This window comes from Equus przewalskii, chromosome 3 (assembly GCF_037783145.1).
Source record: "Equus przewalskii isolate Varuska chromosome 3, EquPr2, whole genome shotgun sequence".
NCBI classification, from domain to species: domain Eukaryota; kingdom Metazoa; phylum Chordata; class Mammalia; order Perissodactyla; family Equidae; genus Equus; species Equus przewalskii.
In genome coordinates, this window is record NC_091833.1 from 9,143,966 (window position 1) to 9,425,210 (window position 281,245).

The window sequence follows — 281,245 nt, forward strand, 5'->3', positions numbered from 1 at the left end:
GAATGTAGGGAGAGGGCCTGGCCATCAAGCCTGGGTCCGAATCCCAGGGCACTCGATTACTAGTCTGCTATCCTGGGTCCCTCTGTGCCCCAGCTTCCTCATCGGCTAAATGGGGGGTAATAATGCCTTCCACGTAGGGTCCTGGTAAGGACTGGGTTGGCCCAGAGGGAGTATCACACTTGGCCAGGAGCAGGGTCTCTGGAGCTGGCCTGCCTGGGTCCAAATCTCGGCTCCTCCACCGCCAGCTGTAATCTCAGGCATGTTATTTATCGTCTGCCCCCACTTCCTCACCTGTGAAAATGGGGGTAACAGAGCTGCCATGAGGACTAAGGGAGCCAGCACAAGTACCTAGATCAGTGTTTGGTACATCCTAAGCACTCCGAGAATGCCAGCTATTCGTTATACTTCATGGCCCTGAGGTACTTGGCACATGGAGGCGCCCAGTAAATGTGGGCTCCATTCTCCGGGCCCCCTTGACTCTCACATCTCACGTTTCCTGCCCAGAAGTCCAAACACTGAAACTTTCCTTGATCTCCCACCCACATAATCCGATTAGCTTGTTCACACTCAAGTAAAAATGACTGATGGCCATTTAGTTTACACTGGAGGAGCTCGCACACCTTCAGCCAAAGGGACAATGTGCTAAGGGTGGGCTCTCAGGCCACAGGCCAGCCTGAGGATGGGGGCGTGGGAGGGTAGCTCCCCCAGAGTTCTTCAGTGACATCCTTCTCGGCAGGCCTGGTCCCTCCAGGGTGGAAAGGGCATTGGGTTCAAGACTCAGCTCTGCTCCTGATTGCTGTGTGACTTTCAGCAACTCACTTGACCTACCTGGGTCTCAGCTTCTTCATCTGCCTAATGGGATAACAACTTTTCTTCTGCCCTCCTCAAGGTCCTGTTCAAAATTAAGTGTATCTGGAAATGGTCCGCATTTGTCTCTCTGGCTTGTGGTTATCTGTCCATGTGTCTGTCTGCTCTCCCCAGCCTGGACAGGGAGCAGGCCAGAGTCTTTCCTGGGACCTCGTGTAGGGACAATCACACAGGAGGTGTTCAATGAACACGAGTTGAACTGAAGAGCACATCCTGATCTCGGGACATCACCAATCCTGCCCACACCCCCATTCACAGCCCACATCTCATCCTCATCCATTCCCCGCCACGGCCCACAGTGGCCTGGGGAAGCTGGGCATAGCCCCATTTAGCAGATGAGGAAACTGAGGCCTGGGGAGGTCGGGACGTTTGTCTGAGGTCATGCAGCTGGCAGCGGTGGAGCTGGGAATCACACACAAGCCCTTGACCACAGGATCCATGCCCTTCCCTCTGCATGCTGTCATGTGGTTTCTGGGAGTGGGTCCTAGAAGGGAGGCAGTTCATATTTCACAGGGATGTGGGACTTGCAGAACGGAGACAAAAATAAAAGGATGACTCATGGGCTTCAGGCACAGGCTGCATCAGATCCAACTTCAGCTCACCAAATTCTCACAACCACTCTACGCGGAGGTCGTACAGATGCCAAACCTGAGGCTCAGAGAAGTGAAGGCATCTAGTGGTTGTTGGAGGGCAGGACTTGAATCCAGTGGCGTGTGATGCTGATGGCTGTACTCGTGACCACTACCTTGCAGTGCCCTCACACTCACACCCACCCGGCCCAGGAGGCAGGGGGACGGAAGTGATCTGGGAGTGAAACCTACTCCACTGCGGGGATGTCATGGTGAGGCGGGTGGAAGACTTGCCAGCAAGCAGACTTGTCCACAGGACAGATGCAGCTTCTGCAGAAGGAGGGGAGCTCCCTGTCCCAGGAGGGGTGCAAAATGCCAGGGACCTTGTTGAAAGGGTAGTTGGACTCGGCGCCATTCAGAGTCGCTGCTGACTCCCTCCTGGGGGAGCCATCTCATCTTCTCTCTGCCCCTCCAGTCTCCTTTGCTCCTCTCTTCCTCATCTCTGCCTGTGTCCCTTGTGTGACTTGGGCAAGTTCCTTCACCTCCCTCCTCTCTGAGCCTCAGTTTGCTCATCTGTAAAATGGGGAGACACTTGCATCTGCGTTTTAGGGTTATCTTGAGGAGCAGATGAGATAAATTCGCAGAGAGTGTTTAGCGCCAGTCAGAGGGCCAAGGGCCCAGTTTATAAGATCAATTATCGTTATTATTCCCTTCTCCTCTCCTTTCATCCTGGAAAGGCCAGGAGACAGGACCCCTGGCCGCTAAGTCTCGTCCTCTGCACAGCGAGCGCCTCCTCTTTCCCACCCTGTCCCCGTCCCTCCTTAGTCGCCAAAGAGGCAGGAGAGTTGAACTCAGCCCGGGGTCCTCCTGCAGCGCACGCCCCAGGTGAGCCAACCCTTACCACTCTGCCTCACTTTCGCATCCACGAAAGAGGCGAGAGCCCCCGAGTCCCATGGGGCTGTCCTTGGGTCCCGGCCGCAAAGATCTGGGAGTGCCAGGAGCCGGCCACCGCCCGGCCCTCCCGTACCGGTCTGGCACCTAAAATCCACGTGACTTCCCGGCAGCGGCCGCCGGCTCCAGCCCGAGCCGAGCCCGGCTGCACTCTGCACCTACTTTCAGTTTCAGGCGGCGCGCGGCGGCGCGGGGACCGCGGCTGGTGAGTGCACAGCGCGCCCGGGACTGCGGGACCCGGCGAGCGGCGCGGAGGGAGGGTCGGGCGCGAGCGGAGGGGGCGGAGGGAAGGCCAGAGGACTCTGGAGGGTCGTGCCGGGGACCGCCGGGCGGATGGCCAGGCTGATCGGACGTCCGTGTGGACAGATAGCTGGACTCACAGACGGGTGGACAGATGGGGCGCCCCAGGGCCGGCCAGCGCCCAGCCCGCTTCCTTGCGGAGTTTGGAGGATGAGTTTCGAGCTGCAGAGGAAGGCAGGTCGGGGTCCACTGGGTTGGGGGACGCGGTATGCCCGCCCCCTCCCTCCCGCTCCTCCCCACCCTCGAGACGCTCCTGTCACCTCCTGGGGCTTCAACTTTTTACAGTTTTTTAAAGAATTGCAGAAGTCACGCCGCTTATTATGCACAGCTCAGACTTTCTAGCTTAAAGCAGCTTTTTATTATGAACAATTCCATACATACACAGCAGTAGAAAGAACAGAGTTAAGCTGAGTCATATGAACTAGCTGGTGTTGGTATAACGAACTTGCATATAACGCCTCTCCGCTCGGACCGTGGTCGGGCAGGGCCAGCCTAGTTTCGCCTCTGTCGCGCCTCATTTTGAAACAAATGGCAGACAGCCCACAGCATCTCAACTGAACAATTTCAGAATGTGCTAAAAGATAGGAAGTCTTTTTAAAAACATAGCCATGATAGCATCAGCATGCTTTATGCGTTTTAGCAATAATTCCCTAACGTCAAATCTCCACTATTTTTAACTAACATTTTCACCTCTCAAGTAGCAGGTGAATACCCGGGTGCCATTTTGTTACTTGCTCTTTGCTTTTCCGTGTCATTTTCAGCCTTTTTCTCACTCAAAAGGTCAAAACCTGGAGTTTGCTGAGGTGACCACTGGGGAGGTGTGGGGAGGGGTCCACCACGGTCAACATGGTTTGCATCCATTTTACAAGTTGGGGTTCTTACATTTCCTTTTTAAAATGTGTTGAGGGTTCTTCAGACTTAAAAAGCAGTTTGAAAACCAGCTTGTGTGTCTCCCAAAACTGGGGGTCACAGGAGGTGGGGTGTACCCGGGGCCGGTGCCTGGAACCTCATCTCTCTAAGGAGCAGTAGGCCCAGAGGAGCACTAGGCTTGGTCTCCCCCTGGAGAACAGAATGGGGGCAAAGCTGATGATTTCAAGGTGTGTCCGAGCTCCCCGTCCAGTGTGCCTTCCTCCCACCGCACTGAACCACAGGGTGGGCTGGCCATGGGCTCTGCCCACCTGCCTTGCTTCCGAAACACAGCACCAGCTTGACTGACACCTCGCAGGGGAGACTGACAGACCCGGCCCTCAGCACCTTGTGTTTGCCAGGTGATCGTGGACTAACTCCATCTCTCAGAGCCTCAGTTTCTCTTCTGTAAAATGTAGATGATAGTACATCCTTCCAAGTGTGTTTTGTGAGTTGGACGAAATGAGGATGCCCAGTGCAGGGTCAGCCTCAAAGTGCTGTGCAAGCACGAGGAGCGATGGGTCCTTGAGGAAGGCAGACAAGCAGAAGGGAATGTTCTTTGAAAGAGTTTCACAATACGCTTAGGCTCATTCCTCGACCACATGCAGAGGTGACCGGACGTCTGCGGGGCCAGGTCAGTCTCCCTACACCCCAACATGTTTAACCCCTCCCCACTGAGGAAAATTCAGCGAAACTTCTTACTATGTCTTTTTGCATCTGTTATAGGTTGAATTGTGTCCCCAAAAAAAGATGCATTGAAGTCCTAACCCCCAGTACCTCAGAATGTGAGTTTATTTGGAAAGAGGGTTGTAGCACATGTAATTCGTTAAGTTGAGGTCATAATGAGAGTAGGTGGGCCCTTAATTCAGTATGAATGGTGACCTTATAAGAGAGGAGATGGGTAAATGAAGACTGAGACACACAGAGAGAGGACAGCCATGTGAGAACAGAGGCAGAGATTGGAATGATGCAGCTACAAGCCAAGGAACTCCAAGAATTGCTGGCAACCACCAGAAGCCAGAAGAGGCAAGGAAGGGTTGTCCCCTAGAGGCTTCAGAGGGAGCATGGTCTCTGAATTTCTGTCATTCTCATCCTCCCAGTTTGTGGGACTTTGTTACAGCTATAAAAAAAACTAAGAAACGCGTTCACCCTCCGAGAATCTCTCCTCTGCCTTCCGTGCAGAGTCAGACTGAGGACTGAGCAAATTAACCTAAGAGCAAACACTTTGTAAAAACTTTTGTCGGCGTTCTGAGGACATAACCTAGCAGTTCTCTTTACCGGACCTATTTTTTGCTTGTTGGCTGGTCGCCCAAAGTTTACCTTGACTGAAACTCAGTCTACAAGGAAAACACCCAGATGATTTGAGAAGGAAAAAAAAAAGAATCTGAAAAATGGGTCAGTCTGGCTGTTGGTGCAGGTTCCCTGAGGAAGAGAAACCTTTTGGTCCCTCCCACCATCTTGGCGGACGCGTCTCTACCGTCACTGTGCATAGACCCAGGCAGAAGTGGTGAGGCAGGCCAGCTTTTGATTGTGCGAGGCACTCGTTCCCCCTAAAATAAGCATGATTATGTAACGCGCATGCTGACTGGGATTTCCTGGGCCCCTGAGAGCTGAGTAAAGTCCGCATGAACCCCCATTCTGCTCCTTTGGGAAGCCCTGAGTGTTCTCAAGCCCTCTGTGGATCTGGAGGGTAGGGATGGGTTAAGCTTAGTTCTCCTGGCCGTCTCTGACCCCAGACTCTTCTTCTGCTCTGCAGTCATCCCTCATTAGTTGACTAGGGCATGATTTCCTGGGGTGGAGAGATGGGAGGCCTGGGGAAACACCAACTTACTCATTTATCCTACCTGTTTCAAGCCTGAGTGACTGTGACCGGACTCCTGCTCCATCCTGCGAGTCACTCCAGATTCTTCTGATAAATCCCCACACACAGAAGCCTTCCCGAGAAAGGTTTTTAGCAGTCCTTCTGGCAGGGATGCCTCTGACATTTGGCAAAGGAGAACTTCAAGGAGCCTGAGGCGACACTGAGTTCACATTCAGATGACCTCTATTCTCAGTTTGGTTTACTTCCTTCCAGTCTTTTCCCTACATGTGTATATTCCTATTTTTTAAAGGGACTCAGACATAAAAACCAAAAGAGAATTATACTTGTTAAACTAAACAATATGGAATTATATATTAAAGGAAAATGAAATCCTATGATGTTCTTAAAACTATTTAATTTTTAGTACCTAATACATTCATATAGTAAAGTATCACAAACGTACAAAAAGGCATATAATGAGAAGTAAATCTCCCTACCCCTGCCGTCTCCCAGCCGCCTGATTACTCTCCCTGAAGACAACCAATGTGCTCAGGTTCTCACGTCTCCTTCCGAAGACAGCCCGAGTGGGCCTTCACAACATGACATATACGTGTAAATATCCATCCATCCATCTGTGTTCCCCCCTTCTCAAAATGGGAGTATACTGTGTATAGTGTTTTTCACCTTGTTTTTTTTTAAAAAAATTGAATGTATTTCAGAAATCTTTCCACATCAAAACGAAAAAGATCTACCTTTTTTCTTTCTTTTTAGCAGCTACAAGGTATTTCACCTTATGTTGTTCTGTAACTAATTTAACTGTTGTTTGGTATATTTAGGTTGTTTCCTGTCTCTTGCTACCAAACCATGCTGTGACGAATATCCTTGTGCAAGCAGCATTTTTGCATATGTGAGAATAAGTCTAGAAAAACTTCCAGGAGTGGATTTGCAAGGTCAATGGGCATAGGCAGTTTGAACTTTGATAAATATGGCAAATTACCTTCCTTAAGTGTGGTACTGATTGTCACTCCCATCAGCTGTGTGTGAGGGGAACTGATTCCCACACCGTCTCCAACATGTGTGCTATCAAACTTTTCCGTATTTGCAGATCTGGGAGGTGAATCATGGTGTCTTTTTTTCCACTTCTCTTATTATGAATGATGTTGGGCATCTTTTCAAATATCTAAGGGTCACTTGTAGTTCCTTTTCCATAAACCATCCATTCATATCTTTTGCTCACTTTTCCATTGGGTTGTTGGTCTTTTCCTATTGAGCTGTAAAAAAGCACCCCACATATTAAGGAAATTAGCTCTTTGTCTGTATGTGCGTATACTGTCATTTTAAGTGACTGCCTAGTTGTCCACAGAGTGGCTGAACAATATCCATCTTTGGATATTGGATATCTTAGATTGGGTCTCGTTTTCTCCTACTACACATGGACTGTTTCCTGTGTTTTATAGAAAAAGCAAGATGTGACAGTTTGATTCTCTTCATAACTCTTACCAGAATTTCTCTCAGGGAAGGAAGTATTTTTGGGAAAATACCTTGATAGGATTGGGGTGGGTGGAGCCTGCATGCAATGTGGTCAGCAGGGACCAGGACCTAAGTGGGGCGGCCTCTTTGCATGGAGCATGTGTGTGGACTGGGGGTGATATCAAACCTGAAGTGAGTTCGCTCACCCCTTGCACAGCAAGCCAATGTCTGACACCAGGTGTAGTGGAAGCAAGTAGAAATTTTCTTATTGCACAGCGCTGAGCAAGGAGAAAGGGTAGCTAACGCTGAAATCCCAAACTCCTGGAAAAGCTAAAAGTAGGGGTTTTTATTTGGGGTTTTAGGTAGGGGAGAGGGAGCATATGGCCTTACTGGTCAGCCACTTTCCCACCAGCCTGTAGCTCCTTGGCGGGGAGGAGATAACAAATCCAGGTGGTTGTCCTTCGTCATTTGTCTCCATGGCGGATGGTGGAATCTGGAGCCAGGAAGCCAGGAAGTAAGCAGGGAATGAGTGCTTTTGTTCTAACCCCATATATGCTGGTTTTAATGTAGGGGACCTGATATCAGGGCCAGTATCAGGGCTGCTATATTTTCTCCTGAAAGGAAGGGAGGAGGAGAGAAGGGAGGAGGGGGAGAAGGTGGAGAGAGGCTAGGCCACACAGGGAGAAGACCTCCAGAAACTTCCTGGGGATGGGATGGCCAAAGGGCATTTTCGGTCAGGTGATGCCCCCTACTCCAGGTGAGGTGGGTACTGAAAACACAGAGCCCCCCTCAGGCTCTGCCCTGCAATGGTTAACCTGCTCAGCACACATCTGCAGAGTTTCTACAACATGCCAGGTCCTGTTCTAGACTCTGAGCTACAGCTGGGAACATGAGAAAGTCCCCGTCCGGTGGAGCTGATGTGCCAACAGAAACAGACGATAAACAACTACGCAAAGCTGTACAGTGTACATCAGGTGGTGGTGACTGGAGTGAAGAAAGACAGGGCAGGTGATGGGGTGGGCATGCTGGGCCAAGGGAGGGTTGTATTTGGAATGGAGAGGCCCAGGCATGGCCTTCTCATACGGGGCACTTGAGACAATGGAGGGGAGGGAGACAGGGAACAATGAGCCATGATGATGTCTGGAGGAAGAGGGAACCAAGCACAAGCAATGGCAAGAAAATGGAGGAGAGGATGAGGAAGGGGAGGGAGGGGAAGAGGAGAGGAGGGAGGGGAGGAGGAGTTATTCAGAGTCAGCTGTGATCACAGTGCTTCCTGTGAGTAAATGTTTGGGCGTGTAGTTTAACAAAGGGGCTGGACCTGGAGCAGGAGGCCTCTGTCAGAGGAGACGAGGCTGTTACAACTCCTGCCCCTCCCCAGTGGGGAAGGCCAGAACCTTCCCCAGGCTGTGGTACTTCTGGTGGCTTGGTATCTGAGCCAGTGTATGTGTTTCAGGAAGGGTAGGGCTGCCCCTGCCGACAGCCAGGCTTGTGGTGAACACCTGGTAGCTAGAGCTTTGCTCACATTCTGGATTATTTCCTTAGACTGGGTCCTCAAAGTGGACTTCTCAAGGGATATATGGACTTTATTTTCATTTTTATTATTGTGTTAAAATACACATAACATAAAATTTACCTTCGTAACCATTTTTAAGGATACAGTTCAGTGGTATTAAGTACATTCACAGTGGGTTATGCAGCCATCACCACCATCCGTTCCCATAACTCTTTTCATCTTGTAAAACTGAAACTCTGTGCCCATTATCCAATAACTCCCCATGCTTCCCTCCCCTCAGCCCCTGAGCCATCATTCGATTTTCTATCTCTATGGATTTGACCACTCGAAGTACCTCCTCTAAGTGGAATCATATGGAACTTATCTTTTTGTGACTGGCTTATTGCACTTGGCATAATGTCCTCAAGGTTCCTCCATGTTATAGCATGTTGCAGAATTTCCTTCCTTTTTAAGGCTGAATAATTGTATGTGTATACCACATTTTGCTCATCCATTCATCCATTGGTGGACACGTGGATTGCTTCCACGTTTTAGCTATTGTGAATGATGCTGCTATGAACATGGATGAACAAATATCTCTTCAAGACTCTATTCTCAGTTGTTTTGGCTATATACCCACGGGTGGAATTGCTGGGTCGTGCTCTATTTCTAATTTTTAGAGGCACCTCTATACTGTTTTCTACAGCAGCCGTACCATTTTATGTTCCCGCCAACAGTGTACAGGGTTCCAATTTCTCCACATCCTCGCCCACACTTGTTTTCTGTGTTTTTGGTATAGACATCCTGATGGGTGTGAGGTGGTATCTCACTGTGGTTTTGATTTGCACTTCCCTAATGATTAGTGATGTTGAGCATCTTTTCATGTGCGTGTTGGCCATTTGTATGTCTTCTTTGGAGAAAGGTCTCTTCAAGTCCTTTGCCTATCTTTGAATCAGCTTGTTTGTTTCTTTGTTGTTAAGTTTTAGGAGCTCTCTCTATATTCTGGATATTAATCCTTTATCAGATGTTTGTTTTGCAAATATTTTATCTTGTTCTGTGGTTTGCCTTTTTACTCTGTGGATAGTGTCTTTGATGCACAAAATGTTTTACCTTTCATGAAGTTCAATTTGTCTATTTATTCTTTTGTTGTCTGTGCCTTTGGTGTCATCTCCAAGAAATCACTGCCAAATCCCATGTCATGAGCTTTCATCCTACGTTTGCTTCTAAGAGTTTTGTTGTTTTAGGTCTTACATTTAGGTCTGTGATCCATTTTGAGCTAGTTTTTGCATATGGTGCTAGGTAAGGGTCCAGCTTCATTCTTTTGCATGTGGATATCCAGTTCCCCCTCCACCATTCGTTGAAGACTGTCCTTTCCCTATTGAATGGTCTTGGCATCCTTGTCAAAAATCATTTGACTGTATATGAGGGTTTATTTCTGGGCTCTCTGTTCTGTTCCATTGGAATTTTTGGTGTTGAATCATCCTTGCATTCCTATCTCAGTTGGTCATAATCTTTTTAATAGCCTGCTGTTTTTGGTTTGCTAACATTTTGTTGGGGAATTTTTGCATCATTGTTCATAAGGGATATTGTCTTCAGTTTTCTTTTCTTGTAGCATTTTTGTCTGGCTTTGGTATCCGGGTAATGCTGGCCTCCTAGAATGAGCTAGGAAGTGTCTCTCCTCTTCCATTTTTGAAAAAGTCTGAGAAGGATTGGTATTAGTTGTTTTTTAAACGTTTGGTAGAATTCACCAGTGAAACCATCAGGTCCAGAGCTTTTCTGTGTTGGGAGATTTTTTATTGCTGATTCGTCTCCTTACTAGTTATAAGTCTATCTGGAGTTTCTACTTCTTTGTGATCTAGTTTTGGTGGGTTTTGTCTTTCTAGGAATTTGTCTATTTCATCCCAGTTAACCAATTTGTTGGCATACAATTGTTCATAATACTCTCTTATAATCTTTTTTATTTCTGTAGAATCAGTAGTAATGTCACCACTTTCATTTCAGTAATTTGAGTCTTCTCTCTTTTTTTCTTAGTCCATCTAGCTGAAGGTCTGTCAATTTTGTTGATTTTTTTTTTAAAGATTGGCACCTGAGCTAACATCTGTTGCCAGTCTTTTCTTCTTCTTCTCCTTCTCCTTCTCTTCCATCTCCTCCTCCTCCTCCTCCCCCTCCAAAAGGACCCCCCCCAACCCCAGTACATAGTTGTATATTTTAGTTGTGGGTGCTTCTGGTTGTGCTATGTGGGATGCCACCTCAACATGGCCTGATGAGTGGTGCCGTGGCCGTGCCCAGGATCCAAACCAGCAAAACCCTGGGCTGCCAAAGTGGAGTGCACAAACTTAACCATTCGGCCATGGGGCTGGCCCCTTGTTGATGGTTTTGAAGAACCAATTTTTGTTTCATTGGTTTTTCTTTATTGCTTTTCCTTTCTCCATTTCATTTCTCTCTACTCTAATCTTCCTTATTTCCTTCCTCTGCTAGCTTTGGGTTTAGTCTGTTCTTCTTTTTTAGTTCCTTAAGTTGTAAAGTTAGGTTGTTGATTTGAGACCTTTCTTGTTTTTTAAGGTAAGCATTTATAGTTATAAATTTCCCCTTAGCACTGCTTTCACTGTATCCCATAAGTTTTGATATGTTGTGGTTTTGTTTTCATTCATCTCCAAGTATATTCTAATTTCCCTTATGATTTCTTTTTTCGTCCATTGGTTGCTTTTGTGAATTTTCCAGCTTTCTTTATGTTATTGATTTCTAACTTCATCCCATTGTGGTCAGAGAAGATACTAGGATATCTATCTTTTAAAAAATCTATTGAGACTTAATTTGTGGCCAAACATGTGGTCTATCCTGGAAAATGCCCCATGTGCAGTTGAGAAGGATGCGTATGCTGTCGCTGTTGGGTGGAGTATTCTGTGTGTTTGTTGGATCTCATTGGTTGGTTGTGTTGTATAAGTCTTCTGTTTCTTCACTCATCTTTGGTTTGGTTGATCTATCAATTATTGTGAATAGGTATTAAAGTCTCCAACTATTATTGTAAAACTGTCTATTTCTCCCCTTAATTCTGTCAGTTTTTGCTTTATATATTTTGGTGGCCTTTCATTAGGTCATAAGTGTTTATAATTGGTATATTTTCTTGCTATGTTGAAACTTTTATTAATATATGATGTCCTTCTTTGCCTCTTGTAACTTTTTTTGATTTAAAGTCTATTTTGTTTGATATTAGTATAGCTACTCCTGCTCCCTTTGGTTACTGTTTGTGTGGAATATCTTTTTCTATCCTTTTACTTTCAATTTGTTTCTGTCTTTGAATCTCTTGTAGACAACATATAATTGAATCATGTGTTTTTGTCCATTCTGCCAGTCTCTGTCTTTTGATTGGAGAGTTAACCCATTTACATTTAAATTAATCACTGACAAGGAGGGACTTCGGTCATTTTGCTATTTGTTTTTCACATGCCCCATAGCTTTTTTGTCCCTCATTTTTTTGCATCCTTGTCTTCTTTTGTGTTCAGTTAAGTTTTTGTAGTGAAACATTTAAATTCCTTCTTAATTTTCTTTTATGTATATTCTATAGCTAATTTCTTCGTGGCTGCCATGGGGATTACATTTAACATCCTAAAGTTATAACATTCTAACTTGAATTCATAGCAGCTTAACTTTGATAACATACAAAACCTCTCCTCCTTTACAGCTCCATCCCCACCCCTTTCAGTTGTTGACATCACAAAACTACATCCTTATACATTGTGTACCCAAAACATAAACTAATACTTCTTTTAAATGCTTTTGTCTCCTAATTTATGTAGAAAACAAGATTTGGAATTACAAACCAAAGTTACAGAATACTAGCTTTTACACTAATGATTGTTTTTCTCTAAGTGTGTAAGTCTCTTAAATCCTATAGAAAACAAAAAGTACAGTTATAAGCCATTGTTGCAATAATACTAGCTTCTCTAATTACCCATGCGCTTATCTTTATTGAGATCTTTATTTTTCCATATGGCTTCAAGGTACTGTCTAGTGTCCTTTCACTTCACACTGCAGGACTTCCTGGAGCATTTCTTGCAGGGCAGGTCTAGTGGTCATGAACTCCCTCAGCTTTTGTTAATCTGGGAATGTCTTGATTTTCCCCTCAGTTTTGAAGGACATTTTTGCCAGACGTAGAATTCTTCGTTGGCAGGTTTTTTCTTTTGAATATATGAGCCTACTGTCTTTGGGCCTCCCAAGTTTCTGATGAGAAATTTGCAGATAAGCTTCTTGAGGATCCCCTGTGTGTGATGATTCACTTCTCTCTCGCTGCTTTCAAGATTCACTCTTTGTCTTTGGTTTTTGAAAGTTTGCTTATAATGTGTCTCAATGTGGGGCTCTGAATTAATCTTCCTTGGAGCTTGTTGAGCCTCTTGCATGTTTACATTCATTTCTTTCATCAAATCTGGGAAGTTTTCGGCCATTATTTCTTCAGATATTCTCTCTGCCCCTTTCTCTCTCTCTCTTCTCCTTCTGAGACTCCCACAATGCGTATATTTGTCCGCTTTATGGTATCCCGCAGGTCCTTTAGGCTCTGTTCATTTTTCCTCAATCTTTCTCTTTCTGTCCTTCAGCCTTGATAATTCTCACTGTCCTATCTCACAGTTCCCTGATTCTTTCTTCTGACTGCTCAAATCCACCTTTGAATCCCTCTAGCGAATTTTTCATTTCAGTTATTGTACTTTTCAGGACCAGAATTTCTTTTTGGTTCCTTTTTAGGTTTTATATCTCTTTACTGATGTTTCCGTTTTGTTCACACATCATTTTCTTGACTTTCTCCACATCTTCCTTTAGTTCTTTGAACATCTTTAAGACAGTTGTTTTAAAGTCTTTGTCTAATATATCTACCATTAAGTCTTTTTTCAGAGACAGATTCTGTTGAATTACTTTTTCCTTTGAATGGGGCATACTACCATGTTTCTATGTATGCCTTGTGATTTTTTGTTGTTGTTGAACACTGGAAGTTTGAACCTAATAAAGTGGTAACTCTGGAAATCAGATTCTCCTCCTTCTCCAGGGTTGCTGTTTTTTGTTATTTTTTTTCATTTATTTATTGTTGTAGATTGTCTCTGTGCTGAGGATCAGCTTGAGGTATACACTTAATGCCTTCTTATGTCTTTTCTGAACCTTTCCTTGGGCATGTGCCATCACTTTCTAATTTTCCCCTTATATGCAGTTTTTTTTTGTGAATATCCTAGTCTTTTCTTTTCTTTTCTTTTCTTTTTGAGGAAGATTATCCCTGAGCCAACATCTGCTGCCAATCCTCCTCTTTTTGCTGAGGAAGATTGGCCCTGAGCTAACGTCTCTGCCCATCTTCCTCTACTTTATACGTGGGACACCTGCCACAGTGTGGCTTGATAAATGGTGCATAGGTCCATGCCCAGGATCCAAACTGGTGAACCCCGGTCCGCCGAAGCAGAGGGTGCAAACTTAACCACTATGCCACTGGGCTGGACCCTTGAATGTCCTAGTCTTTAATGTCTGGCTCCCAAAAGGTGAAAGGCAAAAAGTGAAAACAGGGTGTGGTCAAGGGGAAGAGCACAGGCCCTTTAAATCTCCTGGCAGTCAGTTCAGCTGGAGAGGGAGGGGCTTGAAACAATGGAGGAACTTGCAACAATGACTGCCTACCTCTTTGTCCTCACCTCTGTGATCAGAAGCAGCAATCAGCAGTCAGAAAACAAATATCCAATATTTGGAGGACAGGGTCCTTTTTACCCACCCTAGCTCCTGCAAGCTGTGTGCAAGCTGTTCCAGGAACGCATGCACAGCTGCCTGCCATGTGGCTGAGGGGTGGCGGCTGGGTAGCTGCCACTGTGCTAAGAGCTGAAATTGAACACAACTGACCACAACTTAGTGTCCATGTCTTCCCCTGGTAGTCACAAGCCTTCAGCAGACTCCAGAGTTCCAAAACAGTTACATCAGACAGATTTTGCCAGTGCAATTGTTGTGTAGATGGGGAGGTGGCTTCCTGGTGGCTCCTACTCTGCCGTCTTCCCAGAATTCTCTCCTGGACCTTTATGTTTAAAGCGTTTGGGACCAGGTTGCTAAATTTCTCTCTTAGAAGGCTGTGCAGATGGAGAGGCTGCCAGCAGCTGGGAAGCTGCCTGGTCCCACAACATTTATCTCTGGTGGGGAGGGATGGAGTCAGTACCATCACCAAACCCCAAACCCACATCAGCCCCTTGCCTTGGTGGTTCCTTCTGGCCCTCATGGTGAAATGGAGGGAGTATTGAAACCTTGAGGAGCTGGCATCTGAGGCATTCAGATCTTGTCACAGTGTCTGGTTTGAAGAGAGAACTAGCTTACTGTCTTATGTGTCTCACAGTGTTCTTTCTCCTGACTTCTTGAAGGTGTCCTGCGCCTTTCTGGGGCTCAGAAACCCTTCTTGAAATGGACAGGCGAATGTTTCCCTACATAGAGACCTACCCAGTAGGAGACAACAAGATGACTTTAAGAGATGCGTGGACAGGGTATGCTTGAAATTGGATCATAAAGTGAAAACTTGGCCTCTTCTCAGTTCTCTTTTATCCTCCTGATCAGTCAAGGAGAAAGTCTCAGCTGGGTGCTGATGTCTGTAGCCCCTCTCACATCCCTAATCTGCTTTTCAGCAACGGGAGGCCAGGCCGTGGCTCAGAGTCCCGGCATGTAACACAGCCAGCTCCAGGTCAGCAGCATCAGCTTGGTTCTGTTTCTCTGCGGCTTCTTTTAGGGTCAACTTCTGTTCATGGCAAAGGGTACTTTAGAAAATAAAGTTAAAAGCGAGACGATTTCTACAAAAATGTTAAGGAAATGATATTCCGATTCTCAGAGAAGGCAAAAATATCCTCAAACATGGGTAGAAAGCCTTAGAAATTATGTACTTATCCCTACAGAGTGAGATGGCGGGAAACTTCATGTTATGTGTTTCTGCAACGTTTAGAACTTTTCAAATGAGTGCAGATTATGTTTTATAGCAGCAACGTAATAAAGAGCCATGGAAATGATTGTTTCGTTCGGGAAGAGCGTGTGTTGAGGGTAGTGTGGGGCTTCAGTTAGGAAAGACCCTCTGGATTCAGGACAGGGTTTGAATCCACTCTTTACTTCTTGACTTCTCAGAGCCCGTTTCTTCATCTGTAAGATGGAGGAAACGATGGCCTGGAGAGGTTGATTGAGGATCCACTGAGGAAATGCAGGATTTGGGATGCTGCAGCCTGATGCCCAGCCTGTGCAAAGAACTCACTGTGGGAGAGCTCACCAGCGTGGCCCGCAGGCTGGGCGTGTCCCCGCGTGGTGCTGTGCACTTTATACATAGTAATGTCTCTAATCCTCAGAGTGACCCTGTGAACTAGATGCAAAATCAGCACCCCTATTTTCAGATGAGGAAACTGTGGCCCAGAGAGATTAAGAAACTTGCCCGAGGTGGCAGAGCACTAAACATTGAAATCAGAATTTGAATCCAGGCCTCCTGACCCCAAAGGTTCTTTTATTAGCTCCACAGACCCCCGTGAGACGGGCTGGCATTAACACTGCTTGACATATAAGTGAACAATGACTCAGAGAGGTCAAGGACTTGCCTGGTGTCACCCAGGAAGTCAGTTTGGAGCAGTGGGGCTCAAAACCGAGGCTCCAATCCACCGATCTCCTACCCCGCCAGCCCCCAGCTTTCTTCTGCCCCTGTTTTGTGTGTCTGGGTACTGTCAGCTGGCACAGGAGGAAGTGGTTCAGGTGACCCACCCCGGAAGCAGAATTTCCCTTCTAACTTCAAAGGGCCCAGCTTCTGGTCACTGGCCTCTTCTCTCACTTTAAAAAAGTATGCATTTTAAACTACACAAGTAACACATAATTAAATCCTCCTTGCAAAAAGTTAAACACTGTATGCATAAGGCTGAAATCTCCATTACTCTCTGCTCCCGGCCCCAGGTTTGAGGCGACCAGCTCAGTGGATTGCCTTCCAGAACTTTATCTAAGCCTTTGCAAAATAAAAATCACACTTATATTGGGTTTACTAACTGCAAGGCCCTGTTTTAAGCACTTTACACGCATTGATTTGTTGAAGCCTCTGAGGGAGGGGCTGTTATGATTCTCATTCTGCAGATGAGAACATCGAGGCCCAGAGAGGCCACACAACTTGCCTGATGCCACACAGCCTGCAAATGGTGGAAAGGTTGGTCCCGAACCTAGACAGCTTGGCTCTAAAATTCATGCTCTTAACTTCTAAATTATAAAAACATGTTGTTATAGACCTGTGGGAAGAAATACAGTATGGAGTTTTTGTCTATGTGTATTTTTAAGTCAAATGATATTATATTATGCATATTATTATACAGCGTGTCTTGTTTATTCAGTAATACGTGTTGAGGATTGAGCCGTGTCGGCATGTAATCCGTGGCCTTCATGCCCATAATCCAACGGTGTGGTTACACTGACTTTATTGGTATATGCGTTGTTCAGACACCGCGGCAGGATTTCCTTATCCAGCGCTCTGTGTCCTGGGCTGTGTGGCTCTTTGTATAGCTTTCCGCTGAGCAGTTGGTTTCGTGGAGTCAAAGTGGAATGCACTTTTTTAGTAGTCACTGCCCATTTGCCCTTCAACATAGTCAGACTGACTTCCCGGCCATGAGTCTGAACCTCAGGATCCAACTTCTCTCCTTTCTAGCTCGAGCGTCTTCGTCCCCCCGGACTCCAAAGGCAGCACAGGACTCCTCGGGGAGCCTCGTCAGCTGCCTGGTTGGAAGTAAACAGGGGATTTCCAGACCTCGGCTTCGGTTCCAGTGTGGTGTGGGTAGCTGAGGCGGGCCCGTGTGGCAGGGCTTGGCAGAGCCACAGAGCTGGGGCACAGGTGCCAAGGACCGGGCCAGGGCAGAGGCGGACTTCTTGCTTGGGTGAAGTGGTGAGTGAGACCCTCAGGGTCTCGTCTACATACAGCCACCTCACTGGCCTTCCTGTCCCCAGCCTTTCAGAGGGCAAGAACCACTTGGCTCAGGTTTGCTGGAGAAGCAGAGTGCCATGTGTGAAGGAACACGGAGCTGGGCTCTCTCCACTGAGGGCGGAGAGCTGGGTGTCATCGGGGCCTACAATAGTATAGTAGTTCCCAAGCTTGTCAGCACATCAGAATCACCTGGGAAGCTTCCAGAAGTTCTGATGTCTCCGTTCCACCCACAGAGGTTGTGCTGTGATTGGTCTGGGGTGTGGCCCGTTGGATTTGTGTGTCTGTGTGTGAGGAAGATTGGCGCTGAGCTAACATCCCTTGCCAACCTTCCTCCCTTTGCTGAGGAAGATTAGCCCTGAGCTAACACTGCTGCCCATCTTCCTCTATTTTGTATGTGGGATGCTGCCACAGCATGACTTGATGAGCGGTGCGGTCTGCGCCCAGGATCTGAACCCACCAACCCCGGGCCACTGAAATGGAGTGTGCCAACTTAGCCACTATGCCACCCAGCCAGCCCCAGCTGTTGGGAAGTTTTTAAAGACCCCCAGATGATTCTAATGTGTAGGCGAGTTTGGGAGCCCCTGGCCTGACAGATCCAGGGAGAGGCCTCTGGAGGCCTCACCAGCCACTTCCTGTGGGTGCTGGGCCCAAGTGGCCAGCACCGAGCGGGAGAGGCAAGGCCACCACCTGGCCAGGGGCTGTCGGAGCCGGGCCAGGACTGGCTGGTGGGAACCCTGGTCCCAGAGGAGGGTGCATCTGGAAATCCTAGGGGTTCGTTTGGTGGAAAGTTCAAGTCTTTCAAGCAAGAACATGGCTGAAAGAGGATGTTTAAAGCCGACTGGTGTGGACTGGGACCCAGATTCTCTGGTTCCCAGTGACAAGCTGAGAGAGGCCTGGCTGGACAGGGCCCACCCAAGTCCAGGCCTGAGGCCCGGAGGGCAGCCTTGCGCCGTGGGGCTCTCTCTGGAAGTGCCCCCCGCGGGGGGCTGCAAAGCGAGGAGACATTCGCTCAACTCTGGGCTTTGCAGCCCTCTAGCTGGACCTGGCAGCTTGGCCTGGGCAGGTCTCCTCGCTGCTGGGAGCCTCAGTTTCTGCATCGATAGAGCCCTGTGGATCCTGTCCTTGTGAGGGACAATAAAGACAGTGGTTGTCAAAGGAACAGTCATTCCCCACATCATCATTGTCTTCCCCCCCATGGAAGCGTCTCTATGTCAGGGACCCCTCTTGCCTGCTCGGCCAGCGTTTGTGGGTGACAGAGGAAATGGCTGCTAACATCTCGCTGAAGGTGCCCCTGAAGGAGGGAGACTCTGGGGCGGGGCTGCCTCGCCTTCCAGAAAGAGACCTCTGGGTGAGGCTGGCCCGGCCTTTGCTGTGAGTACCAGCGAAGCCGTCCCCTCTCAGGTCTCAGTATTCCCATCTATAAAGTGGGCCTGGCATTTCCCCCGCAGCCGGGACTCTTCTGGCTCTGTCCCCCTTGCACATTCCAGCATCCTCGGAAGCCCGAGACTGTGATGAGCCACCCCAGGGGGACGCGGAGGGCCTGGGTTCTCTGCTGTCACTTCTTGCAGCGCTCGGCATGAGCGGACTCGAGGGCCTCTGTGGCCTCTGGTCCTCCCGGGACCCCAGGCCTGACCTGTCCCCTCGGTCCTGAGAAACTCACTTCAGCAGCCGTCTGCCTTTTGTGAGGATATTTCTGTCTAAATGTCCATCCGTGTTGCGGTCGTGCTGGGGATGCCTTTCTTATCACCCCTCTGAACACATCCTTTCTCACCCTGACATTAGCACTCGCAGCCTTCCTATTTCTCTCCCTCCCTTCCCACGGCCTGTCCTCAGTCGCCCTCTTCTGCCCTCTTTTTTCCTGTCCTGGAGCCCAGGAGCCCAAGGGCAGGACCCCGTGGTCCCCCAGCATCATGGAGACAGGGCTTCCAGCCTCCCACAGGCCCTGCCCCTTGGCCTGCCCCTCCCAGCCAGCCCCGGGGCCAGGTAAGGCAGGTGGTGCCCCCTTGTAGAGATAAGGAACAGGTGCTCACGAGCGCCGGGGACCTGTCAGCACCTGATTTTCCTACCTCGCGGCCTTGTGGGGGCTCCCCCTTAATCCAAGCCTCGAGAGTCAGGAAGAGGGAAGGAGGAAAAGGAGCTGCAGCCAGAGGTCTGTGACTCCAACCGCATCCTCTCCTCCCTCCCCTCCTTCCTTATACCCAGTGCTGGGGGCTGGGCGGCCGAGGAAGCAGCGATGACAATGACGTTACTGGTAGTGTTCGCTGACATGTCCTGAGCCTCTTCTCCGCCAGATGCCATGTCGGGGATTTTACCTGCTTTGTCTCCCAGCCAGGTAGACATTATTATTGCCCCCACAGCAGACACTGTCGGCGCTCCCTCTCACCTCTGCTCGAGGCCCCTAATAGGCCGGTGTGCCCACCCCTCTCCAACGACGTGGGGTGGGTCGGCTGATAATGTCCTCATGCTGCCCCGCAGGAATGCCTCCCTCCCCTGCCTGATGGGAGTGGTTCACAGCCCATGTCGGGGTGTGACACCCCAGCCCCCTGCCTGTTAAGGGCAGGACAGACTCTGGTATTACTCACCCTCTAGGGCTCCCCATGCATCAGACTGAGGCTCATCTGCTCCTGAAACCACATCTTTACTCAGCTTCTTCCTCCCCCCTATCCTACTCCCCTTACCTCCCCCAATAATAACTTTTACAGATGCCTCTGTCTTGGGCGCCGCTTCTAGAAGCCGGAACTAGAACATCCCTATTTTACAGATGGGGACCCTGAGGTACCAAGAGACTAGGTAATCTGACCAAAGTCACACGGCTGGGGCTGCGCAGAGGCTCCCATCCAGGGCCCTGGGACCGAAGGTGATCACTCTTAATCAGAATCAGGCGCGGCCCCAGCCCCCAAGGTGTCCCCAGCCTGCTGAGGGGAGCTGGCAGGCCGAGAAGAAATGACAGGGCAGGGTGGCAAGACCTGCCACGGAGAAGGAAGTAGAGAAGGTTAGGGAGTGAAGCCCAGTGGCGGGGCTCGACTTGGTCTGGGAGGGCAGCCCGGAAGACCTCCCCAAGGAGGGAGCGAGAGGCCAGCTCGGTCCAGAAGGAGAAAGAGGAGTTTGCAAGGTGGGAAAAAAGGGAAGGGCGTCTGAAGCAGAGGAAGGCGTATGTGCATGGCAGGGAGTTGTGAAAGAGGATGGCAAGGCGGGGCTGCGAGCAGTGTCGCCACGGGCAGGGCAGCACGTGTGTGAGAGGGCTGGGAGGTGGCCGGGAACCAGATGGTGAAGGAGCCTTTGTGCCTTCGTCCTTTGAGCCTTCCTGACATATGCACATCTGCTTTGTGAAAGTCATGTGAGCATGGAGTGACTTTTGTCTGGGCCGTGGTGGGGCTGGTGGAGGTTTAGACAGAAATGAGACCAGAGCCGAGGTTTAGAGATGACTCTGGCCGGAGGGGTGTGCGTGTGTGCGTGTCGGGACTGGAGGTGGGCGGGCTCTCCAGGCAAAGGGGACGGCGAGGGCCTTGGGGCTGCAGGGGGGGCCCTGGGTTGATTCCTCCACTCCCTCCTTTAACCTCTACGCCAGTAGCACCTCCAGGATGGCAGGAAAGACTCCCCAAGAGCACAGTGATGAAGGCTGGGGAAGGGGTCACCTGCGTAAAATTGAAGCCGGGGCCGTGTGAACCCCCGGTGCACACCCCTCAGGGAGGCCGGCACCCCGACAGGCCTCCAGGCGCGCCCCCTGCCCTCTTCCCTCTCGCTGTCTGGACCTGGAGGGGCGGGAGCGCTGGACCACAGATCTGCAGGCCTGGATTCCCTTTGGGTGCTGACTCTGTCTGACTTCACGAGCCGGGGCACCTCCCTGTCTCTCTCTCTGGGCCCCAGGTTTGGTGGCCTTGTCCCAGGGGTGCCTTGGTGATTTTTAGGGGTACACTTCAGACAAGGTGCTCCACTACCTTGCTTTCTGTAGAACAACAATAAAACTTTACGCATTTGGGTAACATGAACCTCGAAATTTATGTGTAAATCCAAACCTGCCAGCCGTGCATGGAGAAACTGATGGAAGCACAGGGACTGAGAATATTCTGTTCCATTCTTTGACGGAGACTCCAAATAAAGATTTGAATGACAACCAGTATAGTGGAAGTAATAGATATATTTAATTTTTTTAATTAATTTTAACTCGATAATATATGCATATGGTACAAAATTCTAAAGGGTCCCCTCCCTGGGGACAATTACTATTGTGAGATTTGTTCCCAGAAATATTCACATACTTAGAAATATACACACACATTTTTTCTTGACACAAATGCAGCATACTCTATATCCTGTTCTGCCTTTGCTCTGTTTTAAGGCTTAGTGCATCTTGGGCACTGTTCCATATCATCCACATGGTTCTGCCTCTTTCTTTTTAGTGGTTGTGTAGGATTCCGTCTCATAGATGTGTCATTATTTAGCCAGGTCCTCTTCAATGAGAAGTTAGGTTTTTTCAATCTTTTACTATTATACATAAGGCCATATTAAATATCCCTGAACATCTGTTATTGTGCACATTATGCATATATCTGTAGGCTAAATATCTTGGTGTGGAATCGCTGGGTGTGACTATGTGGCGTTTGCAATTTTGGTAAATAAAGATTGTATCGGCTTACACTCCCATTAGCAAGAAGTCAAAATGCCTGTAAGTTCACGCCCTTGCCTACTGTGTAATAGCTTTGTCGATCCAAGAGCTGGAAAACAGGACAGTCATCCCTTCTTATCTTTGCTTTTGCTTTCTGCGGTTTCAGTTCCTCACAGTCAACCTCGGTCCGAAAATATCAAACAGAAAATTCCAGAAATAAATAATTCATAGGTTTTAAATTGCACAGCCTTCTGAGTGTGTGATAAAACGTCCCAGCGTCCCGCTCCATCCCGCCTGGGCCGTGAATCATCCCTTTGTCCAACGCATCTGCAATGTATCTGCTCCCCACTGGTCACTTAGTAGGCCTCTCGGTTACCAGATCATCTGTAAAGTTCGTCCTTTAAGTGAAAAAGTGGGAGTTTTCAACTTAATAAAGAAGGAAAGAAAATCGCATTTTGAGGTTGCTAAGATCTATGGTAGGAATGAATCTTCTATCTGTGACATTGTGAAGAAGAAAAAAGAAACTGGTCCTAGTTTCGCTGTCGCTCCTCAACTACGTGTGTATAGGAAACAGCGGAGTGTATATAGAGCTGCACGCCATCCGCGGTTTCAGGCGTCTACTGGGGGGTCTTAGAATACACCCCCCGAGGATAAGGGGGGGCTGATGGACATCTGTTTTAGCTTTGATGCATATTTCTTCCATTTCGTGGGAGGTTGAACATCTTTTCACATCTTTAAGAGCCGTTTGTATTTCCTTTTCTGTAAACTGTTGATGTTCCTTGCCCACTTTTCTGTCAGGTCGTAGTTCTTTTTCTTATTGATTTGTAGTAATTCTTGATATGTTAAAGACATTTATGGCTTTGTGATGTAACCAGCAGATATTTTTCTACTTTATCATTCATCTTTTCACCTTTTTTTGCTGTATTCTTTGGAATACAAAAATTCTGACTTGTATCTGGTCAGTTTCATCCAGTTTTTCTTTTATGATTTTTGGATTGTGTGTCATACTTAGCTAGGCCTTCTCTACTCTGAAATTATTATTTTTTTGATTTGTTTTTGGAAGAAGATTAGCCCTGAGCTAACATCTGCTGCCAATCCTCCTCTTTTTGCTGAGGAAGACTGGTCCTGAGCTAACATCCATGCCCATCTCCCTCTATTTTATGTGGGACTCCTGCCACAGCTTGGCTTGATAAGCGAGGTGTAGGTCCACACGCGGGATCCAAACCAGTGAACCCCAGGCTGCCGAAGCGGAGTGTGTGAACTTAGCTGCTGCATCACTGGGCTGGCCCCAGAAATTATTTTTTTAAGAAAACTTTTCCTATGTTTTCTTCTAGCATTTAAAAATTTTTAACTTTTTTTGTTTTGAAATATAACACAGAAAAAAATGCAAAAAAACTAAACGTACAGCTTCATGAATTGTAAATTGATCATCTATCATCTTCTAGAACTTTCATGGTTTAACTTTTTACATTTAAATTTTGGCCCACCTAGACTTTATTCTGGCATAATTTGTGAGATAAAAATCCATCTTTATTGAAAAAGAATATCTTTTTAAATGTCATGGAATATTTTAAAATTTGTCATATACCAAGCACAAAAGGGAAATCTCAACATATTCCCCAAAGCAGAAATTTCACAGGACTTATTCTTTGTACAGTACAGTGAAATGAAAAATTAATGGCAAAGTTTTAAAAAATAATTTACCTTTCTATTAAATGACTCAGTTCAAAATTATAATTTACTAGTAATCTAATGTAAATTTGATGTAAAACTTCATGTGAATTTGTGGAAATCAGCCAAAAGTGAAACAAAAGTGTTTTATTTTTTTTAAAAGGAAAAGACTAGAAATGACCTAAGCAATAAACTGACTCAAAAATTTAAAGAGTAACAGTCTCCGTAAATCGGGGAAAAGAAATAAGAAGATAAAAACAAAAATTATAAAACTAGGAAAGGGAAAATGCTGCAGAATCGATAAAAGAAAATCAAAGTTTGTTTTTAAACAAGAGGTACCAACTGCTGGCAAATCTAATAAGGAGAAAAAGACAAAGTAAAATAAACTAATTTAAATGTAAAGATGTGAGGAGATTTAAAATATTATATGCAAGAAAATATTATATACAACTGTGGGCTATACTAAGCTGGAACATTCTTGACAAAAAGAGCAGTTGTCTCAAAAAAACATAAATGGCCAAAAGTTAATTTTAAAATAAGTGGAAAACAATTAACACAATGAGGGAAATTTTTAAGTTGTCAAGTTTGATTTTTTATGAACTGTTCAAACAACTTGATAGTGTTGAGAAGGATTCTGGCTTCCTCTCTGGGTGAGGCGGGAAGGTTCTGGGCCACAAAGGCATGTGATGTGGGCATGTGATGTGGGCCGTCTGGTGCTCTGGAGGACATCGGGGAGAGCAGAAGAGGGGAGCAGGACTCCTGGTGCAGGGATCCAGGTGAGAAAGGATGGTACCAGGTCCAGGCAGCAGTGCTGGAGGAAGGGAGATTCTGCAACATGCTTGGAAGGATGACGCCATCGCTGGCCTGAGTTAGAGGAAGCGTGAGGCGACCCTTCGCCGAAGTGGCGAAGGTGGTGGCGGAAGCAGGCAGCTTGGGAGGGAAGGTGAGGAGCTCAGTTTTGGACTCGGAAATCTTTCGATTCATACGAGGCAGCCAAGAGGAGTAGTTGTGAGGATTAAAATAGATGAGGCCGAAAGGCACTGGCATTTTGCAAATATTCATTGCATCATCTGTTCAGCTTTTGCAACCACTTTTCCAGTGAAAATGTAGTTTTGGACCTATAACACACAAAAAATGTTAAACTAAAATATTTCCTCCATAAGTATGAATAACTTTTCACTTTGGATCTTCAGCCTCCGTCTGTCATACTTAATACAAATATTTATCCTCATTTATTACCTTCCTATTTCTGTTTAAGTTTTATTATTTTCCATGACGTAGGGAACTTCCATTTCTGTGAGCCATCGCAGATCATTTCTTGTGCTTACTCTCTCCTCACGTATTTCTCTTTCTACACATTGCAGAAATGTCTAGTCTAGTTTTTACTGCAAATGTTTTTATGGGTTTTTTTCACATTAAAATGCACCCGTTAAAAAAGTTCGAATGGTACAAAGTGGCCCAAAAGAGTACAGCGTAAGGGCTCTCCTTTGCCTGCGTGCCCCAGGTCCCCTCCCCAGACACAATCCTGTCACCAGTCTCTTGTGTAGCCTTAGAGCGGGTCTTGAGGTATGGAAACACACACACGCGTGCACACACGTTTGAAACATACACGTGCCCGAGCTCGTTAAATCTGGATTTACTGAATAGGATACTTCATCGGGAGTCTTTATCACTTGGCATAATGTTTTTGTGGTTCATCCATGTGTAACATGTATCACTACTTTGTTACTTTTTATTGCCAAATAATACTCAACTGTATAGATGTATCATATTTTGTTTATCCCTCCATGAGTTTTTTGACATTTGGGTTGTTTTCACCCTTTGGCTATTATGGATAATGGACCCTTGTGGATGAGTTTTCAGTGTGGGTATATGGTTTCATTTCTCTTGAGTATAGACCTGGGAGTGGAACTGCTGGATTTTATGGTCCCTCTATGTTTAACGTTTTAAGGAACTGCCAAATGGTTTTCCAAAGTGGCTATACCATTTTACGTCCCCGCCAGCAGTGTGTAAGGGTTCCCATTTCTCCACATCCTCATCAACACTAGGATTGTCTTCTCTTTCATTGTAGCCGTTCTATGTGGGTGTGAAATGGTATCTGGTTGTGGTTTAAATCTGTCCATACAGAACATTTTAATTTAATTACTTAGTTAAAAAATAATTCTTGCAGCCGGCCCGGTGGTGTAGTGGTTAAGTTCACGTGCTCTGCTTCGGCTGCCCAGGGTTCACAGTTCAGGTGCCAGGTATGGACCTAGCACCGCTCCTCAAGCCACGCTGTGGTGGCATCCCGCATAAAGTGGAGGAAGATGGTCACAGATGTTAGCTCAGCCACAATCTTCTTCAAGCAAAAAGAGGAAGATCGGCAACAGATGTTAGCTCAGGGCCAATCTTCCTCACACAAAAGTAATAATAATAATAATTCTTGAGCCAGCCCTGATGGCCTAGTGGTTAAAGTTTGGCATACGCCACTTCGGCAGCCCAGGTTTGGTTCCCGGTGTCTATCAATAGCCATGCTGTGGCAACAGCTCAGTAGGAGAACTGGAAGGACTTACAACTGGAATCTACAACTGTGTGCTGGGGCTTTGGGGAGGAAAAAAAAAGAGAGAGGAAGATTGGCAACAGATGGTAGCTCAAGGCAAATGTCTCCTAGCAAAAATAAAAATTCTGTAAGTTTAAAATACTTGGATTACTGTGTGTTTTAATACTATGTATTATATATAATAATATATACACTACTATATATTTAATACTACTTTTTCTCTTAAGACCATTGAATATTGAATGGTGAGTTTTAAGTGAGTGTGAAGCTAATTTGAACTCTATTCCATTCCTTGGATCAAATTTTCTATTTTTAATCCAGCTTTAATGACAGTCACTTTATAATATGCTTTGTTATGTTGGGAAGTCTCTCCGTTATTGCCTGCCTCTCCCAGCAAATAGGCTTTGATCTAATTGTCTTCATTTTTTTTCTTGTTATCTAATTCTAACTTACAATGTTTATTATGAAATACCTAAAGCGTGCAAACACTTGTCGTTTCTGCCCTTTTTTGTCTAAATGATGTATAATTTTATCAAGTTCTCTGCTACAATTTAAGTGGCATTGCCTTCAATCTACATATTAACCGGAAGGGTTTTTTCCTGTCCTTTCCGTGGTCACCAGCAGGTCTGTCGGAGTCCATTTGGGCTGCTATAACCGGGTGACATAGACTGTGTGGCTCACTCAACATGCATTTCCTTCTCACAGTTCTGGGCGCTGGGAAGTCCAAGATCAAGGTGCCAGCAGACATGGCGCCTGGTGAGGGCTCCTCCTGACTTGCAGACGGCCGCCTTCCCCACATGGCGGTGAGCAGACAGAGGAAGCAAGATCTCTCCTGCCTCTTCTTAAAAGACACTAACCTCACTGCGAGCCATCCCCCTGACCTAATGACCTCCCAAAGGCCCCCCCTCCAAATACCATCCCACTGGGGATTTGAGCTTCAACATTCGAATGTGGGGGCACGCAAACATTCAGTCCATAGCAACGCTTCGTCTCGGTTCACTCCTGCCTCTCTTCATTTCTTCTGTGAGAATTGACAGTTTTGTTTCAAAAGATATTATTAGTACCCCAGTACCTCTTCAACACGATCTATTTTTCCTTTTCCTTTTTTTAATTAAAAAATTTTTTAATTGAGATATAATTGACATATAGCATTGTATTAGTTTCCAGTGTCTTTTTTCTTTTCCTATTTCGAACTACAGCGCTCGCCTCTGTTCTGTTAGAATGTGCCTATTTGTGCGGATTTATCTAAGGTCCTGGAACTTTGTAGGTACAGTCCTTACACTTCGTAGATACACCGTCAGTGCACACACTGATCTTTTGGCTTTCTGTCTTTCTTCCATGTGGCTTTTAGCCGTGTTTTTTCTTGTCCGTTTCACATTGTTAGCCAAGCTGTCAAAAGTTGCATTACATAGGCATTGGTGCTAGGGCATCATTTTATTGAGTTCTTGGCAAGGCAGCAATCAAAGCCTCTGGGTTTTCTCATTAAGAAGAATATTTACTCTCAATTGTTTAAAAAACACTTCCTAGTGTAATAAGAAAGAAGATGGGAGGCCAGCCTGTGGTGCAGTGGTTAAGTTTGGCACGCTCCACTTTGGTGGCCTGGGTTCATGCTTTTGGATCCCGGGTGTGGACCTACACCACTCGTCAGCCACACTGTGGTGGTGACCCACATATAAAGTGGAGGAAGACTGGCACAGATGTTAGCTCAGGGCTAATCTTCCTCAGCAAAAAAAAAAAAGAAGAAGAAGAAGAAGAAGAAAGAAGATGACAAATCCTAACCCTTTTGGAGTTTTATTGGGAAAGGAAGTTGGCATCTGCCATGAGGACTATTCCATGTTCATCAAAATAAATCAGCTGTCATGAATCTGCTGGATTTGAAGGGCACACTCTGATGCCACAAGTCACTGTAAGGTGAATGTCCGAGTTGGAGAAGGGAGAGGGGCATCCTCTGGGCCCGATGTGGCAGGAGGTGACACTGGGGAGGACTGGGCTGTGCAAAGTCTAGAGACAAAAGGAGCTGTGGTCTGGGAAGGATCTGCGCACGAAGGCAAGGGGACTGTTCCTGCGCCAAGTGTCCTCCGAGGGGGTCTCTGGAGGAGGGTTCGGGCTGTGCCTTTTTTACAGCATTCCTCTTGGAATTTGGGATGGTGGGGAGAGCGCCTGTCTCCTTTCTCCTTAGGGGCCTCCCCACTGGAAACAACCTGCAAATCCAGCTCAGGCCGTGGGGCTTGGCCGAGGCACCCATGAGACCCTCTCCGCAGACGCACTAGAACACCTATGATGAACCAGGAGGCCAAGTAGGTGACCTTTCCCCTTTCCTCCTCTCTCCCCTCCCGTCCACTCCTCCACTCTCCTCCTGCTCCCTACCACGACCTGCCCCTACCCGGACTGACCTCACTGGGCTGCCCCCAAAACGGCAAGCTACCCTTGGCCACCATTCAGCAAATCAACCAGGGCCCGAGACAGCATCTGATCTACCCGTTTCATAGATGGTGTGACCAGGGCCCAGAGACGGAAGAGACTTGCTCAAGGTCATTCTATGGGTGTTTCGGCTAGGATAGGCTAGTTTGTATTGCAGTAACAAACAACCTTCAAAGTCCTCGGGTTACAGCAACGAAAGCCCGTTTCCTGCTCCGACTTCTTGTCTATTGTGAATTGACTGGGGCCTCTGTTCCACATTATCCTCTTTCCCGGACCCAGGCTAAGGGAGCAGCCAAGATCTGGAATACTGCCGTGGTCGAGGAACAGAGAGAGCGTGCTGAACCGCACACAGGCTCTGAAAACTTCCGCACAGATGGGACACGTGTCATTGTTTAGCACATTTCATTGGCCACAGCAAGTTTCATGGCCATGTCTGATTTCAAGGGGCGGGGAAGTTCGGTCCTACCAAGGGCCTGGAAGGAGCAGAAGGATGTATCTGTGAGCAGCCCAGATGCTCAGACAAAGAGTTATTGCAGAGCTGGGGCGAGAGCGCTCGACTCCTCACTCTGGGGCCGAGGATCTCGCTACTGTAATCCTCCGTCTCCGAGGCTGTTTGCTACAGAAGCCTCAGTGATCAGGTTGATGTAATGTGCTCTTTCTCCCAGGGGTGCTTACCCTTAAAGAGCTTGATGTCTTACTCCAAGAGGGTAGAGCACTAATGGTGGGAGCAAAGGCATTGTGTCAGACCGGCTGGAGGAGAAAGCTGAGGATAAGAACTTCCCCAGAAATCACGCCATCCAGGCACTTCTCACCTCCACCTGGCATCTTGCTGCCCTAGATCATTTCCTTATGGGCGGCATGGACGTTGCACCCTATAGCTGGGTAAAGAAGCTGTGTCCTGGGGCATGGCCACATCCACTTGCCAAGATCACACAAAATCCAGGAACTTAGCCTTGTTTGGTGCCATCTAGGCTCCCAAGGCCTTGGAAATTACGTTAGTAAATTCCTGCCTCCAAGGAGGCAAGAAATCTCAGTTCTGAGCCTGGCTCTGCCACGGACTCGCAGTCTGACCTTGGGTACATCCTTCACCCTTCCCCGGCCTTAGTCTTTCCACCTGTGCAGTGGGGATGTGATCCCTGCCTCCCCCATGGGTGTGCGCATGCTTCATGAATTCTCAAGCTCTGCCTGAGCACGGAGCTATTGCTTTTAGTCCGGTTGCAGAGGTGTGACCAGAGGGGATGGGGACACATGCGCAGTAGGCGTCTGCTGGGGGTCAAGGGAGGAGCTGGCATCTGAACCCCGCACACAGAGTCCTGTGCCCCGGCTCTGGGAGTTGGTAAGGCTGGCTCCTGGGTGGCCCTGCCATCCTTTTCAGAGTTGGAGGCAGGGTCTCTGGAGTTGTGAGGATTACGTGAGGCACACAAAGCACTTAGAACAGTGCCCAACATATAGAAAGTGCTTTCTAAGTGTTTGCTGCCATTCTTAAGGAAATAGTGCCAGAAAGTACATTTGGAAATGTTATCGCATTTTCCACTGCAGGGTGGACCAACAATTAGTTAACTGATCCCCAATTGCTGGATATCTAGGTTGCTTCCAATTTTTGTCTATTGTAAATAATCTTGCAGTGAACAGCTTTGTAATTAAAAAGCTGTACATCCATGATTGTTTCCTAAGGCTAGAGTGCTAGAAATGGAATTGCTGAATCAGAGACTGCATGTTTTTTAGGCTTTTGCTATGTAAGTGTCCCTTGCCCAACCAGCAGGTTGTTTGAGAGTTCCAGTTTAGAAGGGAGGAATTTGCTTAGAAAGAGAGAGATGGTTTGTATTAGCTAGGATTAGATTCCACTGTGAGTAGCAGAAAGCACTAAACAACATGCTTTAAACAGAATAGAAATGTATTTCCCTGCCATAGAGTAGAAGTTCAAAGTCAGAGAGTCCGAGGCAGATGGACAGCCTTACCCTCCACCTTCCTCAGCACTGGCTTCCACCTCACGATCCAATATGGCTGCCCAAGGTTCAGTCATCACGTAGGCATTCCAGCCAACAAGAAGAAGCAAAGAAAGCTATACAGTACTTCTACGTACTTCCCATTGGCCAAAACAATTACATGGCTACCTCTAACTGCAAGGGAGGCTGGGAAATACAGTCTATTCCAGATGACTAGGGAATATTCAGGGGTGCTAGTACTAGGGGAGAACGGGGGAACGAATTTTGGGGCACTAGTTGTCTCTGCTGTGAGCTTAGCTCAGATAGAGAACAGCAAAATGGATCCAGGGAAACAAAGAACAAAACATCCTCAGGGGACCATCCACAGGGAATGAACCAGACTGTTCCAGAGCCAGGACACAGGCGCAGGTAAGGGAGGGGGTGCAGAAGAAGCAGGCTGACCTCCGGGGAAGAAGTATTGAGACTCCCCCGAGAGGCCACTTGTCTGCCTGTTTTCTGCCCCTCAAATGTGGGGAGTAGTTCTTGACTGCCCCCCTAGGCTTCCCCCCAGCTGACTTGTCCCCCTGCTCACCTGCCTCCCAGCTCACCTGGCCCCCAGCTCACGTGCCGCTCAACTCACCTGTCTACCCTGTCCCTGCAGGGCAAGCTCCTCATGGACCCCGATAGCCTCCAGCTGGGCACCAAGAGCCTGTGGAGCTGGCTCGTGAGGCTGCTCAGCCAAGCCCCAGAATGGATGAACGCCAAGGTGAAGTTCTTCCTCCCCAACATGGACCTGGGCTCCAGGAGCGAGGCCCTGGACCCCTCGCAGAGGATCATCCAACAGCTCAGGGAACTGTACGCCCAGGGCCCGGCCCCCTGGCAGACGTTCATCCACTGCGTGTGCATGGAGCTGGAGGTGCCGCTCGAGCTGGAGGTGCCGCTGCTGAGCACGTGGGGCCACGGAGACGGTAAGGGCAGGCGTGAGAGGTGCCAAGAAGCCAGCAAGCCCCTTGTTGCATGGAGCCTGGGAGGCCCAGGGAAGGCTGGGACCCACCTGAGCGACACAGAGACAATGTGGCCAAGCCAGGAACAAAATTCCAGGCTTCTGAGCACTTCCCTAAGCCCAGCAAATCAGCTGGGGACCTGGAGGACCCTTCCTTCTACCTTGCCCCACCCCAGCTGCCCAGAGAGGCAAGATACAAGGACAGAAAGAATCAGGTGACTCCTTTTGGCCAAGAAATTCCAAATAGCCCACAATGCCCAGGAGGTTTCTTTTCACAATGTGGTCAGAAGCTGTCACAGGGGGAGCCCTCTGACCTCTCCTGAGGGGCGGGCGGGTTGAACTCTGTTCCGTTCGGTGCGCGTTTCTTGGACATCTTCTATTTACACAGCACCGTGGGGCAACACAGAACATTGAGGGGCAATGATGTTCCTGGGGAGGAATCGAGAACTCACTGAAGATCTCTACCACAAGGCAGAGTGCAGCAAAGGCAGGAAGTTCACAGTATGAGTGTATGCATGTGCACATGCATGAACACATGTGCATGCACACACATGCCTGCACATGCACAAACCTGCATATAGACACACATTTCTGCCCACAGCTGCCTTCAAGGCTCACCACCAGTTGTGCTCTCCAAAGATCACAGAGTATAAACTTGCTGGGGACCCATCCTGAGGGATGGGCCCTGAGTCAGACACCTGGCCAGAGCCGGTCCCAGGGCATCGCACCACAGCCCCATAGTATATTATTATCCTCCCCTCTCTTCCAGGGTTTCCCAGTCCGCTGGAAGCTGGTGAGGACTGCGGACCAGAATCTCAGCTCCAGCACGGTGAGGCCCCGGGTGGGCACAGGAGGGGCCCCACCTCCAACCCAGAGAAGGCTCATGGTGGCTCATCACAGCTGTTTGCCATAAACCATCCTCCTCGTCCACCGCCCCATTTGCACATGTCCCCTGCTCTCCCCATGGCTCGCAGTGTCATCTCCTCCCCTGCTGTGCCCCTCAAGGCTTTGGTCTGTCCCCACACCTGTTCCCAGGGGTCTAACCTGGAGAGTCTGAAGTTGTCAGCCCTTGGCCACTGCCAGAATCCCCTGTCTGGTTTCCCTCAATGAAGCCTGTTCTCATGTCCCTGTGCCCAAGCCTCAGGGCCTCATGTTCCAGCCCCACAGACCCAGACCTCTGGCCTGAGCCTCCCCCACAGACTGCTCTCCACACCCAGCGAGCTGCTGACTCATCTTCCGATGGGCTGGGAGGGGTCGCAGATCAAATGGCGGCCCCCTCACCAATGGTGAACCTGCTCAGAATCTTTCTTTCTTTTTCTTTCCTCTTTTATTGTGGTAAAATACATATAATGTAAAATTTGCCATCTCAAACATTTTTAAGTGTAGTGTTCAGTAGTATCAAATACACTCACATTGTTATGCAGCCATCATACCATCCACCTCCGTAACTCTTTCTATCTTGTAAAACTGAAACTCTGCCATTGAACAATAGCTCCCCTTCTGCCTGCCCCAGCCCCAGGTAACCACCATTCTACTCTCTGTATCCATGATTTTGAGTACTGTAAGTACTTTAGGTAAGTGGAACTGTTTTGCAACTGGCTTATTTCACTTGGCATAATGTCCTCAAGGTTCATCCATATTGTAGCATATGTCAGAATTTCCTTTCTTTTTAAAGCTGAATAATATTCGTGGTATGTATGTACCGCGTTTTGCTCATCCATTCATCCATCGATGGACACTTGGGGTGCTTCCATGTTTTAGCTGTTGTGAATGATGCTGATGTAAAGATGGGTAAACCAATATCTATTCAAGAACCTGCTTTCAATTCCTTTGAGTATATACCCAGAATCCAGGGTCACTTGGTAGTTCAATTTTTAATTTTTTGAGGCACCTCTATACTGTTTTCTACAGCAGCCGTAGCATTTTACATTCCGACCAACAGTGTACAGGGTTCCAATTTCTCCACATCCTCGCCCACACTTGTTTTCTGTGTTTTGGGTATAGACATCCTGATGGGTGTGAGGTGGTATCTCACTGTGGTTTTGATTTGCACTTCCCTAATGATTAGTGATGTTGAGCATCTTTTCATGTGCGTGTTGGCCATTTGTGTGTCTTCTTTGGAGAAAGGTCTCTTCAAGTCCTTTGCCCATCTTTGAATCAGCTTGTTTGTTTCTTTGTTGTTGAGTTTTAGAAGTCTCTCTATATTCTGGATATTAATCATTTATCAGATATATATTTTGTAAATATTTTCTCCCATTCTGTGCTTTGCCTTTTTACTCTGTGGATAGTGTCTTTTGATGCACAAAATGTTTTACCTTTCATGAAGTCCAATTTGTCTATTTATTCTTTTGTTGTCTGTGCCTTTGGTGTCATCTCCAAGAAATCACTGCCAAATCCCATGTCATGAGCTTTCATCCTACGTTTGCTTCTAAGAGTTTTATTGTTTTAGGTCTTACGTTTAGGTCCTTGATCCATTTTGAATTAATTTTTGTGTGTGGTGTTAGGTAAGGTCCAGCTTCATCCTTCTGCACGTGGCTCTCTAGGTCTCCCCAAACACTCATTGAATACTGTCCTTTCCCTATTGAATGGTCTTGACACCCTCGTCAAAAATCATTTGACTGTATATGAGGGTTTATTTCTGGGCTGTCTGTTTTCTTCCGTTGGTCTCTATGTCTGTCTTTATGCCAGTACCACACTGTTTTGATTACCGTAGGTTTGTTATAAGTTTTGAAATCAGGAAGTGTGAGTTCTGCAGCTTTGTTCTTTTTCAAGAGTGTTTTAGCAGGGCGAGGGAGGAGGGCGAAAGGGGTGATTAGGCGCATGTGTGTGGTGATGGTTGGTAATTAGTCTTTGAGTGGTGAACATGATGTAATCTACACAGAAATCGAAATATAATGATGTACATCTGAAATTTATATAATGCTATAAACCAACATTCCCACAATAAAAAGAAAAAGAGTGTTTTAGCTATTTGGGGTTCCTTGAGATTCTATATGAATTTTAGGATGGGTTTTTCTATTTCTGCAAAAAATGTCATTGGGATTTTGATAGGGATTGAATTGAAATTGTAGATTGCTTTGGGTAATATAATATTGACAACTTAATAATATTAAATCTTCTCGTCCATAAACATGGGATGTGTTTCCATTTATTTATATCTTCTTCAATTTCTTTCAGCAATGTTTTGTAGTTTTCAGTGTACAAGTCTGTCACCTCTTTGGTTAATTCCTGTGTATTTTATTCTTTCTAATGCTATTGTAAATGGAATTGTTTTTGTATTCCTTTTCATATTGTTCTTTGTTAGTGTATGGAAATGCAAATGATTTTTGTGTGTGACTTTCTACTCTGCTACTTTGCAGAATTCATTTATTAGTTCTAAAATGTTTTTTGTAGAGTTTTTAGGTTTTCTACATATGAGATCCTATTATCTGCAAAAAGAAATAATTTTACTTCTTCCTTTCCAATTTGGATGCCTTTCATTTCTTTTTCTTGCCTAATTGCTTTGGCTTGCACTTCCAGTACTATGTTGAATAGAAGTGGTGAAAACAGCCTTCCTTGCCTTGTTCCTCATCTTAGGGGAAAGGCTTTCAGTCTTTCACCATTGAGTATGATGTTTGCTGTGGGTTCAGAACCTTTATTTCTGTAGAAATGTGAACTTTTTGCTTATAGCTGTGCATGGCACTAACACCAACATGCTTTAACAGGAAACATCCACCCCACAATCCCAGCTCCTCAACAATCAAAACTGTTTGTCCTGGTCCCTGCTCCCTTCCGACCCTTATCACTAGGCTGGCATAATTCTCACATGGCTGTCACCAGGCCTGATTCAGTCCCTCATTAATAGACGACGTGTTAAATTATTGAAGTACTCTCAAACTGGTTCTAGTCCCTCTTTGGGACCCCTGGGTCTCCCTGCAATCCAGCAACTAAACAGTTGACACTTGGCAGGGCAAGGGGCCTGCTCAGGGGCTGTTCTGATTGCTCACTGTCCTAGCTGTAGGAGCATCCTGCTTTTCTTCTTAAACTTCTCCCCTAAGTCCTCTTTTCTTTCTCCCTCCCCTCCTTTCTCTCTCCCCTTCCTTCTTGTTTTCCTTCTTCCTTTCCCAACATCTTCAGAAAGGCATTAGAATGACTCTTGAAAATCCAGGCAACCATTGAAGAACTCACGAAGCCATTTGAGGCAGTGAGGCAATGTGGGAGATGGGAAATCAGAGTGATGAAGCACACAGGCACACGGGGTGGGGCACAGCCCTGGCCAAGCCTGTTGGAAACTCTTCTTTTCCAACTAGTGGTGGCCTCCACAGAGCTGGGTCCTTCCCAAGCCATTTAGTGCTTGGGACTAAGTGTTTCTGAGGCTGCTGGCTGTGTGCCCTTCACCCTGCGTGCTGGACTGGGAGATCCCCCAGCCCAGAGCCTCTGGCCCTCTCACCAGGGCCCAGGACCCCCTCTGCAAACAGAAGCTGGTACTGATGCAGCCTTTGTCCACTGCCTGCCTTCCTTCAGCCTCTGGGTGTGGATACGCTTGTCTGCCTACAGCTCGTTTGTGGAATGAAGCTCCCCAAAGATGCTGGGTACCCCCTCAGCCCAGGCCTACAAACCTCATCACTTACTCTTTCCTTCATTCTTTCCAGGTATCAAGCGGCCTCATCAGAGCTGTGGGTCCTCGCCCCGCCCGAAGCAGTCCAGGAAGCAGCAGCTAGGTGAGTACCAAGGTGAGGCGGGACCCAAACAGAGGGATTGGATTGCCTTGGCGCGGGGACACAGATCCTGGACTCTGTTCCCTGCTGACAAGCCTCCAGGGGCCCAGTGACTCTTGTCTTGCAAGCTTCCAGGAGAGAAGGATTGGAGGTCCTGTGTGGGCAGAAGAGGGGCTGAGTCTAGCAAGGAATAGCCTCCCCCAAAGGCCGCAGGAGGGCCTCTCCAGAGATGGCTCAGCTGAAGAGCTTGAAGCATCCCAGAAGGCTGCGGCTTCATCATCCAGACTCTTCCTGGGACACCCCCATGTCCTCAGGGTTGAGGGATCCCCAGGGAGGTGACCTGCATGCCTTCAGGCCTGGGTCCTCATTGGCCAGTTTAGGGGTGAGCAGGATACCAGGGAGAATCACCCAAGACAGAAGCCCTTTGGGGCCCTTGGAGACATGGGAGCTGCTGAGGACCAGCCGGGCCAGGGGGAGTGGAGGACACAGAACTTCTCTCACTCTCCACCAGTTGTTCAGAAAAGCCCTTGTTCTCAACCATCTCTCCCACCAGCTGGGAAACCCAAGCCCCGTGGGCATAGCCAGAGGATCCACCGATGGTCAGACGATTCACGTCTCTATAACATAGGCCACTACCCCAGTACCCCCAGTGTAGGCTCCCAGTGGCCCCAGTCCTTCCCCTGGGCCACTCAGCATCTCCCAATGACCCAGCAATTAAGAAGCCCATGCCTGGGCCTGTAGGGGCCCAGCTCCTGCAGTTCTGATGGGTTAGTACCTGGGCCTGCAGGTTGTTGCTCACCCCTGGGCATTGCAGGACTGAAACATTGGGGAGGGGCACAGGTCACTCAGACATCACAGCAAGAGGTTGTTCCACTGAGACGTTGCAAAGGAGGTGCCTCCTTCCCCTCCCCCATCAGACTGAAAACTTGACACCAGTTCAGTTGTTGTGAAACAAATCAAGCCATGATCCACACGTCCCCATTCATAATCCTCTGTTTAAATGGCTGCCAGAGCCTGTGCTGCTGTAGAACCAACTCTTTCGAGGAATTTGGGTGACACGAGAGGCCCTGTGTGCTCTTGCCACCACTGCGTCCTGTACATACACAGCTGAGGCTACTGGCTCCCAACAGCCGACTCTGAGGGGAGGGGATGGGGGTGCGGGGAGGCCTTCTGCCCTCACGCCGTCTCCCTGCCCCCTGCAGAGTTGGCCAAGAGGTACCTGAAGCTGCTGAGGAGTTCTGCCCAGCAGCGCTACGGCGGCAGGATCCTGGGGCCGGGGCAGCCGCTTGTCTTCCCCCAGGCCTACGTCCCCCCAGTCCTGCAGTGGAGCCGAGCCACGGCGCCCTTCAGCACTCAGGAGGGGGCCCTTATGGGGGACCCCAAGGCAGAAGATGGCACCGACGTGAGCATCCTGGACCTCCTCAACACCAGGGCTGACAAGGGTCCCAGGGTGAGGGTGCTTCTGGGGAAGGCGGGCATGGGCAAGACCACACTAGCCCACTGGCTCTGCCAGAAGTGGGCCGACGGCCAGCTGGACCGCTTCCAGGCCCTGTTCCTTTTTGAATTCCGCCAGCTCAACCTGATCACAAGTGTCCTGACACTGCCTCAGCTCCTTTTTGATCTGTACCTGAGCCCCGAGGAGGGCCCTGACGCCGTCTTTGAGTACCTGGAGGACAATGCTAATGGGGTCCTGCTGATCTTTGATGGGCTGGACGAGGCCCTCCAGCCCTGTTCCAGCAGAGAGACTGTAGATCCTGAGGCCCTAGGTCCAGCCCTCACCCTCTTCTCTGACCTCTGCCGTGGGACCCTCCTGCCCGGCTGCTGGGTAATGGCCACCTCACGTCCAGGGAAGCTGCCCGCCTGCGTGCCCACGGAGGCGGCCACGGTCCACATGTGGGGTTTTGACAGGCCACGGGTGGAGGAGTTCGTGGGCCGCTTCTTCAGCGACCTGCCGTCGCAGAAGGCCGCCCTGGCAGAGTTACGGGCAAACAGACGTCTCCGGAGCTTGTGTGCGGTGCCTGCACTGTGCCGTGTCACCTGCGTCTGCCTCCACCATCTGCTCCCAGGCAGCTCCCCAGGCCAGTCTGCGGCCCTCCTCCCCACCATGACTCAGACCTATGTGCAGATGATGCTCGCCATCAGGCCCCGTGGGTACCTGCCTGCCAATTCCCTGATGGGTCTCTGTGAGGTGGCCCTGAGTGGCCTGGAGACCGGGAAGGTTATCTTCTCTGCCAGAGACATCCCTCCAGCCACGTTGGCCTTTGGGGCTGCCCACGGCCTGCTGATCTCCTTCTGCATCTGCATCAGCCCTGGGCGCCAGGAGACAGGCTATGCTTTCCCCTACCTCAGCCTGCAGGAGTTTTTTGCTGCCCTGCACCTGATGGCCAGCCCCGAGGTGGACCAAGATGCACTCGCCCGCCATGTCACCCTGAATTCTCGCTGGGTGCTGCGGACCAAAGCTCGACTGGGCCTCTCAGACCACCTTCCCGCCTTCCTGTCGGGCCTGGCATCCTGTGCCTGCCGCCACTTCCTCAGCCAGCTGGCACAGAGAGACGAGGTGTGGGTGAGTGCCAAGCAGGCTGCGGTCGCGCAGGCATTGAGGAAGTTGGCCACCCGCAGGCTCACGGGGCCGAAGGTGGTAGAGCTGTGTCACTGTGTGAGCGAGACACAGGAGTCTGAGCTGGCCGGCCTGGTGGCCCAGAGTCTCCCCTATCAACTGCAGTTCCACAACTTCCCACTGACCCACGCCGACCTGGCTGCTGTGACCAACATCCTGGGGCACAGGGATGCTCCTGTCCACTTGAATTTTGAGGGCTGCCCCCTGGAGCCCTCCTGCCCTGAGGCTCTGGCAAGCTGTGGGCAGGTAGAGAGTCTCAGGTGAGAGCAAGGGCAGGGGAGGACTAGGGAGGACCTGGGAGGGAACTGGGCTTTTGGGAGAGTGGAGGCCAACCAGTCTAGCAGCCTCTTGCTGAGGGAGATGGGGTCAGCGTCTTGAGTATCAGAACAGACAGGCCCTCATTGCCCCTTAGCCTGTGACACAGTGAGGAAGCTTCATGCCTCGCCAGGATCTCTGAGGTCCAGTTGGATCTCCTCTTGTTGCAGTTTCTGGACGCTCTTTCTCTCTCTCTCGGTCATGGGCCAGAGCCTCTGATCCAGGCTGTGCTGCTAGAGACTGTCTGACTTTGGACAGGCCATTAAACTTCTCAGCCTGAGTTTCTTCATCCCTAAAATGAATCAATAATCATACCTACTTCATGGGGTTGTTGTGAGAATGAACTGAGATAATGCATAAAAAACACTTCTTAGTATAGTTCCTGGCACACAGTAAAGGTTTGATGTGTGTAATAGCTAGAGAAAAGGCTAGGCTGTAGTGACAAAGCCTCCCCCCACCCCCCATGCAGTGGATTAAATAATGTAGTGCTTTTTTTCACTCTCATGGAAGACTTAGAGGTAGATGGTCCAGGTCAGTGGGATGACTCAGTTCCATGTGGTCGGGCAGGGACCCAGGTCCCTTCCATTGTTGCTCCATCATCTCCTTGGGCATCTTGATCTGCATGATCAAAGCTGCGTCGTGGGTACATCTGTGCTCTGGCTTGGGGGAACGGAAAGAGAGAGCATGGGTTAGATGCACCCAATGTTAAAGCTCAGGCTTGGAAATAGGGCACATCCCTTCCACTCATTCCTGTGGTGAGAACATTCCAGTGATGAGAACATGGTCATGTGGCTGCACTGAGCTGCAAGGGAGGCTGGGAAATGCTGTCTCTGGCTGGGAAACCATACTCCCGGCTATAGCTATGTAAGTGGAGAATGGGTTTTGGTGGACAATTAGCAGCCTCTGGCATAATATGTATTTGTTACTACTACAACAATTACTACTCCTACTATTAACGTTACTGTATTAAGTTCCATCTGTTGGAGGAGGGGGTGGGTGATGACCAGCATTGATCCTCTGCCACCTTGCCTCTTCCTGTGGCAGCTTTAAGAGCAGGAAGTGTGGGGATGCCTTTGCAGAAGCCCTCTCCAGGAGCCTGCCAACAATGGGGAGCCTGAAGAAGCTGGGGTGAGCCAGGGCTTGGGACCGAGAGGGACCCTCAGCCTGGGATGCCTGGAACTCTCCTCCCTCCCCTCAACCCTACGCGGGGCAGATTCCTGGCCCGCCCCCTTTCCCATTGGCATCCTTCTTCACCGTCTTTGCTTACTTGTAGGTTAGCGGGAAGTAAGATCACTGCCCGAGGCATCAGCCACGTGGTGCAGGCTTTGTCCCTCTGTCCACAGCTGGAAGAGGTCAGGTGAGTGATCTCCAGGAGGGTACCCTGGCCAGGGGCAAGAGTCACTGCCCAGGCCCCAGGGTCCCCCTGTCAACAAGTTTGATTCCATCAGGGTCTGGCCAGACTGAGACCCAGAGAGGGGAGGCATCAGTCCAAGAACTGGGTGGGCTGGATCCAAACACAAGGCTCTCAGAGACCCCAGAGCAGTGCTTCTCTCATCTCACATTTTGGGGCCTCTTGAAAGAGCTTGACTTTTGAGGTTCCCTCCACTCTTTCTGTGACCCCAAGAGAAGGGATGGCGGTGTGTAGGCAGTTGTCAGGCACTGTGGGTACACATATATTCATGAAGCACACATTCCTCCACATTTGTGCACATGTGTATACACACTCACACTTGCCAGTTCACTTAAGTATATGCCCCACATGCATGCACATTCATAGGTGTGCACAAGTGCAGCACACACATGCATGCACACTTAGATCCACATACACATCTAAGCACGTAGGCACAAACATACTCCTGCCCTGTGTCTGTGATGAGTGGCCTGAGAAAGTGGCAGCCTCCTCAGCAGCTCACTGGCAGAACTGCTGCTAGCTCATATGGCCCCTTTATGAAACTTAGAAAAGGGACCACTTCGTCCAGGCAGATGCAGCGCAGCGCACGGGTGCGCCGCTTGCTGAGTGGAGCATTAGCGGGACCACAGCTCTCCTCTCTCCTCCTCCACTTGGTGTCTTTGTGCGTGATCACTCTGGGTGATGGGAAAAAATATTAAGTTCACTCTTGCTAATCAGGAAAGAAAAGTAAATGTCAACCAGTTCAATATTTCCAAACCTTTGGCCTGACCCAAGTGGTCACGCACAAAGGCACCCTCACACTCTTTAGTTCTTCTGTCCCTGCAGCTAGGAACCCAGGCAGTGCTGGGCTGTGGACCCTATTTGACAGGTGGGGAACGTGGGGTCAGAAAGGAATGTACTTGGCCTAGGGCTCTGGATGAGTCAGGGCCAGAGCTGAGGCTAGAAGCAGCATCTCCTGCATCCTGTTCTAGACTCTGCTCATCACCTGGGAGCCTCAGGCACATCCCAGACATAGCCTTGAGAGCAGGGTGCTGGGTCTGCTCGTCTCACCTCATGAGACCTTCACAGGCCATCCTCTGGATCCCATGGGCCACCAGGCAGAAACTCCCCTATAGGGACTGAATAGGGACAGACGTGAGTCCAATAAAGGGCTTTTCCTCCTAGCTGCACCTGCTAGATACCATGGAGCAGGTCACCAACCTGTTCCCGGCCCCTGTCTTGTGTTTCCCACATAAGGGTGGCCTGTTACCTGCCAACTGGGGCTTCCAAGTGCCCCATCCCCAGGGCTAACAGACCGGGCCTCGATCTCCCTGCAGCTTTCAGGACAACCAGCTCAAGGACCAGGAGGTGCTGAGCATCGTGAAGATACTCCCTCGCCTGCCGCACCTCCGGAAGCTTGAGTAAGCAGTCTTTCTGCCACCCCTGCCCAAGCCACCCTCCTCCCTTTGAGAGTACAGGTCTGGGGCCCTTGGGATAGGGGACTCACTCCTGACACCTTTGCCACCACTGTGCAGCCTGAGCCGCAACCATGTCTCTGACTGGACCCTACTCCACTTGACAGAGGTGGCAGTCACGTGCCCTACCGTCAGGATGCTACAGGTCACGTAAGTAGAAAGGGTGGGAGCCTGGTCTTCAAAGTCTTGAGAAAGGGGGAAGGGAGGGTGGAGGATGGGAAAAGGAGGCCACTAGTCTGTAAGACCCACGTGTGCATGCCTGGGTCTGTTTTACTCACATTGGTGTCTCCAGAGCCTAGTTCAGGCCTGGCACCTGGTACTCAATAAATAGTGAATGAATAGAAAGATGGATGGATTCGGGGGTCGGCCCCATGACCAAGCGGTTAAGTTCACGTGCTCCACTTCAGCGGCCCAGGGTTTATCCTGTTCGGATCCTGGGCGTGAACATGGCACCGCTTATCAAGCCATGCTGAGTCGGTGTCCCACATGCCACAACTAGAAGGACCCACAACTAAAAATATATAGCTATGTACCAGGGGGCTTTGGAGAGAAAAAGGAAAAATGAAACCTTAAAAAAAAGAAAGAAAGAAAGAAAGATGAGTGGATGGGTTGGTGGATAGATGAGGGAATGAATCAACAAATCCAAGAAGGACAGGCAGAGCCGGAGTCCTTAGCCGCGTGTTGCTCTCCGTGGTGCTGAACCAGCATTGCTTGTTTGGATCCCTGGGTAGGTTAAGCGCAGTGCCTCTTAATCCTAAAATGCTATGACTCTTATAAAAACTCTCAGCATTCCTAATTTTTATTATCTTCCTTGTAAAAATTGTTTTCTTGACTTTTTTTCTGCTTTTTCTTCCCAAATCCCCCCAGTACATAGTTGTATATTTTTTAGTTGTGGGTCCTTCTAGTTGTGGCATGTGGGATGCTGCCTCAGCGTGGCCTGACGAGCAGTGCCATGTCTGTGCTCAGGATCCGAACCAGCGAAACCCTGGGCCACTGAAGCGGAGCATGCGAACTTAGCCACTCCGCCATGGGGCTGGCCCCTTTTCCTGACTTTTTAAAACACTGAGGATTCATCAAGCAATGACATAATCACAATTCTGGACATATCTGATTTGGAGCACTTTTGCCCATTCTGTTTTTTCTCTGTCAATTACAAAATCAGCTTTCTCTGGATTTTGGGGGCAGCAAGGGATGCACAGGTAGGAGGTGATGTGCTGGTTTCCAGTCCATGGGTTTCATGGCTTGGTGTCTGACCCTGCAGGAAGGCGGACCTCATCTTCCTTCTCTCCCCACCTGCAGAGACAGCTGCAGAGCTACCAGGGTAAGAAACTGAGGGGGTGGAGGTGAAGCTGGGCTCAGCCTGAGAAGCGATCTGGCCTCGGGCAGTTGTGGGGAAAGGTGGCCAAGAGACCTTAGAAAGAGCTAGAATGTGGGGATTCTTCTTGCTACTGCTGCCCTGAGAGATGACTTACTTCTCAGAGTTGGCAAAAGACTTTAGCTTCTTCTAGCATCTCTGGACCACATCTGGCTCCCATGGTGAGGGAACATCCCCAGAAGTTTGAGAGTGAGTCAGACCCTTAGGGAGGCCATGAAGATACTGTAAGATTGGCATTAGTACGCAAGGAAAGCTCTTATAACTAAGAAAAGGGGAAGGCAATTATGGTACCTACATCTTAGAGTTATTCTGAGAATTAAGTGAATTAATACATTTGAAGTGCTTAGAACACTGCTGGCATCCAGTTGGCACTCAAATGATGGCTGTTCAAGCTGTGCGTGGATTCCAGCTTGGCCAGTCCCGGATGGACACAGTCCTTTCCCTGCTCTGAGCCTCAGTTTCTTCGCCTGCACCAGGATCTAGTAAGACCAATGTCTTTTTCCCTTCCGACTGTCTAGAGCTGCAGTGCCCAACATGGTAGCCACTAGCCACATGTGGCTATTTAAATTTATATTAATTAAAATTAAGTAAAATGAAGATTTTAGCTCATCAGTCACATTAGCCACATTTCAAGTGCTCAATGTCCATGGCTGGCTAGTGGTTCCCATAGTGGATGGCACAGATAGAAAACATTTCTGTCACTGCAGAAAGTCCTGTTGGACAGCACTGATCTAGAAGTTTGTGGAAACCCGGCTCATAATGTCCCAGCTCCCTGCAGCCCCCAGCCCTCCCCTGGCCCTGTGGAAGACAGCCTGGAGGTGCCATGGCTTCCCGTGGACTGGGCCCACATACAGTCCATGCTCCTGGCCTTCGGAACCATACATCTACATCTGGATCTACGTACATCTACAAATGGAGACCATCACATCTTAGACAATAACAGCTCCTTTTTACTAAGCTTCAATCTTGTGCCTATGCTGGGCACTTGGCCATACATCATCTCATTCAATCTTTCAATCACTCTAGGTGTTAGATATTGTCATCCCATTTTAGAGAAGAGAAAATGGCAGCTCAGATGGGTGAAGCGACTTGCCCAAGGCTGCATATGCCCAGCTGTATATGGCAGAGCCAGAATTTGAATAAAGGTTCCATTTGACCTCAAACATTTTGCTCCTGCTGCTTTGCTGAATAGCACCTTCAGCACCTCCAAGCAACCATCTTTGTTACACATTCACTGTGGGTCCTGCTACGGGGTCTTCAGCCCCTAGAAGGCAAGGGAAGAGGCTTGGTCCATTAGACCTTGGACCCTGAGCCCAGGCCAATGTTGGATTTGTTCTTACCAGAGCCCCAGACCTACAGGAAAGTGCCAGCTCAAGGAAAGAGGCTCAGAGCAGAAGCCTGACACTCAGGTACCTCAGTGGGATCCATTACCTTAAGGGGAGGGATGTAATATGGGGGGAGGGTCCCTTCCCAGGGAAGGCATAGCACGGTTGGGGAGGATAAAGGGAAAAGCAGACATGGAGCAAGGAAAGGACATGAGTAACCCATCCTGGCCCAAACAAGGAGCATCTGTCATAACGACAACAATAATAGCTACAATTTAATGGACCTTTGCTGTGTGCTGGGCACTGTGGTCCATTATAATCCATTACCTCATTGTAATTCTTTTGAAAGCCCTGCAGAATACACATTGTTATTCCCATTTGACAGAGGAGGAAATTGAGTCTCAGATGGGTTAAGTGCCATCCCCAAGATCGCTCAGCTACTGAGAAGTGGGGCTAGGATTGGATTCCTGGTGTGTTGGCCTCCTGGCTCCCCAGCTCCCACACCTGGTGATGGCACTCGGAGCTCGAGGAGGCATGGTGTAGCTTCTTGCCCTGAACCCCTCTGTCTCCACCCCCACCCCAGGCTACAGGAGTGTCAGCTTGGGGTCCATGAGGTGGAGATGCTCTTAGCCCAGCTCCGGAAAGGCCCCCACCTGGACGAAGTGGAGTGAGTATTGTGGAAAGCGCTGGGGCAGGAGACAGGAGGGGAGGGCAGTATAGCAAGAACATGCTGCCTCATTAAGAATTTGGGGGAATTAGATCATTGTAACAGCCACCACTGTTTAACACTTGCCCTGTGCCAGGTGCCTTTACATACATCTTATCATGTATAAATTAAGCCACAGAAAGGCAAGTTTGCTCAATGTCACACAGCTAGGAAGAGTCCAGGCCAGGGTTCAAGCTCAGACAGTCTGACTCCCAGCCTCAGCCTGATAATCACTCTCCTTGAGATCTGCAAAGCAGAAATCCCACCACGCCCAGGTCTGTCTTCCAAACCACAGCCCTCGGGGTCCCCTCACCCTCTGTCTTCCTCCCAGAATAGAGTGAGAAGACCTATTTTGGGGCTGGAGAAATTCCCATGATGCCCAGCTCCTGGGCGGGGCCTTTGAGAGGAGGGCTTGGGGATTGGTGGAGGTCCTGCCATGTCACCAGGAGGGGACCCCTGCCAGGACCATTCCAGGAAATCAAATGGGTACGAAGGTGGAGTGATGGAGTGCCATAATGTGTTGTAAGATGAATGACCCACCCCAGGGTGAGATGGATGGGGTGAGGCCTGCGTTGGTGACCAAAACTTGAGCCTTGACCTTGTGCCATTGGGAGAACCAAGACAGGATTAGACGGTGGTTTTACCAAACTCGTGCTTCCACCTACCTTGCCACCACTGAGCCTGCCCCTCCCCCAGTGCTCTCACCTGAAGTAAGGCCCTGTCACCCACCTGGTTACGTAGCCCAGACACTTCTCAGCTCCCTTGACCTCCCCCAATAGCCAGTCCATCCTGAGTCAACTAGCCTGCTACATCACTCTCAAAACCATCCTCTTTTCTCCACCCTCTTTTCATTTCAACTCCCTAGTCCAGACCATTTACATCTCTCACTTGAATGACCCCATCCGCCTCCTCACTGGGTCCCCTGCTTCCACCCTGGCCACCTCCACCTGGCAGAGAGTGAAATGCATTTCACTGCTGCCTGCCTCCTTCACTCCTTCCCACTGCTCAAGATAAAGCCCAAATCCTAAAATCCTGTGTGATCCAGAGCCCCACCCCTAACCGCAGAGCCCCATCTGACCCCGTCCTCCCACTCAATCTTTGATCCAGACATGCTAGACCCTTTCGGGTTCTCAAATGTGCTATGCCACAGGGCCTTTGAATGTGCTATTCCTACTGTCAGGAACACTCTTCCCCCTTCTCTTTCATACCCCTTACCTATTGAACTCCTAGTGTTTCCAGCAAGTAGCGCCAACATCAAGGAAGACTTCCCTGACCCCCAGACCAGATCAGATGCCCCTATAATCATGGAGTTTATCACAGGAAGCGATTATGTATGTTACAGCATAAAGAAACAGTTGAAAGTGGGGGCCTTGAAGTCAGGCTGCCTGGGTTCAAGTCCCAGGTCCTCCTTTGAGCAAGTGGTCTAACCACTCTACCTCAGTTGGCTCATCAGTAAGATGAGGATAACAATAGTGCCTAACAACTGATAATAGTACCATAACAACTCTAGGAAGTAGAGTTCTCATGAGGATTAAATATCCAGTAAGTGTAGAGGCGCCTAGGACAGCGCCAAGCGTGTAGGATGCCGTCTTTCAGTGTTTGCTGTTATTACTAAGGTTCATCTATTGGATTGATGCTTTGACTGGTGGCGGTGGGGGACCGCGTGAGTGCCGAGGTTGAGGGGGCCCACCCTAGCAGCACAGGGCATTGGGCCTCTCTCTCAGCCTTTCAGGGAACCAGCTGGAAGATGAAGGCTGCAGACTGATGGCAGAGGCCGCGCCCCAGCTCCACATCACCAGGAAGCTGGAGTGAGTTGCCCACCCCACTATCGGGTAGCGGGGAGGGTCCTGGAGCCCCAGCTGGTCCCTGCCACCCCTGGTCCCCATGCCCACGGTCACCAGAAATGGTGCTGCTCTACCGGCCATCCCAGTTCCAGCAAAATTGGAGTGGTTCGACCATGCCCTGCTTCCGCCTCTGGCATGAGTCACTTAGCTCCAAGTGTGAAAACTCCTTGCGTGTGTAGAATGTGTCCACTGTACCTCAATAGCTAGTGTCCCAGTTTGTCCTCACAACAGCCCTGGGTGGGGTGCAGTGGGGATCTGCATTGGAAAAGCATCAGGGTATTGTGTGGACGGGTGCTGGGGTGTTGGGTTGGGATTTTGGGGTGGGAAGCAGTGTGTTAGGGTGGGGGTACAGTGCTGGGGGAAGGGGTGGGTTGTCGGGGTGGTGGGATGGAAAAAGATAAAGGCTGTTGGGTGTGTTGCGATGTTGCATGGCATGGGTGGGGCTGGGGTTTTAGGGGTGAGTTAGGGTCTGAGCATCAAGTGTGGGTTGGGGTGGGGGAGCAGTGAGGTTGGGTAACAGTGTTTCGGATTTAAATCCTGGCTCTGTCACTTAGTCACTTTGTGACCCTGGGAAAGTAATTTCATGTCTCTGGGCCTCAGTTTCCCCATTTGTAAAACGGGATTAAAATGTGATTATTTTACTTACTAGGAAACTGAGGCTCAGAGAGGCAAAAACAGTGAATCGTCAGTTCCCATCGCTCCAGCTGGAGAACTTTGTTCTCTGAGTAGGGGAGGGGGTCGTGCGTCTCGGCTCATCCACATGGGCCAGATCCTTTGAGGATTAAGGACCCAGGGCCTCCCAAGAGTGACAGCCAGCAAGCTGCTGGGCCAGGGGCAGGGGCTGGAGCTGTCTGGGCTTCAGCTGCCTGCTGACGGCTGTCTCCCTCGTGCTCTCCACAGCCTCAGCGACAATGGGCTCTCTATGGCCGGGCTGTACCGCGTGCTGGGTGCAGCGAGCACGTGCCGGACCCTGGCAGAGCTGCACATCAGGTGGGAACTCTCTGTGGACCAGCACCCCCCACTCCCGCCTCCAGCCTGGAGCTCACGGGCTCTCCCATCAGTCTCTCAAAGTCCTTGGACTCCTTTCTGGTCCCAGGCCTTCGGGACCTGGAGAAGAGCTGCTGGTGCCCTGCCCAGACCCCCTGTACATCTGGGGTGCCTGTCCCTACATGCTGTGCGTGCTGGCCGCTCACAGCTTATACTTCTGCCCTGGGATGGTAGGAGCCAGGGATGCCCGGAGAGGACACCCCTCCCTGTCCCCCCGGCCAGGAGTGGCCAGTGAGCGAGGCACAGGTATAGCTCTCCGGCCCCCTTGCTCCAGGTGGGACAAACTTTTGGTGCCATTCACTCTCCAGAGCTTCCTGTGGGATCAGGCTGAAGACCTGCTCTGTTCTGCTCCCCTGAGTCCCTCACCGGTGTCTCCTGAGAGCACTCCTCCATACATCACGTGCACAAGTGACCAAGTGACACGTGACCCCACTCCACTCACAGGCTCGGGCTCTGCTTCTGGGGAGCCCCACCTAAGACAGGGCCCAAGCTTGTGTCTCTAAGTCCCAGTATTCAGTCTAGGGAGCTGAGGTCAGATGCTAATTAATGTCAACACAGTCCCCCCCTAGAGGGGCGCTCAGCCGAGCAGGGTGGTCCCTGCTCTAAACCCCCTGGAAGGAGGAAAGGGAGATCGGGTTCACCCACAAGGTGGGTCGGAGGCCTTGGTTCGCTGCATATAGTGATTCAGTCAAGGGTCCTGGACATTCCAAATGGCGCTCCATTCCCTTGTAGGACTTTATACTAAAGAAATCACTGTGATTGTGCAAACACGGTTAGTGTGATTGTGCAAGCATGGTTAGTGTGATTGTGCAAACATGGTTAGCTGCAGGGATGTTCACCGCAGCATTGATTACAAGAGGCAAAAATGGAAATAACTTAAATGTTTAATACAATATTAGCTAAATAAACCAAGTTGCCTCCCGAGAGAACTCGACGGAACAGTGACACAGCTGCAGCTTTAGTGTGGAGGGGTGGCTGTGGCTTATTAAGTAAACCTAGAAATTTTAACTCATCATTTTTATAATAAAGCTTTTCAATCATACTCAGCAATAGGGAGAATGGTGAAATGAACACCCTAGTTCCCACCAGTAATTATCAGCCTTTTGTCACGTTTGCCTCATCTGTCCCGTGAAAAACTAATTTTGAAAAGAGAATCTGTAATTTTAATCCCATTTTTTTAAGGGAAAAAAAAAAGAAAGAACATTAACTTCGATTAATAAAAAACCCTAGAGCCTTGAAGGACCCACTCCAAAATGTTATCAGTGGCAGTTGATATGTGGTGCGTGGGTGATTTTTCTTTATTTTCTTCTTACTTTACTATATTTTCTAAGTTTGCCACAGGGAAGAAGTGTGACTTTTGTCATGAGGAATATACATATAACGTTCAGTTTGCAAAGCTGAGGGTAGGGAGGCCCGGCTGTAAGTCACAGCCTGTCGTGGATTCCCAACGTCTGTCCCCAGCTGGTAGTGACCTGCCCCATTGGGGTGAGTCCCCCCGGCCGAAGGTGCCCGAGCGCAGAAGGAACACCAATGGGCAGAGGGAGGAGAGTTTCAGCCTGAGGCCCCAACCGGAGGGAAGGCAGAACAGAAGTCTTCTTTCAAAGACTTGCCAGGAAATGAGGCTGAGAAGTTTGCGAAATTTCTGTGGTAAACAGACTTCAGGCCCCAGAAGCTCAGAAGAAGTCAGGGTCGAGGTGGAGGAAGTGGCTGCAGCTAGAGGCGGGGGGGTGGCACCTTAGAGGTGCCGCCAGGCCAGGCGAAAAATGACATGGAGCAACAGGGATCCCATAACCCTCCTCTCTTCTCTCCGCAGCCTGCTGCACAAAACCGTGGTCCTCACCTTTGCCCCAGAGCCAGAGGAGCAGGCGGGGATGCAGAGGAGGTAGGGCCCCAACACTATCCCCTGCCTGCCCTCGGCCAGGGCCACCCCCTGCCCCACCTCCACAGCTGGACAGTGCCACTCAGCTGCCAGGGGCCCTTGCCAGATTCACGAAGGTGCCTGGAGCCAGCAGGCTTGGCAGGGGACGCAGCCCTAAAGGGGAGGGTCGAAGGACAAAATGCCTCCCCGTTTCCCAAGTGGGGCCTGCAGAGAGCCCTGGGATACAGGATGCAGACGGCACCCTGGGGCGGGAGTGGGGCCCTCCCCCACTCAGAGATTGAGGTCCTTCCACCTACACCCAGAGGAGCATCTGGCCTGTATTTCTGATTTTGGTCAGAACTTCTGCCTCCCTTTGGCACAAGGACCCTTTAAAGTGTGTCTGCCTCCTCCAGGGTTCCTTCCCAGATTGCCCCAGGCCAGCACATGGGCAGACTCAGCTCTGCTCCTCAGTGTCCACCTAAAACCTCTTCTGTGGGGTCTGAGCTGTTGAAAGCTTGCTTGGAGCTGAGGCTGACATCTCTGAAGGCACTGACGGTTATGATGATGAGATGAATGAGTAACAGCCAGGGTTAATTGAGCACTCACTGTGCACCAAGCACCACATGAAGGCAATTCACATACACCCTCCCAGTGAAAGCTTAAGTGATCTGTCCCAGGTCACACGGCCAGGGAGCCGAGAAGCCAGAACCAGGGTCTGGCTGTCTCCAGGCCTCATATAGAGATGGAGTGCTGGGAGGGGAGGCTGAGGATGGACTTTGAGACAATGGACAAGGCATCTGCCCAGCCTGGCCGTGCTGTGTGTCCCTCCAGGGCTGTGTTTCCTGACAGCCACGTGCCCCAGACGCCCTCTGAGCTGCCCCTGCGCTCCCAAAGGATCAGGTACAGTGATGGCTGCAGGCCTCGGCTGTGGGTCCAGCCTCTTCTCTTCCCCCGCAAAGAGCCTGGCCCCCAGCCCCTGGACAAGGGGCTCCCCAGAGGACACCACCTGCTGTATCCAGGAGCTGGCCTGGCTTTCCTGCCTCCCACCTCCCATGCCCGGCCCGGCCCAGACAGTGCTCATGAGGCAGCCCCCTCGATCACCTCCCTGGCCCAGGGTCCCCCACTTCCTTTAGCCCCCCTACCTCCAGCGGCTGATGGGTGGTAGGAATTCTGGACGGAGAGAATGGGGAGCGTGCAGCCCCTTCTGTCCTGATCCTGGGGCCTCAGGCCTCGGCCTGGGGGCTTAACTCAGCCCCCCCAGGGCTCCCATCGATACCCTCCTGGCCTCTCTCTTCTGTGTCCCTCCTTGTCTGTCTGTCCTCCTGTGACACTGTCTCAACCTCTCTCCTGTCTCTGTGTCTCTCCGTCTTGGTCTCCCTCTCTCTCTGGGTCTCTGCTTGTCTCTGGCTCTTCCCTGCCTGGGTGACATCTTATGTGTGCGGTGTGTGTCGGTCCCCCTCTGTCCCTCTGTCTGGGTGCCCCATGCATCCCGGCCCCTCTCCTGCAGCCTCCTCCTCGGCCTGTGTGTCTCGCCTCTTCAGCGGGGCGGGCGCTGCAGGGCTGCGGTTCTGCCCTCCGCAGGCTGGCGCACTGTGGCTTACAAGCCAAGCACCTTGAGCTGCTCTGCAAGGCGCTGGAAGGAAGCCACCCCCTGGGCCACCTCGAGTGAGTCGGGGAAGGTGGGCGGGGGTGGGGGCCATCGGTTAGTGTGTGTCGGCGTGTGGGGCTGTGTTTTGTTCTTTAAGATAACCATCAGCAGTTCTTTCTCTGCAGTCAGGAGCCCCTTAGGGAAGCTGGTCAAGCTTGTGTCTCCTCCCCCTAAAATACAGGTCCCCCCACATTGCACACCCTCTGAAGCCCATCCCTGACCCCCCAGGGGTCAGGAACCTCGGGATGGGAACCCTGGGGGAGACCCCTGCTGACCCAGTGCAGCCCAGAGCCTTGTCCCAGTTTCAGGAGAAGCTGAGTGACTGAGTGACCAGGGTGGAGAGACAAGCTCCTGTCTGGCCCCCGACCCCCACTAACCCGCTCTCCCCTTGCCCCTCCCAGCTTATCAAGCAATGCTCTGGGGGACGAAGGTGCAGCCCAGCTGGCTCAGCTGCTCCCAGGGCTGGGCCCTCTGCAGTCCTTGAAGTGAGTAGCCGCTGGGCAGTCTCTGAGCTTGCCCTGGTCAGGATGAGGGGGTGTGGGGGAAGGGGGTCTGTGTCCCATTCACTCCCTCCTGGGGTTATCGTGAAGATTAAATCAGAAAATGCATGTCAGTCACCTGGTCCAGCCCCTGAAACGCGGTCAGTGCTCAGGAAAGCGTAGTTGATACTGTGATTCTCATTAAAATAGAGACTGGCCTCTGTGACTCAGTGATCCAGCTTCAGGTTGCGGGTCTCACTTCTCCACTCTGTCTCTGGGAGGCCAGGTCGCCTGGGGTGGGGCAGGCATGGCTGGGACACATTGACAGATTAACCAGCGGCTGGCAGCCCTTCTGGCCCCGGGTGCAAGGAGGGGCTGTTCCAGGGGGCACAGGCCGGTGGGCAGAGAGGGCGTGTACTTAGATAGGACACCCGAGCAGGGTGCTCGGGGCCAAGAGGGGAGGCCCCTGGAAGGAGTACAGGAACCCCAGACTTTGCCTGCAGCAGACCAGAGTTCCTGGGCCCCAAAAGGCCCCTGTGTTCTTGGCTCCCACAACCCCCCTCCTCCTCTCCCGTCTTATGAGCCAAAGTGAGAGGAGCCCTGGGGAGGATGCTGGTGCTGGGGAGGTGCTAGTTTCCCTGTGTGACATTGGGCAAGTTACATCACCTCTCTGAGCCCCTGGATCCCAGTCAGTTAACACACAAACTATAGAGGGAGTGGCGTGTGATTTGGGCTGCAACCTTGGAAAGAGTGCGGTGTCCTGAGGGCCCTTCCAGCTCAGACAGTCTGTTACTGGGATAGATGCCAGGAAGGAGAGCAGGTGGCCTCTCCGGTTCAGAGCTGCCCTGGGTGGGGAGGAAGAGCTCAGGGCTGCAGGCAAATTGTATGCAGATTAGAGCCTTCGGGCAGATTCCCGTGTGACCTGCTTAACGCTGTGAAGGCTGGGTGTGACCAGGGCCTGGGGGAGTCTGTGTTCACCCACCAGTATTCACGTGCCCGAGGGCGGGACCCTAAATGGCACATAAAGACCACGAAAGAGAGAAAAACGTCTGTTCCTGCTTTTTGAACAAGAGGCCCTGTATTTTCATTTTTCACTGGGTACCACCTCTCCTTTATTGAGGGGAAACTGAGGCACAACCGTGGCCCCAAAGCACTCCCCAGATTCGCTCTGGGAGGGAACCACTGAGTTCTGGTCTCAGCTCTGTCCCCAGCATCTCGTAACCTTGGGCAAGACCCTGCCGCTCTCTGGGCCTCAATTTCCTTGTCTTTACCGTGAGGGGTTAGAAGAGACACTCTGACCGCCTGAGGCCCATCATCTGGACTCAGGGACGGCCCTCCCCTGCCCTGTGCTCTGACCACCAAGAGGGTGTTTTTGAGTCTTGGTGACCTCCGTCAGCGTCACTCCTGTGGTTCTCCAGCCTCAGTGAGAACGGCTTATCCCCGGACGCTGGGTTCAGCTTGGCCCTGTGCTTCTCTACTGTGCAGTGGGTTCTCCACCTGGACATCACGTGAGTGCCCTCGTCTGCCGCATTCACCTTGTAGCATCCTCAGAGCCTTGTGTGATATGGGGTCTCGTGAGCACGTGGTGGGTGTCTGCTGAACGAATGAATGAACAGACAAATGAATGAATATAGCCCCAAGGACACTCGCATTTCTCCAAATTCACCATGGGACACAGTCCATCGGCTCTCCCTTACTCACTCTCTGGATTGTCCTGGGGAGCTTTGAAGAAATCGGGGAGCTCCCTGGTGGTCACTGAGTGCTCAGGGACCAGCCTTCACTGCGGGGTCTCTGGAGCTGATGAGAACAAAGAGGGGAAGGCGCCCAGCCCCCCAGCCCCGGGCCGTGCCCTGCAGATCGTGTCCGGCTTCAGGCGAGGCCTGCCCTTTCCTCTCCTTCCCCTGCCAAGAGCGGGAGGTGCGACAGCAGACAGACCCGGTTCAGTCCAGGCCACCCACGTAGCTGCCGTGCAGCTTTGAGCAGGTCCCTGAGCCTCTCCAGACCTCAATTTTCTCATCTGTAAAATGGGGATAAGAACATTTCCTTCCCTCACAGCTTTATTGTGAGAATCAAAGGAGATCGCGTCTGCGGTGTGCTTTGTAGGTGCCTTAGTATACGTAGTTGTTGCTTCATATATTTATTGTCCCATCTGCTGAGAGAGCGGGCGCCTGCAGGCCTCCCTGACTGGCCGGGCTGCTCTCTTGCTGTCTTGCCTTCATCCTTTCTCACTCTGCTGCCTCCTCTCTGCCTGCAGGGGTGAGAGCCAACGCATCGTCCTGGGAGGAGCCGGAAGAGGCAGGTGAGAAGGAACAGCTCCCAGGGTGGGGCGGGGTCCCCATTTCCTACAGGTGCCCCTGCCCCCCAGGCCCCTGCTGACCACTGTCAGCCCTAGAATGACCCGCCCAGGCCTGGCACATTGGAATTAACCACCACTTCTGTAACCCACCGCATAAACGTGCAGTCCTCAGCTGCCTGCCATCTCCTTTGGTAAAAGGCGGTGCAGGTGGGAGGGGCCCAGAGGTGATGCCACAGCAGGACAGGTGCCAGCAGGCTGCCGCCGCGTGGGAGGGAGAGGGGAGCAGTTGAGTTTCTGCCTCTCGGGGACTTTTGCAGACTTGTGAGTTCACATGAGTCACCGCTGTTTCACACACATTTTGAGTGTCACATTTGAGAAGCCAGAAACCATTGGGGCTCTGAAAGTTTCCCCATCTTTGCAGTAAACAATGAACAATAGTTACTTTCCGCAGGCGTGCCCCGCTGCCCTCTAGCAGGCCCGGCCCCCTGGTCTCCCCTGGGAGCTTGGCAAGCACAAGGGCGGCCTCGTGTGCAGCCAGCCGGGCAGAGCGGTCCCCAGCTAACGTGTTGGGGAAAGCGTTGCCACACCAGCTGGGCTGTGTGAAGCCAGGGGCGGCCCACGCCCAGCGTGGTCTTGCTTCCCAGGCTGGGGTCTCTGCTTCTGGGTTCTTGAAGCCAAAAGACTGGAGGCCCAGGGAGGCGGTCAGGGAGAGGAAGGGCTCTGTCCTGGCTCCCCCTGACCCGGTCAGGTGCTGGCCACTGGGACAGGTATAAACTGCTGGCATTCTCGCTCTGGCCCCCCTTCCCTGGGCCTCGGTTTCCCCATCTGTACAGTGAGGGACTTGATTGTCCCCAGGGCCCCTTCCAGCCCTCACGAATGAGTCGTCTTCCACGTGGAGGATTTGACCCTTCCTGTCAAATGGTTTCCCCACTCCAGGGACCTGTCGGCTGCCGGATCTGTGCCGGAGTTGCCAGCTGGAGCCGAGTTCTTGGGCTCCGGTCAGCGCTGCGTCCCCAGGAGCTTCTGGTATTGTCTCACCCACTTCTTGGTTGGGGGTAACCACAGTGGGGGTGAGGGGTCAGGGAGTAAGGAGAGCCTGGGGATTAGGGCTGGGGATTGGGACAGAGGGAAAGAATTTGAGAGAAGGGAAAGGAAAGAGGGACAAGTGTGAGGGCTGGTGACAGGGGCCCAGCATTCTCCTTAGAGGAGAGACTCCATGTTGTTTTCTCTGAAGACTTCCCAGCTCTGCCCTGAGGGGCTGTGAGACCCCAGCTGGGCTCCCCTTGTCTCTAGGCCTCGGTTTCCTCCCTTAAGAAGAGAAACACCTAAGCTGGGGCCTGAACAGAGTTGCGACAGTTGAGGGGGGCCAAGGGGCAAAGCTTGGCTCCCGGCTGCATTTTAGTGTGGCCGGAGCGCATACACAGAGAGGAGGCGAGTGAGGCTCTGGAAGGCCTAAGGATAATGGGGAGCCACAGAGGGTTCTCAGCACAGGAGAGGGCTGGTCAGATTTGCAGGTAAACAGATAAGACCCGGCAGCGTGGAGAAGGATTGCAGGATGGAGAGGGGAACCCCAGAGGGCGCTACAGTGGTCCAGGCGAGTGGCGATGGGCCCAGACTCAGGCAGGGGCAGTGCGGAGCACTTAGGGGCTGGACAAGGTTGGCTGGGCCCTGAGGGGGCCTTTGTTGTCACCGTCAGAGCGGTAGGAATAGGGGCTGTAGGGAAGTCTTGGGGTGAGAGGATGCCCCGTGGGGGAGCAGGCTGTTAGAAGGGGCGAGCCCCAGGGTCTGTACAGGGGCCCTGAGCGTTTGCTGAACCCCGCCTCGCCCACTGTCCCTTTTCAGCCTCAGTGAGTGTCAGCTGGAGCCCCTGAGCCTCACCCGCCTCTGTGACACTCTAGAGAAGTGCCCGGGGCCTCTGGAAGTCACGTAAGTAACGGGGACACGGCCCTGGAGTGCACAATGTGGGCAGCCGCCCAGTGACCTGGGCTGGGGGTGTCCTTCCTGGTCCCTTCCCGCCAGACCCCGTAGCCCTACCCTATGGGAGTTCCCTGACCTATTGGTAGAAGGCTGGTTGCCTGGAATTGCCTCAGCTTCAGGCGCCTCCCTCCTCCCACTGAGAGCAGCTGTGAGGGCCCAGGTCTTCACCGTCCTCATCCGTTCCACTCAGGGTGCCTGGGGCCCCGGTCTGCCCCCTCCATCCGGGAGCCGCACCCTGGCACCCCCTGGGGTCTGCCTCCGTGGCTGGAGCCTAACACTTCTGAAGGCCCCTCCTCAGGCCAGCCCCCGCTCCAGGTACCAGCTCACCCACCCGGGACACCTGGGTCAGTGACCACCCTGGACTTGAACCAGGAGTCCTGGCTCAGCCACCTGCAGGCTGGGTGACTTGGGCAAATGGCTGTAATTCACTGGGCCTCAGCTTTGTCATCTGCAAAGTGGACAGTCAGCCTTTCCTTTCATCATCGTCGTATGACAGTAATTACCTTAAAATGAAGAAACCCAAGACAAACCCGCCTCCCCGAAACAGCCCCTTCGCCTCATCCAACCAGTGCTGTCGTCCGGCCTCGTGGCCCTCTGCTCCCTGTCCGTTTGGAGATTCCGTTCTTGCCTCTTCGCAGGCACAGCCGGGCTGCAGTCCACGATTTCACTTCACATCATGCCCTATGTGTTTCCCCACTGGCTGCATCTTTTTCTTGCTTTCCGGCTCCCGTCTCAAATCCCCCCTGGCCCTCGCAACAGGCTTATGCAGGTTGATCGCCTGGCGTGTGTCCGCCCTGCCTCTCTCAGTTCAAACACCTGTGGATGCGGAGGGCGGGGTTTTGACGCTGTTCGCAGACAGCATCTTACCACCTGAGAGCTGCGTGGCGAGCTTTTGACTGCCGGCAGTGCCTCGCAGCTTTCCCGGAATATCAAGACAGGTGGAGCCAATGAATTTTTTTAATAAACCATTTACATTGGGTTAGTTTCAGACTGGACTTACACAAAAGTTGCAAAGCCAGTCCAGAAAGTTCCCTCTCCTGGTTGCCCTGGTTGTTAGTATCACTTACTATCGTGGTACATTTGTCACAAGTAAGAAACCGACCTTGCCCCGTGACTATTAACTGCGCTGCAGGCTCTATTCAGATTTCACCAGTTTTTCTCCTAAAGCCCTTTCTCTGGTCTGGAATCCCATCCAGGACCGCACATTGCGTTCAGTCTTCAGGTCCCTTAGCCTCCTCTGGTCTGTGGCACTTTCTCCATCTTTGTTGCTCGTGACCTTGACAGTTTTGAGGAGTACCGGACAGATATTTTGTAAAACGTCCCTCACTTTGGGTTTGTCTGATGTTTTCCTCGTGGTCAACCTGGGTGATGGGTTTGGGGAAAGACACCACAGAGGTCAAGAGCCCCACGCATCTCATCTCAGGGGTCCATGCAGTGGACGCAACATCACTGTTGACGTTGACCTTGATCACCTGGCCGAGGAAGTGTTCGTCCGACTTCCCCACTGTAAAGTTACTTTTTAATTTCAAAACGCTTTCAGACGGAGACTTCCAAGCATATATAAAAGCAGAGAGAATAGTGTCGTGGACTCTGAGTTCCCCTGGCCCCACCTCAATAGGCGTCACCTCATGGCCCCAACACGCGCACACACGCACACACACACACACACACACGCACATTATTTTGAAGGAATTCCCAGACACTGTATAATTTCATCTATGGATATTTCAGTATGCACAGCTAAAAGATAAGTACTCTTTTATTTTTTAACATAACCACAAAACCATTATCAGACCTAAAATATGAACATTATTTTATGATATGTTAAAATCATCAAGTATCCCATTGGATGTGCAGTTGTCCTGGATTGTCGCTGATGTGTTTCTTGCGCAATGTTTGCGCATTCCTGCCTTTTCATGCTAACCCTCCGTGGTTTGGATGTGCCACAAGTTGTTAAACCCCGCCCACCTAAAGTCTAGATGGATAGCAGGCTGCTCCCAGGGTTTTCTGTAGCACTGCAGCCAATGCTGCAAAAAGCTCTTCCATTATTTAACTATTAAGCACCTACTGTATACCAGGTCCTGGGGACGGGGACAGAAGGACACCCGGGACTTGCTGAGGCTCGCCGGCTGCAGTGAGAGGCTTTATGTAAACCACCCGCGGGCCGTGCTGGGTGGTCCGAGCACTGATGGGGGTCTAAGGGCCCCCTCCCTCCGCTGCAGTTGGAGGAAATGGGATCATAAGTGTGAAGACACTTTGCCAACTGTAGAGTGCAGGGACCACGTGCAGGAAGATTGTTATCCTTGGGATTCTGGGTCCTGGGGTTCTGCGGGGTAGGCCAGCGAAGGTGGCAGGGCTCCAGCCCCCTCCCCAGATTCCACCGCCGCAGGCCCACTTGGCCTGTGTACATTTCGGTGTTCCACGTGGGATGGTGAGGTGGGTAAAGGTTCTGTTGCTTAAAAGAAAAGTGTGTAAGCCCCACATTGACCCAACCAGAGGTCACAGCACTGTGTAGTTGGGGTCCAGTGGGAAACCGTGCAGGGAGGTGTGTGGACGGACTGCCCCTCAGCGAAGGCCGCTGCTCCATCTGTGCTCAGAGCCCCAGGCCCATGCCTGAGCCGGAGCAGGTGGAGCCGAGTCTGCAGCCTGCGCCCTGGCGGTGGTTCAGCGGCGAGGCTTCCAGCTCCAGAACCTCAGGCTGCCCCTCCACGGTGGTCCTCCCAACCAGGGAACAATGCACAGGAGGGGGGTCGGGCTCGTGGAGGCCCCAGTGAGGGGAAAGGACAGCCTGCAGGGGACGAAGGAACAGGGACAGAGGGAAAAAGGGGCAGAAAGAAAACACAGCCCAACACCTCTGGGGAAAGTGGGACTCCAGGGGGAGGTCATGTAAATCCCAGGGCAGTTAGAGACGCTGTTGGTCTCGTCCTGCAGCCAGAGCAGACACAGAAGGAGGGCTGCCTGGAGTGTCTCCTAGGTGGACTGGGTTCTGATGAGTTATCTGGACAAGTGATCAGCTGGTTAGTCTGGTTTTGACAGGCAGTCAGAGACCCGAGCTCGCCTGTGTCTCTCCTTGGCTGACCTGCTGCCTCTGTCTCCACCACTATATTCAAGACTGCGGGTTCAGCGGCATCCTTTTCTTAACAAGTATGTTTGCAGAGCGCCAATCTTCATGGCCCTTAAAATAATAATCCTGCCAGTCCATGACATTTGGGGAAAAAAGTCTACAAGAGCCCCTTGGAAATTCACAAGGCACAGCGGCATATTAAAGGCTCTGAGAAGTCCTGCACAGAGACAACTAATTTGGCTTAGCCCAGCATGCTCCGAGCTTCTGTGACCTTCCTCTTCCTCCCGCCTCACTGACGACTCAAGGACCCAGCTCTCAGAGGGAATGTTTTGGGCAACCCTGGCTTAGGACACGTCTCTAGAAGACTCTGGCCGTGAGGCCGCCCTCCTAGCTCTCAAGGCTTCCACACCTCATTCAGATGCTTTGTTTTGCAGATTGTCCTGCAAGGGCCTGAGCGACCAGAGCCTGGAGACCCTGCTGCACCGCTTGCCCCGGCTGCCCCAGCTCAGCCGGCTTCGGTAAGGCTGGTCTCCCCATGGCCCCGTGCTGGGCCAAGCTGTCCCCTTCCGCCCCGCCCCCTTCTCTAGAGCTCGCTGGTCATTCTATCTGGCGCAACTGGGAGCTCAAGTCTGTTTCCAGTGCTTCCCTGATACCATATCAACCTTGGGGTGGGGGGTTGTTTGATCTCTCTGGGCCTCAGTTTCCTCCTCTGACAAATGGAATTAATTTCCCCAACTCCTCCCCCAGGGTTGAGACTTGGCAAGACAGTTGTTCTAAAACCACCTTGAAGAAGTGAGGGCCTGTGACAAATGGGCTGTCATGCTTCTCCCCGCCCAGAGAAAGGTCACCTGCTCCTAGAAGGGGACTTCACAGATGTAGGTCGTGTACATGTCACTCACCATCTTTTAAAGGTCACCATCTAACTCCGCAGAAGGGGAATTTAAGCAGCATCCCCAAAGTATTTAAAACTCTTATTTTCTAATTTCAGCTCCGACTGGTTAGAATTTAAAAAGGATTTACTGGAAATGTTCTTCCAGCGGGGGCTAAAGCAGAGGCAGCTGGGATGGGAAAATATGACAGGAAATTGAACCGCCCCGTTAATAACGGCACCGTAGGTCCTGAGGCTCGGGGTTGCCTGAGACGGCTCCCATCGCATCCGGGGCTCGCCCATCCCTGTATCCTATCCGGGAGGGTGGGAGGCGATGTGTGACGTCCTAGAGGTGGGCAAGTGCAGGAGAGCACAGGCCCACCCACAGCACCCACCATGGACCCACACCACCAGGAGAGAATGGGTCTGAAAGGGGTCCTTTGGACATAGAAGGTGCCGAGTTAAAATGAACAAGTGGGAAACTTAGACCAGAGAGGGACTTCTCTATGCTGGAGTCACACAGCACCAGCCCTCAATTCCTCATCTGTGTCTGGAATGAGGCGGCCAGCCTGACCGTCCCTAGGGCTTACACTTGATATTAATCAGGCCCTAGTGCTGTGCACTGTGGTGGGCCAGGCACTGTGCAAGGTGCTGGAGACACAGCAGAGAGGAAAAAGAAATTTAAAAAAAACCAACTAGGTCCTTGTCTTGTTGGCGTTTACCTTGTGGAAGGAGCTGAACAAGAAGCAAAGTGAAAGCAAAAAAGATGAATTCAGGTAGGAATAAGGTCTTTTTCCAGGTGATGTGGTAAAGAGTGACTGGGGAGGTGATTCAGACAATGGGGGGGGTGGTCAGGGAGCACCTCTGAGGAGGGACACTGGGGTGCAACGTGCAGGAAGAAAGGGACCCAGCCTTGTGGAGAGCAGGGAACAGCATTCCAAGCAGAGGGAATGGCGTATGTGAGGCCCTGAGGCATGACTGAGTTTGGTGGGCTTAAGGAACAGCCAGAAGGCCAATGTGGCCAGAGCATAGTGGCTGACAGGGAGAGGAGGAGACAGGGACCCGGGGCGGGTCACACAGGGCCTGGTAGCCATGAGGAGGAGCTTGGGATTTCATCCAAGGGAACTTGAGAGGCAGAGAAACAATTTGTGTTCTCAAAAGCTCAGTGTGGCTGCTGGGTAGAGAAGGATTGGGGGACAAAAGTGGAAGGAGAGCAGGGAGGAGGCTGTGCAGGCAGGGAAGAGATGAGGGGCTGGGAAGCCGTGGGCGTGGGGCGGAAGTGGGTGGATTCAGGGTGGCTCTTGGGAGTGGAACTGACAAGACAAGCTGACGGCAGGTTTATGGGGTGAGGGAGATGCCACGGATGCCCCATCCCCCTTTCTCTAAGGCAGTAGTTGACCGCCGTGGGATTTTGCCCCCCGGGGCGTCTGGCAGTGGAGACATTGTGGGTTGTCCTGACAGAAGCGGGTGTGGGACGGGGAGCAGTAGTGCTGCTAATGGCGTTTAATGAGTAGAGGTCTGGGATGCGGCTGAACTTCCAACAGGACAGCCGCCAACACAGCGACCTGTCCAGCCCCGGTCTCCATAGCGCTGAGCCTGAGACACTGCTCTGAGAGCCTGAAGCCTCCTGCTCCTGCTAGAGCGGGAGACAAAGGGACTGGCCTGTTAAGTCCCTGCCTGAGGGCAGAAACCATAGTTACCATAACAACAAGCATGGGTATCGCGCTAGGCAGTGCAAAAGCTTGATAGGGTTCAACCCTCACCCTAGAGGAAGGTACACCACGAGTAGTCCTGTTTTCCAGATAAGGGAACTGAGGCTCAGAGAGGTTAAGTGACTTGTCCAAGGACACGCAGCCAGTGAGCAGAACTAGGGCTCAAACCCAAGTCTGCTTGACCCCAAGGCCCTGTTTGTCCCTCTTGAGCCCCTGACTTCTTCCTTATGGCCTTGCTGGCCCCAGCCTCCCACAGCCTCCTGTTCCGCTGTTCCTTCTCCAGTCTGTCCTGGTTCCTTGCCTGCTCATCTCGCTTGGCTCTCACTTGCTGACATAGGGCCCCGCTCCTTTCTTTGTCAGGCTGAGCCAGACAGCACTGTCCCCAAGGAGCCCCCTCATACTGGCAGACGTCTTCAGCCTATGCCCACGGGTTCAGAAGGTGGATCTCCAGTGAGCATTGCCCTGGGACAACCAGGCCTGGTCTTGGAGGGTTGTGGGTGTGAGGGGGTGGGGTGGAGGCAGTAGTATCCAAGTCAGAGGCTTGGCTTCTGGAAGAGGGGTGCCTGCGCCCTGGGGGCATCCTGAGGCTGCAGCCAAGGGTGCTGACCCAGGTGATGTCTGCTCCAGGTCCCTGTGTCACACGACCCTGCACTTCAGGTCTAGCGAGGAGCAGGAGGGCGGATGCTGTGGGTAAGTCCCCCGGAACCAGGCCCTGGCAGCCAGGGGGTATTGGGGGCCCATAGACCAGGCTCCTGGATGGCCCGAGCAGCTTAGACTGCCTGCGCAGAGCATTCCCCTGCAGGGACCCCACAGGAGGCTTGTTTCCTCCAACATGAGGAGGCAGAGGTCAGAGAGGGCCTGGCTTTGTCAAGGGTAAGTGAGGAGTACACATCAGACTAGACCAGAACTCAGGGGCCTGGTCTGAGGACAAGGCCTTCACGACCTGCCCACAAGGCTTTAGATCCCAGCTTTGCAAGAACCTGGTGCCCTATCCTCCGCTTTCGCAGCTGTAGAGGGAGACACCACATTGCAGGGCGTTTGCAAGGATTAAATGAGACCGTATGTAAAGCATCGGGCATTCACTGATGCAGCTGTCCCTCCCCTGCTGACTCCTGGACCAGTGCTCTGGTTGCCCAGATGGGAGGGAGGAGATACTGCGCCGGAGGCAGGAGAACAGGCAGGAGGGCAACCTCTGGATGCAGAGACGACCTTTCTGGTAACTATTTGATGCACTGGCTCACCAAGAGACCTCGGACCAGACCCTTCTCTGGGCCTCAGCCTCCTCAGCTGTGAAATAACAATAAATAGAATAGCTGATATTTGCTGAACATCTTCAAGGCGCCACTCTAAGGGCCTTGTGCTTATTCCCCCCACAAGCCTCAGTGGTGGTCACATAGCAGTAAGGGGGCAGCCGGGACTCGAACCCGGGCAGTCCGAGGGTGCTTCTAGCCCGGGGCGGACAAACTTTTTCTGTAAAGGGTTAGATTGTAAATACTTTGGGTTTTGCAGCCTATCCGGTCTCTGTCACAGCTCCTCAACCTTGCCTTTGTGGCCCCAAAGCAGCACAGACAATACATAACCCAGGCGTGTGCCTGCGTGCCAGGAAAACTGTGGACCCCTGAGACTTGAAGTTCAAATATTGTTTATGCGTCATGAAATATTATTCTATTTTTGATTTTTTTCCTCAACCGTTTGAAAATGGAAAAATCATTCTTAGCTCGCAAACCGTGCAAAAGCAGGCAGCCGTGAGCTGTGGCTCTCTGACTTCTGTCCTGGGCCCCCACGAGCCCGGCTCCTAGAATGCCGGGGTAGTTTCTAAGTCAGCGGGTTCCAAACTGCGGGGCGTGGACCAGCGTGGGATGGGTTTCAGGAGGCTGGGCAGATAGTTTCGGCTTCGAGCTCACTGAATCCCTTGGTGGGGTCATTATTCCTTTTCAATTCTCTGTCTGAGGAGGAGGAAGGCTCAGCTAGGCATTAACACCCTTTTAACACCTCTCCACCATCCACCAAGCTCCCTTTGTAATACAGAGAGAGCCCTCAGCAGGTGTCAATATCTGGTTCAAATGTAACGGTGATGTTTTGCTCTCATTTCGAGTATTCTTATGTTTATGGTCTGTTTGTGGCAAGTGTTGCCAGTTTTCCATTTGAGTAATACAGAGTTTCCGTTTACAATAATTGCATCAAATAAAATGAATGAGCTGAGTTAAAATAGGGAGTAAATAATCGTATAATTGGGAATTTAAGAACATGGAAAAATCATAAAGGAGAGGAACAGCAATCAAAATTTGAGACATTGGGGCTGGCCCCGTGACCTAGTGGTTAAGTTTGCGCACTCTGCTGCAGGCGGCCCAGGGTTTCGTTGGTTCGAATCCTGGGCGCAGACATGGCACTGCTCATCAAGCCACACTGAGGCGGCATCCCACATGCCACAACTAGAAGGACGCACAACTAAGAATACACAACTATGTACCGGGAGGCTTTGGGGAGAAAAAGGAAAAAAATTAAAAAGTTAAAAAAAAACATTTGAGATATTGATTTTAGGTACTATCTGATTTTAAGATTCTTTTTTTTTTTTTTTTTTTAGCTGCTGCTGGTCATAGGCCCTTCATTTACCTTATTGCGTAGTCTTAATTTCGGCCTTTCCAAGACAGACTGACTATTACGTTTAATTCCAGCATCACTAACCCTGTGCAAGAGCAGACATTGTCGTTGTCCTCCCCGACCCCACCCTCCATGTCTGCCGTTAAAGTGACCCCAAGAGCTAGCTGTAGGGCTCCACCTTGAGCTTGAATCAGAGTCACCCAGAGACACTTGCCCCCAGAGTTGCTGACTCAGGGGGTCAGGGCTGGGTTCCCAGAATTTGCATCTCACCACGTTCCCAAGGGATGCTGGTGTGGCTGGTCGGGGACCGCAGTTTGAGAACCACCTCCTCAGAGAGAGAATGTGGGTGCCAGGTGGGATCCACTGTAGGCCGAGGCGGGGAGTGGTGGATGCTGGGTATTTCTAGAAAATCCAAGCTTGGGTGAGGCCCTACGGGAGCTCGGAGGCCACACCCAAGACCAGCCGGGGCAGAGCGGGTCTGAGTGGCTCAAGGGCCCATCCCCGGCTTGTTGCCCCTCCTCCAGCAGGTTCAGGGGCTGTGGCCTCTGCCGGCAGCACGTGGAGCCCCTGTGCTGGTCGCTGAGCCGGTGTGAAGACCTGAGCCAGCTGGAGTAAGTTGGGGGAGGAAGTGGAGGGAGAGGACCACAGGCGCATGGGCCTGGGTGGCACTGGAGTGGGGTGTGTGTGAGTGTGTGTGCGTGTGAGTGTGTGCGCGTGTGAGTGTCTGTCTGTGTGTGTGAGTGTCTGTGTGTGTGAGTGTCTGTATGTGTGCTGCACTCACCACCTCACAGGACCAGCTCACAGGGGCTGCCCAGGACTCTGGGTCACATAGGTGAGGTTTCCTGTTCCCATTTATCCTTCCTACGCCCTACTCCCGCCATGGGAGAGCTCATTCAGGGGGTGCCTTGATCTAATTTGGGGAGCCCTCCAGAAAGGGCCTCAGGAGCCCCTTGGCCTCGTGCTGACCACGGCAGGGGAGCTCTGCTGGCTGATGGGGACTAAAATCAAGGATCCACTGGTTTGCCTGGCAGATGGTTAAGTCACAGATGCCTCAGCCTGAGAAGGGTCCCCGAGCCAGCTGGGGTGGGGACTTCTGGGCTCTCGTGTTGTTGAGAAGTGGCATCTGTGTGGCTTACCTTGGGTGCCCAGATAGTGCAGCCCCCGCATGGGTAGAATAAAAATAATGATAGCTAGGGGCTGGCCCCGTGGCTGAGTGGTTAAGTTCGCGCGCTCCACTGCAGGCGGCCCAGTGTTTCGTTGGTTCGAATCCTGGGCGCGGACATGGCACTGCTCATCAAGCCACGCTGAGGCAGCATCCCACATGCCACAACTAGAAGGACCCACAACGAAGAATAGACAACTATGTACCAGGGGGCTTTGTGGAGAAAAAGGAAAAAAATAAAATCTTTAAAAAAAAATAATAATAAAATAATGATAGCTAACACCTATTGAGCTATTATCCCTGTTCTAAGTGCTTAACATCTTCTTTTTATCCCCTCAACAACACTGGGTACTATTATCCTCATTTTATAGATGAGAGATCTGAGGCACAGAGAGTCCAAGAACTTGCCCTGGGTCACACAGCTCATACAATGCAGAGTCTTTGCCCACAACTGTTAGGACTCCAGCTTAGGACCAGTAGGATATAAAGAGAGCTGTAAAAACCCCACAATTTAAATTCCTGTTGTGATGTGGCCAACAAGAGAAACGTGGCTGATGAAAATCATGTATTTTAAAGACCGACGAATAAGCAATATGTCTTTGAATTTTTCTGTTTTTTCATTATAGATGGAAATTTTTCTTGTTTTAAAGATTACTAGTGGCTTCACGGGACAGACTAATTTTTAAAGTTTCTCAGGAAAAGACAAAATAAACAAGCCTCAGAAGTGTCATAATGGGGAACAAAATAAGTTCTAAGATGCAGGACAAAAATCAGATATTCCAGGGCCTGCCGATTATATTGTTTCTGAAACTGTAGCTAAATCCATAAAATGCCACAATGAAGGAAATAAAGTCTGCAGGAGCAGCTGCCCATGCTGCATCCCCAAATTAAAAGAAGACATCTGCTGGGTAAACGCAGCCTCCAAGCAGCTTTCTTTTTCCTGAATTTACTCTTGTTCAGAAATTACAGCTCCCAACTGATGCGGGCCAAGGGCATCGTAACAGCTAATCGTTTTTTCTCTAACTCCTGAAAGCACACGACCCCGGGGAGTAGTCAGCAGATACTGAAGGGGAAGATGAGGCCTGGTTAACTGTGGTGCTGGTGGGGGGATGATGTGGGCCCGGGGAGCTGCCGTGCGGTGCTGGGGCCGCCGGTGCTCATTCTAGTGCTGATGGAGGTGGTGATGTTGGTAGAATGATGGGATGGTGCCGATGTTGGGGCTGTAGTGCAGAGGGGTGGAGGTGATGGCGAAGGTGCTGACAACAGTGCTGTGTGGGTAGAGTACCAGCGGTGGTAACTGAAGAGAAGGCCCCGGGTGAGGGGGCGCATCTGACCGCCACCAACCTCCTCTGACCTCTCGCAGCCTCTCAGCAAACCAGCTGGGTGATGCCGGGCTCCAGTGCCTCCTGGAGCATCTGCCTCGGGTGCCCATCTCCGGTTCGCTTGAGTAAGTGACGAGCAGCCTCAAGGACCACAAGGAGGAGGACTCCTCTGGGCCAGGGGGTTAATGGGCTTCTTGTAGGGCTCCCTAGCGAACTCCAGAGGACACGGCCTGGAGAGGGGAAAGGGCCCATTCTCACCTCAACACTCCCCCGTCTCAGGTCCTTCCCTCACTGCCCACCTTGGGCAGAGCCCCCCCCCGACCAGGCACCTGGGAGAGGCTGTGACTAAAGCTTCGTGGCCCCAGGTGACTCTGGGACAGAGAAGTGACCAGCTTCATCCCTAACCAGCTGATGCCGGATCTCAGCTGCCCTGTCCCGGTCCATCCCGTCCCTGAAGCTCCTCTGACCAAATCCACAGGACACAGATCAGGAGATGTCCCCACAGCAGAGAGGGTCCCTAGCAAGTCATCCGCACTCTCTCTCAACCTCCCCACTGACCTGGGAGACTGGTGGCCAGAGCCAGGGTACAACCCATTGCTAGGCAACTGAGCTTTGTGCCCTGGGCATCCCTGGCCCCCATGGGGCTGGAGTTGCCAACCTGGCCTCAACAATGCCCTGTCCCAGACCACAAGGGCAGTGGGCACAGGGGGTGCAGCCCTTGAGGACTCAGAGCCTGGTGCCTGTCCTGCCTGCGTGGGGATAGTGCCCCTCTGGCCTTTCTCTGGACCTCAGTGTCTCCACCTGGAGAATGGACACTGAGGACGCTCCTCCCAGACATGCCAGCGGGCGGGGAAGAGACACGGGGCGCTGGGCAGGGCTCCAGTGAGGTGCTGCCCCTCACCCCCACCCTGAACCTCGTTTCTCCTCTAGTCTCAGTCACAACAGACTCTCTCAGGAAAGTGCCCTGTGCCTGGTGGAGACGCTCCCCTCCTGCCCACGCATCCGGGAGGCCTCGGTGAAGTAAGGGGATGTGGGCACCACTTGCTGATGGGGAGGGATCAAGACCCCCGCCCTTAGTGGCCCTCCATCTGTGTGTCTGAGTCTCACAGCTCGCTGACATGGCGTCAGAGTTTCCATCCCTGAGGCCTGTGTGCCATGGGCACCAGGGAAGGCCTGCTCTTATTGTCCTCACAGAATGGATTGGAGGTCTCCGCTGGTCAGCAAGGGTCTCCTTCCCTGGCTTCCACCCTCCCTGGCCCCTGCAGACCCAGCCCCTCCCCTCCTGCACCCCCTGACCCCCTAGGTGGGCCTGGCTGCTCCCCAGGCTTCCCCGCATCCCTCTCTCTGCAGCCTGGGCTCCGAGCAGAGCTTCTGGATTCACTTCTCCCCACCGGAGGAGGCTGGGAAGACCCTGAGGTAACCTCTGTCTGGAGGGAGCAGGAAGGGAGGGGACCGGGAGAGAGGTGACCCATGGTAGCCTCCAGGCCTTCTTCTCTGGGCCTCTCCTCCTTCACACACCGGCTTCAACTTGCTGCCTGGGTGTGCCTCCCCACCTGTGACCCCGCCCCGCTGCGCCTGCTCTGACCCCCATGCCTGCCCCCCACCCCACATCTGCTCCTAATCCCACCACACCTGCCCCGACCCCAGACCTGCCCCCACCCCACACCTGCCCCCGATTCCACCACACCTGCCCCCGCACCCCACACCTGCCCCCCCACCCCACACCTGCCCCCGATCCCACCACACCTGCCCCCACCCCACACCTGCCCCCGATCCCACCACACTGACCCCAATCCTGCCACACCTGCCCCCACCCCACACCTGCCCCCGATCACACCACACCTGCCCCCCACCCCACACCTGCCCCCGATCCCACCACATCTGCCCCCCCACCCCACACCTGCAGTCCTCAGCCGGCCTTCACATTGTATTGGCGCCTCTTAGCTGCATTCTAACTGTAAGTCTGGAGGCTTCTGGGTATTGTGGTCAGGAGCTGGACTCTGAGCCACCTGGTGGAAAATCCCGTGGCACACACACCAGCTGGGTGACCTTGGACGAGTGGCTTCCCTCTCTGTGTTTCGGTTCCTGTCTGTAAAGTGGGAATGACAGTAAGACCTCCCCCAGGTTCATGGGAGGATTAAAAGAGTTAGCATGCACCAGGTACTCGGAAAGGGCACGGCTCACCTGCGTGCTGGGTCAGCTGTTGTGGTTGTTGTTACTATTACCCCATGGTAGCCTTGGGCTCCCTCCCTCTCTCCACCTCCCCACCACCCCTGGGTCAGCTCCTCTGAGAGTCTCACTTCACCTGTGATCATGGCCTCCTGAGTGGTCCACGGCCTCTGGCCAGGCCTCCTCTAATCCTTTGGCCCTACAGTGTCTGGAGGGATCTTCCCCAAATGCGTGGGACTGTGCCACTCCACTGCTCTACACCCTTCCTTGGCTCCCCATTGCCCCAGGATAAAGTTCAAATTTCTTAGCCTGGTCTTCTCCCTGATAGTCTGGTCTGGCTGTCGCCTCCCACCTTGTTCTTCCTCACCCCGCATACCATATACACACACACCCCACACACACATACCCCACACACACACATACACACCACACTCACACCACACTAACACCACAGATCACACACATGCACACACACACCACACCACACATCCCATACACCCCACACGTGCCACAACACACACATCACACATACACCACACACACACATACACACCACACATACACCACACTCACACCACACCAATACCACAGATCACACACAAGCGCCCACACACCATATCCCATGCACCCCACACATGCCACAACACACATCACACACACCCATACACACATGCACACACATACTCAGCCACCAGAGACCTTTGCTCATAGTCACCAAACATGCGCTGTCTGATGACACTTCCCTGGCACTCAGCCTGGCCCTCTCTTCCTGCCATCTCTGACATGAAATTCCCCAAGTCCTTTGAGACCCCACTTATATGGCAGCCCTGCTGGAAGCCCCCAGTGGCCCCGTCCCCAGAGGGAGCTGCCCCGTCGGGTTGTGCTGGGCCCTTAGCCGTCTGTAAGACAGTGTTCTGGGGCTTGTCTGCTGGCCACATGGGGCTGGCACCTGGAGGGCAGGGCCATCGCAGGGACCCCAGGCCTGCCTCCCCCCAGGGGAGCCTGGAATAAGGTGGTCCTGGAGAGCAGGGCGTGGGGACGGGGCTGGGGTCTGGAGTCCCGCTGACTCGGATTGAAACGCGAAGCTGCGCGTCCTTCTTACCAGCTGTGAGTCTTGGGTGAGTGGGTTTCTCCGCGCGTCCCTGGCGCTGCTGGAGCTGGAGGCGATGCTGCACGTGAGGCAGGCAGCCTGCCTCCTCGCCTGTGCGCCTGAGGCCGACACAGGGCCTGGCCTATCGTCAGGATAATATGTGACTCGCTCCTAGCACTTCCTGGGGCTGGTCTCTCCATGGAGGTGGGAAGCTCCCGGAGCAGCCTGGGCCTTTGCACCCGGGGTGGGGGGGGCTCCCCTACAGGCCCTGGGGCAGACGGGGAGCAAGCAGGACGGTGTCCCTGCCAGGCCTCCCCCAGCTCTGCCCCTTGTCCCTGCCCTCAGGCTGACCGAGTGTCACTTCAGGCCAGAGCACGTGCCCCGACTGGCCTCCGGCCTGAGCCAGGCCCCACAGCTGGCGGAGCTCACGTGAGTGACCGGCCCGGCCCAGGGGGCAGCGCAGGGCTGGGGGCTCCCTCCCAGAGCCGCCCTGGTAACCGACCTCTGTCCCCAGGCTGACCCAGTGCTGCCTGGGCCTGGAGCAGCTGACCGTCCTCCTGAGCTTGGTGAGGTGGCCGAGGGGGCTGCTCAGTCTCAGGTATCATCTTCCTCTGTCCCCCGGGGGGGACCGAGGCGTGAGTGGGGGGCAGGGGCGGGTGTTGGAGTATGGGTCCCCCCAGGATGGTGGCCCTAGCCGTTTCCTGCACCCAGAACCCTGCACCTGGAGGCAGAGCCACCCTCCCCTTTAGTGCCAGACCCCCTGGGCCCACAGAGAAGCTGCCTTCCTCTGGCGGGGCCTATGCTTGGGGACTTAGGAAAAAAGAAACTCCAGTGGACACCCACCTGAGGTCGAAAGTGACATAGAACCAATGCATGTTTGCGTGTTCACGGTGATCATTTAAGACTTTCAGAAAAGCAGAGAAGACACCAAAAAGTAGAATAATTCTGAAAACTCCTGTTCCCATCCCCTAGGTTTGACAATTGTTATGTTCTTCCATATTTGCTTCATATTTTTATTTTTTTGGCTGAAGTCTTTTAAAGTAAGTTATAGATCTCATACAAGGTCCCTTCTAAGTCCCTCTCCATGAATCTTTAAAAAGCAAGCTCTTCACGTCGCCGCCGGTGACTTAGGACGCCTAAGAGACTCAGTAGCAATTCCTCAGTGTCGTGTGTCACCCAGTCCGCTCTAGAATTCGCCACTGTCCCGAGATGGAACAGCTGGCTTGTCGGATCCAGGGTCCAGTCGAGGTCCACATTTGTGTGGGCTGGCGATGGCCCTTAGGACTCTTAACCCGTGTCACCGCTCGCTTTCCTCTTTCCTGTCGGTGGCCTGGTGGCCCGCCGTGCTGTCCACTGTCCCACTTTCTGGCTCAGTCTGACTGCTTCCTCGTGATGTCATTGGGTTTGTTCCCCTACCCCGGACTTTCCTGGAACTGGAAGTTAGGTCAAAAGGCTCGATGAGATTCAGTTACATATTTGTGTCAAAAAAAAACTTACTTCATGGCCAGTGCTGTGCACATCTCATAGAGTCCAGTTATCCCCCAAAATAACATTTTTTAATTTAATTAATTTTTAGTTTTTTAGGTAGCATAATAGGGAATTTACCGTCTTAACCATTTTCTGGCACGCAGTTCAGTAGTGTTCGGTACATTCACATTGTTGTGCAACCGAAACTCTTTCCTTCTTGCGAGACTGACACTCGGTGCAGTCCATTCTCCCTCCCCCAGCCCCTGGGAACCAGGCGTCTGCTCCGTCTCTGTGAATGTGCCTGCTGTGGGAATCTCATGGAAGTGGGATCAAGCAGGCAGGATTTGCCTCTCCATGACCTGCTTATTTCACTCAGCATAACTTCCTCTGGGTTCACCCAGCTTCCGATTCTTTTGAGTATATACCCAGAATTCCTGGATCACCCAAAATAACATTTTAAAATAAAAACTTTTCTTTTTTTTTTTCAAAGGACAAATCCTCTATGATCCTTCTTATGTAAGGTACCTAGAGTAGTTAAATTCTTTTTTGGGGGGCAGGGTGAGGAAGATTAGCTCAGTCTTTCTTTTTTTCTTTTTTCTTCTCCCCAAAGCCCCAGTACATAGTTGTATATCCCAGTTGTAGGTCATTCTAGTTCTTCTATGTGGGACGCCACCGCAGCATGGCTTGACGAGTGGTGCTAGGTCCGTACCCAGGATCCAGACCAGCGACCCCCAAGGCTGCCAAAGCGGACCACACAAACTTAATCACTTGGCCACGGGACTGGCCCCAAAAACTTTTCTTACTCTAAAAATAATACATACTTGTTGTAGAAATTTATGGAAAACCCAGAAGAGCGTCAGAAGAAAATAGTGCTTTGAAAAAAAATTCAGCATAACTTTAAAAGCAGGAATATTTTGAACAGCTCCCTTTTTTCCTGCTTCTAAATTAATGCATGCACATTATAGAAAGTTCAGAAAATATTGAAAACTAAGGAAGAAATAAAATAAAAACCGTTCGTGAGAATTCTACCATCTAAACAACCACGATTAACATTTAACATAGTTCCTCATATCTCTAACTCCCTCTCTCTCCATGTTTTTTCCCCTCTCCATATATATGTTTCCTTTTTTTGAATAAAAAATCAGGATCATGTTTCATATACAGTTTTATTTCCTTATCTTTGCAATTTAACGTTATGTAGACCTTTTACTTAAATCTAAAAATATTATTAAAAATTAACATTTTCTGGGGCTGGCCGGGGGGCACAGCGGTTAAGTGCGCACGTTCCGGTTCGCCGGTTCTGATCCTGGGTGCGGACGTGGCACCGCTTGGCATGCCATGCTGTGGTAGGCGTCCCACATATAAAGTAGAGAAGACGGGCACCATGTTAGCTCAGGCCCAGGCTTCCTCAGCAAAAAGAGGAGGACTGGCAGTAGTTAGCTCAGGGCTAATCTTCCTCAAAACAAACAAACAAAACTAACATTTTCTGTTTGGATTGTTGCCATAACTGTTGGAGCAAGGATGGTAATTTCCCGTTTTATGTTTATGCCTAGTTGTATAACTTTATAGTTTTAACATAAGCAAAACCCAAAAAAGCTTCCGGACCTCACCTTGAGGGAGCGTTATCTGTGTCCGCTTCTGCGACAGGGTGGAGGAGCCGTGGGTGGGCAGAGCCGGGGTGCTCACGCTGCCAGAAGTCTGCGCCCAGGCCTCAGGCAACGTCACTAAAATAAGGTGAGTCCAGGGTGGAGGCCCCTCGGAATTCTTCATCTTTTCCTGACCCCTGGGACCTTCCCTCATCTAGACGTCGGTCTCTCGTCCCGTGGGGTCATAGCTGCATCATTAGTGAGTTCTCAGGATGGCAGGAGCTCCTGGGCTATGGGAGGGCTGCACACGCTTGTTGGGACTTGTGCAGTAGTCAAGCTGCAGTGCCAGAGAGGAAGGCAGCCCCAGATTCAAGACAAAGGACGGTTGGATCCCAGGTGGACATGGCTGGGAGTCCACGCTGGTTGCCTGGAAGTGGCCCCTGGATTACAGTAACACACATTGTGCCTTTGTGACCAGAGGTGACAGAATGATGTGGAGTAGCTAAGAGCAAAGGCTGTAGTGTCCCACTGACCTATGTCCAGATCCCCAGTGGGTCTGGGACCTCAGAGTCGGTGGGCCGGGGAGCCCAGGTCCCAGCTCAGCCTCCACGGGAAAGCTGCCCTGGACCAACCCTGCCGCCTTCCCTCCTCAGCATCTCCGAGACCCAGCAGCAGCTCTGTGTCCAGCTGGAATTTCCCCGCCAGGAAAACCCAGGAGCTGTGCCTCTCAGGTGGGACCCAGTGCCTGGGGTCCCAAGGGAGTGGCTGGTTATGGGGTGGGGGTAGGGGACAGGGGTAGGCACTGCTCCTTCTGACCAATATTTCTTATGCCCCTACTGGGAGTCCTTTGGTGTCCAAAGCCTCTATGTGGCCTGTGAAGTGTAGTCCAACCTACCTGTCTACACATCCATCTCCACCGCAAACCCCAGTCTCAGCTCCAGCCATCCCCGCCAGCTTTCAGTTCCTTGAACACCACCTTGCTCCCTTTGACCACAGGGCCTTGCTGTGTCCTGCCCAGAATGTTCTCTCCTCCTTTACCTCTTCCTCCTTCTCCAGCTGGCTAACTCTCCCTCATCCTCCAGGTATCAGCTTAAATGCCACCACCTAGGGAGGCCCCTCTGAACTCCCAAACTTAGTCAAGTCCTCCCATTATCCACTCTTATAGATGCCTAGATTCATAGGGCCCCTAATCCATACAGCACATTTTTGGAAATTAATTTTGGAAATTCACCCACACTTTTGAGTGAATGCAACCCTGCATGTGTACATTCTGGGGAATAGGCCATAGCTGGATCTCAGCCCCAATTTGCCTCCTTGGCTGGGTCCCCTTGTGCAGTGAACAACGTGCACAGCCATACCAGCTGCCCCATCTGGACCTCTCCTTCATAGCACTTCCCATAAATGAATAGTAAATTGAGGGAGTTTATTGATTAGCATTTATTTACCCCAACAAAGTAAGCTCCTTGTAGGCAGGGACTGAGTTCCCAGTACTGTCCCAGGTGTTCAGAAACTGCCGCCTCCCTGTCTACCTCCAGGTTGGCTCACTGTGACCTTGGGACCCACCGCAGCCTCCTTGTCAGGCAGCTGATGGAGACCTGTGCCAGGCTGCGGCAGCTCAGGTCAGCATCCTGCAACACTGGCTGGGCCCTGAGTTCTCTGTTCGACCCCAGTGCCCACTCCAGGCCACATGTGGGAGGTTGGCCTGTCCAGGAGGGGGAGCAGCAGAGCCTGGGGCAGTGCTAGAGCCTGGCTCGCTTGCTTTCCTATGCAGGAGAGGCTCACACTTGGCCAGTGGTGGGGAGAGCCCCGGGTGGCATGGGGGAGCCCTGCCCCACTGGGAGCTCTCGGGTGGTCCTTTCCCTCTCTTGGCCTCCCCATCTCTGTGTGGTGGATGATGCCTGAGGTGTGTCCAGCCTGTCATCCTCTGGAACGTGCTCCGGCCTTTTCAGCTTGTCCCAGGTGAACCTCTGCGACGCCAGCTCCCTGTTGCTGGAGAACCTGCTGCTGTCCGTGTCTGAGCTGAAGACATTCCGGTACGCAGTCGAGACACTCACTCCACGCCTGCAGCCAGCCCTGCCCCCACACTTCCTGTTCTCCCCAACCCTGGGAACTGTGTCCCCACCCTGCCGGCTGGGACCACAGGCAGCCCTGGAGGTGATGTCAGGGCGCGTGGTCATCGACACGGCCACGTGGCAAGAAAGTGGTTTCCTTTTCAACGCTCTTTCTTTCTTTTTCTTTGTTTGGAAATAATTGCAAACTAATAGAAAAGTTGCAAGAAGGCTGAGAAGAACTTCCGTGTACTGTTTGCCCAAATTCACCCTTTGTCAATATTTTTTACATTTGCTCCCTTCTTCTCTCCCTCCCTCTGTCCTCACGCCGCCTCTCTCTTCTTCCCCTCTCCCCAGCTCTCTTTCTGAACCATGTGAAAGTAGGTTGCATAATCATGCCCCTTCACGCCTTAATATTTCAGTGAGTTTCCTAAGTAATAAGGACATTCTCTCCCCTCCTCCAGTAAAAGTGTAACATTCAGGAAAATTAACATTGATACGCTACTATTATCTAAACTACAGTGTTTATGTTCCAGTTTTGCCAGTTGTCTCAATGATGTTGCATATGGCATTTTTCTTCCAGTCCTGGACTCCATCCAGGATCGCACACTGCGTTTAGTTGTCACCTCTCTTTGATCTCCTCCAACTTGGAATGGGTCCTCAGCCCTTCAACCTTCATGATACCATCATGACATTGACGTGTTAGTTCCTTTGTAGACTGTCTTTCAGCCTGGGTCTGTCTGATGTTCCCTCGCGCTCAGGTTCAGGTTCAGCATTTGAGGCAGGAATATCACAGAGCTGCTGTCGCGTTCTCCTCCATGCGTCACATTGGGAGGCACGTGACATCTGTTTGTCCCCTTCCTGGTGATGTTCACTGTGATCACCTGGTGAAGGTGGTGTCTGCCGGGTTTCTTCACTTGCAAAGCTCCTATTTTTCCCATTGTAATTAACCAGTATCTTGGCGGGAGACGCTCTAAGACTATGTCAATAATCTGTCCTCCCTCGGCTCTTCCCCCATAAATTTCAGCATCCGTGGATAATTCCTGCCTGAATCGAATATCAATATGATGGTTGCAAAATGGACCTTTTCTAACCTTCAGTTCTCTTTTCATCCAACTGATTGTATCAAGGAGAGGATCTTCTTTGAATGCCAATAGATCTTTAACACCTCCAATAGTTGCTAGCTTTTTGCTGTTTAAATAAAGATGCCGAGCTCGTCAAAAATGACAGTAGCTAGCTAGACTTTACAGTGACGCCCGATTATGGCATAAATTGCGAAGTTGCTACCTGAACGATTATGATTTAGGAAAATGCTCGACTAGGCCACGCTCCTGCCTCCAAACTGTATCCTGGCGTGATGATTCCACGGTGGGAGAGATGTATGATTCTGCTGCCCCCCAGGAACCACTCCCACCTCCCTGCCCCCTGCCACCAGCATTCAGAGCTCCCAAGACCCAGAGTTCCTGCCTGACCTGCTGCCCTTTGACCCCCACCAGGCTGATCTCCAGCCGTGTGAGTTCCGAGGGCCTGGCCCACCTGACATCTGGTCTGAGCCATTGTCCCCACCTGGAGGAGCTGGAGTGAGTCGCAGGGTGGAGTGGTCTGGGCAGGGGTAGCCCAGCTGAGGGCAAGGGCTGGACGGGAAGTTGGGCTTGGACTTGAGCCTGTCACTGTTCTCCCGGATGAAGCCCAGTGTCTCTGGGTGTGGCCTGGGGAAGGCCGAGCCCTGCGTTCTTGGTCCCAACTTTGCCCTCGCTCAGAGCGACCGAGGGCAGATGACTCTGCCCATTAGGCTGGGACTGCCTCATCTGAAATGGGCTCCTGGTCTCCTCTGCCTGGGGTGGCTGTGGGTGTTGGGGTGCAGAGAGCCAAGGGCACGAGGGACCCCTGTGCGTGTGTGTGTGTCCCTGTCCCTGGCTTCCTCTTTTGCAGCCCTCATCCAGGGCATCCTTTCTCAGCCAGGTCAGCTGTGACTGCCATGCCCGGGGACCCCAGAGCCTGACCCTTGGGGCCAGGAATGTCCCCGTGGAGCCTGGACAGGAGGGGTGGTCTGGGACCTGCAGAGGCAGAGCCGGCCTCCTGGGGTGACCGGTGGTGAGGGGAGTGCTGGCACAGCTCCGCTCCAGGGACTGGGCAGGCTTCTCTAACACTCGCCTCGTGCTTCGTCCCCTCCAGATTGTCCAACACTCAGTTTGGCGAGGAGGACACCAAGGTGCTGATGGGGGCCCTTGAGGGCAAGCGCCGGCTGAAGAGGCTCAAGTAAGTGATGGTGAATGGGGGTCGGGGCGGGGAGGGCGCGTGCCTGGGAACCTGCGCATCTCTCCTCAACACAGACCATCCAGTCCCTGGATGGACCCAGTGAGCTGAATGTCCTCCCTTTTACTTCCTTTCCTGGCTCTGAGTGCTATCAAAATGCTTGATCATATGAAATGGGCTCCTCACTCAAACCGACCCAAGCTAGAAATTTATTGGCTCATGTCACTGAAAACTACAAGGCAACCGGCTTCAGGCTTGGCTGGATCCAGGTTCTATGTTTGCTCTCTACCTACCCCACTCCGTCTTGACTTCATCCTCAAGCAGGCCGTCCCTGCAACTTCAGGCTTACTCTCTGCCAGCTTAGTGGAAAGGGAGCAGCTTTCTCCCTGTAGCTACGACAAAAGGCCCCAGATTGCGTCTCACTAGACAAGTTCCAGTCATGTGCCCATCCCTAAACAATCACCGGGGCTCTGAGCACACAGTATTCTCATGGGCCAGATCCAGGCCACATGCCCACCCGAGCGTCTGGAACGTGGTGGGGATGGTGCTTCAGGGTGCTATTATTAACAGAAGAAAGAGAAACAAACTGGGCAGAAAAACCCCACGGATGTCCACTACCCTTTGCCTACAATGATTTCTTCAGTAACTGACAGCTTTTACTCTCACCTGTGTTTGGAGTCGCCAAATTCTTAGAAACACCAGAAACAGCTCAGTCTAAAGGACAGGTCCCCATCTTGCACCAACATGACAGTATGTAGACAGAACGTGTAACAGGGCATTTTCTGCTTTTAATCTCTTTTTTCTGATGACCCAAAATACACACCAGTGATAAAAAGTTGCATCATGATAGAAATATGTGACGAAGAAGACGAAATCCCCTGGCAATGACACCCCCTGGGAAAAGTTCTGTGAAGGAGCAGTTTGTGAATTTTTCTCCAGATTTTTTTCAACATATGTTTTGAATACAGTTTAAAAGCATCCTTGGGGCCGGCCCGGTGGCATGATGGTTAAAGTTCACGTGCTCCACTTCAAGGACCCGGGGTTCACAGGTTTGGATCCCGGGCGCAGACCTAGCACCACTCGTCAAGCCACACTGTGGCAGCATCCCACCTGAAATAGAGGAAGACTGGCACAGATGTTAGCTCAGGGCCAGTCTTCCTCACAAAATAAATAAATAAATAAAAGTGGCCTTCTGCCTTTGCCCCTTAGCAATGACATTCTCCCACTTCGTCCGTCCTTCTCTGCTTGTCCTGGGGCTGTCAGGGAGACCTGTGACCAGAGGACCCACCTGTCTTCCCACTGAGCTGTTTCTTTACCCTCGCCCCCGTGTGCCTGCCCCCTGCTCAGCCTCCCTTCCTTCTGGACGCTTTGATTTGGGCGGTTGGAGGCTCCACAAGGTCATTCATTGGCTCTTTCATGCACTTGACAAACACGTATTCACCTGGGCGCCTGGGCCGGGAGCTGGGGGTCGTGCAGAGAAGAGGCCAGCCGTGTCACCCCTTCTTCTGCCCTCCCAGCTCCCAGTGCTGCTCGTCCCTCTTGTGGCCTCGGTCACCCTGTCTGCAAAGTGGGCACAATGACACCTTCCCTGTCTGAAGAGAGGGAGGGGTCCTCACGGTGCAGAGGCCTCTCACGCTTTCAGATCGGTCCTGTCCGAGTTCTCCCCGCTGACAAGCAGCTCCCCTCAGACCCAGCTGGCTCCTTCCGCCTGTCCCTCTGCAGCGGAGTGGTTAGGGACCTGGGCCCTGGTTGGCAGCGACACCACCTGGTTCAGCTCTCAGCAAGATGACCTACCGTCCCAGTTGGCCCGGGGCTGAAGGTCCTGTATCCTGGCAACCCCCTTGGTTCTGGGCAAACCAGGACCGTTGTCACCTCTTGGTCCCACCTCTTCATGTGTGAGCTTGGGCAAGTTACTTAACCTCTCTGTGCTTTTTTCCTCATCTTAACCTAGGGGTTAATCGCTGTACCTACCTCCTAGGGTTGTTGGGAGGATTGGATGAAATAAGACGTGTTAAGTACTTAGAGCAGAGCCTGGCGCAGAGTTCACACTCGACAAGTTTTGGCTGTTATTGATATTATTACTTCCCTCCCCTGCCCAGGCTGGGGCCTGAAGGAACATGATCCCATGGGTAACACGTGATGGGGGCCCAGAAATGGGAGTCCTACGGCCTCAGGTTCTGTTCCTGATGCTGCCACTTTCCGTGTGTGGCCTTGAACACGTTTTCTACCTCTCTGAGCCTCCGCGTCCCTTATCTGTACATGGGGAGGATGATAGACCCCCCCTCTCGAGATGGCCAAGCCCAGTGCGTGGCCCGTTGTATATGCTCCCTATGTGGTCGCTGTGATGACTGAACAGGAGCCTGGTCCCACGTGATTCAGCACATACAACTGCTGCTTGGATGACCTTATTAATGCGTGCATAGAAACAGCATTGGGATTTCCCAGGCAGCTTTGTTTTATGTGACTTTTTTACACTATGTGGATATAAGTGGGTGTTTTGGAAGTCCCTGGGCCTTGCTAAGCACCGAGGCCTCAAGCCCTGGGCCTGGACTGCCCAGGTATCTGTCTGCACCTGGGTCCCAACCCCAGAGATGCCAAGTCCTCCTCTGGCCTCTTGTCCTCCAGCCTCAGCCACCTCCCGCTGGGCGGCTCCAGCCTGGCGGTGCTCACTCAAGGACTCAGCCGAATGATCCTTCTGCAGAGCCTCCGGTGAGTGGCCGAGTGGCCCCATGGGAACCAGTGGGAGGGCGCACTCCCCAGCTCTGTTGGGACCATCCTCCCAGGGAAGCACCAGGGGCACCCGGGGACATTCCTGAACCCTCCCAGGTCAGTGCCACAGCTCTTGCCTTTTAAAGCCACCAGCTTTCTCCCGGCTACAAAAGTGGCCTGAAGGAGTTGGCTCAAGTCTTGGAACAACCCTTCACGTGCACAAATTCACCCCGGGTCCTCGTTCACGTTTCTGAGTCCACAGGTCTGGGGCGCCTAGTTTCTGCATTTCTAACAAGCTGCCAGGCGACACCCCTTCTGGGGGCCGCAGACCACACTTTGAGCAGCAAGAGTCTGGACCCAGATCTGGGGACCTTGATCTACCCTCCTCATGCCCCTGGCCGCTCTGATAAATACACATCACATGCTCTTTTCATGTAGTTTTTCAAAATATGAACTATGATGACTAAAAACAAACCCCAGCAATGACACAAGCATTGTTTTGTTTTAATCCAAGCCCCGCCCCCACTCTGGCGGAGGAAATGAGGTCAGAGAGTTTGGGGAGCGTGTGCTAGGAGACCGGGTCGTTTCACGTAAAAATAATTTACTGAAAGGCAGTTTGCTAAAATTTAATCTGCAAAACAAAAGAAAACAAAACAAAAACGTCTTAGACAAATAGTTCACTGGGGCTGAGACTGTTTGCGTCGTCAGCTGTTTTGTTTCGTTTTTCCCACTCATGGAGGCAGGGCGGGGCCGGCTGCGGAGAAGACAGGCTGGGGCTGGGGAACAGCCCCCGATCTGAGTGGGATCAGAACAGGATGTGCCTGGAGGGACCATTTGCCTGAAATATGGAACTGGCATGAAATTGGCCTTCAGCAGGAAGGCCCGGAGACCCATCCCACAGGGACTGAGGCCAAGTCTGGCCAAACCAAAACATGTGGCCACGGCTCCCAGGCCCGCGGCTCTGGGCTTTCCTTTCCACTGGCCTGGGAGTCTTTGGCCAGCCACAGCTCCTCCTCGGGTCTCTGTTTTCTCATCTGGACATCGGGTACAGTCATACCCGCCCTGCCCATCCACCTCCCCTGGAAGTTTTGTGACTGGGATGTGAATTCCCAGATGTGTAAAGGCTTTGCAAACTGTACAGTTCATAGCATGGCACCTGCAAAGGCCCTGACTCCTGACTAAGGCCTCTTGGCTGTTCCCTTCTTCTCCAGTCTGAGCAGTAACGGCATCAGTGACATCGGCTGCTGCCACCTCTCCAAGGCCCTCAGAGCTGTGACCAGCTTGGAGGAGCTGGGGTGAGTTGCCTGTCCCTCCACCAGACCCAAGACGACTTTGGCAGGGGAAGATGACGAAAGCAAGGGGCTCCTTGGGGACACCCTTCCCTTCTTTGTCTCCTCACCTTCACGCACTTGTACACTGCATAGCCGCAGACCTAGCACCTTGGGAGACCCCAAAGATAGGATGTGAGAGTGTGGATTGCAGCAGGAGCGATGTAGGTCAGACATCAGGGAGAACTGCCGAAACGGAAGGTGAGAGTCTGGAGCCCTCACCCAGCGCAGGATGAGGGGACTTGATCAGTGTGAGCTGAGGCCTCTCTCTAGACTTCAGCCTCCTCTTCTGTTCTGGGAGGAGGAGGTGGGTGAGATGAGATGGTGACAGGCTGATGGTTCAGGTTCTCCTGCTCTTCTCTCCCCAAGCTTGAGCCACAACCAGATTGGAGACACTGGTGCCCAGCACTTAGCTGCCGTCCTGCCGGGGCTGCCTGAGCTCAGGAAAATAGAGTGAGTGGCCGGCCCTGCCGACAGGGGCCCTCAGTGGCTGCACCGTGGTCAGGGGGACACTGGCTTCTGGCTCAGGCTAACATTCCTCCTTCAACTCAGTGTCCAGGCTGGGGCAGGGTCACTCCTGGCCCTCCTGTCTGTGGGACCTTGAGCCAGCCCAGCCCCTGCTCCTCTCCGGGCCTGTGTGCCCCATCAGGCTGGGAAGGCCTGTGGCGGGCGGGGGTGCTGTCTCTCTGGGCTCCAGCAGAGGTGGGGGATGGCGGGGGCGTCCGAGGGTCTGACGTGTGCCCCTCCATCAGCCTCTCAGCAAATGGCATCGGCCCGGCTGGGGGAATGCGGTTGGTGGAGTCGCTCGCCCTTTGCACACACCTGGAGGAGCTGATGTGAGTGTATGCCCAGGTGGGCTGCCCTCTGCCCTCTGTGTCCCCGTGGCCCATCTGGCCCTGGTGTCCCTCAGTGGACTCAGGACCGGGCAGGGGTCAGGAGCAGGCCGGCCCCAGGCTCACCTCATCCCCTCTCCTCTTCCAGGCTCGGCTGCAATGCCCTGGGGGATCCCACGGCCCTGAGGCTGGCCCAGGCGCTGCCCCCGCACCTGAGGGTCCTGCAGTGAGTGTCCCCTGCCCGGGGGTGTGCGGAGCCAGCAGTGGGGGGGGGGGGTCTTCCCTAGGAGCAGGGGGGCAGGATTGGCTGAGCCACCCTGCCTTCCAGCAAACTGTGCCCTGCATTGGGGCTGGCTGCCCCCCCTCCACCGCCTGCGCCTCCCCTCCTCTGGAGTCTGGGCCAAGGAAATCAGGGGCCCCAGCATGGTCCCAGCTCTGCCACCAGCTCCTGTGTGCCCTGGGCCAGGCCCCTGCCCCTTCTGAGCCTCAGTTTACTTATATACGAAAGAAATCCAACAATCCCAGCTCAGTGTGACCTGTGAGCCAGTCTCTGGGGGGCGAATGAGGAAGTGTGAGCAAAGGGCTGTGCGGGAGAGAAGCGCCAAGAGGCACGGCCTCGGCACTTTGCCGTTTATGTCCGTGGTCTCCTGTGAGCCTCACAGCAGCCCTGAGGGGCCAGGAGTTCCGTCTGCTCCGTTTTCCAGGCGAGAGAACTACAGCCAGGAGAGGGGGGGAGGGCTCACCTCCCTGATCCAGGGAGGGTCTCAGACCCCAAAGCCGGGGCCCTTGACGCCCACCCGGTCCTATGTGGTGGGGAGGGACTCGAGGTGGCATAACCCAGGGACCGTCTTCTGAGGTCTGGCAAAGCTGAGGGTGGGGGGACCGGGAAGGCCCCCAGTCCCCCCAAGTGGTCCCCTACACTTTCCCATTTCCCCAGCCTGCCCTCCAGCCGTCTGGGCCCCGAGGGGGCACTGAGCCTGGCCCGGGCCCTGGACAGATGCCCGCAGGTGGAAGTGATCAGGTGAGTGGCGCCTTGGAGCCGGGCAGGGGGTGGGCCAGGAGGGTCTGGGCGTCCCTCTCACCGACACGTTCCCTGCCCTGCAGCTTGGCAGAGAACAGCCTGGCCGGAGGGGTCCCGCACTTCTGCCAGGGGCTCCCACTGCTCAGGCAGATAGAGTAAGTCGCCTCCTCCGACTCCCTGGGAACAGGGGATGGGGGGTGGGCAGCCCTTCTCTGGCTGAGCCTGACAACCTGGGAAGGCCTTGAGGTGACATGACCGAGGCCTCAGGTATGGGGGAAGCCTGGGGCAAAAAGGGACACTTTTGTAAGACTCCTGCCCTGCCCTGGAGGCTGCCACTCTGCTCCCTCCTGCTGTGACTACAGGGTGGAGGGGATGGGGCCTGCCTGGAGGTGCCCCTGACTCGAACATCTGCATCCCCCCTTCTCCACTCCCAGCCTGGTTTCCTGTGAGATTGATGACCAGACGGCCAAGCCGCTGGCTGCCGGCTTCATGCTCTGCCCGGCCCTGGAAGAAATCTTGTGAGTGCTTGAAGAGCTGGGAAAGCGGCCATCTGGGGGCTCGGCCTGGCCTGCTGTGTGGCCTGGAGCTGGTCCCTTCCCCCCGCTGGTCTCCCACCTATAAACGGGAAGATGGCTCTCGCTCAAACCTCTCGAGCAAGTTTTAACACTTGAGCTGCGAGCAATGTCGGGCAAAGCCATTCAGCCTCTCCCACCTGTTCCCACCTGTTCCCGCCTATTTCCACCTGTGCAGTGGCAGTGGGGCAGGGGCCAGACGGTCTATAAAGGCCCTTTGCCCCTGACCCTCCCTGTGGGGAGGTGACTGAATAGGCCTCCTCGCCTGGTTTATGGAGCCTCAATTTCTGAACCACCTGTTGGTGGCAAAGGGCAGCTGAAGCCAGCAGGCTCCCTGCCCATCCACGGGTCAGAGCCATCACCCCCTTGGCCTTCAGAGCCTCTCAGACGTTGGGGCCTTGCAGGACTGCCGCAGGGTTAACTAGAATGCCAGGATTAGGCTGGGGCCCTGACCACGGTACGGAAGGAAAAGCTATTTCCTAAGGTACAGGACGCAAGAGGCCATGAGAGGATTTTAGATTTGCATCGTAAGGATTTTAACCCTTCTCAGTATGTTACACCAAAGAGAAAGTCTCAGATCAGCGCTAACTCATCTTAAACACCTGACGCTGGGGAGACTCTCGTTTCAGCCGGCAGGGGGCAGGCCACAGGCTCCCACCTTGGGAAGGACGTAGGTTCCAGCCAGAAGTTGATGCTGCCGTTGCACTGTGTTTGTCCTTGCAACTACCTTCTGTTTAGGGTCCTCGACACAGGTTTTCTAATGATAGTCGCGCTAATATTTCCTAAGATTAATTTCTTAAAGTTAAAAAACAAAGGAAGGGAAGGGGGAAAATAGGACTCAGATAATAATGCAGGAGATGCATGGATGTGGCAGAAGTCATGCTGGTGGGCTCTGCGTGCTGGATGTTTGGATCGTGACGTTGTTTCTGCAGACCGTGTGGTCTGAACTCTGAGGTCAGCCAGCTCCTAAGCCGTCTGGGTTCTTGAGGGACACCCAGCTCAGGGATGGTGGGGAGGTGGAAGGAGACAGTCTTCAGGGGAGGGCACACAAGCACCCCATCAGGGGGCCTTTCTTGCTCCTGCGAGTCACCGCCACCCCCATGATTGGCCCCAGCCCTCCCCACCTGCCACCTTGTCTCCACCCTTTGACCTCACTGCTCTCCTGCCACTGACCTTGGCCCCCTGCCCTGCAGGCTGTCCTGGAATCTGCTCGGGGATGAGGCGGCTGCTGAGCTGGCCCGTGTCCTGCCGCGGATGGGCCGGCTGAAGAGAGTGGAGTATGAGGGGCACATCCCGGGAAGCCAGAAGGGTGTAGGGAGGGCCGAAGGGGGACCTCCTTCCTGGGGAAAGCCAAGAGGCCACTGGGTCAGGCCCCTGCCTCCAGGAAGCCCTCCTTGACTTGCACACTTTGGTCTGCTCCAAACCTCTGCCCAGCTTAGCTCTCCCCGGGCCCCAGCCTGCAGCCTTCCTGCTGCACTAGAGTCCACTGCTGTCTGTCGGCTTCTCTGAGCAGATGTGTGAGAGCCCGTGCCCCCCATCTTGGCCTGGGGGAGGGACATAGGGAAGCCCCTCCCTCCCCCATCTCATGCCAGGCTCTGTCTTTCCCTTCCTCTGCTGCCCACTGGGAAGCTTGGAGAAGAATCGGATCACAGCTTGTGGAGCCTGGCTCCTGGCTGAAGGGCTGGCGCAGGGGTCCGGCATCCAAGTCATCCGGTAACAAGGGCTTGCAGGGGCCGGGACAATGGGCGGGGGGCCACACCAACCCCTGAAATGTAAGGGCTCTCCCTGTGGGAGGCAGCGGGACCTGGGTTAGGGATCATCACAGGAGTCTTGGACCACGCCACCAGGACTGTGGCAGCCAGCAGACCTGGCTCAAATCCCAGCTCTGCCGTTTGCCGATTGTATAACTTTGCATCAGTAACTCAACCCCTCTGCACCTCAATTTCCTCATCTATAAAATGGGGATAATGATAGTATTTACCTCAGAGAGTTGCTGTGAGGACTAAATTATTATATAGAGCACTGAGCACAATGCCTGGCACATAGTCAGCACCTAAATTGGTAGCTATAGGGCTGGCCCGCTGGCACAGCGGTTAAGTTCGCACGTTCCACTTCTCAGCAGCCCAGGGTTTGCCGCTGAGATCCCGGGTGCAGACACGGCACCGCTTGGCAAAAGCCATGCTGTAGTAGGCGTCCCACATATAAAGTAGAGGAAGATGGGCACGGATGTTAGCTCAGGGCCAGTCTTCCTCAGCAAAAAGAGGAGGACTGGCAGTAGTTAGCTCAGGGCTAATCTTCCTCAAAAAAAAAAAAAATTACAGACAATGGAAGTAAAGTGTCTTAAAGAAGGGGAACTCTTTCCTTATTTGCACGAATGTGTTATATGAGCACGGCCCTGGCTGGGATCGCTAGGTCCCTGAGAAGAAGACTGAGTGGGTGAAGTCAGGGGGTGGGTGTGGGCGACATTATCTCCCTAGGATAGCCACGCTGGTCTGGTACTTGCCTCCGCCAGGTAACTCTGGGCATGGCTCTTCCCCTTTGGGACCTCGGTTTCCCCATCTATAGATAGCACGGGAGGCAGAGACAGGAGTGCTGAGTGTCTGTCTCTATGCCCGCAGCCTCTGGAATAACCTCATCCCCACTGACATGGCCCAGCGTCTGCAGAGCCAGGAGCCCAGGCTGGACTTTGCTTTCTTCCACAACCAGCCACCAGCTCCTCGGGGTACTTGATGGCCGCCTTGCCACCCTTCAAATCCAGCCAAAAGGGGCCGGCCCTGTGGCCCAGTGGTTGAGTTCGGTGCACTCCACTTCAGTGGCCTGGGTTTGGTTCCCAGGCACAGACCTACACTACACCATGCTGTGGCAGTGACCTGCATGCAAAATAGAGGAAGATTGGCATGGATGTTAGCTCAGGGCCAATCTTCCTCAGCCAAAAAAAAAAAAATCCAGCTGAGTGATGCCAACTTCTACTCACCAGGAGAGAGGACTCAGGAGATGAGCTTCAGCTGGGTGTCCCTTCACACTGCCCCAGGAGGGGGGCACGTTTGTGCTGCTGCAGTTTTCAGGGAAGACTTCTTTGGGGCCAGAAGCCTAATATGGCCAATGACTACACTGTATCACATGTGACATGCATGACCAGTTGGGGACATGTACAGGCACAGTGAGGGTGTCATGGTGTGATGTGTGACACAGAAAGTCATGCGTGGCAGAGTTCCATGTGACACTACGTGGAGCTTTCAGAATGGACGGTGGGTCAATGGCATGGCACTACATGTGGCAGGACACAATTGGTGGTTCATCTATGCCATGTGACAAATGTCCAGTCTATGACATGTGGCTGGCCAAATGCCCTCGGGCTGGCCCAGGATCTTATTTATTACTTTTTTAAAACCAAGTATGTATTTATAGATCGCATTCCAGAGCAGCTAAGCCAGAGAATGTCTTCTGCCCAGAACTGGGAGGGGAGCATGTCCAAGCACTAGCCGGCGCAGTGGACTGAGGACCTGGGCTCTGGGCCAACTCGAGGACTCAGCCATGAGGCTGCTGGATGCATGTCCTCCTGCCTCGAGCCTCAGTTTTCCCATCTGTGAACTGGAGGACCCGCTCCCCTTACATGCTGGCTTCTGAAGACTTTGGGCCCAGATCCAGGTCGAGCCAGTCTGACCCTGGGAATGGATGGGCCCAGTCTGTCCGGTGTAAGGACAAAGCCAGGTCTCAGGGTGCAGGGGTGGGCACTGCCAAGATAGTCAGGCAAGGCCACTGGGGGCAGCCACTACCTCAGCGAGATCCAGGGAGCTCCTCAGGGCTGCATGTGTTACACAGTGTTCTCGTTCGTTCCAAGAGGGCCCAGCGTGGCCCGGCTACACTCTAAGCCAAGTCCGGCCAATAAATGTGAGTGGTCTTCCAGCCTCTCACCTGAGTCTGCTGTGTCCCCCACCTCGCCGACGTTGGAAGTGGTGCACCTGCTGCCCCAGGGACTGGAGAGCGGGGCAGACCGCAGAGAGGTGTTTAAATGCTTTTCTGAATTTATTGTCAGTATTTAAAATGGGGAACTTCTACATAAAAATCCAGATTTTCAGCTTCTCCTAAGTGCTGGTCCAGCGTTCCCACTCAAGAGTAATCTGCCAGAGCCACATGCCTGTGTCCTTTAGAAGTGGCGCACATCCCTTAGTTTGCCACAGTCCCCACCACTCCCCAGTGATCCCCCTCCCATTTGCTGCTTGCCTAGTCCTCAAGAGAGCCTGGGAACTCCTGGACTAGAGGGCTTCCACGGGTGGGCGGTACCTTAGGAATGTGGCAAGTCAGACGGGCAAGGAATGGACTGTGACTCGACTCCTTGATGCCTGTCTCCGAGGCCGGGAGCTGTTTCTGTGCATGACTTAGTGACACCTCCTGGCCCCCAGGACTCTTGGAGGGGTCAGGGAGGCAAGGTACGCAAAGTGCCTCATATGATGAAGTAGGTACCGGTTACATGCTCGTTCCCTCCCCTTTTAGGGTTGAATATCATGAGATGCTTGACATGACGGGAGAACAGTACCCCCCTCCGTCACCTGCCTGTGGGCTGAACCGGGGGAGCCTTCCTCCATGGCTGCACCCCGTTGTGAAAAGCCGGGCAGGGGTGCAGTGACTGCCGAGGACCACTGGAGGGCGGGCTGGCCCACAGGCCAGTCCTGAGACAGCTTCCTTCATGACTAGACCCAGAAGGAAGTTAGGAGGTGATGCTGGGGGGCTGCTCCCACCTGGCGAAGGAGCCTGGATGCCTGGCCTGCTAGTGGTACATCTGGATGACTGGGCCCTGACCTTTGCCCCCCTGCACGTTGTCCCCAGTCCTCTGCCAAGCATGAGGAGAAAGTCCTCTGGCTAAGTGCCAAGCATCCACACCCGGCACAGGGACACTGTCATTGGGCCGGGCTCAGGGCACACCTGGTCCTGAGTGTGGCCATCAGCCTGGTCATGGGGGAAAGGATGGGCAGGTAAAGGATCCAAGAAGTTTACCCGAAAACTTGAGCCCAAAATTCTGTCTCCCCTTCCCGGGCAATGATGCCAAGGTGACCTTGGGTCCTTGGTGTGTGCCTTCACACTGACGGGCTTGTGCTGTCTCCTCTCCTTGCACAAGACAAGTCGCTCAAAGCCTGAAGACGCCTTGACCGGGAAGTCACGGCTGAGGAAGGCACAGTGCAGGTGCAGAAGCTCCAGGCCAGGTGCAGTGCCCTCCGGGCCGCCCCCAGGGCTCAGGGACACTCCTCATTTGCTGCATATCCATGCCACTTTCCCTTCTCCTCCTTTTCCTTAAGTTCTGCCCAAGTTCTAAACTCCGAGAAACTTTCAGCAGCTGCCCTGATATAACACACAGTATTGTCAGCGCTGCAAAGCCAGCTGGGCCCCCGTCAGGTTGGGGTGTGCTCATCGCGTCCATTTTATTAAGAAGCTTTCTCTCCCTGCTTGTTTGGAGGCCAGGACTAATCTTCTGTCCAGCACTGAGAGGTCCAGTGTCCCCTCCCCCTGCCTCCCCAAAGTAGCTCAGTTTAAGTATATATATGAAAACAAATAAAGTTCAAAACGAAGTAAAGCCGTGGGCCAGTAAGCAACGAAGTCAGAAGGGTGCTCCCCGTTTCTGCACGTGAGTCTTCTCGCTAAGAATGTGACCGGGCTGGTACGTACCCGCGTCTATCTTCAAGGCTGAGGTAAGTTCATTTCGCTACTTTGTCACTTGACCTCCGTCCTGTGGTTTTACAAATGGAATATCCACCTTTGTGATGGGAGTCATGGAATCTTCGTTCCCGTCCCCACAGGCCTCAAATCCTCCCGAGTTGCCTCCTCTGTCGTTCCCCCAAGCACACGCACATCTGAAATCCACTGTCCAGTCCAGTGCTTCTCGGAGGGGCAATGTGCACCGGATCACCTGGAGATCTGGTTGACGTGGAGATTCTGGTTCAGCAGGTCTGGGGCGGGGCCTGGGAGTCTGCATTTCTGAGATGCCCACAGGTGATGTTGCTGCTGCTGGACCACACTTAGCTTAGCGAGATTATAGACCAGTGAGTGGATCTCCACCCTGTCTGCACATTAGCATCACCCGGGGAGTTTTCTCAAATACCTTTTTAAAAATAAAGTATTTAGAAAGCTCCCCGCATGATGCTAATGTGCAGCCGATGCTTGGAGACCCACGGGGCTGGAATATGCCGCCTCTCGGAGGCCTGGCAAGACTTTGCGCCTTCGCCCCTATGTTGTCCTGAGGATCCTGGTGACCACCCCCTTCCCTAATGAGGACACCAAGACCCGGAGATTTTTCCTGACTTGCCCAAAGGCACACAGCTAGTAAGTGGTGGCACCAGGAATGGAACCTGCGTCTTTGTGACTTTTTTATTCTTTCCAGTTTTATTGAAATATAATTGACATAGAGCACTGTGTAATTTGAGGGTGTACGCCATCATGGTTTGACTCACATATATTGTGAACTGATTACCACAATAAGCTAGTTAACATCCATCATCTCACCTGGATACAAAAAAAAGAAAAAGAAAAAAATGTTTTTTCCTTGAGATGAGAACTCTTAGGATCCACTCTCTTAACTACTTTCAAATTTGGAGGCTCTTAATCCCACAGGTGCTGCCCCAGTTTCCTCCTCTGTGTGGTGACGGGATGAGGACCTACTTTCTCGAGCCACAGATTTGACCTTCTGGTTCATCTCTCCCCTCCCTCAGGGAGGGCTCCGCATCCTCTGCCGCCTGCCTTGCCTGGTGATGGCTATAGGGCATCACCATCCCTGACCTTCTCTAGACCCATAGCCACAATCTCAGCAACAATCTCCTCCGTTGTGCAAATGAGAAAACAGAGGCCCAGAGAGGAACACAACTTGCCCAAGGTCGCACAGCAAGGATTTAATGGAGCACAGAGCCCGACCCTGGAGTGGGAAGGAAAGGAGGACGTTGGGATGGCTCAGGGATGGGGGTTTCACTCTCCTGCGGGTCTGTGTGTTCCCCGGAAAGCAGGGCCCCCGGGAAGGTGAGAAGGCCGTGCACCCTTCCTGGTCCTGTTTCTGTGCCTCAGCCTGCCTCCTGCGTGGCCAAGGCCTGGCCTGAGGGCGGTGGCCCCAGCCAGAGCCGGACACACCCTCTGGACACATCCGGAGCTGTCTGGAAAGGACCTTGCTGGTTTCATAAAGATCCTCCCAGGGCAGGGCTCAGGACGTTCCTGGACAGCTGGTGGGCTGGGCTTCCTCCCACCACCACAGCCACCCGGTGAAGCGCCCCACCCCCAGCCTGGGTGTCTCCCGGCCCCCAGAGCTGCAGTCCCCCCTCCCCTTGCCCTTGGAAGCCACACCTTGCTGCTCATCCTACAAGCCCCAGCCCTGTCTGGGCTGCCCAGAAAGTGACCTTTGCCCTGAGGAGCAGGTGACAGAAGAGGAGCTTTCTCTAGAGAACAAAGGTCAACTGGGGTCCCCAGGCTGATTGGCCTAGGCCAGAAGCATCAGTTTCCTGGGCTGGGCCCCTAGTCTCTGCCCCCCAAGCCCCCCCACACACACACATTCTAGGGCAAGGTTGGGGTTGATGGAAGCGTCTGGGGCTGACTGGAGGGGCTGGGGGGCCTGAGCGTCCTGACCCTAGAAGGGGCCATCGCTGCATTAGAGTGACTGCAACCCTGGAACTTAAAAATACCAGTAACTTGGGGCTGGCCCCGTGGCCGAGTGGTTAAGTTCGCGCGTTCCGCTGCAGGCCGCCCAGTGTTTCGTTGGTTTGAATCCGGGGCATGGACATGGCACTGCTCATCAAACCACGCCGAGGCAGCATCCCACATACCACAACTAGAAGGACCCACAACGAAGAATATACAACTATGTACCGGGGGGGGGCTTTGGGGAGAAAAAGGAAAAAATAAAATCTTTAAAAAAAAACAAAGAAAAAACCAGTAACTTGGGGCTGGCCCAGTGGCGCAGCGGTTAAGTTCCCACGCTCTGCTTCAGCAGCCCAGGGTCCGTGGGTTCAGATCCTGGGTGCAGACATGGCACTGCTGGCAAGCCATGCTGTGGCAGGCGTCCCATATATAAAGCAGAGGAAGATGGGCATGGATGTTAGCTCAGGGCCAGTCTTCCTCAGCAAAAAGAGGAGGATCGGCGGCAGATGTTAGCTCAGGGCTAATGGTCCCACCTTCCAAAAAAAAAAAAATACCAGTAACAACACACTGGAACCTGGTGTCTAGACATGCCTGGTAGCATGCTAGCCACATTAGGGTCTCATCAAATTCCCACAATCACCCCATGAAGTGGACACTAAATCTATCCTCCCATTCTACAGAGGGCGAAACTGAGCCCTAGGAGCTTGCAAGATCTCACCCAGGCAGTAACTAGAGCGGCTGGGATTCAAACCCAGGGCCATGGCCCTATGCCTGGAATTTGGCACTGGAGTCAGCCATGCCCACCTCTAACAGCAAGATCCTCAAGACGATGTCTCCATCGCTGATATGACTCCATATCCCCCCCCGTGGCAGATGGTATTGTCCAAAGATGGCCACCACAATGTCCCTCATCCCACATGCTCTTCCTGCAATGTGACGGTGACACTCCTCTCACCAAGAGGTGGGGGTCTATGGAGTGAGCTTGTGACCACAGGGACATTGTGTGACTTCCAAGGCTAAGTCCTATAAAAGACAATAAGGCTTCCGCCTGGTTCTCTTGGGATGCTCACCCTGGGAACCCAGCCTCTATGCTACGAGGAAGCCCAGACCACAGGGACTGGTCACCGGTAGGTGTTCCAGCTGAGGTCCCGGCTGATCGCCAGCATCAGTTGCTAGACACGGGTGTGAGAAGGCCTTCTAGATTACTCCAGCCCCTGTCAGGGTCTGACTGCAACTATATGAGAGATCCCGAACAAGAATGGCTCCAGCTGCCCGCCAGCACCGTGAGAGAGAACAAGGGGCAGGGCATTTGTGACCAGCATAGGTAACTGGGGCGCCCTGTATCCTCTCCCGCCTCACGCGGCCCTGAGGCCAGCCTGGTACACAGCCGGCACTCTCTCAATGCGTCTCCAATGCATGAGCGTACTGAAGTGTGCGGGCACCCCAGTTCCTCTGATCTGCTCGTCCAGACAGCCTGGACTGTGGACACAAACACCCAGATGGTGGTGTTACACACATACACACCCCTACCCCGCCCCAATATCGGCGTATTTAGAGAAATTCCAGCCTTCCGCATTTCTACCAGGTCAAGGAAAGACTTCTTTCAACATATTGCAGTAACAGCCTTGCATCACGTGTAGAGCAAAGACAGGGTGTAGAATCAACGCTTGACAGACACCTGGCCTTCATCAGTTGGCCTCTGGCTCTCCTGACCCCTGACTCTTTTCAGACAGCTTTATGAGACAGAATTCACATGCTACAACATTCGCCCTGTAAAGCAGACAAGTCAACGGTCTGAGTGTATCCACCGTTGTACAACCATCACTATAATCTAAGTTTAGAACATTTCCCTCATGCCCCAACCCCCCCCCCCCAGACCAATAGCCATCACCGTGTGACCAGCTTCTTTACTTAGCGTAGAGTTTTCGGCGTTCATCCACACCGTATGCACGTCACACTTTTCTGTGGCTGAATGATATTCCACGGCGCGTGTGGTTCTGGGTAGTTTCTCAGTAAACGTCTTCGGTAGACATCTTTGCCAGCAAGTATTTTCACCGCATAACTATTTGGGCAGAAGGCAATTTTGCTGTAAGACTGGTTGACGGTTTTGTTTTGTTTTGTTTTTGTTAGTTTGGTTTCATTTCTCCATTGATGAAGTTCTCGTGGTTACTCCCACTTTCATATGATATCATCTCAGGCAGCCCTCATAGCGGTCTACAGGGTGGCGGCCAGTGGTTGTAAAATAATTAGCACTTCTTCCAATTAGCGAGGTTACTGATGGCTTTATCGAGCTGACAGATGACAACAATTAGCCCCAAGAGTTGGTTTCTTGTTTGAAACACACTACATTGGAGAAGAAAAAGAGGGCCAAGGCTTCTTCATTGAGTTGAACGCACATTTCCCACAGAACGAAGACAAGAGCTTAGTTAGGTACAAACCACACAGAAACGAAATAAAATAAAATCACTTCTTCCAGCAGCATTGCCATGAAGGTGTAGAAACACACTTTAAACGTATTCAAATATTTTGCATTTTGCTATAAAGTCTTTAATTTTGTTATTCACTATTTCATGTTTCATTATGTCCTTTTAAGTTAACATTCCTCTGTTATTTTTCGTGATTTTATCCTTTACGGCAAAATTGTCTTACTGCCTATGCAGTGAAAATGCTTGCGGCAAAGACATCTGCGGTAAAGATGCTGGTGGTGGGACCACGGGACACGCGTGCATCAGCTGTGTGGATGGACCACATTTTGTTGGTCTATTTTTTGGCGGATGGACCTGTGGGTTGTTCCCACTTGTCGGCTGTTCTGAATCATGCTGCAGTGAACGTTTGAGCACAAGTTTTTGTGCGGGCACATCTTCATTTCCCTTGGGTAGATACCCAGGAGTGGAATTGCTGTGGCCTGGGCCTTTGTCCGCTTGACCAGGGATCCAGTATCTTCTTCCCCTTTGGCAGGAACTAGCCCAACTAGCTCATCCTGCAGGTCCACTAGAGAAAGCCTCGCTGACGCCTGTGGCTGAGTGGGGTCTTCTGTGCCACCCAGCCTCCAGCCTTTGCACTTGTCATGCAGTCATATGACTGCCTGGTCTTGTCCCCGAGAAGCGAGCACCTTGAGAGGAGGGACTTTCTGCTCGGCTTCACCACTGTCCATCCCAATGCCCGGCTCTCCGGCTCTAGAGCAAGGAGACGAGAGGGATTCCGGCGGCCAGATCAATCAGGAAAGGCTTCCTGGAGGAAGAGGGGCTGGAGCTGGGTCTCAGAATGCCTAGAGATTGGTTTGCCCCACAGCTGGGCTGAGGTCTTTGAGGACTTCATTGGGAGAAAGCTGAGGAGAGCTTGGAGAGACAAAGGACGCATGGGGGACAGGCAGGAGGAGAACACAGTCAGAGCCCTGGGGTTGTTTAGTGTCCTCCCCTCCGAGGCTGCAAAGTGCCAGTGACTCAGAGTGGCTGCAGGCTGCACCAGAATCTCCCAGTTAACCCTCACCACCCTGGAGCACAAGACCCACAGCCCAAGCGCTGGGCCTTAACTCTGGCTTGGCGTAGTCCTTGAGCCCCGCGGCTGAGGGCTTCGGACGTGACCTTGAGACCCCCGGGTCAGCTCCGGCCCCACAATCTGGTTAAATGAGGTTTAGCTGTTTGAGGCACTGAATTTTAGGGGGAGGGCGCATCAGTACCACCGAGCGCCCAGCGACAAACGCATTTCTTAAGAATCGGTGCCTCTTCTTGGGAAAAGGAGATCTTTGTCAAAGGGGGGCTCCGCGCCACGCAGGCCTCAAGGACCCGCCTAACCGCCCTCCCGCTGACTAGCCCCAGGCACTGTTCGAACTGTCTTTATTTTATCGTTTCTGTCAGAGAAATATGTGTCATCTTTCCAGTCTCTGGCGGCAAGAAAATGCCAGGCTCTTTTACTATTGAAAAAAAAAAAACCAAAAAACGAGAGAACACCCTGCGGTCCTAGCGCAGCCCAGCACCGCTGAGAACCCAGCCCTGCGGTGCGGCCCCGAGGGCGCGGCGCGAGCCCATCGGCTCTCGGGGTCGGGGCCGCAGGCAGCGCCCCGGGGCCCCGCAGGTCCCGGCGGAGCCCACCCCTGGGGTCCCGGGTCCGCGGCCCTGAGCGCCCGGTGCTCGGAAGTCGGGGGCCCCCGAGGCTCCTGCGGCACCGTCTTGGGGAAGGTGCGAACCAGCGGCCTTCGATCCGCGGAGTTCCAGCCTGGCACGTTCGGACCCTGGATTCCGGCCTCGAACGTTCGGCCCCCGCGGCGCCGAGAGCCCCGAGCGCCAGGCGCGCCCGCCGCGGGCTCGGGGGCGCGGGCAGCGGGCGGGACAGCGCCCCCGCTCCGCCCGTGCGGAGCGCTCGCCCCTCCAGGAAGCGCCCGCCTCGTCTCCCTGCTTCCCTCCCCACGCCCGCCCCCCTCGGCCGGAGGGAGGAGCCCGAGCCGCCGCCACCGCCACTGCCCGCCCGGCCCGGAGGAGGACCGGACTCCGCGCGGCTGGGAGCGCACGCGAGCTGGCAGGGCCGCGCGGGCAGCGCCCTGAGCCCTCCCGCGCCCGCGGGCCCGGCCGAGCAGGCGAGCGCCGGCGATGCCCCGGCGGCCCCGCGCGCGCGCAGCGGCATCCGCGCGGTGAGGGCGGCGGCGCCCGTGGGACCCGCGGTGAGTGGGGCCGGGCGGGGCGCCCTGGCGTGAGGGCTCAAGTTCGGCCTTGGGGCTCGGCTTCTGGCGCCAGGGGAGGGTTGGAAGGAAGCTGGGTTCCCCCTGGGCGGGGGGCTGCGGCGCCCCTAGCCCGCGCCACCGGCGCGCGCCCAGATTCTGGTGCTTGGGTGACTCAGCTCCGACCCGGCCACGCGGGGGCGCCCCGCCTTCGCCCGGACCGTCGAGGGGGGAAAGCCGGCGGGGTGCGGGAGGAGGGTGGAGGGTGGCGCCCTTGGGGATCCGAGCCCAGCTGTTTTAGGGACCCCCCATTTGCCCCGAGTGAGCCTGGGGACGTTCGGAAGGTGGAGTCCCCGCCACCATCGCAGCTGCTGGAGACGAGGTCTGGCTGGCTTCTGGCAGGCAGGCTGGGGCCCCTCTCCTCGCTCCCTTACCCTACTCCCAATCCCCCAGCACGCTCCCTCTCCCCACCCCACCCTCTGCCCCAGGGAAGGGCTCAAGAGCCAGCTCCCAGGCGGGAAGAGCGAGCAGAGAGAGGGAGTGGAGCTGGGCAGCTTCCCAGAAGTCGAAGTGTGTTTGCAAACTAGTTTTTCTCACAAAAGCTGTCTGGCACCTGTGTGTTTGGGGCGGGGGCATGGAGAGAGAGAGAGAGAGCAAGGCCGCCTCTTTCTTCCCGCTCATCTGGAGCGCCGCTTCTCTGAGAACAGAGGGGTCTCACTCCCGTCTTCTCTTCCCTTCCCATCCCCCAGCGCCGCCCCCACTTCCATTTGGACCAGGCTTTCTTTGGGGAAGAGGCGCCTTCAAAGGGGGCTGTGACTGGCCAAGGTCACTGGTGGAGCTGGAACCCAGGGCTCCCGTGGCTAGATGGGGGTTCATCTTGGTGTCTGTGACTCCCCCAGCCCTGAGGTGTATTGAGGGAAGTGACAAGGACGAGGCATCTGGGAGAATTATCTCAGAGGCCCTTTGTTTTTCTGCCCTTAGTTTTCACTGGCCTAGGGGTGTGGGCTTGTAACCTTCCTGCCAGTGGCCAGCTCTGATGGCGAGCTTTGGGAGACCTTGGTCCCAACACCCACCAAGCAGTGGACCCCGGGCCCAGACCCTCCTCCCCTCTGAGCCTGCAGGTCCTCATCTGTAAAATGGGCTGATCATCCAGGGCCTGTGCGCTGGAGGCTGGGTGCAAACATGAAGGAGTGGTCTTATTGCAGTCCCTCTGGCCTGGGGCCCAGTGAGCTCTGGGACTGCCCCAGGCAGGTGACATAACTGGCCGGAATGGGAGAGGTCACCCAGACAGGTTTCGCCATTGGAAGAACCGGAGGCTATGAGCGTGGACACTTGGGTGCTCCTTGCCCTCTGCCACTCCCTTCTGCGTGGCTTGTCACCCCTTGGGTTCTGGGGTTTTTCCTTCTGTAAAAGGAAGCAATCTATGACACCATCCAGTTTACAGGGCTGCTGGGAGCCTGGAAGTGGGGAACGGGTGCAGGTGTTCTGCAAAGCAGGGTGCACTCCATGAACGGCGGTGTTTCAAGAGACCTCCCTCCCAGAGAAGAGGGCCGGAGATGGAGCCTCCGTTTCTGTTCCTGTAGGGTCTCGAGGACAATACCCGTATACCTTTATCATCTTTCATGTCATCATCATAGCGTCTTCTAACCATCGTTATTGCTGTTCACGGGAGTATCAGCGAGCCTGATGTGGGTGGTGAGTTAGGACTCCTTCTGGGGTTTTCTCAGGCCAGCCTGTTTCTCCCTCTCCCACCTCCTCCCTGGAGAGAGGAGCCTCAGAATCCGAATGTCGGACTTCTGGGCTGTTCGAGGGGCAGGGCCTGAGCAGGAAGGTTGTGGCGGCCAAGGAGAACACCATGGGGGTAGATGCAGTCCAGTGTTCCCATTGCTCCCACCTCGGGCTGGCCTCAGCAGGCTCTAAGGTGTGACAGAAAACCGGAGAGTTCTCTAAGAATTCCTGCACTCCTGCCAGAGCAGGGAGCATTGTCGCCAGGCAAGGTCCCCTCCGGAGAAGCCCCCAGCGCAGGGCCAGGGTCCCATCTGCCTGATGGAGGTCTCCCTCCCTCTCCCCTCCTCCATCCCTCACTGAGGCTGCGGAGTCGGGGCAGTCACCTCGGGAATCCAGTCCCCTCCCTTTTGGAGAATGTGGCCTCAGAGGGGGATTTCGTCCCCTCCTGCCCGGCCCCCTGTGGGACACAGGAAGGGCTCTTTGGTCACTCTGGGATCTTGCAGGCAGCAACTGGAGAAGGTGCCGATCATGTCCCGCCCCCATTGTCCAGAGGGAGGATGTGGGGTCCTGAGGGGAGTCATGTTCCCGTCCCGGTCCCCGGAGGGCTCACGGTGCCTGAGGACTCAGCGGGAGTCAGAGGTGCCTCCGGCTCCCAGCCCAGTGTCCTCTGCCCTCGCCGGGCCACCCGGCCTCCATTCCGTGATGTGGCCGAGGGCACTGTGCTGCTCCATGTCCCGGAGCGTTTCTCCACCGGCGCCGTGCGCGCCTTCCTCCAGGGTCTGAGATGGGACTGGTCACTGATCCCTCACTCTCACGTCACCGAGCGTGACTGTTCTCGGGCATTAGCCACTCTCTGTAGTCGTCTTATTTATTCATCGGTGTCCCAGCTTATTATCTGCCTCCTCCGCAAAGAGTGTCAGCTCGGCAGAGGCGGGGGACAGTGTCCATCTTGTTCGGGGCTCTTTCCCTGCACTCGCGTGGTGCTCAGTAAAGGTCCATAAGTGTCGTTCACACCGAATCGACCCCTCGTTGTGGCCTCCTGTTAGATGGGTCTGTGATGTCCGGCGATGGAGCCTGGAAGAACCATGCGCTCGCCCTGTGGGGTCTCTGGAGGGATCCCTGTCTCGCCGTGCTGAGTAGGGGACCGTCAGAGGGCGGTGGACGTGCTATGCAGGAGCGACAGATGCTGGCCTAGGGCACAGGGGAAGGCGTGTGTCTGGGAGACGGTGGGATTGGCCTGCACTGAAGGACTGGGAGAGGTGGGCATGGTGGCTGCCGCCCAGGGCGGGGCATCCCTGGCTGCCACCACCCGCCAGCCCAGAAAGTGAGGTGTGCTGGGGAGGGGCCCCCATTCCCCGTGTGGCTGGGCCACATCTCCTAACCCCTCAGACCTCAGTTTCTTCATCTAGGAAATGGGCGTCCTTGGACCAGGGCTCTTCCCACCGCTTTCTTCCTGGGGGTCTTTGGGCAGCTGTGAAAGGGCTTGTACACTGAGGAGGGTTGTGCACAGATGTGGTGATTCCTCTTGCGCCTGTGGCTTTGGGTCCCCGCCTTCCACGAGGACTTCCCTCATTGTGCAGCCATCGGTTGTCACTCAACAACTGCTTACTGAGCCGCTCCTCTGGGCCAGGCACTGTGCTGAAGCTGGGGCTACAGCTGTGGAGCTCCAAGTGGAGTCGGGGGACAGAGTGAGGCAAGCAAATGACAGAGAAGCAGGGAAATTCTGCGAGTGGAAAATGCCCTACAGAGAAAGAGGCAGGGTGGAGTGAATGAGATGGGGGCGGCGTGCCCAGGGCCCGGGAGGCCCCTTCGAGCTGTTACATTATTGGTCTCTCATTCACGGCTGGATCCCAGCCTGCCTGGTGCCCAGCAGGTGCTCGGTGGATATTTTTGAATGAATGACCAAGGGAGGAGGGTCCCAGGCAGAGGAAACAGCACACACAAAGGCCCTGTGGTGGGAACATGCCTAGTGTTTTCCAAGAGCCCATTGTCCCCATGACCCAGCTCTCTAGAGTCTCATCAGGAGCTGGGGGCATCTGGCCTCCCCGCTGTGCCCTGGCTGTCCCCTCCCCACGACACAGGAGGGAACGTGCTCAGCTCCCAGCTGATGCCATCCAGCCTTTCCCTCCTTTTGGGCCCCCACCATCTTTCCGAGTCACGCCCCTCTTACCTTATGCTGTGTTGGGTAAGAGCCGAGCTCTGGGGTAACAGTCCTTTTCCTCCCCGAGGGTGAGGACTCAGGGAGCTGAGCTGCCTCGTTTCAGACTGGTTTGCCGACCAGCTGAGTGACCTTGGGCAGTGTATTGGTGACCCAGGGCTGCTGTGACAGAGTTCCACAAACTGGAGGGCTAAAACAACAGAGATGTCTTCTCGCACAGTTCCGAGGCTGGAAGTCTAAATCCAAGGTGAGGGCAGGGCCATGCTCCCTCTAACGGCTCTTGGTGGGGGGGGTGCTTCCTGCCTCTTCAGCCTCTGGTACCACCGGCAGTCCTTGCCTTGGGGCAGCATCGCCCCCGTCTCTGCCTCCTTCTTAGGGCTGTCCTCTGTCGTGTCTTCACATCATCCTCTCCTAAGGACATCAGTCATGTTGGGCTCACCCTTCTCCAGTGTGACCTCGTCTCAGCTAATCACGTCTGCAATGACCCAGGTTCCAAATAAGGTCACGTTCTGAGATGCTGGCGGGTAGGATGGCAACATCTCTTTTGGGGGGACACAATTCCATTTCTCACAGGCAGGTTACATCACCTTGCTGTGCCTCAGCTCTCTGATCTGTCAGATGGGGTGGTAGTAGCAGCGCCCATCTCTCCCGGGCTTGTGGGGAGGCCTGAGTGCACGGATGCAACCCTCCGAGCAAGACCAGGTACACAGGAAGAGCTCGGTCAGGGCTCTGATTCCGTCTCCAAAGCAAAGACTTCCTGGGAACCGGGACCAGCACTGAAGAGCAGATGGTGATGTCCTTGGCCAGGAGCATTTGCTGAGGAGGGCCTGGGCCTGGGCACTGAGGCTCAGTGAGGCCCCTCCCCACTGTCTAGATGAGAAGGGCCGGGCGGCGCCTCTTCAGTGTGGCAGCGTGTGGGTGGGCCGCATGAAAGCACTGAACGGCAAGGAGCCACTAACAAAAGATGGGGGGAGCCCCATCGGCAGACGGATGGAGCGGGGTGCCCAGCCACTGTAGGAACCCACAGGCGACTCAGGCACTGGGTGAATCCAGATGACTTCTCAGGCCCTGTCAGCCCAGAGTTTCTGGGCAGAAGGTGGGGACCAGAAGCCCGGAGCAGCCCAGCAAAGACTGAGGGGCATTTGTAGATTCCCCAAAGCTGGAAGGAGCCCCAGCCCTTGACAGGTAGGGAAACTGAGGCGCAGGGAGGGGAAGGGACTTCCGGGAGTTCACACAGAATTGGGAGCCCCTGTCTCCTACTCTCCCTGTGGTAGTCCCCTGGGTGGGTAGGGCTCTGGCCTGTGCGCCAGTCTCTGACGCTGCCCCACAGTCCTCTTTGAGTGAAGCCAAGTTGGAACGACTTTGACCTGTGGTCGTTGTCACCATGCCCTCCTCCCTCCATGAGCTTGGTCAACCCTCTGAGCCTGGCCAGACCCATCCCAAGATCCCTGAAGTACTGTCTGCATCCCAGAGTATGTCCACACCCATCCTATAGTGCATTCCCGGAGACGGGAGGGCAGGGCACCGCCAGCTGCACTTTGCAGATGGAGAGGAGACCTGGAAGGGAGGGGTGGCTTCTGTGGGACTGAACCCAGGGCCTGGATCTCCGGGGGGAGGGAGGAAGCCCCCTCACCCTGCGGGGCCAGCCCTGGGACGACAGCCTGGGGAGACCCCAAGGCCAAGCCCTTCAGTGCAAGGCTGAGCTGAACCAGGGGTCTGGGGGCCCAAGGGAGGCCCTCCCCCAGGGGCCAGAGCTTAGTAGTTAGGCAGGGGCTGCAGAGAACAGCCTCCCCTATTTGTGTGGTCGTCGGGCCGACCGTGCTGCAGCCTCTTGCGTGCTGGCTGCAGCTATATTTATCCCTGTAGTGGCCTGGCTGCCTGGCTGCCCTTCGGGGTGCGGTAACTTCCAGCACGGCAGCCGGTGCCTCAGCTCAGGTAGGGAAGTCACTGTGTCGAGATGCTGCCCCCACTTTGCCGAGAGCGGCAGCCTGCTCTCTAGGGGCTCCTCCCCCCGGCGTTGCAACAGTGGGCGTGCGGGAACGGCCCCCAGAACCAGGGCTGGGCGACGTTCGGGTGTTGGGGCTGGGCCTCAAAGGTGGAACCAGATAAACTTCAGGGCCTTTCCATTCAGATTCAGAGAACTCATGATTCCCAAATCCTGGGATTCTGTGACTCTGTAGTCCCAGGCTTCTACAGTTCCAGGATGCTGCGTATCCTTTTTCCCTCACCTTCCCCTCCTCACTGTCCACAAACGTGTGTGGAGCTCCCATCCTGTGCCTCCCTGTTCCGGGAACAACAGAGACGGAAATAAGACCCGGTCCCATCTTTAAGCTCAAGTGAGGGTGACATTTCCTAAGCCGGTGGTTGCAATATGGTGACAATGTAAGTGCTTCCCCTCGAGGACGAGGGGCTCAGGAGCGGCTTTGTACAGGAGTCCCCCAGTTGTTTTCTGAACATTTTATTGAAGCATCGCCTGCAAAATAGAGCAGATGCCCCACATGTACAACCCGGTGACCTTTCACAAACCGAAAACATCTGTGTTAGCAGCACCCAGACGGAGAAACAGAACGTGACCCTCACCGAAGCCCCCAGGTGCCCCCTTCCGGCCACTGACACCCCTCCCGACCCCCGCTCTCCGGGTCTCCAGCAGTGTAGATTAGCTTTGCTTGTGTTTAACTTCTGATAAATGAAATCATACAGGATGGCGTATTCGTTGCCTCTGGCTTCCTCTGCTCAGCATATTCATGAGACCCCTCATTGTTGGTCCCCTTGTGCTCCTTCCTGCTCGTGGCAGTGCAGTACCTTGCGTGGACGTTCACCATTTATCTTCTCCTGATGATAGGCATTTGGGGTTTCCAGTCTGGGGCTGTTACGAGCAGTGAAGTTATGGAAGTTCTTGTGTGTATGTCTTTTGCTGAACATACGTGCACATGTCTGCTGGGCGTTGCTGGGTCACACGTTTATTTAGCTTTTGTAGACACTGCCACACATTTCTCCAAAGCTGTTATACCAATCTACACTCCGCTTGGCGACATCGCAGAGATCCAGTTGCTCCACATCCTTGCTGACACTTGGTATTGTCAGCCTTTTTTCCTTTGGCCATCCCGGGGAGGGGGAGGGCAGAGGAGTATTGGTTGCAATTGGTTTTGCTGAGCTGAATTTGAACCATGAAAGAGCCAAGTGATGAAGGGGGAAGGGCAATCCAGGCAGAGGGAACAGCATGTGCAAGATTATGGGGGCATGAAAAAGTATTCCTGGAACTCTGTAGTAAATGGCATAGCTGGAGCCAGAAGTGTGGGGGCTACGTCAGGGAGTTTGAGAATGGCAGGGAGCCACGCAGAGGTTTTTGTTTTTTAAAGGTTTTGTTTTTCCTTTTTCTCCCAAAGCCCACCAATACATAGTTGTGTATTTTTACTTGTGGGTCCTTCTAGTTGTGGCATGTGGGACACTGCCTCAGCATGGCTTGATGAGTGGTGCCATGTCCATGCCCAGGATTCGAACTGGTGAAACCCTGGGCTGCCAAAGCAGAGCGCGCTAACTTAATCACTCGGCCACAGGGTGGGCCCCTGAGAGGTTTTTCTTTTTCTTTTTGAGGAAGATTAGCCCTGAGCTAACATCTGCCGCCAGTCCTCCTCTTTTTGCTGAGGAAGACTGGCCCTGAGCTAGCATCTGTGCCCATCTTCCTCTACTTTATATGTGGGATGCCTGCCACAGCGTGGCTTGACAAGTGGTGTGTAGGTCCACACCCAGGATCCCAACTGGCGAACCCCAGGCTGCCAAAGCAGAATGTGCAAACTTTAACCGCTACAGCACTGGGCCAGCCCGAGAGGTTTTTCTTTTTTGCGGCCAGCACCTACAGTGTGTCAGGCATTTTGTAATTTCCGTTTGATGGATAAGAAAACTAAACTGTGGGGTCTGGCCGGTGGTGCAGAGGTTAATTTCACATGCTCCACTTTGGCGGCCTGGGGTTTGCTGGTTCTGGTCCTGGGCACAGACCTACACATCACTCATCAAGCCATGCTGTGGTAGCATCCCACATACAAAATAGGGGAAGATTGGCACGGATGTTAGCTCCTCAACAATCTTCCTTAAGCAAAAAGAGAAGGATTGGCAAGAGATGTTAGCTGAGGGCCAATCTTCCTCACACACACAAAAAAAAAAAAGGAAAGGAAAATGAAACTGAGACTCAGAAAGACCAGATGACTTGTCCCGAGTCGTATTAGCAGAGGTTGTGGAGTGCAAATCCTTCCAAGCCTCAGTTTGTTCGTCTGGAGAATGGGGGTGATGACACCTCACTCGAGGACGTTGTGAAGCTGTAGGAGTTAAAGTCCATCATGCACTCGGCCAGGGCCTGGGGCCGGCGTTATGAGGACTCCTGTTTTATTATTTCTCCATCAGCACAGTCGCTCATCTCCCTTCCCTCCCAGCTGACCGGGTCGGGGGTGGGCCCTCCCCGCTTCCGCAGTAAGGAAGGGCTGGCCCAGAACTCCAGCCCCAGCACCGTGGTTTCCTGCCCCTGGCACGTCTCCTAGGACCTAAAGTTTGCTGTGATGGTTAATTTTAAGTGTCAGTTTGGCTAGACTGTGGTGGCCGGTTGTCTGATCAAACCCCAGCCTGCCGTTGCTGTGTAGGTATTTTCAGATGTGATTGACATTGAAATCAGCAGACTTTTATTAAAGCAAATTACTCTCTATTATTTGGGTGGGCCTCATCCAATCCGTTGGAGGCCTTGAAAGCACAGACTAAGGTTTCTCCAAGAAAAAGGAATTTGGCCTCAAGACTACAACACCGAACTCTTGCCTAGTTTCCCCTGCCTGGCTTGCCCTGTGGTTTGGACTCAAGATGGCAATGTCAGTTCTTACCTGAATCTCCGGCCTTGCGTCTTGTCCTGCAGGTTGTGGACTTGCCAGCCCCCACAATCGCATGAGCCAATTTCTTAAAAGAAATCTGTCACTCTCTCTAGAGGTCGCCTATTGGTTCTGTTTTCTCTGGAGAACCCTGACTAATACAGTTGCCATTTGTCTTCCTGGAGCTTCTGATCTGGGAAATGGGGTGAAGAATGCAGCTTAGATCTGGACGCATTCAAGACCCGTTCCAACCCTGAAAAGTCGGTAAATGCAGCCGCCAGAGCCAGTGAGGACCGGGCCTCTGGTTAGCTGAGGGTTCCAGCTACCAAAGTGTCACCGTCTAGACCAGAGGTTGCAAACTCAGGGGTCTGCTGAGACCTGGCCGGGAACTCAGTGTGTGAGGCTGGCCGGGCTTGCATGGGACCAAGTATGACATCTGCCTCATTCTGCCCAGTGTGAGCTAAACCAGAGGCATCTGGGGTGGGGCCAGCCACCAGGTGGCCATAGTGCAACCTCCGGGCTAGGGTCAGTGCAACATGCTGTCTCAGATGGGCTGCCTCAGCGTGACCTGGGAGCTTGTTAGCAATGCAGACTCTCAGGGCCCTCCGCTACCTGCTGAATCAGAATCTGCATTTTTTTTTTAAAGTTTGGCACATGAGCTAACAACTGTTGCCAATCTTCTTTTTGTTTTTTCTGCTTTTTCTCCCCAAGTCCCCCAAGTACATAGTTGTACATTTCAGTGGCGAGTCCTTCCAGTTGTGGCATGTGGGATGCCGCCTCAGTGTGGCACAACAAGCGGTGCCATGTCTGCGCCCAGGATCCAAACGGGCAAAACCCTGGGCCACAGCAGCAGAGCGTGCAAACTTAACCACTCGGCCCCCAGAATCTGCATTTTAACAAGGTGTCCCACCTACTTTTAAGCCCACCGCAGAGTCACCTGGACAGCTTGTTAAAACACAGGCTGATAGGGGCCGCCCCGTGGCCGAGTGGCTAAGTTCGCGCACTCCGCTTCGGTGGCCCAGGGTTTCGCTGGTTCGGATCCTGGGGCCGGACATGGCACCGCTCATCAGGCCATGCTGAGGCGGCATCCCACATGCCACAACTAGAAGGACCCACTACTAAAAATATACAACTATGTACCGGGGGGCTTTGGGGAGAAAAAGGAAAAATAAAATCTTTAAAAAAAACCCCACAGGCTGATAAGTGCCATGCAGGGACTCTGATGCAACAGGTCTGGAGCGGGGCCGAGGATGCTGCATTCTGCATCCAGGAACCACACTTGGAGGACTGAGAGCCTGGGGCCACCCCCGGAGCCTCTGCTGCCGGTGGTTAGAGCCCCCTGAGCAGGATTTACCCTGAGGGTCCCGGAGGCCTCTGCCTGAGAGTGGAGCACCTTAGAGGGCATGTGGGTGTGGGGCCAAGCTGTTATTCCCTCCCCAGCATCCCACCCACCACCTAGGTCACCCTTGGCGTTCCTGCACTGTGTCTGCCAGCTGAGAAGCAGAGCCTGGAGCCCTGTTTCTCAACCGGTTTTAACTCGTGCCCCCTTTACATAAACCAGATACTTCACACACCTCTCGGGTTTGATCTGCCCTCCCTTCCCACCCCAGCCATGGGAATCGCAGGAATACCACAAGCCACATAGTGTCGCTCCAAGGGCTTCACCGTACTTAATCCTCCCCATACCCCATGAAAGCGCTCTCATTGTCCCCATTTTACAGAGGGGGGAAACTGAGACCAGCAAGGTTAAGTAACTTGCCTGAGGTCCCCCAGCAGGTAAATGGCAGAGCCAGGATTCAAAGCCAGGCTGTCTGAGTTCATGGTCTGTGCTCCTAACTGCGGCATGGGACTGAACAGAGGACTGAGCCCCTGTCCTTGTTACTGCCGCCAACAGGACTTTGTAGAGTGTTACTTCCTACAGTTGGCACTGAACACAACTTCCTTTTTCATTTTCCAACTATCAAGTTGAACATGCTTCTCCAGATGGCACACCATGCTGCCATCCTGGCCGCAGGGCCTGCCCTTCCCTCCCCTTCCATCCCGTCGGGGTCTCCACGTCTCCCCCTCAGCCATCCATCCCCCTGTGCCTCCTCTCCTGGTGTCTCCCAGTCACAGCCCATCTTGGGTTGAGACCCTCGGCCACCTTGGCATTTCCTCCCCACGGTGGGGTGCACAGCCCGGCTCCTGGGTCCTGAGCCGCTGGACCAACGGTAGGCAGAAGGATGGACTCGTGGCTCTTGGCCTCAGCACCATCTTTCCCTGGCTCAGAAAAGCTGCTGCCCCCTCTTGGGCCTCCGTTTCCACCCCTGTGAAGTGCAACATGAGCCCCTCTCCTGCTGGCCTCTTGGAGCAGCGACAAGGGTCCAGAGTTTGAGAAGCAGCCTTGCGATCTCTCAAGTGACATATGCGGGGCAGGCGGCTGTGATTTTTCTGGGGCTGCAGATTAAAGAGACTGCCTGGTGGGCTCCCTCCCTCCCTCGTTTGCTTGGCATATATTTATTCAGCACTCACTACGTGCGGATGCTGCTGTAGATGCCGGGGAAACAGTGGTGATCTCTCCCTCATGGAAATTACGTTCTGGGGGAGCAGACAGACAATACACAAGGTGAACAGACAAGCAAGTAAAATGAGTGTACATTACAATGATATGTGAAGGAAAGAGTGTGGGGCTGAGACAGAGATTACATTAGCTGGATGACCAGGGAAGGCCTCTGAGGAGGTGACATTAAGCTGACAACTAGACCCGTCATGTGAAGAAAAGCATTTCTGGCACAAAGAATAGCAAGTGCAAAGGCCCTGAGACAGGAGAGAGGCTGGCATATTTGCAGAGCAGAAGGAGGCCAGTGTAGCTGGGGCAGCAGGAGCAAGGGGGAGGGTGGCATGAGCTCAGGTCAGGTCAAGTGGGGCCCTGTCGGCCTGGGGAGGCTTGGGTTCCCTTGGAAGGAGAAGCCACTGAGAGATTTTCAGGTAGAGCTCTGTAGCATCTGATTGGCACGTTCCTCTGGCTCTGGTGTGGAGGAGAGAGTTGGAGCTGGAGTGGCATCAGTGGGACCTGTTATGGGCCAGTGCATGGCTGGGCACAAGATGATGGGGGCCAGGCCGGGCCAAGGCAGTGGAAGTGGGGAGAGGAGGATGATGCTGGGTGCAACTTGGGGTGGAATCAGCAGCAGCAGTGGGATATGGGGGGTGACAGCAAGAGAGAGGTCAAGGATGATGGAGTCCTAGGTTTCTGGCTAAAACCAGAATGTTCTAGACCTGTGGCTCAGCGCCAGGCTCCAAATCCTGTCCTTCTGCCTAATGGGCAAGATGTCTTAGGAGCTGGGGCCAGTGGACCCTGTAGGGGCTGAAGCCTCTGCTTCTCGTTCATTGCTGTAGCCCCAGGGTGCTCAAGAAATGTTTGTTGAATAAATGAATGGGAGTTCCCAAGCCCTACCTTCTCTTTGCCTCGGTTAACCCATCTCTAAAAGGGTATCCCCGCCTTCTAGCTCCTTCCCTGGGGGTCTGGTCACCCCAGAAGGCCTGTGTCCATCTGGGCCAGGAGTCAGGACCATCCGGGAGCAGGCCTTGGCTCCCCAGGGCCCCTCTCCAGCCTGAAACCTCAAATTACCTGTGGGGTGGGTGGGGGCTGCGTTTCCATCCCGGCCAGATGCGCATGGCAGGCCCGGCCTCCCTTAATGACACCTTGCCCGCAGCCCTCTTGCTGGAGTAGGAGGGGAGGGGGCCCAGCCCAGCCTAAGCTGTGGTTTCTTTTTCCATTGCGTCAGGCCTCAGGGTCCGGCCCGCCTGCCCGCTGCCGGGCTGGCACAGAGGGGCCCGCTCTGACCCCTGCCCGCCCCGACTCCAGACATCATGTGCTCCCCGTTTCGGGCATCCAGAAGTTTCCAGCCAGAGGGTGAGTTGGGATGAGGGACATGCCCCCAGCTGGGGGAGAAGCGCCCCTTCCCTGCCCACCCATCGCTCACTCTAGCGGGGCCTGTGCGCTGGTCCAGGTCGAGCTGCAGCGGGCTCCGAGGAACCCAGCCTAGCCCGACCCTCCCCTGTGGCCTGGCCCTCCTGGCCGTGTCCTCAGCCAGGCCGGAGCCAGCGAGGGGGAAGAGGCTAGTGAGTAACCCAGGGCAGCGTGCTGGTGGCTTGGACCGGAGGAGGGCGGAGGCCGGGAGAAGTGGCCCCGGGGTGTGTGTAGGCACGCGTGCCTTTCCGTCTGTGAATCTGGGGGCATGTGTGCATGTGTGTATATGTGACCACACATGTGTGTTCATGCACGAGAAAGTGTGTGAATCTGGGCACGTGTGCCTGCCACCCCTCAGGATGAAAACAGATGTGTCTGACTGGGCAGCAGGGGGACGGTGGCCCAGGTGGTCCATGACATCCAGCATGTCATGAAGGGGGCCTGTGAGGTGGAGAGGAGGTGGGTGAGCTGGAGTCCACCCCGTCAGTGATGATGGGAGATGCAGGGGTGGCACAGGGTGACCCCAGAGGAACTGGTGACTTTGGGCTCACTAGGGCCCTCTGAGCCTCAGGCTCCCTTTGGCCTGGCTGATCTCGGCTGTCCCCACCTAGGTCCTCGTTCCTCATCATGCTTGGCAGTGCCCCCGCTGGGCCGGAAGGCGACACATTGGCCTGGGGGTCTGGAGATCCAGCCCACATCCTGCCTCTGCTGTTTCCTGGCTGGGTGACCTTGGGCAGGTGACTTCTGCTCTCTGGGCCTCAGTTTCCTCATCTGCAAAAGGGGGGTGGCTGTCATGCCCCACCCAACCTCTAGGGAGTTGTCAGCATACACAGGTGTTCTCTCAGCCCCGCAGCGAGATGTCCACTGGGCATCCCTAAGCCCGCCCCCCTTGCCTGGCCGAGGACTCGCTCCCTCCCCCACTTGGCACGGCCACCCAGCTGCACACAGCGAGCTGGAATGCACTTCTCCAGCCCCTCTGGTGGAAACCGATTTTTACGCGACAAGAATAAATCCTGCAGGCAAATTGCAGTGCTGTCCTGACATTCTGGGCCCGTGTGATTGTAATGAGGTTCTGGGGACTGGCAGTGGGAGGGAGGGGGCTGAGCGCTGGCTTTGTCACTGTCCAGAACCTCTCCTTGCCAGGCATGCCCGGGCACCATGTGTCTGGACGGGGAGAAGGGCCTCTGGGCCAGCCCCACACTCACCCAGGCCTCTTGCAGACCAGCCATGTCTGCCCAGTACGAGGCTGGTGCTTGGGGAGGGGGCTGTGGCTGGGGGCCAGGGGAGGGGCCAGGCCCAGCGTTGGTCCTCCCTGCCTGGACCACAGCGGCCTCCTCGCTGGGCCCCCCCGCTGCCTCTTCCTAGTCCAGCAGTCCCTTCTCCCCGCAGGGGCGGGAGGGAGCCTTTACAAACACAAATTGCGTCATGTCGCCCCTCTGCTTAGAACCGCGGAGCCTTCCATCACTCTCAGAATAAGCCCCCCTCCGTATCGGGGGGGCCCCCAGCCCGCGGGCCTGGCAGCTCTGCCCACCTCTCTGCCAGGCTGGAACGAGAGCTCTGGGAGGTGAGACGGCAGCCTCCCCCGAGGGTCCCGGGCCTGGCATGCTTCCTGGGACCTGCTAGACACGCAGTCCCCACTCTAGAGTGAGTGAGTGAGCCTCAGCGTCTCTGGAAGACGGGCCGTGTCAGCACCTGCCTCTCGAGACGAGACGGAGCAAGGATTAGGGACACGGTGCCAGCCACGTGCTCAGCCTCAGCGGGGTCAGTGCTCAAAGCACAGTAAGGTGGATTCGTGTCCCCGGGGGGACCCTCCCCTCCGCTCCTGCCTCTGGGCAGGGCAGGGCCAGATTCCCACTCAGCAGGGAGGGCACAAGGTACTAGTCCAGGAGTTGGAGCCTGGCCTTGTGGGTAAGGGTCTGGGGGCTGGACTCGTCCACGCAGAGGTGGGATCTGTGCTAGGTTCACATGCGCCGGGGGAGGTAAGATCTGACCACGGGAGTCCCCTCGGGCTGTGTTGTGATGTCTGTGCACAGACGAGGAAACTGAGGCACAGAGGGCTTGTCTGCAGGGCCTGTTGCGGCTGGGACTCAGAGCTCCCCTCTGCCCCTTGAGATGGGTTTCTCCACACTTGCTCCGAAGGAACACCTCACACTTGGAGGAAAACAGAACTGCCGAAAGTAACCAAATGCCAGTAATTAGCCTCGGCAGTGGAGGGGGCACGTAAGGCCCAGTGCGTGGAAACTTTGGGAAGTCGTGTACGGGTGAAAGAATGAATTCTGTGTTGAGGACTAAGACCAACCGAGGCAGCATCTGAGCGATGTGGAGGGTTTGTGTGTTCATCGATTTATACACTTGTCCTCTTTTTATTCAACAAATATATCCTGAGTGTCTCCTTTGCACCAGTCACTGTGCTTAGGCTGGGGATACAGGACGAACAAGATAGACCATGAACAAGGCCAGGTTTTGGTTAAAGTACCAGAAGTGAGCTTCCTAGTGGCCAAAGCAATGAGGGAAACCTGAGCCATTACATGCTCCACTGCAGCCACAATATACCATCATGTTAATTGCTCAGAGAAGCCCCGATTTTTCCTGGCAAAAGGAATGTCTCTGATGCCCACGTCCGCTGTGGTTTGTTGCTGATCTCACAGGGACAGCTTGCACCTGTGTGTATTTCACAGGTGAAGACAGACCAAAGCAGAGTCTATCTAACTACACACGCCCACCAGAGACTCCTTTTTGATGCATTTCCTGCTTTCTCCTTCCTCCAAGCTTTGGCGTGTGTTATCCCCCCGACACACACCCCTTTCCTTCCATCTCTCTACGCACATCTTGAAGGTCGGGGTGACGCCCCCCAGGGTGGAGTGGACTAGCTGATGTCTGTGCCCTCTGACCCCCTCCCCTTTCCCCCTAGACTGCCAGGAACTGCTGCCGCCGCCGACCCCCATGGCCTACACACCGGGCGGGGGTGCCCCAGCACGGGGGACCGCCCCCGTGGGCTCCCAGTACTGCGTGTGCAAGGTGGAGTTGTCGGTGAGTGGCCAGAACTTGCTGGACCGGGACATCACCTCCAAGTCTGACCCCTTCTGTGTCCTCTTTACGGAGAACAATGGCCGGTGGATCGAGGTGAGGCCCCACCGTGTGCGTCTGCAGTGGGTGGCAGGTGGGGGTGCTGGGGAGGGGCTCCCGCCGGATCCGGGGACCTCTGGTCAGGCCCTTGGATGGAGTTAGAGTGTAGGCCGGGAGTGATTTAGAAAATTGTTGCTTTTCAAATTGAATTTTATTTAAAATATATTTACAAAATTACTTAAAATAATTATATTTGTGTTTAGGTTATTATAATTCATAGATTTCTATTTATAATTATACAATTTTATGTTTGTTGTTTTATATCATAATATTTTAAATTATTATAATAGCTAGTTAAAATCTTGAGTTTTACAAAATGCTTGCTTCCACTTTTTTTGTTTTGAGGGAGATTAGCCCTGAGCTAACATCCGCTGCCAATCCTCCTCTTTTTGCTGAGGAAGTCTGGCCCTGAGCTAACATCCATGCCCATCTTCCTCTACTTTATGTGTGGGACACCTGCCACAGCATGGCGTGCCAAGCAGTGCCATATCCGCACCTGGGATCCGAACTGGAGAACCCTGGGCCGCAGAGAAGCGGAATGTGCGAACTTAACTGCTGCACCACCGGGCTGGCCCCGCTTCCACTTTTTAAATAACCTTCCACACTTATTCCTAAATGAACACACATTGAGAAGTGAACAGAGAAATAGAGAATTCAGGCTCTGGTCCAGGAGCTGGACCAAGACCCAGCTCTGTCACTCCCTGCTGTGTGGCCTTGGGCAAGTGACTGTCCCTCCCTGAGCCTGTCTCCTCATCTGTGACTTGAGGATTTTGTCCTTGCCTATCTTGGAGAGCCCCACCTGGGGATGTGGATGGTGCCTCCATCCAGGACTTCTGCGCTGGCAGACTTTGTCCTGAGGGCTGGGGAGAGACGGAGCTGGAGGAAGGATGTTGAGAAATCTACACTGTTAAGTTGCAAAAATTGCTTGGTTCCTATTCCAAAGGGGTTTATAGTCATCGTAATAAATTTGGAAAATCCAGATAGACCTAAAGAAAAAAATCAGAACGGTTGGGAGCCTGCCCATCGGGGAGATCGACTGTTAACGTCTGGTATCTGGCCTTCCAGATAGTTTTACATGCGTGTACATTTTCCAAAATATGTATCTATTTTTATAGTTATTTAACTGGGCCGCAGTGGGCATCCGACTCGACACACAGTGGTTCACGCAGAGTTTCCACAGGCGTTGGGTCCTAATTCTCGTGCCCAGGAGGTGGTGATGAGATTGCGGACCCATTTTACAGAGGGGAAACGGAGGTCCAGGGCCAGTGGGGACTCCGCTGTGCCACCCAGCGCATTGGTGGTGCAGCCAGAAGTGGGAGGTGGGACATGGGGTGAGCCGAGGCCTCCTGGGGGGAGCCCCAGACCTGGCAGGTCTGGAGCACCCTGCTGTCCTCTGCCAGGCCCCCGGCACCCCCGGCTGCCCCTCAGCGAGTGGCGTCCTCCCCCACGGCACCCCGCCCCCACTCATGGCATTCCCCACCCCCTGACGGCCTCTGTCCCACCCAGGCCGGCCACCCTGGCTAAAAATAGCCCGAGGCCAGGACCTCGTCCCTCTCGGCTGCTCCAGCCCTTGGAGATGGACTGGGCGGGAGGAAGGTCAGCACGGCCCCGGCCCCAGAATAGACCATCACCCAGACTCCGCGGTTTGGGGCCTCAGTGTCACGAGACCAAGAGGCGGGGTTCCTGGCCCAGCCCCACAGTACACGGCCCTGTCCTTACCCAGCCTCAGCTTCCCCAGTAGGTGGGGGCTGTGGGGCCGCACGGTTGCCAGTTTTGACATCCCAGGATTCTATACAGGGCACAACCTCTGCCTGGGGGGTGTGGGGGGGGGCCGACCCCACCTCCCCATAAACACTCCTCCTTCTTTCTGTGTCCTCTCTCAGCTTCCATGTAAAATGTGGGCTGAATGAAGGGCTCTCCCAAAATATAAAGGATGAAAACCACAGATGGTCACATCCCTTCATTTTGCAGAAGTGGAAACCGAGGCCCAGATGGGAAAAGGGACTTGCTCTCTGTCACTTACCTAGGAAGGGACAGGGCCGAGCTCTTACCCTGGCACCTGGGTATGTATGGAGCCAGGGCCAGAGAGTTAAGAACGTGAGCGCTAGAGTCAGACCTGGGTTCAAATCTTGGTCCTGCCCCTCTAGCTGTTCAACCTTGGGTAAGTCACTTAACCTCTCTGTGCTTCAGTGTCCTCCTCTGTGAGCTGGGAGTAAGAATCGCTTCAGCCACCCAGGTAACTAACTGGCTGTGAGTGCCCGGCACAGAGACGTGTTCAGCCAGGTAGCAGAATGGTGTCCAGCAGCCCGGGAAGCGGGGAACCAACGCCTGACTCCCGTTCCTCGTTCCTCTGCCCCTCTGCCAGTACGACAGGACGGAGACCGCAGTCAACAACCTCAACCCCGCGTTCTCCAAGAAGTTTGTGCTGGACTACCACTTTGAGGAGGTGCAGAAGCTCCAGTTCGCCCTGTTCGACCAGGACAAGTCCAGCGCGCAGCTTGACGAGCACGACTTCCTGGGCCAGTTCTCCTGCAGCCTGGGCACGGTGAGCGGGCCTCCTGCAGGCGGGCGGGGCGGGCCCCCCCCCACCCCCGGGCCTCACCCCGCTCCCAGGGACACGGCGGCCCCTCGGAGAGTCTCTCCTGCCCCCTGCGTTCCCCGGCCCTGTTTTCCTGGCCTTGGGGACCGGCAGGCACAGGAAGGGGGAGTAGCCTGTGGGTTGGGGGCCCGGCTGAAGAGCTCCCACCGGAAGACATGGAGCACAGTGCCAGCCCGTTGTTAGCACCCAGGAATGGGGACCCCACGTGGCCAGAGCTTCTGATGGCTAGAAGTGATGAAGCGTGGTCTTGGCTTCCTGGGGTAGGGGCATCCGACAGCAGCCAAGACACCCCTGGTAGTCCCACTTCAAGGCTGGCTTGCTGTGTGACCTTGGGTAACTTCCTTTCCTCCTCTGGGCCATACTTCCCCATCCAGCTCAGTCCTTGGTGAGCTTATGGGGGGAGGAACAGGGCTAGGAGCCCCCGACAGAAGTTCCAGTCATCGTTTCTAGCTATGTGCCCTTGGGCAAGCCCCACCTGCTTCTGGGCTTCAGTGTCCCCACATGTCAGCGAGTTAATGATGACCACCCAGCCTGGAGGGTTGGGGAGGGAATAAAGCGGGAAATGCTTTGAGAGGACCTGGTGGAGATTGAAATGCCCTGGGCCTTCCAAGAGGCGACAGTCAATGAGAAAAGCAGGGGCCCTACAGCTGTGTAAGAAGCGGGGCGCTCCGTCAGGTCCCTGCCGCGGGGCTGCACCCTCCAGGGTGACCGAGGAGAGGCTTCAGGACGAGGGGCGGCCACAGGGCCTGACACCGGCAGGAAGCCGCGCTCTAGCCTGGAGGGAGGGGCAGGACCGGAAGCGCTGTGGCCATGGCGAGAGCTGTGGCCGTGGGGGGGCCCTGGACTCAGCTGAGGCCGGCGACAAACAGCAGAGCTCCTGCCAGACCGCAGCCCAGCCGTGCCCCCCGGCTCTCCCGGCTCCTGCTGGCGCCCCCATTGGTGAACCCCCGAAAGCCAGAGGCAGGGGGAGCGGGTGACGCAGCCACAGTGGCACAGAGCAGGCGGGAAGGGCAGAGAGTGGCCTGGGGAGACAGACCAGCCCCGGGTGAATAGGAACGTGCTCATATCGGCACAAAGACACATGGCCGTTTTCCGGGAGAAGCGGGGTCCTATGCTGCGTGTGGGAATGGGGTGTTCAGGGGCTGGGTAGGGCGACTTTACGATATGCTCCACTCCTCCTTTCTGTGCTGTAGTGACCGCTGAACCCTGTGTGAATGTCCTCCCTCTTCAAACAGTGGAAACACACAGGAGTCAGGGTTTGAGCCTCTCCATCTGGGATCAGACCCTAGGGAAGGTGGCGGCTGTGGACGGCTTGTGGGGGCAGACAGGGGGATACACTCCCTACAGTTGTCTCCAGAACGGGAGCTTCACAAGAGCCTTTTCCTGGGGGCAGCCAGGTTGGTGGGGGTCGGACTGCCCGGATTCCATCCCAGCTGTGGGACCTTGGGCGAGTGTCTTAACCTCTCTGAGCCTCAGTCTCCTCAGCCGCCCCCTGGGGTTAGCAGGCTGCTGTCTGCCTCCGGTGAGGAGGATCGCACCGCGGGAGGTTTAGCCAGCTCCCGGCGTGGAGCACGAGCTGTGAGGGGCGCCTGTTGAGCATTTTCCTCCGCGCCATCCCTCACGAGCGCCTCTCTCTCCTGTCTCCCCGAAGATCGTCTCCAGCAAGAAGATCACTCGGCCTCTGCTGCTGATGAATGACAAGCCTGCGGGGAAGGGCCTGATTACGGTACTGGCCCCCTCCCCGCCCTCCCCCGCTCCGCCTCTGCCCGCTGCCTTCCTCCATCAATGGGCCTCTTGCCTGGCAGATAATCACCAGCTTTGTTTGGAGTAAAAAGCCCAACTTACAACTTAGCAACAGGTCTCTTAGCAACGGGCTCCTGGCTCCGCATATGATGCATTGGGGGCTGCCAAGCTGTGGGGAGGGGGGCTGTCAGAGGCCCCAACGGCCTCCTACTCCCTGGGCAGGGGCGCTCCGACTCCTCCCTGGAGGCCTCCAGCGCCCTCCCAGCATCCCCTCCCCGCACTGGCCCCTGACTGTCCTCCCTGGGGGTCGTTCAGAAGCGCCTGGCTCCTCGGAGCTCTGCTGGTGGCTGCGATGCGCGGTGATGCCCGAGGTGCGCGGTGGTGCCCGCGATGCGCAACGATTCCCATGGCGCAATGATTTCCGCGATGCTCGGCGGTGCCCGTGCTGCGCAGGCCCTTTCCCCTCCGACCTCCTCGGGCCTCACCCTCCCTGAAGGCAGGGCAACCTCGTTTTACAGAGCAGGGAACCGAATGAAGCCAGACAGGAAGCGCCCCGGGGCGGTTCAGCCAGACAGACTCTCCTGGCTTGTCGCCGGTCCCCTTGGGAGCCGTGTGCTGCCCCGGAGGGAACTGGCGGTGCCAGGGCGGAGGGGTCTCTGTGTGCGTGCGGGGCGTTACCCCCCTGCCTTGGAACCTCCCTACACCCCGCCGCCCGAGGGACCCGGGAGTCCCCACCTCGCTCTCCTGCCTCGGTGTGTTTTACCCGCTTCATGACCCGGGTTAAGGCACACTGAATTCTTAGCATACCCTGCATATACCCCGGGCCCTTAACCTCTGCTCCTGCCACCCGGAATGTCCCCTCCCAACCTCCCCGCACCTCTCGGAGTTCGAAACCTCCCATGTAAATACCTTCCCGCCCCAGCCGGCTCCCCGTCCACCTGGAAGCTTGCGGGCCGGCCCCACCCAGCCCGAGTACCGTCCCCTCTGGCACTTCCAGTGGTTCCACTAGGGGCCTCTGTCCCTCCTCTGTGAAAAGGGGTCAATAATAGGACCTGCCCTGCAGGTCGCTGAGCAGGTGTCAGCCGGAGGAGAGGAAGGGGGGCGGGGCATCAGCCCGGCTTCTGTCTGGGGTTCTGGAGGGTCGCCTAGCTTGTTGGGGGAGGCCGTCATAGAGGTGTGGGGGAGAGGAAGCCCCAGCCAAGAGAGGATGCAGCCCGCTGTGGCTGTTGGCCTGAGGGCTATGCCTGCCACTCTGTGGGGAGGGGGTGAGAGAGGCCCAGAGAGGGCAGATGGCAGCCTCGGGGTCACCCAGCTGGTCGGTCCCTGGCTGGGCTGAGGCCAGAGGGCCCTGGCTGATGGGGAAGACCTGGAGGATGGATGACAGTGTGAGCCGATGGGACCGCAGAGGGAGCTCAGGTGGCTCCCGTCCCTGCCCGGGCCTCCCTTTCCCTGGCTGTATAGTGAAGTTGCTGGAATTCCTGTGGCCTTGGGGTTTTGAGGTGGCTGTGCTCTCTGGGTCTGCACTGGGGACCTCAGGGGGCCTGTCAGGTGGCTCCCTGGCCCAGAACCTCTCCTCAGGGCTCAAGATCACCCCTCGAGTCTGGTCCCTGCTTCATGTCCTCCCGCCATCCCATGGCCCCCTCTCCTGAGCCCTGTGGGGTCAGTTCCTGGTTCCTCATATCCAGATGGTTTACAGCGTTTTCCAGAAGATGGAGACTGGGAATTAGGGAAGACGAGAGACTTGTCCGAGTTCGCCTGGCACTCTCCCCTTCTTCCCCCTCCTGCCCTGAAGAATTGACTCCTGAGGCACAGTCAGGAGGCGGGGGGGACTAAGGAGCATGTCCTGACCCCCCCCCCCCATTCCTCTGGCCTTACAGATCGCGGCCCAGGAGCTGTCGGATAACCGGGTCGTCACACTGAGCCTGGCGGGCAGGAAGCTGGACAAGAAGGTGAGCCGGCAGCGGAGGGGGCTCTCCGCCAGGGAGCAGTGTCCCTCCTCAGCCCCAGGGTCACATGGCCTAGCCTTGGGGCTCTGGCCACCACCTTCATCACCCCCCAGGGACCGGTCCAGAGCACAGGGCTCTACTGGCCACCTCTTAACCCCTGAGTAGTGAGTTTTCCCTCACTTAGAGGTATTCAAGACGTGGCAGGAAACCCACTCCTTGGGTCTCCCTATCTCATTTAGTGTAAGTGCTAGGATCCTTGCAGTAACCAATGGGGCCCCACTGGATGTGTCACAGCCCCCTGACCCCCTGACCTCGCCCCTTCCACTCTCCCCACCTTCATTCTGCTTCAGCCAGATCAGCCTCCTCGTTGTCCCAGGATAATACCAGACACCTTCCTGCCTCAGGACCTTTGCACTTGCTATTCCCTCTGTCTGGAGTGATCATTTCCCTGAGTATTCTCACCCCCATCAAACCTTTGCTCTTATGTCACCTCCTCAGGGAAGCATTTCCTCAAACTGCAGTGGTCCCTGATTTCCCACTCCCTCATATTTTACTTGTTTTTTTAACGCTAATTACTGCCTAACATGTATTGTTTACTTTTTAAATTCTGTCTCCCCCACTTGAATGTAGGTTCTTTAGCTTGACACTTTATTAACCTAAATAAATGGCTTTTTAGAGGACATCATATCTTTTCTGTAATGTGCTGAATAGTTTCAGTTGTTCAGATCCCCACTAAGATAAGTTGAAATCACATCCTGCTGGGGGCCTCCCCTGCACTGGGGACAGTCACCCTTTGGAAGTCGTGCCCCATCTGAGAGGCTGCAGGTGGAACTCCCGCGGGCTCCAGGTCTCAGGGTCTCTCAGCACAAGCTCTGGGGCCCCTGGATGGGCTGGCTTCTCCTGGGGGAGCCGGTTGGTCCCGGGGGCCGCGGCTGCCCTGGGCCTCTTGCTTAGCCCTGCGGAGGTCGAGGGCAGGGGGCCCAGCTGGCTCTGCCCGCGGCTGCCACCCCTGATGCTGGGTGGGTGAGGCGGCTGGGCCACACCCTGCTCCCATCTGGAGCCAGAGCTGTGCCGCCCTCACGCGCGTCCTCCTGCTTCCTCCAGGATCTCTTTGGGAAGTCAGACCCATTTCTCGAGTTTTATAAGCCAGGAGATGATGGCAAGTGGATGCTGGTCCACAGGACTGAGGTGGGTGCCTGGGGGCCCGGGGGTCTCCCAGCCAGTGGGTCTGCAGCAGGGCCACCCCCACAGCGCAGGATGGGGCTGTGCAGTCACAGCCGTGCAGTGCGCAGGAAAACCCATGATGGCGCCCAAAGGACTTGTTCCCTCCTGGCCACGGGGATGCTCACTTCCATCCCCAGAAGCGTGGCTGTGGGCCTCTCCGTCTTGCCACCCCATCCCCACTGGGCTGGCCCGACCCCAGAGCACTGCTGCCTCTGGGCCTGAGCCCACCCTCGCCCCTCACTGTCCTGCAGGTGATCAAGTACACGCTGGACCCCGTGTGGAAACCGTTCACTGTGCCATTGGTGTCCCTGTGTGATGGGGACATGGAGAAGCCCGTCCAGGTGAGGGGGCTCCCCACCCTTCTGGCTCCAGCCTCCCGCCCCGTCTGCCTGAGGCTTCCTGGGGGGGGGCCTTAGCAGAGCTCTTTCTTATTAAGACAGGAAGAGCACCCACCGCGGGGCGGGGCCCGGTCCTGGTCCCAGGTCTGCCTGACCCTCTGAGTGATCTGGGCAGGGCCCCCGTCTCTGCGGGCCCTTCTCTGAGACGGGCACAGAATGGCGCCTGCCTCCTTCCCGAGGGCTGCGGTGCTACTAGCTGAGGCACTGGATGCGGAAACGCCTGGAAATGGCCAGGCGCTGTCGCTGTGATGAAGACCATGACTCCTGGTCTCCAAAAGCCCTCAGTCCTCAGGGGCCATGTCTGAGCAGATGGGGGCAGCGAGGCGGCCAGGCCAGGGCGGGATCCCCAAACAGGGTTCCAGGACAGCTGAGTCTGGACTGCCACTTTGAGGCTTTGGGTCTCCCTCTCAGGGCATCGGTTTACCCATCAGTACAATGGAATGGGTACGAAAATACCTGCCTTCCTCCTAGGAGTGTCACTGCAGCTGAGTTAGCATGCAAAGCTGGGGGGTTTTGTGCCCATCTCAGGGGAAAAAACATCTAAAAGAAGCTCCAGGCCGTGGCCTATGAGGCCAAGTGGGCCACAACCCAAGACAGATGGCAAGCTGAGTGACAGGTGTGTGAGGAGTCGAGCTTCCTGCACCAGAGGGTACAGCCTCTGTTGGTGGGGTGGGCACGCTTTCTTCTTTTTCCAGCAATCCTGGAAGGCTTCCTGTAGGAGGCAGTTCAGGAGGTAACACCGTGATCCCAGGCCAGCTAGGCAGATGCTGGGGGGAGAGGGAGGCACCACCAAAACGAAGACATGGGGTCTGCTCAGGAAGCTGAGAGGGGCTGGAGAGCACTGCTTCGGGGGGTAGCTCTGGGGTGACCTCACTGGACCCACCCAGGTCATGTGCTACGACTATGACAACGATGGAGGCCACGACTTCATCGGCGAGTTCCAGACCTCAGTGTCACAGATGTGTGCTGCTCGGGATGGCGTCCCGGTGAGCTGGGTGCCTGCGGGACCCCAAGACCTCAGCAGGGCATGGGAATGGGCACAGGTTTTGAATCAGGGGCTCAGACCCCACCTGTCTCTGTATGACCTTAAGCAAGACAGTCGTTCTCTCTGAGCCTCAGTTTCCCCACCTGTCAAATAGGGGCAGAGGAGTAGAGTGGGAATTAAATGAGATGACACTGGTAAAGTGCCTGGCACATGGTGAGCCCTCAGGAGCTATCCATTAAACTCACCCCAAGGAGCTGGGTCCTGGGTGACAGTTCTGGGTGCATGAGTAGACAGGATGTAGGTGGGTTGTCTGGGGTGGGGACAGATGCAGAGCCGCCCACCTTGGGCAGGCACAGCCTGGTGTGAGCCCAGGGTGACAGGAACCATTTCTGGTGTGGACGTCCAGGAAGGCTTCCTGGAGGAGGCGTGCTGGCCCTGGTCAATGCTGTGGAGGGGATTCTGGGGCCCGGGGGAGGGTCAGTCCCCGTGGAAGCCCTGAGCTGAGCTTGCCTTTCTCTCCTGTGTTGCCCAGCTGGAGTTCGAGTGCATCAACCCCAAGAAGCAGAAGAAAAAAAAGAACTATAAAAACTCGGGCATCATCATCCTGCGTTCCTGCAAGGTGGGCGGCGGGGGCGGGAACAGGGCAGGGGTCGCACGGGCAGGGGTCACGCAGAAGAGATGGACAGAGCTGTCTCATCGGGAATGGAGCCAGCGGGGCGTGGGTGCAGATCCTGGTTCTGCCGTGTCCTGGCTCTGTGACCTCCTGAGCCTAGCCTCTCTGGGCCTCAGTTTCCTCATCTGGAGGATGGGGGTGTTAACGAGGTCGAGCATGAAGGGTTAGTCTCCTATCACGTTCCTGTGCGGAGGTCACGAGATGACCTCCCGGGCCCTCTCCTGGTTGGAGGTCACTGTAGAGAGTGGCTGCTCCCCAGGCTGGTGGCTCGTCCATTGCATGGTGGGCATCCCGGGGGCAGAGGACGTCGGTGGGGGCACCCTGTCCTCTGGCAGCGACATCAGTGAGGGCTCGGGTAACCGTGACTCCCGTGGGGTAGCCGAGGCCGCTGAGGCCCAGCAAGGCAGCAAATGCACACAGCAGAGGTCAGGGGCCAGGACCCCCGATACCTGGGAGCCAGGCATCTGGCGGAGTTGGGCGGGATGTTAAGGGAGCCACCTGGGCCATGGCAGCGAGAGCCGGGCGCTGGGCCGGAAGGTTCCAAGTGAGTCCTGGCACTCCCTCTGCCAGCTGGCGGGCCGGGACCCCAGGCCTTGTGTCCTGGTCTGGAGGCGGCGCTGTCGAACGGCGTCCGTGTGAGCGTCCGGTGGGGTCCCACACCCAGGCGCGCCGAGGAAGTGAGCTGTCGGTTGCAGCATCGTGATTTCGGGGCCTTGTTTCTGAAACCTGTCCTTCACATCCCGCTTTCACGGTTCTGGGCACTGCCATACTTATTTTTTGTTATAATCAGCCTGCCTCCTCCCCTCATTCTGGTTTCTTTTTTTTACTTAAATACATTTATTTTGAAAGGAACCCTTATAACTCCACCAAAATTGGAAGGCCAATATCCTTTGCCAGAAGGAAGCAAAGAGCATCAAAACAAACGCAGTGTTTTAGCAGCTTTGTTAATTTATAGCAGAAGGCCTTGGGCCAGAGGCCCGGCCGCTCTGTTGAAAGTGGAGGTTGGCGAGGGCTCGAGAGGGCTTCCCAGTGAAGAGCCACCAGTCGCAGCTTTCCGAGCCATGTAACTGGTGGGTGTGCTTGCCGCTGGGCCCTGGGACCCTGCCTGGCGTCGCGCTGCGTCTGTGTCTGTGTGCCCCCCGCCCGCTGGGAACCGTTGCTCTGAGTGCCTGGTTCCACAGAGATCTGGGTTTGTGGTCATCAGATCCTGTCCGTCTGCCCTTGGGCCTCCTTGACCCTAGGGAGGTTTCAGGGCTGACAGCAGCAGCTCTCAGGTCCTTGGTGGAGTGTGGCCAGGCGGAGGGCTAGCCCGCAGGTGCAGGGTGGCTCCCTCATCCCCCACTTTCTTCCAGATAAGCCGAGACTACTCCTTCCTGGACTACATCCTGGGAGGCTGCCAGCTCATGTTCACCGTAAGGCTCCCCCGCCACCCCCAGCATCCTGCCAGGGCGAGGGGGGTGTGGCCCAGAGGAGAGGGCAGAGGCCGACGGGCCTGAGTCAGGGCTCAGCGGCAGGTCAGGGCCTGGCCCCCAGGCCTCGGAGCATCGCAGGCTACACCCCTACAGAAGGAAAAAAGCCAGATTCCTCCTCACTGGCCACAGGCCTTCCTGCCTCACCTCGCCTGCCACCCCCTCCTCCCGGCTCCCTCGGCTCCATCCACACTGGTCCTCACTGTCCCCCAGCGTGCCAGGCTCGTCTGTCCTCGGGCGTTGCATTTGCTGTTCCCTCTGCCTGGAACGCTCTTCCCCGGTACCTTCTCCTGGCTGCCGCGCTGCCATCCTTCAGGCCGTGGCACAGCGGTCACCTCCTTGTCACCTCCCCCGATGCCTCCAGTTCCTCGTTGTCGCTTCTCCTATTTCACTGTCTTCAGGGCACTCTGAAATGATCTTGAGTATTTCTCGCTGGTGCCTGTTGGTCCACCCACTAGACTGAGTGCCCTCAGGGCAGGACTGTCTTGTTTCGGCTCCGGGCTCAGCACATTGCACGGTCCCGGCAGGAAGCAGGTGCTCAGCACATGCTGCTTGAAAGAATGGACTGTCCCTCTGCCCGGGACCTGGAGTGTGCCCCGTTTACCTGGTCTTTTGTGGCTCACCCGGAGGGAAGGCCCAGGCCCAGCGGGAGGCCTGCTGGGGTCCCAGGCTTGGCCCACCTCCTGTCTTGCCTCAGCACTCTCCCTCAGCACCTCTGTATCCCATGGGGGCTGCAGGCCGTCTGCAGGACTATGTGGAGCCAGGGGATTGGCCTTGTTGACCTCTAGCCCCGCTGGTCCACAGCCCCTCCCCTCCCCCACAGAGAGGCCGGGCCCTCCTGTTCCTCCTGTGTGCGGGTGTCATTCAGCAAATGCGTACTGAGCACCTCCCGTGTGCCATGCTCTAGCCTGCGCCCTGCAGGGGTCCCTGGAGGACTAGGACATGCCACCCTGACCTTGGGGAGCAGCCTCAGCCCACGGTCACCAAGTTCCAAGGCGGCCGGCTCTGCCCTGGGTCCCTCTCCTAACGCCGCTGCTGTGCAGTCCTGGCCGAGGCTCCGTGCGGCTCCTCTGGGGTTGGGCTAGGCTTCTCTTGGGTTGAGAGAGCAGTGGAGCCCGGGTCCCTGCCCACGCGTCGCCCCAGTCCCTGTGGAGCACCAGCCCGGCGCTCTGTGCCCAGCCCTGGACCTGGCTCCTTGGAGGCAGGGGTCTGGCCTGCGATGAGTCTGGTGGGGAGCCGGCCCTGCCCGACCAGGCAGCACCAGGTCCAGGGCCCCTGGGTCTGAGGGATGGTGGGGAGATGGCTTGGGGTGGCAGCGAGGCATCTGGGGAGGCTTTACTGGGGCAGTGGCATTTGAATTGGGCCTAAAAGATGGAGGAGAACTGGATAGGGAGAAAAGATGGCCTGGCTCTTCATGCAGAGGAACCTTATGAATAAAGGCCTGGAAATGGGAACAGATAAGTGGGTGGGTAGTGACAGTGGGGGGAGAAAGGAATTAGAGGCTGTAAGTTGGCCTTGTGTCACATCTGGGCCATAGACTTTATGCTTGGGCAATAGGGAGCCACAGATGGCATTAGAGCCAGAGGAGTAATACAATCAGACAGTTTCCAGGTTTCAGGTCTTCCCATGTCCCGTCAGCCTCTCTGATCCCTGGGGGTAAGATAGAGAGCTGGGGTCTCTGGCCATACTGGGGGGCCTTTTTCCCCACTCTGCAGGTTGGGATAGACTTCACAGCCTCCAACGGGAATCCCCTTGACCCGTCCTCTTTGCACTATATCAACCCCATGGGCACCAACGAATACCTGTCAGCCATCTGGGCTGTCGGGCAGATCATCCAGGATTATGACAGGTAAGCTTGGGGAGGGACTCTGAAGGTCAGCTCGGGTTCCGTCCAGCCTGAGAAGCTCATTCTGTCAAAGGTAGAAGGGACCCAGAGATCACCAAATTTAGGAATGGCCAGCACATGGCATATGTGCCATTATTGCCCATTCTGATCCCTGTAGCAGACATTGCTAATCGATTGCTGAACTCTTACCTACCGAGCCCAGATCCACACGGGGTCCTTCTCCACAAAGCACACCAAATAGCCAGTAAGGGAATGAGTCAAGATAGAAGGTGACACTGCTTTGCTGTTGCTGCAAGCTCTCGTTTCAGAGCGGAGGAGATGGAGGCCCAGGGTGGGGTGGAGAATTTGTTCAGAGTCACATGGATCAGGAGGACTGGAAGCCAGACATTCTCGTTCCTGGGCCCGGGTCCTCACGGCCTGACAGCCTCGCTCCTGTTGGGAACCTCAGAGGAGCAGCCTCTTCCCTGCCCGCCATGCTTCCTGGAGGACTTCGGGTGGGGACGGTGGAAAGGCAGGGACAGACAGCTGTGAAGAGGGTGTGGCCGCCAACAGCATGGGCCAGATGCGAAGTCCAGAGAGCCCTGGAGGATCCAGGAGTCACTTGAGGGTTGTGGCGTCATTGTCACAGGTGGTGCTCCTTGGGACCTCCAGGTCGGAGGGTGGAGTGACCAGGAGGCCAACACATGGGGAGCAGAGGAGGAAGGTGCCGATGCCAGAGACCTGGCAGGAACGAGAGCAGACTCGGGGATCCTGTGTGCACTTGGCCTCCTCGAGAGAGGCAGCCTGAGGACCATCCTCTGACTCCCAGGAGGCTCAGGGCCTAAGGGGCGGCTGTGATCCCAGGCCACATTAAAAGAAGTAGGACATGCAGAGCAAGGGAGGTGGAAGTCCCATCTGCGTGGTCGGGTCGGGGAGCCTGCTGTCGCTGCTCCAGCTGCCCCCTCAGCCCTCTCGCTGAGCCTTCTCACGGGCATTCAGACTGAGCAAGGCCCCGCCGAGCGAGCACTGGAGCCCTGCCCTGCTCCTGCCCCTCTCCCTGTCCCTCTCGCCATCCCACTGAGAGGCAGCACCACTCCCCAGAAGCCTTCACTCCTTTCCCGCATCTCCTCCCTCTTCCTTTCAGCAGATCCTTCCAAAACATCCTTGAATCCAACCTCTGCTCCCACCTCACTGCTCCCAGCCTGCTGGAGCACCATCACCTCCTGCCCAGACCGCTTCAGTAGCCTCCTCACTGGCCCCCTGTTCTGCCCTGGCCCCTGACGGTTTGTCCTCCACACGCCAGGGGGAGCCTCGATAAATAGCTGTTGAACTAATGAACAGATGTGACAGGGTCCCTGCCCTCGGGGAAGCCCTCCTCAAGGGGAAGAAATCACCGCAGTCCCGAGACACCAGTTTACACGTGAGGCAGGAGCTGTGGGAGCACCAAAGAGAGCAGCATCCTGGGGTATCAGGGACCATTTGAACTGGGCCTTGGAGGATGAGTAGGAGTTTGCCATGGGGAACAGATTGAGGAGAGGTGTTTCAGGAGGGGACACGACAGGATTGAAGTTGGAGTGTGAAGGTGCCCTGTGTGTTTGGGGACAGCAAGTGGCCAGGGCTAGGGGAGTAGGTTGTGAGGGACAACAGGTGGAAGGAGATGAGACTAGGCTGTGGGGCCCGATGATGAAGGGCCTTGAGTGCTAAGCCAGAGTTCTCATTTTAGGACAGTTCTTCCAAGCCATAAAAGGGAGGTCAAGAGACAGGCAGTCCATTTCACGTCCACCACGATCTTGGTTTAGTGGCTGCCCGAGGTCTCAGTTTGAGAAGGATCTAGAAGCTGCACCCAGGCCCATTGGTTAGAAGTGCTGTGGTTGATTAGCAATGTCTGCCACAGGTGCAGATGGGGTCACCAGGTGCCCAGAGGTGGGTTTGGGCTCAGCTCATTGAACAGAGCTTTTTCTAGGGGTGGTGAGCTTTGTCTTTCTGTCCTTGGGGGTGTGCAAGGCAGAGTGGGCCGAGCCCTGGGGGGGTGAGGGGGGCGTGGAAGGTGAGGCCCTGTCCAGCTGTCTCACAGTTTCTCCTCCTCTCTCTGATCAGTGACAAGATGTTTCCGGCTCTGGGCTTTGGGGCCCAGTTACCCCCAGACTGGAAGGTGAGTGAGGCCGGCCTCTTCTCTTTTGGTGGAGATGGGGTTCACGTGGACGGCCTCTCCGGGGTCTGCTTTGGAAAGGGCTGGCGCTGGGGCTGCAGCTGCTCTGCCTTCTCTGCGTTTCCCTCGACCCCACACCTGTTTCTCAGCCGGCGCCTCACGCAAGCACCGGGGCGATAACAAGGGGCAGGACAGTTGTGGCCTCTGCCCCCTGGTACCCGAGTCAGGTGGGGAAAACAAGTAGGATGCTAGCTTAGCATATAAAAACAGCACACCCAGTTCAGTTTGAATTTCAGATAAACAAGGTTTTTAAGTATAAGTGTGTTCTAAACATTGCCTGGGACATACTTATACTAAAAACTATGCCTTGTTTATCTGAAATTCAAATTGAACAGGGCATCCTGTATTCCATCTGGCAACCCTGAAGACAGGCAGGGTCATCAGTGCTGAGATGGGGTAGCACGGGCCTGGGAGGAGCCCAGAAGAGGACCCTTCTGGCCTGGGGTATCAGGGAAAGCTTCCTGGAGGAGGCAAGGTCCGAGCCAAGAGGGAAAGGGAAAGTAGGAGTTTGCAGAGGGACCGGGGGTGGTGATGGGGCAGGGAGAGTGTTCAGGGCAGAGAGAACATTCTGTGCAAAGTCTGGGAGGCTGAGGGAGCAGGGGGAGTTGGAGAAACTGAAAGAAAGTGGGCATGATGGATTCGCCATGGAAGGTGGGCAGGATGGAGAGGTATGCGGCTGGGAGAGGGGCCAGCCAGGCAGGGCCTCAAACACGTATTAAAGAGCAACAGGCTGCCGCTGCAGGGTCCACGAGGGGTGTCATAATCCAGTTGGCATGTTTGAAGGCCCACTCTGGCTGCTGATCGGGGACTGGCTGGGGTGAGGGCAGGCAGGATGGGGGGATGGAGAGATGTCCATTTTATAGGTGAAAAAACAGAGGCTGGAGTGACTGGCCCAAGGTCATGTTCACAACGGGGAGCCTGGGTTCCAACTGGGCAGACGGACTCTAAAGTTTATTCTCAGAATCTGCCGCCTCTCTGATGAGGAGCCAGGGGCTGCGGGCACAGAGGCTCCTAAATCTGCAGGTCTGTCTTAGCCAGTGCCCCCGATCGTCTGCCCTGCTGTCCACATGCCGTTTCCAGAGTGAGCGCTCCCCTCGCCTCCTCTCCGGGGAGGATGATTTTCATCTGGAATTTCAGGGAGTGGCCTGCTGGCCATTGTATGGGGGGGACAGGATCCTGCGGGCCTACAGCTGGGGCTCTGGGCAGACATGGCAATGCCGCTGGGGGCAGGGCGGGCTGGTGCGGCCAGGCCCAGCAAGAGCCCGTTGCTAGGACACCAGCCAGCTTTCAAAGAACTCTGGCTGAATGAGACGTTTTCTTGCGCAAAAAGCTCCTTGGAAATGTCACAGGGCAGCTCTGGGGAGGCTGGGGCTTGGCGGGGCTGGCGTGCTCGGCGGTGCCAGGAGGGATGCTGGAACCGGGCTCAGCCCCACCTCCCGCTGCCGCAAGAGCCTGCCCGGCCTGCCCGCCAGGCCCCTCACCCCCTCCCATTCTAACTCGTCTTGCTGCTGCCACTTGAACCTTCTGTTCATTCCTACCTCAGGGCCTTTGCACATGGTCTCTTGGCCTGTGGTTCTCTTTCACTGACTTCCCACATCACTTCTCAGCCGAGAGGTCATCCCCTCGGGGAGGCCTTCCCTGAGCGGGCTCACGTGGGGCCCCGCCTCCCTGCCCGCACCGTCCTTGTGGAGCTCTGGTCACTTCTGTATGTGTTGCTGTGCGTGTTGATCATCTCCCTCCAGGGCTCAGCGCTCGGGGGCACTTGGTTGCTCAGTGTGTCCTGGCTCCTGGCTCACATGTGGTGTGCAGTACTTATCTGTCGACAGTGAATCTGGGGCCCAGCGGCCTGAGCAGACAGAGGTGTTGGTTCTCTGAGGATGGGGAGCTGGAAGGAGCTAGAAGGAGCGTGCCCCTCGGCTGCCTGTCCTTGGGACCTCAGTTTTCCCTGGCCCTGGGCGCCGTGAGCCCAGAGAGGATCCCTGCCCTGCCCGGTGGCCGAGGGACTCAGAAGCCTGTCCCTGAGGTGATGGCATGAAGGCTGGGACCGTCAAGTGAGCAGAGTTACCCCAATGCAGAGAGGGACCGGGCAGAAGGAAGGGTTCGGACAAAGGTCTGGGGAGGGGAAGAGCACAGTTTATGACTCTCCCCACTTTACAGATGGGGAAACTGAGGTTCCGAGAGGATGGTCACTCTGAGATCCCTTCAGCTCCCTCTGTGCCCCCCTCCTCTGCCCTGCCCCTGCCAGGGCCACAGGGAGTGGCCTCTTAATTAACTCACTGACCACAGGACAGGGCCGCCAGGTGGGATGAACGGGGCCACTGATTGTCAGAAGGCAGCAGGGAGCCCCAGGACAAAGACCTGTGGCTGGCCGGTCCCCAGGGGCCCCTAATCGGCTTGGCGTGGCCTCCAGGAAGCTTGTCCTGTTTGCTGGCGTGTCTCGGGGAAACCAAGGCAGCAAGCGTGGGAGGGGGCTGGGCTGCCGTGGGCAACACGGCCCCTTGTGCCTCAGGTCCAGTCCTGGCTCTGTGGGCTCACTGTGGGACCTGGGTGTTCCCCGGCCCTTCTGAGCCGCAGGTTTCCCACCTGTGAAATGGAGCTGCTGGAGCACAGGACCTGAGAGCCCTCGGGGTGGATGGGTGACCCCTATGGCCCACCCACTTGACCTCCAGGCCCTCCTGCAAAGGAAGAGGGCAAAGAGTGGGGAATGAAGAGATTGGGTGGCGGAGAAAGCCGAATATTAATCCATCCCTTTCAGGAGGGAGCTTCTCCCCCTTGGTCTCTAAAATCTCCTAAAATCTGATTTTGTGGGAAGTCATTGGCCCAAGGGAGGCCCGTTTCCCTGGCAACCATTTTCCTCTCTCAGCCCCCTCCGTACAAGCCCCCCTGTTCGTCTCTATAGAGGCTCATGAAGTTGCCATGGCAACAAGGACCTCCAGTCCCCACACCTGGAGCCCAGACTGGGTACAGGGTGAAGAGGCCCCTGGGCAGGGACAGGGCCCAAGAGGGACATCAGGGGACTGGCTTCAGGCCAGCTCTCAGCTGTGGGAGCAAAGAGCAAACGCGCATTCCCCAGAACAGCCAGGGGTCTTCGCCTCAGGCCAGCCGCCACTCACAGGACAGGGCGGACTCCCCTGCTCGAGCCCCTCCCCTCTTGGTCCAGCAGGGCTCTCCAAGGCTGGGAGTCCAACCCCTTTGGAGGCATGAGGAGCTCGGGTCTCAGGCCTGTTCTGCTGTGTGACCTTGGCACCTGGCTTCCCCTCTCTGGGCCTCATCTTGTTTACTGGCAAAATGGGGATGTTGGACTTGGTGGGATTTCCCAGCACCCCCACTGTGGTGTCTCCGAGCTGAAGAGCCTGTCTGGGATTGTTTGTGCCCAGACTGAAGCTCTCACTGGGCAGAGGCTCCCTGAGACCTCTTCATCCTCCTAATTTAAAACCCGCGTGAGGGGAACACCTTCTGAGGTTCGTGGGCTCATGGAAGGGCAGCCCAGGAGGCAGCCGGATCCCAGTTCTAGCCCCAACTCTGCCCTTCAGTAAATGGAGACCATGGGAACATTCTCGTCTGTTTCATCATCTGAAAATGGGTAGTAACTGGCTTTTCCTCCCTGGGTCATTGTAGGAGTGAGGGGATGTCTGCAAAGCGCTGAGTGTGGGGTGTGGCATGCAGTGGGAAGGGGACTGGCTGGGGGTTTTGGCTGTGAGACCGCAGGGAGAGGGAGGAAGGGTGAGCGGGGGTCCTCCATCTGCGCTCTGGCCTCTCCTGAGCCCCCGCAGCCCTGAACGGTGTCTGGTTAGGGTCCCTCTGTGTTCCCAGATTATTGTGGGCCCAGCGGCATCCGGGAGAGTGCGGGGCCAGCCTTTGATGCTCCCCCTGGGCTCGGGGCTGGGCCCCGGGGACCTGTGACAGCCCTCTCTGGCCCCATTCTGCTTCCTGACCCCCAGCCCAGCTCTAATTGGGCTGTCAGCGCACCCCCGGCTTGTCTCTCTGGCAGACGGGGCGTCTCTTCCCAGCGCTGTGCTTACTGTGAAGATGGGGGGAAGCCCTGGGGGCCCAAAGAGGTGGGACACTAACTGCAGCCCCCACCAGAGTGACAGTGGGTGACAGAGGGCATTCCAAGTGCTCCTTGAGCCCACCGCCCTCAGAGGCGTCTCTGTCCCACTGAGGGACTCTCCTAGTGGATCGAGGAGGCTTAGGCAGCCCTGCCCCCCCAGAAGAGACTGTAGGGCTGTGGAATGTTCTCTTTCCTCCATTGTGAAGTGAGGGTGGTTGGGCCTCCGTGTGGGTCAGAGCAGCCAGCCGTGGAGGCAAAAGCAGATGCGGGGGTCTGGAGAGCCTTGGCCTGGGAGTGGGGTCAGGCAGCAGAGGTGCCGTCAGAGGGAGCCTTGGCCTGGTGGGGCTGGGGCCTGGGCACAGTTTTGGGGCCGGGAGGCTGTGAGCTCAGCGTTTTCTCTGTGTTTCAGGTCTCCCATGAGTTTGCCATCAACTTCAACCCCACCAACCCCTTCTGCTCGGGTGAGTGTCAGGTCCACCTGCATGTGCCCTGGGTTCCTGCCAGGCCTGGCCATCTCCCTGGGGGGAGGAGGGGCGGAGTCCAGCTTTCCGTCCTTTTCTCCCATCCCCTCTCCCTCACACGTGCTCAGAGTGACAGATGGGGAAGAGCTGGAGGTTGGAGTCAGGCAGTCCTGGATGCAAGGCAGCTGCTGCCCTTTCCCGGCAGTGTGACCTTGGAGAGATCACTGCACCTCTCTGGGCCTTTGCCTTCTCACCTCCCTCCGCCCTTGCTGGGAGGGCCTGGCCCTGCCCCACCCTGCACCCCCTACCTTCGACAAGGAGCCTTGGCACCCAAAGACTGAGGGTTCTTGGGGGGTGAGGAGAGGAGGAAGGGGCAGGAAGTGAGCTTGGTGTCTGTGCTCACCCCTGGGCCTCCCAGAGTCAGTTAAGAAACTATCGGAGGAGAAGGGGACCCAGGAGGGTGTGGAGGAGGGTGGTCCCTATCGCCGTGACACCTTGCAGCCTAGGGTTTGGCTGAGTGTAGCACTGACCTTCCCTGGGCATCCCTGAAGCTGGGCCAGGTTTGTACTTGGAAAGGAAATGCATCAAGTTGCCAACTCGGGGACAATGCTGAGACTCAGAAGCCATGGGCATCTGTTGGCCGGAAACATGGCCCTGCACTTCTGCTGGGTCTGTGGTTTGGAGCAGGTCACCAGAGACGTTCTGTCCAGGTTCTGGTGGGTTAACCTCCTCCCCAGCCAGAGGCGTCTGGACAGGGCCACAGGGCAGGGGACGTTCTTCGGCTCGGAGCAGCAGCTGTTCACAGAGCACCTACTGTGTGCAGGGGCTGTGCAAGCATGTCAGTACCCCCAACCCTGAGCAGAAGCCATAGCATGTCCAGAAGGACCTCCAGATGGCCTCCCATGCTCCAGAGCACCACTGCAGGCTTTGCCGCGCCCCTTCTCTGGGAAGAGCCCATGGGACCTACTCTGGCCAACAGGACAAGGGTATGGATTCTCGGTCCCACTGACAGACAGGGAAACGGGCTCGGAAAGATTAGACAGCTCGCCCCAGGTGCCACAGCTAAGAAGTGGCAAAGGTAGGATTCGAACTCAGGTCTGTCTGACTCCACATTCAGGGCTCTTTGCTTTATACCACCCTGGCCCTGCCTTCTGGGAGCTTCCAGTCTCACAGAGCCCGCAGTGGCCTCGGCAGGGGCCTTTGGGGTGAGCGTGAAACAGACGCTTGGTCAGCAGTCGGGATGAGAGTGGATGTGGCGCAGGGAGGACCGGGATGACCCAGACCCTTCTCCCCGAGGCAGGCGTGGACGGCATCGCCCAGGCGTACTCGGCTTGCCTGCCCCACATCCGCTTCTACGGTCCCACCAATTTCTCTCCCATCGTCAACCACGTGGCCCGGTTTGCGGCCCAGGCCACGCAGCAGCAGACGGCCACGGTGAGTAGACAGCCACCGGCGTGGATGTGCAGGACAGGGCTGGCACTGCTGGGCCCTCCTGCCTGTCATGAGCCGTGGCCAGACTGAGTCCCATCCTCCCTACCCCACCCACCCCGGTGGGCCTGGCCAGCTGGGTATTCTGCCTTCCCATGTTCTAAAAGCCTAGATGCCTCTCTCTGGGCCTCAGTTTACCTGTAAAGATGGTAAGAGGGTTGGATCAAGCTCAGCATGATTATCCTGGCTTCTTGGAGCACAGACTTGAGGCAGACGCAGCAGCTCTGTACATGCTTGGTGGGCAACAGGGCTGCAGTCAGTGGGTGGGGCCTGCCCAGGGCAGAGGGTACTCATTACTCCTGAGACGCATGGAAACTGGCGACCGCGGTCCCTGCAGCCCTAAAGCTGACCCTCTGGGCCACGTGGTTCCAATAGGACAGCCCCCATCTGACACTGAGGGCTGCAGAGCCGCCAGGCCCTGGCTGGGTGCTCAGTGGCGAGGCTGGAGCCTGGCCCACCTGAGGCTGCCACGGCTGCTGCGTGGCATCTGGAATATCTGGCAAACGGCTGTCCTGGGCATCTGTATCCCTGGTCCTCTCCCTGCCCCCCAGGCCAGGCCCAGTGCCAGTGTTGGAGTCACCAAAGGTCACCTTGCCCCCTCTCCTGCCCTCCACCAGCACCTGCCCTGACCTCACTCTGCCACGTGAGTTGGGGGTCTTCTCCCCCTGCCCCAAGGGCAGTGCCCCAAGTAGCACTTCCCAGGCCCCGTGCCCCGTCCCCTGCATCAGGCTCGAGCTGAGGCTGCGATCCCGGCCCCCAGCCCCAGGTGGTGCAACCTGGACTGCCACTGAGACTTGGGTCTGATTCCCACCCCCTGGGAGACCCCACAAGCCCCTGCCCCTCCCCAGGCTTCCTCCTCTGCAAGGAAGGGGTTGCTGCATGAATGCCGAAGTCCCTTCTTGACTGTCCTTTCCACCCTGAATCCGAGATATCACCCCGAACCCGCCCGCTGCCCCGTTGCCCCGGCCACCGCCGGCCCTCACTGGACTGCGCAGCCACCCTCACCGCTCTCGCCCTGCTGCCCGTTCTCCTCCCCAGCCTCTCCCTCCTCAGCGACCTCCTCTCCTTACCCTACGCCTTCCTTCACTGACAACCATTCCAGACCATTCTGCCACCCACCTCCCTCCTGTCCCTCAGACGTGCCAAGCTTGCCCCCGCTGAGCCTGTGACCTGCTGTCTCCTCTGCCTGGAGAGTCCTCCTTCGACTCTCTGCCTGGCTGGCTCTGTCCCCTTCCTCAGTGTCCCCTCGAATGCCAGCCCCAGCGGCCTTCCTTGACCACCCATCTGAAGTCAATGCCCCGGCCTTCTCTGTGTATTCCCGTCTTGACTCTGACGATGGTGGCCACATCTCCTTCACATCCACGTGTCTCCTCTGTTTTGTCTCCCCTGTTGCACTCTCGGCCCTGGGGCCGGGCTGTCACCCCTGCTGGCCTGCACTGGGCCCTCGTCGTGCTCCGGGAATGGATGGATTTAAGTTGGCCCTGCTGTGGGCAGTGCGCTGTGCAAGGCTCAGGAGGCGGAGGAGGGGCTCAGTTAGGGCCTCTCCCAAAGGGAAAGGGACCTGCTCCCGTTGGGACCACCCAGAGGAGGGAGGCTCCCACCTGGTCACGAGGCAGGTGGAGGTGGGCTTCCCGGAGGGGGCGGCAAAGATGGAAGCGGGGGTCATGAGAGGGAGAGAAGAGGACAGCAGGGCTGGCCTGGGGAGGGCAGGACAGCAGGACATGGTCTGGTGTTCGGGAGGCCGCAGAGGAGGGTCTGTGAGGAGGGGGTCCTGGGGCCAGAGTTTAAATGCTGCCCCCGTCCCTTCCTTACTGTGTGATGTGGGTAAATCACTTAACTTCTCTGAACCCGTTTGCTTGTTTGTCCAATGGGAATACTAATAGGCCCTACCTGGAGGAGGTGGCGTTAGGATGAGATGAGCTAACGCAACACCTGGCACCCCGAGAGACCTGAAGCCCAAGAGAGGACCGTGGCACAGGTTCTGGGACGAGCCCCTGGCAGAGGGGACACAGGCGCCAGGGACCAGGAACCAGCAGGGGGGGCACCCAGTGTGCGGTCGAAAGGAAGGCAGGCGGTGGTCTCTGCTGCGGGGAGCGCCATCCCCTCTGGGCCAGCCTGGTCGTGGCGCTGCGCTGCGGGCCTGAGACAAGCCACCTTCTGGGCTGAGGCCTTTATCAAATAGGAGCAGTAAAGCCCCAGGGGCGGGGAGGGTCCGGGCCACCAGAGTGGGACAGCCACCGGACAGGCCTGTGAGTGGCTTCTTTTTAATTCCTGGGGGCGGGGCCAGGGCTGGTAGGAGAGGGCGGAGGAGAGGCAGCCCTTCAGCCTGCACCCCATTTGGATCCCATGGGCAGCCAGGCCATTGTCCCGCCCAGTCTGGTCTGGGCCTGAGCCAGCTTTCAAAGGGATGGAGACAAGGCCTGCATTCTTGTGGAGGGCAGGGAATGGGCAGGCTCAGGAATGAAGCCCCGTGGGGCAGGGCTCTCTCACCTGCTGGTCGGGCAGGACTGGGCAGGAGATGGGGTGTGGGGGAGAAGGGGGCTTTGCATGCTGGATCCTGGTCTGCAGGGGGCTTGGACCCCAGGGGAGGCCAGGAAGGGTGTCTGAGCTCTGGGGAACAACTGCTGAGGGCCCCCCAGAGGGGAGAACTTGGCGCTTCCTGTGACCAGTCCTCATCCTTTCCACACCCCGGGCCACTTATCATGGCCTGGTCCTCCCAACCTGGGGAGGTGGGCTCCTCCTGGCTCCCCTCCTTCAGGAAGCATTGTCACCCACCCCAGCTGAGTGACCTTGGGCCATCTGCAAGCATCTCTGGGCTGCAGGAGCAGGGCTAGGCAGTCTCTATTGGCCCCTCCCACTCTGATGTCCAAGAAGACACAGCCGCTTCTCCACCTCCTGCCTCTCTTTACTCCATGCTACCTCTCACTGTGCACCGAAGGTGGAGCTGCCCGGTGGTGCAGCCTCAAGCTCCCGAGGCCCATCAACCTGGTTCAAACCCTGGTTCCCCGACTTCCTGGCTGCGTGGCCCAGGGCAGGTTGCTTAAGCTCTTTGAATCTCAGTCTCCTCACCTGTACAATGGGCATGATGGAACAGTAGCTGCCTCAAGGAACGTTGTGAGGATTCAACCAGATCAGCATGTAGATTGCTCCGCACAGTGCCTGGCACACAGTAAGCACTCAATAAATGTGGGTGGCTGAATCTTCCAGGGACACCTCTTGGGCCAGCGTTTGGTGGCGCTGAGCACATTTAGGCCCAAGGCAAAAGGAGATAATATATGGATTAACTGGCGCTTTTGTGCAGCTGCTTTTGGGGGAACACTTGGTGTGGCTTCACCCTCCCTGTCCGGAGACACCTGCATGTGCGTCCACACCCATGTGCAGGAAATTGAGAGCGGGGGCGAGCATCTCTTCAGGCAGGCCCGCGCCCTCCAGTTCGTTCACACAGCACGTCTTTACCGAACGTATTCTCCGCAGCACTGGAGACCAGGATGCGCACAGTATGCCTCTGCCCTCTCAGCCCGCAGCCCAGGGGGAGCCAGGCCGGAAATGGCAGCTGTGACGCCGCGCAATTAAACCAGGCTGAGACTCGGAGGATGCTTAAGAGTTAGTCTCGTGAAGTGTATGCGTGCACATGCATGAGTGTATGTGGGTGTGCGTGGAGTGTCCCAGGCAGAGGGAACCGTGTATCCAAGGCCTGGAGGCATGGCTTGTGGGCGTAACTGGAGGAAGGAGTGTGGTGTCAGAGGGGCGTGGGGTAGATGAGGTTGAAAAGGTAGGCTGGCTCCCGCAGGGCCCTGGAAGCCAGTGAGGAATCTGGATTTTCTCTTGAGGGCAGTGGGGAGCCACTGAAGGACATTAAGAGGTTCCGGGGGGCCAGGGGACTCCCATCATGGGGCCTTCATCCTTCCCTCTGCTCTGGCCCACAAGACCTGGGCCTTGCTGTCTGTGGCCCACTCCTGGTTGGCCACCTAGGCGTCTGGTGTCCCAGTGGAGGGGAGCAGGGAAGCAGCCAGGACCCTGGGAATGTCCCCCACCCTCCGCCCGACCCCCAGGGTGCTTGCAGCCAGCTTCTCAGAAATAAGCCAGGGAGTGAGTGCAGCTTCCCCGACTCTGCCTGGAACTGCTGTGGTCAAGTCAGTTTCTGGTAAATCCAATCACACGTTAAATGCATTAGGGGAAGCAGCTACTTTCAGCCCTAGAAACCTGAAGAACCTCTGCGTACAGGCCAGAGATACTCCATCCTGGAAATGTGTTGGGAGTTTGGGTTTTTGCTTCCACCTGCCAGTGATTGGCTGTGTTTCTGGAGTATGGACAGGGCGTCAGGGCCGTGAGAAGCGGAAGAGGGTGCCAGGGCCGACCCAAGGAGTTGTCGGGGTGTGGGGGGAGACGGCGGTGTCCAGACGAGCCCTCCCCGAGGCGGGATTCTGGCAGTAGGAGCAGAGCTTAGGCTGGGGAGAGCCTCCACGTCTGCCTGGGACGGAGGAGCTCAGATGAGTGGAAGCTGTGGCTGGGAAGGGGGTGCCAGGCAGAAGGAAGTAAAGGGGGGAAGGTGTGGAGGTGGGAAGGCGTGGGGTGAGGTGGACCAGGACTGTGGGTGGGGACGGCAGACCCCCTCCCACCTCCTGCCTGATTCCACCCTTCAGTGTCCCCGTCCACAGCCCCTCCCACCTCCCCTCTAAACTGTCTTGGGGGGTGGGCCGTGGACCCCTGGGTTGTAACAGAGCTTAGAGGCTCTTGGTCAACCTCGGCTCCACCCAGGATGGGCAGCTGCACTTCCACTGCCCAGGCTGCTGACCCAAGACTGGGCACGTGGCGGTGGGCGTGTGTTGGCTGGCTGCACACAGGAGCAAGGGTTACTGTCCAGCACGATGGGTCTGGGCTGCCCTGCTGGACACTCAGGCCTTCCGACATTGGGTGCTGGGTGACAGGTTGTGGAAAGCGCCCGGTGCGGGGCCCCACTATTGGAGAGACAGCTGCAGGCCACGGATGCCACGGGCGGTGAGGAGGACACTGTGGAAAGAGCCCCGACTTTGGAGTCAGCCGGGCTTGGGTTTGAATCTAGACTCTGCCATTCCTGGCTGTGAGGCCTTGAGCAGGCCACTGAGCCTCTCTCAGCCCGTCTCCTCATCTCTACAAGGAGAACCACAATGTGAGGGTGACAGGGAGCATCTGTCTGCTCACCGTCACTGTGTGTTATCAGAGACTTCCTTGCCCTGTCACTTGGTGCCCCCAGGCACTGCAGGCCCTGTCTGCTCCCACCTCCCTGGGGAGGAAGGCGCCAAGGCTGGGAGGCAGGCCCAGGCGGGGCTCTCCACGTCTCCTAGTGTAGGCGCCTGGCTGACTGAAAGGAGAGAGCCAAGAGGGCTGTGAGGAGAGGGGAGACCGTCCCACCCACTGAGGGTGAGGCTGCTGACCACGCCAAGCGTTCTTTCCTTTCCTCATGCCAGGCATCTCTCAGTGCCTTCCTTCCTGCCAGCTTAGGTGTCTTGGACATACTGCCCTGGACTACTTCTGGTGGGATGGAAGTGGGGTTTGAGGACCACTTAGGGAAGGGGTGCTGGGACGATGCTGGGCTGTGGGGGGACGAGGGTCTGGATGGCTTATGAGGCCCTCCCAACCCCAGGGATGGGGGCCTGGCGGCAGCAGCCCTCCAGTACAGGGATTCAGGCCGCCGTCTCCATAGCAACAGGTATCCCCAGCCAAGGGATTGGTCTCTTAAAGGCACAGTGCAGGCAGAGCTGGACTGCTGCTGCCCGGCGCTGGGGGTTAGGGTGGTGGAGTCTATGCCGCCATGAAGCTCACCTCATTGCTTTTGTCCACAGTTGTGCTTGGGGGACAGGCAGGAGAGCGAGGCATCCTAGGGGGCTTCACTTGTGTCTTCTGTGTGTTCCGCAGGGAGCAGATGGGTGAGATGGTAGCCAAGTGCTGACCTGGGGTCTGGCTTGGTCCTGCCCTCCTTAGCTCCCTGACCTTGACTAGTCTGGGCCCCAAATTCTTCTCCCGAGAATCAGAAGGGTCAGACTAGAAGGCAAAAGCCCCAAACAGAGAATATGAGGCTACAAGAGCTTTTCTGGTTTTTTATGGGTGGGGAAAACTGAGTTCCTCAAAAAGGGGATACAGGATGCTAAGGACAGAGCTGAGGTGTAACTGAGGTCTCGGCCAGCTTCACATCCCGGGTCTCTGCCCACAGGATTGTCCAGGGAGCTCTCCTGAACTTCACTCCCTCACCCCACCTTTGCAGTTTATACTACAGCCACCTATCGCCCACAGTAATTATTCAGTTCTTTTCTTAATTTGATAAAGAAAGTTTATAACCCACTGTGAGTGAAAAGTCAGTTATCACTTGCTATAAATAGAAAATAACAATAAAAATAAATACATCAAACTGTACAAGATATTTAAGCCTAGAGACTGTCGCCCCTGAACTCTGAGTGTCCCGCCCTCTCTCTTGAATAAGGACGGGTAGGGATGTCAGAGAGGCATAAAGACACACCAGCACCAGACTCCCGGGCGGTCTGCAGAATGGAAGAACTGTGCAAACCAGGCCCCTTCCCGCCAGGACTCGAGGCTGCGTCTCGTGTGTGACCCCACGTCCACTCTCTACTGGCAGAATTCTACAGCCCCAGAAGCACTGGCCTAGCTGACCTGCTTAGCTCCTGCCAGGCCTCTCAGAGGCCGTGCTCGCAGGGACAGTAGGGTCGCAGAGCAGGATGGCAGGCCTCCATGCACTGGGGGCAGAGGGGAGGCTGCTCCCGGGCTCCACTGGCCAGAACGCATCTCCCTCCCCAGCCGTGGCCTGACTGCACAGATGCAGCTGTCCATTAGCGCCACGGCCACGCGGCAGGCGTGTTCTCTTTTGAGAGGTGCAGCCACTCTCACTGTGCAGGGGAGGAAACTGAGGCACAGCGAGTTGCCCAGAGTCCCACAGTGTGGCGACTGGCAGAGCCCGGCCGAATGCAGGGCCCTCAGCCCCGAGCTGGGGTGTCTGAGATGGCAGATACGGTGGAGGACGAGGGCACTGGGTGCTTCGGGCTGCGACCAGGTCAGGGTGTAGATGGAGGAGAGGCTGGCGGGGGCCGAGGCAGTGGGGAAGGTGGCCGGGATTTGGCTACAGTTAGGGAAGAAGAGCCACCTTCCTCGCAGGAGCCAGAGGGTGTGGGCTGGGAGAGGGGGCGGGGAGAGGGGTGCTGTGCTGAGGCCCCGGCTGCCTGGCCCCCTGCAGCAGTACTTCATCCTGCTCATCATCACGGACGGCGTCATCAGCGACATGGAGGAGACGCGGCACGCTGTGGTGCAGGCCTCCAAGCTGCCCATGTCCATCATCATCGTGGGCGTGGGCAACGCTGACTTCGCGGCCATGGAATTCCTGGATGGGGACAGCCGCACGCTGCGCTCCTACACCGGGGAGGAGGCGGCCCGGGACATCGTGCAGTTCGTGCCCTTCCGAGAGTTCCGCAACGTGAGTGTGGGCCCAGGCAGGGGTGCGGGGCGGTAGGGGACCCCAGTGCCAGAGTTAATATCAAGGAGGGGAGTCTTGGGGTTGTCTGCCCAATCCTAGGCTCCTCTAGTCTCAGCAACATTGACTGTGTCCTTCCTGAGGGCCTACTATGTGCCCAGCACCCTGCCAGGCCCTGCCCCCAGACAAGGCTATGTGACAGTGTGAGCGCTTGCTTCAGCATGCTGACGGAGCACAGGGGAGCGGGGCCCAGCCCAGGAAGCCCTGCCCTCCAACTCGGGGCCGGGCAGAAGTAGGCAAAGCATTCAGGGCAGACAGAGGGACAGTGCAAAGGCCCAGAGGTGAGAGGGGCCTTCCTGGCAATCACACCTAACCCAACCTCCTCACTTCACATTTTAGAATGGCCCCCTCCTCCCTAAGGGCCACTGCAGGGGGGACTGGTGGCCTCACCTTGTTCCTGGAGGTGGCTCTGGTCCCATTTGCAGGTAACCCCCGGTCTGCCCACAGGAGGCTAGGATTGGCTTCTTAGTCGCTGCCCTGGCAGCTGGGCCCATAAGGAGCCCCAGAGGGAGCACAGTCTCTCAGATGCCACAACTGTACTGCCAGCCTAGGGCCTGACTCTTGTTTGACCAGAGGCACACTGTCACACTGTGTGGCCTTGGGCAAGCCCTTGACGTCTCTGGACCTCAGTCCCCTTGGCCATAAGGGCCTCTCCAAGTGCTGTGGCTCAGATCCTGGGAGCCAATCCCAGCAAGAACTGACCACTCTGTTTTGTACCCAGTGGTCCTCACATCTCTGCCCAGTACCCCCTGGGCTGGCCTGAGATAGTTCGGCTCCTTCCGCTGGAGCATTAGCTTCCTGAGGACAAATGCTGGGCGTCGGCCACCCATTCGTGCTGACACTGACTGAGCCCCTCCCCGAGCCTGGCCTGTGGCTGGGCATTCAGTGGTGAATGAGACAGTCACGGCGTTTATAGCAGCCAAGAAGGTGCTCAGGCCACGTCTGCCAGATGAGTAGGCTGTGCAGCTGGCCTCCCCCGCCTCTTTCCCCGGAAACCCTCCCACAGACAAACCCATCCTAAGGCCTTACTCCCCAGCATCACAAGGGCTCAGGCTGAGTTACTAACACCCGGCATAAAGGCAGGCACAGGGCGTGGAGGGCTGGCGGGCACGGGCCAGGATGGGGGACGCTAGTTTTTGCCAGCCTGGTCCCTCCGCCCAGATCCTGTCCTCCAGGGACACCTTCTGTAGCAGCTCTCCGGGCCTGAGGCCCCTCACAACTTCCGTTCTGTAATCCTCACTCTTCCTCTTTTCCCCCTTTCCCCTCACCCTCGACCCTGCAGGCAGCAAAAGAGACCTTGGCCAAAGCAGTGCTGGCGGAGCTGCCCCAACAAGTCGTGCAGTATTTCAAGCATAAAAACCTGCCCCCCACCCACTCGGAGCCCGCCTGAGCGCGGCCCCCCCCCCGCCCCCCTGGCAGCAGCACGCCAGCTGGGCACCCACCCTGGGATGCCCACCCCCCTGAACGCCGGCCCCCGGACGCCCACGCTCACCCTGCTTCCTTGTGCGTGGCCTTTTTTACCAATCCACATTTTTATTTTTTACAACCAGACCTCCACCCCCAGTCTCTCCCAGCCCAGCTGGGCTTCCTTTGTTCCAGTCACTGATGATGCTTCCAGGCCAAACTGGCTTCCTCTCCCCACCCCGCCACTCTTAAGTATTGAATGTACTTTGTATAATTTTAGTGGAATTATTGTTATTAAAGAGAATAAAATTTTTACAATCATAACTGGCTTCTTCCAAGTAACTGGCTGCAGACTCTGAAAGGAACGTGTCCCCGGGGCATCCTTTGTGTCGTAGACTGCACCTAACGCCTGCTGTTTTTTAATACTGTGACCATGTTCTCTATCTGTTATACTCAGGGTAATAAAGGAGTTTCAGATGTCCCTGTGTCAACTCCTTCCTCAGCCCAGACCCGATGGGCTCACTCATCTGGGAAAGGAAACAGGAAAACCACTTTCCCCAGGCAGCCTGTGAAGCTGCTACTTGGGGACATGCAGTCCACATGAACAGGGTGCCTCTGTTACATGGGCACAGAACCTGGCACACTGTACATGCTCAATAAATATTTGCGGATGAATAGAACACATGGGTCCCCACAGCAACTGTAGGCTTTCTGGCCCCTGCAGAGCCCACACCAGTGTTCCTGGGAATCCCCACATGCTGGCCCAGCAGGGTGCCCTCCGCTCCTTCCTCTTGGTCCACACTCTGTCCTGCGTTCCACCACCCCCCCAACACACACACACCCCCACAGGACAGCAGCCACTGCCGCCCATTTGCTCCTCCTCCAGCTCTCCCAGCCCTGGGCTCAGCCCGTGGTCTGCAGCAGTGAAAGCCTCTGGCCTGAGGATGCTGAACAGGGCTGCTTCTGCCCCTGCGGACAGCAGCCATTGGCTTCTACCACATGCCCCCTCCAGGCCAGGCCCAACTTCATGAAACCAGCCAGGGGACCAATCTTGAAACCCGAGCCATCGTCCTAGTCCCCTGCTCTCTTCCACATAACACATCTCTCTCTCTCTTATCCACCTCCCCCTTGGAGTTCCAGCTAGCCCCTTTGCTACAGGCTTATGTGTAACCTAATAACAACTACCATTTATTAAGCACTGTTTCCAGCTCTGTACCAAGTGCTTCACAGGCATAATCTGGATGAACCCTTCCAACAGCCCCTGCCTAGGAGCATTTCAGAGATGAGGAAACAAGCAGAGAAGCTAATCGAATCTATGAGAGGCAGAGCCAGAACTTAGATCCGGGTCTGGCTGGCTCCAGAGCCCCCACTTGTTCCACTGCACTGAACGGCTTCCGCTCGAGCTGCTGATGAACCTGCCCCCCTCTCCACGGACACTGGGAGTCAGTCATCTCGACCTACCCCCCAGGGCAGTAATCCTTGGTAGTGACCTGCTGGCCCTGGGTGGTGTGCCCGGCAGTTTCCACCTCTAGGGGCCTGGTGATCTCAGGAGCCAGTGCCATCCTCGGGGACTGAGTGACGGATGTCTTCATCCTAAGCTTCCAGTGCCTCTGCGGATTCTGTGGCCACCAAACGCCGGCTGAAATATCCTTTAGGGTGACCTCCACTCCTAGAGGGCTGCAGGACCGCAGGTAGCCCTGATTTCCCCAAGGACCCAGGGGCCAGCTCGGCAGCATGGATGGAATCCTACGACCAGCGCGCCTGGCTCCTTGGTCCACGCCTCACCCTTGCTCAGGCCAGCTGCAAGACTGGGTGCTGGTCGACACAGCACAAGACTGCTTGTTTACCCTCCCGTTGGGTAGCTGAAGTGAGTCTAGCTGGATGTCACACCCAGGGAAGTTGGTACCCTCTCCAACCTGAGAGGACCTGTCAAGTTCCGATTGCCCAGAGGCTTCTCTAGGGGAGCAGCCTTCTCCCAGCCTCATCCCCTCCTCAGCCCCCAGGGCACGGGGGTATTGGGGTGACCACTCCTCATGCAGACCTCTCCCTTTCGCCTCCCCCTGGGAGTAACTTAGCAGCCTGGGGAGACTGACATCTATTGGGCCATGTTAAGGCAGAGTCCTGCCTTGCATCAGGGTCCATCCCAAATGCGCAAACTTACGGGCCAACTCCCTCAGGTGTGGTGCCTGCAGCCCCCACTTCTGGGCTTCATGTGGGAGCCGCCCCAGCCACAACTGCCCTTTCTGCCCCTGTCTCTGCCTGAGGTTGGATGGATCACTCAAGCAAGCCCTTTACTCCCAGCGGGCCCGAGTTCACAGGAGAAAGGCATGTGCCTGAACTGACCAGGCCACACCACCTAAAAAAACCCAAATCCGTCAGTCCTGGGGATGTAACATACAGCATGCTGATAGAATTGATAACACTGCATGGTATATTTGAAAGTTGCTAAGAGAGTTAAATCTTAAAAGCTCTTATCAAAAAGGAAAAAAATTTTTCTGTGTCATGATGGATCATTTTGCAATATATATAAATATTGAACAATTATGTTACACACCTGAAACCAATAAAATGTTACACGTCAATTATATCTCAATAAAAACCAACCAATCAACCAAGCCTTAGAGCTGCTCCTTGGTTCTGACACATGGAGAGCAGGCTGAAAATAGAACCTGGAAACCCAACTGCAAGAGGCCTTCACCCTGAGTCCCCACCACTGAGACCTGGGCTGGCATTTATTTAAAAGTTTCACTGAAATCCCAGAAAGTCAGCTGTAAATTAAAGGCTCAAATTAATGTTCTGGTTCTGTCACCTACCTGTGCGACCTCAAGCAAGTTGTTATGCCACCATGAATTTTGGTTCCCTCTAGAAAATGTAGAGAAGAGGGGCTGGCCAGTAGCGTAGTAGTTAAGTTTGCGCACTCCACTTCGAAAGCCCAGGGTTCACCAGTTCAGATCCTGGGCACGGACATATACACTGCTTATCAAGCCATGCTGTGGCAGGTGTCCCACATGTAAAAAATAGAGGAAGATGGGCACAGATGTTAGCTCAAGGCCAATCTTCCTCAGCAAAAAAAGAGAAGGACTGGCAGCAGATGTTAGAGCCAATCTTCCGTGGAAAAAGAAAGTAGAGAAGAGCTGCTTCACAGGATTTTTTTTTTAGGATGAAGGACTACCATCCACAAAAATGGTCCATGAACGTCCCAAACAGTACCTGGCACATACACAGCAGGCCCTCGGCACACAGTGAATGAAAGACAGACATCAACCTAAGAGCTAATGATGTGCAGGACTGTTCCTCAGACAGTGAGGGAGGAGCCCCCGCCAACAGCCTCAGGCTCGGAGGGAAGGTCACCTCTGGGTCCTGCTGCCTGGCTCCTCTGCAAGCTCTGAGGCCTGTTACTGCTTCACTCTCCCGCTCCCCTAAACTGTTGCTCCAGCAGGTAAGGGAGCAAATGCCAGTCCTTGCCAGCATCACCAAGGCATGAATGTGCGACTGGCTTCTTGTGTTCAACTTGTAACTACAAAAGCGTTGCCAAGACTCTAGCCTCCCACTGAGCAGAACTTGCATTCCACACTGTTATGCATAAGTGGGCTGGGGACACCAGGAAATCAAGAAAATACCCAAGTGCAAATGATGGTGTGCTGCCACTGAGCTCTTTTTGTTTTTCCGGAGGGGCTTAAGATGACAGCTGAGCCACATACCCACGGCTAAGACACCAGAGCCAAGGAACCGGGTGTGCCTGAGCAATTAACATTTAGCTAGAGGGAGGTACACAGCAGAAGCTGGTAGTTGGAGCTTTGACGACCAGAGGCGACCCTTCATTGTGTCGGTGTTCTAGCTGCCACTTAGGAATGCTGGTAGGACAGAAAAACCTGCCAGAAATCACCACCGACAGCAGCTCTGGACACCCTGCCCAGAAGTGGGGGACGCCAGTGTAAGAGCATGAATCAGGATGACCATTTACTGAGCACTGTGTGCCAGATACCGCACCGAGGACCTACTCCAGATTATCTTTCACCCTCGCTAGGAAGTTGGTGTCATTATTCCTATTTACTGAGGAGGAAACTGAGGCCCAGAGAGGTTAAGGACCTTGTCCAGGTGATCCAGCTAGTAAATGTCTGGCTCCAAGCTCATAACCACTATGATACACCCAGGGAAGGTGGAACTAGGCTGAGTTCCCAGGGAGGAGAAGCAGAAGCAGTGGGGAAGTCTCAGGTGAATGAAGCTTGTCTCGGGTGGAGAGGAGGCAGACAGAAGGGAAGAAAGGCATGAGGTGGAGAGTGAAAGAGATGAGGACACAAAGGGCTAGCCCAGGTCACCCCCTGGTAGGGACTCGACTTTCAGTTCAGAATGCTCTTGAAAAAGCTGAAGCGCGCCCCCCCCCACCCCAACTCTGGACTCTGGATGTGCGAAGCCGGCTCTCCCCTCCTGGGTCCTGGGAAGAGGGCAGGTGCGTACACAGGCCTCCAGCCACCTCTCTGGGTCCAGTCACATCCGCCTCCCGTCTTTTTATGGATGGAAAAACAGATGCTGTGAATTTCATGCTCGTTTCTCCCCACCCAGGCGGGTGCAGAGCCGAAGGTAGACGGCCAGCAGGAAGTGGCTGAGAGGGCGTGGTGTGACACAAGCTGGACAGTCCAAAGAGAGCTGGCTGTGGGACTCCTCAGAGACAAGCCTTCTCCCTCACACGGTTCAAGAACTGTAAGACCACCACCACTCACAACAGCAGAAGCAGGTTTAAAGAAACCCACGCCACATTTGGGTTTCAGCCCTTGTTACCTAGTTATAAAGTCCCAATTATTTACGAAGACAGAAGGGTCTCCTGTCACCCCTGCTTTTTCTTCTTTTCTTTGGGCTTGAACCATACTGTCCACACTGGATGCTTTGCAAGGCTGCTTCCTCTGCTGGGCAGACCAGACCCTGTTTTGCTATTTGTGGTTTCTAGAGCCTGCTGTGTCTCAGTTCCAGTCTACAGAATGGGGACCGTGGAAGACGATGAAATGGTCACAGCGAGTCTCAATCTCACCGGAGACACCAGGGCAGAAATCTCAGTCTGAAAAGTTTCACCCTTCTCAACATAATCGAGCTGTTAGGGTAGCTGGGGAGGGAGTTGGGGGCACAAAATTCAGTATAGGAAAAGCGAGATCTGGTTCTCCTACAGGTTTAGCAGCTTTCGAGCTAATGTGTGTTTTTATTTATTTATTTTTTTTGAGGAAGACTAGCCCTGAGCTAACTGCTGCCAATCCTCCTCTTTGTTGCTGAGGAAGACTGGCCCTGAGCTAACATCCATGACCATCCTCCTCTACTTTATATGTGGGACGCCTACCACAGCATGGCGTGCCAAGCGGTGCCATGTCCGCACCTGGGATGCGAACCAGCGAACCCCGGGCCACCAAAGCGGAACGTGCGCACTTAACCGCTGCACCACCGGGCCGGCCCCTAATGTGTGTTTTTAATCCCTGCACCCTTCGTCAACTTTCCCCACCATCAACAGAGGCCAAGAGGTAGAACAACGGCCTCTTCCAAGTCAAACCACATAAACACGGTGACTGGGAGCCCTCGCTCTGCCTGCTGAAAGGATGTGAGGCTGCTCTGGATACGCGCTTCGGTACCAGCACAATCGCAGGAAGCATGAAGCAGAGAAGGTGCCTGCAGTTTCACCTGAATGTCTCGTTTGTCAGCAGGGGCCGGCGCGCCTGCACTGACAGTCAGGAACAATCAGCACACGGTACTTCTGAGAGGAGGAAGGACTCAGAAGGCATCAGTGACAGGCGAAGGGAAGTCACCATCTGGCAACGGGCACCAGAGTGTCGCCGCATTGGAGGGAAAGGAGGGGCTGGCTGAGATCCAGGGGCCTCTCTGCCCACGTTAAAACTGAGCAGCTTCTCTGCCTGCCAGCATCACAGTGTCAACACGTTCTGTGTGTCTCTCTCTCCGTCTCACACCAAGAAAGCAGAAACAACTGACGTAGGAACCAACGGGAAGAGAGAACCGTCCAGGCTCATTCCCCCGAAGCGGGGGAAAGTCCAGATTTTTTTTAAGCCCATGCCTCCCTCTGTCCTTGAGGCCTCACACCTGGTCTCCCGTCCTCCTCTCCCTCCCAAAGGGAGAGCCCCTGCCTCCCTTTACGAGACAAAGAGCTGGAGCAGTACCACCGCGCCCTGGCTGCCCACAGCCACAGGGCTGCCCTGTGTGGGAAGGGGAAGAGCAGGAGGGACCGCAAATAAGAGAGGAGGAAAGGACAGCGCAGCACCTTCGGACTAGAAGCAGCTTGCAGGGTTAGAAGCCACAACTATAACACGTATCAAACAGAGGGGGAGCCTCGGCGAGGCACCGAGGAGAGTCAGGATGTGCAATTTCAGGATTCCAGGAGCTGCTGAATTCTATCAGCTCGCCCACAGACCTACCAGTACTTCTGACTTCTGGCCATGATGAAATAAGGGCTGTTTCTCTAAGGTTTAGTCTTAAATGGGATTGGAAGAAGGGAGGAGGAGAAGGAATGGCCAAGAGTAAGAGAAAACTTCACAGTGAATGATGATGCTAAGTGACACCCCCCAGAGATGTAGTTTATAGTCTTTACTTAGTCACACAACATGAAGAAGTCGTTAGGTCCAGGGGAGCGGGCCATTTCATCACCGGGTCAGTCCTGTCCCGCATGCTCCACAACGCAGTACAACCAAAGCACGTGTTCGTCTAAAATGAATGTCTAAACAATACCTGTCTAATAACTGCCCTTGCTTCTTTGTGCTGTTGGGAAAGGAAAAAAAGAAAACGGCAAGAAAGTAATATACCGCAAACCTTTGCAAGCCAGCTGGCGCCTGCCTTCCCAGGGTGTTTCCAGCGGCATTTCTGCCGAACCTGGCCTCCGCCCCACCACAGCGCTGAGGAAAGAGGTGGAGGGACAGGTCTGGGCATCTGCACTGGACCGGAAAGAGAAATCAAACACAGGTCGGGCCTCTAGTAAACTCTGGCACGTCTTTAGATGAGGTTAAACATGTCTCAGTGTGCACAGGAAGCAGGCAAAGGCGTTTCCGGAGGGAGGTGTGCCCGCGGCAGGAGGCACGTCCGTCTACCCTTGGGCAGGAGCTCGCGGTGGGAAGGACGCAGAGCTAGGGGGCCTCGAGGAAGGTGTTGGTTCGGAAGATGGAGGAGACGATCTTGCCGGTGGCGTTGATGGTGCCCTCGCTGTCGGAGCTGGACTCAGAGTCACTGCTCCCCGAGTAGGCGCCCAGGCCCGGGAGGATGCCGATGCAGACGGCGGCGGACGGGCAGTGGATGGACGGAGCGCTCAGGGATGCGCTGCCAAGAGACACGCAGGGCAGGGCTTCTGCAAAACAGAGGAAAGACTGTTACTTCACCACCTCTTTCCAGTGTTGCCGGGGTCCTTTCCACAAGCCAGGCCCCGTGCTGAGGGCGTTACCCACAGAAGCCCTCCAACAACCCTAGTCCTCCACACCATGGCGCCCGCATCTGACGGCTGTGTTCCTTTCACAATTGAGAAAACTGAAGGACAGCTGGAGCACATTTCAAAACCAGGCAGAACGTCACCAAGTAGCTGGGGTGGTTTTTGCCCCAGGAAACCCACAGCTACTATGCCACCTCAGTGACAGAAAGCCTCAATCTAGAAAACACAGGGCTTGAGGTCAAAGGAAAAGTTAAGAACTCTGCTCCACTCCTCCTCCTTCCTCCACACGTTCCCAGCCTCACTCGTCACTACAGCAACCTGACATGTAGGCATCCCCCATGTGACTGACGGGGGAGGTCGAAAGACCTGGCTACAATTAAAGGCCACTTAAGAGGAGAAAACAGGGGCCCGCCTGGTGGTGTAGTGGTTAAGTTCGCATGCTCCGCTTTGGTGGCCTGGGGTTTGTGGGTTCAGATTCCAGGAACAGACCTAGCACTGCTCATCAAACCACACTGTGGCAGCATCCCCTATAAAACAGAGGAAGACTGGAACAGATGTTAGCTCAGTGACAATCTTCCTCAAGCAAAAAGAGGAAGACTGGCAACAGATGTTAGCTCAGGGCCAATCTTCCTCACCAAAAAAAAAGTGTAGAAAACAATAAACTCAATCTGAATCAAAAGATAATGTACTAAAATGATACCAGACCTCACTGACGAGTAAGAGGTGGAGTTCAAACCTCATTATCTCAGGCTGAGAAGCATATTACCTTCCAGGGTTTTGCCTTAACAATCCCTAACACAGACCTCAACTAAATGTGAAAAGGATACATGGCCCCAAGTACATGAAATCAGGAGTAAGTAAAAAATACCACGGAGAAGCAAAAAGAGCTATCAACCAGCCAGTACACAGAGTGCAAGAGCTCAGCATATCTGCTTGTCTTACAGAAAGTCCTACTAAGGAAAAAGAAGCCACCGAAGATAAGCAACGTTAAAACACGGAGATGGGGAAAAGTGAAATGAGAGCTGACAGTGGCTGCTGAGATGGCAATGACAAGGCTACAAGAAAGGAGGAAAACGTTTGCAACAAATACCACAAAAGCCCATTTCTGCACCATACAACGAGTTCTTCCAAAACCAACAACGGAACAGAAAAGTGGACAGAAGGCACTAACGGTTCACAGAAAAAGAAACAGATGGATTTTAAACAGAGGAGAATAAACACTATATAAGGAGGCAAGGTATGGCGAACAGGCATCTTCATACACTGCTCAGGGAGCAAAGGGCAATTTGACAACGTCCTTCAAACTGAAATGACGGTCATGGGAACATTCACTGCAGCACTGCTGACAGCAGCAAAAGGCTAGAGACAACCCAAATGGCCACTAACAGGGACCAGTTAAGGAACGGACTACTGCTCAGCCAGTACGAAGCGTCAAGCACCTCTGTGTACTGGGCTCCAAGACTCTGTGCTAAATCAAAGTCATGATTTGTGTGTATGTGCCATAATTTGCGGGGAGAAAAATAAACACGCCCATGTATATGCATGACAATGTCTGAAAATACATAAAAACTGGTGACAGCGGCTGCTCTGGGGAGAGGACCTGAGCGGGCGGGGAACAGGAGACACTTAACTTCTCACTCTACACTCTCTTGTCCCTTTTGAATTTTCTATGAAATGCACATACTACCTTTTTAGACAATTCTTTAAAAAGACAAATGTAAAAATTCAAAGAGCATCCTGGGCTGCTTAAATTAGGGAGGAACACTTCCACATCTCGCTGTGAGCCAAGGGCATCCCTGAACTCCAGCCAGGAAGGCTGCTGAAGCCTGGGCAGTCCTCATGACGAGAGGGATGGCTTGTCTCTATTCTCCTCTAACCCTAGGTCTGCTGAGGGCCAGGCCCCTTCTTCACCATTCAATGCCCTTGGCACAGAGCATAGGGCCTGGCACAGAGCAGGTCGGCATTCACAATGTGCGAGAATGTGAGAAAATGTGTTAAAGGCATTTTACAGCTTCATTGTAAATGGCTAAATTTTTTGAGGTGGGATGTGAAAATTTGGGACATAACATCAAACTGTCTACCATTTGTTATGTGAACATTCACTGTACTATTACTTTCACATAACAAAGATACTTCCAGTACAGTTATGCGCCACATAATGACGTTTCCATTGACAATGAACGGTATATATGATGGTGGTCCCATAAGATTAGCACCATATGGCCTGGGGGCGTAGTAGGTTATACCGTCTAGGTTTGTGTAAGTACATTTTATGACATTCGCACATGACAAAATCGCCTGACACATTTCTCATAACGTATCCTCGTTGTTAAGTAACGCATAACGGTACTGTTACAAAAATGTGGTTGTTTAAAAAACACCTGATATTTTATAAGGGTATGAATCAGTTACTCAGCAAAGTAATTCATGTGAAGCTGCTTAGTGAGATACATCGTTTTACTAAGTATTTCAAGGGTGAAGTATTTTAGAGTCTATCTTAGAAAAGAAGGATCAAGTTCAGAGTCCCTACAGAGGATTAGAGCTGGCCTAACGGAAGGCTGGAAGCCAGCCACGGAAACGCAACCAAGGAATCTGGACTGTAGCGCCATCAGTAGAGCTGAAGCCAAAAGACCCAATCTCTCAATTATCTAGGAAGTTTCAAGAAAGAAAAGAGACTGCAACTCTGACAAATTTCATTCCAAAAGCAGTTAACTGTCCAAAGAGAACAAAGCGGTGCCCTCTGATCTCACCCATTTGGTGAAGTTTCCTGCCAACTTCTGCATTTGCAGGACCACATTGTCATACCAAAATAATACTGAAAATTGCTATGAGAGACTGTTCTTGGGATTCAGACAGATGCGTGACTTGAGAGTAGATGGGGACACTTGTACACTTACTGGCTCTGCCCAGAGCTTATGTCCACAGCCGCCAGTGGGGGAAGCCTGAATCTCCATTAGGGTCAAAGAGCTAACTTCTGGGGGACTAACAGGGCTAATCCTTCTACTGTCCAGGAAAAGACTCTGAAGCAAGCTTCAGGGTATATTCCTCTTGCAGGGTCTTAGCTCCTAGTAAAAAAGGGTATTTCTTTTTCTTTTGCTGAGTAAGATTAGCCCTGAGCTAACATACTAATCATTTTTTTTTTTTTTTTGCTTGAGGAAGATTAGTCCTGAGCTAACACCTGTGCCAATCTTCCTCCACATTATATGGGGGTTGCCGCCACAGCATGACTGGCGAGTGGAGTAGGTCCACGCCCAGCATCTGAACCCACAAATCCAGGCCGCTGAGGCAGAATACACCAAACTTGAACCATTATACTATGGGGCCGAAAAAAGAGGATATTTCTTGCCCAGCTTCTGCTCTAAGAATGGAGGGGTAGGAAGAAGGGATTTAGAAGCACAAAAAAGATGGATCTGAAACCTAAGCGTCTGCCTGAGATAGTTTAAAGGAGCCACACCAGTTCTCCTTCCCCTTGATCGATGCAAATAGTTCTTACCAGGGAATAAGCACCAGAGACAGGACTATGAGTTAACTAGTTGAAAGATATTTAAGATTTCTATGAAGTTTTATTTATGTGCGTGTGTGTGTGTATAAACACACACAGTATAACTTATCGTATTTAAGCAGCCACAGTTTAGCAAGTTTCCTGTATATTAAAAAGATATCAGTGAAATGCAACTCCTACATTGCCGATGGGAATATAAACTGGGATAACTTCTTTGCAGGGCAATTTGGTAACGTTTATCGAAATTACAAACGTATATCCTCTCTGACCCAATAATTCTACTTCTAAGCATTTAACCTGATGTATTTGTGAATGTGAAAAATGATGCATGTACAGCATTATTTAATGAAACATCAGGATAGAGAAAGAATGGAAACAATCTAAATGTTCATCAATAGAAAATGAGACAAATATACTATGCTACAGCCACACAATGGAATACTACACTTCCTTAAAAAAGAATGCAGTAGCTGTTTATGTTCGGATATGAACAATTCCCAAGGTATAATGACAAGCAAATTAAGCAATGAACAAAAGAGTATCTTAATTAAAGTAATAATAATGATAATAGGGAGCACAAAACCAACATACGAAGTATTCTTGCCAAAAATCAACTTGATCAAGCTCTGGACGTAATTACCATTTTACAGGAAACACAGGATATAAAGGAACACCATGGGAATGCAATCAGCAAACCCAGAGTGTGGAAAACTCCACAAGACGAAGATCCAGTTTTTCGTACAAAAAAATACAAAAGAAACAAATACAAATTGAAAAAGGAGGAAGATCCTAAAGGTTAAACGAGACTTAAAAGACACACTAGCCTATTAAGACGCCATAAGACGGCAATATTTCTGTTGACCTACAGACTCAGGCAATCCCTACTGAAATCCCAGCTGCCTTTTTCACAGAAATTGACAAGTTGATCCCAAAATTCATATGGAAATGCAAGGGACCTTGAAAAGCCAAAATGATCTTGAAAAAGAACAAAGTTGGAGGACTCACACTTCACAATTTCAAAACTTACTACGAAGCTATAGTGATCAAGACTGTGTGGTAATGGCATAAGGACAGACACATAGATCAATGGAAGAGAAAAGAGAGTCCAGAAATAAACCCACACATGTTGGTCAACTGATTTTCAATAAAAGTGCCAGTGGGGAAAAAACAGTTTTCTCCACAAAGGGTGCTGGGCCAATTGGATATCCACACAGAACGAAACTGGATCCCTACCTCACACCATATACAAAAACTAACTCAAAATGGATCAAAGACTGAAACGTAAGAGCTAAAACTATAAAACTCTTAGAAGAAAACATAGGTGTAAATCTTCATGACGGTGGATTAGGGAACGGTTTCTTAGATACGACACCTAAAGCACAAGTAACCAAAGAAAAAATAAATAAATTAGATGTCATCAAAATTTAAAACCTTTGTGCTCCAAAGGACACTATCAAGAAAGTGAAAATACAACCTACAGAAAGGGAGAAAATATCTGTGAATCATAGCTGACAAGTGTCTAGTATCCAGAATATATAAAGAACTCTTACAATTCAACAATAAAAAGAAATATAACAATTTAAAAATGGGCTCAGAATTTGAGTAAATATTTCTCTAAAGAAGATATACAAATGGCCAATAAGTACACGATGCCAAAATCATCAGTCATTAGAGAAATGCAAACCAAAAGAACAATGAAATATCACTTCACATCCACAAGGATGGATATAATAAAAAAAGACAGTAACACTGTTGACAAGGATGTGAAGAAACTGGAACCCTCATATACTGCTGGTAGAATATAAAAACACTACAACTGCACTGGACAACAATTTGGCAGTTTCTGAAAAAGTTGAACATAGAGTTACCATATGACCCAGCAATTCCATTCCTAGGTGTATATCCAAAAGTACTGAAAACATTTGTTCACACAAAAATTTGTACATGAATGTTCATACAGCATAATTTATAATACCCAAAAAGTGTAAACAACTCCAACGTCCATCAACTGATGAATGGACAAACAAAATGTGCCATATCATACCATGATTCCATTATTCAGCTGTAAAAAGTACTGGCACATGCTACAACATGGATGAACGTGGAAAACATTATGTTAAGTGAAAAGAAGCCAGGAGTAAAAGGTCACGTATTGCATGATTTCATTTACATGAAACATCCAGAAAAGGTAAATCCATAGAAACAGAAAGTAGATTAGTAGTTACCAGTAGCTGGGGAGTGGGAAGAATGGGGAGTAACTGCTAATGGGCATCGAGTTTCTTTTTGTGGTAATAAAAAGGTTTTGGAATTAGATAGTGGTGATGACTAAATATTGTTGTGAACATATTAAAAACCACTGAATTGAGGGGCTGGCCCAGTGGCCCGGTGGTTAAGTTCGCACGTTCTGCTTCGGCAGCCTGGGGTTTGCCAATTCGAATCCCAGGTGTGGACCTACCCACTGCTTGTCAAGCCATGCTGTGGCACGTGTCCCACATAAAGTAGGGGAAGATGTGCACAGATGATAGCTCAGGGCCAATCTTCCTCAGCAAAAAGAGGGCTCAGGGCTAATCTTCCTCAAAAAAAAAAAAAACAACAAACCCACTGAATTGTGTCCTTTAAAAGGGTAAATTTTACAGTATGTGAATTATAACTCGATAATTTTTTTTAAAGCCATATAAGCCAAATACAATGTCTGATCCTTGCTTGGATTTTGATTTGTAAAAAATCAACTGTCAAGAAAAAGAATTATGGGAAAATGAACACTAATTTGATATTTGATAATACTTAGGAAATATTGTAAAATTTTAGGTGTGATAATGATAGTAAAATTATGTTAAAACAAACAAGAACTCTATTTTTTAGGGATACATACAGAATAATTATGGATGAAATAATTTGATGTCTGGGATTTGCTCAACATACTACAGTTGGGAAGGTATAAATGAAGTAATATTGGATATGTGTTAAAGCTGTTGAAGCTACATGATGGGGTTCATTATACTACTACCTCAACGTTTGAATATGTTTTAAGTTATCTATAATAAAACATTTAAAAATACATATATTTGTAATTGTTTATACATGCTCAGATAGCTCTGGACGGATATATAGGAAATGTCTAACACTGTTTCCCTCTGAGAAGGACTGGACAGAAGAGGATACAGGGGTAGGGGAGACTCTTCACTGAATGTCCTTTTTAAAAGTAGATTCTAGAGCAAAATGTATCAGCAACAGCTGACCATTACTGGTACTCAGTAATACATATTAAAAAATAACCATTAGATACATATTTTAAAATATCCACTATTTTTTTGAGAAAGAAATGAACATAAGCCCTGTCTTACAGATGGCCCACTGAGTGTAGCTCAGAGTGTCATCCCACAGGGAGCAGGGGCAGAAGTGAGAACACTCTTGAATTTCTCATTCCCGATCCAGCCCCCAGGATACACTCACCTTCACTTACAATTGGTGCCACTGAATACAGCGCTAGATGTGATTACATATAAGCAACCACCAAAGAAAGCGTACGCCTGGAAGCTGTATTAAGCCTCTAGGCTCAGTCCAACCCAACCATCAGCAGCAGGCAGGCCTCCTACCCCTCACTGGCAGCCAGCCAGGCGAAAGCAAGAAACTTGCCATTTGGGGGAGACAGAAAAACCCTTTGTGAACAGAGGTGATACGACCAGGGTTTGGCTTTGTAAGCACTCGTAGGAGAGCACAATTGTCATTTATCAGTTCCACCAGGTGCTAACATATTAGTTTGTAGGGCAGCTGACATCCTCTTGGGTATAAACCCTGCCTGGTATAAAACAGTTTGGCAAATTAAGTTTGGGTAGGCTTGCTTAGAGACAAAGGCTGGCATACATTCATAGATGCAACGCATTGCAGCCCTTTACTGTGGTTCATGTCTATTATGAGTACAGAATGAATTGAAGGATATCACCTACCTTGATTCTTGTCATCTGGGTCCGGATCCGATTTCAGTCTTTTCACACTGTTGCCACTCTCTGAGCTGTAACAAAAAAAAAAATGGTGATTTGAGCTACCTCCAGTCTTGGGGATCAAAGATTTTGGAATCAGAAGCTCCAATAACCAGTGACATGGGTCTTAGGCAGCCTCAAGGAGCTGGGATGATCTGAAATGAAAAGTCTCCATTTCAGGATCTTAATCTCCTTCCAGTTACATTACTAGTTATAAAGACAACGTCAACTCCTGACCAATTCAAGGGGTAAAGCATGATACGTTCAGGCATCACCTCAGCTTCAGATTCTTTGTCGTCCTTATTCATCTTGGTTAGAACCACAGACGGATTTCAAGAATATCTGGTCATGTTCAGCAATGACAAAAATTTAGTTATTAAAGATTGAAGGAAATATCTTTAGTGGCATGCTAGAAATTCTGAAAGTTACCCAAAAGACTTTCACTAAAAGAATATCTAAAGAATGTACTTCAGTGAGGAAGGAAATGATCCCAGAAGGAAAAGGATGGTGAAAAATACAAGTATAAATCTAAACAAATATTGTTTGCATAAAAAAAAAATCTAATTTGTGAGGTTAAACATGACCATACTAAAGTGGACAGTAGCAGCATGTAAGAAAGGAAGAGGGCGATAGCTAAAAGTTCTAAGGTCCATGTATAATTTTGCAGGGAAGTAAGAGACCTATTTATTTTAGCTTTTGCTAAGTATGCCTGGTAAATTGCAAGGTTAGCCCCCAAAAGAATAGAAATAGAATACATAAATCTAAACCAGTAGAAAGAAAAAAATAAACAAAAGATTTTAAAATCTTAATTTTTTTAAAAACAAGAATACAAGGAGAAAACATTTTTTAAAATTAAAAAGACAAATCACATTAAGATAGTAGAAACTATATAAAAAATCCTAATAAAGCCAAACCTACCAGTAAAAAGAGACTAACAGACTAAATTTTAAATCAGCTAGGGGCTGGCCCTGTGGCCGAGCGGTTAAGTTCACGCGCTCAGCTGCAGTGGCCCAGGGTTTCACCGGTTCGAATCCTGGGTGTGGACATGGCTCTGCTCATCAGGCCACAGTGAGGCGGCATCCTATGTGCCACAACTAGAAGGACCCACAACTACAATATACAACTATGTACTGAGGGGATTTGGGGAGAAGAAGCAGAAAGGAAAAAAAAAGAGAGAGAGAAGAAAGAAGACTGGCAACAGTTATTAGCTCAGGTGCCAATCTTTAAAAAATAAAAAATAAAATAAAAAAATCAGCTATTTATGAGACACACCTAAAAACTTAAAAGCAAAACCAAACCAAACAAATTAAGACCCAGAAAGACTGAAAGTAAAAGAATGGAAAAAGAGTTAGCAAGGCAAAGACTAACCCAAAGAAAGATAGGACACCTATATTAACATTAGGAAAACAGACTTAAAGACCAACAGCATTACAAGGGATAAAGGAGGTTACTTCATAATGAAACAAAGTTTAATTCACTGTGAAGAAATAACAATTCTGAACACATAAGCTCCTAATTGAAGAGCTTAAAAAAATATATTTTAATAGGATATATATAGCAGAATTCTGAAGAAAAATCAAGAAATCATTCCTATAGTGGGAGATTTCAACATTCCTCTCAAGTACTGGCAGAGCAAGCAGACAATATGTAAAGACACAGATTTAAACAACATAATTAGCAAGTTTGCTTTGTTGTACTTACACAGAATCCAAAACAAAAAATTACAAATTACACAGATTCTCCTCAAGCTCACTTGAACACACACAAAAATTAACCTCAGGAATAAGTCACAAAGCAAATCTAAAGCAATTTCAAAAGAATCAGTATATATAAACCACAATGGTATTAAGGTAGAAAAGATAAATATGATATTTCATACACTCTCTAACACGTCATTTATTATAAGGTGTTAAAATGTGGAAACAAAAAGTTCATCTTAGAATCAATGAAATAAAGTTACCTCAATATGTCTAGAAATTTTTAAAAATGTTTCTAATTTATGAGACAAAGAAGAAATCATAATGAATATTTAAAAATACTTGGAAATACTAAATTGTATACAATGAAAGCTGAAGAAAATTTATAGCTTTAGATGCCTGTAACTGAAAAAAAGGGCTGAAAATTAATTAGCTAGCTCCCTGACAGTTGTTTACAACAGAAATAACAAAAGAATAAACCTGCCACAACTGGAAAGACCCATAACTAAAATATATAACTACGTACTGGGGGGATTTGGGGAGAAAAAAGCAGGGAAAAAAAAAAAAAGAATAAACTTGAAGAAAGCAAAGAATATTTCAAAGAAAAGAGGTATGAGACATTAAAGAGCAGTAACTAATGAAATACAAAAAATAGAGAGAAGTAAATTCAAAAGAATCTTTGAAAAGACTAATAAAACAGAGACTACCTCTCATGAAACTAGTCAAAAGAAGAATAAACGAACAAATCATCAATATTTGGGATGAAAAAGGGGACAACTACAGATAGAGCAGCAATCAGAAAAATAAAGAACATTAACAACTTTAGTGAATGCATTTGAAACAAAACAAAACGGGCAAATTCCCAGAAAATATAACTAAATAAAACTGACTCAAGAAGATATGGAGAAATTTAAATAGTCTTGTATAACAAATAAAAAAAAGAGGGACCAAAACGATTTTACAGAGGAGTTCCACCAAACGTTCACAGAACAGGACACCATCATCTCATACAAACTCCTCGAGGGGACACAAAAGGAGGGACCACTCCCTAAATCATTCTGTGAAGCTAGTTTTAGTCTTCACACTAAAATCAGATAAAGCAGGAAAAAAAATACAGGACGGTCTCACTCAAGAACATAGATGCAACAACCTATACAAAATACTAGTAGAGCAAATCCGGCAAAGTTAATAATGATAATACATCACTGCCAGCCCAGGTTTCTCACAGAAATGCAACATTAGGAAAATTTATGAATTTAATTTTTCACCCTAACAGAGCAAAGAAGAAAAATTGATTTTATCAATTCAAAAGCAGGAAAAAAACTGACAAAATTTTATAGTTCACGGCTATAAAAAACCTCTTAGCAAACTAAGATCAGAACTTCCTTAACCTGCTGAAGGATATCTGAAAAAACAAAAATGATAAATACTGTTCTTAATGGGGAAAAAGTTATAAACATTCTGTTTAGAGATAAAACAAGGATGCGTACAGTAACTGTTTTTATCTAACATTTTACTGGTGGTCCTAGCCAGTGCAATAAGACAAGAAAAAGGAATTAAAAGGTATAAAGAAGAGAATAAGACTGCCATTATTCACAGATGGTAACTCTCTACATAAAAATTTCAAAAGAATCCACTGACAAATTGTTAACATTAATAAAAGTTACTAAACAGTTCTAGTAACGTTAATAAGAGCTGGGTGGCTGCACGTAAATACTACAAAATCAACTGCACGTTTACATACCAGCCACAAAAAAAATATAAAATACTTAGGAATAAATCTAACAAAATATGTCCACAACTTTTTTTTTTTTTGAGGAAGATTAGCCCTGAGCTAACTACTGCCAGTCCCAGTCCTCCTCTTTTTGCTGAGGAAGCCTGGCCCTGCTAACATCTGTGCCCATCTTCCTCTACTTTATATGTGGGACGCCAACCACAGCATGGCGTGCCAAGCGGTGCCATGTCCACACCCGGGATCCAAACCGGCGTACCCCGGGCCACTGAGAAGCGGAGCGTGTGAACTTAACTGCTGTGCCACTGGGCCGGGCCCTGTCCACAACCTTTTTGAAAAAGAAAACTTTAAGATTTTATTAAACGACATTAAAGGAAACAAACGTAGATATATGCCATGGACAAAGACTCAAATCCATAAAGATCTGTTCTCTATAAATTTATCAAGCAATTTAACAACGTTCCAATAAAAATCTCAATAGGGATTTTTAAAGAACTTTAACTAGATCTGAAATTGATGTGGAAGAACAAAGTAGTCAGGAACAGACGAGACATCCTTGAGAAGAACGTAAGGGGACTTGCCCTCCCAGACAGCAAGATCTATTGTAAAGCTACAGTAATTACACAGGGTGGAACTGGCCCAACAGACCCAAGGGACAGGAAAAAAGAACCCCCAGACAAACCCACACGTGTGGAGACTTGTTATAAGACAGAGGTCACACTGAAGATCACTGCGGAAAGGCAGTGCACCTAGTAAATGATGCTAGAAAATTGGCTTTTCATTTGAAGGAAAAAACTGAAATGAGACCCTACCTCCTACCCTTCATAAAAATCGATTCCTGATATATTAAAGACTAACATGTGAAAGACAAAGCTCTAAAATTTTTAGAAGAAAACTATCTTACGAGCTCAGGGTAGGAAGGATTTCTTGAACAAAACATAAAATGCTCTAACTATAAAAGAAAATATTGATGTATCTGACCACCTTAAAATTGTCCACCTTCAAAAGGTACAAACTTCCAGTTATAAAATCAATAAGTCCTGGGGATGTGATGTACAGCATGGTGACTACAGCGAACAATACTGTACTCTTTATTTGAAAGTTGCCAAGAGAGTAGCTCTTAGAAGTTCTCATCACAAGAAGAACACATTTGTAACCATGTGTGGTGATGGATGTTGACTAGACTTACCGTGGTGATCATTTCACAATACATGTAAATATCAACTCATTATGTTGTATACTTGAAACTAATGTAATGTTATATGTCAATTATATCTCAATTTAAAAAAACTGACCACCTTAAAATAAATTAATAAAAGTAAAAAGCTATGAACTGAGAAAAAAAATATCAGGACTATATTAAAAAAAAAAAAAACTATGAATCAATAAGGAAAATATAAATAACCCAGCAGAAAAATGAGAAACTAAATGAAAAGACCTCTCACATTAATAGGACACATGAATGGCAAATCAACATATGCAATATGTCAACTACAGTCATTAACAGGGAAATGCAAACTGAGACCACCCGGAGGTATTATTTTATAAAGCCACTGTATCACTGTATCTGTGCTGCCCAGTACGGCAGCAACTAGCCACATACGGCTATTGAGCACTTGAAATGTGACTAGTGTGGCTAAAGAACTGGATTTAAATAGTGTTAATTAATTTAAATTTAGATAGCCACAGGCGGCCGGTGGTTATGGTACTGGATGGCACAACCCGAGAAACATATGCATATATGTAACAAAACATACGTCTTAGACCTATCAGCACTATTCATCATAGTTCAAATACTCATCCACAGGAGAATGACAAATTTTGGAATCTCATATAATGCATATTACACAGCAGTGAAAATGAACGAATTACAGCTGTGCATATATGCATACACACACAAAATGGTTCCAATTACTGAAACAATTTGAGTGAAAAAACAAATTCACAGCAGGCTGTACATATAATGAAATCATTTTCATAAAGTTCAAAAACAAGTGAGTTATTATATTGTTTAGAGATACCTATATAGGTAGCCAAAAAATACTCCAAATTACTAAAAGTAAATAAAGGTAAAAGTACGATAAGCCAGACTGGAGAAAGTGCTGTGTGGGGATGGCAAGGCAGGGAGATGGAATGGGAGGAGCGCAGAGCGAGACTCAATACTGTTGATGATCTTCTAGGTCTTAAGTTGGGTGCTGGGTCCACAGTGCTTGTTCAGTGAAACGGACCCAGGTCCAAACCCTGAAAGACACTGGGCCAGGCATGAAAGCTGCTGTCAAGACTTGAAAGGAATAATTCGTGGGGCTTTTCAGCCTCCTGCTGCTCCTCCCTTTTGCTGCTCTACCACGCTGACATTTTTACACGGAGGCACTGTTCCTAGGAGCATCTGCAGCAGAGGGATGGTGTGCCAAACCACAGACTGCATCAACACACTCCCTTCAAAACGCATGGCTGGCTGCTGACATACTATACTGATTATCCTAATGGACTGCACTTAAACGTAAGGCCGTCTGGCCCGTGGTCTGGTCGGGCAAATTGAAATGACCAGGTTTTAATCACTCTGGTGCCATTTCAGGATTTGGAAAGGGAGGAGCAAACCAAACAAAGAACTTATCAAAACCTCTCAGCAGGGCTGCCACCCCACATCAATCAAGCAGAGTGCCAGCAGCAGGTCGGTAACCCTGTCACGGCCGCCGTGTTCTTCCAGGCCGCAAGCCTTTGCAGCAGCTGTTCCCCCTGCCTGGGCTGTTCCCCTCTCTCCTGTCTGCCTGTCAAAGCCCTGGTCGCCCTACCTAATCAGCCTCTCCTTTGCAATGCCTTCCCTCACTTGCCTAGCGTGAGCACACATACCCCTGTGTTTCCTCGTCCCTGCTCTCATTACACCCTAGGCAAATCCTGTCATAGAACCTGCTACCTCATTTACCTAGCAACACGGATGCTCAAACATTGAACTCCACCTCTCCTATTACTTTGTGACCTTGGACAGATGTTCTCAACCTCCCAAATTCTTGGTCTCCTCGTCTCATGATAACTTATACTTCACAGACTTGTTGAGAGGAATCAACGAGCTCGTGCATGTAGAGCATTAACACCATGCCTGGCACACGGCAGGTGCCCAGGGAGGAGGAGCTACTGTATGTCGAATGAACAATCAGAGACAAGGGTGGACAGCTACACAGAAGACAGCAAACTGGGAAGGGGAGAGAGGAAAGGCTAGCAAGGGAAGCTCCCCGAGACTCCTGCTTAGCCCGTTTTGCTCTGGCTACATTACAGGCGGCTCTTCAGAGGACGCGGTCAGAGGGGGATTTCAGGGTGAGCGCTGGCTGACCTCTTATGCTTCACAGCTCCTGCCAACAGCTTAGCCTGGGAGAACTTGTTCCTGGTTTCCATGGGTTTCACAGCCACTTTCTTCTCCACTTCCTTCTTGTTTTCTGAAGAAATTCCAACCTTGTTGAGATTACTGTGAGTTACAGGTTAAGGGTCAAACTAAGCAAAAAGAGCTATGGCAGGACAACAGTAAACCAAGAGAAGGAAGACAAAGAGAATCTACCAGCACTTCAGCTCTGCCACGTAAGGTTTAGCCTACTTAATTAAAAAATGCCCTCCCCTCTTTATTCTGCCAGTTGAGTCAGCTGATTTAAAGAGAAATGAAGGTGACCACAAAGAAAGATGGCAAATTAAGCTCAAAATAATACAGAGAAGCAAACTTTTTCTCTCTGATTCTCAATGAAAATCTGAGTACAGACAGAAAACCTGCCTCCAACAAACACATGGTCAGTATCACGCTTGCTGGGAAAAACCAAGATCTTAAGGAATATAAATACAATAGAAGAAAATGTGGCTTCCCTGAAAATATAAAAATGTTCGCTTTTAGGGAGCCAGCCCCGTGGCCAAGTGGTTAAGTTCGCGTGCTCCGCTTTGGTGGCCCAGAGTTTCGCCAGTTGGGATCCTGGGTGCAGACATTACCACTCATCAAGCCATGCTGAGGCGGTATCCCACATGCCCACAGCTAGAAGGACCCATAACTAAAAAAATACACAACTACGTACCAGGGCGCTTTGGGAGAAAAAGGAAAAATAAAAATGAAATCTTTGAAAGATAATCGAAAAAAAAAGTTCATTTTTTCCCCCTTAAGTTAAAATCAAATTTTTGCAGAATGCCCTATGACTATCAACAGCATTCAGTCTTAGACATCACAGAAACTAACCCTACTCTTGTGGCTACAAGACAACCTCACAATCACCCTAAGGCTCATTAAAAAACAATGTCCCTCCCCTGTCCCAAACCTACTGAATGAGGACCTCCAGAGCCCAGGACCCTGTTTCCCACACTCTCTCAAGGTGATTTTAGTGAGAAACCCCTGTGCGTAGACAACACAGGAACCAAAAAGCTGTTTTAAAAGCGTAACCAGTTCACTCATCACAGCCCTTTCTCGCGCTTGACGTCCATCTCTGGCTCCTGAAGTTTGTCACTTTCTTTGTTTCTCTCCACCAGTCTCCTCCCCTCCTTCCCTTTCATTCTCTCTCACAACCTACTAGGCAACAGACAAGTATTCAGACATGGTACAATTCCTTATTTAAGATACAGCAGTGCCTTTCTGGAACAATAGTGACATCTAGCGCCCAGGAAATCTAAGCAGCATGTAACTACAGCCCAAGGAGGCGGGGGTACATGGTCTAAGCTATTTATTCATGTTTCTCTGAACAATGGACAAAACTGCGTACCAGAAATAAGGAAATTCTAATCCTGACCACTCTTCAGGCAGTAACGTGGTTCTTATGGGCACCAATTACCTTAAACATTCACAATATTCAATGGACACTATGCACAATGCTCAGTACTATTCTGAGTTTCCAATTTAATGTTTGTAAGGCCATGATGGGAAACAGATAATGTTAATACTAAATGTTCCTTTTTTAGAATAAAAATGAAAGAAACAGATTTCATCTTTCTCGTACAGAAGGCCAAAAACAATGAGCATGCTGTGACTTTTATCTGCAACTCCATCATTAAGGGATAAAAACTCTCAAAGAAAATTCCTAATAGTAAATATTGAAAAATAAAACAAAAATGGAAAAAATTAACACAACAAAAGCACACACGTATTTTTAACACCAGGACACAGGCAAAACCAACATTTAACTTTTTATTCTTTTAAAGTGAGGAAAAGCCCCCAACCTTTTCTTCTTGAGGGTGGGAGTGGTAATATTATTATTTTTGATCCATATCCAAAGCATAAGCAATTTTTCCCCTTAAGTCCCTCTCCCCCTAAAATGCTTTAAATATACAAACATACATCAAAAATCTCAAGGCATTCATTAAATGAGGGATTTTTAAAAATTAGTTTTTTGTTTTCTCCCATCTCTTCTTTTTTTGAGGAAGATTAGCCCTGAGCTAACATCTGCCAATCCTCCTCGTTTTTGCTGAGGACCATTGGCCCTGAGCTAACACTGTGCCCATCTTCCTCTACTTTCCATGTGGGCTGTCTGCCACAGGGTGGCTTGAGAAGCAGTGCATAGGTCCGTGGCCAGGATCCCAACCGGCGAATGCCAGGCCACGAAAGCAGAACGTGCAAACTTAACCACTGCGCTACTGGGCTGGCCCCCCAAATCAGTAGTTTTTAATACACATAATATTGCTAAATACTGGTTTAACGTGAATAAAACAAGAGTTCTGTTGTTTATTATGGCCCAAACCACAGCTTATTTGTATCCATAAGTATCACAATGGAAAATGTATCGCATTATAACAATCAAGCAAAGCCAAGAACCAGCTCCTGATTTGGAGCTTCAATAAACAAACGTCTAACCCCTCCATCCCCCTCTCCAGTCTCCGGCCACACGCATGCTCGGGTTAGCACAGTCTACATCAGCGGGGAGGAAGAAGGCTTGCTTTTCTTCAGTTTTTCTAGACAGTCAGAACTTTCCAAGTTTCCAATGAGCCTCTTCAAAGTTACACTGTACTGTTCCCAGGACAGAAAGCTTCCCTCGCCTCTGTGCTGCCCTGTCCGTTCTCCCCTTTGAACTGCAAACCAAGTGCGTGCCCCACGCACACCAAACCAACACTACGCTCCAGAAGGCTGCTCTCGGAGACACTCTGTCTCATTGGCGAGCCTGCCAAATTCAGCACACAGAACAAGACGAAATTCAAGTGAGAAGTGTAATTAACGTATTTCCTTAAAGGAAAAACCCTGGTGCCTGAAATAATGCAATACATCCATCTGCCCGTCTCTGCAAACACCATGCCTAACACTGTGCTGGGGTCAGCAGGGAAGGGAGCAGGGGAGGGGAGCTTCAGAATCCTGTGGTTGGGACTGAGGTGTCACTTTCTATCAACTCCTCTCCTAATGTTGCAGCAGAAAGGCACTAGGAGAACGGGGACTGGAAGCCAGGTCTTCTGCTACCAGTTGAGAGCAGGTTTTGTGATACCATGCTCCATCTTACCTTATTCACCATCAGTCACCTTGATTTAAACCACGTCCCTGGAAATCTATCCACACTTTCCCCACACGACTCTTCAGTGGAACCTACTGCATACTCCCTGCAAAAAATACCAACTAGTACATACACGCAGAGTCGTACCATTAATCTTAGAGGTGAAGCCTGTTCAATCACACTAGTGAGGTTATTCAACATATAAGCTTATCATATTTAAACAAGCCTTCTCATAAGAGGAAAAAGGCTGGAGTAGCTTTATTAACCTCTCCTATGAGTCACTCATTAATTTATTCACATATATACTGAGAACCCACTACATGCCCAGCACTGGGGAAATCAGTGATGGCGACATCCTTGTTCTTATGGAGCTTACTTTACATTCCAGCAGCAAAGAGGCAAACAAACCAGTAAGCTAATAAATTAAGATTTTCAAGTAGTGACAAGACCTATAGAAAAATGACACCATAGACTGTGATGGAGATGGGTGCCAATTTTATACGGGGTGCTTAGGAAAAGTCTCTACAAAGAAGGGAGATGTGAGGGCCGGCCCCATAGCCACGTGGTTAAGTTTGTGTGCTCCGCTTCGCTGGCCCAGGGTTTCACCAGTTTGGATCCTAGGCGGGGACATGGCACCGCTCATCAAGCCATGCTGAGGCGGCGCCCCACATGCCACAACCAGAAGGATCCTCAACTAAAAAATATACAACTACGTACCAGGGAGCTTTGGGGAGAAACAGGAAAAATAAAATCTTTAAAAAAAAAAATAAAAGAAGGGAGATGTGAACTGAGACCCAAGTGCCATGAAATGCCAGCCTTGTCAAATCTGAGGGCAGAGCATTCCAGGCCAAGTACACAGCAAATACAAAGGCCTTGAGACGGAGTCACAAAGCCTGGTGAGACGGGAAGGTGAAGAAGGCCAGGAGGCTGCAGGACAATGAACATGAGGAAGAATGAATTCAAGATCTAACAGGGAGGTTGGGTGGCTTAAATCATGCAGAGCCTTGCAGGGCCTGGCAAAGAATGTCGACTGCAGCCTAAACGCAATAGAAAGCCACTAGTGTTTCCAACAGGAACGTGACATGATCCCATGTGTGTTTTCAAAAGCTCCCTTTGACTGTCGTCTGGAGAATGGACTGTGGGGGACGAGGGCAGAAGCAGAGGCTAATTAGATAATCCCAGTAATCCGGAGAAAAGTCTATGACTACTGCAGTGGCAGCAGAGATGGCAAGAATCGGGCGGACTTGGAGCACATTTTGGAGGTAGTTTTTGGCCCAGGCACCTGGGGTATAGGAGTACCAGTTAGGAAGACTGGGAGGCCAGAAAAAGAAGAGATGGGGGGGGGGGGGGAGTGTGATGAGGGTGGGGATAGCGAGGCATGGAATTGAGAATTCTGCTTCAGCCAAGTTACAGCTGGGATGCCTATTAAGAAGGTCAAACGGATGCCAAAAAGGCAATACTGAGCCGAAGCAAAGTCATCTTTGTTGCCTTCTCTGTCCCTCTGGGGCCAGACCAAGCAGTACCTGTGGGAAAGGTCTTACTAAGGACAGAAGAGAGCTGCTAAACATTTCCTTTTAAAACTCAGAAGCCAGTTTCTCCCCTGGATGAAGTTCACTGCATCACCCATCTGTCTCAGAGTCTAATCCCACAAGGCGAGGATACCCTGGTACTGACTATTAGCATTTAGGCCTTTAGTTAATCCTAAAGGATCTGGACCTTTGATTGCAACAGACTCCTGCACGCAGAACAACCACAAACAACTGCCAGTTGCTCAGTCACAGGGACATCAGCGTCGAAAGGGACCTCAGAGATCACCAGGGAGAAGACCCTCATTGTATTTATGAAGAAACTAAACTCCGTAGATGTTGATGAGAGAACTGACACCTTCCAGACTGCTCTCCAAGTACAAAGGATATTCTGTATTCCTTCAGTTCCTTCAGTTCTTCTTCTCTTCGTTGCTTTTCTATTAGTTCCTGCTGCCGAGAAACCTCGTCAAGGAAGTTGGTCTCATCTTCGTCTAAGCCTCTTACCATGTTCTCTGAGGAAATAATTAAACGAGCAACACTTAGCAGGCTAAAGGGAAAATATAGTCAAATAAGATTTTTCCTTTTCCTTTTCTGAATAAACAACAGATCCTTTAGGGGCTTAGAAGAAAGTAAACACCATGGCTTTTGGAGAGAGAACATGGCATAAAATCAAGGCATTTCTCCCATTACTAGATATTAGCACAGAATTAAAATGGGTATCTTGAGCTCTAAACAAAAATGTTCAGTGTGGTTTAGAAGGCAAAAGTTTGTCTCTTTTTCAAACCAAATGAGCATCTGGAGACTAGATAATCCAGACAATTCCACGGCTAGCTAGAAAAGTGTGGCATGAGGCACAGGGCATCCGAAAGGCCCTGCCGGGCGCCCCGGCCTCTGCTTCTGGAAGCTTACTGAATTTGAACTGCTCCTCGTACTCCTGCTGCTTCCTGTCTTTCTGCTCCTGGAGCCTTTCATACAGAGACCGAGGGTCATAAGCCTCCTCTGGACACTCTGAAAAGAAGAGGGGAGAGAAAGGGGGAGAGAAAAAGAGAGGTGGGGAAAAAATACATACTTTAGAATTCTTTCATATTATTTTAGAATCACAAAGCATTTTAAAGATAAAGTCAAGTCTCAGCATGACCTGAGGGCAAGAATAACACAAAAATAGTACAAAGTCCACAGCTTCCCTTTGGACCTTAGAGAGGAGCCAGCAGTTCTCAAAGCCAGTGTCAGCAGGGCCAACGGCCTGAGACAGCTACTGGATGAGGGGTCAGCCCAAACCACACACAGCGGCAGCAGGGCAGCGTACTCAGTTGTTCAGATCCTGGATCCACCTGTATAGATGCAACAGACTAGCAGAATCTCCTGGAAAACAGTGTGGTAGAGTGGGAAGGGCAAGGACGTGAGTAGCCTGTGTCTGCTCCCAGCATGGAGGCCTTCCCTCGGGGCCTTCACCCCTGAGCCTCAGTTCGTCTACTCTAAACGAAGACAGTAATCCCTACTTTGCAGGGCTGTGGCCAGGATTAAAGATCACGACGTTGAAGACCATACCATAAGCCTACATACCTTCCGGATCTTCAGGTTTCCGAACTTTCTCCCATTCCTCTTGCCTCCTTTTGCGCCGCTCATCTAGTTCTGCCTCGGACACAAACCTCTTTTTGATAACAAGGTTACCATCATCCCCTCCATCCATAATGGAATAATCAGTCTACAAAACACAAACCATTTCAAGTGAGAACTGCAATTAAAACTCAAAAGAGAAACAAGAAGAGTTAGTTCTGTCTCACCCAGCAACAGACTACCACAAAATTCCCTTCGGTTTTGAAACGAAGAAATCCTCAGGTAGTTGAATTTAAAGGTCACTGACGAAAGCACAATTACATTGTTCCTGGTGTATCGGGCAGTTCTATTAACAGCTATGATATCTACCCGGTCAGCGAGAGCACCTGGAATGATTCTCAGCACATGCTGCTCCATGGTAAACCTCACATTGTCGACGTTTCTCTGTCCCTCTGGTCTAGACAAACTGGCCTCCTGGGCACCCTAACTTTTTCCCAGTTCTCATCCTCCTTTATTTCTGTAACATCTGACATTGTTCCTTCTTGAAATTCCCGTTTCAGGGACAAGATCCTACCTCCACTCACCTGTTCTTGTTTCCAAGCAGATTCAGAAGGAAGAGACTCACGTATCCAAGGAACCTTAGAGACGGAGTCTAGTCTGCACAGCAGGGCAGCGACACGCCTCGGGCACACTCCTCAGGGCCCAGCTAACGTGGTTCTCCATCCCGCATCTGAATCCACCACACAGACTGGGAGATCTTCATCCAACCCACATGTCAGAACTTCAAGACGGACCACTGCACTCCCTCCCAGGCAGCAGACTCCCTCTCTGCGCAGACCTGACGGGTAGGACAGTTCTTCCTTACCCTGAACTGAAACCTGGCTCCCTACAAATTAAACACGCAGGTTCAATCCACTGGGACTACACAAAAGGAGCCAAATCCTTTTTTCAACAGGACAATGCTTCAGCCATTTGCAGACAACTCCCATGTTCCCCCTAATCTGTCGCTTTTCTGGGCCAAACATCCGTAGTACCTTTAATCTTATAAAATGGAGAAAAATAAGTGTCTCAAAGCAGTGAACTTATAAGACTGCATATGATTTAAAACTTGGAAACAAATATTAGAATATGGCAATGCCACTGGAATTCCATTAAATGTATCTCTTCACTCTCATTATATATATATAATTTTTTTTTAAGGAAGATTAGCCCTGAGCTAACATCCACCGCCAATCCTCTTTTTTTTTTGCTGAGGAAGATTGGTCCTGAGCTAACATCCGTGCCCATCTTCCTCTACATGTGGGACGCCTGCCACAGTGTGGCCTGATAAGCGGTGCATAGGTCCACACCTGGGATCCGAACTGGCAAACCCCGGGCTGCCAAAGCAGAGCACACAAACTTAACTGCTACGTCACCAGGCTGGCCCCTCATTATATATTTTTTGAAATGAATATATATTAATATTGAAAAAAAATCTTCCAATAAGCCAAAATAAAAACCTAGGACCTTACATGCTTCCATCTAAATAAGAATTCAGAGACTCTAAGGTTTATTCTTACAACTCAAAATTAAGAAAGTAAAATCACTTATTTAATTTTGATGGCCTGTTGAGCTTTTGGAAAAAGAAGAAGCCACCTTCATTTACCTTTACCAAAGATCCCTGAAACTCAAGGGACAAAGCCTTCGGGATGCATGTAAACAAGGGTTTGACTGTGGACTGGAAACATCAGAAAAATAAGAATCTTGCCAATACTTATCAATCACTTTTGGGAAAAGACAAATTTATGGGATTCCAAGACATCCTTACTCTCTTTTCCATTAATCTTTTTCTCTTAAGCGTCAGGATTCAACTTCTACTCAAAGAGTTTAGTCTGGCTATTAACCATCTTTCACAAATAGGGACATAACCAGGAGTCACCGTTGGTTAATGAAAATGAAAATATAGCAGAAGCACATTTAAAAAAGGAAATTTAAAGACAATGGTTTTAGAATTTGACAGAGAAACACTACTTCTCTAGTGGGTTAGTTTCCTGCAAACACAATCACACAGTCAAAACTAATGAGCATTTATAAAAGTCTGCTCTTTAAAGCTAATATTATAATCCTGACATTCCTTTGATCCCAAGATAAGTAAAATAAAACAAGCTAGGTGGCCACAACTAATTACAATAAATTTTTGTGAGTTTAAAAGGAACACAGACTGCTTTATCTTTTTTTTTTTTTGAGGAAGATTAGTCCTGAGCCAACATCTGCCGCCAATCCTCCTCTTTTTGCTGAGGAAGACTGGCCCTGAGCTAACATCTGTGTCCATCTTCCTCTGCTTTATATGTGGGACACCTGCCACAGCATGGCTCGACAAGCAGTGCCTACATCCGCACCCAGGATCCGAACCGGCCAATACTGGGCCACCGAAGCAGAATGTGCAAACTTAACCACTGTGCCACCAGCTGGCCCTTATCCATCTCTTTCTTCAATTTGCACATTTTCTCTAGGTCCTCATTCCCTGGCACTTCTACTGTTGCTGTACCCTACTTGCCTCAATGCCACCAGTGGATCTCCAGCTAATTAAAATTTGGTCGTTTTTCTATGTTAGGAGAGGTCCAAGATAGGGACAGAAAATGCTTATGAACAAGTGGCCATACTCCTGAGTAATCTGGATAATATCAGAATATTCCTTCTCCAGAAATATTCAGGTCTTTTCAGGATTCAGAGCTTCACCGTCAATAAATATTGCCAAGCTGTAAGCTTAATTTCTGACACCTTTCACTCCAGGGGTCCCCTCTGACCTGCAGGGGATATGTTTCAAGACCCCCAGTGGATGCCTGAAATCGCAGGTAGTCCCAACCCTATATATACTGTTTTTTCCTATATGTACATACACATGATAAAGTTTAATTTATAAATTAGGTACAGTAAGAGATTAACAACAATAACTAATAATAGAATAATAACAATATACTGTAATAAAAGTTACCATAGATCTTAGCAACCTCAGCATATGATTTTTTTTTCTTTCCTTGAGAACTTTCACCTTTTCACTTAAAGGAAACACTTTACAGCTTCTCTTTGGTGTATCGGAACCGCCAGTATCACTACTTTTGCACTCCGGGGGCCACTACTAAGTAAAATAAGGGTTACTTGAACTCAAGCGCTGCGACACTGTGACAGTAAATCTGATAACCAAGATGGCTACTAAGCGACTAACAACAGGTAACGTATACAGCAGGGATAAACTGGACAAAGGGATGAGTCATGTCCTGGGCAGGACGGAGAGGGACTGACTGGAGAGTTCATCACGCCACTCAGATTGGTGCACAATTTAAAACTTACGGACTGTTTATTTCTGGAATTTTCCATTTAATATTTTTGGACCTTGGTTGACTATGAGAAACTGAAACTGAGGACAGTAAAACCACAGGTAAAGGGGGACTACCGTACGACCTAGGCTAATTCAATCAGTACATGGTAAGCATCTTCTGTTGCAGTCTCCTTACTAAGAGGGAGTACAGGCAATGGCAAAGAGTACAGACTGTCTGAAATCCAGAGCCCTCAATTCTGTCACTTACAAGTTGTACGACCCTGGACAAGTTACTTAACTCCTCTGAGCCTTGGTTTCCTCCTGCACAGACTGCACTCACCAACGGGGATTCAAACAGTACTGCCCAACACAAAGCTTCTGTGAAGAGAAGATAGTCCACATAAAGCACTCAGCACAGAGCTGGGCACAGGCTTAAACAGGCGTCAAAAGGTCTGCCATTACTACAAAGCACTGTGCTCAGCTCTGGACTGGTTAGGAGGGGGAGAAGCACCGTGGGCACTTAAGGAGCGGGGAGAGAGATCAGTGACGTAAACCACCAGGAAACTCCAGGTGGGAAAGGGATCACATCAAGCTGAGAGAAATCAGGAACAACTTACACGTATACATAATCTGGTGAGTCTCTCTTTTCCCTTTACTGTGGTTCTCTATTTTTCTGTTTTACTTTATTAGTAATTCGATTTAAATAAACTCAACATTGTGCTCAACGCCGAACTCTTGTCCAGCACTGTGCCAAATTCGACGAGGTGCATAAAGGAAATAAACTTTAAGAGTTAGCACTCTTGCACTAGTTAATACCAGGTAATAGTGTATATAATGAACTACCAAAGTGAATAGTACAGGTAGAAGACAGGAACGAAGGGCATAAACACGATCAATCCAGTTTCCCGGGCTGAAAACCTGGACACACCCAGACTCCTTTTTCCTCCCTCCCTTACATCCCACCGGTCACCAAGTTCTGTCTCTACCTCATAATGTCCTCTTTTTAATCCACTCTCTCTCTTTTATTTTTTTTTCCAAAGAGAAGAGTCCTTTGCTTTCTAACCTCTTCTTTTCAGGGCCCCATCTTACAAGGACTACTGCAACAGCATTCCATTGGTCTCCTGTTTCTACTCTAGCCTCCACTACACCCATTTATAACCCTACTGTAGCACTTAGCCATCGTGTTTTATCATTTATGACTGTTTCAACAGCTCTCTGAGCCTCAGTGCTTATTAGCACGGTGTCTGGCATATATCAGGTATGAATAAATACTTACTGAATAAACCAACCATGAAGAGGATTTGAAAAATTTAAACAGGGAGGCACGCTCTCACAGGAACATTCCTAGGTATTGTCCAGTCTAAGTTAGAGAGAATGGCAGGCATTATACAAGCATCTGCTGAAGCTTCTATGTCCCACAGGGAACTCGACTCAAACACCATAAAATTTGTGCAGTAGGAAACACAGGACCAAAAATTAAATCACTTTATTATATAATTGATGTCTTCTTCAAAAATAACTCTTGCTACTTTCCTTTAATTTCAACTGACTAAAAAAGCTCTCTTATACTGAGTAATAAATATTTCCTGCACACGGCATTTTTCTTTTAAGAGGCCAATATTCACTGACTATTTTGCAACAGGGAGGGGATGAGTACCTGCAACTTATTTACCTTCTGGAAGTACACACAGAAACCGGAAATTAAACTGTGTTTATTTCTAATTCCTATTGCCTAGCTAAATTTTAAGTCTCTTATTTTCTCCCTTCATTTGCTAGAATAATTAAAAACAAAACAAAAAACAAACAAAAGCCCAGGGGTCTGATGACCTAAGCATAAAGACTCAAGTAGGAATGAAACAGAGTTACATTGGCAATGCTTACTTTGTCCTTACTGTGTTCAATCTTAGAAAAACTGCTGTCAATTTTCCTTCACTCACATAGCTTTTTTTTCAAGGTGACAAACTTAATTATCAAACTAAACATTACAATTACTTTAAAAAGAATTATTTAAGTTCTCCAAACAGGGACTTCATGAAAAAAACTAAAACCTTACCAAAATCACTTGGTCCAAACTTAAAAGTTTCAAACTGACACAAAGAACACAGTTCTCAAATTTGCTTGACAGACAAAAAAACAAAGTTCTTCTATTTCAAGCCAGAGTAACCGTTAAACACTGCACTACTGTGTTTGTACGGGAGACTGTGCTATCTGATGTCCCGGCTGATGGGACAAAAAGGACTCAGTGTCTTACGTAGCACGCTGCACAAGTTTTAACATACAAGACCTACATTGCTGCCCCCACGATCATTGCTATCACTGACTTGAAAATTATTCCATTTCGCTAGTGCCATGATCCAAGCTCGTGAGATCTGGTTTCCTGTAGAACTGAATTTTGTGATGGCAGACTACTTGAGTCTTTACATCACTGGCTTCCGCACCCTCCTAACGCTAACGTTAGAAAGACTAGACGTGTAAAAACGCGGGGTGGGAGGGGTGCGCCGTATCAAATCTCTGTGTTATGGTGTTCGAAGACTTCTCTGTGGGTAGCCAAAATAGGCCAATTCACTTTCCTTTCGTCAGTAAATCTAACATTTTTACCCTGATGTTCAAGTCACATGGAATTTCTAAATGCAGGACAGCAACTAAGAGGAATCTGCCATCTGGCAAACTCAACTATATTCCGAAGACTGCTTTCTGGCCAGAAGGCACTTCTCCCAAGCTACAGCAATTTAGATCAAGCCAACTTCCCTTATATTATAAAACTTCAGAGAATGACAACCACCAACAGAGAACACTCTTTGAGCATTTACTACCAGACAAAGGAATCCTCAGACTTCTAACACTGAGCTTATTAACAGACTCCAGTAGCAAAGGAGACTAAAAGAATCTAAAAATGTGGGTACTGTATAAGCAATTTTATCCACATTTTAAATGTTTATTATAAAAAGCAATTGGTAGTAACCTTCTGATTGTCTAGACATCCCAAACCATACAACAGAAAGTTAAAAAAAACACAAAAAATCTCTATATACACATCTTTCCATAACACAAGAAGAGTCTCATCATATGTGCATTAACCTTGAATTCATCTATATGCACTGGAAGAAAACGAACTTAAATTTTGATTCCCTTAGCTAATCCTCAGTCCCCTACTTCATGTGTGCCTCCCAGAGTGTAAACACTTCCCTCACCATGTGTGATTCTAATACTAGTTGTATTTTTTACACATGGTGACTCCTAAATGCAAACCAACTACTTCATCTGGGGCTCAAAGGAAGAAAAAGAGCATCTGTTCCAAAGCTGGAGGAACACCTCGCCATGCTGGAATTTTGCTGCATTGGTAAACCCACATCCGAATGGTGGCTCCCTAAAAGATTTTCAAGGGTGGCTTTGATTACACACCACTTTGCCATCTAAACTGGCTTTGGAACCTAACCCACACTAACTTATACTCCCCTACCCCCAACCCTCTAGGCTTTAAGTAACTCCTCTCTAAGACCAAATTAAAAAACAAAAGGCTTTAAGGCTTTGCATGACACCAACCATTCAGACCAACTAATTCATTCAGTTGTATTTCTGCATTAACTCTTACAGAGGACCTACAATGTGCAAGGCACAGTGCTAGGCACAAGACAGGCACTCTAGTTTTTAGCAACCGAGGAATCTGCATTAAGTAAAAGAGAGAAGGTTGGCACACGAGCAATTTAAGGAAAAGCAGAATGAGGTTAAATGCTACAAGAGAATAGAAGCTGAGCACCAAGGAGTTAAGAAAAAGAAGACTAGAAAAAACCATCAAGGAAGCTTAATTTTGACAGTGGCTATCACAGTGAAAAGTGGGGGGAGTTTTAGGTATACGAAGAAAATAATCTTTAATTCAAGAGTGCCTGAAGTCACAAATTTTACATTCCAAAATCAAAACAAAAGGGTGCTTTCAGTTACGGAAATAGTAGGCTGGGTAATTGAGACCAATCCTCTACCTCTATGATAAGAAACTGGAAGAAATCTCAAAAATAATTCTTCAACAAATAGAAAAGCTAACACGATAGTAAAAAAATTTGGCCAAGATCCAAGAAAAGGTGAAAACCAGAAATGAAGCCTCACAGCCAACCTGAAAGATGCTGTGTGGGTGCCCTTGTGAAACAACAGAAACAAAAGTCAAAGCCAGGAGCCCCCCCAGGGTGTGGAGTCTGATAACCAGGTGGTCCTCCTCCTTAACCTGGTACCCCAAAGAACTACACCCTCGAGGTCAAGAGAACTGGGGAAAAAAGCAGCAGGAATAACGGGCAACAGAAACAGACCCAAAGGGAATTCAGACAGCAGAAAGAACACATACAGATTATAAAACAACTATGCTTACCATGTTTAAAGAAACAAAAACCAAACCTCGAAATTAATAGCAGAGACTAAGAAACGGTACAACAGTGGCACAGCACATTTGAAAAAGAACTAAATAGAACTTGAGGAACTAAAAAGTGCAATAACTGAATCTGAGATGTCAATGGATGAGTTTAATCACAGATTAAAAATAACTTAGAGAATTAATGAAAAAGAAATTATCCAGAAGGTAGGATGAAAAAATAGAGTCAGAGGGACAGAGAATAGAGTGAAAAGTTCTATGTTAAATCAGGAAAGAAGATACACAATGAGGCAGAAGCAAAATATGAAGATAAAATGGCTCAGAATTTTACAGAACTAATGAAAGACATTAATCCAAAAGTTCAAGAAGTCTAATAAATACCAAACTGAACAAAAACATCTGTAGTTGGATAGATTCTGTAAAAATGCAGGAAACCAAAGAGAAAGACAGAACAATCTTTCAAAGACATCCTATAGTAAAGAGCGAAACAGATCATATTTAAGAATGAAGACAAAGCATGTTCAAAAGATGATCAGCAGTGAGCACACTGAAATGGCTTAAATTAGCTGTCACAAAGGCCTAATCACACTATGATTGAGTCTGTGGCTGAACCATGCACTTAAATTACTTCATTTACCAGATATGCGGTTTTCAACTTCTGAAGCAGCAGCTTGACTCCAAGCAAACATCAAGATTCCTGGAAGGTGAAAGGGAAGACTGCTAACCAGGTAATGGTCTTGACATAATTCTTCCTTTCTTACAACCACGAAGAATTCCCCACAAGGTAAAGGCACCCAGACTTCAGCAGAGAAAGATAAATTTAGCAGCCTCTTCCTTCAGACCCTTACAAAGTGTTCACAGCTCATCTCAAACTCTTTTGGAAAGACTCTAAGAGCTGCCTTTATCTCAGCTCAATTCCTTGTATCAAAGAGGAGTGTACAGACTGATTCCTTTCAAGGATTTCAGAAGCAGTGCTCTCAAAACCTTTGTATGGGGTCCCTATTGACACATCAATAAACCAAACAGCTGGAGAATCAACAAATCTCACCTCACAGCTGGGACAGAAGAGGTCACTGGGACTTCTGACCACCAGGCCCGCAATTGGATTCCTGGGTCCCCACTCGGCCCCTACTCAGACTATTTGGGGGTGGGCGGTCCAAGAATCTGCGTTTGAAAAGGGCCGCAAAAGATTTGTTTTCTACTAGGTCAAGAACCACTACTAAGCAGGAACAGGTCTCCTCCTTTTCCCCCGTGCGGACTGACATACACATGGGCCACGAACTCTCAAACAAGATGCTTCAACTCTTGGTCTTAGTTTCCTAAGTTTTCTGCAAAACAAGCACGCTAGTTTGTTTCCTATTACAAGAAAATGCACGGAGCGTAGCAACTGGTACATAATAAATGAGTTTCCCATCCTACACTTACATTCTATGATTCATTCAATCATTTCCAAGCAAGCACCCCCACATCTCTTGAGTAGCCTGGAGTCCAAGACCTCTGGAATAGAGCCCGCTCCTCACTGGGAGCCTGCGTGGCCCCGCTCAGCAAAAAAAGAGGAGGGGAGCGGTAAGAAGCCCTGCAGCGCCAGGACCGCTTGAGAGGGTCGGGATCCTCCCCACAAGACCCCGAGGCCTTCCCCTCCGACTGGGCGCGCAAGACCTTGGCCTGGGAGGCTCAGAGCCCTGGGTGAGCGCGCAGACTGAGAAGAGGCCTGGCCTCAGCCCTCACATCGCACGCAGCCCCCATCTCCTCAGCACAGAAGCTGGCGCCAGGTTTCGCCGCCCGGCCAGCGCTCAGGCCGCACTCACCTACCAGCTCGCGGGAGGCGAGAGCCCCTCACCTCGGCGGCGCTCACCCCAAACCACCACCGCAAAGGCCGCTCGCTCTTTAGGGAAAAAAAAAAAAGAAAGGGAAAAAAAAAAAGAAAATAGCCTTTGCTTTTGTATTCCTTTTGACCCTTCAGGGCTTCCTGTTCCTCACCGCCACAACAAAGTCCCGCCCCACTTCCGGCGGCGTAACCCAATCCTCACCTCTCTTCCTCCCCGGGAGACAGATGGAAATCCGGTGCCCAGGCAGCGAGCCGGAGGCACTTGATTGGGCCATTCACACCACAGCAAGGGGATTGGCCAGCTCGCTCCAGGAGGGCGGGCTACGTCGTGTGATCACGTGATGGCGTTCCTGAAAGGTGATTGGCTGTCATGGAGAGGGATTGCCACCGAGGAAGGGGCGTTTCCTAGGGGACTGAGGGAGGGCCGGGGCGGTACGAAGCGGGGGTGGGCCCAGCGCGTAATGGCAGCGCCGTGGCCTCGCGTCCATCTTTACCGCTCTCTCGGACCTGTCACAAAGGAGTCGCGTCGCCGCCGCCGTCGCCGCCCCCTTCCTCGAGTGGTCCCAGGAGCTGGAGAAAGTCAGTGCCGCAGCCCAGCTGCGCTGCTCCGGGAAGCGCCTGGGGACGCGGAGCCGGGGGGAGTCTGAGGGCTGGGGACGGCCGTGAGGGAGGGGAACAGCCGCCGGAGTCTGCGGTGGGGAGACCAGACTGGGGCCGGGGGAGGCTCCGGGAAGGGACCCGGGAGGAGGTGGCGGTGGGCAGAGCCGGGGACACAGCCCAGAGGCTCTCCACCGAGGCCCGCGGTGCAGGCGCCTGAAGAGGTGCCTGGAAGAGGGTGTTCCCCTTTTAGAGGGTTCTTGACTAGGGAAGGGTCCTGGGGGTGGCCCTTCCGAGAAGGCCGCGGCTACAGGGCCCCAGGTGAGAGGCAGGTAGCTCCGAGAAGGCTCCTGATGTTTAGGGATGCTCCTCTGGGGTGCCCAGGGCGGAAGGGGGAGAAGGGAGGACGCTTTGGGAGGGTTTCCTTTTGTGGAGTTTGAGGTTTAGGTGGCACGGGTGGGAGGCAGACCGTTCCCGGGGAGACACAGAAATACCTTGGGGTCGGCAAACGTCTCAGGGAGAGTGGCTCAGAGTTGGGAGCCAGAGCTAGCGGATTCTCCTACTCCGGAGGCCAGATGGGAAAAATGGGTAAGGGCCTTGGGGAGAGGGCATGGCTGGGCGGGTCTGGGAAGAAAAGACCCCCATCCGTAGGGAAGCTCCGGTGGGAAAGAGCGAGAGGAAGCGGGAATGGCAAGGGTTTTCCCCTCTCTAGAGAACGACCTGTGTCTCAGACACAGAATCAGCTGCTTCTGGGCTTAGTGCAGGTGGGGTGGGGGTCCATCCCACCAACACTGCTTGCTGACTCTCCATCAGGTTTTTATCCCTACCTGCTGCCTCAGTTTCCCTGTCTTTGGGGAGGGAGACCGAGCCAGAGATGGTCCCCTGAGACTGCACTTCTATCCTGTGTAGATGTCTGAAGGAGGCTGCTCCCCCTGGAGTGTTGGACTTTGAACTTTCAAGGGTTGGAAGTTTCTGTAATTGACAGTCCCGCGGTTGTCTAGGCCCCTCGCCTACCATCTACTTGTCCTTAGACGAGTGGCTTAACCTCCTTGGGTCTCTTCTGTAAAAAATAACGCAGTGTGCGAAAGTGCACTACAAACTACAAGCTGCTTGAAAGTAAAAGTACTGTGCTTCTACCAAAGAGATTGCTGTTGAGGAGTAAAAGTGAAGGCACTTTCTAGACTGTAGAGCAGTATGTAAATGTAAGGGATTAGCATTTATACAGTTGTCCTTGATCACCTGTGAAGTGCTGGGGACCATATTGTACTGAAAGCTTCAAGGTCCACAGCTTTTTAGGTTATATTATAATCCAAATCCATGGTTTCAACCCCTGCTTAGATGCAGGTGGAGGGATTTCCAGGTTTTGCTCCCAGAGTTTTAATTTACTTTGAACTTCTGATGGTGCTGGCGGGAGGTAGCACTACAATATTTCCTTCAGGAAGATTTCCGCTGACAGCTGAGAATTTCCTTCAAGGAATTTGATCTCAATATTGTAAACCACCTTCCCTTTTTCCATATCTACCTGCCTATATCTGTATATGTCATATATTCATGGCCTTTGGGTGTCTACAGGTAGTGAATATCACGCTTCCTCCCTCATTGTGATTTTGGGTTTTTTTGGTTTCGTTTTTGTTTTGCTCCCCAAAGCCCCAGTACATAGCTGTCTATTCTAGTTGTAAGTCCTTCTGGTTCTTCTATGTGAGCCACTGCCACAGCATGGCTACTGACAGATGAGTGGTGTGGTTCCGTGCCTGGGAACCGAACCCCAGGCCTCCGAAGTGGAGCACACAGAACTTCTAACCACTAGGCCATCAGCGCTGGCTCTCAGTAGTGATTTTGTAAATGAGACCACCTTTTTTGCTCCATGAATATTGTGCGTTCTTGTAGTAACCCCAAACTATAGATTATGAGGCACATTAGCAATTGCTCTTAAATTTCTTTTCCACAATGGTTCCCTTTATTTTTCACTGTGTATAGAGTTTGCATTTCCTGGGGTGACATCTTGCTTTGTAGCTCCCTCTATGAGGTAGTAAGATACTTGGGTCCATGTATGACATTTTCCTAATGTTTGCTTAGTAGCATTTGTTAGAACTGATTTTCCAAATACTGGGTAATTGGTGATTTTTGAAGGTTTTTTTTTTGTTTTTTAACAAAAAGCTGACTTGCATTTTTCTAATCTTATATTCCATGGGTCTTTTAATAAAAAATCACTGTGATGATCTTGTGAGCTCTCTGATTTCCCAGGATACATGTTGTCCTGACCTTCTGCTTAATGTCTTTCTGTGTCTGCACAAACCCTTAATTATTTCTGTCCTCCATCATTACTTTCAAGTTATTGATTATAGCAAGTGTTCCAGCTTAATCTGTGTGAACTTTTTCTGCTTTGTCAGCAAAGTAACTTTTCACTTAGTAAATTGGCCAAGAATCAAGAAGAAATAAAAACTTAGCGTTTTGTGTAATAGTGTGTTATTCTATAGTGAATAGGGAAAAACAACTCCTCTAAAGTATGTTTTGGCAAAAGAGTAACAAAAAAATCCTCTGTTCCTAAAGTTCATTTACAACAGTATTTCAACCCATGAGTTTAATTCAGTCTATCAAGAATTGCCTATACTTTCCCTAATAATGAAGTAATTTGTTATAGTGAAGTGAGAAGTTAACTTTGTATCCTTTAAAATACAACTCTCTTTGATACCCTAAGATCCATATAATTTGAGAAATTATTAGGAATTCTTGAGGATGGTAATCACTGTTACATTATTTTAAATTGGAAATTATCTGTTTGGTGGTGAGATCCTCGTGAAGTAGGATGTGATGGTCGCAGGATTGTGAAAATAAGTGGAAAGTCATTAGGCACCACAGATAAGAACCACGGTGGAACCAGTAATCCATTTCAAAAGTTATTTGGGGGTAGTAAACTGTCAATTTAGCTTCTCTTCAAATATTTGGCATTTTCAAGGTATTCACCATTGAATTTAGATAGTTTCTTCCTAGTTTTCAAATTAGAAAATTGAAAAACAGAATAGTCAGGAAGTAGTGAATGCCAAAACTTGGGCCACTACCCTTAGGCGGAGACGTTTACGACTTTTAGGAGGGCAAAAGAATGAATCTTTTCTGTTTAGTTTCTCTCTTCAGTAAGTCAGCTTTTGAAATAGTCCTCTTGCCAACCTTTATTGATTAGGAAACAAGTATGTATATTATTTTGCTCTCAGTGTCCATTCCAAAAAGGAATGCTCGCTGGTTAAATATGTGAAGGTGTATTTAACTGTAGATAACTGTGATTTATATAAGGCTAAATGAGGTAAAGTTATCTTATAAATAGTGGTAGGCTCTTAGAGAATACTCCCCTTTCTCCCTTACTGAACTTTTGAAATCTAAGAACGCATTTGAGATAGGAAAGAATTGATGCGCTCCTTAAGTTTGTTCAGGAATGAACCCTGCACGTAGCTGTCTTATTGCTTGAAATTATAGTTTCCAGGCATAATTTCATGGGTCCTATACATAGCAAATAGAAGCTTTGCAGTACCTTACTCAGCAAGTTTATTATTACCTCATAGCTTAATGTTTCAGCGTTAGTGTTTTCTTACCTCTTCTTCCTGCTGAGGAGGTCAGTTTCCTCTTCTGTGCTCCCGTAAGGCAGAGGTTCTCAAAGTGTGGCCCCTACCCCACCCCTCCTTGTGGGAAGTGCAGCTCCTTTTTTCAGTTCTTTCTGCTTCATGTTGTTCATACTTACATATGCCTAAGGGGTACTTGTTAATAACCTACCTAGTGAATTATTAAGGATTACTAAAACTTGGTATTCATAAACCAAAACTAGCACAACGTTAAAGTTTACTGTTGTCTCTGATGCTTTTTTCGCCCGGGAGGTCTGTCCTGGGAAACGTGGCACCAGTGCAAAGCTTCTTATATGTCGCGTGCAGAATGGGGATTCCTGCCATGTTCAGGAAGGATGCTTGTTCGGGAGGCATCGTCAGTAGTGTCTCAAGTTGATCTTGGTTTTCCACTGTGCTTCCTCTTGTTTGTTTTTTTCATTAGAACTGCTATCAGCTTCATCTTTATCAATTTAATTTATAGACTTTTGGTTAACCTCTCACTGTGTGGTCAGGGATATTTGCACCAACAATATTTGGCATATAATTTACAACATGAATGTGTTGCAGTGCGAATATAAATCCTCCATTCCCTTTTTGCTAATGGTGATATATAGAGTCGTCTAAAAATTTGCTTGTTCGAAGATACTGTAAAGTTCCTAAGTTCCCTTCCTGCTGGGAAATGGTGGAGTGAGGTCCTCCCAGTGGACCTGACGCTTACCTATAGACTTGTATGGCGTGGCTGTTTTATGGGGAGGGCACCCAGTGTGTTGTCTGTTGCTGTCCTTCATCTCTGCCAAGAGCATGAGGGACCTTTTTGATCTTTGCTCAGTGCCTGGCATATAAGCATTGGATTCGTATTTATTGAATGATATTGTCTCAGTCTTTCAAAGTGATCAATATTTTATGTTTTTACAGATTTTAGAATAAATTTACATAAAATATTTATTGAATACCTGTTAGGTTCTACTAGGTATCCAATTGAGTGTTTGCAGACACCATTTTAAGTAGATCTCATTGAGGAAAATGTTGCTATTCATGCTGTTTATACATTTTGTTTGCTTTTCTTAATAGTAAAGAGTTTTTTATAATAGAAAAATCCTTTTCCATCAGATATGTGTTTGAATAACACATCTGTAGATTTCCTGTTATTTGGTCTCCTGGGGGGGAAATCCCAAATAGTATGGAGTATTAAATTTGTTTTTCTCCTCTGTACTGCGGCCATCATTAGCACTTAACTCAGTTCTTAGTATTTCTTTTTTGGATCCAAGGCAAATTTTTCAGGTGGGGATTATTATTATTTGCTTCTGGAAATTCCTTACTCCATCCCAGCTCTAAATTTTATTTTTTTAATACATTTTTGAATGCTGAAAGGATTTGTCTTTTCTCCTTTGTACTGATTTGGGTCAGGACTGTATTCTGTAATTTGTTCTGCCATAAATCTCACGTGATCCCAGACACCACTGCTACTGGGCTAAAAAGTTCTCAATGTTTTAGGGGAAACTTGTTCCAGATACTCTTTCCCTAACAGTACAACTAGAAAAAATTATATACTTCCCCCTCAAAGATGTACTTTCTTAAACCAACCTGAGTGCATAAGAGAAGTATCAGAATCCTCCAGTGCTTCCCCCAGATGACTTAAAGGTTGCACTCGGTGGGTAGTAGTACCCTGTGTGGCTTAAACCTCGAGTAGCCAGTGCCGTTGCAGATAGATTGCTTTGGACACCTGGGTGACATGTAAAAATATCTTCTCAGAGCTGCCTTTCCCTGTGGGGTAAAAGTGAAGTCCCAACTCAATATGTTGTAGTCTTCCCCTTCCCTTCCTGCCCTCCCTGCCCCGGCAGAATACCAGATGCTTTAGAGTCCAGACACAAAAACACTCTTGAAACGTCTTTAGGTGGTTTCTCTTGTAACTGGCAAGTGTACTCTTGGTATATGATACACTTTTCTTGTCTGCTTATTGTACTACCGAATATTCAGTCTTGTTGCCCTCCAAGTTTTCCTCATTTAATCACAGTCTTCAGTAAGAAAATTGTAGTCTTTGAGGTGTCCTACAGAATATTTTAAAAGCAAATATATTTCTGGGTAAGGTTCTCTGCCTTGATAGAGTTTTAGTTACACAGGTGTATGCATTTGGCCAAACTCAGCACATATGTGCTTGACTTGTACATTTCATTATATGTAAATTTAACCTCTAAAAATATGTTCAAGTCCAGTTAGTGATAATGCACGCTGTATGCTGATGCCTGTGATTTACTTTGCACCAAAAAAATTAGATGGATTGACTATGGATAGAAATGGATAGATATGTGATAAAGCAAGTATAGTAAATGTTAATGGTGGAATCTAAGTAGTGGGTATTTAGGTGTTTGCTGTGAAATTCAACTTTGCTGTATGTTTGAAATTTTTCTTAATAAAATGTTAGTGAGGGGAGCAGGAAACGTGACACTAGAAACTATTACCTGTTATACATTTACTGGCTTAGGAAAAAATCCAAAACATTTTCTAATGAGAGAAAATCATTAAGATTTCCAGTATGTTGTAGTTACTGTTCGTGCTGTATGATTTAGCCTTTCGAGAAAGGGGGGTGGATTGGAAAAAATGCTGCATCCTATAACACTATTTGGAATGATGAAGTGAAGATGACAGCAATAGTAGTTTCATGCCCAGAGTTTGGTTTTTCTTCCTTATGGTCATTCATTTAACCAGCTTCTCCTTTCTTGGCAGCATAATCCTGAAGTCTTATTTTCAGAGAAAAGAAAGTGTTCTTAGTATCACTGAGCTCTGCTATGATTGAATGCAAACAAATATTTGAAGAGATGAATCATTGATTCCTGGACCATTTGTTAGAGAGGTTAGAGAGGGTTAGACCAGTCGGCCAGATGCCTCTGTGGTGAGCTGTTTATGATGGTAGAGGTCTGTGTTTGAGTACCAGACCTCACTGCTTTAACACTAAATTTACTGAGAGCCCAAGTTCGATTTTTTTCCTTCTAGAGTAGCTTTGAAAAATATACAGTATAAAAATTTAATAAATCATAAATGATATAGAAATGGAAAGAATAGTCTTTACTTTCTTTTTTAAAAAGGAAAGGTTCAAGGGACTGGCCCCATGGCCTGGTGGTTGGGTTTGGCACACTCCGCTCTGGGTTCACGGATTCAGATTCTGGGAGCAGACATACACTACTTGTCAGCCATGCTGTGGTGGCGACCCACATACAAAATAGAGGAAGATTGGCAACAGATGTTAGCTCAGGGTGACCCTTCCTCAGCAAAAAAAAAGGGAGAGAGAAGGATCAAAATTAATAATACCACACTTCAGAGAAGTAGATTCACAAAGGAAATGTTTCGATTATAATTATGCTCTTGCAGCAAAATGGCTATGAACAGCATAATGATTTAAAAAGCATTACCATTTAGGCCGTAAGAAAAGTCTTTCTACTAAGCAGTGACATCAAGTGGTATCATTATCATTAAATCACGTGATGATTGCCACATTAGTTAATGATTGCCACAGCCACAGATCTGATAGTTGTGTATATTTGAATTATGTGACTAGGGTTTTTTGGGTCTCAGAATTGACTTGACCATCTAATGCTAAGTCGTCTTCTAAGTTAAGGTGAAGTATATAGGTATTACGGTCATGTTGCCTTTACATAATCTCTAGTCCTATTCATTTTTATTCCCTTCTGTCTGTCAACCTTTAGAGAACGTTACTCATAAGTAGGGTACCATCTAGGTTCATTATGATGCCTCATAAGGTGGATCTGGTGGGAAATAGAGGGAGCTATTTTATTCATTGTGTTGATATATACTGTATATAATCACTAATGGCTGTAACTGTATTCTAGTGATTGTTTTGGCTGACCTCCCCCAAAGACTATGTTCAAAGATAGTCTCAGTCTTCTGGAAAGGAAGGTTAACTTTTCTGACTCTAAAAGAATTACCCTTTAGTGTTTCAATTTGTGTCTTCACTCAGTCCATAGGTCCTGCCTACCGTGCCCGGTTCTGCGTTTGGCTCTATAGCACAGTGATTTCCAGACCTGGCCACCATCAAAATCGCCTGGGGAGCTTTTACAAAAACACTTGTTTGGGCCACATCCTAGAAATTCTGATTCTGGCTATTTGGAGTGAAACCAGGAATTTGCATTTGAGAAATACCTGAGCAATTTAATGCCTATCTTCTTTGAGATGTTTAAGCTACAATCCCTTCCAAGGTTCTTTGTCTAAATAATAAGTAAAAATTATTTCAGTATTGAGCAAGTAAGTTTTATAAAAAAGAAGTTCTTGGGGGAGGGAGGAGGGTGAAGGGGTGATGGGGCACATGGGAACAGTGATGGATGGTAATTAGTCTTTGGGTGGTGAACATGATATAGTCTACACAGAAATCAAAATATAAAGGATGGACACCTGAAATTTATTTAATGTTATCAACCAGTGTTACCTCAATAAAAAATAAATTTTAAAAAAAGTTCCTTAGTTATCTTAGTGCTCTTAAGTCTTACTCCACAGTCTCCCAGATGATTTAGTTACTTCTGATTAGCTACGTGCTCATTTTATAATGACATCTTTCATTTGTGGATCCAGTTTAAGTGTTAGGCACTGTGCCATGTGTTTTACATACACTATTCCATTTAATTCTCACAGTGATACTGTGAGGTGTGAGAACTATTACTATTTCCATGTTCTAAAGTGTATCACTAGTCAGGGCGATTAAAACGCGTAGCTATAAATGTTGCAGGGCAGGGCCCTGGGCCCTGTGTTGTAGGTGGCCTCTGGCCTCCAGGACAACATTTGGAGACTGAGTGTTACTGTCTTAAAACAATGATCCTTAGAAAGTGGGCCACATAATGCTTTTTGGAATGAGATGAAACAAAGCTGTCTAAAGTGTAATTGTTTAGTTCTATCACCTAGCCTTTTGCCTAAAGTATTCACAGTTTGTTCTGAGAAAAGTATCCTAAGTGACAACCATTTCCAGATAAAAAGGTATACATTTTTTAGTGCTGAATAAATCTGAAAGATCATACACTTTGTTCATTTATGTGTCCTGCCTTTGGCTGTAACCCTTGAGAACTTCGTATGCTCATTTCAGAAATTTTTAAAAGATAGCAGCTCTTATTTTTTCCTTGTATGTTTCACGCTCTTTGTTTTGAAATGCGTCAAGGCTTCGCCGCCTAGTTAACCTCTTCTTTACACTTGGTCTTTACAGCTAGTGCTTAAAAAAGAAAGTCTTTGGTTTTAAAATATTTGAAAACTTTTTATTTTTTTACTCCATTTCCTTTTCTGACAGATTTTCTAGTTGACATCATTTTCTGGGTCATTTAAGGAAAATGACTCTTAGAAGAAACTGACCCGACCTACACTTGAATTTAATTTGGAAATAGAAAAAGACCCACTTAATTCTTGTCTGCTTACCTCCAAATTTAGTAATACCTGTATGTATTGGATATCTTCCATTTACTTTGAAACTAATAAATGGAAATCTGCATAGATAAATTGTTCTACATTCAGCTTATATAAGCCTTTGCAAAAAAATTTTGGATAGAATAACGTTTAAGAATTTAAGATCCAACAAACTTCTTTTTAACCCACTGCTTTCCTCACAAGCACTCTCAACATTGTTTCTTGTTAATTATTCTAAATAGCTTTACAAGTATTGGCATTAAACCGTAACTTTATAGGATCCCCTGTTCTTTCCCTTCAAGGCTTTGTTTTCTGGGACTTAATTTCACCTTGACACTCTCAAATCACTGCCAGTTCTGTTTGGTGCCTGGTTGGTCTCCCTCCCTCAGGTCTGCCTTCCTGGGGTCGTGTGTCTGGTTGGATGGAAGCTGCTGTTTGCATATGCCCATCCCAGCTTCTGTGGACTGAGGGAAGCTCGGGAGCTGCAGGGAAGCCAGCGGGGTTCCCTTCTGCTCTGGTAACAGTGACGCCACAGAACAGTCTGGGGTAAGAGAGCACTTCCCCAGGAGATGAAGCGTTCCCGAGTGCTGTTTCCTTGTATCGAATCCTGGACCACTCCCTTATGCCATCCCCAAAGTATTAGTTGGTGTAGCCACGGATTTTTATAGCATAGTGGTTAAGAAACTATGATAATGCAGAGTATGGATTTCTGTACAGCCTTAAGCCGGATGAGGCAGTTTTATATATACTGGTGTAGAAAGATGTGTTGTTAAGAAAGAAAAGCAAATCGCAGAACAGTGCTCATGACATTGTCCTAATTTTAAAAAAGGAGAATTTGTAAGTACATCATAATGGAAGCAGACGTGTGAAGCTTTTAGCGGGTTGCCTCTGGGAAGAGACCAGGCTGTGAGGAAAGCCTTTCAGAAGAGAGGCCTTCACTTTTCTGTAGATGTCTGCAGCACTTAGGTCTTAAAACTAATGTGTATTAATTTTCATTTTTAAAAATTAACATAAAAATTTTAAATGTAACATTTTAGGATTTCAAGCAAGTGCTCTAGTCGCATATCAGCTGGGCTCCTTGCCCAGTGACAGCCATGCCGGAAAACCTTGGATTCTTTACCTCCTCGCTTCTGATTGTGCCAGCGGTGCCTTCTCTGTGAATTTCTGTGAGAAGGGTGAGAGCATCGCTTCTTAAATGTTACTTTCTGGTCTTTCTCAGAAACCAGCATAATTTAGAAGATCAGTAGAAATTTATACCAGAGACCCTTTAAAAGAATTATTTCTGGGGCCGGCCCCATGGCCGAGTGGTTAAGTTCGAGCACTCCGCTTTGGTGCCCCAGGCTTTTGCTGGTTCAGATCCTGGGCGCAGACATGGCACTGCTCATCAGGCCACGCTGAGGTGGTGTCCCACATGCCACAACCAGAAGGGCCTGCAACTAGAATATACAGCTATGTACTTGGGGGGCTTTGAGGAGAAGAAGAAGAAGAAGAAGATTGACAACAGATGTTAACTCAGGTGCCAGTCTTTTTTTTAAAAAAAAAAAAAAGCTGTTTATTTAAAACAAAGTTATTTCTGATTTCTGTCTCCTGTCCTTTAAAGCACTGAAATCTTTTGGTTATCGACCTTCTGGAGGGAATTGTATATCCTAGTCCCTGCAGTAAGGGGAATGGCGCTCTTTGCTGGTTTCAAATGTGTTCTCTTTTTAAAAGCTATTTCCAGCTGAGTCCTTGCATTATGCTCCTACCTATACTTCAATCACATCTTTTTAAGTACAATCTCCGAATTTTGAAAACAGCCTGACTCTTTTTGAACTGAGGACATCTGTGGTGTTACTTGGCTCAGCCATTGTGGTCTTGGTAGTCTGGAGGGAGGTAATGTCTGTCGATTTCCTCTCCTCTCTCCTCCCATCTTGTCTCATCCGCCCCTACCATATCCCGTCCTCCACATAGATTAGAGTAAATATTATATGTATATATATGTCTGTGTGTGTGTGTGTGTGTGTGTGTGTGTGTGTATATATATATATGACTTTCTGTCTCTATCTCTTTTTCTTCACTTTCCCCCTGTAAGCAGTAATTAAACTTGGCAAATATTTAAAATAATTTACTGCAAATCTGTCCAAAATAAATAGAAGTAATTTTTCTCTTGCTTCTAATTCCACTGGATTACACATTTTATTTCTATCTATCCTGAGCCAGTGCTCTACATATGAGGATTTAATTGTAAGTAGCCAAACACTGAGCAGAGACTACACACTGGTTTATTCCTTATGTGTCCATTTGTGTCCTTACAGGTCCCAGTCTCCAGGTCTCAGCATGATTTTTACTTTTTGCTACCCAACCCCATGATGAGTCTCCTGCTTCCAAATCTTTACTTCTTTCTAGACCTAACTAGATTTTCTCAGCTTATTGAAGAGCTGGTTCCATCCTTAGGTTTTTGATGATGAATGTACTGTGTGGGATGAGACTGGCCATCCACGAGTTCCTGGCAGGCAGGGACTGGGCCTTGGTCATCTTTATTCTCCCAGTGCCAGCCTGGTGCCTGGCACAAGGTGCTTAATCAGTATTTTCAGACAAAGATAACTGGCGCATCCTTATTCTTATCTTTCTAGCAGACATGTTGTGCAACAAACTGGTTATTGTGAAAATGTAACCTTGTGATATATGTTTGCCTTTCCCAAAACAGAGGCTTGCTTACATAACAGGAAAACTTTGTAACTACTTGTATGATTTCTGTGAATTATCTAGAGAACCTCCAAATGGGAAATGCAGTTTGGATAATTCAAATAGAACACTCTATTCTTTTATTCTTCTTGATATCAAATGGGTACTATCATATTTGTATCATAACTTTTTTAACAACAAACATCTGTGATTAGATATTGTATTTGAAACATTAAATTTTCTCATGCATCTAAGTTAAGAAAGGAGACAATTCATTTTTTTTAATCCACAATAGGAGCCCTTGAAACAATTGCACACATTCTTCTAATGTATTGCTGTATAGAGAGAAGCAGACCTATAGCTTTTTTAAAAATCAGTGGTTACTCCTGTGGTTTACAAGGATATGATTTAGCAATCAACTTTATAATATAATGATAAAAAGGAATTATTGATTGTTAATTCTTTTGTGCAAAGATACCTCTTTGTGTCAGAAGCCTACAAAGATTTTTCTCTAGAAAAGTTTGAGTAATTGATTGAGTGGCCAAGAATCTTTGATTCATTTTTCTTTTCTTTTCTCTTTTTCTTTTAGAACTGCCACTGGATGCCCAGGATCCCCTGTAAGTGATAATGTTGGAGATCAGCTCTACATCTTTCTTCGGCATTCAGTTGTTAAACACAAATAGGATGCAAGTTCCTCAACTCCAGATTATGAAAACAGTACTTGGAAAATTGAAAACTATCTAAATGATTGTCTTTGGTTGGGCCGTGTTCTTAGTGAGCAGAAGCCTTGGCCAGGGTCTGCTGTGGACTCTTGGAGAGCACATAGCCCGCTTCCTGGGGACCAGCGGTGCCACTGCTACCATGGGCAATTCCTGTATCTGCCGAGATGACAGTGGAGCAGAAGACAGCGTTGACGCCCAGCAGCAACAGGCCGAGAACAGTGCGGTACCCACTGCTGGCACAAGGAGCCAGCCCCGGAACCCTGTTCGGCCACCAAGGAGGGGCCGAGGACCACATGAGCCGAGGAGAAAGAAACAAAATGTAGATGGACTAGTGCTGGACACACTGGCAGTCATACGGACTCTTGTAGATAAGTAAGTATCTGACTCACAGTCGCCTTCTGTGTAATGAAGTGTTCTGCCAGGAACCATAACTTTTGGACTCCTTCAGTTCATTAGGATATATCCCCAAGCCTTGTGCTCATAGGGCAAGGGAGGATATTTTACTTCTCCTCCGATGGCAGAGTAAATTCTAAGATTTGATGTTTCTACTTGCTAACATCTCCTGTCTGGAAATGTCTAAACATTTCTGTAGCAGATAACAGTAATTACAGTTATGATCTTTATTAAAGAATATAGTAAATATGGAGTTTGTGTTGCAAGCTACAATAGGAAGTGGTTTCATGAAGACTCACTCTTATCTCGCTTGTCCATCTACTCCACTGACCAGCGATTCAAGCTGAGTTATTTTATCACGAGCATGGCTGCACATAACTTCTGTTGGCAGCGTAAGGACGTGGGTGATGAGGGTTTTCAGCCTCCTCTCTTTATTATATCCCTTATTTGGCCCTCTTCAGTCCATTGGGGAAGCTTGTAAAGTGAAACTGCAGGACACACCTGTACCTGTTTTGGTTTTTTCCCCTTGCTGTGTCTAACTCTTAAGTACAAAATCCCAGATTGAATAACAGTGAAATTAAAGGGCATTGTTCAAGTTGAAAAAATATTTTAACTTAACGTATAGTTCAGTAGTTAGGAGCAAAGTTTTAGAACCATCTGGCCCAGCCCCATAAACTAGCTACATGGCACTGGGTAAGTTACTTCTCTAAGCTTCAGATTACTCATCTATAAAAGGGGAATAATGCCTTTCTTACAGGGATTACCATGAGATAACGTATAAAAGCACCTAGGAGCCAGTCCATTGGTGTAGTAGCTGGGCTCACCTGCTGCACTTCAGTGGCCCAGGGTTTGCAGGTTCAGGTACTGGGTGCAGACCTACGCACTGCTCATCAAGCCATGCTGTGCTGGTGTCCCACAGACAAAATAGAGGAAGATTGGCACAGATGGTAGCTCAGGGACAATCTTCCTCACAAAAAAAACACAAAAACATCTAGTATAGTGCCTCACACATAACACTCTCTCAATAAATGATAGTATTTTTTAAAAAGTTGTATCTGGGTTCTTTTTGCTTCAGGCTCTGCTAGTAAATTTAATTATCTAAATATTTGATAATCACGTTTATAAAAATCCAGTTGTGTTTAGTTCCTCAAACATTATAGCATAAAGCAAGATATACCTGTGCATTTTATTCTGTGGTGATTTTTTTTTTCTGATAGAAATAAATTTGTGGGGCCAGCCCCAGTGGCCTAGTGGTTGAGTTCAGTGTGCTCTGCTTCAGCGGCCCGGATTCAATTCCTGGGCACAGACCTATACCACTCTGTTAGCAGCCATGCTGTGCTGGAAGCCCATATACTAAAAAAATAGAGGAAGATTGGCATGGATGCTAGCTCAGGGCAAATCTTCCTCAGCAAAAAATAATTAAATAAATTTGTTTTGCACATCTTTCTGCTGTAGAACATACTGGGGAGAGGTGGTACTTACAAATATTCTCCATAACCAGTTCAGAAAGGCCTTAAGATGATTAAAAATTATTAAAAACCAGCCTTCGAAGTAGTTCTGGTATCTGAATTAACTTAAGGTAATCTTAATATGTTTGTAGGAAATATCTGTTGAATATAAATCTATGCCATTTACATCCCCCGTACTCAAGCAGGGGGGATGTTATATAAAGATTCTTCATGATGACATTTAAAACGTTCTGTAGAATTGTAATGAAAAGTTGTCCTTCCCAAATGAGGAAGTAAGCCACAAGCAATGTTATTTAAGCCCGTTGGAAAAACAGGTACAGAATAGACTTTGCCATATTTTTTAAAAAGAGTGATTAAGAGAGTATGGGGGCAAGGTAGGAGCTTTATTTCCAAGCTTCAGGAAAATATTACAGATGATGAGTAAACTTACTGATAAAGCACATAATTCACTTGCATGAGGCAACTGATGTACATTTGAATAACAGGGTGACTTTACCTTAAGCCTATTCCTACTGAATCATAGCTGTAAGTCTTCTGAAAATGGGAAAATAAGGCAGATGTAGAGCAAATGGTAAGGATCCTGTCAGAGAATATAATGGCAGAACGGCTCAGACATTTTATAAACACAGTGACATAGCTTGTTTTTTAGAAACTACTAAAGGAGAAGACTTTCATAACCAATAAGGTTTATAAGGCTGTTAAAATCAAACCTGAAAGATAGTTAGGCCAGATGAGCTTGGTAAGGACATCCCTGAAAGGATGTCTGCAGATACTGCAGTCATAACACATCTGTGTTTCTTGTCCTCTTCTCTGTCTGTGTTACTTAGGAAGGGATGACGTTGATCTGAGAGGAAAGCACAGCTCCTGATGCCATAATGAGAGAGCTGCTATAGGAAATGCACTTTAAATATACTCATTTTAGAATCATTTTGAAGTTCTCTTATTTGTATTTTTTGGTAGTGACCTTATCCTCAGGTTGTTAGTGGAATTAATATGAGTTATTCTCATGGCTTTGGAACTTTGTTTGCAGACTCCTCTTGGTGGGAGTTTTTTCTCGTCACTGCATGTGTGTGTTCTCTCTGTCATTCTGTCTTCCTCTCTCTTCCTGTCTGTCACTTTTATGATTGCCTCCATCTGGTCCCAGGGACCTTCGGTCTCTGACTGAACCTAGAATTGGTGGTTCTGAGTTCCTGTCCCACTGTAAGAAGCCGGGGTCCTGCTGTGTGACTTTTTCTGTTGCTGGAGACTTGCAACTTTGTACCAGTTGTAGCTCAGGTTGTCTTCCAGAACTTTTTCAACTCCTTTCACTGAGAGGGGAACCCCCTGTCCTAGCCCTGAGGGAGTGAGTTTGCTCTGTCCCTTGCACAGGTAGGGTTTTGGTCCCCATTACCTACCCTGTTGGCATAGAGCTCCTGGCACCCCTGTCTAGCTCCTGACCCAGAGCCCAGTAGTCCTAATGCTTTAACTCCTGCCTCCAACTAGAAATTTCTGCTCCGTTTCTCTTCCACAAAGAAGTTTATCTTGTTTTTTGAGCGTAGGGATGTGTGTGTCCTTTCAGTGTGTCTGTATAGAAGCGTCTGTATAGAATTGAGGTGTTCATATTCCTTATTGGTCACTGACCCTGTCATATTTTATTATTTTTCCCTTCTTTCCAAATCCCATTGTCCTCTCTACCACCTACCTCCAAATAGCAGTAGGTAACCACTCTAGTGAATTTAAGGTATGTTCTTCCAATCTTCCTGCCGTGTGTTTGTTTGTGTCTATATAGGAAGTTTATGTATAGTGTTTTGTGTGTGATTTTTAAAATTTACATAACTGATATAGTCATATAAATCTGTTTTCTTAACTTCTCTCAACATTGTGTTTAAGACCTATGTTGCTGTGTGTATATCTACAACTGCTTCTGGCTGCTAGAGTGTTCCTTTGTATGCTTAAAGTACTATATTTTGTTATCCTATAATTTAGTGATGCTCCCTTAGGTTACTTCCAAAGTTTTCTGCCTGCCAATAGCCTCATATGCATCTCTTACCTGTATAATAGTTTTTCTAGCATTATTGACGGTATGCATACTTAATTTCATTATTGCCAGATTGCTCTCCAGAAATGTTTGTAGCAGTTAGTTATATTGGTTAAAACAATTTTTTTAAAATAAGAATTTTCACTTGTTATTAATGGGCACAGGATCTGTCAGACAACCAGCACCTAATGAGTACTGAGATGAACTTAATAATTCCCGTATCACAAGGTTATTCTGAGGATTTAATGATTGGAGACAGTAGTTTTTACATTTTTTTCATAGTAAAACAGAGAGCCATGATATGTAAACAGATAAATGGTGAATGTATTCCTTAAATAGTTAGATTTACCACTGTTTGATGGAAAATTTTTCTTTCATTATTGAAGTTCCCCTCCAGCACCTCCTTAGGATTCCTGGCACCACAGTGCCACTGAATCCTACTGAATTAAGGTATATAATGCCATTTTAGATCAGCGTCTAGACTATTAAATAGCTCCTTGATTGCATTTGGTTTCTTTTCCTCCTCACACCACTTTATGAAGTTTAAACATACAGGGATATTTCCCAGAAGAACACTTACAAATGAAGATGTTTATGTAGGCCCTTGTTTTCCTAAGTGCTCAGCTGGGATTGTCATCTCCCTTCCTAGCGTTTCTTTAGGGGGAGCATGAGGAAGGTGATGTTGACCTCTCTGGCTTGTCTCAGTTGGCACTGGGCCCCAAACGTCAAGCTGAGAGGTGAGGTTCTGGTCTCCAGTTTTAGTTCTTTGCTTTTACTTCAGGCCACATGGTGTCTTTTTGTGTGCCCTTCTGCCCATTTTATTTGTGGTCATCACAGACAGTGACCTTGGAAATGAGCACATGTGGTGTGCATTTGTCCTTACAGGTTATAGCTCTGGTTGTCTCTTCCATCTCTTTCTCTACGTTCATTCGTGTTCATTTCTTTTTTCTTTCTAACACCATACTTCCAGTTTGAATTTTTATTTGGAATTGTTATTTCTTACTTCTTCAAGTTTGATGTCTTGAATGTTTGTTTTTCAGTGATCAAGAACCTCCCTATTCAATGATTACATTGCACGAAATGGCAGAAACAGGTATTTTAAAAGTTTTTTTTAATACTTCCTAATGAATTAATGATTATGAAGAAATGTGGCCACTTTTTTTGAGATAAAAGATTCCAAAAATACTTAGCACACATGACAAAGAAAAAAGCCCTTTGTGTGTGGAAATTTTTCTGTACAACAGTAGTAATTAATAAGCACTGTATATTACATCCTGAATATATAGCTGCACCTCTCAGTAATGCTTTCATCTCACTGAAAGTATGAAAAGAGAATTTTGGGGGTCCTTGACAGGTCTGACCATAACTCTTCTAGAATGGGAAGGATAATTTTTTGCCCCTCGGTTTCCTAAGCATCATTCTGAAAATAGAGCCGACTGTTTCAGATACTTAATCGTCTCAGTTAACTCCTATGTTGTAAATAAAATACTGAAAACTTTTTGAATCATAATTTGAGAACCCAGAACCATAGCTTGAATTTTCTTCAAATAAAGATGCCCCCAAATCACCAGTAAATTAGGCTTCTTTGACTCTGCCATGATGACTAGCAATTGATGACTATGTCCATGCCAGATATTAGCTGCCTAAAAGCTCTCGGATAAAGGCCAAAAGTGTTTCTATTTTAATGTAAAGTCATCTTGTGTGATATTATAAGATATATATTTTCATATTTTTAAAATAATGACTCCATCATATAATCTTCTTGATTTGCTCTTAGATGAAGGATGGTTGGACGTTGTCCAGTCTTTAATTAGAGTTATTCCATTGGAAGATCCATTGGGACCAGCTGTTATAACATTGTTACTGGATGAATGTCCATTGCCCACTAAAGTAAGTTGACACTTAACCTTTTATGAAACTGTCATCTATGCTTAAGCACAGGATGAGTGACCAGAGAGAAGATTTGATGTAATACATTTCCTCTTTATACCTTTGGGGTCTGCTATTATTCAGTTTTAATTTCATGTAAACTTGTTTTGTATTACTAATGAAGTGCTACATCCTCTTTCTGTCAATAACTTATTATCAAGCTTTAGTATAAAATTTTTAAAATGTTAAAAATGGAAGCATTTATGTCTGAAATGGCAATCTTTGTGTGCAAACTAGGAGAGAATATTCAATTGCTGAGCTGATTTTCTTATCTTTCTCTAAACAATTTCCTCATAACAAAAGTTTTTTAAATGTTTGCTATTAAGAGAAAAAAACTATTATACTGAAAGCACTTTAGAGTCTTGCTCAAACGTATTGAAGACTGGTGTAACCTTGATTAGCACATGCCTAGGACAGAAGTATCAAACTCTCATTGTCTTAGTCCATGTGCTCTATGGAATGCTTTTCAAAAGAACTGGGGGGCCGGCCCCGTGGCCCAGTGGTTAAGTTCACGCTCTCCACTTTGGCAGCCCAGGGTTTTGCCGGTTCGGATCCTGGGCGCCGACATGGCACCACTCATCAGGCCATGCTGAGGCAGCATCCCACATGCCACAGCTAGAAGGACCCACAACTAAAAATACACAACTATGTACCAGGGGCTTTGGGGAAAAAAAGGAAAAATAAATCTTTAAAAAAATTGAATTCTGGCATCTTTCATTTGTCTGTTTAAGCCTCAGACATTTGGGCCCAACATGGAAAAACATAATGGACAGAAGAGAAAAGTCTTTGGCCTAGTCACTAATGAATTGACCTTTTCATAGACTTATAAGAAGTTTCAGTTTTAATTTGCCTCAGAAATTCTGGTAAGATTTGTTCTTGCTTGATAAAAAGATATTTTTTAAGTAACTTTTTTTTTGCCTTTTTCTCCCCAAAGCGCCCCAGTATATAGTTGTACATTTTTAATTGTGGGTCCTTCTAGTTGTAGCATGCGGGACGCCACCTCAGCCTGGCCTGATGAGCGGTGCCATGTCCGCACCCAGGATCTGAACTGGTTAAACCCTGGGCCGCCGAAGCGGAGCGTGCGAACTTAACCACTTGGCCGCGGGGCCAGCCCCCTTAAAGTAACTTTTTATTTCAACATCACTAGGCCCTATTGTAGTCAATCAAACTGGCATTTGGGTGGGTTTAGTCTGTTTAATGCTTCAAGAGTATCTGATACAACTAGTACATTTTGAATGAAATGGAGTCTAGCAATTCATGTAAGAAAACTTTCAGGTTGATCAAATATTATTTCCCATCAATAATGATATCATTGAGGACATGATATCATCTTGGTATGGTCATTCTGAGTTAGTTTAACTCCTGGTTATAGTTTTTGTCTCAAAGGATTACCTTGGCGAAAAAACCCAGGTAGTGTATTTATCAAATCCTCTTGTACATTTTTGTTTTTAGGAAGCACTCCAGAAATTGACTGAAATTCTCAATTTAAATGGAGAAGTAGCTTGCCAGGACTCAGGCCATCCCGCCAAACACAGGAACACCTCTGCAGTCCTGGGCTGCCTGGCCGAGAAACTAGCAGGTAATTCCGGGAAGCTCCCAAGGAAGGGCTCGAGTCAGTGTGAAGGGCAGGCTTGGGCTGCAGGTCCTTGAGCACCTGCTGCACCAGAAGGAAGTGTCTCCAAAAAGATAAAATTCAGGGGCAGGGGACTAACTGGACAACAATTGCTCAGAGACCACAGAGGTAAATGCAATCTAATACAGCCTTAAGGATTTCCAGAGGGAATTTTAAAAGAAAAAAGTTTTGCTTATTTGCTTTAAAGTTAAGAGTAAGGGAAAAGGCTAAACTCAGTATAACAAATAAAGATCATATATGTTTATATGTATATCGTATATAATATACAGATGCACATTTTATAAAGTTTAGCTAGATAATGGAGACATCCAAGGTAAGGGAAGAGGAAAGGAACTTTAAATTGAAGCTGTTCCTAAGAATAGAATCAGATGTTTAACTTGTTTATGAATATTACCCATTTTAGGGAAGTTAACATCAAAGTACAGGTGAATTGCTCAGCTAGTTACATCCTACATGGTGGAAGAAACAATGGGTTAGAAATCAGAACACATGGGTGCTGGTCCAGGCTCTGCCACGTGCTCCCCACATGCCCTGCAGTCAGTCCCTTCATTCTGCGCGTTGGGCTGCTCACCTGAAGCGGAGATAGTATCATTCCTTACCTCAGAGCCAGAGGCTCGAATAAGATCATGTGCATGGGAGTCCTTTGTAAAGAGTTCCACCAAAGCAAGTCTGTTGTTACTCGTTACTGATTAAAAATGATATGGCACATTTAATTATATCCAGTGTTTGTTGTATTCGTCTAGGTCCTGCAAGTATAGGTTTATTTAGCCCAGGAATACTGGAATATTTGCTACAGTGTCTGGTAAGTGAGACATCAAAGGTAGTTATTCTTAGTCATCTAGAACTGTGCATTTTACTAAAATTGCCAGCTCAGCCACTGGCGCAGAGAATGGAATCGGTTATAAATTTTATTTGCAGGTGTTTCCTGACTGTTTGTCTATTCCTTCCTATGTTTAAAAAAAAAAAAAAGAATGTGGGATAGGAATTTATTACGAGCAAAAACAGCTGAGTTGGACTGGTTTTAAATTTAGTCATAAGATAGCTGCTGTGATTGGCTTTTGTGTGTGTCCTTAGAGTCTGCCAGATGGTAGTAGGGACCTCCATAGTGGAAACAGAATTACAGGGTGTTCCGAGCCAGGAAACCGTCAGGTCAGATTCCCGGTGACTATAAATCTCTACTCCGCCCTGCCCTCCCTCTCTGCTCCTGCTCTTAAAACTGTTATCGTTGAGTATTTGATGTATTGTCTGTGGAGCTTGTGGTTTGCTGAGGCTGTACAGTCAGATCTCTGACACTGCTGGACTGGTCGGTATTTTTAAAGGTTATTTTTGCAGGCCTGTGAGCACTGGCCTTTTTCAAAATCTCAGAGACCTTATTTTTTTTTTTTTTTAAAGATTTTATTTTTTCCTTTTTCTCCCCAAAGCCCCCCCAGTACATAGTTGTATATTCTTCGTTGTGGGTCCTTCTAGTTGTGGCATGTGGGACGCTGCCTCAGCGTGGTTTCATGAGCAGTGCCATGTCTGCGCCCAGGATTCGAACCAACGAAACACTGGGCCGCCTGCAGCAGAGTGCACAAACTTAACCACTTGGCCACGGGGCCAGCCCCAAGAGAGACCTTATTTTTTTAGTACCCATATGTTATGTACTTAAAACACTTAACACTATGCTAAGTAAGCACTGTGGGGATCCGGAAGTAGTTTAACAGTCCTTTGCCCTCAAGAAGTTTCCTGGTTATTTGAGGGAACAAAACTACTCAGACAAGACAGTTAGCTTCCATTTTATGATAGGATGTGACCAAGGGCAAAATCGCTTCCTTCAGACTAAGTGCTGTAAGAGTTTTGAGAAGGTGATTGGGAAGCAAGAGGTAGGGGTGGTGAGAGCTGGGAGAGTTAGGAGAGAGAGACTGATGGAGGGACCTCAGCTGGGTCACACCATAAGGTTAGGATTTGATTGTGCACAGGAGGACAAAATGGGTTTCTTGGCTAAGGGCGCATCACCAGCAGAAGCCCCGAGATAGCAATGGCTGTGTTCCTGGCATATCACAGAGAATTGTCTGATGAGAAGACAGTGCTCAGAGACAGGAATATGTAGACGGAGTACCCAGTCGGGGGCTCAGGGCCTGAAAAGCCAGATAGAGGGATTAGGAATGCGTATGGCAAGAAGCGGGGTGCTGAACGGGCCTTGCAGGTGGGGAGGATGGTGGTTATACGAGCTTTGCAGACCCTAGTTGAGGACCAGGGCAGTGATTGGGAGTCATCGGACGCTCTGGAGCTCCTCTGCAGGCTCCTAACGTAGATGTGGGAAAGGATGGCTGCGAGAAGATGTGGTGTTCAGCAGATAGGCCTTTCTCTAAATGTGAACACCGTGACGTGAACTTAAATGTAACTGAATGAGCTCACTTGTCACTCTCTCCCACCTACCATCAGCATTTGTGGAATTGCTTTCAGAGAGCAGATTGAAAGCTAAGCCATTAGTTGTTAGTTTCGTTATTTATAATTTTGGGACTTTGTAGTGATGAATGGTCCGTTTTAGCATTCTGAACAAAAAGTCACTTTTAGCTTCAATTCTAGGTTTCTGTTGAACTTGCTTAAGTGAATGTGAGAATCAACATTATTTTATTCAACAGAGCCCTAATATAAGTGTTGCTAAGTAAAATGACTGCATTTAATTTGTTAAATTTAATAAATTTTATTTTGAAATTTCCACATCTAGAACTGAGTGATTTCAAGAAAACAATGTAAGATTTTGAGAGACTATCTTGGTTCTTCATTACTAACAACATTAGTAAATGGAGAACCAAGGACTTGAATGAGTGAAACTTTTCTGACTGCTCTAAGAAAAATCTAGCACATACTGGGCAAGAAGAGGAAATTGATAACTCGCCACCACTGCAGGGGAATGATGTCTTCGTTTTTTGTGTTTTTATCTTTTGTTGTCTTTCAGAAGTTACAGTCCCACCCCACAGTCATGCTTTTTGCACTTATCGCACTGGAAAAGTTTGCACAGACAAGTAGGTATAGTGACTTCTTGCACTAATGATCTTCTGTATCGGTTGTTAGAAATCTTATTTTTCTTAGTTACTGGATGAGCTTATACTTTGAACCTCATCACACGCATATACATTCTGGTTTTGGGTAGACACCACAAGGTCATTGAGATGTAACAGGGACAAAGGCAAGAGTTTTCTCACCTAAGAATCAAAACTTGGTGACCATGATTACCATTTTTTATAGCTAAAACTTTAGTGATGAGATTGCTAGTTTCTGGAAAAAAAGTCAGAGCTCTTGGGCTATGTCATTATTCTAGTTTCCAGGCTCTTTAATTGCCCCCTCGTCCCTTCCTACCGCTAATCAGCCCAGAAGATCGTCCTGTTCTTTCATGGTTAATTCAAGGATTTTGTCTTCCCAAACAGGTGAAAATAAGTTGACTATCTCTGAATCCAGTATTAGTGATCGACTCGTCACGTTGGAATCCTGGGCTGATGATCCTGATTATCTGAAACGTCAAGTTGGTTTCTGTGCCCAATGGAGCTTAGACAATCTCTGTAAGTACAAGCTGCCCCTTGTCGAAATGCCTGTTTCCATTTCCAAGCCCGTTTCTCCTATGGGACCACTAGGTTTCCTTTTGTAATAGTGAGTGTGAGTCTTTCCTTATAAGGTCCTCTCGGTAGGTCAGCTATATTCTAGCAGAAAAGTATTCTAGGAACCCTTCAGACAAGAATTATATGGATGCTTCTAATTCCAGCACTCTTCTGTTAAAAACTTTTACCTGGTACCCTATTTCCTGCTGCATCAAGGCTGTTAATCAGATGGCGCTGTCTAATGAGCTCTTCCCAACACGCAACACGGACTATCTCCTCACTGTCCTACAAGCAGGTCCCCATCATTCCCGCCTCTGGACCTGTTCCCCTCACTTGGAATTCCCACTCTTTACTCTTCTGCCTTTCCCAACGTTGCTCTTCAAAACTCAAGTCATGTCTTACCTACACCATGAAGGAAGGCTTCTCCTGACTTTTCTCTTTTGCTCCTCTAAGGGCTGCTAGAACGAAAACTATGCTACTACTGTGTCCTCACCCCCGCCCCCCACCATACTTGGCACTGTGCTAAAGCAGGGGACGTGTAACCCCCTGCTCCTCCCCCAACATTGAGGGGAATTCCTTACTGCACAGCCTGTGTAGCGCCTGTTAAAGAATTCTGGAAGAGTGTAATTTGGATTTTGTTGCAGGCAAAATAATGACTATAGGAAACAGAAGCCTAAACCCAGCAGTGCTGCCTTTCCTAGCGTTTGCTGGATTCATCTTCGTACGGTAGTGTAGCAGCAAAGCCGAGGTCTCCCCGCCAGTCCGGCCATTTATGAGCACCTCCGCTCCTCAGCTAGGGTGGCAGCTAGCAATGACACTAGTGTTTTTCCACAATAGCCTGCCTTAGAGACATGACCACTTTTTTTCTTGCAGTTTTAAAAGAAGGTAGGCAGCTGACCTATGAGAAAGTGGACTTGAATAGCATTAGGACTATGCTGAATAGCAACGATGTCAGCGAGTACCTGAAGATCTCGCCTCATGGCTTGGAGGTAAAGTTTCCACAGATGGACCATTCAGGGGAAAAAGTCCTGCTCTCATTTTCATGCCCTGGTTCTGAACAAAAGCAATTTCTTAAAGAATAAATAGAAGTTTATATTATACTCGAAGAGTGGTCACAGGTGGACGATGGTGGGAGAGGGGGTGTTCGGGGTATCGTTTACTCTTTCATATCCCACATGGTGCTGTACGGATGGTAGGCCCTATAACATTTACTGACTGTTTGGTTTAAATGTGCCTGTTTGTAATCTCTGCCATTTTATTCAGCTAAAGCTACAAAGAGTAGAGTTTCTAAAAGAGGCCCTTTTTTTTAATCCCTACATAGCCAACCCTATTTGGTCTAGTGCTTCCACCTCTCCCTGTATGTTGGAAACGGTGCTGATTTTGTGGTGAAGCTTGATGAAAGAGCTGTTTATGTACAGGAAGGTACCATAAGGCACTAGACGTGCTAAGATTAAAGAGCCGTTTGAAGAATGACTGCAGACAGCTCTTAGATCTTATGTATTGCCAAATGCCTTATGTAGTTTTCTGCTTTAGATTACTCTTAGGTATCCCACCTTATACCTTCAATATCCTTCTGTATCGTAACAAGCACTGGTTAAGGTAATGTTTGTGCATTGGTGAAAGAGTCTACTATGAGAGCAAAGCTTTGTAAGCACTTAACAATGAAGCCTTCACTAATCCTGACTGCAGCCGTCTTTGAGGTCTTCCAATCCTGTCAGAACTCCCTGGAAATAAAACTATAAAATAGAATGTGCTTCATTCGGTTTTATGCTTTTTGTCACTGAAGATGCACAGAGAAGGAAACAATAGTCCACCAGAAGCTTTAATAAGGAAAAATACATTCAACCTTCTGAGCAGTCGGTTATCCTTGGTGGTCTTCAGGCACTGATGGTGGACTGTCACACTCTTTGGTTTTGCCAGGCTCGCTGTGATGCCTCGTCTTTTGAAAGTGTGCGTTGTACCTTTTGTGTGGATGCTGGCGTATGGTACTATGAAGTAACAGTGGTCACTTCTGGCGTCATGCAGATTGGCTGGGCCACTCGAGCGAGCAAGTTTCTCAATCATGTGAGTACCATGGAGAATGGTGCAAATGGGGCGGCAGCAGTGTTTTGGCGAGTGGGTGAAGGATACTAATTTTTCAGACAGATTTGCATGATAATCGTTCTTGGGCTGAACCATATAGAGCCAAATCCCTAACAGTGGTTTGCTAAACTGATTTGGAAATAGGAAAATGCAAGTGAAATTGCCCGTCAGCTTCTTTTTCGCTTGTTTTAAGTTCATGTTAATTTTCCACCCAGAGGTTGGATGTGTCCTTTGTCTTTGTGGCTCTGCTCCAGCCCCAGCCCCATCTTTGATTAGTTTTTATATTGGGACCAGTGATAATTTTTACCTTGCATTTAAGCTTTAAGAACTTTGTAGGGGGGGCCAGTGCAGTGGCCTAGTGGTTCAGTTCACACGCTCCACTTCAGAGGCCCTGGGTTCGCCAGTTTGGACCCAGGTGCGGGCCTACACAGCACTCATCAAGCCATGCTGTGGCAGGCATCCCACATATAAATTAGAGGAAGATGGGCACAGATCTTAGCTCAGGGCCAGCCTTCCTCAGTGAAAAGAGGAAGATTGGCAGCAGATCTTAGCTCAGGGTTAATCTTCCTCACACACACACAAATTTTTTTAATTTAAAAAAAAAAAGAACTTTGTAGTAATTGTCTTCCTTTCATAAAGTCCTAAATATTGGCTTGACTTCTCTTACTTGACTTTTGCCTTGTAATTAGTAGGCACAATAGTTTTGAATATTTACTATTTGTTTTATTACAGAAAGCTGTAATATAAAAGGGAGGATTAAGCCCACTAGAGGAAGTGGAATTGGGCTACCACTACTTGAGTGTGAGAGGTTGGGGTTCCTCCCTTCCCTGCAGATGTCGATTTCTTGCCACTTTATACCCTTCGAATGCCCAGCTCAATCGGCTTTCTTCCGTTAGTCAGATTACAAGCTGTTTGGAACTAGTCCAGTTTTGATCAGGGATATTTTGTATATGTGATTTTTACCCTTTGGGCTGGGAAGAACCCCTTGGATTATTTTGTTCATCTAAATCAGAGTCTCCCGTCGTATGTAAGGTCCTGGGATGGGTTGGAGAAGTGATCCAACAAAATCAAACTAAACTTGCCTGCCATGAGCATCGTTCCTACAGGGCCTTTCCAGCAAGGCTTCATAGCATCCTGGAATGATTCATGGCATTTTATTAAACTCCTTGCTGGAGAGAGACAGATTGGAGGAAGAGGGCCAGTGGAGAGGTCAGGTCCGGATTCTTGTCCATGGTGGGAAACTAGAACCCAGTCTGCCGGTGGTTTTGTTGAGAGCCTTCCCTGACACAGGGCCTCCTGGCCAACTGGCCGTGGTTGAAACCTGGAAGCTTGGGGCTTTTTTGTGGCGGCATGTAGTCAGAAGTGAATGGATCTGGGAAACAATGCCAGTTACTCTCTTGGTTCCCAACTTGGGCACCAATTTAAAGCAGATAGTATCAGTTACATGACAGCCTGCCCCAAATGCTGTCCTAAAGGTGATTTTTTAGGACTTTAAAAAAAAGTCTTAATTTCCAGAGCACCTTTGTTTTAGAGCCTACCATCTGATTCCCACAACAGTTTTTGTTGTCACAATGTCCATTTCACAGATGAGAAAACTGAGACTGGGAGTAGGACATAAACTAGCGCTAGAGTTCAATCCCTTTCTTATTACAGTAGTTGTTTTCTGTATATTTGAAAATGGGGAGAATCTCAGAGAATTAGCTAGCCTCCTCATTTGGAAGTAAAGAATTGTTCCAGAACTAGAAGAAATACGACTCCTCTAGGGAACAACCTTCAGTATAAAATTTGTCTCTCCTAATTTGGCAGCAAACACATTTCAGGTCTAGGTGTAGTATATCTGAGACTAAATGTTGCAAATTATTTTTTTTTAATACTAGCAAAGCTGGATCATTTTATTTGGTGGATGAAACTAATTTCTGCCATTATGTGCAGAATCTTTGGCTCCTCAACTTAAGAGGCTTCAAATACTGTTTTCCTATCCTCCAAATTGCTGCATAGACTGTTCTTTCTTGAAAAAATAAAAACAAAAGCAAAGCATGTTTCCCTTATCCAAGTACTGGTTGATTCCCTATTAGAAATTGATGAAGCCTGATATGTCTTTTCCCAAACGTAAGATTTTAACCATGTTGCCATACTTACAACTTTGCTTCAGGTGGACATCGTTCTGGTGATTCTGAATCTTTTTACCTGTACAGACAGGGTGTGGTTTGATGGAATAAGTCGTTCCTAGGATACACACAGATTCTAAAGGTTTGAAATCTGCCCATAGTGCCTCTTATTTTAACTCTTACTGCTTGGGCTTCAGTTTTGAAAGGATGCTCAAAGTGTTGGGCTCAGAGATCATTAAAATGAGAAGCATAAGGATAGTTCTTGTTCAGGTCACCTGCAGAATAGTTTATCTTGCTGTGTTGTGTATTTTTCTGGGGGTATGGGAGGAGCAAGTCTCCAAGGGTACATTTTGACTTACCTAAAATAACTTTAGACTGTGGAGCATCTACCATGTGCCGGGTCTTTCACGTACTCATCTCTAATCTTTCTGAGAATTTGGGAAAGTATTCTCCCATTTAAAGATGGAGAATGAAGTTCAGGGAATTTAGTTTAGAAACTTGCCCAAAGTCACCTCACCTCCAAGTACTGGAGAAGAATTCAAACCCTGGTCAAGATAGCCCAAGCTCCTTCCCCTGTTGAAGGCTCTTGCCTTGGAGAAAATGACTCTGCCATCTTAAACAGAAAAGGAATGACTTGGAAGCCTGTCCAGGGCTCCCAGACTGTTGAGGGGTTTGGGAACCTGGGCTCCAAGTCAACACCAGAGGACCAAGAGACAGGAAGTACAACAGCCAGTGTTTTGGGGGCCAAGATGCCAACACTGATGTTACAAATCAGTCCTAACCATCCCTCCTTGTGGGCTTACTCACACCTCACTGGGTATCTGCTGGGAAGGTCCAGTTGGCCAAGCTTAGGTCACATCTTACCCCTCCACCTCCAGAGCAGGAGGCAGGACACTGTATTTTCACTACGTTCTCCATAATGGGAAGGGGTTTGGATGCTGGACAGCAGGAAAAAGGATGGTGTCCGCCACATGGGGAAAGATTCAAAATACCCTGAATGACAAGCTATGGATGAGCTTTCTTTTTGTTGTTTTTAGTAATCCATTATTAAAATATCCATGACAAGAAACAGGCAGATCAAATTATCCCGCAAGTACCAAGCCAGCTTCCCTGTTCTCTCGTTTATCTGTCTCAGCTGATGGAAACCATAGTTGGTCCTGCTGGGGATGTTTTCAGGTTGAAAGAGGATGTAGTACATCTCGATTGCTCTCTGAGATGTAAGCTCAAGGGATTTTTTAAGTGCATCTCTTCCTGGCAGAGGCATCTAAGTCTTAGCCTGTAGAAGTTGATCTGTGGTTGAAATTATTGGCGCTCCCCCTCTGTCCCACAGTGCCATTCTGTTGTGAAATCCATCCAGGCACAGAAGACTGCATGGTAAAGTCTGTTCTTCAGCACCTCTTGGTGGCTGGGAATCTTCTAGGAATTTCTTTCAAGTGTTCTGTCGAGGACTTCTACGACATTAGAAACTGAAGATAGAAAAGAATTGCTTGCCTTTTGTCTATGTCTCAACACCCATGAAATAAAAAATAAGTTTTTTGCTTACACGTTCAGGCTTAAAAGGGATAGCAAGGTGTTCTCTCTAGTAGTCTAGTGAATGTCTTCTCCGCCTGAGGACAGTTAAATGCAAGTTCATTTAACTCTTTAAGAGTCTGAATGGTGCGGTCAGAACAGCTAATTCAGAAGCCTCACTTTGGGGAACACTCATCTGAATTCAGTATATTGCCGTCCTAGTAGTCAAGGAGAGTGTTAGAGCCGTTTTCCAATCTGTCTCCTCACTGCGTTGTTTATCCTGTAGAATAAACAGACTGTCACCAGGACCTGAGATCTTACTTGGATTTGGCTCACATTTTCAATTCCTTTCTCCACCACAGTCTTTCACCATTGACCCTTAAAGAGAGCCAGCAGTGTCTGACCTGCATGTTTCCTCTATTTCTTCTATTTTTTTTATAAGCACTCAAAATAATTTCTTAAGGTCCCGTCCACCTTTTTAATATTAGTAAAATAATTGTGAAATAATTAAAAGGTAGTAAGTAATAAAAGAAGCTGCCAAGGACCTGTATGATGCTCAAATTGAGCCAATTTCAGAACAGCTATTAACTGATTGTCCCCTCTGACCTTTCTCTTGTCTCTGGTTTTGAAATCTCTGAGCATGTGGGTGTTTGAAATCTACCACATGCAAGAAGGCTGTTCGTCCAGCCACAGTGAAGTGGAAAGCATACTAGTCTTGCAATCAGAAGATTGCAAGGTCCAAAGTTAACTCTTCTAGTAATGTGTCCCTGGGCAAGCTGGTTGGCTTCTCTGAGCCTGTATTTCCTCTTAAAATGGAGCATCATGCCACAACCCGAAGGTGGTTAGTGAGAATTAAGTGCACTACAAATGTGAAATTTCGGACGTATTTGTTGGTGAAATCATTATCTATTCACATGGAACCAGGCCTCTAGCTCAGAATTTTGGTATCTTCCAAGAACCATAGGCTCTCCCTTCATCCAAAAAGTTTAGAATTCCAGCCACAAGGTTAATGGTTATAAAAGACCACTCTTTTCCCAGAACACAGCAGGCAGAGCCTTGCTAATCTTCTGGGCCCTGTCTCCCTCCAGGAAGGCTACGGCATTGGGGACGACGAATATTCCTGTGCATACGATGGCTGCCGGCAGCTGATTTGGTACAACGCCAGAAGTAAGCCTCACCTACACCCATGCTGGAAAGAAGGTATCATTCGTCTCCATCATGAATTTATCTGCTAGGTTAAGACTTCTGGCAGTGATGAGGCATCTGTTATGTTAGGCTTTGAAATTTTTTTTTTTTAAGATATTATTTTTCCTTTTTCTCCCAAAGGCCCCCCACCCCCATCGTTGTGTATTTTTGGATGTGGGTCCTTCTAGTTTTGGCATGTGGAATGCTGCCTCAGCATGGCTTGATGAGCAGTGCCATGTTGGCGCCCAGGATCTGAACCCGGGAAACCCTGGGCCACCGGAGCAGAGCACTTGAACTTAACCACTGAGCCACGGGGCAGGCCCCTAGGCTTTGAAATGTTTTAATGGAAGACGATTAAATGTGAAAAGGGATATTAGCCTTTGTATCCCCTGCCTTGGATGTGAACAGTATCCTCCGGATAAGCTCACCTCTGATGGAGCCCTTCTTTTAGTAAAAACATTTCAGACTGTAAAATTCTTAATTTAGTGGGAAAATGATAAGATTAATATGAATTCTAGTTTCCTCTCTGGGTATATGTTTTAAATTAAAGCAGCCATGGAGATACTGAAGACACTAAAATCGTAATGCCAGTGAAATGAGATTATTTTCAGAGACCGGATGGCTGTGGAATAGGTACTATTCAGTGGCCACATTCTGGGCCCCTCTAGAGCAGCTTTTAAGGATAATTTGAGCACTTTCAGCCTGAAACATGTCTACACAGCCTCCAGTCTCCTGACATCAGGCTTGGGATGCTTCAGAGCCCGAGACTGCCAGGACTCTCAATCATGGCTCCAGGATTTTTAGCAGAAATGTATCTTATCAACAGCATGATCTTTTTTCCCCATTCAATTTTTGTTGCATCTAGTTTACAGTGTCCAAGGCCCTAGACCCAAAAAAAAATTTATTAATGAAAGAGACAAGTGGCAAAGGTAGAACCACACAGTTGGTTTGTTAACACTTAAGACCAAAGGATTTAAAGTTTTTGAGTCTTTTCACCTCCAACTAAATACAGTGAAAATAGGACTTCCTTGCCACGGTACCATTCCACTGGAGGGTGGTATGCTCAGAGGGCCTCCTGGTGCCCACACCTCATCCTGAAGACGTAAAGTCATATGGCAAGGAATGGAACCTCTGGACAGATTTTATTCCCCACATCAGAGCTAGATGGAGGATACAGCTCCAAGTGTCCCTCTCTCAGTTTTCTGCCCGAGCAGCATTATAAATGTAAACTGAATTTTCAGGCATGTTAAGAGAGCAGGAATGTGACCACTACCATGAGAGGACAGCTCCTCTTAATTAACTAAATATCTAGTGTGGGAAAGGAAAAAACCTGAAAAGCCAACATTAGCCCTCATTTTAATGGCATGCAGGTTCTTAAAGGAACATACAGCTTCTTTAGGGGCCGGTCCGGTGGCATAGTGGTTGAGTTCGCACGTTCTGCTTCTCAGCAGCCCGGGGTTCACCGGTTCGGATCCCGGGTGCGGACATGGCACCGCTTTAAGGAAGAGGCACTGTCAGCAAAGACTGTTTTGTTTTGTTTTTAAATCCCTTGTAATTCCTCCATCCAAAGATTTTTTTTTTAAAACACTTAAAATTTGATGTATATATTTTTGTTGTTGTTACACTTAATATGCCTTGGACATCTTTCCAGGTTATTAAATAGCATTATTTTAAATGGCTTTTTCAGTATTTCATTATATAATTGTACTCTATTAATCAGTCCTCAAGGTTGGACAGTTACATTTTTGCCTTTCAAAATTATTCTTATAGGGGCCAGCCCGATGGCATAGTGGTTAAGTTTGTGCACTCTGCTTCAGTAGCTGGGGGTTCACCAGCTGGGATCTCGGACACGGACCTATGCACTGCTTATCAAGCCATGCTGGGGCAGGTGTCCCACATATGAAATAGAGGAAGATGGGCATGAATGTTAGCTCAGGGCTAAGCTTCCTCAAAAAAATTAAAAAGGAGGTCATGAAAGAAAAATGAAGTTGTTATTATAAAGAAGTATTATAAATCATTCTTGATTTTCTCAGGATAAATCCTTAGAAGTAAACCTTCTCTGGCAAGAGGGATACAGAGTTTCAACAGTTTGGTTATATATTGCCAGATTTTCTTCCACCAGCACTGAATGTCCGTTTTTCTTGTCATCACTGTAATTTCATTTGTTTACCTTCAATAGTTTAAAAAGCAAAAATTTTATGAGTAAAGATGAATGCTTTTTGTTTTTTTTTTTTAAAAAAAACTTGTTTTTGGGCAGTTGTTAGAGAGTTTTAACTCTCACCAGAGAGGCAAAGAAACACATGATTTTGATCTTACCATATTTTACTGATCCCAAAATACACATTTTTTTCCACATTTGAGCATCTTTGAAATTGAGATGCATCTTACAATCGTGGCTTGTCATAGATTCATTGGCAGCATTTTCTTAATGGTACATTAAAATATTGGTACGAAGAGGTCAATCGGATCAGTTGCAGAAGCAGCAAGAAAGGTGAACATGTCGAATACCTGGCCGCAGATCCAGACTTAATACAGTGACTTAGAACCCTTGAGACGCTTGGCAGCATCCTGGTAGTATACGCCCTGGCCTAACAGTGTTTCTCTTTACCCTCTAGGAGACACAGTAGGATTTCTGTTAGACTTGGATGAAAAGCAAATGATCTTCTTTTTAAACGGCAACCAGCTGCCTCCTGAGAATCAAGTCTTTTCATCTACTGTGTAAGTAGCTCTTCTCAGTCAAAAATTTGAGTCGATCCATGGAATGTACTTTTCTCCAGAAAAACACTTTGTCTATTTATGTAGTCAGTCGTGATGAGAAAGCATGTTGAGTAATTGGGGACCCATTTGATCATCCCTAAAACCATCCCAAAGTTTGATGTAGGAAGACAAGGGCAGGATATTCTCTGGTTCACGGTCCGTCTATGTTAGTGAGCAGAATCTGTCACCCTTCCTTTCTGCTAGGGTACGACTCATTCCGACTTTCTGAAGACCACTTTGTTTATAAGCTTTACTTTGTTTTTATTAATTCTCTTGACCTTTGTGCTCATTTTTCTTTGTAGATCTGGATTTTTTGCTGCAGCTAGTTTCATGTCATATCAACAATGTGAGTTCAATTTTGGAGCAAAACCATTCAAATATCCACCATCTACGAAATTTAGCACTTTTAATGACTATGCCTTCCTAACAGCTGAAGAGAAAATCATTTTACCAAGGTAAGGAATCTGCTTAAGCAATCTCCAGACTTTCACGTGCATCCTGTGAGAAATTAAAACAATTTTTAACACTCTTTTTTCAACTTTTTACAAATCATTTTGAAAACGTTAGTAAAATGGATGAATTCCTAGGAAATAGAAATTACTAAACCAGATCCCAGAAGAGAGTTAAACAAACCAATTATTATTATAAAATTAATTGAAAAAAATTAAGAGCTATGTCCCCAAAAAGCACCAGCTCCCGCTGGTCTCCCAGGGGCTCTCCACCAAATCTTCAGGTAACAGGCAACTTCATTGCTGTTTAAAATGCTACAGAACCCAGAGAGAAAGAGGACTTCCAAATTATTTTTATGAGCTAAATAACATTGGTATAAAAATCAGATAGTGTAACACATACACATAAAAAAACCCTGCACACTAACTTCCCTTGGATGTCAGTGTAAAAATCATAAATATTAGGAGATCAAGTGCATCTTTTAACAGGCTTGGGTTTAATGAAACAGACTTCTTGTTGGGTTTTAGCTACATGTCATAGATGCCAACACTGTTCTACAGCCATTAGGAAATGCCACCTTGGATAAAATTTTACAGCCCTTATTTGCCAAAAACCATGATTGGCATTAATTGTCTCATTGGATGAATGCCTGCTTTTCTTCCTGATGAGATGAACACGGTCTGTTCCGTAAGCTAGGAGAGACTGCAGCTGCTTCCTGCTAATTCCTTCAAGGTGGAGCTTGTTTCACTATGTAAGCCAAAGTTTATGCTTTTTAGCAAAGCAGCTTCCTGGGCCTGTGTGAGGAAGGTCTTCCTGTTAGTGACGGTACGTGTGTTATGTCAGTGAGAGTCTCTTTCAGCGGTCAGGGAGACCACAAGGGCCATGGCGTAGCCAGTGCTAGGTCATTGTGCCCCTGACGGTATCTATACCCTAATACTGTAATCCCAGTCCTGTTTTGGCTCAGAAAGTAGGTCTGGAAACAGGCCTTCTGGGCTGTGCTTCACCTTGGACTCAGTGTCTCAAGGCTTGAGAGTGGCTCAGCAGTCTCCAGATGAACTAGAAAATGTCACATAGTAACAGCAGCATTGCCTGCAGCAGCTGAACCTCCGTTAGATCCCAAGAACGAAGAGCCGCTTATATCCCTCTGTGGTTCCTCCCTAGAATGTCCCTTCAGCTGGTCTTGTGCCCGACAGAGATTCGGAACCTTAAATTCCTCTTGGTGAGAGTCTGAAGCAACACCTGTCTCGTCTGTCATACCTCATTCCTTTTTTATTTAGCCTGTCTTCTTGGAAGCAGCCCACAAAGAAGCCTGCCTTCTCACATACACCCTGAAAGGGACACCTGACCCATCTGAGAGTTCCTTGGAGGCTGGCCTTGGTTAAAACTGCTTCAGCATTTAACCGCCCCTGCAGAAGTAAACTTTCCAAAAGGCAGGTGGCAGTAGGCATCAGTGGTCCGAAAGTCTCCTTTTACGGGCAGCTTTTAGGTACTCTCTTTGCACCACATCCATTCAGCGCCCAAAGGGCAGCCTACCCTGAGTTAGAGCAGCGGAGCTGCAGGCTAGGGCAATCCTCTGCTGCTCTGGACTCTGTTGTCCTGACAGTGACACCATGATAGGGGCTGTCGGTGCCGAATTGAGTGGCCTCCTTAATACCAGCCCCCTGTTGGTTGGTGCCTTGCCCCCTTGACATTCCAGTTGCACGTAATTACAAATTGTCACATTGTGCGAACATGCCTAAGACCATTTTCTATGCCATTAGTATTTTCGGCCCATGCTCCAAAAGCTTATATTCGGGGACACTCTCTTACTCATTGGAGTAGTATTCCTTGCTGGCTTCAGGGGAGACCATGGCCTTGTTACTACCTGGGATTTCATAAATTGTTCTATTTTGTGTGTACTCTCTGTCTCTAACTCTTCTCCTTTCATTCGTTTGTTTTTTTCTTCTTAGCCTTTTTATTATAGAAAACAAAATACACAAAAAAGAAAAAAGAATAGAACAGTGAAGCACCATATACCCACCTCTCAGCTACAGTAGTCGTTCACTCACAGCCACATGCTTCTCTGAGCATCTTCCCTTATCTCTGTTAGTAGCTCCATGATGACGGTAATTCCAGTTTCCGTGGCCTTAATCCTAGGACATCCTTGACACTCTGCCATTCCCACATCCTATCCCTCAGCAAATCCTGTGGGCTTTGCCTTCAGAATATATCCTAAATCCAGCTACTTCATAGCACCCTCACTGCTACCCCCATGCTCCAAGCCTCCATCATTTTCACCTGGATTATTTGTGCCCGCCCTCTAACTAGTCTCCCTAGTCCTACTTTGACCCCCGTTCAGTCTGTTCAACCCAGCCTCCAGAATACTTTCGTTACAACTTTAATCAGCTCACACACTTCTTTGCTCAAAACACTCTAGTGGCTTCCCATTTCATTTAAGGTAAAAACTTAAATCCTAATAGTGACCTACCAGGCCCTAAAAGATTTGTCTCCTCCTCTCCTCCATTACTTTTCTGACCTTATCTCCTACCCTCTCCCATTTGCTCATGGTCCTTTAGCCTTCTTACTGCTCCTAAAACATAGCATTATAACCTCAGGGCCTTTGCACTTGCTGTGCCTGCTCCTAGAATCGTCCAGTGTGTGTTTTCCAACACCACTAGGCAATTAACTTAATTCTGACACTATCTACCTGGAGATAGCATTAGATCCCACTTAAGGGCTCAGTCCTACAAGACTGACCCCTACACTTCAGACGTCAATCAAAAGTCCAGGTTGTCACCTGTGCTTCTGACCCACCAGCTATGGATGGAGGGTTCTAACAGCTCCCTCCTCAGGTTCCATTAATCTAGAGTGGCTCACAGAACTCAGGAAAACAGTTTACCTACTAGTTTACTGGTCTAATAAAAGGATATAATTCAGGACAGCCAGATAGAAGAGATGCATAGGGCAAGGTGTGAGGAAAGGCCACAGAGCTTCATGCCCTCTCAGAGCACACCACTCTCCCCTCCTCTCCACGTGGTCACCCTCCCGGAAGCTATCTGAACCCCATTCTTTTGGGTTTTTATGGAGGTTTTATTACATAGGCTTGATTGATTAAATCATTGGCCATTGGGAGTTGAACTCAATCTCCAGCCCCTATCCCTCCAGGGAAGTTGAGGAAGGGAATACTGAAAGTTCCAGCCCTCTAATCACAGGGTTGGTTCCCTTGGCAACCAGCCCCATCCTTAGGTTACCTAGGGACAGTCCAAAAGTCGCCTCATTAACATAACAAAAGACCTTTGTAGCTCTCATTGCTTAGGAACTTTCAGGGGTGTTTGGACCTCTGTGCCTAAGACTAAATAAATATTCATTATAAATCTCGGTATCACAAATAGTCTCTCTCCAGATACCTACAAGGCCCACTCTGTCACTCTCTTCACGTCTTTACTCAAATGTCACCTTAGCAAGACTTCCCCTGGCCGCTATATTTAGAATTGTAACTCCTGCCCTCCTATGCTTCTCCCTGCTTTATTTTTCCTCATACGGCTCATCAGCATTTCCCGTTCTCTGTATTTGCCTTTTTGATCTGTTTTCTTGTCTGTCTGCCCCACTGCAGTGTAAGCTCTCTGAAGCCAGGGATACTTTTTCATCTTCTCTTCACTGCCCCATCTCCAGGGCTTGAGACACTGCCTGGCACGGAGTGAGGCCTTAAGTAATTGGATGACTGTTTCCTGTTTCTCTTGCCCATCCATCAGAGCTGTTGTACCTTAAGCAGAGCACTTCCGCCTGTCTGCCTTTTCATTTCTTGCTGAGTGAAAGTAGAATGCGACAGTTCTAACCTGACTGGACTGCCACAGAGTCTACGATATGCTATCATAAACACCTGGAAATTGTATAAAAACTTGTGTGTGTGCATTTTTCTTGGGAAAAGCCCTATGCTTTTCATCAAAATCTCTGAAATGTGTGGCTTAAAAGTTTAAAATTTGCTGTAAAATAGAAAGAGCACCAGATTAAGAACCAAAAGATTTGAATTTGATTCCTGAATCTGTTTCCTATATGTGACCTTATGCAAATCATTTCCTTTGTCTGTGACCTTATGCAAATCATTTCCTTGAACTATTTCTTTGTCTGTAAAATGGGAATGACTATGCCTCCTTCCTTTCAAATGGAATCAAAGGATTTCAGATCCTTGAGAGATTGAAGTGAGACATGGTATGTGAAAGCCCAGCCGAAGCTTAAGGAATCTGTAGTGTACGTCGCACGTTCGGAGCGTCGATAGGGCATTTCCTGTGTGTCACTGCTGACAGGCTCCATTGGTCGGTTGACAAACTGTTTTCTGCTCAGGCACAGGCGTCTCGCTCTGTTGAAGCAAGTCAGCATCCGGGAAAACTGCTGCTCCCTGTGTTGCGATGAGGTCGCAGACACACAGTTGAAGCCATGTGGACACAGGTACGAGGGTTTGTGTGATCATTTCCTGTTCTGTGCATTATATTCCTTCTGTTCTGGGATTGCTTTTAGAGTGTTACCAGTTGCATAGCTCTTCATCGAGGTTTATTATATCTAAAGTGGGCTGAATGAGGGATTAGAGTTTGCCAAGTAGTGTGTGGCTGTCTTCCAGAAAGTACCTGAAACAGAAGCTGCTTGATGTGCAAGGCCTGTGTTTTTGTTTTATTTTGTTTACTCAATACTATGTTTTCAGTACACTTTTCATTTCACAAAATGTAAACGCTTTCATGCTATTTGTGAGCTCTTGGGCAATCCCTTTTAGTTTTAGAGTCTCCTCATTTACACTCCTAACCATTGAGAAGTCAGCACCTCCCTGCCATCTAACCAAATTTCACTTGTATGAGATGAACTCAAGAGGGCAGCCTGGATCCTGTAGAACAGTGTCTTAACATCAGCACGAGTAGCAAGTAAGACAGTCCCCAGGAAGGCCGTCCCAACCAAGGTTAGAAAGGGGAAAAGTTCAGCAGTGTGCTGGCTCTGGGCATGTGTGCTGACTGTACGTGAGCAATACCCATGCTGATGTTCCAGGCCAGCTCCCTATAATTCATCACATCCCATACCCTGCCTTGCTCTTATTTGTGACATAGCTTTAGCCACCAGGTCTGGGGGTCTAGAGCCTGGAGTGATGGACCCCAGTTTGTCACCCCCAAGTATTGACTCAGCCTGAGCCCCTGACTCTGCCTTGCCATCTTTTGAAACGGGTTGTTATCTAATTGGCTGTTAAGGGCAGTGCCTGCAATGTATCTCATATCACCATTAGCTATACTAGTCTCCCTTCTGAAAGAAAGGCACAGTGCCTCCAGCTGTGGTCACTCCTTGGTAGCAACTCTGCAGCCCAGAATTCTCAGTTTGAGCACCTTTGGAGGTTTTAATCATTAGGGCCTCAGAGGGAGATGCAGAGTTTTAAAAAAGTTAGATATCTTGATGCCTGCTTTGATCTTCATTTCAGAGAGAATGCTAAAATCCCGAACAGCAGGATCTGGTCTTATTCAGCTTTGACCCCTCTGGCCCTTCTAAGTGGTTTTGCACACAAGGAGAGCTCATGAATGAGGGCTGAAATCTTAAAACTTAGAACGAGGTATTTTAAGCGTGGTCACAATCTCCATAGTAGATATATCAAAAACAGGGTTAGAAGAGGAATTAAAAGAATTATGAGAAAATTTAGCTCAACTTTCAGCAGCAACAACAATTTTAAAAGGGTAGGTGTAAAGAAAGGATGTCTGGATAAACTGAGTGACCTAAGCCGACCCCTAGAAGAGATTGAAAATCTAAACATTCCCATTACCGTAGAAGAAGGGAAGATGATTTTTAAAGCTATGTTTGTCTCCCTTGCCCAAAGCAGTGAGCCCAGTGGGTTTCACAGGTGGATTCTTTCAAACCTTCAGGGGATAGATTCTAATTAAGACTACTCCAGACAACAGAGAAAATAGGAAAACCACAATATTCTTTTTCCAAAGCCTTCATGAAAATCATACTAAAAGCTGATAAAACATCTGAAAAAAAAACTTATGATCATAAATCTAAAAATCCTAAATAAATTATTAGCCAACTGGACCCAGCAACCCAACCAAGTGGGGCTTATCTCAGGAGTGCAAGGATGGTACAATATCGGAAATCTATTCATACCATTTACTCAAATAGACCAGTGCAAGGAGGTGCAGGGAATTAACACTTTCTCCAAAAATGCTGAAAAGACATTTGGTAAAATGTAATATGCATTCCTAATGGATAGAATACTGCAAAACAGAAATGGATGGAGGGAAGAAAACTATGACTTTCATCATATAAGCTAAGGCAGTTAGACAAGAGAGAGAAAAGAGGGATTAAAATTGGAAAGGGAAGCAAAATCATCATTTGGAAACGATAGATCGTATCCAGGAGAATTGGCTGAAAACCCTTTAGATTGTTGTGACAACTGAATAAACTAATTGGTTATTAAAAAACAGTAGCTCTTCTGTGTATGAATAGCAACCAATTAGAACATGTAATTGAAGATCCCTTTTATAGCAGTCCAAAAAAAAAGGCTGTCTAAGAATATATACCAAGAAATATGTGGTGCCTGTATGAAGAGAACTTTTAAACTCCCAGGGAGGGGCCAGCCCAGTGGCGCAGGGGTTAAATGCACACGTTCCACTTTGGCGGCCTGGGGTTTGTTGGTTCGAATGGCAAGCTGTGGTAGGCGTCCCACATATAAAGTAGAGGAAGATGGGCATGCATGTTACCTCAGGGCCAGTCGTCCTCAGCGAAAAGAGGATTGGCCGATGTTAGCTTAGGGCTAGTCTTCCTCAAAAAAAAAAAAATACTCCCAAGGATTCTAACAGAAGACTTGAATCAATGGATGTACTCTTGGAAGGGAAACTTAGTACTGTAAAGTGGACAGTTTTCCCTAAACTCTAAGTTTAATTTGGTCCATATAAAAAGGGCAACATGAATTTTTTTTTCTGAAAATAAAAATGCTAATTTAAAAGTTAATATGTGGGCTGGGGCTGGCCCTGTGGCCGAGTGGTTAAGTTTGCGCGCTCCGCTGCAGGCGGCCCAGTGTTTCGTTGGTTCGAATCCTGGGCACAGACGTGGCACTGCTCATCAAACCACGCTGAGGCAACGTCCCACATGCCACAACTAGAAGGACCCACAATGAAGAATATACAACTATGTACCGGGGGGCTTTGGGGAGAAAAAGGAAAAAATAAAATCTTTAAAAAAAACAAAAAAGTTAATATGTGGGGCTGCCCCGTGGCCAAGTGGTTAAGTTCGAGCGCTCCACTTCAGCGGCCCAGGGTTTCCCCCCTTGGGATCCTGGGCGCGGACATAGCACTGCTCATCAGGCCATGTTGAGGCGGCGTCCCACATGCCACAACTAGAAGGACCCACAACTAAAAGTATACGACTATCTACTAGGGGGGATTTGGGGAGAAAAAAAAAAGATTAGCAAGTTGTTAGCTCAGGTTCCAATCTTAAAAAAAAAAAAAAAAGTTAGTATGTACCAGGGCAAGAAAATTCTGAAAAGAAGAGTTACGGAGAAGACCAACTCAACCTACCGCATCTTAAAATATACTATAGTAAATGTGAATAGTTTGGTCACGGTATATGAAAAGAATGATAGAACAATGGAGCAGAATAGAAGCCCAGAAATAGAACTAATTACAAATGAAAATTTAACATATGATAGAGCCACTGTGTCAAATCTATTGTGAAAGATGGACTATTTGCAAATGATATTGGGATAAATGGCTAGCTATCTGGGAAAAAATAGCATTGTATCTCTACCTGCATAGGCACATCTGCATGTATATGCTGTGTACATAAAGACTTGCTGGAAGAACACACGTGAACTTTTACCTTATTCCTCAAGAGAGGAAGATTGAGGATCAGGCATAAGAGGGAGACTTATTGTTTGTTTATATATTTACTTCATTTTTTAGCCATGTGTAATTACTACCATATCCATTAACAGGTGTGTTAACATTTTTGATTGAGTCCGCAGGTCATCAGTTTGACCTCTGGAACGTTAACCTAACTGGCATTTCTGTCTTTCTCCTCAGTGACCTGTGCATGGATTGTGCCTTGCAACTGGAGACCTGCCCATTGTGTCGTAAAGAAATAGTGTCTAGAGTCAGACAGATTTCTCATATTTCATGACACACGTGAAGAGGAATCATGGACTTCTTTCTACTTGATTCCAGCCAATGTTGAAAAGAAAAACAAAGAAAAAATAATCTCAAATCAGTTGTACGCACATTGAAACTTATAGCCATGGCCAGATTTTATGCTAAAAATGGTAGTTTGTCAAAGACAAAATTCTCTTAGAATCTAACCCAACTTGCCAGCCCTGAGAAATTCCTTTTAAGGCCAAGGAAAGCTAAATGCTAACAGCTAGGCCTGTGGTCCTTCCATGAACAACAGTGGGAGACAGAGCCCTCCTGAGTACCGGAGCCACACCGGAGTTCTCCACGTTGGGTTCATTTGATTGTTTCACACAGGATGTTTTGTCTCATATTCTAAAGTTTTTATTTTGGGCAGAAGTCATTATGGAGAAGTAAATGACGGCGTTTCTGGGTTCAGCGTAACTTCCCATTGGTCAGAGAGACACCGGTGTGTTAAGCATGGATATTGCACTGCAAGACTTGAATCTATTAAACTAGAATCACACAGGTTGATACTACAAGCAACATGGAGGGCCTGAAAGAAAGTGCACAGACTGTAGAAAAAAACCCAAATTTTTGATATTTCACTGATTCCAAAGAACATTCTAGTTTTTTTTAACTACAAAAAATTGGTGGTATTTTCACATTCATGGTGTTTCTATCCAATTTCAGTACCCACATTTTGTGAGGAAAAATGTTTTAACAATGCAGGAGGAATTCTTAAATTAATTGCAATGTTAGACTGGAGAAAATTTGGTATTTAAGGTATTTTTAAGGTATCATCAAATCAGGCTTTTTGTTTTTTGTTAAAAAAATTTTTTTTAATCAGTATTGTTTTTGGAAGTAATATACTTTGAAACTCTTGAACTAATAGTCTCAAAAACTCTTAGAGGACAGTCTGAGAGCACGAATTCCTATTGTTTCAAATAAATACATGTTTTTGAATAGTAAATTCAATCATGGATTGTTGACTATGTCTTCATCAAACGTGTTAATCCCTCTCAGGGTCTCTGGTGAAGACCTTCAAGAGTTTGGTTTTTTCTCCCAGAAAATTGGAAGGTAGAATTGTAAATTCATAGAACTTATTTTATAATGTTGTACCTCAGCAGCTGCCTTTCAATTGATGCCAAGTCCTTACTGAGTTTATACTTGAATAGTAAATATGTCTTCTGAGTTTTACAGTGTCTTAAACTCAATGCACATTTCTTCTTCCTTTCCCACCCTTTCTTGTTTGTAGTTCGTTAAATCATCCTATTTCAGAGCTGATTTCCTTCCTGGCCGTACTTGTTGGGGTGCTGGATTTTTTCCATGTCTTTAGTCTTCCGTAAATTCAAATATATATATAAATATAAATATATATATATATGTTCTCCTTTAGCTTGTGGTGAATATAGTAATTTGCATTGAAGAAATAAAACATTTGTTGCCTTTTTTGACTAAGATTTCACAACTTTCATTGGTGCCTGCTGCTGAGGTCTTAAGACGTACTCAGATGTAAGAGCTACTTTCCAGGGTAGGAGAGAATCAAGTATTAGAATGAAGAAGCGAGGTTCATCACTTATTCATCTAGCAGGTCTTCATGGAGCACCTAACGTGTATTGATACAGATAATCCATAACCAATCTATAAATCCAAATTGCCTTGAGTTTATTATGAGGCAGATCTGAGGACCATCTAGCCTGGGAGAGTCTTTTTCACAGAGGAAGGGAGCACTCCGAAGAAGTAGGGGTGTACAGAGTGGTTATATACTGTCAAGGAGCAAGTATCGCGTAGGATTGGAATATCCCTTTTGCAATAGAGACCAGATTGCTTTGCTGGCACAGCAGTTGGGTGAACACACGGGTCTGTCATCTCATGGTGGGTGGTCACAAGGTGAGCGCAGCAGGTCTGCAGTCAATCCCTAGCCGAGGGAGAGATGCTTCTCCTTAAGGAAATGCCCACATGGGGAGTTACATCCTTATCTTTAAGGGCATTGTTCTTGTCTCTGGCACGCAGTAAATGGCACGCAGTAAATACTTAAAGCAGATGTATAATGCATGCTCAAGGGCCACCACTTCAGCCCTTTTGGAAAAAGTGAGTTCAGGCCGAATAGTTTTACACCAAATGGCTTCCTCATATACTCCAGTATCCTATTGCTTGTCATTTATTTATCATGTGTTCTGGGCATTTTGCCTATGTGTTATACAAAACATCTGTTCATGGTGTTTACATCTGGCAGTGGGGCAAAGACAATATATTTTTATTCATTATAATAAATCGTCGGTGCCCTGAAAGAAAAGAATAGGGTGCTATGAGAGAATGAGGGGGACCTAATTTAGATGGGGAGAAGTGGGGGAAACCTCACTGTGGAAGTGAAATTAGTAGAAACTTAAAGGAGGAAGTAGGAGTTAGGGATATAGCAAGGCAGAGAGACAGTACAAGCTTCTAGGGCTGAGTAGCTAGGTGAACACAGCATTATGGGCAAAGGCCCTAACTAAGGAGGAAAGGAGCTTGGGTGGGCTTCAGAATCTGATGGAAGCCCCTGCAGCTGGTAAGGTAGGAACCGAGTGGTAGAATAGGATGCTCCAGTGTTGGAGAGGTCAGCGGACTGCTCATGAAGGCCATGCTAAGAATTCTGTATTTTAGGCTAAGTGCAATAGAAAGCAAAGGAGTTTAAGCATGGAGGCGTCTTGATAAACAGTTTTAGAAGATGGCTCTGGCTTCTATGTGGAGAATGGAATTGGGGGGGAGGGGGGGCAGTGGAAGCGGCCGCAAGATAGAGGACAAGCAAAAAATGGAAATAAGAGCAATAGGGAGACTTTGAAGTAGTTGTGCAGAGAGGTGAAGGTGATCTGTAAATTCAGTGGAGATAGAGAAAAGGAGGTGGAAAACAGGTAATTAGTAGTCAAAGGAATGCAGGAGCCTATTAGCTTTCTCGAAATCTACCCTGAACTTTGTCCATAAGATGGTCTCTTTTTCCAGTTCTTAACTTCTACACCATAAAACAAGAGGACTTCAATATTAAATTGATTAAATCATTCAGGGTAGGAGTAAAGTTGTAATCTTAGAGCTACTTCAAGGGAAAAACATGTATTCCACATAGAAGAGAAAAACTAGGGACTAGCAAGGTATGTGGAAGCAAGTAAACAGATCTATGTTCTGTACTGCATGTAAGCATTTTAAGAGAAATTGAAAGCTAGGTTTTGACTGCTGATATATTGTACCAGAGAGAAAAACAATTAAGTTACAGCATTTCTCCAATGCTGCAGTCTTTGGAGAAATGCCCCCAGGGTTTCAGCCAAAAGACAAATTTTTTAATGAATTGTCGCCTTTTTTGAATGGTATTGATAGAACAGGGTAAAGTCATGGTGCCATTTGCAGCCAGGAAATGATTCAATCACAGAAACCAAAACAATTTCACTAGCAGAAAATGACTTTTGCATGAATTTCAACCATCTTGAATAAGTATCCATGAAAACAAACTAAGATAAGCAATTTCCAAGATTGTCCATTTTTTGCTATTTATTGACTTAAAACAATTCTTAGTGTTAATGCACAATGAAAGGATGTAAGAAATGATTGTTAATGGAAAATGTGTAACATATTCAAGTAAATTTTCAATTTTTCTACAAAAAGCCCACCATTCTGTTTTCAGCAAAAGAAATCACATTCTCATTTCTAGCAATATTGTTTGACAGCTCAGGGATTGGGGCCTTATATAGCATGAGGGTTATATATATACCCTAGCCTGGAGGCCCACCACACCACTTGTCACCAGAATGCAAGTACTTAACTTCTACGCCCTGGTTTCCTAATCTGTAAAATGGAGAGAATACCTCATAGGGTTTTTTTCTCAGAGTTTCAAGTATTTCGAAAGGACACAGTGTGTTTATGAATGTTGAGCACAGTATCTGGCCTGTGCCTGAATAAACGCTCCCTGTTGATCTTCCTCCCTATTTGTTCTTAGCGCCAGAGACGGTGAAGTATATTAAAGATGGCCACCGATTCTTTGACATTCCTCCCATCTAGAAATGGAGTTTGGTCCCCTCCCCTTAAATCTGGGTGGGCTCTGTGTCTGCTTGACAAGTAGAATTCAGTGGAAGTGATACCGTGCCAATTTCCAGTTCCAGGCAGCTTCCACTTCCTCTCTCTTGAAATATTTGCTCTTGGCCCCGGCTGCCATGGTGTGAGAAAACCCAAGACTCCCTGGGAAACCCTATCTGTAGAGGAAGTGAGACGGCCCACCCTCCTACCTCTGGCCAACATCCACAGCTGACCCGCAGCAGCTAATTTGCCAGCCACGTGAGTGAGCTTCTTGGAAGAGGCTGCTCTAGCCCGGTTCCAGCTGCCCCAACTGACGACAAGTGGAACAGAGACTCACTGTCCCTACCAAGGCCTCCCCAAATTACAGATTAGTGAGCAAAATAATTGTTTTTAGCCAGTAAATTTTCGGGTGGCCTATAACGGCAATAGATAACCAGAACACAGGAAATCGAGTTTCCTCCTCCACTCTGATCCCATATATGACTTAGCGGTAGAAAGGGTGGGCAAGTTCATTTAGTCCAGCAGAAATAAGTGTGGTTTATAGAGAAAGTAGGTCATGAGCAAATTTGCTGAGTTTGCTGTGAGCTGTGTGACCAGTGCTTGACTTAAACAGAACCTGGTCCAGTTATTCAGCAAACCCTTTTAGATGTCTGTCTTCTACTTGGTGCTGAGCAGAGGTAGTACCTCTGAGAATTGATCTCACGCTGGATACAACCATCTCGCGGTAACCGTCTTTAGCTCCACGTTCCACTGCTACCTATTTTATGTCCGTTCAAAGATGTCTGTCAATTCATTAGGGCAGGCCTGCTGACCCTCAGAGCAAACCTAAGACATACCTTAGGTCCCTCTAGACACGTACCACACCTTTGGCCAAAGGTACAATTTAACTGAAGAGACATAATGCCTAGTGGTCCATCTAAGAGAAATCAGATCTAGGGAATCCTTTTGCAAAATTTGGCAGTGTTCGAGGAGCCTTTTCCTGGAGCAAGTTACCTGATCGCGTTGCTCAAAGTGGTCCTGTCGAGTTTTATTTTGCTTAATTAACCAAGACACCAGTTACTGCCGAATATTTATGATATGAATATTATCTTTATTATGCAAATTACAAGACATCCAGGAGAGAGAATAACTGTCTTGCAAGTTAGAGGTCTGCATTACCTGGTTCAAAAGCTAAGGGATTGGCTCTCAAGAGATTTGCAATTTACAGTGTTTTTTTTTTTTAAAGATTTTATTTTTTCATTTTTCTCCCCAAAGCAACCCCCCCCCCCCCGTACATAGTTGCATATTCTTCGTCGTGGGTCCTTCCAGTTGTGTACAGTGCTTTTAAAACCCGCTTTAAACTACTTAATCTTCTTCTTAAACCTTGTAGTTTATCCGCAAGTTGCAAGCGAGGAAACTGAGGCTCTTGGCTTCGACTCCTTGGCGACGGGCGACGTAACCACTACCCCGGGCGTGCTGACCCATGCCCAGCGGCCCCTGGCGACTCCATCCCTCCCTCCCTTCCTCCCCGTCAGTGCCCCGCCCGCGGCGTCGGCAGCGCGCGCCTGTGATTGGCTGTGGGGGCCGCGCGGCGGCGGAAGGGGCTGCGGTGGCCATGGCGACGGGGGCGGGGCGCCGTAACCGACGCCGGGAGCCCGCGGGCGGGGCGGGGCGTGGCGGCGGCGGGAGGCTGAGCCTGGGCCCGCGCGCAGGCGCTACCTGGTGGCCTTGAGCCAGCCGCGGCGTCCGCGGCGACGCCCGCCCGATGCGGGCCGGGGCTCTGCGGGGTAGAGCGGACGCTGCGCCCGGGCCGCGGGCGGGGTAGGGGGCCGACGGCCGCTCGCCCGCGCGCGGTGGACGCGGCGGCGATGGACGCCCTAGAGGAAGAGAGCTTCGCGGTGTCCTTGTGAGTGACGCCGCCCGCGCCCGCAGGCTGCAGGCCGGCGCTGCTGTTCGGCCTCGGCCTCCGCCCCGGATCGGGTGTCTTCGGGGCCTGGGGTCGGGGGTGGCCGCGGCTCCGCCCGGGTCCCGCATCGGTTCTGCCGCTGCTGCGGCCGCGGGGCTCAGGCCCGGGAGGACGGGGTGCGGGGCGGGCGTCGCGCGGCGGTCGGCGTCTCCATCACAGTCCCCCGCCTCCGGTCTTGGTCGTCAGCAGGGCCTGGCGGGTTGGAGCTGCCGGGGCCCGAGCTCGGGTCAGAGGACCCGCCACCACCGCCCCCGGGGACTCCTGGGCCGATTGCCCCCCAGGCCGGACTCTCGCCCGCGCCGGGCTCCCGCTCACAAGCAGATAGGTGTGTGGTGACCGCCACGATGCGTGAGCGGAGCCCGGAGGACGTAGACGCGAGCAGCCTTACGAGGTCCAGTGCCAGCCTTTGCTCCCTTTATTTGTCCCTTGTGTAATTCTTTGTGTCATATCAGGTTTCCTGAAAGTGGAGCCATTCCATTCAACTTGGATGTCATAGATGTGTCAAGTGTGCTCTCTTCTGTTTGGAATTGCTAGATTAGACAGTAACCATTCTGAATTTTTGAAGCTGGGTGATGGGAAGTTCATCTTGCTATTCTTTTTTCTTTTATGCGCGTTTGGAAATGTCGATAATACATTTTTTTAGAAGCGAATTCTTTGAAACAGCGCCTAATCCAGGCATGTTTTTCAGCTCTTCCGCCTCTGATGCAGAATTTGACGCGGTGGTTGGATATTTAGAGGACATTATCATGGGTAAGCTTCCTTCCCACTGCTTGACCTGTGCTCTAGTTCTCAGATCCTTGCTTTTAAGGACACTGAAGTCAATTTGGAGAGTTAATTTTAAGCTGTGTATAATTTTTTAATGTATGCACAAATTAATATAAAGTAAGCCGTACTGTGATTTGTCTTCAAGGCAGATAGCCTGTACTCCTTAAAACCACTGATACCCGGAGATTCAGTCCCCGGAAGGGGCTTATTCAGGTAATGGGGCACCTGCAAGTTATGGGGCTCTTGGGAAAACTGCAGGAAATAGTGACCTACTTTATTTCAGAGAGTAAGAGCAGTTTCAGTTTTTAGATTTGAGTTTTCACATTTTCATGACATAAACCACAGTATAACCATAGCACACACATCCATGGAGAAAAGGTGCCATACGTCAGCTGACTCTGTGTTTTCCTGGGGTCTGAGTTCCTGTCTGTGGATTCATTTTGGCCTCCGTAAGTCCTCCTAAGTAATAAGCAGTAACAGGCACCAAAGGTTTCAGACAAATACGTGGGAGAGAAACACCTGAGTTTGAGAAAATTTTGTCTATTAGCTAAGTTTTCTGAGAATTAGGAGAAGAACACTGTTATTTGGTGTTATTCGCTGTGTTTCTTCTTCTAGTTAGGTTTGAAAATCACTGGCCACGTTTTTGTCCCTGCAGGTCCTGTAAAGATTCGTGCCCTTAGCTCCTGAGTACAGGTGTTTCACCGTTCAGCTCTTGTCCCATGTGGATCTGAGGATTCCTGGGGAACATGGAGGAATACTTTGAGTTCCTTTGCCCTTTGTGGGTACCCTATATGCTGTGGGAAAATGAGTTTTCTGTAAGCCCAGGGTGTTTATCCCAAAGTCTAGGTCATTTGTGAAGCTTTCCTTTTATTTTTGGAAATATTCTATTCTGTTGTTAAAATTCCCTAACATTTAACTGTTAGCTATAAACTGATCTCTTTAGATGAATTTGCATCTAAGTTGCACCAGCAATCCTGTATCATAGGTATTAGGATCATCCTCATTTTCCCCTTGAAGAAACTGGGGCTTAGAGAAACTAAGTAACAGGCCCAAGGTCACACAGGTGCAAGTGGCTGAGGCGGGATTCGAACCCACACAGGCCAGCTTCTGTCAGAGCCCAGACATCTAATCTCTGCACTGTTTCCACCACTCTTGCTGAAATTACATTAAAGTAAGAAAACCATTTCACTCCTTTGTGGAAAAGCAATGTGAGGGAGTTCCCCGGCCGCCCTGTCTTGGGTGAGTTTAAAATGGCCTGGAGGATGGTGGTGATGGTTGCACAGCAATGTGAATGTACTTAATGTCACCAAACCGGATGGTTAAAAATGATTAAGGTGGTAAATTTCAGGTTAGGTATATTTATCACAATTTAAAAAATAATAATAAAAAGGCTGGAATTGGTCTTGTTTCAACATTGGTGTCCCATTTAACACCTGCTTAAAACACCTTTAGCTTTCCCTCTACTAGAGATCGGCCATTGAGAAAGCAGTGCTGCTGACATATAATTCCCGCCTATTTATAAATCCGAATGATTCTTAGTCTCCATTAAAAAGAATAAATTTTTCCTCTTGCGTTTCAGATGACGAGTTCCAGTTATTACAGAGAAATTTCATGGACAAGTACTACCAGGAGTTTGAAGACACGGAAGAGAATAAACTCACCTACACACCTATTTTTAATGAATATGTAAGTGGATTTCTGTGTCTCTTACCAGAGACTAGGATTTCTTTAAAATGTGACTTTAGAATCAAAAGATGTTGAAATTTGCTCAACTTTTAAAATCTGCCGCTAGTGTCCTGCCAGGAATTCTAATTAGAATCTGGTTTGATTCTCATCTCCTGTCGTTTTCCTCCTCACGGTTCCTGGGGCCGTTTTCCAAATGTTTGCTGATTTCATCCCCTTCTGTTTTAAGAGGTGTCTGGCGTTATCACCCTCCTGCTGTCAGTCACCGTGTGCAGCCTCACCACACCTTGCGTTGATAGACTTTCCACCTTTTGGCTTTCACACATTATTTTTTCTACTACATAGTCCAGTTGGGTGTGCCTGAGTGTGAGGTCAAAGTGAAAACCAAGACCAGGATCACTAACTAGATGGTGGCAAAACCAAGGCTAGAACCCGCAAAGCCCAACTCTTAACCCTTGGGTGTGTCCACTGTGCCGAGGCCCCAAGTGGCCTCCTGGAATGACCTCACCTGTCTGAGAGTGGGCTGGAGCCTCCAGGACTCTTACCGTGGAAGCATAGCCCAGTCAGTGAAGTTTCCTCCAGCACAGCCTCAGCTTATAAGTAACCTGTGATTGCTTCTAGCAATTGCTCTTTGCACAGATTCCATCTACCCAGGAGAGAAGGCCCTCTCGCTTCATTCCTCTCTTGTGCCGTGGGGGTGGGAGCCGTGCTGCCCACTGTCCCTGCCACCGTAGACCACTTGCCTTGTTACACTGTAATTGCCTGCTAATAGCTCTCTCCTGCAGGGCCAGGGCATGTCCTCACCGAGGACAGGAGCTGTGTTTCGGTTCTCTTTGGTGTCCCCAGCACTCGGCATGGAGCCTGGCACGTAGAGTAGGCTCTTAGGAAGTGTCTGCAGAGGCTGGAGGACAGGCTTTCTGAAAAGAAGTCTGTTTTTCCTAAAGCGTGGTCTGACCAAGGTCCTTCCCACTGCTGCAGATTTCTTTGGTAGAAAAGTATATTGAAGAACAGCTGGTGGAGCGGATTCCCGGGTTTAACATGGCGGCTTTCACAACAACTCTACAGTAAGTTGAACTTGACTCTGTTTTACCTTTTCCCCCTTCTTCCTTCTTTGCTCTGAAAAAAACATCTTTTTTTTTCAGTGCTTGAACATCAAGATTAGAGCACTTGGTGGCTAGGTCCTGGGTGGGAGGTCCTCAAAACCTTTGGATGAAATCTTGAAGAGGGTCTGTGTCATCATTCATTCATGAAACAGCCATCTTTTCTTTTGCAGGCACCATAAAGATGAGGTGGCTGGGGACATATTCGACATGCTGCTCACCTTTACAGATTTCCTGGCATTTAAAGAAATGTTTCTGGACTACAGAGCAGTAAGTCACTCTTGCCTCTTTAGTTAGCCACATTGAACCACTTAGAAAGTTCCAAGTAGGTATGGTGAGCACCCCCCCAACCCCCCATGCTTCTCCCTTTAGACTGGCCAGTGTCAGTCTGCAGCCAGCGAGGTGTCGGAAGAGGGAGCTGCTGTCCTCCTCTGGCCAGGACCCGGGACCCTGGCTGAGGAATTACATTCCTAAGTTTTGGTGGAACAGGTTCCAGGAACCTCCTAGGCTCCCTAAATAATCAGCACAGAACCACAAAGCGAGTCTAATTGCCTGGCCTTACTTAAAATGCAGGCACCTAACGGGGAGAACACACGTTCTTCACTGAAGAGAGGTGCATCTTTTTAAGAGCACCCGGGGCCGGTGCTGAGCAGAAATGCAGAACAGCCCCCTCCCCTTCCTGGGGCTCCCAGGTCCTCCTCCTGCCTGAGCGCTGCCTCCCTGCGCCAGGGCTGTTCTCAGCTGGAAGGGCGTCTCTTTCCTAGTCCTTGCCTCTTGAAGTGGTTCTTTTCTCTGTAGGAAAAAGAAGGTCGGGGGCTGGACTTAAGTAGCGGTTTAGTGGTGACTTCACTGTGCAAGTCCTCGTCCGTGCCAGCTTCCCAGAACAGTCTGCGGCCCTAGGGCCACCTCCAGCAACAGGGTCTTGCTGAGCGTCACCAGCCCGATAGACTGGGAGAGGCTTCGCTGATGATGACAGAAGAACCACCTTGGAAAGACAGACTGTGTTCTGTAACCAGCTCTTCCTTAATGTTAAGTATTGATGAGTCAAAAAGAAAGTCCCCTGACCCTCCTGGGACTGGTTCTCCTGAAATGCCTTCCTGTGCTCAGTGACCCGAGTCATCCTCCCCGGGTGGACCCTCTCTCAGGCTTGCTCGAGTCGGGCTCCTCTGGAGCAGGCCCAAGCCGGGCCTTCCTCTGGGCCCTTCCCCAGCACACATGTTGCTGTGTCAGCGTTTGCAGGAGCCCACCATCACCAGCCCTGTCTGGCCCACCAGGCTTCTCGTATGTGGCCGAGTTTCGGGCCTGCGGCCTCAGTGGGGTTTCAACTGTTGGGGAGCGTTTATCTAGGGTCTTACTCAAGCCAATGCCCGTCTGGAGATTTCTGAAGCTCCTGCCCTCCCAGCTGGTCCTGGCTGTAGGAATCACCCGAGAGAGTGTCCTTCACCTAAACGCTCCAGGAAAAGCCACTTCCTAGTCTGACATTTGCAGTCTCTATCACTGTCTTCTCCTGGTTCTCCTGTAGTCCCACTGTTTCTAGAATTCTCTTTTAAGCATTTTTGAAAAAGTATTTTTATAGATGAATACTCAGGCTCACCTAGTGGATATAATCTTGGAACTTCCATGATTACCCACTTAAAGATCAAAGTATTATATGCTGTGTGCTTGCTATTCGTGAGTGCTGTGAAAGCAGAAGTGCTTTCCGTGTGGGCGTCCTGGCCTCCTGGGCCCCCACGGACGTGCTGATGCAGGAGGAGACACGGTGGTCCCGTCTTAGAGCATGTTCAGTGTTTGTGCACGTTTGCTTAAACCCTGCCCGTGTCGCTGCTTCCTCAAGTTTTCTTTTGGGCGGGGGCTCTGCAGTTCCTTCCTGTCAGTGTTCATGCCCAGATGACGCTCCGCTGCCCAGCTCAGCACGAGCGGGCGGCAGACAGCTTCACTGCTCCTCTGTCTGCTTTCGTTTAGTGCAACGTTTGACAGACCATTACCGACCAGAAACATGGATGTCACATCTCTAGAAAGAAGAAAAAACATAGTAGTTCCATTCCCAGTACGTACCTTAGATTTTTTTTTTTTTTTAAGTAAAAATAAGAATCTGTCCTGACTTTTCACTTGGCTGTTCTGGTTTTAAAGGATGAGCTGTAGGCTGTGTTTTCCTGTACTAATGTGGCGCTTATTAAATACTTTTGTACCAGGAGTAAAACCGGAGGTGTTTTGCAAGAACCATCGTTCTAAACCATCCCTTCCGTTTCTTTACTTTCGCCGCTGCCATCGGGTGGTCTTTCGAGCCAGAGGCACGCAAATGCCACTCTCCACAATGCCCCCTCTCCCGGCCTTGCTTTCCCTTCTTGCTGCTCTGTAAACGGGGCTGGCCCCTGCAGGCCATGCCTGTGGGCAGTCTGCCTGGTGAGCAAAGGCAGGTGGACGAGTCTAAAGATGAAATCAGGAAAAGTGAACAAGAAGGCAAATGGGTTTGTTCAAAAAGCAAGCAAGCCTGTTGGAGCTTAAGATTAGAGACAGGCTTTCTGATTTCTTTTATAAAAAACTAGAAACCTGTCTGTCCGTCCACAGAGGAACTTAGGTCGTCACAGGACTCCTTCAAGGGGTCTCAGGCCTGGCGTGGGAGGAGGAAGCCCGACGTTCTGCCCAGCCGCAGGAGGCAGCTGCGCTCTCCTTTTGCTCAGGCCCCTCACCCGCGGGAAGCAGTGTTCACCAAACTGCGGGTCTGGGGACTATGGAGGCCTTGGCCTGGACCCGAAGGCAGTAGTTTGACTAAGCACACAAACGTCTCCGCCAAAATAGGCCGTGTTTTAGGGTCAGAAACCTGGTAAGACCTGCCTAGGATTTTGTTTTCTCTTGAGCCGCAAAAGAAAATGGGTTGATCTTCCTTAAAACTAAACTCTTTTCTTATGGCTTCATCCTCAAATGACTAATTTATTATTCAAACTCTGAGACACTTGACAGTAAAAAGGGATGCTATTGGTGTTTGCACCCGATGACAGGCATAACCCAGAACATGGGTACCTGACTCATCCCCATCCCTCTGGAAGGGTGTAGCTCATCCAAACTGTTTGAATCCAGTTACGTTTCAGTTGTTCTCAGTTTTTCAAAAAAGGACCAAGGGGAGTGTAGGAGTGCCCGTGGCTTATTCTTCAGAGCATGCTGCTCTGTGGCAGTGGACACTCGGCTCAGGCGGACTCGGCCCTGCCACTCTGCACATCTCGCGTGGCCAGGGACTGGTCACACGATCTCTGAACTTCAGACTTCCAAGGTCGCCGACGGTACGGCAGTCTTAAGTTCAGCAGGTTGCCCTGACTTACCTACCGCCAGGATGCTAGTGTGTGTGCCAAGACAGACGGCTGGTCGGCCTGCCTCAGGCCACCGGAGCGGCTGGGGGCGCCCTCTACAGTGGGCTTTTGGGAACCTTTGTAGTGTCCTCCCCATGGCTGCCTGGAGTTGATTAGCATCTACAACTGTGATTCCCCAACATCTTTTCCAAATAAGTTCTTCCATCTTTATTTTTGTAAAAAAAACCAAAAACAACAAAGTCACCACCAAGCACATGGCAAGTCACCGGGCGAGGTCTTGAGTCCCTCCCTCCCTCGTGTCCCGTGTGCCTCATCAACGGCCTCGGGGAGCAGTTGGCACCTGTCCCAAAGGGAATGTTACAGCCGGGGCTGGGAAAGGGCGGAACGCCTGGACGGGTGAACATCACTGAGACGTCGCTTAGAACCCATTTGCTTTAAGTAACTGGTACATTTGAAATGCAGGAAAGGAAGACCATGCTGTCAGGAAGCATAACACTCTTTCTACAAGTGTCTCTACACAGACATGGCTTGGGTGGGTGTCGGGGCAGAACTGTGTTGTAAGGAATCAGAAGGGTTTCATGAGCTTGCTCAGCTCTCCCAGAACAAAGACTGGGAGAAATACACATTGCTTGTTAGGTGTATTCTGTGGTGGGTGAGGGGCGGCAGGTCTGGAGTCCTTGTTAGTGCATTTAGTGCTGGGGAGAAGGCTGGGCCCCAGCCTGGGCTCTAGAGTCCTCTAAAGACAAAGTGGAGACTGGGAGCCCCGTGTCCCCCGTCACCTGCTGAATGAGGGGGATGGGGAGGAGGGGTCTCAGCTGTCGGACTCTCTCCGGTCCGCACGCGTGCCGACTTGGGCCAAACCAGAGGAGGGATCCCAGTGCCTTAGGAGTGTCAGGCGAGCCTGAGTGACGAGCAGAGGAGCCAGTGTAGGCCCTTCCAGGCTGATCCACGCAGAGCTCAGGCCTCGGGCTTGCGGGCCACCCTGCATGGTGACCCAGCTGCAGCCTTCAGCCCCAAGGTGGGCCGTGGCACTGGCGTCTAGGCGTAGCCGCCAGCCATCTGACTGGTGGCCGCGTTGCTGCCCACTCCCCGCCAGGCCTGGAAGCTGAAGAAGGCGCTCGCTCCGTAGGCGATCATCACTAAACAAGCGAAGAACTGAAAGAGGGGAGAAGACAGGGCTGAGTCCTCTGCAGCAGGGCCCTGAACGGGGACCGAGACACAGGCGCCAGCCGTGAGGCCTGAGTGACGGGCCCTAGTCAACCAGAACAGCAGCTCTGGCAGCCACAGCATCCTGCTGAGCCGTCCACGCGTGAACAGCTGTGGGTGGCTGGCTGACGTTACATTCTTGTCGGGAAACCATTAAGCACACAGGCAAGGAATGTCCAACGATGACAAGGGCAAGTGGACAATGAGCCAAGAGCGACCCAGGCATGGGAGCACCATCAGACACACACCAGGGATTTAGTTTTAAAAAGGCAACATTCAGAAGTCACCCAGGAATTTTCTGGGGTCATTTCATGGGTGCCCTGCACTGGCACCCGGGCTGTACTTGGAAGCTCTGTGTCTCTAGCCCGGTGACCGAGTCCACTGATTTCAAAGCCATGGTCTACACCCTGCCCTAGCCTGGACTCATCCGAGGGTTAATTCACCTCTCTGAGCCTCAGTTCCCTTGTCTGTCAAAAGGGGCTGGTAGTCCCCGTCCTCCCCATTCGGGGAGGTCGGAACTGTCTGCGGGCCCTGGTGGAGTGAGGCCTGACAGGCGTGGGGGGACTGCTGTGACGTCACTGGCGACTTGACCTGGAGCCCAAGTTGTAAATCCCCCAGAATGGTTTAAACCAAAAGGTTTTGCATGTGCCTTCTTCAAGGCGGGGTTGCTGGGCGGGTGGGGGTGGGGGGGTGCGTCTGGTAGTTTTTAACATTCTCCAAGGGGGCGTATGACCCTAACTCAGTGTGTCACAGCTGATTCACAGTCAAGTTCAACAGTTAGCCCCAAACTTCCAGTCACTACCACAAAGTATTTCCCAAGCATTCTGGTTCCTCAGGGTTTCCTGTGAACTACGGAAGACAGAGCTCGGCTCCCGAGACGCACTGAGGGTCAGGACGGTCACTGGGGAGGTGGCAGGTGCCTGGCCTCGGACCGGGGTGCAGTGGGAGTCCAGGGGCACAGCCCTTGGTTTGGCCCGTCACCCCTGTGACTGGTGCGGGCGCCCCAGGACCCCTACTCACCGAGGCGGCTGCCCGCTGGTTGTACGGCCGGGTGCCCTTCAGGGAGGTCAGGTCAACCACAGCCGAGCAGGTGATGAAGGCCGTGATGTAGAGAACCGTGGCGCCCACGTTGAATATCATTAACTGGGGGTGAGGGAGGAGACAGACTTAAGACGGGAGCCTCTTCCTCCGAGTGGACCTCCCGGTTCCCACCGGCACACCCCTTTAGGAGCCAGAACCGCGGCTGGGGCTCCAGGATGGGGATGAAGACACTCAGCGTCTTTGCCACTGAAAGAGCCTGGAGAGGCAACAGTCCACACCGGGCCAGCCCGAGGCCATCTGAGCTGGGAGCATAAAGACACCAAAAGCTGAGGGGGAGGGAAACGATGGGAAGGCCTGAAGGGATCTGGTCCAGGCAGCGGCAGGCCCACGAGGCAAAACCTGCACTCGAAGGCAAGAGGCTGAACCAAGCCCACCTCCCAGTGCTCCACCTAGAGAGCTCTGGGCCTCCCGGCCACCGTGGCTCAGGGCCAAGCCCAGCCCCCACTGTTGCCACTGCAGGCCTCGGCTCTGGGGCTGGCCCTGGGGGTGCCTTACAATCTCTGCCCCCAGGACGAGGAATTGTGTCTGCCTTTTGGCCACATCTTAGGCTCAAGGCTCCACATCAAATGCCAGGGGAAGGACCAGCAGGATCCCGAGCCAGACTGGCAGGAAAGGCCCTTAGCCGATGGCCAGGCCCGGGTCCCATTTCCCCAATGCTTGGCCCCTGAAGCCAGTTAACAGTCTTAGCACAGACTGCAAACTGGTGACCCTCAGGCATGTTTGGTTTGTCCCATAGATTTTTTTTTTTTTGAGGAAGATTAGCCCTGAGTCAACATCGGCGGTGCCCATCTTCCTCTACTTTATATGTGGGATGCCACCACAGCATGGCTTGCCAAGCAGGCCATAGGTCCGCCTGGGATCCAAACCAGTGAATCCCAGGCCGCCAAAGCAGAGCGGGTGAACTTAACCGCTGCGGCACTGGACCAGCCCCCAATAGTGTTTTGTGTTTTTTTTTTACCAAGATTCTCAAGGTAGATTTCATGTGAAAAGCTGCAAATTTCCCATAAAACTTTCAATCTTATATCAAGATCTGGCACCAAGGGGCCTGCATTCCCACGAACACCTGGTGGAGCTGAGCAGAGGCAGCCCTCTGGGGACAGATGGGTGCTGCGCTCTCCAGAACGCCTCCTGACCCCCTGGGCCCTGTAGGGGCTCAGCCCCTGGCCCAATCCCCAGTGTGGCAATCCTAATCCAGCCTGCCCCGTCTGTTGAGGGTCCAGGAGTGTAGGAGCCGCTGCCCTGCCTTCACAGCCTGGGGAAGGCGCCTCCTTTCAGCGCCAGCTGTGGCTGGAGCCCAGAATCTGTGCTAAGACACACAGTGTCCCCTCCATCTCCGGAGAGCTTTCTTTGAAGCTCCTGGGACAGGGGCAGGGCTGGACCCCGAGCCAGGAAGTCAGGCGGCCCCTCCTCGCCCCAAGATCCTGCCTGCAAGCCCGGCGCCCGCCGCAAAGGCTGCCTGGCTCCAGCCAGTGATGTCAAGATCTAACAAGCCGCCTCTGTCTCGAGGGTGACTCACGTTTCCTCAGCTTAAAAAGTCATTGAATTCCACACAATGCTGCCCAGTCCCAGGCTTGCTTGTCTTAAAAATCATGTGCCTCTCTCGCCTCCCAGCTCGCTGAAAGCCACAGGCCCAGCTGCAGGGGTTTTCCGGGTCACAGAATAAAACCCCAGCAGTTTTCTCTGCATCTGGCCAGGGTACGTCCTAAGGGTGCTCTCAGCCCCGGGCCGGAGGAGGCTGACCTGGGCCACCCTGGCCGCAGGGACCTCACCCTGGAGGCAGCCAGGTGGACAGCAGGGAGCCCAGCCTGCAGGTGCTGGGCTGGCCGGGTACCTCCCGACAGCTCAACCCAGCCTCTGGGTCTGCAGACCCTGCAACACGGGTCCAAATTCTGAGAGCCCCCGAAAGGAAAAATATTTCCGAGATTCCAAATGGCCTCCAGCCTCTCCATTCAACAGCCCCCACTTCTACTCCCTCCCCTGGAACAAATGAGGCCCGTGCCCTCCCCGGATCACGGGGCTCCATTAAGGCTCCCTCCCTGAGCCGGCTCTGCCAAGCCCCCGCCCCCGCCCCCGTCACTTAGGGAAGGGCAGAGTGGGCCCGCCACAGCTCCTCCCAGAGGCAGAGGGGTGAGCCTAGAGCCCCCCAGAGTCCCCACCCAGACTCACCACCAGCGGCCACGGCACCATATGCAATTTCATGTGCAGCTGAAACAGGTAGAGGATGAAGAAGACGATTGTCACCAGCCAGAGGAAGACAGCGACGAACATCACCCAGCCGTAGGCCGGGTACAGGTGGTACGGGGTGTCAGCAATCAGGGCCCACACCAGCAGCCCCAGCACCTGGAGGGGGCGAGACAGGGCCAGAGTCCCCCAGAGCCCCCCAGAGCCCCCACTCCAGCTGGAGGCCACAGGCCAGAGGCCTCTGCCATGGCGCTCCCTCTGCAGGACACACTTCTCATGAGCCAAGAAATATTTATTTGGCTCCTACTGTATACCACTGTACACCAGGCTTGCCTGCTAACTGGTACTCCTCTTTCAGGTCTCAGCTGAAATGCTACATGCTCCCCCGCTCCTCCAGGCTAGGTTCCAGAACCCTCTTCTGTGGTCACACGGCTCCCCAGGCACCCACCACCCAAGACCATAATTCTGTCTCCTTCCCCAGACTCTGAGCTCCCCAGGGCAGGACGATGACGGTCTCGCTCAGAGCTGCGTCCCAGCACCCAGCACAGGACCCAGACCGCGCCAGGGGCTTAGTAGAAGCTGCTGAAAGATGAAGCCCCCAGCACACCCTGAGAGACGGACATAGTCACAGAGTCCCAGAGGTGGGAAAAAGAACCGTGTGTGTCCTCCCCCCACCCCCGGGCCTCTGGGTGACCTCCACCTGGCCCCCACCAAGCCCTCTCTACCCACCTTCTCTGACTCTCCCACCTGCCCCTCTATACAGGTATTACCATCCCTGCCTTACAGGTGAAACCCAGGGAAGACCACCTTCTTCCCTCAGGGAAGCCAAGGGACCTGTCACATGGTTCCCACGTGGCACAGTGGGCCCTGACATCCCTCAGTGTGTGTAGTGGCTAACAGCACGGACTCTGGAGCCGACCGCCTGGTTTTAAACCCCACTCCCCTGAGCAGCTGTGTGACCTTCGGCCAGTTTGCAACCTCTCTGTGCTTTGGTCACCTATCTGTAAAATGAGTACAATGACCATACATACCACATAGGGTTACATCGAGGACCCACGAGTTAACGTATTATTGTTTTATTATTCCCAGCTGGATGCGCTGAGCCCACCCCAGCCCTCAGGGCCACAGGAAATTCTACGGGAACAGGTTGGCCTGGCCGACTGCCCTCATGGGGCCACTTGCGGGAACTCGGCAGGGTGGGGCCCAGCAGAGGGTCCGCTCTGAGGCGGGGCCCACAGAGCTCAGGGGAAGCCCACCAGCGCCACCTCCCATGCTTCCGGCATCTCCCCTAGCCTCTCCTCGCTGGCTGAGCCCCTGGGCTCCACAAGGGCAGGCTCTGGAATTCCTGGCCAGCTGGGTGTGACTCGGGTCTGACCAGCAAGGGGAAGGACAGTCTTTGGCCCACTATGCGGCTTTGGAGAAAGGCTCTTTTGCCGACGAAGGCGCACAGAGAGTGTGCCCCACATCCAGGCACGTGGCACCAAGGCTCACAGTGCCTTTGCCCCCAGCCCAAGGTCGAGCCAACCATCAGTCGGATCGCAGAGATGCGCTCAGGAGCGAGACCCACCTCTGGCTGCTGGGTTTGGGGACAAAAAGTCCCCGTGGCCGCAAGCTCCTAGACCAGACACCAGAGAGCTTGCGCTGACCCCGGAGCACAGCCAGAGCCGGGTGCCTGCAGGGCACCCCCCACCCCAGGGCACCTCTGCCAAGAACCAACAGGGAAGTTTCTGTACCAATCCCCCAGCACTCGCGGGGTCAGGCCAGGAATGACCTGAGCTGAGCGGGTAGAGCCAGTCCCTCCAACAACAACTTCCCTTTCTCCTCTTCCTGCCGCTCCCCACAGGAGGCTGGGGAGGGGTGTGGTGGCTTCTCTTCCCACAGCACCACTGGGATGGGGAGGCGGTGCCCTGGGTCGGGCGTCAAGCGCTGGGCTTCGATCCTGCCCGTGCTGAGGGGGCACACTGGGCGAGCACCTTCCCGCCTGTGCGGCTCACCTGGGCGACTCCAGTCCACCCGCCAGAACGCAGGCCCAGGGGAATCCTGCTTCCGTCACTGTCGTGTCTCCAGTGGCAACAGGGCTTAACATGGCGGCTGCCCAATGAACACGTGCTCCGGAGCTAACGGGCCTCGGTTTCCATGGAATAGGGGTGGGAGATGTGCCCTGCAGAGTGCTGTGTACTACAGAGGAGGCAGGTGTGCATTGGGGAACCTCCCTCCACCCAGGGAAAGGTGTCAGCCCAGGACGTGGAAGCCGAGGAAGGCCCCCCTTCTCTCCTGAGCTCAGCACGCCTCCTCCCTACCGGGCCGCGAGTCCCCAGGGATCCCGCGCTGCACCCTGTCAGCCTCAGCTACCGCCTCTGTGCTCTCCTGCAACCACTGCAGTGAGGCTGGTGGCGGCCCGTGGGGCCCACTTGCGGGCGAGGACGGTGGGACAGGTGGCAGGGCCTTGGGGACAGTCACACAGGCTGGGGACAGAGCCCTTACCTTACCAGTGAGGACCTGGAGCTGGGGTGTCTCCGCACAGCCCCCACACACGTCTACCCCCATCCTTAGGACAGACCCCTGCCTGACATGGACACGTGGGGGCCGAGCCCCCGGAGCTGGGTGCAGGAGAAGAAGCAGCCCCCAAGCAGCAGTGGCAGCTCCCTCCCAGCAGGGAGGGGCACGTCAGGGACAATCCTCTTGTCATGTAAAGCAAGGTCCTGAAGGGCCTCCTCGCCATCCTGCGGCCTGCTTCCAACTATCCGAAAGCAATTAGAAAACGCTGTGAACTGAAAATCAAGAGAAGACCAATTCGGGTTTACACTAACGGACGCCTGTCAATTATCAGTATCATTACTCACAGACTTGGTCACAGACACCACCTGACCCTCCGGCTCTCTCTGCGCCAGACCTCAGGCAAGCGCCCCCCTTTTCTGTCATTGATTCCCCCGTCACCCTCTCATCAGTCATCACTATTTATTATCCCCACTTTCCAAACAGAAGCTCAGAGGGCGATGAGCGCGGGGTCACCCGTGGGTAAAGGGCAGGGCAGGACTTGAACCCGGACCTGTCCTTCTCTGGAACCTGGGAGCTGCTTAGCATGTGCACAGAACGAGGACACTTCGGCTGGCACCAAGGGCCAGGCCCAGCTGGCACCGGGCTCTCACGTGCCTGCCCTACCCTCCAGCCCAGCCCTGGTTTCCGGATGAGCAGGCGCAGCCTCTGGGCGATGAAGCTGCCGGATAAGCCGCAGGAATGTCCAGCGCTCCTCCTGGCTTTGCCGCCCTGGCCCCGAGCCCAGGGAGCTGGAGCAAGGAAGGCCCGTTCCTCCATGGGAACCAGCCCGACTGGTTTTTCCCCATCCCCTCCCTCCTAGCCCCAAGAATCTGAAGGGAGTGCCCCAGCCCAGGGCCCCAGGGAGACCCTACTCAGGACAGGGCACCCCAGACTTGCTGGCCTGGGTGGCCCTGCAGGGGAGGCCGGGCCCAGGCTCATCTCCAGAAGCTGCAGGAGCCGATGACCCCTCCCTCCTGCCATGGACCCGGAAGAAGGGGCCCGAGGACTTGTCTTCCGGTCCCGTGTAGAACGGTGAACCGCACTGTCCAGAGGAAGGCGGACACTGAAGGGCAGGGCCCGCCTGCCACCTGCCTCCAGGGCTTGCCCAGGACAGTCGCCCCACAGCTCCAGCTCCCCTGCCCTGAGCACAGGCCTCGGCAGCTGCCCCTCCGGGCTCAGCCGTTCAGCAGCAGCTCCGAGCACGAGCACCGACGGCAGTGAGGGCCGAGCCCACGGAAGCCCTGGTCCCGGCACCCGCTCCCCCAGCCGAGACGGGGGTGAAGACGACGGGCAGTGGGGACACTTGCAGTGTTAGAAAGAGGCCAAGACAGATCTCCCTGGAAGGTGACAGTGATGAGAATTATTTTAGGCCGGTTAATTTTAAACTGCAGATGAGAGGCAGGCTCCGAGGACTGGAATTTGCTTGTCCTTTGAGAGACATTTGCATTTGTGAAAGAAGGGAGATGACCTTGTCTCTAGAAACTCTTAATGGGGAAGGCAAGAACTTAAGTTGGTTACTGTCTGGCAATCTCATGTAACTGATTTAGGGTGGTGGCTTCTGACCTTTACTTAATCCGATCTGATTCTTATCTAAAAGTCATGGGATCACCCAATAGCCAGACCCCACCTGCACTGATACCATTTTAACTTTTTTTCATGTTCTTTCCTTTGTCTTGTAAAGAGATGGCTCACATACCTATGCCTTAAATTTAGCCTTACACTCCACTCATGTTTGCAGCAGAAGCAGCAGCAGCAGCTCTGACTGCCCGTGGGTCCTGTCCCCATGCTATTCCACACTATTCTCTAAATAAAAGAGCACTACTACCAGATCTTGAGAGTCCAAGAAATCTTTCTTTCGACTCCTCGGCTCACCGACCCCGCATCAACAGGAGAGCAAGGACGGAGGAGGGCGGGAGGGGCGGAAGGGGAGCCGCGTGGGAATAGCAGAGCTCCGCCTTGACCTCTGGGTCTGTCCCCTGCCGACAGTTCACCTGTCCCGTTTCTCTGTAGGTGTCCACACAGACATCTGTGTGTCTTACCCTTAAAGACACACATACACAGAACCAAACCCTCACTCCTTCTAAACTTTCTGAGGCCTCCTCAGGCAAGCGCTACAGATAAACAAAGAGAATTGTCTAGAAATCTCGAAGGTGCAGGACCTTTTTTTTCTGAAAACGTATAGATTTTGCATTAGGGATTTTCTCTTTAAATGAGGACTGTCAAGGACACATTCACGTACGCCCCAGGACCTTTGCACCTCCAAAAGAATTTCTAAACAACTGAATAACAGCTATTTTTGTTAAAATCACCTGTAGGACCAGAGAAGAAAGAGATGTGTCACAAAGACCATACAGAAAGGCATTCCTCAATAGCAGTGGGCCCTAATCCAGTGACTGGTGTTCTTATAAGAGGGAAATTGGACACAGAGAGACACAAAGGGAGAACGCTGTGTGAAGATGGAGGCAGAGATAGGAGTGATGTGTCTCCAAGCCAAGGAGAGCAGCCTGGAACAGATTCCCCTTCAGAGTCTCCAGGAGGAACCAACCCTGCTGACACCCTGGTCTTGGACTTCCAGCCTCCAGAACGCGGAGACAGTCAATTTCTGTGGTTTTAAGCGCCCTCAGGTTGTGGTGTTTTGTTATGGCCCCTCTAGCAAACTAATACTCTCTCTCAACTCCTCTCGGAATCTGCAGATGGATGTCATGATCTGATTTAACTGTGTGATGTTGGCATCAGCTCTGATGGAAGCTTGGCCTCTTAACTCCCTAGAGTCAGCTTCTTGCCAACTTACTAGCTGTGTGACCTCAGGCAAGTTGCTGAACCTCTCTGTGCCCCAGTGCCCTCATCTTTAAAACATGTCTACCTCATAGGGTAGTTCTGAGATGTAAATGAAGTCATATATGTAAGGTTCTCAGAGCAACACCTAACACAGGCTTCACCCTCAATGCAGGTTCTCCCGTCATCGTCACTGAAGTTAGAATGTGGGTTTTCCGGTCCACTCTCTGCCTGGCTTCCTCAGGTGGTAACAGCATGTGTGCTTCCCAGGGGCATGAGGCCTGGTGAGATAAAGAATGGGTCTACGCTGACGCACCAGGCCCTGCGCCTCAGATAAGGGCCCCACCCAGCTTTCAGATAAGGCAGCAGTCCAGCCCGCCCGGCCCTGGAGCCGCCTGGAGCTGCACTGCTCTGCTCACACTGCTCTGCTCTCACAGGCTGCGGCCTGGGCAGGACCTCCGCCCCCGCAGACCTGTCTTCCCCTTGGTCCAGCAGGAGCCGGGAGGTTGCACTCAGTGTCCTGAAGGCCCCCTCAGCCTGAGATCCGGTGCTCCCTGAGGCAGGCCTCCCCAGGGGCCAGAGGCAGAGCCCTGGCTCCCTTGCCCTGGGGGCCTCCCCCAACCTCTGAACGCCAGGCTACCTCCTCTCCTGGCTGAAGATGCTCACCCCAGTTCTCCTTTGGGTCCTCTCCACTCCCTGGGTGGGGTCAGAGCCTTGTAGGAGTTTACTGAGTGACCTTGGGAGAGTCACCGACCTCTCTGGTCTGTTTCTCCATCTGACACGTGAGAGGGTGGGGCAAGGACACCCATCCAGGTCACCTTACAGGTGTGTGGTGCAGGTAAAGAGATGGGAAGGAGAAGTTAGCAGCTGTAGGTGTGGTGAGCGGCTCTGAGGGTGGACAGACAGGTGTGGGCGGGGGGGGGCGGGGGGGGGCGGGGAGCAAACCCCAGAGCCAGGGAGCCACGGGAAGGGCAGCTCCTCGGAGCCTGGGGGACACACCGGGGTCTCAACCTCAGGAGCTGCCAAGGCAGGCAGGTCACAGGAATGACGGAGGTGGGCCAGGGGTCTCCGTGGAGCTGGCGTCTGGGGAAACGCAGGCCTGGGGTGGCCAGAACTTGCAATTTCTCAAGAGACACTAAAAGTCTAAGTTTCTATGTGAAATCTTCAGCTTTTTCAATGCTGGGAAGGAAACCAAATGTTTTAGAAGCAAGGCGAGGGCAGAGCCCCCAGGAGCCCCTTCTCCCCACTGCACCATCCAGGAAACTGAGGCCGGGGGGACGACACGAACCCTTCCCGGGGTTGCCCCTCGCAGGGACACATCTGGGCAGCTGAGGACACTCAGAACTTGGCCTGGCCAGGCCCAGCCTCCACCCTGCCCTGGCCCTTCTCCCTACACTGAAAGGGACTTTATGGGGACAAAAAGCCACCCATTGTGTCACAGGAGACAAAGGCACAACGGACAGAGGCTCCGGGCGCCTGCCTGGCCACAACAACCCCACACATCCGCCCTCCCCGTGCAGGGCCGGGCTGGGGGAGGCTCCTTGGAATCCCCGCGCTGCACACGCGGAGCGTTCAAGAATCCTGGGGCCGCCACACCCCATTCAGCAGGAGGCACGAGAGCAGATGCAGAGCCCAGCGGGGCAAACTGACCTGGTCTGGGTGGCATTTAACCCCTTAAGCCTCCCTTTTGTTATCTGAAAAGCAGGCCTGTGGGCTCCTGAATCGAGTCACCGGCTCACTGAATAAACCTCCCGGGGGGGCCGCTTGGTGCCAGGCAGGCAGGGAGGCAGCGGCCAGGCTCCGTGCACAGGTGCACGCGCCCGCACAGAGTCCCGCCTGGGCTGTTGCAGGCAGGTGGGTGATGATGGGGACACGGGCTCAGGGCCTGGGTCCCCTCCGGGGCTTTCCAAATGTGGCCTTGATCACATTACTTGTTATTCCCGAGTTCTGAGTCTCAGAACTGTGATTTTTAAATCCCGGAGAAGGAAATATTTCTGCACACCTGACCCCATGGCCCAGCACCCCCCAGAGCCCCCAACAGGCCCTCCACCCCTGTGTGCACCCGACATGTCAAGGAGCCCACTGCCACCACTGTGACTCTGTGGTCTCCCTCAGGGTTTAGAAATATCTTCCCAGCATGAAGCTCACACCGCCCCTGCCTCCCCCCACCCCTGCTCCCACTCCGCACTCTGGGGCCAGACACCAAGCAGATCCCTGGACAGAGGGCCCCCAGCTACGCGAAGGTGGGCGGGGGCCCCTTCAGTCACATCCCCAGCTTCTTCCTGGGCTCCGAGAGCAAGCAGCGGTGCTCCTCGGTGAGGTTCCAGATGTTTAGGCCCTGCCTGCCTGCCTGCCCACTGTCCCCCAGCGCCTCCCTCGGGGGTCTCCTGGTCCACCCCAGAAAGCCCACCTGTGCCTTCCCGACCTAAGACCCTTACAGCCACACACAACTTTCCCAAGAAGGCTCCAGGTCAAGTCCAACGGCAGCCCCCTCACTTGCCCACCAGGCCCCCCTCACTAGCCCCACTGGGCCCCCCCTCACCCCACAGGGCCCCCCTCGCTAGCCCCACCGGCCTCCACCTCACCCCACCAGGCCCCCCGTGCTCACCCGGCCAGGCCCCCGGCAGGGCTTCACTCCGGCAGAGCCCAACTCTCTCTCCAGTAAAGCACTGGGCCCATTTCACAGATGAGACCAAGCTCTTGGAAGATCTGGACCTGGCCCAAGGTCATGTGTCGTGAGGGGTGGTGCCCGGACAGGTCTGTGGTCCAGGAGAAGGAGATGCCCAGAGGAGGTGGGGACACTCCCCTGGAGACTAATTAGTTTGGAGGGCGCACCACTGCCCTGGAGGCCAGAGCCAACAAGAGGCAGGGGCAGACCTGGAGCCCCGGGCAGAGGAGATGACAGAAGCCTCGGTTCCCAGCACCCCAGGGGAGCCAGCACCTCAGGCAGGACCCCTCCTGTCACCGGCCCACCAGAGAGAGCAGCTGCTGGGAGCGCATGGAGCGTCGTCAGCCCCGTGCGGCCTGGCCTCTCCACCTGTCGGGCCGCAGTGGGAGGGAACAGCCTGGGGGGTCCTCCTTCTTCCTTGGACCTCTCTCCTCAGACACTGGCTCCAGTCCCGACTCTGGCACCAACGTTCTGGGTGACCTTGAGCAAGCCCTGCCCCATCTTAACTTCAAGGACGGGGGGGGGGGGGTGACCCCATCTGGCTCACCTCATACAGGGTGGCAGATCATCTGGTGTCTGACCCCGCAAACTCCAATTGAAGGTGGAATGTTCCAGAACAGGCCCAAAACTGTTCCCCAGCAGCTTGTCCACTGGGTCCTGCCTGACCTTCGGCCCTTGCCTTCCTGCCCTCACCTCTCTGTGGGACTCCGGGCTGCCACCCTGGCCTTTCCCCCTTGGGCAAACAGGACGAGCCAACCCAGCCCAACAGCAGAGGGCCATTAATATCCAGGGCTGGGCTCACAGTGCTGCCAGACAAACCTGCTCTGCCCCTACAAGCAGGTCCAAGTTACCACGGGGACCGGGGCGGGACCCCTGCCGCTCTCTCAGACCATCTCCACAAGCGGGACCACAGGGCCTGGTCCTCACCGAGTCCCATCACAAACAACTCACCAGCTGACAAGGAGAGACCAGCGCCTGGCCCTGCCACTCACACAGAAACAGCAACCATCCACCACCATGCACGGCTTCTCGGCCCTTACCTGTCGGCCCCTGCCAGCCCCTGCCGAGGGACACGTCCTCTTCCCACTTACAGATGGCTAAGAAAACCACCCGAGGCCACCCAACCAGAAACACTGAATTCAAGGCTATTGCTTGCTGCTGGGTGATCCTGGGAAAGTGCCTTCCCCTCTCTGGGCCTGAGGGGCCTTCTAGTGCCATACCCACAAACGACCTGTGCTATCTTCTTACTCAATATTTTCATTTATTTGAAAGATTTCCTGATAGGTTATTTATTTTTTAAATACACAATATATATGACATGCTAAGTAACAAAATGGTGTTTTGAGCGTGTCTCCCTTCTCCCCTGGTACTCAATCTCTTCCCCAGGGGCAACACGGGTTTCTTACATGTTGCTCCAGAGACTGTCTACACACACACACTTCACACAGGTGCGTCTGTATATAGCCCGTGTGTATTTCTCCCATACAAATGACATGTATGTGTGACATGCGTATTCTCTACACACCGTTTTACACTCTTCTTTTTTTCACTTAACCCTACAGCCTGGAGATTCTCCAGCATTACACATGGAGCTGCCTTATTGCTTTCTTGGATGGTAAGACACTACCTTTTTCCTAACTGCATAGTATGCCGTCACACAAATGTTTCACTGTTTATTCCACCAGTCCTCACTGATGAATATCTATATATCACACAGATAAGTTAACAACTTTATTTTTTTATAGGTTTTTTGGGTTTTTTTTTTTTTTCCTGAGGAAGATTTGCCCTGAGCTACCATCCGCTGCCAGTCTTCCCCTTTTTTTGCACGTGGGTCACCACCACAACGTGGCTGACAAGTGGTGCAGATCCGCGCCCAGGATCCAAACCCATGAACCCAGGCTGCCAAGGCAGAGCACGTGAAACTTTAACCGCCAGGCCACAGGGCCGTCCCCTAAGTTAATAATTTTAAAAGCCAACTTTTAAATCACTAAAAAGTGGAAAACCTGCATTATCCAACACAACAGAAGCTAACTATAAAATTAAGCACGACAAAAATATAACAATGTTAATACATCCTAGTTGTCTCCCAGGGTCCAGAGCTCCTGATTAAAAATAAAGGAAAGATGCGAGTGCCGTCAGCACCAGACTGTGCTGTCTCCCCTGGTGGTCACTCAGGAGCGTGACAGACCGTCGATGACACAACTCTTTCCTCTTTCCAAGCTCCGCGTCGGAGAATGTTTTTATCACCTCGGAACAGGAAGGTCCTAACTCTGACTTAATTCCAAGAAGCCTCAAAGAAAAACCGAAAAAGAAAGACAACAAGAAATTCAGCAACATAAAAACAAAAGTCTGTGCGGTCAAAAAAACCACCGTGAGCAAAGCCAAAAACAGAACTCGGAAAAAAATATTTGGAAATCATCTAGAGCTCCTGGCAATCAATAAGACAAAGACCAACGACTCAAGGGATGGGGGAAAGAATACAGACAGACAAGGAGATACAAATGGCTCAAACATATTTCTAAACGGCCAACTGCGCTCAGAAGAGAAATGCAAAACACTACTATTGTGACCTGCCATTGTCGCCTGTCCAACCAGGGCACACACACGTGTGAAAGCTCACCAGGCTGGGAGGCCACGGGGAACAGGCACTCTGCCAGGAGGCTCTCTGGGGACGGGGGTGTCCCCTGCGGAGGGCATCTGGCAATCTCTATCAAAATCACCAACCCCCGCCCACTTCTGGAAATGAGCTGCGCAGAAGTGCCCAGTGGCTTGTGCAAGGTCGTTCACCACAATAATGTGCACAGCGGCAAGAGTGGAAACCCCAAGCGTCTGTCCACAGAGGGCCGGGCCACACAGACGGCCCCCAGCGGCGCGAGGGAGCGGACCGGAGCCTTAGAGAGAGGTGATGGCGCTCCACAGGCTGCGACAGAAGGACGTGGACAGACTACATCCCTGAGTAAAATGGGGAGAGGCGGGGATCTAGCAGCCACATTTGCGTCTATCTCCTTAAAGAAAGTCAAAATGGTGCACGGGAACCTGAGAGGCGTGGGCGCGGGGGTCCACTCTAACCACGGGGACAGAGATTTCTCACTGTGCTCTTTCCCACTCTATCTTATTCTTGAGCGTTGCATAGACATCACCTGTTAAAGAAATTAAGGAAATATGAAATTAAGGAAAGATGGGAGCAGCGCCGTGCGCGCGCATACGGGACGCCCCCGGGTGCGCTGCCCTGGAGAAAGGAGGGCGGGGCACGCGCACGAGCTGCACCCGCGTCTTCTGAAGTGGGGATGCGGGTTATGGGCAGACTGTGCAGCGACTCACCTGGATGCTGGGCGAGGCCGGCGGGGCGCCCGGCAGGCATGAGAGAGCCTGTATTCTCATTAACAACCCTGTGTACTGTTTGAATGTTTTGCTGTGCATCTATATAATTTTTTTAAAGAATAAAACAATTTTTTTAAATGGGCCCATCAACAGAGAAATGGCCAGATGAGGCGGAGCTACAGTGATACCCTGGGACAGTTACAGAGGAGAGACACGGCTCGGTGCCACCACAAGACGGCAGGTGCACTGGGTGTGTGAAAAGCAACTTGCCAGGCCAAGGATGCAGAATAAAGCTATCAGCATCTTTCAAACGGCACAGGAAAAGAACTGGAAACCCGCAAAACAGTGGTGCCCTAAGAGGGACAGGTGAGCCAGCCTTATCTGTAACAGGTTTTCATTTTTTAAGGAGAATGTGTTCGCCTATTTATTACGTAACTAAAAATTAATTCCACACCCTCCCCGTCATAACCAGCGGCGGGCGTGGGCGGAGCCAACAACGTGAGACACTGGTCTGCTTGGCGCTGGTATGGGGCGGGAGGAAGACGGTGCGCATGCGGCCTGGGTCGCCGCACTAGGCAGCCAGACCCGCAAACCTCAGTGCTGAGGAAAGCCCCGGGAGACCCCGACACTGCGCTCCCAACGCCACCAACCTCTGCTCACACCCCTCGGACCCCAACCACCGCATCTAGGCAGCCTCTTCCTGAAGGTCAGTTGACTTTCAGGCCCTGCCCTGACCCCCACCCGGAGGAGCTGACCTGGGGCTGAAGACAGCCAGGATCACCATGAGGAAGAACGTTTTTTTTTTCTTGGTGAGGAAGATTGGCCCTGAGCTAACATCTGTTGCCAATCCTCTTCTTTTTGCTTGAGGAAGATGACTGCTGAGCTAACATGTGTGCCAATCTTCCTCTGTTTTATGTGGGATGCCCCCTCATCATGGCTTGACTAGTGGTGCTAGGTCCGTGCCCAGGATCTGAACCCAGGAACCCCAGGCTGCTGAAGCAGAGTGCCCAAACTTAACCAATACACCACAGGGCCAGCCCCAAGGAAGAATTTTTAACACTCCCAAATGCACAAAGACGGAGCAGGCAGCCCGGAGAGGGACTGAGCTCCCTGTCCCTGGAGGCAGGCAAGCTCATGTTGAGCACGGATCAAGGGCCCTCCAGGAGCGAGCCTAAGAGCCCTAGGAGTCTATGGCCCTGAGACTCCCAGCCGCCCTCCTCCCAACAGTCTGTGCGACGCCCGGTGCAGCATTATCTGCCCCCATCCTCACAGTCCCATCATCACCACGGCACGGACAAGGAAGCCGGCTCAGAGAAGTCAAGGAACCCACTCAAGATCACACAGCCAGGGAGGGGCAGAGCCAGGACTTGAACCCAAGGCTCTGCTTCCAGGCCATTGGCTCACGGTGATCTAGCGGCAGGTGGCGCTTCTGATCTGCTTATTCACCTGCAAACCGGGAATTGTGTGTCCCCGCCCCAATCCCAGGAGGACAAGAAGGAGGTGCCAAACACAAACGGCCCACTGCCACGGGCATCCGTGTGGCTTCCACATCCGGGGCCCCAAGACGCCTTCTTGGGTTTTTTGTTTTTTTGTTTTTGCTGAGGAAGATTCACCCTGAGCTAACATCCACTGCCAATCTTCCTCCACAGCACGGCCACTGACAGATGAGTGGTGTAGGTCTCTGCCCGGGAACCAAAGCTGGAACGCTGAAGCAGAGAGCGCTGAACTTAACCACGAGGCCACCGGGGCTGGCCCCAAGGACGCCTTCTGACAGCTGGGCCCTTGCACAAGCTAGGGTCTGTTCTGAACCTCCGTACTGCCCCTTCTCAAACAACTAAGCCCTTCAGAGCCGCGTCTGTCAGGAAGCCTGCTCTAGCGCCTCTGGCCCCTGAGGAGTCTCCCTTCCTGAAGTCCTTCTCCTCCGCCTCCAGAGCACCCTAGGGCCCCTACTCCCCACCAGAAACCCAAAACCAAACCAAAACAGGAAGCAGAGCCAGAGCCAGCTTTGGATTCCCAGATCTGTGAGCAAATCCCAGCTCTGCCACTCTACCCTGTGTGACCTTGGACAAGTTCCTTGCCCTCTCTCAGCCTGTTGCCTCTTTAGTAAACCCAGGTAAGGTTATCTTTCTCCCCAGAACTTGGGAGGATTAAAAAAATAAGAAACATATGGGCACTTGAGAGCATTCACTTTATAGATATTCTATAAAGGCTTTGGGATCCACTATAAGCATGCGCTAACCACACCTTCCACAACATTCCTCCACTCCCTAGCCACACAAAGATCTGCAGCATCAAAATTCCAGGTTTTTATAAACAAAGAGTTGTTTCTAGATCAAACTTGCCTGCCTCTTTTTTTAGAAGCTATTCACATAAATTCATCATGTTTCCCTTTTTGCCTCAGCTGCTAGGAAGCTCAACAAAGAATCAACAGCCTTAAACTTGCTACAAATTCCTGGTACAATGGTCTCTTTTTTGCTCTCTTTAAGTCAATCCTGCGCCGACCCCCTACATACACCACCAACTTTTAAAAACATACTACTTTAATTATTCTGTCTTATGTGGCTTAATATCATATCCCACCTAATGTTCTTTAAGGAACTAGATGGGGTGGGGGACTGATAAATCACTGACCACTGAGGTTGGTTCTTCAGGACACATTTAATACTAAACAAAGAGCAGATCCCCTTCTCAAGGAGCTGGGCCTTTCTCCCCCCACCCCCACATCTGGGCTGCTTCACCAAATCCTGGGAAACAGAGGGGTCTGATGGAGAATTAGCTTTCATCTTCCCATTTACTGCCTCCTCCATGCAGCCTTCCCGGATCCCTCCATAGGAAACGCCTCTTCTGGGCACTTCCGTCACAGACAAGAGCTTCTGGAGAGCAGGGCTGGGCCTGGGGCCTCCATCACTACCTCCATGGCACCAGACCATGTGCCCTGCGGGAGCAGAGCTGAGTGTGTTAATTAAGAGCTCGGGCCAGAAAAGTCAGACTACTCAGGGCTTGGATCCCCTGGGGAGGAGGGCTGTGAGATCTTGGGCAAAGAATGGACCTCGGAGCCTCAGTTTCCTCACCTGTAAAATGGGGACGAATAGGAGGCTATAAAGGCCTTGGTCAAGGGCCCGGAGCCGCGTGGGTAACTGGCTGGTGGGAGTTCTTACGGTTTCCCAGCAGGTGGTGGGGCCGCCTGGGAACCCCCGTCTCAGACCCAGTTGGAACTGTCCGTTGCCAGAGAAACAGCGGGAGAAGCAGCTTCCCCGCCAGCAGACTGGGGAAGGCGCTAAAAGGGTCAGGTCTTCAGGACTCTGGTGGGAGACCCTCACCGCCCCCCACCGCAGCCCCCCAAAGCTCCGCAGGGAGGACGAAGGCAGGCCACCCCCTCACACCCAGCCAGGGAGTCTGGAGACCTAAGTGCGCCAGCACAGGACTCCTGGTGAGTCCCGCGTCCTAGCTGGACCTCAGAGTCTCCGTGTGCGCGGTGGGACCCAGATGCTCAGGACTGAGCTGCTGAGCCCACGGGCCCCCCAGCCAGAGACACAGCCTCCTCCAGGGGAAGCGGGGGCCAGCCCGGCAGGCCCTTCCTCTCGCTCGAATTCCCACTGTCCGAATGCAGAAGGAGCCGGGGCTACCTCCGGTCCACCCCGCCCTCAGCATCCTCCCGCGTCCGGCCGGGCGGAGGGCCCCGAACCCTCCCCAGGCTGCCGACAGAACAAGGCCACCGGCCTCGCCCAGGTGCCCAGGTACCCAGGCCCCCGGCGTCCGGCCACCCCAGAAACAAGAGCCTGCGCTCCAGCTCCGCCGGCCTGTTGGCTGCTCCCCGCACCTTCCCTGCACTGTCCCGGCCACCCGTCCTCCCGGAGCCTCCTGGACCCGCAGGCAGCTCGCTCTGCTCGCCCTTTCACCCCCTGGGGCCGGCCCCTTGCCGCCCCCACAGGCTCGGGCGGGAGCCCAGCCCCCAGCGGCCGGCAGGGCAACTCTATAAGGTCTCCGGCGGGCCTCGCGCCCCCGCCCCCGCCCCCGCCCCCCTGCCAGCGAACCTCCAAAACAACTCTGGGAGTTGAAAATGTGGATTTCTGGGCTGCACTTCCTCAGATTCAAATTCCAATTCCACATTTTTTCCGGGGGTGGGGACCAAGAACCTACATTTTAAACAAACCTCTCCAAGAGAGTCTGAGGCTGGGGTGGGGTGGGGGGCCCGCAGGAAGAGAGTTGAGCAATTCAGCGAGAGAGCGAGCAAAGGCCGAGGAGGAGGCGGGCACCCACCCAGGGGAGGGGGAGGTCGGGTCTCAGACCACCCTGCCTTCCCGCGGGAGGCTGGCAGCCTCGCCAGCACCCTGGAGCAGGGGGACCGCGAGAGATGCCCTAAAGGAAAAGGGATCCCGACCCACCTCCAATTCTGCCCTTGTATCTGAAGCCACGCAGCTTCTTGTCTCGCACTATGGGAAGAAGGTTAACACCCCAGACCTGAAACCGGTGTGGGGAGAGCCGTGTCCCCATCGGTCCGCCTCAGCTGGGGCCTGCGGAGGGTCTGGGAACGTACGAGTCTTGCCTCCGGCTCCCCGCAGATCCCTCCCCCAGCGCCGGGTGTCGCATCTCGGCCCCGCGGGGCCGGCCAAACCGGCTGGAACCCGGCGGGTCACCCAGTGGAAGCCAGAAGGGCCCGGCCCCGGGGTGTGTGTTGGAACCGACGCGCCCTCTCGACTAGACGGACAGGGTTCTCGGGTGCAGCCACGCGGAGCCGCTGGGAGCCGGGGGCTTTGTCCCCTGGAGGGCTGGGGACAAAGTCCTGGCAAAGAGAGAGAGACCGACAGAGACGGAGAGAGAGTCGCGCGCAGTGATTGTGGCTGCTGGTGACCACCTGGCGGGGATGAGGGGGCGCTGGAGAGGGGGCGCCCCGAATGTGAGAGCACCGGGCGTGTGCTCGCAGGGGCGGCAACTGGGCCGTCTCGAGGAGAAAGGGTTCCCGGGTGATCTGGGTGGGGGGCGTCCGTGCCGGAGGCGCCCCGGGGTGGCCGCGGCGCGTCGGGGCGCGTGAGAGCCGGGGTTGGGGGTCTTTGGGGAGCGAAGGAGGAGGACAGCCCCGGAGTCTCTGATCCCACCTGCCTGGCCGGGACCCCCCACCCGCCCCGCGGCCCCGCGCGCCCTCACCAGCTGCAGCAGCATGAGCGCCCCGAGGCTGGAGCGCACGAAGCCCAGGTCGGGGCGCAGCGCCGAGACCGAGGCGCCGGCGCCCTGCGCGGGGCTGCTGGTCCTGGTGCTCACTTTCGCCGGGAACTCGGCCATGGCGGCTCCGCTCGCCTCCCGAGGCCGCTCCGGCCGCCGCCGCCCCTCCCGCCGTGGGTGCCGGCTCCGGCGCCGCTTCTCCCGCGGGCTCCGGCTCCCGCTGCGGCTCGGGCGCTGCGCGCGGCGGCGGGGGGAGCCCGGGTGCGCCAGGTGCGGCCGGAACCCCGGGCCCGCCCTCGCCGCCGCCCCGCCCCTTTAACCCTCCGCTCGCCGCCCGCCGCGCCAGCCTCCATCCCTTCGAAGGCGCGTCCGCTTTCCAGACGGGGAAACTGAGGCGCGGCCAGGGAGATGGCTCCGCGGGAAGCCGCCTAGATAGCCGCGCCGTTCTCCTCCGGGGAAAGCCGCCTGCTGGGACTTCCCCCACACCCGCGGAGCGGGTTGCTTCCCAGCCTCGGGATAAACTGCTGGCCCTCGCACCGTGGACCGCTACCGGCTCTCGCCTGGATGCCTCTAGGGTGCTGGGTGCCCTTGGGCCGGCCCTGCGCCTCTGTGAGGTCTCTCCTCCAAGCAGGATCAGCATCTCTGTGCAGCGACTCCTAAGGAGTCGGGGCCGACGGAGCACCCAGGAGGGGAGGGCCTGGGTTAACTGGGTGCCGGGACTCAGTTGATGTGATTTTCACTTGAACACTCTGAGCATTAACTCCGAAGATCGCTGAGCCTATCTGCCTCGTCTGTAACACCGGGATATCAAAGGACCCCGCCTCACAGAGCGCTATGCAGAACAAATGAGGGTCGCTGTGTCGTTGCTCCATCTGCACCCTGAAGGTCACGGGCACATCACATGCAGCACCCCCTCAGGCCAGAGAGTCTTGCACAGATAATGCATTTTACTCATCAACTAGTGTTTACTGAGCACGTACTATGTCAGACCGGGTCGCAGGCCCTGGGGACACAGCAGGGAACAAGCCAGACAAGGCCTTCTGGGATCCCACTTTCTACTGGGGTGACAAGTCATAAACTGGGGAGAAAACAATAACTTCAGATAGTGAAAAATGCTGTGACAAAAGTAAAACAGGTGGATGTGACCGAGATGCCCAGGAGGCAATTTTTAGATTGACATGTCAAAGAAGAGCTCTCAGAGAAGGGGACACTCATGCCGAGACCTGAACGGGAAGTGGGGGCCTGCCCTGGGAAGACCCCGGGGGAGGAACTCAGGTGGTGCAAAGGCCAGGAGGCTGGACCGGGCTCGACAGTTTGAAGAGCAGAAAAGACGCGTGATGGGGCCGGGGCAGAGGATGTGAGGTGACATCGGACACGTGGGCAGGGGCCAGGTGGCGGAGGGCTATTTCGATGAGTGCATCAGTTTCCTGTGGCTGCTGTAAGGAACCACCATGAACTTGCTGGCTTAAAGGAGCAGAAATTTATTCCCTCGTCGTTCTGGAGGCCAGAAGGCTGAATCGGCTTCACTGAGCCAAAAGCAAGGTGTGGGTGGGCAGGACCGCTGTCCCTCTGAAGGCTCTGGAAGAGAATCCGTTCCTTGCTCCCCCAGCTCCTGGAGGGGGCGGCTGGCATTCCTTGACCTGTGAGCTCCTTGCCCCAGTCTCTGCCTGCTCCTCTTCTGTCTGCATCAAACCTGTCTCTTGTAAAGACCCCTGTGGGTGGATTAAAGCTCCCCCCAGTATTCCAGGGTAACCTCCCCACGTCAAGAACCTTTATTTAATCTGCAAAGACCCTTTTTCTTTATGAGGTAAAACTTCCAGGTCCCAGGGATTGCTCTGCTATCTTTGGGCGACCGGTACACAGCCTCCTGAATGATGGAGAGGGGTTAACACATTATCCTAAGGCCCGGGGATTTCAAACAGGACAGTGCCACGATCTGACAGACACTTTGCAAATATCACTGGTTGATGCTGATTTAACCCTTCCGCCTTCCCCCCAAGGCACCTGAGACCCGCCCGCCGGCCCCACCCACAGCGGGCACTCAGGAAATGATGCTTCTGGGTAGCTGCGAAGTCCTCAGCCAGAGGCCGGCCTCTCTGCAGACTCTTGGGAGAACAAGCCTCTTGGGTGAACCCTTATTTTTATTACAACACAGAAAACAATAAGATGATTGTTTCTGAGGCAGATTCTAAAACAGTAGAGTGTTTTTGTTTTGGTTTTGGTTTGGATTTTGTTTTTTTGGTTAATCCCACTTTCATTCTTTTCAAATGGCAGCAAGCGAGACTCAGCCTCCGCGCTGTTTTTCACTTCGACATTTTCTTTCCAAACCAACTTCACTCGCCCCCAGCCAGAGAAAGTGGGAAGGAACCTGTCCGCGGCTGGAACCTGCTGCCCGCCCGCCCAGAGTCTCCTCTGGGCCATGGGAGCTCTGGGCTCTTGGGATGGGGTGGGGGGACAGAGAGCTGTTCCCAGGGCTAGTCCCCGCTCCCCCGGTATGAGCAGGCCACCTCCACGCAGATCACCTGCAGCGCCTGTCTGGTCTCAGTTCTCAGATCAAGGCTCCCTACTCTGGCCAAGCCCCTACTGTGTGCCGGGCCACCCTCCCTCGGGGTGGGGCGGGGGCATGTGGAGAGGCAGTGGGGATGCAGCACTGAGCAGATATTTAGTACGAACCTTGGGTGTGCCAGGCGCTGGAGACAGAGCTGTGGGTCCTCTAACCAGCAATCCCACCCTCAGGGAGTCTGACGGGGGAGACAGACAGTCTAGCTGTACGAACCCACAAGTAAATAGATAATGTGACTATAGGAAAAGAGCAGGATGCCACGGGAGAGAAAAATTCACAGGGTTGGGGGGTGTCATTTAGATAGCTAGGTCACGGGAAGTCTAAACATTTAAACAGAGATGTGAAGGAGGAATAAGAATCAAGCAGGAAAAGAGCATTCCAGGCAGAGAAAACTGCCATATGTGCAAAGGCCCTGAGGCAGGAAAGACTTTGGGGTCTTTGAGGAAGGACAGAAGGTTCTAAGCTGAGGGGATTGGGGAGCGATGAGGTTTGAGAGGCAGCCACGGGCCAGGTCAGCTGGGTCTTAAACCCTTGGTAATGGAGTGGATTTCATTATAAAAAACAGACCATTGGGGCCCAGTTACACCTTTTGATTTACAATTTTAAAAAATTCATAGAAAGATTCCACTGGGGCTCATCCAGCAGCTGCCACAAGCCAGCTCCAGGAGGTTGCTGATTATAATCAGCAAATATTGATTGAGCACTTTTCCAACCAGCCCTTTGCTCGGCGCTTTGGGATTGGTTAGTGTTGGTTTGTTTATTTTAAATTGCACAATTAATTCTTAATTTATTTCATTGCCTGTCACACACCCATCTCCAAATCTACACCCTGACTTAGAGTTAATCACCGAGAAGAGTTTGGAGTATCAGATCTTTTCTTTTTTTTTACTGGCATATGATATGTAGAAATATGGAGACTCGCTTTGTGTGTAATTTTTACCAAAAAGTGGGGTTATACTGTATATATTGAAACTTGACTTTGTCTCTCAACATTATGTCTTGGCGATTTCTCCATGACAGCACGTGAAGACTGACCTCATTCTTTTTCCGTGTCGTGTATTGTTTGACCGAGTGGCTATTACATAATTCTGTGTCCCTTCCCCCGTGGTACACAGTTCAGTGGTTTCCAACAGTTCCTCATTACGAGTGATATTCTGTAAGCCTTCTTATTTACACGTCTTTGCACACACATGGGAGACTCTCTCTGAATCCATCTTCAAAGCAGAACCACTGGGTTGAAGGGCATTTATTTGCATGTTTGTTTTTTTAACAAAGACTGCCAAACTCCTCCAAAAGACCATATTAGTTGACACCTCTCAAGGGTCAATGAGCTTAACTATTTGCCCATCCCCCTGAATATATGGGATGAGCATTAAAAAAAGTCTCATGGTTTCTATTGGAGTTTCCTGTGACTTAGCTAATCGGGCTGAGTTTCTCCTTCAGCTTATTGGCCATTCACATTTCCTTTTCTGTGAATTTAAGGTTTGAATCATTGACCTTCTGAGGTAGAGATTTTAAATGTGCTCAAAGAGAAACCTGGCCTTTGCCCTCAGCTTCTGAGAGATAATGTCTAAATCTCTGGAATGTCACTCCTGATAGAGATGTTTTGGTTTAGGGTGGCGTCTGGACACATCAGATAGACAAATGTTGTGGCTTAGGGTGGAGGCATGTGGTATCAGCTCGCTCAGCTCCACCAGAGGAGCCGGAAACTGAGAACAGCTCCGTGGGCCATCAACCGTGGCTGCAGGATGGAGCCCCAGTAAAGACTCTGGACACCAAGGCAGTGAGCTGTGCTGGCTGGCAACACTCCGTGTGTACCGTCACATGTCAGTGCTGAGGAAGTAATGCATGGAGCCCGGGACTCCACTGGGAGAGGACAACAGAAGCTCCATGTTTAGAACCTAAAAATCACCCTTTTCAAAATTATACGGGGGTGGCCCAGTGGCGCCATACTGGTTAAGTTCACACACTCCACTTTGGAGGCCTGGGGTTCATGGGTTCAGATCCCCGGCATAGACATACACACTGCTCATCAAGCCATACTCATCAAGCTGTGCTGTGGCAGCGTCCCTCATACAAAATAGAGGAAGATTGGCACGGATGTTAGCTCAGTGACAGTCTTCCTCACCAAAAATACATAAATAAATAAATAAAAATTATACAATTCAGTGTTTTTTAGTATATTCGCTATACTGACCCTTCACTGCTATCTAATTCCAGAACATTTCCATCAGCCCTATGTGCACTTCCCTTGGCTGATTTTCATCCGTACCCATTAGCTGTAATAAACAGTAACTATGAGTGTAACAGTTTTCAGGGCCTTCCGTGAGTCCTTCCAGCCCACGAAGTATTAAGGGTGGCGTGGGGGCCACCTGAGCTCTGAGGTGTGGCAGAGTAATGGCGGTGCTGTGGATTCCTGTGCTCCCTCTAGCACGGCAGCCCTGTTTGTGCTTTTTGAAGTTTGTGAGCTCTTTTTATATTTTGGATACTCACCCTTTGTCACTTTTGTATGTTGCTACTGTTTTCTTCTACTTTGTTGCTCCCCCTCTGAGGCATTTTGATAAATGTGTATAGTCACAGAACCACCATCAAAATTAAATATAGAACATTTTGGTCGCCCCAGAAAGCTCCTTTGTGACCTGCACTCGGGCCCCAGGGAACCACTGATTTGCTTTCTGTCACTGTTGTTTCGCCTTTTCTAGAGGGGCATGTAAAGGAAGTCCTATATGGTGGCGGCAGGCTGAACAACGCCGCCCCCACCGAGACGTTCCATCCCCATCCCTGGCTGTGCGAATAGCACCTCTAATGGCAAAGGGAAGCAGAGGGTGATGTGATGACAGCAGAGGAGAGAGCAACGTGAGCTGGGATCGAGGCCGACGTGATGCAGCCAGGAGCCGAGGAACACTGGCAGCCTTTAGACGTGGAAGTGCCAAGGTGGAAGAAGCAACCAGCCCAACTTGTTGATTTAGCCCCTTCAGGCTCATTCTGGACTCCAGACTGTGATCGAATAAATTTGTGTTGTTTTAAACCACTAAGTTTGTGGTAATTTGTTACAGCAGCAAGCAGAAACTCACACAACAGTCTTCTGTGAAAAGCTCTTTCATTAACATTAAGCTTTGGAAATTCGTCTGTGTTGTTGAGGCATCAGTAGATTGTTCCTTCTTATGTCGAATGTGTTCCATTGCATTGGTGCACCACAATTTCTGTGCCCCTTCAGTAGTCGGTGGACATTTGGGTTCTTTCCTGTTTGGGCGGCTATGAACAGCACTGCTATGAACATTGGCATGCAGGTTTCTGTGTGAACATATGTTTTCATCTCTCTTGGGTGAGTGCTGGGGAGTAGGATTGCTGGGTCATGTGGTATGCGTATCATTAACTTTATAAGACCTTGCAAAACTGTTTTCCAAAGTGGCCGCTCATCACCGGTTTTACAGATGGGTAAACCAAGGCTGGAAACAGGGCAGCGACTTGCCCAGGGTCACCCACTGAATTAAGGCATCAGCAGAACCAGAATCTGCATCTCCATGTTCTCATCCCCAGCAGGGATGCTGAGAGCCAGTCCCTGAGTGTCCCCCTCCCATTTCCAGCCTCTCGGCTGCTTCCGCCCTTCCCTGCTCCCCTCCCCTCATCCAGCCCCAGCAGGAGGTGGGGGCCAGAGCAGCTCTCAGTCCGTTGCCGCCCCCACCCCACCCCAGAATGTACCAACCAGAGGTGGGAGAGGCTTGGGGAATGGAGACCATTGACAAGAACTCCTGGTAGGATCTGAGGGCAGCCTGGAAAATACCTTTCTGTGGGATGAGAGATGATTTTTGATGTCCAGGGGCAGTCATCATGCACTTCAAACGCTTCGTTAGAGCACTTTGTAACTTTACTTTCAATCTGACTATGCCCAGGAGAAAGCCTCCTTTGGGGCTTGTATGTCTTTAACATCTAATTCCGTTAATCTCTTTTGAGTGAGCAAAGAATCTGGTTAGAATTTAATAACAATGGTTTGTCTCCATTGTGTTTTTTTTACTATGACCTTCTATTTATGGATCATGATGCAGGTTTCTATTATAGCCATATTATTAATTTCTTTTTTTTTTTTTTTTGAGGAAGATTAGCCCTGAGCTAACTGCTGCCAATCCTCCTTTTTTTGCTAAGGAAGACTGGCCCTGAGCTAACATCCGTGCCCATCTTCCTCCACTTTATATGTGGGATGCCTACCATAGCATGGCTTGCCAAGCGATGCCATGTCCACACCCAGGCTGCCAAAGCGGAATGTGTGAACTTAACCACTGCACCACTGGGCTGGCCCCTGTTAATTTCTTTTTAAAACACATTTATTACAGTTAAAAATGAGTCGATTTAAAGAAAATATTTAGTTTTTTTAAAAATGCACAAAAACTCTCACATATATGATCAAATGGTTTCAACAAGGTGTCAAAGCCATTCAGTGGGGAAAGGACAGTCTTTCAACAAATGGTGTTGGGAAAACTGGATATCCACAGGCAAGAAATGAAATTGTCCCCTAGCCTTACACCATATCTGACAATTAACTCAAAATGGATCAAAGACCTAAACATAAGACCTAAAACTATAAAACTCTTAGAAGAAAATACGGGGGAAAAGCTTCATGACTTTGGATCTGGCAATGATTTTTAGGATATGACACCAAAGCATACGCAACAAAAGTAAAAATAGATAAATTGGACTACACCAAAATTAAAACTTCTGTGCATCGAAGACACATTAAACAGAGCGAAAAGGCCACCTATGGAATGGGAGAAAATATTTGCTAATCATATATCTGATAAGGGATTAATTTCCAGAAGATATAAAGAAGCTGTACAACTCAATAACAACAACAAACTGATTTAAAAAATGGACAAAGGACATGAATAGACATTTCCCCAAAGAAGACATACGAATGGCCAACAAACACATGAAAAGATGCTCAACATCACTAATCATTAAGCAAATGCAAATCAAAATGACAATGAGCCACCACCTCACATTCGTTAGGATGGCTGCTATCAAAAAAAAAGAAAAGAAAAGAAAGAAAAAACCATAAGAGTTGGCAAGGATGTGGAGAAATTGGAACCATTGTGCAGTGACAGTAGGAATGCATAATGATGCAACTGTTGTGGAAAACAGCATAGTGGTTCCTGAAAAAATTAAAAATAGGATTACGATATGATCCAGCAATTCTACTTCTGGATATATATGATATATATCCAAAAGAATTGAAAGCAGATCATAGAGATATTTGTGTACCCATGATCACAGCAGCATTATTGACAAGAGCCAAAAGGTGGAAGCAACCCAAGTGTCCACCGATGGCTGGATATATAAACAAAATGTGGTATGTCCATACAATGGAATATTATCCAGCCAGAAAAAGGAAAGAAATTCTAACACATGCTACAGCGTGAACTTTGAAGACATTATCCTCAGTGAAATAAGCCAGACACAAAGAGGCAAATACTGTATGATTCCATTATATGAGGTGTCAAGAGGAGTCAAACTCAGAGACAGAAAGTGGGATGGAGGCGGCCAAGGCCTGTGGGAAGGGGGGTGGGGGTTAGTGTTTATGGGGACAGAGTGTCACCCGGGGAAGATGAAAAAGTTCTGGAGATGGAACGTGGCAATGATTGCATTCACAACAACGCGAATGCCACTTTGGTGAAAATGGTAAATTTTATGTGTTTTGTCACAATAACAAAAAATGTTTTTAAGTGCACAACTGGTATGTAGATAGGGAAAAACGGGGTGAGAAATGCCCTGTTTTGAAGTTTGGAAACACAGTGATCCGGTCCAACTCCCTCCTGGGACATCCGTCCATCTCAGAGAGGGACAGGAGTGAGCTCGAGCCGCACAGTGAGCCAATGTGACCAGGGCCCGGGCGGCTCCTCTTGTCGCTGTACATCTTCCTTCCCCCTTTGCAGGCAGCCAAGGGGCAGCTGGAACCGGGGTGTGCGTGAAGATCTCAGGGCCAACAGTTTCGGCAGGCTCTGTTAATTGCAGGCGAACACCCGTTCTGTGCGATGCCACCCTGGGTGGGAGAAGACGTGGGGCCTTCAGGGTGGAGGTGCCGTTTGAACCTTGAAGAGAGCAGTTGAGATGGGGGCATGCCAGATGGATGATTCGAGAGCAAAGAGTGGCACCAGGATGCTGAGAGGCTTGGGCTGGTGGCCTCTGTGTGGAGAGATAAAGCCAAGTCACGGACGGAGGGGGTGGGGTGCTGGCACAGACCTGCTGAACTCCGAGCTGGTTAGTGACTGGCCCAGAGTGAGGCAAAGGTTGGAATCCGGGCTCAGTTTTTCCCTCCTGCCCTTCTGCCCGCTGGGATCTGGATGGAGCCTGTCTGCGGGGGGAGGGCCAGAGCTCCAGTGGGAGGGCACTAGGATTAACCATTTGTTCCTGAGAGATGGGGCCAGGCCATGGCTCGCTGGACTGCCCCCGTTCTGTCCAGGTGCCAGCTACACCAGGGGGTCTGTGGTGGCATTTCCAGGACTTCCTGCCCCTGGGCCACCCCTGTCCTGTTGTCTCATTCACTCATTATTCAGCCTACACTCTTTTAGTCCCTTCTCCACATTTTTGCGTCCCAGGCCCTGGGGATTCAGTGGCAAACGAGACTCTTGCATCTCTGCCCTTTTGAAGAGCTCAGTTTTGGAGGCAGAGAAGGGACCCACACCAATCCTAGGGCTTTCAGGGGTCAGCCCAGAAGCTGTGGGAACACAGAGGAAGCTAAAAACCTAGCTAAGGGAAAGGAGCATCAGGGAAGGCTTCCTGGAGGAGACAACAGGAGAAGCAACCAGGAGGAGAAAGAACTCTGCCAATCTCCTTCAGCCTCCCTTCCAATGGCACAAGATCCAGCTCCAGCCATGGGGGCCTCAACACTGTCCCTTTCCTGACTCTGGCCCAGGGTGCTGCTGCTGGGAGCCGCCCCCATCCGCCATCCTCCCTTGGCCCTTCCCAACCCTGTCCACAGTTCCAGGCCCTTTCCTGAGACCTCCTCTCCAGGGCACCAGGCTTCACCATCCCCAGCACCTCCAGGATCCCCGCCCCCTTTTTCCTCTCTTTTCCCCAGTGGGGAATTGGCACATGCTAATTATACGCGCTGTTCTGTAGATGCTGCAGTAAGTTCCCATCTGTAGACAAGCAATCCTTCTACTCTCCCATTGGATGTTGAGCACATTCTGTTAAAGGGTAAATTTTTAAAGTAAAATGCAAAACCATTGTGCTGTGGAAACGGTTTCTCAAAAAAAAAAAAATAGAATTACCATATGATTTCTACTTTGGGGCATCTGTATATGCAAGAGAATTGAAAGCAAGATCTCGAAGAGACATTTGTACATGCATGTTCCTAGCAGCATCATTCACAACAGTTAAAACGTGGAAGCAACCCAAGTGTCCATTGACGGGTGAACGGATAAGCAAAATGCGGTATATCCTTGCAATGGAATATTGTTCAACCTTAAAAAGGAAAGAAATTCTGACACTTACTACAAGGTGGAGGAACTTTGAAGATGTTGTCCTAAGTGAAATAAGCCAGTCATAAAAGGAAAATATTGTATGATTCCACTTGTAGGAGGTCTTTAGAGCAGTCAAATTTATAAAGACGGAGAGTAGAATGGTGGGTGCCGGGGGGCTGGGGGCAGGGAATGCGGGCTCTGTTTAGGAGGCTTGGAGTTTCAGTTTTCCAAGATAAAGAGACTTCTGGAGATGGACAGTGCTGCTGTTTGTACAACAAAATGAAAGCACCTAATGTCACCGAACCATACACTTAGAAATGTTTAAGACACTACAATGTGTGTATGTTAATAACAAAACGTTTTGCTGAAAACATTTTAAAAACTAGTTCAAAGGAGAATATATATATGTAAATAGACATAAATTCTCATAATCAGGAATGCTGGAGTGAATTTGCCAGTAGATGCAAAATTGGCCTCTATCACAGGGGAGAATCAATTCCATCTTACTAGACAAGATTTATTTGCATTCTTATGAACTGAATTTTAAATAATTCTAAATAATATATTTTATTTACCCAACATATTAAAAACATTATCATTTAAACTTGGAATCAATATAAAAATTATTAATGAGATGTTTTACATTCTTTTTTCTGACTCAGATCTTCAGAATCCCGTGTGTACTTTACACCCACACCACATCTCAATTCTGCCCAGCCACCTTTCAAGCGCTCAGTGGCTAAACGTGGTTCGTGGCTGCTATATTAGACAGCACGGCTGTGGACACCACCTAATATTCCATTGACAAGACATCCAGCAATCTTTGTCTCTTCAAAGACTTTCCCAATTTTTGTGACAGTTTTTTAATTAAAAAAGAATTACCCAAGTAATCTGCGTTCCTTATAGAAATATGAAATGCAGGTAAGCAAAGAGGAGAAAAATCATTATAAATGTACCACCTGGAGATACAGCTGCCGATGTTTCTGCCTCTGAGACTTTAACAGACACGTTTTGTTAAATATATTTTAAACAAACAATTTTATTTATGTACAGCATAAATATGTAAACAATATACTTAAGTATATATTTTTAAAGATTTTATTTTTCCTTTTTCTCCCAAAGCCCCCCGGTACATAGTTGTATATTTTTAGTTGTGGGTCATTCTAGTTGTGGCATGTGGGACACCGCCTCAGCGTGGCCTGACGAGCGGTGCCATGTCTGCGCCCAGAATCCGAACCGGCAAAACCCTGGGCCACTGAAGTGGAGTGTGAGAACTTAACCAGCCAGCCACAGGGCCGGCCCTAATCAAATATTTTTAAATTTACATATTTTAATATATAAACAATGAAATTGTATTATTTTTAAGAATTTTTAAAATTTTAGAGCAGTTTTAGACACAGAATTATTGCAAAGGGGACAGAGTTCACTTATACCCCGCACCTAGTTTCCTCTATTATTAACATCTTACGTTAGTATGCTATATTTGTCACAATGAATGAGCCAACACTGATATATTATTATTAAAGTCCACGCTTCACTCAGATTTCTTCAGTTTTTCCCCAATGTCGTTTTTCTGTTCCAGGATCCCATCCGGGACCCCCATTACGTTTACTAGTGATGTCTCTCTGGCTGTGACAGTTTCCCTGACTTTCCTTGTTTTTGACGGCCTTGATAGTTTCCAGGAGCACCGGTCAGCTATTTTATAGAAAGGATGTTCCTCGAATGGAATTTCTATGGAAACCTTCCTCTGTAATTACACACCCACTGCACGCCCACCTCAAGCCCGGGTACTTGAAGCAGGAAGGACAGACGGACACACTCAATCCCAATTTCTTGTACACATCAAGCTTTTGTAAACAGTTCAAGCGTCTCTTCTCCAAGCTCACCAGCCTCCCACTTTTCCCTTGTTTAGTTTACCAAAAAGGCTTAAAAGCCAGCTTCCTCTGGACGAGGCCCAGCTAAACACGTGAAGCGAGAGGCCATTGCCCACAGCTTCCCCCCCAGCAGCCCACCGCCGAGCCCCTCGCAGCGCAGCCCCGCCTTCCAGAAAGAACCGTGCAAACCCCGCCCCCCTCCCCCAGGGGCCCAACCTGCCTTTCGACCGAGAGTGTTAGTCGTTAAAAATAAACGTCAAAACTTCTCCTTCCGAGCCTTGGCGAACGGCTAGAATTTAATAATATAGTTTTCCTACCATCGTGTTTATTTTAATGGTTATTGTCTATTGATAACAAGGGAAACTGATTTTCCGTTTCTGCTCAGGCTACCGAGTTTCCACTGAAAACGCAGCAGTAAAAACACCGAAGCAGTTTAAGAATAAGGGGAAATCTCGGCCACACCGGTGGTTTCTAGCTGTGGACGACGGAGGCGGCGTGGCCGCGCCTGGAACGACCCGGGACCCCGCGACTGCAGGCCGAGTCCGGAGCCGCGTCGCACCGTGCTGGGAACTACATCGGACCCCAAAGGAGCCCTTCCAGGAAGTCAGGATGGCCGAGCGGTCTAAGGCGCTGCGTTCAGGTCGCAGTCTCCCCTGGAGGCGTGGGTTCGAATCCCACTTCTGACAACTCCCTTTTTCCGCTCCCCTAAGCTCTGGGGAGAGTGTGTACGGCTGAGTATACTAAGGCGGGCTGTCTTTTTACAGTTCACAGTCAAATAAATGTCATTAGGAAGAAAATGCCTGTAAGGAAGAAAATATTTGTTTTGTAAAAAGATCAAAAGAATATCCAAAAGTGTTCAGCATCACCCACTTCTTTTGCAGCTCTTGGTGAAAGGCAAAAAGCAAGCTTTGTCAGAAGTGGGATTCGAACCCACGCCTCCAGGGGAGACTGCGACCTGAACGCAGCGCCTTAGACCGCTCGGCCATCCTGACTGCTCGCTTTTTGTTCTCACAGGGCGCCTCTTTGAAATATTTCCTGTGTGCGCATGCGTAGTTTTGTTCTCCGCCGGCGCTGGGAGGAGCCGGATGCTCGCGCCAGCTCGAAGAGGCGAGGCGCGCGGACTGCAGCAGAGGGCGCACGCGGCGCGCTGGAGAGCCCGCAACGCCGCCTCCCAGAACTATAGCTTTGACTTGTAGGCGTTCGTGCCTCCCACATGCATTCATTCTGCGTGCGTGCATTTACTATTTACATCAGCGTTGATCTTGCATATCTGCAAGCACCCTTGCATTTCCGCATACATGCCCTTGTGCATTTTCTGCACGAAGCGGTCAAGCCCGCATTCCCGCTCTGGCTTAGAGAGCTCTGTTTGCTGGCGCGGGACCCAGGTGAAGCCGGAATATCGCAGCGTCTCAGGGCACGCCCACCGCGATCTCCTTCCGAACTTTCTTCAGAACTGCGACTTCACGTTTGTATGTGTGTTTAACTCATTTACTCAGGCTCCGGGTTAGATCGAATCCTGCAGCTGCACAGCCGGATACTCCCTATTCCTGACCGTGGCCCTAATGCCCAAAGCGCGCCTGGCACACAGTAGGCGCGCAGGGAATGTACGTGGATGAATGCCTCTCTCGCCTCCTCCTTCCTGAATTCCGTCATTTCGTGACGCCTGTCTCCTTCCCCTGGACCCCGCTCTGTGGGACGCAATGCCCGACCCCTGCAGCACCTCCTGCCCCCTCCTTCCTGGCCCCTGACTACCCACGCACCTGCTCTGTCCAGGGACCAGAAGACCTCCGGGCTGCAAAGGCGGGCGCCTTTCTGCACGGGATTTCCCGGAGGCATATGGGCACCCCCACCCCCCAGGATCTCATGCACCCCCATCCCCAGCATCCCTGGAGGCCCTGAAGATGCAGCTCCTAAAGAAAGGCGGGCAGGATGGGGAGACAGGAGACGGGGGTTCTGATGCGTCTGGGCCGCTGACTTGCTGTGTAACACGGGCAGGCGCTGCCCCTCTCTGTCCAGAGGGTCTGAAAGAGCAGGCCTGAGAGCCACCTCTGTGAGCGGACCCTGGAACCCAGGGGCCGGACCCAGAGGGGGAGAGCCGTGGAGTCGCAGTCACACCTGCTTGACTGACACCGTGTCACAGAGCGGCCTCGGCGGAGAGCACCCCCTACCACCGGGTCAGGTCCCCTTCGGACCCTCAGGGCTTGGGGTGCTGAGTGTGGCACAGCCCCTGGTGTGAGCGGAGGTCCTGGTTATCTGACGGGTGATGGACCCTCCTCCCTTTTCCTTGCCCCAAATGCCCCCTCCTCACTGGCTGTCAGAATTTCTTTCTTTAGGTTCAGCAATCACCTGTTTTGTGTCCCTGGCCGCTGGAAAGGGCATCAACAGCATTGACTAAGCACTTACTGAGTGCCAGACACTCTTCCAGATGCTGTGTACAAAACAGCATCTCTGCCCTCAAGACCCACTCGAGCCTGGGGCGAAGGGAGAAAGATAAGAAAGAGATGGATGGCAAAAAGCTCAGGGGCTAGTGAGCGCAAGAAAGAGGATGTGTCAGGAAACTTCTAAGAGACTTTGAAATGGGCCAAAAAAGATAACTGGGTGTCCTGTCTGGCCATCTGATTCTGTAGGGGCCTGAACTTTTCATTTCTTCTACCTGCAAATGATTCCTATGCGTAGAGACTCAAGTGGATTTTGTGGGAATGCTATTAATTACGGCTCTGTGGGCACTGACCATTTTTACATCCATTTATAAATTCATCTCATATTCCTGATTGCCAATATATAGCTGTCTTTGAAGACTCCTTTGAAATAGTTGTAACATCTTACTGGTTTCCCCATAAATTAATGAGTCAAATGAAATCTTTGACTTGTGTTCATCTTATATTTATAGGAGAATCATGATTTTACCTTAAAAAAGTCTCCTTTAACAGTGACTAAGAGTGACTTAGGAAGGGTGGTCAGGGAGGGCCTCTCTGAGGAGGTGGCACTGAGTTCAAAAGGGAGAGACAAGCAAAGCTGTGGGTGGTGGCCTTCCAGGTGGGAGGCCTAGCCAGTGCAAAGGTCCTGAGGCAGGGAAGAGTGTGGTCTGTGGGATGGCCAGCAGGGCAGGAGCAAGGATGGGAGGAGGCTAAAGTCCATTCCACACAGGGCTGGGATGCCAGGGAGAGGAATTTGGATTTTCTTTTGTGTGTGATGGAGTCACTGGAGTGTTTTAAGCAGAGGAGTGACCTGAGCCAGTTGGGCTTTCAAAATGGTCCCTTTGGCTGCTGGGCGGAAGATGGATGTGAGGAGCCAGGGGAAGAATCAGAGGCCACGGGGAAGAGAGGGTGAGAGATGATGTCGCCGGGCCAGGGAAGCGTAGATTGTAAAAGGTGGTCGAATTCAAGATTCAAAATGTGTTTTGGAGATGAAAAGGCCAAGCGGAGCGTGGTGGGGCGCGAATGCTGGGGTCGCTGCTGGCCCCACTCAGCCCTGTCTCCTGGGTTTGGGCGGGTGGCCGACGGTCCTGGCCCCCAGACCCTTTCAGGAGGCAGAGTCCCTTGAGGACTGCATTCCAGCCGCACGCCCCCAGACCAAATATGGGAAAAACAAAGGCTGCCGACCTTTGTCCCTTATCAGCAGTCTAGACACCGACAATGGCCACTCAAGGGACAGGCCCCACCCACTCCCCACTCTGGGCATTTGTCCAGCTTGGGTCATTGTGGAAAGTCTACCGGCAGCTGAGAAATCCCCAGCCTCTGTCTCTGCCGAGCCCCCACCGTTCAGATGGCGACAGCCAGCAAATGCGCCTGAAAGGGGAAATCTCAGCATCTCCACCTCTGCCTGGGAAAAGGCGGAAGGAAGCTGAGACTAGTGGGTGCTCCCTTTACTTCCCTTATTTCACTCAATGTTCGTAACAGCACCACGACACAGGTTATCACTACCTTCCTTTTACAGGGGAGGAAGATGAGGCTCAGAGAGGCCCAGTAACTTACCCAGAGTCACACAGCTGACAAGTGGAGCCTGATTTTTTTTTTTTTTTTTAAGATTTTATTTTTTCCTTTTTCTTCCCAAAGCCCCCCAGTACATAGTTGTATATTCTTTGTTGTGGGTCCTGCTAGTTGTGGCATGTGGGACACTGCCTCAGTGTGGTCTGATGAGCAGTGCCATGTCCGCGCCCAGGATTCGAACCAACGAAACACTGGGCCGCCTGCAGCGAAGCGCGCGAACTTAACCGCTCGGCCACGGGGCCAGCCCTGGAGCCTGATTTTTATGGCTCCGTATCCCTTCTTGAGAACTATTCTGGGCCTGGAACTGTGTGCTGTCTTTAGATTGTCTTCTATAAAAAAGAGCCGCGAGGGCTTGCCAACTCAGGTGGCAGGCTGGACTTTGAGAGGTTATTTTTAATCCTGTTTTCATTATTAGGGGAGACTTAAAAGAAAGGGTAGGCTTTTCCCAGAAGCCAGGCCGAGCAGCTTGGCCAAGTTCTGGTTTCCTGGCTAAGGGTTGGAAATAGAAGCCATCAGGCGCCAGCAAGGAGCCCCTGGTGCGGGCATCCTGGCCCCTGAGGCGGGAGCCCGGGGTGAAGCGGGTGGAGGAAGTGTGGAGCTCTGAGGGAGGGGTGGGAACTGCTCGTCCCTCTGGAGCTGGAGCCAGAGACGCCCAGGTCGGCCCTGGGCATGGGGAGAGATCGGCAGCCCAGTTTCCCGATTTTGAGTGGATCACGTGGGCGGTGGCGACCAGCAGGGACCGAAGGCCAGGAGCTAACCTGCAAGTTCTCTGGACGGCTTGTCATGCCCCCGAAGCCTGCGGTGACTCTAGAGCCCCAGGAAGGGGGGCAGCGCGGCTTGCCACTCTGATAACAAGGGGCACGGGGCCAATGGTACCTGGAGGCAGCGCGGCTGAGCCTGTCAGCGTGTGGATTCTGGAACCACTTGAGTTCCGATCTTCTGCCATTTGCCAGCTCTGTGACCACAGGGGAGTTATGTAGCCTTCGTTCCTCAGTTTCCCTATCTATAAAATGGACTTAGGAATACATCTGTGTCAAAGGGTTGCTGTCAAGATTAGGGCCACTACATGCTGAGCATTTGGAGTGCCTGGGACAGGATGAATGCTTTCTGTGTTAGCCCAGAAGAATACAGCAATGCACCATTTCTTGTACCTGGTGAATATTCCGGGGCAAGTTCTCACCTGTCACACTGACTTTGCAGAAAGACTGTCTATAGTGCCATCCCCACGACCACAGTGACCCTGACTGCCCCATTGGAGCCAGCCCTGCTCACCTCCCCAGCCTCATCTCTCACCTCCAGCACACTGCTCCCATCTTTCTGTTCCTCCAGCACACAAAGCACATTCCTGTTCCTGCCTCAGGGCCTTTGCACCTGCTGTGTCCGCGTGTGGAACCATCTTACCCCAGCTCATGCAGGTCTGGCTCCTTTGCTCCTTCCTCTGTCAGCTCAGAAGTCTCCTTCCCTGCACCGCTGCTAAAGTACCCCCCTCCCACCCCCCCATCGCTTTCTATCTGGCCTCCTTCTTACAGATGCAAAAAGTCACTGTGCTCATTTGCTGATCGTTCCTCTCCCACTAGGCTCTGTGCTCGGGAAGGCAGGAACCTTGGCTGTCTTGCTCACCAGGGATTCCCAGCAGGTAGCATAGTGCCCATCACATAGCAGGAGCTTGATAAATAAGTACTGCGTGAGTGGATGAACAGACAAATGGATGGAAGGTTGGATGGGTGGACGAGTAAGTCCCTGGGCTCTTCAAGTCAGTCTTCTTCTGGCCCTGTCAGGGGGAGCTCAGGAAGCCCCCCCAGGTGAGGCATCCATGACCCCTCGCCTTCCCTGGACCTTGCTCTCTGACCCTCGTGCCCAGCCTTCTGCATTGGCACGTCAGCTCCTTTGGCCCAGCTGGAGGGACCTCCAGACCCTCTCTCGGGCCCCATCGGCTCTGCCTCTTTCGGCTGGAAGGTTCTGTGTTCTGCTTAGGCCCCCAGCCCAGGGCGTCCTCTCAGGGTGGGCTGGGGGTTAGTGCAGGGCTGAGGGGGGACGCAGGGTCTGAGGTCAAGACCACTGGATATTCTCCTGGCACACACTCTGTGGTCACATAGTGTCATCAGGGTAAACAGGGCTGCCCTGCGTCACCCCGCCGGCCGGCCCCTCCCCATTCTTCATTCCCCACAGTCCCCCACCCTCCCGGTGGCTCCAGCACGGAGGCTGCTATCCGTCCCCACTGGCACGTGCCATTCCAGTTGTTAAACGTTTTGAACATTTCTGCAGGACTAGATCGTGGCTTTCCTGTCTGACCTGATACTCCAGTGTCCTTTGGGAGCCCCTTTTGATTCGACCCAAGCCCTACTCCGGTCACTTCCCACTCCCACCCCCGTCATCCCCTCCCCGCTGTTTTCCTTTGGGAAACAACCCCTTCCCCACTCTCCGTCCCAGCAGGACAGGTGAGGCTGACTCTACTGCCTGCCATGCAGGAGACGGGCATGTGACTCAGGTCTGACCAATCCTTCAGTCCCATTCACCTCGCCACACAGTGATTGCTTCAGAAATAAGCACACGATTCCAGTTGCTCTAATGAGAGTCTGGCCAGGAGTCAGGGGCTCTTGGAGAAGAGAAGCTGGCTGTGGGGTCAGGTGGCTGAGCTGGTGGAGGAAAACCTGATGCTGGCGCTGGCTGTCTTTGCTATGCCATCCAGAGCCTGCTTGAGAAGAAGGAAAACACGGAAAGTCAGATCTCTGATGACACTGACATTATTGGAACACCTGGATCTAGCTGTACCTGAAACCACCCACTCCCGGTCTTTTCAGCTGTAGGGGAGGAAGACATTTCCTCTACCCACTCTGGATTCTTCTGGCCAGAGAACGAATTAAATTCACATGAGACAGAACAACAGGAGAAAATTAAACAAAGCTTTATAACATGTGTACATGGCACAGGCTCAGGCAACCTGAGCAATTCGCCAAAATGGCTGAAGCCACCACCTTAAATATCATCTTCAGCTAAAGACGAAGGAGGATGTTGGGGGAGGTTACCAGACAAGTACAGTAAACAAGAGTAAGATTATTATGCAGATTTAAGTCCTTGCCTCCCACTTTGATTAAGAGTTTCTAGAGATAAGGTCATCCTTCCTTCTTCCTAGTACAGGCGGAGATTTCCTTTATAAATGTAAATGTCTCTTAACAAAAGGTAGGTAAATTCTACTTTTCCGAGTTTTTTCCTGTCAGCAGTTTTTAAAAAAGTAACCAGCCCAAAATAATCCTCATGCCAAAGAGACATATCTTGGGGTGGCCAATTCCAGTCCCCCACACAGCTTTATGGGCCAATACCCTTTTTCACCTAAGCCAGTGTGATGTGAACTTCTGTCACATATGACCCAATGACAAATACAGCATAGATCTGTGCCGGCCAACACAGTAGTCATGAGCTGGCTACTGAGCATTTGAAATGTGGCTACACTGTATCGAGATGGATCATAAATGTCATATACAAACTGGATTTCAAAGAAAGTATGAAAATAAAAATGTAAACTATTTTATTATTCATTTTTAATGTTGATGACATGTTAAGTGATAATACTTTGGCTATGTTGTGTTAAATAAGATATATTTTTAAAATTAATTTCATCTGTTTCTGTTTGTTTTTTCAATGTTGCTAGACTCAAAAAATTGAATTATGTACACGGCTTGTGTTACATTTCTGTCGGACAGTGCCGGCCTGGGTGGCTCGGCTGCAAAACAACAGGGATCGAGAGATCAGAGCCGCCCCAATTAAACTAGGCAGCCCCCACCGGGCGAGAACTCCAAGGTGCCAAGGAGGGGAAGGCTTGCTGGAGAAGATGGAGGGCGGGTCTCATCTTCAGGGGCTGAGAGGAAGGGAAGGCCTCCAGGCAGGGGCACAGCACGAGCCACGGCCCAGGCGCGGGCCGGGGGAAGGGGGGTCTGAGGAGAACCGGGGGTGAGCAGCAGCCATGAGGTAGGACGGCCATCGACTCTCCCAGGGACGCTGAGGATCCTGGGGCGAATGCAGCACAAAGGGAGAAATGCTTCACTTTGCCTCGAGCCGCCTCACGTTCTCCGGGTGCGTCATGAGGGCCCAGGGCTGGTGCTGCCATTTCCTCAGCTGGCCAGAGCCGCGTCTGGCCCCTGAAATGCCGGAGCCCAGCATCGCAGGCTGTGTCCACTGCCCGAGTCCAAGAGTGGGCTTCCGAAGAGGGCGAGGGGCCCGGGCACCCGTCCTGAGGAGGGGCAGGAAATTTTCCCACTGGCCCGGAGCCACTCAGAGTGTCATTTCCTCCGGAAATTTTCCTTAAGTAGCTTTGTTTATCTGTGAGCTTTTGGTACGCCTGACACTTTCTTTTTTCTCTAGGCCTGCTCCTTGCTGCTGGGAACCGCTGTAGAGACAATCCCCTTCTGTGGCTGGGGACCTCAACAGAGGGCATCCCAGGAGGGGCCTGGACAGGTGACAGGTGGACTTGCCAAGTCCCAGTGGGTCATCACTGAGCAGTACAAGATCAGTGTGTGTGTGTGTGCGCGCGCATGTGTGTTGTTCTCAGGCCGCAGGGGCCCCCACCAGACCCCACATCCGTGTGGGCAGGGCCTGGGCTCTTGGTTCCCCACTGATCCCCAGCAGCTGGATCCTTGTGTGCACTCACTTATTAACTGAGCGAACAAATGGGTAAATCCTAATTCAGTGGCTTTGCCCCCAGACACTTACAGCACCCCACGAAGGACCTCAGCCCTTGTGTTCGAACCCCTGAGATGACATTTCGAGGGGAGCGCTTCTCTCCTAGTGACTGGCGATGGAAGAGAGGAGCCTTCCTTGCTCCACCTACCAGCCCCCCATGGGGCGCCCACTCTGGGCCCGCCCGGCGGGGGCCCCGTGGGTGTGGGCGCGGGAGTGTCTTCATGCAGCCGCCCTGGGGCTCTGCTGTGTTAAGGAGCTGCATTTACAGGAGAGCCTCGAGTCAGGCTGAATGTGCAGGCTTCCATCCTCTGAGAACTACTGGGGGAAACTGAGGCAAGGGATTGGAAACATTCCTTGAAGACGAGCAACTGGAGAAGAGAGACGTCTCCAGGGCTGGGCTTCCACCTTGGGGTTGGGGTTTTTCTTTCAGCCAAAGTCCCCGTCTCGACATCTTGAACATAAACCTCAGGAGGCAGGAGTGGGGAACTGTGCGGGTCTCACCAGGTCCCCCCGAGGTGCCAGGGCTCGAGCGTGGGGACAGGAGCCTTAGAATTCTGCTGCCTCTGAGTCTGGGCCAGGAGCGGAAGGGCGTGGGAGCGGCCAGTTTCAACTGGGACAGGTGGCATCCACGGGCACCATAGCTCGTCTAGGAGACAGTAGCTGGCATTTGGGCAAAAGAGGGTAGAACCTCTGTGGACAGCTCGGCCGAGGGGGCATGTGGTCCCTCTGAGGGGGGCTCTGACGGGGCAGGAGGGGAGTCCACTGGGGACGGGGCGTGTGCCAATGTCTGTGTCTGTGGGTGTGTAAGGTGTGTGTCTCTGGGAGTGAGAACACGTGTGTGTGTCTGAGGTGTGTTTATGCCCCTTGCACTTGTGTGACTGTGTGTGTGTGAGTGTGCATACTGGTTTAGACATGGATGTGCGTCTCTGGGGGTGAGGGCACCCCGCTGTGCCGGCGTGTGTAGGGGGCCGTTTTCGTGTGGCCGGGTTAATCACTGTGTGTGTCGTGTGCGAGTGTGATGTTTTGCATGTATGTGTGGGGCCAGGGATGACGCAAGGAAGCGCCGTGAACTTGGGATGAGCCCTTCCTCCCTGGCAGACACATGGCATTGTGTGGACTTGAGGGCGGGGGAGCCAAGCTCAAAGCCTGGCTCTGCCACTTCTCAGCTGTGTGGCCTCCACAGCCTCACCCCGTTCCAAGCCTCTGCTTTCTCATCTGTGGAATGGGCCTCATTACCTTCCCAGGCCTCACCTACACACAGCTCTGGGAGGATGCCAAGAGACCCCGCAGCTTGGTTCCCTCTGTGGAGAGGGGATGGGAGCCGAGTTCCCACTCTGTGCTCTTGGAATTTCTCACCATGAGCACAAGTACTTTTATCAGGAAAAGATGTCAGAAAGAGCCCTCTGTGCCCTGGGAACCCTCACCACTTTTTCACTCCGGCTAGGGAGATGCTTGCGGTTCTGCTGGCAGGTGACCAGGGTGGCCAAAGCCACAGCTCGAGGCTGTTTGCCAGGGGAAGGACCTGAGGCTGGGCAGGCTGTGGGTGGCCTCCGCCTCCCCAGGAGCCAGCTGGGGATGTCACTGCCTAACGTGGAGAAGAGAGTGACACAGAAGCCGAGACCCGCGGCAGGAAAGCAGGGAGCAGGAGCCAGGCGGTGAGGGAGGTGGGCAGATGGGAGCCATGGCTGACCCGGGGCGGCTGCAGCAGCAGCCGCCACAGAACGAGACAGGAGGCCTCCTGGCCTGCGTTCCCGGCCACAGAGAGCAGAGCCTAGCCCAGAGAAGCAGGACCAAGTCACTTGCAGAAACTCTCCTACCAGACGTAAGGGTTAAACTTAATGGAAACTTGCCTGTTTTCGTTGTCTTCCTTTTATTTATGTTATTTTTTTGGTTTCTGCCACCCCGCTCCCCAATGAATCACCAAAAGCTATTGTCAGAGGCTGTCCCAGGGGAGCAGAGAGAAGGATTTCACTTTCCTTTTTGTACCTTTCACAGCAAGCTTTGAATTTTCTGACCCTATCTGTCTTTTCTTCCTCTTCCTGCCCCCGCCTCGCTGGCATCAACACGCCTGTGGCGAGCCATCCGGCCAGCGGGGCTTTTCTGCTTTGAAAGTCAGAGTATGAAAAGGAATCAAAACTAGTCACTGTTTCATAATTTTACAAATACCAAAAGGCTGAATTTCAATACCTAAAACGTTTTTACATTACAGATTTAAAAAAATTTTTAACAGGCATTACATTCACGTAATTCAGCTTTCAAAAGGTACAGAAGAATAGAGGGCGAAAACCTTTCCTCCCACACATGAGCCCGGTTTCCTCGCCCAGGGGCGCCCTCCCCGGGGCCTCGACCAGCCCTCCCTTGGGCCTCTCTGCTGTCTCGCAGGCGGCTCCCTCCGCTCCAGCGCCGCAGGCCCGGATGCACGCTGCTCTGTTCCTTTTAGCAATATATCTTGGTGGTGGTTTGCAGGAGTACACGGATGCCTGTAGAATCTGGTCATTTTACTGAAGGGGAAACTGAGGCCCAGAGTGGCCTAGAAGCAGTCTGGCCTCACTGTCTGGGACTCGTTCCTCCAATTGGAGGTGAAATCCGCAGGGATGAACTGGCCTCGCTCCGGCATCTTATTTAAAACAACTCCTTCAGTGAGGGAAAGAGAACTTTGACCGACATTATTTGTTTGTTTCTTTTAGGAGCCCTTGGCTTCTCAGAAGGAAGAGCGGAAACCAGAGTTCCCAAGTGACACCGGAAAACAGCGCCCCTCCCCAGATAGCGTCCACCCGCCAGTGTTTGCCGCTGTCACAGGCGGCTGCCTTCCAGCCCAAACTGCAGCCGGGTCTGCAGAGCCCTTTCCAGCTCTGTGCAACAGCTGTGTGGCCTTGGGCAGGTCACCTCCCCTCTCTGGGCCTCCAGGCCCATCTTCTCCAAGGAGCTCCTCTCGATGCCTCACCAGCTGGAGGATGTCGCTGCCTCCTCAGAGTCCCCACAACACATGATTTACACGCACCTTGCCCATCCCCCGACTTCCTCCTCTCACCCTTACGTGATCTCTAATTAATTGAGTGCATATGATGTTCCAGGTCTGTGCCAAGCACTCCTCCTTTGTGCATTGAAGTCTCAGAACAATACTGACAGGTAGGGAGAATCTGGACGCATTTTACAAATAAGGAAACTGAGGCTTAGAGAAGTCAAAGAACTTTCCTGATGTCACACAGCTAGTTCGTGTTGAAGACAGAAATCACGGCAGGCCAGCTCTGCCACTGCAGAGTCCCCAGTGTGACCTGCCATTCTCTCGGGCTTGATATTAAAGTGTGAGCTTAGACAACTTCACATCAACCCCCTAGACATAGAGGCTGAGCCCAGAGAGGGAAAGCAGATTGCCTAAAGACACACAGCCACTGGGCAAAGCTGCAAGGGGGCCATTTCCTCAGGCTTTTCGGATATTTATCACACGCTGGATGCTGGGGACACAGAGGTGAATAGAACACCTACCATCTACTCTCAACTTGCTCCCGGATCTTCTCATCTATATGAAGGTTTAAGGCAGAGGTTGAGCCATGGCTTCGTGCCAGCTCTGTGTGGTGTACACATATATCTTCCCAGGGACCCGGAGGAAGGGCACTCGTTCCCTCTTACAGATGAAGCTCCTGGGACTCACGATGGTGAAGGAGCAGCTCCTGGAGCTGGAGCTTCAGCCCGACCCCAGCCTGTTGTCCCAGGTTGGGAACGCGCGGCCGTGCGAATGATTGAGGGGGAGGATAGAAAACTCAATGACAATTCTTATTATCAGTGGGGTGTTGACGCGGGCTGAGCCCCCTCTTCAGGCCTGCACAGGAAGACTGGAGGTTTGAACAGAGGGTTCAGGACTTTTCCTGGCCCAAGATAAAGCACCTCCCTCCCCGGACAGGAAGGTGACTCAGACATTCCAAGGACATCCGAGTCCAGTTCACGAGACCCCGGAACCTGGGACTGGTCCAGCGAAGCAGCTCGCACTCTCTCTCCCACGAAGCAGGATGGGGATGAAAAATTCCACAGGTGCTTTCCCTGGCAAAAGGAGGCGGGGCATCACAGCTGAGGAACGAGCAGAGAACAATCTCACCGGTGGGAACCCCAGAGATGGGGAAACTGAGGCCAGAGAAGGGCAGTGATTTATCCAAAGTCCTACAGAAAGGGGGCAGCTGAGGCAAGCCCTGTCTGGGACACTGACTGGCTCTTGGAGTGGTCTGCTCTGTGCTGGTGACGGGCGACACCACGACGGACCAGGCCCAGGGCCTGCCTGGAAATGTGCACGGCTTAGTGAGGAGCAAGGTCACGACTGGGCAAAGACAGCGTGGTGTGTCATGCCATGGTGGAAGGAAGTGGCAGGCTCGTGGCCCAGAGGAGGACGCCATGGGGTTCTGTCTGGTTGGGGGAGGCGAGTGCATCAGGGAAAGCACTAGGATGGGCCTGGAAGGACGCATTTTGCAAGGTAGAGAAGGGAGGAAGGGCATCTCAGGAGAAGAGAACAGCATGACCGGAAGCTCAGAGGCAGGATCTCGCCCAGGGACTGTGAGAGACAGTCGAACGATCGGGTTGAGAGCCTAGATTTTGGAATCAAATGACTTGGGTCTGAATCCAGGCTCTGTGGCTTATAGCTGTGGACCTTGGCAAGGATCCTAACCTCTTGGTGCCTATTTCCTGCTCTGTAGAATGGGTCAAACAATAGTAGCCACCTCAAAGGGTTTTTGTGAGGGCTGAATAAATTAATCCACATGAAAGAGAACCGGGCATGTGCTTATCGGGCGCCCTTGTTAATGTCGTCGTAATTGGGGGCAGGGGAATTTCAGCGTGGTCTGGCGCTTTCTTCTCTGCACTTGGCTCCATCTTGCTCTTTGGGGCTCCAACAAGCTTCCCCCCAACCTCACCCAGTATTCAAGACCCCTGAAGGGGGGCGTGGAGAGGGGGACATTCTGAGAATAGGGCTATCGGAGGTTTTGGAAACTTCCAGGGGCAGCATGGGGCTCCAACCCCAGGGGTGAGGACGAGAGAGA

General features: G+C 50.9%; 6 protein-coding genes, 3 long non-coding RNA genes and 2 other non-coding genes across 35 annotated transcripts; 7 read left to right on the plus strand and 4 right to left on the minus strand.

Moving 5' to 3' along the window:
* Positions 1-2,456: 2,456 nt before the first annotated feature.
* On the plus strand, positions 2,457-88,210 carry NLRC5 (NLR family CARD domain containing 5). Of its 4 annotated transcripts, XM_070613696.1 has the most exons (49): positions 2,457-2,592; positions 28,278-28,395; positions 31,106-31,412; positions 32,217-32,276; positions 36,079-36,147; positions 37,347-39,021; positions 40,121-40,204; positions 40,350-40,433; positions 41,804-41,887; positions 42,002-42,091; positions 43,203-43,262; positions 44,660-44,725; positions 45,225-45,308; positions 47,072-47,155; positions 48,092-48,181; positions 50,052-50,120; positions 50,928-50,996; positions 51,678-51,761; positions 52,146-52,229; positions 53,642-53,731; positions 54,478-54,522; positions 55,456-55,545; positions 56,362-56,445; positions 59,995-60,078; positions 62,501-62,590; positions 62,768-62,830; positions 65,266-65,352; positions 67,267-67,350; positions 68,156-68,245; positions 68,576-68,641; positions 70,830-70,913; positions 70,999-71,082; positions 73,599-73,685; positions 74,191-74,268; positions 75,073-75,156; positions 75,487-75,570; positions 77,082-77,165; positions 77,761-77,844; positions 80,467-80,550; positions 81,762-81,845; positions 82,248-82,331; positions 82,631-82,714; positions 82,860-82,937; positions 83,649-83,732; positions 83,816-83,887; positions 84,167-84,250; positions 85,498-85,581; positions 85,934-86,017; positions 86,923-88,210. In XM_070613696.1, the coding sequence occupies exons 3-49, from the start codon at positions 31,118-31,120 to the stop codon at positions 87,032-87,034; spliced, it is 5,607 nt and encodes a 1,868-aa protein (XP_070469797.1). In that variant the 5' UTR covers positions 2,457-2,592; positions 28,278-28,395; positions 31,106-31,117; the 3' UTR covers positions 87,035-88,210. The 4 variants fall into 4 exon arrangements, 3 of the variants coding, with proteins under 3 accessions (XP_070469797.1, XP_070469799.1, XP_070469798.1); XM_070613698.1 differs by lacking the exon at positions 53,642-53,731; XM_070613697.1 differs by lacking the exon at positions 28,278-28,395 and having other exon boundaries at positions 2,512-2,592.
* LOC139082455 (uncharacterized) lies at positions 64,693-70,843 on the minus strand. The gene is made up of 3 exons (XR_011538471.1): positions 70,497-70,843; positions 69,126-69,314; positions 64,693-67,455 (listed from the first exon to the last, which is right to left on the minus strand). It is a non-coding gene; the product is annotated as an uncharacterized lncRNA (long non-coding RNA).
* Positions 88,211-96,340: 8,130 nt separating the features above from the next.
* Positions 96,341-142,692, plus strand: CPNE2 (copine 2). Of its 2 annotated transcripts, none has more exons than XM_070611917.1 (16): positions 96,341-96,572; positions 112,163-112,374; positions 114,743-114,922; positions 116,628-116,702; positions 118,597-118,668; positions 119,770-119,853; positions 120,141-120,230; positions 121,175-121,273; positions 121,805-121,891; positions 123,298-123,357; positions 125,130-125,263; positions 127,337-127,391; positions 131,909-131,960; positions 133,261-133,394; positions 140,671-140,907; positions 142,247-142,692. In XM_070611917.1, exons 2-16 carry the CDS (start codon positions 112,195-112,197, stop codon positions 142,352-142,354), a joined length of 1,647 nt encoding a protein of 548 aa, XP_070468018.1. In that variant the 5' UTR covers positions 96,341-96,572; positions 112,163-112,194; the 3' UTR covers positions 142,355-142,692. The 2 variants fall into 2 exon arrangements, with proteins under 2 accessions (XP_070468018.1, XP_070468019.1); XM_070611918.1 differs by lacking the exon at positions 96,341-96,572 and adding an exon at positions 100,589-100,702.
* A 6,237-nt stretch (positions 142,693-148,929) lies between these two features.
* On the minus strand, positions 148,930-180,150 carry PSME3IP1 (proteasome activator subunit 3 interacting protein 1). Of its 18 annotated transcripts, none has more exons than XM_070611922.1 (9): positions 179,665-179,867; positions 178,494-178,553; positions 170,786-171,087; positions 170,208-170,349; positions 169,554-169,652; positions 169,034-169,156; positions 164,013-164,145; positions 157,223-157,287; positions 148,930-149,695 (listed from the first exon to the last, which is right to left on the minus strand). In XM_070611922.1, the coding sequence occupies exons 4-9, from the start codon at positions 170,332-170,334 to the stop codon at positions 149,478-149,480; spliced, it is 765 nt and encodes a 254-aa protein (XP_070468023.1). In that variant the 5' UTR covers positions 170,335-170,349; positions 170,786-171,087; positions 178,494-178,553; positions 179,665-179,867; the 3' UTR covers positions 148,930-149,477. The 18 variants fall into 18 exon arrangements, with proteins under 18 accessions (XP_070468023.1, XP_070468030.1, XP_070468025.1 ...); XM_070611929.1 differs by having other exon boundaries at positions 170,786-171,039; positions 179,665-179,858; XM_070611924.1 differs by having other exon boundaries at positions 179,282-179,858.
* Positions 180,034-222,842, plus strand: RSPRY1 (ring finger and SPRY domain containing 1). Of its 3 annotated transcripts, none has more exons than XM_008528009.2 (15): positions 180,034-180,263; positions 192,522-193,026; positions 197,574-197,626; positions 198,311-198,423; positions 199,915-200,041; positions 200,839-200,897; positions 203,037-203,103; positions 203,506-203,637; positions 204,547-204,662; positions 205,594-205,737; positions 210,461-210,572; positions 213,173-213,275; positions 213,617-213,769; positions 218,085-218,189; positions 221,789-222,842. In XM_008528009.2, exons 2-15 carry the CDS (start codon positions 192,677-192,679, stop codon positions 221,883-221,885), a joined length of 1,731 nt encoding a protein of 576 aa, XP_008526231.1. In that variant the 5' UTR covers positions 180,034-180,263; positions 192,522-192,676; the 3' UTR covers positions 221,886-222,842. The 3 variants fall into 3 exon arrangements, with proteins under 3 accessions (XP_008526231.1, XP_008526233.1, XP_008526232.1); XM_008528011.2 differs by having other exon boundaries at positions 180,080-180,869; XM_008528010.2 differs by lacking the exon at positions 180,034-180,263 and adding an exon at positions 190,306-190,443.
* Positions 222,843-227,526: 4,684 nt separating this feature from the next.
* ARL2BP (ARF like GTPase 2 binding protein) lies at positions 227,527-233,606 on the plus strand. The gene is made up of 6 exons (XM_070611937.1): positions 227,527-227,798; positions 228,547-228,608; positions 230,203-230,309; positions 231,285-231,370; positions 231,580-231,676; positions 232,205-233,606. Exons 1-6 carry the CDS (start codon positions 227,761-227,763, stop codon positions 232,304-232,306), a joined length of 492 nt encoding a protein of 163 aa, XP_070468038.1. The 5' UTR covers positions 227,527-227,760; the 3' UTR covers positions 232,307-233,606.
* Positions 233,607-234,903: 1,297 nt separating this feature from the next.
* PLLP (plasmolipin) lies at positions 234,904-255,911 on the minus strand. 2 transcript variants are annotated; one of them, XM_008540908.2, is made up of 4 exons: positions 255,647-255,911; positions 239,185-239,358; positions 236,938-237,060; positions 234,904-235,866 (listed from the first exon to the last, which is right to left on the minus strand). In XM_008540908.2, the coding sequence occupies exons 1-4, from the start codon at positions 255,779-255,781 to the stop codon at positions 235,750-235,752; spliced, it is 549 nt and encodes a 182-aa protein (XP_008539130.1). In that variant the 5' UTR covers positions 255,782-255,911; the 3' UTR covers positions 234,904-235,749. The 2 variants fall into 2 exon arrangements, with proteins under 2 accessions (XP_008539130.1, XP_008539131.1); XM_008540909.2 differs by lacking the exon at positions 255,647-255,911 and adding an exon at positions 254,963-255,257.
* On the plus strand, positions 249,921-252,962 carry LOC139082188 (uncharacterized). Its single transcript, XR_011537933.1, has 3 exons — positions 249,921-250,136; positions 250,655-250,867; positions 252,151-252,962. It is a non-coding gene; the product is annotated as an uncharacterized lncRNA (long non-coding RNA).
* On the plus strand, positions 253,313-261,255 carry LOC139082189 (uncharacterized). The gene is made up of 2 exons (XR_011537934.1): positions 253,313-253,931; positions 260,927-261,255. It is a non-coding gene; the product is annotated as an uncharacterized lncRNA (long non-coding RNA).
* Positions 261,256-268,158: 6,903 nt separating this feature from the next.
* Positions 268,159-268,241, plus strand: TRNAL-CAG (transfer RNA leucine (anticodon CAG)). The gene has a single exon. It is a non-coding gene; the product is annotated as a tRNA-Leu (tRNA).
* A 223-nt stretch (positions 268,242-268,464) lies between these two features.
* Positions 268,465-268,547, minus strand: TRNAL-CAG (transfer RNA leucine (anticodon CAG)). Its single transcript has one exon. It is a non-coding gene; the product is annotated as a tRNA-Leu (tRNA).
* Positions 268,548-281,245: the final 12,698 nt, after the last annotated feature.

Bases quoted from the DNA above. Each gene is read 5' to 3' on its own strand.
- NLRC5 (XM_070613696.1), top strand. From the start codon at position 31,118: ATGGACCCCGATAGCCTCCAGCTGGGCACCAAGAGCCTGTGGAGCTGG. The intron at 40,205-40,349 runs GTGAGCCAGGGC...GCTTACTTGTAG, and splicing joins GGGAGCCTGAAGAAGCTGGG to GTTAGCGGGAAGTAAGATCA. The intron at 52,230-53,641 runs GTGAGTAGCCGC...GTGGTTCTCCAG, and splicing joins GGCCCTCTGCAGTCCTTGAA to CCTCAGTGAGAACGGCTTAT.
- CPNE2 (XM_070611917.1), top strand. From the start codon at position 112,195: ATGGCCTACACACCGGGCGGGGGTGCCCCAGCACGGGGGACCGCCCCC. The intron at 121,274-121,804 runs GTGAGCTGGGTG...TGTGTTGCCCAG, and splicing joins CTGCTCGGGATGGCGTCCCG to CTGGAGTTCGAGTGCATCAA. The intron at 127,392-131,908 runs GTGAGTGAGGCC...TCTGTGTTTCAG, and splicing joins AGTTACCCCCAGACTGGAAG to GTCTCCCATGAGTTTGCCAT.
- PSME3IP1 (XM_070611934.1), bottom strand. From the start codon at position 170,334: ATGGATGGAGGGGATGATGGTAACCTTGTTATCAAAAAGAGGTTTGTG. The intron at 157,288-164,012 runs GTCAGCCAGCGC...TTTTTGTTACAG, and splicing joins GGAGCTGTGAAGCATAAGAG to CTCAGAGAGTGGCAACAGTG. The intron at 149,696-157,222 runs GTAGGTGATATC...TCTGTTTTGCAG, and splicing joins CCCAGATGACAAGAATCAAG to AAGCCCTGCCCTGCGTGTCT.
- RSPRY1 (XM_008528009.2), top strand. From the start codon at position 192,677: ATGATTGTCTTTGGTTGGGCCGTGTTCTTAGTGAGCAGAAGCCTTGGC. The intron at 200,042-200,838 runs GTAATTCCGGGA...GTATTCGTCTAG, and splicing joins CCTGGCCGAGAAACTAGCAG to GTCCTGCAAGTATAGGTTTA. The intron at 213,770-218,084 runs GTAAGGAATCTG...TTTTCTGCTCAG, and splicing joins GAGAAAATCATTTTACCAAG to GCACAGGCGTCTCGCTCTGT.
- ARL2BP (XM_070611937.1), top strand. From the start codon at position 227,761: ATGGACGCCCTAGAGGAAGAGAGCTTCGCGGTGTCCTT. The intron at 228,609-230,202 runs GTAAGCTTCCTT...CTTGCGTTTCAG, and splicing joins TTTAGAGGACATTATCATGG to ATGACGAGTTCCAGTTATTA. The intron at 231,677-232,204 runs GTAAGTCACTCT...TTTTCTCTGTAG, and splicing joins TGTTTCTGGACTACAGAGCA to GAAAAAGAAGGTCGGGGGCT.
- PLLP (XM_008540908.2), bottom strand. From the start codon at position 255,781: ATGGCCGAGTTCCCGGCGAAAGTGAGCACCAGGACCAGCAGCCCCGCG. The intron at 239,359-255,646 runs GTGAGGGCGCGC...CGCCCCCTCCAG, and splicing joins CGCTCATGCTGCTGCAGCTG to GTGCTGGGGCTGCTGGTGTG. The intron at 237,061-239,184 runs GTGAGTCTGGGT...CCTCACCCCCAG, and splicing joins TGGTGCCGTGGCCGCTGGTG to TTAATGATATTCAACGTGGG.